Raw genomic sequence first — 286814 nt, forward strand, 5'->3', positions numbered from 1 at the left:
TGAAGAACAGGAATCAGAATTTTGTTCTCTGTCCCCATCCCCTGGTTCTCATCTGTCCTCAAGCCATTCAGAGCTTTGGGTTTCTCTAAGTGTCTCTGACATCCTGGTGCTTGGAAGGGACGTACACACATGCTTGAAAGCAAAGGGACTCAGCCAGCTGAGTCAATAGAATGAAATGAAGCCAAATCAGAGAAATGAGGCTGTGGCCACTGGCACCTGTCCTGTTTATTCAACCCAACGCAACCCAGGTGGAAGAGGGGAGCCTGGGATTAACCGATTGGCAGAACCTGCTTCCCCAACTCTCTGTCTTCCTGCTGCCTCAGAGATAACACAGAGCTGGGTCTGGCTCCTGCAGCCTGGCCTCCTCCATCCCCAGTCCAGGGCTCCCACCCAAGCCTCCTTTCCCTGCTGCCATCTGCAGCTGCCTTCTCTCTGTCCTCTGGGAGACACAACAGCATTCTCAGCTAGGAAACTAGGCCTCTGAGTCTCGGGACCTCCCTGAGGTTTCTGAAGTCTTCCTGCTCTGGATGGGGTGGGAAGGGCGTGTTCTCTTTCTAAATGGAATCTCCTGAATTAAGTCTCAGGCTAGAGGCTGGGAAGTGCCCTTGGGGATGAGAGGATCCTGGGCTGAGATGCAGAGAGGGGTCAGGCACATCACCAAGGACAGGACCAGGAGGAAGCCCAAGTGGGTAGGGGGTGGGGGCTCGATGGGGAGGAGGGAGCCTGGAGAATTTTCCAAACCTGATAGCAGGTTTGGGGTTCAAGCCCTAGGCTTCCCTTCCCCCCTGGCAGCCAGCCTGCCCACTGCATGAACAAAGAGACCCCCCCCCACACACACACTCAGCAACTCCACAGCTTCTGTGGGTGCAGTCCTCATCATGTGGGTGTGTGCAGGAGGGGAGTAGAGGGGTGGCTTGAGATGCGTCATTCCTCTGAGCTCCTCCCTACCCCATTCACACACAACCAGTGAACCCTGGAGGGCCTGGAGTAAGGAGTATGCACGTGTACTGCAGGCTTGCAGGAAAGAGATTTTTTCCCCAGGGTTGACTCAGGAGCCCGACACGTCCATGAAGCAGAGAGAGCTAATCACTAAGTACAACACGCCCTGACCATGTGCTGGGCACAATTTTAAGCACATTACGTGTATTAACTCATTTAATCCTCACAACAGCCCTGCAGGGCAGATACTATTATTATCCCCATGTAACAGATAGGAAACAGAGGCACAGAAAATTAGGTAAGAGACAGGGTAGATGTGAAGCCAGCTGCCTGGCTCCAGAGTTCCCACTTTCATTAGTCCTACGTGGATGCTCGTAGCTCTGTGTGTGTGTGTGTGTGTGTGTGTGTATGTGTGTGTGTATAGTATCATAGGCATCTTCCTGTACTCGAGTGTTTGTGTGTAAAGCACCAGGGACAGGTGTGCTCTCATGCACGCCTGCCCAACCCCGTTCAATGAAATCTTGAGGAATCTGCCCCTTCTCCTTCCCCCAGAGGAATCTGTAGCTTTCCTCGCTCCAGGCTGCCTCTGACCAGCTCCCAGAGGCTGGTGCTCACCCTCTCTGTGCCCTCACTGCTGTGGACAAGGCACCAGAAGGAAGAGCACCAAGAAAGCAAAGCACATTTGAATGCTTGGGTGTGGGATGAGCTGGATTTCTAGCACCTGCTGCAGCTGGAATTTTGGCCACCCCCAGCCCCGTTCTGGGCACAAACACCAGTACTTCCTTACATTTGACAGTTGCTGGAGGAAAATCTCTTCCTAGATCCAGGCAGGATAGGGGCTATATCACCGGGGATCCACTGTGTCATGAGGTGAGGGCTGAGACTGTCCCAATCAGAGCCCAGGTCTGATGTCATGGTGAGTCAGGGACCCAGTGCCCATGCCCCTCTGGCCCTGGGGCAGGGAGGCAGCATCTCTTCCCAACAGCCTGCTGTCCCCATCTCCCCCCGGGTCCTCCACCTGAGTGTCGAGGGCACGTGCTCCTCTCCACTCCCAGCCTGGCTGCCTGCCGCCTCGCCTGTCTTGCGGGCAGAGAAGCGCCATACCTGCGTGCCAGAGAGGCACAGGTGTGCCCGCGCCGCTCACACAGTGTACCACCTGCTGGAATCTTGGCGGAGGGCGGACTTGGGATGGTATCCACGGGAGAGACAGTCTGTGGCATAATTAAGAGCGAGCAAAACACAAAACAAAACAATGTTTTCTTTCCTTTCTCTTTTCTACCACTTGCCCTAATTATTTTCCCACTTTAAAATTCTACATCAACTTTAATTAAGCTGGCCTCGGGCAGGGAAGTCTGGCAAACTTGGAGAAGTTCACTTGTTTATTTTCTTACCGCTCAGTGATTGGATTTTCGCATTTCACTCTGTCTCTCGCTCTCTGAGGAGGGATGATGGCAGCTTCCTGCCCGCGGGGGGACAGGTGCAGACAGAACTGCTCGCCACAGCCTCCAAAGGAGGTACTTCTCCAGAAAAATCTACCGTTGCCCGACTTATGCTCTACTTTTGTCCCACCTCCCCCTCTAACCCCTGCCTCTTACTACACCCTATAAGGTCAGGGTGCGGGAGCGGGGTGTCAAGCAGCTGAGAGAGCACTGGACTTGGAGTCAGAAACTTGAGTCAGAAGCTCAGTTTTGCCGCTTATTTGTTGGGCACGGGTCATTCGTTCATTCATTCATTCACTTGTTCATTCATCTGTTTTCTCTCACTTATTCGTTCATGCATTCACTTAGTCTCCCATCATTCAATTGCTCATCTATCCCCCTACCCCATCACTCTGAGCCAAGTACATCCCTGCTTCTGCCCCACCCCCAACCCCAGCTAGTTCTCTGTGGGCAAGTTATTTGGTTCCTCTAAGCCCATTTCTTCATCTTTTGGTTGTTTCAAGGACAAAGAGATCATGTGACTGGAAGCCAGTGTGGCTTCTGGCTCGGTGTGGTAGTATCATGGGGCACCTCTAATATGACATCCATCATTAGACCCTGGCTCTGGGGCTTTCTGGGCCTTGGTCTTTGCTAGCAAGTCAAATGCCCAGACCATCTCCAGGGTCAGGTAGGTCAGCTGAATCCTGAAGGTTGCTGAATTTCATGATAAAGCAGATGATATGAGAGCTGGGTGCTCTGAAGGGGCCATGAAGCCTGGGTGGCTGACTGGGGAGCTCAGTGCAGTGCTGGGGTGCCCTGGGCTGTGCCATGAGGTTGGATGGTATCTGATGTTCAGGCTGAAGGCTGAGGGCGAGAGAAGCAGGCAGTGTCTGTCCAGTCTGGGGGGGGGGGAGGCAGCGCATGAATGGCAGAGTTAATGAGTGAGTGAGTGAGTGGATGAATGTGTGAGTCTTTGAGTGAGTGAGTGGGTGATTGAGCAAAGGGCTGAGTACATGACTGGGTGAGTGACCAACTGAGTGACTGATGGAAGGGTAGATGACTAAGTAAATGAATGAATGAATAAGTGAATAAGTGAGTGGGTAAGTGTGAGTGAATGAATGAGTGAGGGATGAATGTGCAAATGAGTGAGGGAATAGGTGAGCAAATAATTAAGCAAAAGATTGAATAGATGGATGAATGAGTGAAAGAGTCATTAGGTGGTTGAATGAATTAGGAATGACTGAATGAATGGATGGGAGGAGGAATGGGTAAGGGACTGAGTAAATGAATCAATAAAGAGTGAATGACTGAGTGCATGACCCTATGAACAAATGAATGAATTAGTGTGGCTGCAGGTATGTCTAGTGAATGACAGAGGGATCCCATGAATAAATTAATCAGGAAATGACTGAATGACTCCAGTGAGTGAGCAAGTGACTCTCACCCCTACCCTTGGTACCGCGGCCCACGGACCCGGGAGGTGATGGTTTCACGGGCAGTTCTCCCCTCCTCCCCTCCCCCTGCAGCAGCAGAACCCCCTCGGCTTCCGAACCGTTGGAGACTGTTCCATTATGTATAGATACAAACAGGATTGCCTTAGCATTTACTTCTCCACCAGAACTGCACCCAAACTATTGAAATGCAGATGTCAGGAAAATAACAGATCTCTGGTGGCTTGTCTACCCTTCCCCCTCACTGCTGAGAAATAACTCGCAGCAGCGGGTTAAGCTGACAACAAACACAGTAATTGACTTCAGTGGGAATGAACTTGCTTGACTGTTGACAAAAATTTAAGGTGATGCAACCCTCACAGGGCTTGCTCAGGTGGCAGCCGGCCGCTGCTGTGCTTCTTCCTTCTTGGGACAGGGAGGAGGGACAAAGGCCCCAGGATGATGAAAGGGTCCCCGTCCCTGGGTGAAGAGGCAGGTCCCAGTGTCCTGAGAAGGGCCAAGGCTCAGCTCTTGTGGTTGGCATGGATGAACTTTGCTGAGGAGAGGGTGCTGTTAAGCAAAGAGTGGGTATGAGGAAGGCCTCTCCCGCCCCCGCCTCCTGCTCAGGCAGGTGACAAAGATCAGGCGAGGGCTGGCAGCTTTTTGTCCCGGCTGCCCTCCAGGGTGAGATGGGGGCGAGGTAGTTTCTCCCCCCATTCTCACCAGGGCCCTCTGAGGGCGCACTGGCACCGGGCTGCTGTGTAGCTGCCACTTAGGGGAGTGGCGAGAGCCCCGGCTTCAGTGTCCAGCCCCCGCCAGCAGCCTGCCCGCCGGGCAGTCTGAAGGGAGATGAAGGTAGGCAGGCTTCAGCAGAGGGCACTCAAGTCCTAGGAATCTGCACTCAGCAACCATATGCCTGTGTTCGGTGGTTTCCTGGGGAAGCGGAGATCATGAATCTCGGTAACTCGAGCCCAGGGCCTCATCACTCACCGTGATTGTGAGGGGATTGAGAGTTGGAGTGGATCAGTCTAAACAAAACACACACACAGGGGACTCTTCCAAATGAGCCGGCTTGGCCATCACTGGGGGCCCCCTCCCACCCGGCAGAAGCAGGGGTGGAGCTTCGGGAGGGGCTGGGAGGGGGCCAGCAGCCTAGGGTTTCTTCCTCTCCCATCCCCACCTGTGAGCCGGTGGGAGACATGAATCTCGCTGGCAGCGACTTGGGCCAGCTCAGACGTTTTGGGGGATGTTAATGAAGTGTGGGAGAACTTGTCCTTTCAGACAGTGGCCCCTTTTATTTTGGAATGAAAAGCTTCATTAGTCTGAATGAGGTTGGGAGGCCCCATAAATCCGGCTCTGACTGCCTCGAGGGGGAGTGAGGAGCGGAGGCCTGGCTGGTGGGTAGACTTGTTTACCAACAATTCGAGAAGCTGGGATTGGTGGCTCCCAATCCCCGGAGATGCAGCTTGAGATCGTGCCAGCCCTGCTGCCTGCTGGAGGCAAGGCAGCCCGAGAGGTGCACGATGGCGGGAAGAGAGGTCTGCGGGTTCCTCCTCACGAGCTGGGGACAACCGAGTTCCCCAGTTTGTTCTAGTAAAGGACACAAATCCTATTCCACCCTTAGCGTTTCTACAAGCAGCCAGAAGCCCCAGTGGGTCTCCAGCAGAGGTGATGAGGATCTTCTGCTAGAGCCTGTCCCCTGCTTAGCCCAGGTGGGATAGGACAAGGGTCAGGCCTGCAAGCTTAGGATGCAGATAGGCCCGCATGGGGACCCTAGCTCCCCACTCACAGAGCCTGGCAGTGATGACCAATTAGAGGGAGGAAGGAAGGAGTGAGGAGGAAGGAGGAAGGAAGGAAGGGAGGGAGGGAGAGGGAGGGGGAGGAGAAGGGTCACACACTAGCTGTGTGACTTTGGACCTCTCAACCTCTCTAAGGCTCGGAGTCTTCAACTGTAAAATGCAAAAATCACCCAGATCCTATCACAGAGGGCTGTGAGATGGTTGGATGAAGGGATGCATATAAGGTATGCTGAGTGGTACATCATCTGGAACACAGAAAACATGTAATAAGTACTAGTGGTCATTATTATCATTGCCAATGTTTTTGTCGTAATGCCTCCCATCCTCCCCCGACTGGGAGGGAGCAGGCTGCTGTCAGCTTGGGGAGACCTCTGTGTTACAAAATGACTTGCAGCTAGGTCCAGAATAAGGCCCTGTCCTCGGCTGGGGGAAGCCGGCTTCCCTTTGACCCCACGGTTCCAGCTGGGCAGCCAGGCCTGCGGACTGAGCCCCACTGCCTCTGCAGCTGGAGGCTTTTCCCAATGCAGCCAACGTGGCAGCAGAGGAAAGCCTCCCTCCGCAGGGCTGGCTAACTCCCACCCACCGTGGGATGCAACAGGAGCAAGGGCCCGCCGATGCTGTTTCGCTGGGGGTGCTGAGGGGGCTGCAGGTGACAGGGCCACACTCTCACGCCCTGGGACCCTCAGATTGCTCCTCTGCCTTCCTCCATTCACTTCTCCGGCGCCACTCTCTTTCTTGGCGTTTTTGGAGGCGGCTGCTCCTCCTCCTCTTCCTCCCCACCCTTCATCCCTCTCTCCCACTGGCCTTTCCCTGGTTCTGGTCTGGGGTGCAGATCTGCCCATTCCCTGGAGTCACACCTCTACCCCTCTGCTCTTCCGTTTCTCCACCAGGCCACTTGTTACCTGCAGAGGAACAAGCCTCTCATGCCAAGAGGCTGCCTGCAGGATAACCAATACAGACCTAGCATCCAGGCTCTCCCCCCCTTACCCAGCCCCTAACCATCCTTGGGCATTGCTGGTGATGCCTTTTTAGCCTTGCATCCTTTGCCTTGAGTTCAGATCCTGCCAATTCCATTTCCCTATCAGGGCACTGGAATTTTCTTCCTTAGTGAACAGCCTGGACTTTTTGGTTCCTTGGAGCAACTAAACCAGCTGTGGAAGCTGATAAGTGATGGGGATGGGGTGTCTACTCTTGAACGAAGAGGCTCCTTCAGCTTTATCCTGGCGGGGGGTGGGGGGCGCTTCTGCTCCCTCCTCCTGCACTTCCTCCTTGCCGGTGCCCACTGGGGCCCGTTACTCTCTATCAGGAGGTGGCAGCTGCTGCTTCTCTGGCTCTGGTCTGCATGTCCTTCCCTCTGGTCCCCTGGGCAACATTTTTCAGTGGCTGTTTGGGAAACCAACCACTCCTGCTTGAGGATGAGGAAGGCCCAAAGTCTGGCAAAAAAAAAATGGTAACCTCCATCTGCTGGCGGATCTTTCGGGGTGCCCTCGAGAGCAGCACACCTCTTTCCCTTTTTGAGAGGAGATCCTTGGGAATCTCCCCTCTTGCTCCTTCCACAGCCATAGTTGCCTCCATTTCAGGTGGGAGGGAGTCCCCCCGCAATCAGCAGGATTGGCCATGCTGCAATATTCACATCCCCACACAATGCCATAGTCTCTTATGCCTGGATAGGGAGGGAAAGAAAAGACCGGGAAATGAACAGGCCACATAGAGGCCGACTCATAGTCTATTTGTAAGAAAATTAAAGATTTGCTTTTCAGATGTTGGGGGCCATGCTTTTACCAGACAGCTGGCAAATGGGAGAGATTGGAATGATGGAATAGATCAAATTATTTAAATGAGAAAAATAAATTCACACACAGCCTAGCCGCTGCCCGGTGACAGATCCGTTTATTTATCTACTGTATCGGCACCACTTTGTCTCTGTCAAAAAGGTCATTAAACTCGTCTAACTGCGTATTTCGACGCCTCCTGCTCCAGACTCGCTCCACAGCCCTTCCCTTCCCTCAACACCCAGCGCCACTTGAAAAAAAAATTTATTATTGCTAATAAACAAGTTTTTTTTTAACCCTTTCTATTTTGCTCCCCCACGGGTCCTGCTCTACCCCACGGAAAATTATAGTTTCTCTTTATTCTTTCTCAGGAGAAATGGGGGAGGGGGCCAGCCCCTCCTGCAGAGTTGAAGAAGAGGGACGGGAAGTACCAGCGTGCATCTCAGCCGCCCCTCTGTATCTAAGGATTTAGCCATCTTCCTCCCAAGCCCCTGTAGTTGTGGTGCATGGTCCAGTCCTGCTTTCCACAGCGGAGGGTCTGGCCTGGGCTCTCCAACCCCTACCAGCTCCTGCAGCTCCCCTAGCCCAGCGTGGACAATCCGCGTTGAATTCCGTCTCCCCTGAGTCCCAGCCCCAACTCTAACTCTGCTTCCACGAGGGATGGGTTTAGGGAGGGAAACCGGTTCCTGGGTCAGTCTCCGGCCGCCGCCGTCCAGCCAGCGACGGCTGCGTGAGAGCTGGAAGGCGAGACTCCGCAGACGGCAGGCTCCAGGTCTCTCCGCTCCCTGCGGGCGCGTCTCTTCCAGCTGGTCAGGCCGCTAGGCTGCCGCCGTCTCCCAGCTCGCGGTGCCAGCTCTCGTGCTCCACGCCCGGCTCCCAGGCTCCATGCCCTCGCAGTCGAAGGGACTGGGGGCGGCAGGGCGGATGCGGACGTCTGGGAAGCGAGGAGAGTCCTCGTTCTCCGGACGTCTCCCCAAACCGGGTCCCGGGTACCCTTCCCCGCCCAGGTGTGAGCTCGCGGGTGTACGCCTCGGCGGGTGTGAGTGTGAAGTGTGTGTGCGCGGGGGAGTGCGCGGAGGAAGCGCGGGCGACGGGCGGCGCGGGAGGCGGGAGGCAGGGCGCGGGGGAGGGGGCGGGGAGGGAGAGTGTGCGCGCGTGCAACTCCACTCCGGGGCTTTGTGCGAGCCCGGGCGATAGCATCCGCGGCGGCTGGAGGAGGAGCGGCCGGAGACGCGTGCAGCCAGCCCGCCAGCGCCCGGCAGCCGGGGCAGGTGGGAGCCCGCGCGCGAGCCGAGCCGACGCAAGCCGCAGCCGAGTCCGAAAGGAGCCCGGGCGGAACCCAGGAGTCTCGCTCGCTGGGGGCCAGTGGGCGGCAGCCGGGCTGGGCGGGCGCCGGCGGGGCGGCCCCCCAGTAAGATGTGCGCGGCGCCGCGGGGCGCCCCCCACTCGCAGCGGCGCTCGGGAGCCGGGCTGCTGGGCCAGGCGGCGCCTCGGGGGCTGCTGCGCGCCCGCGCCTAGAGCTGCCGCCCCAGGGAGCCCGCCACGGACGCGCCCCGGGCACGCTCGGCGGCGCCCAACGATGACCGCTCCCTGGCGGCGCCTCCGGAGTCTGGTTTGGGAATACTGGGCCGGGCTCCTCGTGTGCGCCTTCTGGATCCCGGACTCGCGCGGGATGCCCCACGTCATCCGGATCGGTAAGGGCTCCCCGGAACCGGGGGTCTCCGTGCGCCCGGGCGGGGGCGGGAACGGGGGGCCACGGTACGCGATCCCAAGAGATTTCCCACCCTCTCTCCGCGCTGCCGGGGCCGGGTGACCACCAGGAGCTCGTCCCGGTGAGGACAAAGTTCCAAAGCCGGGGTCATGGGCCTTACTTATTGGAGAGGAGGTAGCCGAGGTGCGGCGGGCAAGGGGCCCTTGGCGCGCTCCTGGGAGGCCAGAGCTGGCGGAGTGTAGCGAAGCGTTCCGGTCCCAGCCCGAGTCGCGGGAGCATTTCCCGGCCAGTGCCAGCAGGACCGGCCGCAGACCGAGTTCTGGGACCCGGCTTCTCCGCGAAGCGGGAACCCTGGGGAAGGCGCCAACTTCTCTTCCTTCCTCGTTCCCCGAGGGCCCCTCGCCCCCACCTGGGGCAGGGCTCGAGCGGCCGCGGCGGGGACGCAGGATCCGGCTTCGCATGACAAGGGCGGCCGGTCTCCTCTCCCGGTGGCTGCCCTCGGCCTCGGTGGCCCCCGTTCAGCCAGCCCCGTGGCGCGGGGCAGGGGAGGGGCGGCCCCCGCCGGTCGCTCCAGCCATCCGTCGCGGCCGAGGCCTCTCCTCCGCCCGGGGCAGCGCAGGCAGGCGGAAGGGAACGACGGAGCCCGCCCAGTGCAGCCAGGAAGAGCAATGCGAGTGGATTTTAAAGTTAGCCGAAATCCCTCCGCAGCTGGCGGCGGCCGGCGGAGCTGCGTGCGGCGTTCTGGGGCTCTGGCGTCCCCGCGTCTCTTCTCGCCAGAGTCTCTTACTCGGGGCTTTAACTTTGTTGAGGCATCCTGTAGACAGCGCTCCGGGCTGTGCGGGATGCCTCCGAGTGTCCCAGGCCCGAGACCGCCAGGGCTGGGCCTGGCCTGGCCACGCGGGAGCTTCCGCCACGCAGGCCCTGCGCCCGCCACCAGGCCGGAGACCTGGGCCGCCTGGGTTCGCGAGGCGCCACCACCAGCATCTGGCACAAGGAGGCCAGAGCTCTGCTGAGCCAGGGCCACCTTCCTCCCCAGTGGCTCTAATCTAGGCACGGACTCTGGGCTGCCAGTACCGTGAGGGGGTGTTGGGAACCAATGTCGAGCTTGGTTTCCGTACTTGAGGATTTCCTAGGAGGCAGTCAGAAACCTGTCTTTCTCCTGGATTCCAGATCCTCTTGAACTGGACATCTGGACGAGGCTAGAGCACAGTCCTCAGCTCTGCCCACGCTGGGGTCTTTCCGTTTATGCCCAGGACCCTGGCAGGCAGACATTGGAGGCAGAGGAATCCAGGCACCCGACTCTGGGGACAGCCCTCGCGACCAGGCTTAACCCTTTGCAGCCCAGTCTGCTCCTGGCAAGACAAAAATATCTCTTCTATCTCTGCACCTTTGCCTGCCCCAGCGCCCAGTTTGGTCACCATTCCAGGAGCAAGCAGCCCCTTAGTAGTGGGCTAGTTCTTCCTTTATTCCCTGCTTCTTTCCCTCTGTTTTTTTTGTGGGCCTGCATGGTAGGGTGCCCTTGGGAGAAAAGAGGGGCACCCAAAAGGTGCTATGCACCCAGCCCATGCATTGCAGGTCCCTCTTCCGTGGTCCTTCCTCCACAGGGGTGGGATGGGCATGCTCCTAGCCCAGCGTCAGGGGTGGCAGTCTTTGGGGGCCCAGGAAGAGAAGGAGCAGGTGAGGGAAGCCCTGGAAGGCTGAGCTGAGGAGGGGCAGGATGATGTATCCTCACCCGCTCCCTCTTACTGTGAAATTGACTTGCACTGGGGGACTCCTCACTGCCCTGAGGGGAAGCCCGAAGCCTGCCCGCCCTTTCTTGGGTTCACCGTGTAATAATGCAATTAAGGATGGCAAAGCCCTCCTCTCTTCTAATCTTCGTATTAAGCCCCAGGATTAATTAGCATGTTGGCCCAAGCCATTTATATCCAAGAGCCCTGCCCCATTTGATTCCCAGCCCGAGGACTGGGGTGTTGTGCCGATGCCGAATGTGACTGCCGGAGCTGTGCCAGCTTGGATGGAGGATGGGAAGGCTCTGAGGCCCCTGGGCTTCTCTGGAGCTTCCTGGGGAGCTGAACTTCTGTCCTTCTGAGCACAGGCTGGAGTCTCAGCTGGAGCCAGGGGCTACAGTGGACGTGGCACAGAGAGAGACACACACAGAGAGAATCTCATGCTGAAACCCAAACACAGCATCTTGGCTGGGCCTGATGCCATCTCCCTTTTTCTCTCTCTCCCCACCCCTGGGATCTCAGGGCTCTGGCTAGGGCCGCAGGAATTGAGGCCTTGGAAATTGGGCTCCAGTGTGTGCTGGGTGCTTCTGGTTCCCAATACTGGTGCCTGAGCTGGCTGCGCTGACAGCCGAATCCTTCTCCAGCAGGCAGGCGTCGCCTAGCACCAGCCTGGGAGAGGGGTTTCCTGCAGGTGTGCGAGGGGCTCTCTGGGCTGGGGAGCAGCGTACCCGCTCCCTCTCTTTGTGCCTTTTTTTGGGGGCTGAAATTTCCTCTTAGACAAGGAGATGGATAGCTCAGCAGTGTGCAGAGTGTTCAAACAATCCGTCTTGAATAGATGAATTGCATTGCTCTGTCTTTTTGTAATTGTGTCTATCAGAGGGAGAGGTCAAGGCATTGATTGCTTGGATGGTTTGCAAGTAACAAAGGAGAGTAAGGAAGAGAGCGAGGGAGAGAGAGTAATTGGATTGTAGTCTGCAGGAAAAAAATGATCATTGATTATTTTATATGAATATGTGGAAGATGTATTCTGCGTGTGGTTATCAAGTGTTGCTTATTGAAGGCTTTCAAGGCATATTGTTCAGCATTTTATTATTATTATCATCGTTATTATTGTTCAGATGGATCCTAGTCTTAACTCACAGAAAGCAGCTTAATGCATGGGTCCTCTCAGTGCTTCAGTGGCCTCATGTGGGGACCTGGATTTCCTGGTTACGTGACCTAGAAGCTGAAGTGGAGGGGCCCTGGGCTGGGAGCCAGGAGACCTGGGTTTTCTGCTCTGCCTTCCACCAATTTCCTGAGCCATCTTGGTCAAATCACACTCTCCCACCAACCTGGGGCCTCAGTTTTCCCATCTGTAAACTATTGAGTTGGCCGTGATGGCTGGGGATATTCTGTGGTTTCAAAGTTCCCTTTAGTGCAGGCTGCTGGGGACTGTCAGTGCCGTAGTAGGTTTCACGGCTAGATGGTCCCTCGTGTTACATGCATACTGTAGGATAGAGGGCCAGCCTGGAATTTGAAAAGGGAACCAGACAGTGGGGGCGGTAGCTGGGGAGCTCGAGTGGACGATGGTGATCTCTAGCCAGCCAGCGGGGGAGGTTCAGGGCCAAAGGACTGCAGAGACATAAAGCAGGTGTGTGTGGAGGGGTGGGAGGCGGGAGGGACAGGCTAGCTCAGCACTGGACCCTCCGAGCATCTACAGACAGAGCAAAAGAGTTTCGAGGCTCTGAGCCTGGGCTGGGGGCGGGGGTGGAGGAGGGGGGTGGCGCGGGGTAGCAGGTACTGCAGTCTGTCCCAGGGGCGTGAGGTCCCCTCCCCCAGAGTTCCCAAGTCAGCCCTGTCTGCATCTCCTGCGATCGGTTCATCCAAATGGTCCTGAACGTTCGTCTCCTGAGTTTGGGAGCTGCTATGCGTAAAACAATGAGAAATTTCTCACAGTGACTGGTGATGCGCTGAAACATCCCGCCAGCCGTGTTGAGCAGACAGGCGCTGAATGAAGATCAATAGGGTTTTCCTCCCCGGAAGCAAATAGCTTCAGACAAGACCTGGGAGTGGCCCGAGGGGCCTTAGAAAGCATTAACTTCAGGAATTTCTGCCTCCACTTTCTAGCCCAGCTGCTCCTGTCAGCCCGGGCTTCCCTCCTTCTCGAGCTGGAGTTTAATATCTTCTTGATGCCTGCCTTGCACTGCGCTAAACAGTCTTTTGACGTCAGGATGATCTGGGGTTTTTCGAGGTGGTGGATGCGGGGTGAGCCAGCACAGTGTCCCGACCAGGCCCTTCCAAGGTCACTCGCATCCCCCTGCTGCCGGCATGACAGCTGACTTCAGAGGTCCAGCCCACTGTGCTCTTTCCAAAGGGCTCTGAGGAGCCGCTCTTCGTCCCACCCTTCAAAACGCAAGGCTGCTTGGCTGCTTTTAGGACCCTTCGTGGGGCCTGTGAGCCTCCCTGTCAGTGCCATTGTAGGTTTCACGGCTAGGTGAGTCCCCACGTTCCCACAGGCCCCGTGTCCCTGCCCCAGGAAACAGAGCCGCCTCCGTGGGGAGGGGGGAGGCACAGATGCCCTATGGGTACAAGAACAACCCCGTCCTCGGCGGTGGGGGCGTGCAAGGTCGTATGCAGAGGAGGCTCAGGGCTGCTTGGGGCGCTCTTTTAGGGGAAGACCCGGTTGTGCTCCACCGCTGGGACGGTTTCTGATCCGCTGAGGCCAGGCTTCGTCCAGGCTGCCAGCTGCCCCGGCCTCTGCCTCCTGCTGCTTCCGCCTGCGCCCTGCCTTGCTTGCTCAGGACCCTCCAGAGGGAACCAAGAGAGCTGATGTTCCCCCTCAGCTGGGCAGCGGCAGAGAGGAGCCCTGGGCTCCCCAGGCCCTGCCTGGCAGCAGAGAGGACTGAAACTCCAGCAGCAGGGCCCTTCCTCTGGGGCCTGCCCCCAGCAGGCCCTGGCTTGTCCTCCCGAGGAGCTTTGGATGGACAGCTGGGCCAGGGGCGGGCCTGGTGCAGACAGGCCTTGGACTTGTTGGCTGGAATAGCTCTTCTCGCAGGCGCTGATTCCCCAGCAGCAGCGCCAGGGGGCAGTGTGCCTGTGCTGAGGTGGCCGTGCGTCTCCTGCCTGGGACCCCACCTGGGTCTGGAGCGAAATCAAAATAGGAGAACAACACACAACCGCAATGCAATGGTCCTGGTTTATTGAGCACTTACTAGCTGCCAGCGACTGTGCTTTTCAAACAGTGACTGGTAACGTAGCTGTCGCATTTTTTTTTTTTCTCACCATCTGGTTTAGACTTCACAAACACCCTGCAGACATTATCCTCATTTTGCAGATGAGGAAACTAAGCTTGGTGAGGTCACTTGCCCAGGATCACGTGGCCAGTGAGTGGTGGATGCAGGATAAGAATTCCCACCAGCCTGACCCCAGATCCTGTGCTTTTAACTGTCTGTGTAGTCGGAAGATGGGAAGCACTGACTTTCATAGGCGCTGAGTGCAACGCCCCTTCCCCCCATGGTTCTGGGTGCTGAGTGCGGCCTCAGAGGCCTGGGCTGTATGGGCTTTGCAACATTTAACCCTACCAGTGCCGGTTTTCAGCGTCAGACTGTCCTTGCTGAAGGACCAAGTGGCAGATATGCTTCCTGTAGAGGAAAGGTATGGATGACCTTTCCCACCCCTCCCGCGTGTGCAACGCACATCCGTACATTGACTACACCTCACCTTGTCCGGGCGTCTGGACTCTGCCTAACACTTTAATCTGAGCCCGAAATAAAGGTTGGACTCTCCCTTGGTTGTGGTCAGTCCACCCACAGGAATCCCTCTACTCTGGAAACTCCAGCCTACATGTCACCCTGGCAGCCACCAGGCTGTCCTCAAAGACATCATCAGAGCCTTGAGGAAACCCCAGGGCCCTGTGTCTGTGTCTCCCTCCATCCTCTTCAGCTAGTGGCCTGGCCAGAGAAGGTGGTCAGCAAATTAGTTCCTGTCCTCCCTTCCTTCCCAGTCCCATCTCCCCTCCAACATCCTTTCCAGGCTAATAGGTTTTATGGTCATTTTATTTTTATGCAAGAGTCACATTCCAGCCTTCTAAATAGAGCCTGCATTGCTGTGAATTGAGACTGGTGGACAATAGGAGGGTAAGGTCCTCTGACACTGGGCCCAGGAATATGTGTTGGCTGTCCCACAGACACTGTGGGTTGGATGTGGGGACCTGGGTGCAAGAGCTGCCCAGTCCCCCCTTCCCCATGCCACGTCTGCAAGAGCAGAGGAAAACCCACGCCTACCCTTCTCCTACACCTTGTTCCTTCTTCCAGGGGGCACAGGGAGACTGGGTTATGGTGGCTGCAGGGACTGACCTGTTCTCGAAGTGGGGAAACTGCACTGCTCAGAGTGCCCACAGAAGTGACAGATTCGGAACAAGCACGATTGGAGGGGTCGTGTTATTTTCCAGGGCCTCAGTTTCCCCATCTGTAAAATGGGGATGAGACTTCCTGCCTCACGGAGTCAAATAGATGGGATGTCATTTCAAAAAAGCTTAAATGCTGTTCAAATATCAGCATTTCTTCTTGTTTTTGTTGGAGGAGAGGAGTCTGACACCAGCACAGGGCGGGACTGGGATGAGGTGAGGAAGGCGGCCGGGGAGCAGGATTTAAGGAGGCTGTCAAGTGGTGACCCTGCTCTTGCATGACTGAACGTGACAGTGAGCACCTCCTTAAATTTTGTGCCCCAGGTCCCTCACTGGCCTGTACCTATTAGCACCTGTGTTTGTTCTGAAGTCCCTGTTTTCTTCTGCTTCTCTTTGTGCTCCAGACACCAAATCCCAATTGAGTGTGATTGAGAGAGGGGAGAAGACTGGATTGAGGGCAAGGGCAGTAGGTTTGAGGACAACAGGTCATTCTGATTTTGCTTTTGTTTCCCTTCAGCCACATTTCATAGCTGCTGGGCCCCTGAGCACTCGCCCCCACCTCACCTTGGTTTATTTCCTTCGGAATTACCGGCAGGGTCCACGCTACCTCAGCGACAGCCAGGCTCTCCCCTCCCCACAAAGCTCGGGTTCCCACGTTCCTCTCCTTGCTTCCTTTGACCTTTGTACTTTGTTCACTAATGCTCACTGGCCTTGGCTGTAGCTATACTTGTGGGTATGTCCAGGGCTTTCTCTAGTAAAGAAGTTTTTGGAGTCAAAAAATATATTTCACTGATTCTAAGATTGACTCTTTGCCCCACATTTTCACATCTCCGAAATCAGTCTGTGATTTTTTTTGGCACCTTAAAACATGATGCTGTGTCTCGGGTTTGATGAAATGTGGTGGATCTGAGTTTGAGTGGGAGTCTAACGTGCTAGCTGTGTGACCTTGGGCAAGTCACTTCACCTCCGAGCCTCCATTTCCTCATCCACAAGGAAGAAATATTAATATTGGGTTAAACCATATTCAGCTATGGTTTATAGGTCAAACCATATCTGACCTATAAAAATTTCATATGGTTGAACCTTATAGGGTCTTCACAGGGTTGTCGTGAGGATTAAAGGAGATAAAGTATCTAAAGCTCTTTGCACAGTGCCTGATAATAAATGTTAGGAGAAAAAGGATTCCCCAACAGTGGAGGCTGTGTCTCCGCCATCAGACTCTGAGCTCTGAGGCTATCTGCTGCTTATATACCCTCTGCCTTGTGCCAACCTTGTGATCAGTACCCCATGCAGCTCAGTACATGGTATATGCCCATTTCTCACATACCCATATGGCCAGCAGTGGAATGGATGTCTCCGGCAGCCTGTGACAGTTACCTGCCATGCTAGGGAGCAAGAGGGGTGCTCTTCTGAGGATGCTCCTATATGTCCAGAAGCTCCCAGACTCCTCCTGGCCTGTTATTCATCACACACCTGAAGCCCACGGGGTGTTGGTCCCTCCCTACATTTGCAGTGTTTTCACTGAAATGTGTTTTGCATGTATGCAGAGCTGGGAAGACCCTGGTTATGGGATGCTCTTGAGGGACTGGTCCAGGGAGTCCTGACCAGTCCTCTTGGATGTGGAGTCCAAGCGTGCTTCCAGAGCAAGCCAGTGCAGAGAGGGTCTGCAGCTGGAGCCTGGGCCCCAGGGGATAGACTCTGCTGGGAGACACCAGGTAATGAGGCCACAAAAGCGGGGGAGGAGAGAGTCCCCATGGTGATCTTAACAGATCGGAGATAATGAGATGGAGTGATATGGGGGGGGGGGAGTGGCAGCTTCCACTTCAAATCCTTTGGTGCTATGCTGAATGGTGGTTAAGGAAGGCAGAGGGAAAAAGAGGAGGGAGATGGAGCTAAGATTCCAGTTTGTGTGAAGAGGGTTCCAATCCATAGGAGACAATTAAGTCTTGTGCTATTAAAGGGACTGATGCAGACAGGCTGCGATGGAAGGGGGTTTATAGAGTTCTCAGAACCACTGCAGGGATGAGCTCTTTAAATATAGGAACGAGAGAGACTTCTGCAAAGCCTTCCTGCATCTGCTTTGCAGAACTGAAATATGCTATTCCAAAAAGCCTGCCCAATTGGGCGGAAAAGCAGGAGCAGGGAGCCAAGGCCTTCCCAGGACTCCAGGCATCACATTTCCTGTCTATGGTGAAGACTCACAGAATCCACGCTGAAAAGAACCCCAGGGGTCAGTCTAGGCCTCTGCTTCTCCAACATTAACATGCATCGGAATCACCTGGGGTGCTCAGTAAACTACAGACTGCTGGGTCCCACCCCCAGAGCTTCTGATTCAGTGGGTCTGGGTGAGGCCTGAGAATTTTCATTTTAATAGGTTCCCAGGTAATGCTGAGGCTGCTCGTCTGAGGACTACACTTTAAGTACCACTGTTCTAAGTCACTGGAGGACCCCCCCCCTGCCCCCCATAGGTGGATATCTAGTCTCTGATTGAATACCACCTGTAACAGGAAACTCACCACTTTTCAACCGTGCTTTGTTCTCTATTGCACATGTATGGGCCCACTCCAATCTTTGTTGCAAAATTTCCCCTAAAATTGGTTTTCCTGCAGTTCTGGGGAAGGCAGTATGACTTGGACGTTGAGAGTATAGGTTCTGAAATCCATCTGTCTTGAGTTTGAGCTCTCATTCCTTCCTTCCAGGCTGTGTCACTTTGGGTAAGTCACCTAACTTCTCTAAGCCTAGATTTCCTCACCTGTAAAATGGGGATAGTAATAGATTTGACTTCATGGGATCATGAAGAGAATTGAGAATTAACATGACTGGCCCAAAGGAAGTTCTGAATACATTTTAGCAATCTAACATTGTGGATAAGCTCACAGGTTCTGGAATCCAACAGCCTGAGTTTGAGGGCTGCCTGCATCATTTCCCACCTGTGTGATCTTGGGCAAATTATTTAATTTCTAATGATAATAATAATACCTGCCTTACGGGGTTTTTGTAAGAATTAAATGAGTTAATAACATAATATGTTTAGACTACAGCCATGGTAAGCACTCAGTAAATGTTATCCATTGCTCTTATGTTATGCTTACCCCGCCCCCTGATTCTGGTTTGGATTTGCACCCTGTCCCACAGTGCAACCCTACAGAAATGTAAAGGCATTTCTCTGGACTAAAGATAACCATTTCTTTCAGCATGGTGTCCAGAGCTAACCACAGTCCTGCTTATGTATTAAAAACAGTAAACTCATCCTCTTCTCACATCCCAGCATTGGTGTCTACTTATACACCCCCAGATTATCTCAGGCTTTTCTGCAGCCGTTTCACTCTGTTGATTTATACTGGGCTGGTGGTCTCATGAGATCACAAGGTCTTTTACACAGGCACCGCTGCCGATCTATCACTTCTCTCATCCTCTCTTTGGCAGTTGATCTTTTGAGCCTGAAGGCAAGACCTGTCATTTATCCCTGGTAAATCCTATCATTGAACCTTCAGGCAGTTTTTCTTGCTCTTTGTTTCTGGACCACCAAAGCCTGTTCCCATCTATCCATCCTTGGGAGGTGGGCATGGATTTCACCCTCTTCTTCCTCCTCGGCCTGCTCCAGGGGTCTGTGATAGAGAAGTAAGTGGTTATTGGCCTGCAGTATGGTTGAGGTTGGGAACCACAGATCTGGACAGTGGAGCTTTTGTGGCTTCCTTTCTGTTGTCTGGCATGCTTCGTGCCATCTGAGCCTGGGATGAGCATGCCTTCCCTCACTTCAGCCATCCCTGCCATCAACACGTGAGGCAGGAAATGACCAATGTCAGAGTCTGTTGGCTTTATTCAGTGGTCTTAGATCCACTACCCTACACTTTAACCAGCTTTGAAATCCCACTGGGTTCCTCGTGCTTTCAGGCCCTTTATGACCTGCCGTGGTTGGCATCTCCAGACTCATGCACTGTCCCTCCTTGCCTCACACACTCTCTCTGCTCCTCTGTACCAAACATCCAAGTCCCCAGAAAGCACCGTGCCTTCCCTCACACTTGGCCTCTGCTCTTGCTTTTCTTTCTGGCTGACTTCTAGTTACACCTCAGGTCTCAGCAAACATGTATTTTCCTCCAGGAAGCCTTTCTTGACTCCCACCTCCTTCTGTGAGTCACCACAGCACCCTGAACTTCCTTTGTCATAGCGCTTACTGAATTGTACTTCTTGGTTACCTTAGAGAGAAGCTCTCTTAGAGAATCTTAGAGACAAGCGTGGACCACAGCTGGCTTATTCACCACTTTCCCAATGCATCTAGCATCGTGTGTGGCACACAGTAGGTGATTAATAACTATCTGTTAAATCAATGAATGCCTTGATACATACAGTCATTTGAATATAAGTCCACCTAACAACCTCCTCATTCAGCTCAACACTTTTTCCATGTTGTCAACAAGGATTTCATGAAAGAACATTGTTAGATTCTTCTGTGAAGTCAGTGTCCTAATGCTGTCCATGGTGGTGCTCTGCTCCATCAGTTCAGCACCTTCTATGCCAAGACCTCTCCCGTGAGGTCTACTGGGCAGAGCTGGAGTGTTTAGGGGAGTGGGCCTTTCTTTCTCAGGCCTAGAACTCGTCTTTATATCCATTGTCTGGTTCATATCATGATGATTCTCTTCTCGAGAGAGGCACAAGCTGTCGACTTCAAGAAGAGGCGAAAGAAAAGACCATGATCCTCCTGTCTTTTCTGACCTCTTCCCTCTCTCCTTCCCATTTGCCCCTCAGCATCTCTGCTGCTGCCTCTGGGAACTGAACCACGGAAGAGAACTTCTGCGGTTCCATCCTCAACAGACGGGTCACTCAGTTAGCTTCCAAGCAGAACTGTAGCTGTGCCACTTGTGCTACCACCAGCCATAGGTCAGGCTTCTCCTTTTCCTGTTTACGCCACATCACTGGATCCTGCCAGGATGTGTAGACAACAGGTTTACATGACAGGTTTGTGTCAAGTGAGGTGTTGACAGTTAACCTGGAGAGTCAGGCTGTATAGACAGTCAGCCTGGGCCATTTAACCCTGGGAGCATAAACGCCATCCACAGTGGGTTTAGCGAGTGTGAACGTGTGCGTGTGTGTGTGTTTGTGTACTTGTAAGAGACGACCAATGGAAGGGTTGTTTCTCAGGCACAAGCTTCCCAAAGTGGGGCTTAACAGCCATTCTTTATCCCAAGGCTGATGAGTGACTACAGTGACTTTACTTTGGATCAGTGGGGAAACTGAGGGCTTAAGTGATGGTCCCAATTCCCGGCTGACTGGGCTGACCTGTCTACAGAATTTGTGTAGCTGAGAGTGGGGGTGGGACAGGTTTGCAGGGGAGCACCGAGCTTCCCCTCCTGAACATGACAGGACTGGGCTCTCCCCTGAGACTAGGACCTCCCCTTTCTTGCTTCCCTCCCCAAGGAAACAGGTGACACATTATAATCAGAAAGAGCCTGTTGCCTACATGGCCATTTTTCCTGCCCAGTTTAATAGAGGTGACAGCCGTCTATTTTACTTGTCTCGTAACATCGAATCAGTAAATAAAATATGGGTGAACTCTCAGGTTTAGTTATGGCTGGTCCATGGGGACTGAGGGCTGGGGGAGAGTTGAGCAGAGAGATTGAATCCCTGGCTTCTTACCAGAGAAGCTGAGCCTTGTCTCTTCCTCTGGATCCAGAATATCTTCCTGTGCTGGAGGAGGCCAGGCAAGCTCATCCTGTTTGACAGTCTCTGAGTCCGTGGAAGAACCAGCACACAAGCGGAGGCACTCCGAATGTCAGAACTACAGGAGTACAGTACCTGCCCCACTCTTTTCTCTCACGGGTTGGGAGACTGAGGAATGAAAAGGGGAAGTGACTTGTGCCACATCCCTTGGTGAGCCATGGAAAAATCAGATGAAAACATGGGTCCCTGACCCACCCCCAGTGTATTAAGAAAATCACATCCACTTTCCTATTACACACACACCAATCTGCACACATTTGAAGCTTTAAATTTGCAGTCTTAAGAGACTAGATTTTTCAGTGTGGCAAAACAGACCTACAAAACCTCTATTTCACATTGAGGGAGAAATACAAATCACATTCATATGTGTTTATAAAAGCTCGTAGATAATGATAACACCCTGTGTAGTGCTGGGAGTGGCAGGGAAATTAAGGTCCACCCCAACCTCTGCGTTCAGCACCACGGAGAGCAGCCGGGCCCTGGGGTAGTGAGTGGGCGCCACCTGCATGCTGATTCTTACAGTAGAGGCGATGTGGTTATTGTAAGGTCTTGCTAAACAGGCATTCTTTTTCCAAATGCTATTCCTCTAGGACTTTGCTGTTCGTAAACCAGACTGAGGTGTTGAACAGGTACACAGTAGGCTAGTAAGAACTATTATTTGTGGTCGTTCAAATCGAGTAGCTCACAGTAAAAGAAAATGGAGTGAATGGATAGAATTTTCTCCTTTTTTTTTTTTCTCCCACATAATTGTTCTTAAACCTTTGGTGCCTTGTATGGCTTGTCTGCTAGGGAGCAGTAGCAGAGGACAAAATGAGGGAACATTCCATCGTCAAGTATCACACCTGATACCAAGCATCTTTGCTCAGCTTGTCAGCATCATCTTTCACATTGCATTTGGTAAGTAGGCTTATGTTATGTATTTTTATCCTGCTAAATGTGATTTCTTAAAAGTATTTTGTGTGTTATTATTTCCTGAATCATGGAGCCGTGCATACCTATAATAGAGCCATATTTTCTGCTAGTAAATAAAATTACTCCTCGTTCAGGTGATGGGAATTAAATGTGTCACAGCTTTGTGGCATTCCCCAAAGAACCCCAGCAAAAGCAGGTGCTCCACCACCTGGATGTGTCTGAGAAGCCTTGTGATCGGGCTGCGTGTTGACAAAGGTCTCTCCCAGCCAGGAGAGTCACGCCATGAGTGACCTCAGCATACCTCAGAGAAAGGGGGAGTTTTGTCCATCCCTGGGGTACTGAGAGTGGCTGAAACACCTGGACTCGAAGCCAAGGGCATAGGAGGCTGAGAGCATTAGAAAGATAGAGTCTGATGAATTGGCATTGGCCTCTGAACAAGAAGGGAGGCTTAGGTAAATGGGCTCCCAGGATTTAGGAGGCAAGATGGCACCTTGAAGTCATACTGCAGATAGAAAGATCTGGATTGGGCAGGAAAGACGTGGGCTATGGTATGTACAGAGTAAGGCTACTCCGGGGACCCTGGATTGAGACATCTTAGTGAGAGGGGATTGGGGTTTTTGCTGCTCCTGCTTGGATTCTCAGAATCAGAAAAATCTGCTTTGGAAATGTGGCTATTTTTATGCTGCTTGTAATTTAGTGTTTATTTCCTGTCTTTTTCACATGGTCTCTGGGCTGACTCATTGATTCACCAAACATTTCTGGATCGCCCGCTCTGTGTACTGCAGAGTACACAGGGCAGGGGATTGCGGGGGTCTGGGGGGATGGCTCAGCATCTCTGGACCTGGTGGCATCTGAATGGCCTCATGGTAGGTCCAAATAGGTGACCTTAAGTGATAGCCATGGTTCCTTGAACAGTTAGGTTCATATAGTTCAGGCTAGAGCCCTGCACTTAGATCTTCCTTGTTCTCCTGTGTTCTGGGGGGGAGTACTGAGGCTCAGAGAAGAAAAGAGACAAGGTAAAAATCACACAGTAGAGCCAGCTGGGAAGCCACATCTCTTCCCTTTCACCCTTCACTCCTGCCCTTGTTCTTGCCCTTGCTCCTAAATCATTTCATCATTTATATTGTTCTGAGAGTTTTTTCACCCCTGAGCTGTCATACCCCATCCTCAAGCCCCACCCAAGGTTCATTTTGGCCAGTTCTTGGTCTCTTGGTAGAACTGACTTAACTTTCCTAGATAGCGTGGGTACATGTGTAAGTAGGAAGGAAAAGGTTAACAGGGGTTAGTATCCAATTTTTCATGTTTCCAAAGGATACGATTCTGTCTCCTTGGTGAGAAAGTTCTTCTTTCTGGCCAATTCAGAGTCTTCCTGCTGCTGTGTAAAGCCATCTCATCCATGATGTGACATTGGCCATTCATGGGATTTGGAGGAAACATCTACAGAGTAAGATCATTGGGAGCTAGTAGCTTCGGGGCTTTTTTTTCCTGGGGCTGTAGCAAAGAAGCTCTCAGACAATTAAGCTGAAATGGCTGCGCTTTCACTCACATGGGTTTGGACAGATTTACAATATTTTCTTTTTTAAAAAATTGGGACTGTTTTTTCATGGAGACAGTGATTTATGGAATAATCAATTTCTTTATCTACCTAATCCATGGGCGTGATCTATCAGTGGAGGCATCAATTTCTCCCAGAGGCTGGGGGGAGTGGACAGCCTTTGAGCCTGAGTCACCCAGCAGAAGGCAGCTTTTTCCAGGAGCTAATGTGGTCCCCAGATCTGGATCTGAGGCCTGTAGTAAGGAGGGGGTGGAGCTCCTGCAGCCTCACTCTTTTTTTTTTTTTTTTTTTTTTTTTTTTTAAATTTTATTTATTTATTTATTTATTTATTTATGGCTGTGTTGGGTCTTCGTTTCTGTGCGAGGGCTTTCTCTAGTTGCGGCGAGCGGGAGCCACTCTTCATTGCGGTGCGCGGGCCTCTCACTATCGCGGTCTCTCTTGTTGCGGAGCACAGGCTCCAGACGCGCAGGCTCAGTAATTGTGGCTCACGGGCCTAGCCGCTCCACGGCATGTGGGATCTTCCCAGACCAGGGCTCGAACCCGTGTCCCCTGCATTGGCAGGCAGATTCTCAACCACTGCGCCACTAGGGAAGCCCAGCCTCACTCTTTGAGCAAAGATGCTAATTCTTTCTCCTCATCAGTCTTAGCCCCACCCAAAGAGGAGTAAGGTGTGGTATGTGCTGTTCCCATCCTACAGGTATGGAGACTGAGTGCCAGAGAGGATGCTCAAAGACCAGAGGTTGGAGACATGAAGTCAGGAGGGGTTATCTCATCTCTCAGTCTTTGAGGACTGCAGCATAGAAGAGGGGGCAAACCTGATCCTATAGGTCCCAGGAGAGAATTGGGGCCAGTTGGGTTATGGTCCAAGAAGGCAGAATTTGGTTCAACACCAGCTGTCTTGTAGTCAGTGATCTTTGAAGATTAAGTGAGATACCTTGGGCATAGTGAACTTCTTGCTATGGGAGATGTTCAAGAACAGATTGGCCTGGGATGTTTCAGAGGGGCTCTGAATTCCTTTCACTATGTGAAATTCTAGGCATCCTCAACTGTGCAGTTAGAGATGCTATAAAAATTGGGGCTTTCTGAGTTCCCTAAAAGACCAGGACTGTGCCTGCTCTGCATTACATAAACTCCATTAAGGCTGAGCTCAGCATGGTTGCTGCAAAGAATATTCTTAAAGTCAGACCCTTCCCTGCATGTCTTCTACAGCAGTTCATCCCTTGGCAGTGCCCTTGGGTCAGAAAGGAACCTGGTGGCTGCAGCCAGCTCCAGGGAGGGCCCATCAACATTTATGAGCAGTATAATGCCAAATACACTGGCATGCCCGATGTCACTTAATCTGCACGTCTCTCTGACGTAGGGATGGTGACCATTTCTTGCAGATGTAGAAACTGATGTCTGAGGGAGATGGATGGTCTGAGGTCACACAGCTGGTCGAGGTAGAGTTTCGTCCTCTGGTTCACACGTGCAGTTGGTCGTTCTCACACGTTGCAGTGAGCCTTTTCTGGGCACATGCTGTATGCCAGCCCTCTGTGAGCTGCCAGGACTGCAGGGTGAGCAAGACAGGCGTGATCCTGGCCTCATGGAGCTTGCAATCTAGCGAAAGACAGACATCAGAGAGTCATTACGAAGCTATCACCTCGCACCAGTTAGAATGGGCATCATTAGAAAATCTACAGACAACAAATGCTGGTGAGGGTGTGGAGAAAAGGGAACCCTCTTGCACTGTTGGTGGGAATGTAAATTGATACAGCCACTATGGAAAACAGTAGGGAGGTTCCTTAAAAAACTAAGAATAGAATTATCATATGACCCAGCAATCCCACTACTGGGCATATACCCAGAGAAAACCATAATTCAAAAAGACACATGCACCCCAATGTTCATTGAAGCACTATTTACAATAGCCAGGTCATGGAAGCAACCTAAATGCCCATCGACAGACAAATGGATAAAGAAGATGTGGTACATATATACAATGGAATATTACTCAGCCATGAAAAGGAACAAAATTGGGTCATTTGTAGAGACGTGGATGGACCTAGAGACTCTCATACAGAGTGAAGTAAGTCAGAAAGAGAAAAACAAATACCGTATATTAACACATATATGTGGAATCTAGAAAAATGGTACAGATGAACCAATCTGCAAGGCAGAAGTAGACACAGATGTAGAGAACAAACGTATGGACACCAAGGGAGGAAAGTCGGGAGGGGGTGGTGGTGGGATGAACTGGGAGATTGGGATTGACATATATACAGTAACATGTATAAAATAGATAACTAATAAGAACCTGCTATATAAAAAATAAATAAATAAAATTTTAAAAAAAAGAGTCATTACGAGCTCAAAGTGTGTTGCAGAGGGACGTGCAGGCTGCCAGGGGAGCATCAGGAAGGGCTGCCCCAAGGAAGTGACATTTGTGCTGAGACCTGAGGGAAGAGAAAGCGGTGGTTAGGTGATGGCGGTGGGGAGGCGTGAGAGGTATGTTCTAGGCAGAGGGAACAGCACGTACAAACGCCCAAGGCACAGACAGTTGTGTTAAGTTGAAACTCCATGAGCTTTGGAGGTGAAACATGGTCAAATATCAGCAATTTCCTATGTTTAAAACTAGTGTTTAAAAAACTCAAGCAAGTCTGATGTGAGTGGAGCAAACAGAGGGCATGTTAGAAAAATAAGGCCTGAGTCGGGGCGGGGTATGGAAGGCTGGATAACCCAAGGTAAGGAGGCTGAACTTTAGCCCCAGGGCACTAGGGAGCCATTGAGGACTTTATGAAGGGGAGCAACAAAAGCAGATTGTAGCTTTGAAAAGTCATCCTAGTGGCTGTGTGATGTGACTGCAGGTGTAAGATTGGAAGCTGAGGGCAGGCGGACAGGCATTAGGAAGCTGATTAAATAGTCTAGGTAAGAAAGGACAGGACCATGTAGCATGGAGGGTTGGTTAAAGAATAGATGTCCTGTTTCCTGGTCCAGGGCTCTCCCCAGAAGCCTGGGCATCCCCTTTGCCCCAGGCCCGAGCACTGGAGGCCAGGCCACGATGGGCATGAGCCACCCTTCCCGGGGCCACGCATCTGTTTCCGGAGTTCTCCATCGATGGATGCCACATCCGCGGTCTGCGAGCTCAGCTGGGCCTCCAGCCCCATTTCATGGTTCCCTGGTTTGACCAGAAAACCCTAGGCGTGTTGTGTCTCCTGGAGGCAGCGAGCACTCCTCAGGGCTTGGTGGTGGCTGCTCCCCTCGTAGCCTCTGCCCGGCCGGGCCTTCAGGCAGTCTTTGGTCTCCCTGACAGCCTGGCAGGGAGACTCGAGAAATGGGCTCTGTCTGATCTTGGCTTTTCCCTTAGAAGCCTCCAAGGGGCCAGGAGCTTCCCTGTGGCTGAGCTGAAACCCCTTCTCCCACTGAGGGTGGAGCTGCCCTCCTTTTCCTTGGCAGATGTGGTGGGAGGAGGGAGACCTCAGCCTGCAGGACAGGTGCGGGGGTCACTGATACCTAGGACTGTGGCAGCAGGGGTGGGAGTGGCAGCCCTGCGCAGATCTGACTGGGCTCTGCTTCCAGCACTCTGTGCTGAGGAAATGTTACTATTTTCATGAAAATAATAATAGCGATCCCTCCCCTCGAAGGCTTACAATGTGCCAGACACTGTGCTAAACATCTTCCAGGCATTCAGTCACTTAATGCAGCAAATGTAAGAGGTAAAGACTTTATCCTCACCTTGTAGATGAGGAAGCAGAACCTGGGGTGATGCACACAGAGGAAGCATTCCATAGATGCTGGCCGATATCATCATCACATCATCATCATCGTCATGATTGCTGATGTTATTTTAAATAATGGACATAGAGACCTGTCAGAGTGCCCAGTTCATAGTAGGTACTCAGGAGTATTTATTGAATCTCTTTATACAGATTTGGGCAGAAAATGGGGTGAGTGGGCTGGGTAGGGAAACCAGCTTGGGACAGGGCTCTACCCAGCCCTCTCAGTCCCTGAGGATCTCTGGCTCCCGTTCCTCTAGCCCAGGACTTTCTTAGCCCAGTCCCTCCCCTTTCTCATGCACGTAGCCCATCCCCCATTCCTCTAGCCAGGGCACCTGGGTTCTCTGGCCCCCCCGGGTGCCCTTTCCTGGCAGCTGCAAGTAATACAAGGACGGCCCTCAGTACCCCCTCTTTGGGCAGCGAGGGTGGATTACAAGACCCCCATCCTTCAGGTCTTCACACTGTGGTTGGCTCCGCCCAGTCCCCAGCCACTGGCAGACCCCTCCCTTCACCCGGCCAGACAGAAACCACTTCACCTGCAGAACCATTACCAACTCAAGGCAGGTAGGGCTGTTTCTGACGCCCGTGCTTCTATTCTGTGCTCCCCATCTGTGCCCTCCCTTCTTTGGCCTCTTGCTGAGTTTCTTCTTTCTCTTTTTCTTTCATACTTCATGTGCTATTGTAAGTCTCACCTCTTCCAGAAAGCCTCCTCTGATGCACCCAGGCAGTGGGTTACAACCGTCCGTAAGCCTCCCCGGAGCCTTGCTCTAGCCCCCTTTATCAGTGCAGAAATACCTACTTCCCCACTCTTCTCCCTCATGACCCCAAGGCTTATAATGTTGAGGCTTGTAGACCTCTTGTATTTGCCTCTGACTTTTTTCAAATCTTGTTATTAAAACTACAACACCTTCTGATAGTTTACACTCTTGAAGACAAACTCTGTGGCCTGGAATTCAAGGAATTCTCTTTCTGAACTCTGTTTCTAGGCTCTGCCCTCACTGTCCATCAATTTAATTGCAAGTTCCATTAGTTTTTTAAGTGAGTTAGCCAGCATTCAAAAGTGGGGATGTTTTATGCAAAATCCAGGTTGGTGGATTTCCAGGTTCTTTTCCCCACACGTCACAGCCGCCACCTCTCCTTAGCGTGCCTCCCCTATGCCAGGGCCATTGAGTGTCGTGCATGGTGCCCTTTTTCTTGCAGTAGAGTTAAGAAGAAAAAGTAAAATGTTTTGTGTACCTGTGTGTTTATTATCAGGAGTAAACAGAAGACAAAGAGGGCCGTTTATTTCGAATGTTTCTGTCTCATCAGCCCTACTTCACGTTATGTTTCCTTTTGGCTCCTGCAGGCACTGTGTCCCCTGGACCAGGAGCTTCTCAAAGACAAGGACCTTATCTCATTCTTATTTAACATGCTAAAAGCAGCTATTGTTCATTGAGCCCTTTTCTGTCTCTTTTTTCTTTTCTTTTTTCTTTTTTTTCCCCCCATCTCTTTTTAACCCTCACGATAGCCCTAAGGTGGGTGTACTTTTCCCCATTTTCCAGGGATGGGATCTCAGCCGTAGTGGGATGAGGGCACCCCTTCAGTAAGTGACAGTGTCGCCACTGGGATTTGAACACCCGTCTGCCTGGCTCCAGCTCCATTCCCTGTGTATTCCCAGCAGCTGCCCCAAGCAACGCCCACAGTAAGCAATTAATAAGTGCCCAACAAATCTAACTGAATTCCAGAGTCACAGATGGGATGGAACCGGGTGGGAAACCTCCACCCCTTGCGCACAGTGACACGTTTAGGATGCTCCTGCTTCTTCCTTCTTTTGACACCTGGCTCCACGAGCTGGTGCTGTGTATCTCTAGGGTAGCATCACCCAGAGTTAAGTTAACCTGGGCCAAGAGGGAAATCTGCTGTGGTTCCTTCGCTTTACGATGTCTTTGAGGCGCCAGGACATGGTGCGGGCATCAGAGCTCTGCCGGAGGATTTTAACAACCTCTGTCCTTGTTCGCTCCATGCAGCGCTCGCAGTGGCCACAGGCCCATCACTCCGACACAGTCCCAGCAACTAATTGGGCCTGGATAATAGGCCACACAGACATATGCCGTTTCCCATCCCCCTCCAGGCTCTGAGGTGGGATGCAAAGTAGGAGGCTCTGCGAAGCTGCCACTTCTGCTTGGTGGGGTTTGGGGGAGAATGGGGATAGAGGGGAGAGGATGCGCCCCCAACCCAGGCAGGCATGGGGTGCTGGTCACCCTCGCGCTGGCCAGGCCTTGGGTGGGGGCACCTACAGTGAGAGTGTGGGCTGTCTGGGAGTCCCCTGTGGACGTTGTCAGGAGTGGCTGTCAGAGGGAGAGTTAGAATAGTGTCTGTAAATTCCCCTCACCCAGATCCTGAGATCTCATTATTCCGTCGGCCCCCTGGCGCCAGGTGACAACGGGAAGCTTCAGATTCTTTTGGGAGATGTTTTCTTTGCAGAACCTCCAGCTTTCTGTACAAGTGGATTAAGTTCTGGACTAAATGGGGGTGCTTACTTTCCTGGTATTTGGGGCTGGCTTTGCCTTCTGACTGCTGCGATGTGCTTTGGGTCTATGGATTATCCCCCCAAATCCAGACTCCGGGATCCTGAGACTCAAACACACTTCTAGTTTGAGATTCTAGACATCCAGCCTTCCTGGGCCTGGAAGCAGGTCCCTTTCCAGGGAAAGTATCCTTGGTTGATGGTGTTGGATGTTGCAGCAGGGATGAGGAGGGACTATAGTGTTAGTCCTGATACCACCTGGGAGGGTGCCAGAGGCCACTTCCCTGGGCCAAGCTCAGTCCTGCCCACTGTAGGAACTGAAAGACTCGACTTCCTGGAAACTGCAGCGGACCTGGAGCTCAGGTTGGGGGCTCAGCTTCTGTGAAGGTCTGTCTGCGTGGCCTTCTTTCTTCCCAGCCCCAAGTAGGTCATGCTGGGGTCATCAGCCCTGCCCATGGGTCAGCGGATCTGGTGTCTCCACTTCCTGATGCTTAACAACCAAAAGAGGACCATGAAGCATACCACCACCCTCAGGCTCCATGCTTCCTGGGCCTGCTTGAGGTGGCTCCATCACAGGCCAGCGTGAGGCTGAGGTCCCCTTGCTGGGTTTGCAGGATAGTGCAGGCAGGGGCCACTGAGAGGCCCACAGGCTCTGTCTGTCCCTTGGGGTCTCTGCTTTAGCCCATGACCTGCAGGGAGATAGGGCTTTTCCTCTCTGTCCTCCTCAGGGTGGACAGTACTACCTTTGCCCATTGCCCCAAACCAGGGGACAGGCCCGCACTAAAAACAAACAAACAAAAAGAGAACTAGTAGACTAAAGCCAGGAAAACACTATAGCCAGTATTTATTGAGTACTCACTATGCCAGAGAGCCCTTCTCTGTATTCATTCTTTAATCCTCCCAATGCCCCATTTTGCAGATGAAGAAATTGTGGCTCAGAGTGAAGAAAGGACTTGCCTGAGATCAGGAAGCCAGTAGGCGGCAGAGCCTGGATTCCAACCAGGAGGTCAGGCTCTGAGCCCTGGCCCTTAGCTGTCTCATCCTAGGGTGTCTCTATATACTTAGAGAAAACCTGCATTATTGTTTAATAGTAACTTTTTCCATACAGATACAGAGAACAGACTTGTGGTTGTCAAGGGGGAGGGGAGGCAGGGGAGGGAATGAATGGGAGTTTGGGATTAGCAGATGTAAACTATTATATGTAGGATGGATAAAAAACAAGGTCCTACTGTAGAGCACAGGCAACTCTATTCAATATCCTGTGACAAGCCATAATGGAAAAGAATATGAAAAAGTATGTATATATATGTATAACTGAATCACTTTGCTGTACAGAAGAAATTAACACAACATTGTAAATCAACTATACTTCAATACATTTTTTTTTTAATGGTAATTTTTTCCAGATTTCTGAATCCAGAGTCCTAAGAGAATGTGGGTAGGAGTTTCTCGGGCTTCAGGATCCCTTGATGCTAAGATGGGAACAGGTTGTTTAGACTCTGTTTTGACCCCACTGTTTTAATCCCTGAATGAGTCAATGTGGCTGAATTCTTTTTTTTTTCATTTTTGGCTGCGCTGGGTCTTCGTCGCTGTGTGCGGGCTTTCTCTAGTTGCGGTGAATGGGGGCTACTCTTCATTGCAGTGCACGGGTTTCTCATTGCGGTGGCTTCTCTTGTTGCAGAGCATGGGCTCTAGGTGCACGGGCCTCAGTAGTTGTGGCACGTGGGCTCAGTAGTTGCGGCTCACGGGCTCTAGAGCGCAGGCTCAGTAGTTGTGGTGCACGGGCTTAGTTGCTCTGCGGCATGTGGGATCTTCCCAGACCAGGGATCGAACCCGTGTCCCCTGCATTAGCAGGTGGATTCTTAACCACTGCGGCACCAGGGAAGTCCTGGCTGAATTCTTATTGAGAGATAAAGAGTGAGTCAGAAAGAGGAAGCCAGTGATTGAGACAGAGACACTCAGAGACAAGGAGATAGAGAGAAACAAAGAGGAGAGAGAGAGAGAGACACACACACACAAATGGAAACAAAGACAGAGAGAAGAAAGGGAGACTAAATGGATTCTGGTACTGGGATGACCAAGCTCCCTGGTGGGGTCAAAATATCCTCACCGTCCAAATGGCAGGTTCAAATGTCCCAGACACCCACCAGCGATCACTTCATTCTGATCCCCGCGAGTGTGTCTGGCCCCCCTGCCCATCTCCGGCTTCTCAGCAAAGACGCCACTGGGCGTGGTCTGTCTCCTGTTGGCGGGCGAGTGCCATATGTAAAATGCTTAAGGTTGTACCAGCCTGGCACAGGGTGGGGTTCAGTGAGTTACCTGAGGCAGTTTTCCTGGAGGAACCAGATCATCTAAATGGGATCCATGTGAAGAGATGTCTGGGAATCTGCCAGAAAAAGAACTCTGTAGGTGGACACACCCATCCCTGTTGGTCTGCATTTCATCTTGCCTGGCTTCTTTCCCCTCCTCCCTCCCTCCTCATGTCTCTTCTTCCTTCAGTAAATGCTGGTTGAGCACCTACTATGTGCCAGGTGGACTAGGTGCTGGGTCTAGGGTGATGGCCAAAGAGACGAGATTCCCTTCTTCATGGGATCTTGTCTGCTCTACTTAGGGTGACAAGTAAGCAAACAAGTAAACACATAGTTGTGAATTGCAGCGAAGGCTGTGCATGAGGACGGTGGAGAAGCCACTCTGGTTTGGGATCAGGGAAGTCCTCTCTGAGGAGGTGGCATTTAGGCTGAGGCTTGGAGAATGGGAAGAATCCACCAGGTGAAGAAGGGGGAGCATTCCAGGCAGACGGAACAGCATGTGTGAGGCCCTTGAGGTGGGAAAGAGTGTGGGGTGGTCAAAGAACAGAGAGCAGGCCCACGTGGCTGAGGCTTGGTGAGCAAGGGGTGGGGCGTGGCATAAGATGAGGTGGGGGAGGCGGGTTTCCAAAGCCCTGCTCAGGGTCATCCCAGGGCTGACCAGCCTCATCCCGCATTTCATGCCTACTGCAGACCATTGGTTCCTCTGGCCCTTTCAGGCTTCAGAGCTCAGCCTCATTCTCCCTTCGCTGCATCCTTCCTTGGAGCTGCTTTTGGTGAATGACGTCCCCTCCCAGCAAGGGACCTCACCAAAGCCTGTCCCAAGCATGTGCTTGAACCAGGGGTGGAGGAGCCCTATTGCACCACTGGGGAGCAGGGCTCTCTGCAGGAGAGGGGCTTCTCTTCCAGGGAGATTTATGTCTCCTGGCAAATCCCTAGCATCCAGGTAAGTGAACCCATGGAAGCCTACAGGTGCCAAATCATTCTGGGGTCAGGTGGGGAGTTAAGCGGCAAGGATTCTGATTGGCTCCGTCCATGAAGCCTGTGGCAGAGTTCGTAGCTAGGTGTGGCCCACACATCTGGAGGAAGGGTACACACCCATCACCCAGACGTTTCGAGGATGGGACACCAGGCCATCCGTTGATGGTTCACGCCATTGATGAATTATTCAACATGTGTTAGTGTCTGGGCCCAGGCTAGGAGCTTTGGGGGATTCTGGGAAGAGAGACCACCGACTGCAGTAGTAGAATTCTCTTCTGTTTTCCAAGTGCGTTCACCTCTGTGTCTTGTTTAACACTCTCAGTTGTGCACTCGGCAGGCAGGGCAGAACTGAGGCTTCCCCATATGCACATGAAGAAACTGAGGTTCAGTAAGGCCAAGTCACTCGTTCAAAGTCATACCAGTAAGGGCTGGATCGGGCAAGTCCTGAAGTCAGATCTGAATGTGAATCATTCCTTCACCCTTTAGTTGCTCTGTGACCTTGGGAACACAATACCAGCCTCATTTTTCTCATCTGAAAATACAGAGAAACATGGTAAGTGTTAAAGCACTTAGCTCAGGGCCTGGCAAACAATAGGTGCTTAGTAAATGCACAGCTCCGTTTCCTTCTGGCCTTTTTTTTTTTTTTTTAAATTTATTTATTTATTTATTTATGGCTGTGTTGGGTCTTTGTTTCTGTGCGAGGGCTTTCTCCAGTTGCGGCAAGTGGGGGCCACTCTTCATCGCAGTGCGCGGGCCTCTCACTATCGCGGCCTCTCTTGTTGCGGAGCACAGGCTCCAGACGCGCAGGCTCAGCAATTGTGGCTCACGGGCCTAGTCGCTCCGCGGCATGTGGGATCCTCCCAGACCAGGACTCGAACCCGTGTCCCCTGCATTGGCAGGCAGATTCTCAACCACTGCGCCACCAGGGAAGCCCCTTCCTTCTGGCCTTTGACCTGACCCTGGGCTGGTGTTTCTTAACCCATCACCTTCTTCTGAGCCACGAATGTTTCAGGTTCATTGTTGTGACCTTGCCCAGAAACATCTTGATATTTGCTGCCAGGTAGACAAAACATTTGCAAGATTGGCCCATCTTTTTCCTCTCCATCCCAATGTTTTGGTGTCATGAAGATAAAGCCACAGAGATGTTAACTGCCAGGGCCCAGTTCCCAGAAGGCCATAAAACACAGGCGGCTCTGCCCGGCCCTGCTCGCCGCAATCCAGCAAAGTGCTCTTCGCATCCAACACATGGTTATTTTTTTACAGAATCACTGAACTAGCCATGTTAGCTGTATTGATCAGTAAATTACTTTGATGAAAACTCAACAGGCAATGCCCCCCTGGCACTCATTCCCACACAAAGGAAGGACTTTACACTTTTCACATCTCAAAAACCTTGGTGCTGGTGCCCGTCCCACTTTTGTCTCCTTTATGCCACTCCCAGGGGCCATTGCCCTGGCCAACACTGCCTGGACAGGGTCTGGAGATTTCTGGGCTCACTGACCGGGATTCTTCTGGCCCAGGCCGCGGGGGCTCCATGGCGGGGGTTGACCCATCTACCCCTGCCTCACAGAAGAGTTTTACTTTCAGGGGCACTGTGGACCCACAGCCGCCACTGCTGCTGGCATCCCCTCATCATTAGCTGCCCTGCTGGGGGAGTGACAGCCAGTCACGGCACCAGCCTCCCTGCTGGGAAGAACCGGGAGCCGCAACAGGCCCACGGTCTTCCCTTAACTTCCCTCCTTCATTTATTCACGTGACATTTTTTGAGACCCTGCTCTGTGCTGGGAGCTTTCCATGTGTAATCTTATTGAATCCTTACCAAAAGGCAGGTGTTTGAAGTTAACTTTTCACCCCCTTCGACATAACAATAGCCTGCGTGGCATGCTTAGAAAAGGCCGGTGCTGGGCTAGGACACGGGTTTGGATGAAACAGGGGAGCCACGTTGGTTATGAGCCCAGACACTGGGACCTCGCTGCCTGGGCTCACGTCCTGGCTCTTGACCTTGGGTGCAAGTTTTGAACTTCTTTGTGCTTCAGTTCCTCCATCTGTAAAATGGGGATGAAGCAGTGTTTACCTCACAGGGTTGCAGAATAGTTGGAGTTACTGTGGCTAAGCCCCACGTGCTTTGCACATATGAGCACCACATAAGTGTTGGCTGCTTTTAGCTGGTGAGGATTAAATGAGCTAATATGTGCAAAGTGTTTAGAACAGTGTCTGATACATATAGCTCAGTGTACTATCTTCACAGCAGTGCGGTGAGGCAAGAACTGTCTGCCTCCCCATGTTACAGGTGAGAAAGCGGAGGTCAAGCAGATCACTCAGGATTTCAGAACAGACAGTTAAACAGAGCTGGTTTCCCTGGTGGCGCAGTGGTTAAGAATCTGCATGCCAATGCAGGGGACATGGGTTCGAGCCCTGGTCCGGGAAGATCCCACATGCCACGGAGCAACTAAGCCCGTGAGCCACAACTACTGAGCCCGCACGCCTGGAGCCGGTGCTCCACAACAGGAGAAGCCACCGCAGTGAGAAGCCCACGCACAGCAACGCAACTAGAGAAAGCCCGCGCGCAGCAACGAAGACCCAATGCAGCCAAAAATAAATAAATAAATAAATTTATTAAAAAAAAACAAACCCAAAAAACAGCTGATCTGACTCCAGCCTCAGACATCTTTCTATAGTGCTGGACCGCCTGATGCAATCGTAGTGGTCTGGAGTTGGAAAGCACCTAGAAGATGCCTGGACCAGCAGAATAAACATGATACAGATGGGAAAACTGATGCCCAGAAAGGTGCAGTGACCTGCCTGAGAGCACACGGACAGTTGGGTCAGTGACTCCTGGGTGCTTCCTGCATCCATCACAGCCAGTAACCATGTGTCCTCGGGTTGTTGGGCTGTCCTGGGGGATTATGAATATTGCCCCCTTCATTCCAGGAGTGTCTTTAAGAACTCTCAGACTCACTGGGTTTGAATCCTGCATCCACCACTTCCCATCAGTCATACTTTCTGTGCTTCAGTTTCCCCAGCCTGTAGAAAGGGTCGAGTGGGCTCAGATGCCTGGCGCTCCGAAAGCACTCAGATGCTTATACATCCGTAGATGTTACCTCTTATTTATCCTTCTCAAGAATAAGCACTAAAATAAAAAGAATAAATATCCATACGTAGAGCTCTAAATGTATGTACAGCTTGTTTTGACCCTCAGACAGCTCTGGGAGATGGAAAGGGTAGAGTTCGTCTTTCCTAATTTGAAGTTGAGCAAAGAGAGGTCCAGCTCTCTTTGGGTGCCTCGTCCAGGTCACACAGCTGGCTGGTGAGAGAGGCAAGACCCAAACTCACATCCATGGATATGCAGAGGGGCCTTCTCCCCTGTACTACACCCACCCCCTTTGCAAAGGCCCCGCTGCAGGGAAACCCAACCACCCGCAAAGCAGCTGGTATGCAGCAGAGCTGGCCTCTCACGCGGCTTCTCCCCTCTTCCCAGGTGTAGGTGAGCTCTCAGCAAGCACGTGTGCTGCTCTCAGCAAGCTGCCTGCCCTGCTCAGCAGTCCCAGTATCTGCCTCCTCTTCTTTATTATTGAGACATTATCCAAGCTCTGCCTCCCCCCATACCCTGGCCCCTGCCCCCTCCCATCAGCATCTTCAGGACTGTGGCTGCAGGCCAGGGGACATTTTTTCCAATTATTGCGATCACCCAAGTTCCTGATTCAGCCTGGCCCGGCCCAGCCCCATTTGCATACCATTAGCTATGAAGCCATGCATTATGGATTCATATTTAATTTTAGTATTTTTTGGAGGCAACTCTAACCTAATTAAAATCTCCTTCTCCAAGAACCTGACACTTCCCCGAACTCTGGTAACATGGGCTATGCACAAATGGACCACACACACACACCCCTCCAGTCATAGACACATAACTGCCGTTTCAGCCCCAGTTCAATGGATTCTTTTTTTTAATGAAAAGGAAAAAATGAAAAAAAAGTCCTCTGAGATGATTTGTATGCAGACTTAGCTCTGTGAACCCCCCCGGGGCTTGTGCCTGGAGAGGCTGCCAGAGCCAGGCTCCATGAGAATCTGGGATGGGGGGCTAAGGGGACCCAGGCAGTGGCCCAGCCTTGACCTCCCTCCCTCTGGGAGTCACTGAACCTACCCTGGCCTCAGTTCCCTCAGTTCCCCCTCTTTCTTGAGATCATTGAGTTAAAATTCTCAAGTCCCCCATCACACCATTATCCTCAGCCCATTTCCACTCAGGCAATATGAAATGAAGTATGTGGAAATTTTTTTCCTTAATCAAATGAAAATAAAATAGCTGGGGTGAGGGGGGATGAATAGGTGGAGTACAGGGGATTTTTAGGGCGGTGAAACTTCTGTATGATACAACAATGGCGGATACATGTCATTGTACATTTGTCAAAACCCATAGAATGTACAACACCAAGAGTGAACCCTAGTGTAAACTCTAGGCTCTGGGTGATAATGATGTGTCAGTGTAGATTCGTTGATTATAACAAATGTGCCACTCTGGTGGGGAATGTTGATAATGGGAGAGGCTGTGTATGTGTGGGGGTAGGGCATATATGGGAATCTCTATACTTTCTGCTCATTTTTTCTGTGAACCCAAAACTTCTGTAAAAAATAAGGTCTATTAAAAATAATAAATAAAATAACATATTTGAGTGCTCACCATTATGTCAAGCATTTTACATGCATTAACTAATTACTGTTGACCCTTGAATAATGTGAGGGTTAAGGGCACCGGCCCTCACACAGTTGAAAATCTTCATACTGCTATCTCTGCCTTAAAAACAAAGGAACTGATACATGACTCACCCCAGGGCAGGAAGCAGAAACAGTCTGGATAGAATCAGAACTCCAACCCTATTTCTTTTGATTCCACATATTGTGATCTCTAATCAAACACAAATGTTCCCCCACATTTAATTTAAAGATCTATAGAAGGAAAATACAGGTACTATATTTATTGAAAAAAATCCTCATGTAAGTGGACCAATGAGGTTCAAACCCATATTGTTCAAGGGTCGACTGTAATTCTCACAACAACAATTTGAGGTTGATGTTATAATTATTACATCTCCACTTTACAGATGAGGAAACTGAGGCTCAGAGGGCCGCATAGCTTGCCCAAGGTCACACTGAATAAATGGTAGAGATTGGATTTGGACCCAGACAATCTGAATTCAGAGCCCGGTCTTAACTATAACACAGCTGCCTCTTCCTTTTTGCCAAAGAAAGAATCAGAGAGATGGGCTGGAATTATCTCATTGTTCTAATTCTATGATAATGACTTAATTCTCGCCTGACTCAGGGGCAAGGTATGGGCCACGATTCATCTCCCTGACATTTCTCAGAAATCAGCAGGTTGAGTTTTCTGACCAGGCTCTATTGGAGGCGGTGGAGCTCGGATCAAACCGGGTAGCTGGGCCATCCCTCACCCAGGGGTCGGGTGGGGGACACAGTAAGAGCACAGAGCCCTGCGCCATCCCCAGGCTCTCACCATCACCTGCCCCAAACCCTGTGTCTTTCCCCATGTGGAATAGCCAGAAAGATGCATCTAGGTGGGTTGCTTTGTTTGAGTTTGATGCTGGGTTTGCAGTGTCCGGGGAAGAAAATATGGTATTTATTTTCCCCAACATTTAATTATGAAACATTTGAAATATACAGAAAAGTTGAGAGAATTTTGCAATGACCGCCACTATGCTCACACGGTGTTTGTTTAATCATCATCTGCCTTGTGCTCTGGCACCATCCTGGGTGCCCTTACAGCCATTTCAGTCCCCACACAGACCCCATGGAGTAGGGCTTCTCACCCCCATTGTACAGATGAGGACACTGAGGCTCAGACAGATGAAGAAACCTGCCCAGGGCCCCCCAGCTCCCCAAGTGTAGAACCAGGAGTTGCCCTTAGAGCTTTCTGACCCCCAAGGCTGCTCTTTTTCTCTACTCTGTCCTCTGTTATCCCCATGAGACTCTGGAAGTCCCCTTGATAGTAAAAGGCAAAGCCCTCCCCACCCAGGGTGCTCTGGGTGCAGGGAGGAGAGGTGCATAGTGGTCAGAGGATGGAATGAGAAGTGGAGGTGAGATACGGTGTGTTAGTCTCGGGCAAGCTTGCACTGGGCACATTAACCTTTATGGTGATGGCTCCCACTTCTGGGGCTCCTGGCCCACCAGGGACCCAGGGCTCTAAGAGCAGCTGAGCCCCCGGTGCGAGCTGGGTGGCTCCCAGGTTCCAGGGTCCTCCTGTCACAGGTCCACTCCCACCTTCCTTTGGCTTCCTGCTTGGTTTGCCACAAGTGAAGGCTGGATGAGGGCTGTGTCCCATCACCGCCTTCCTCAGAAGCCTTGCCTGGCTCCTACCATGCTCAGCCCCCTACCTGGGTCTCCTTGGACAAGTCACTTCACCTCTTTTGCAGGACTGCCATTCTTCAACTGTGAAGTGAAGAAGTAATCATTGGACCAACCACGTGTGGTTGACGGTGTTTAGAAAATGCCTGGAAAGTGCTTAGCCCAGGGCGTGGCGCACAGTAGGAACATAGCGTGGAGCTGTTCTCGTGTCCTCCCTGTGCAGCTTCCCCACAAGATTTGTACGCTTGTCCCCAGCCAGACCCGATGACTCCCAAATGCCAGCACGCACTCAGCCGTTTGTTCACTTGGTCCTCTCTGCCTGGGATACCCTTGCCAACATCCATCAAGGTCAGCTCCCACCTCCTCCAGGAGGTTTTCCAAGGTCCCCCGGGTAGGAGCAACTCTTCCCTCCTCAGCCTCTCCCTGGCACCTGAGCTCTGTGGTTAGAGACACAGAGTCTGGTGCCAGGCTGTCTGGTTTGACTCTCAGCTCTGTCATTTGCTGGTTGCGTGATCTTGGGTAAGTTGTCTATCTATTCTAGGCCTCAGTTTCCTCATCTGCAAAATGGGTGTGATGATAGTACCTCCCTCGTTGGGAGACCTAAATGGGTTATGACATGAAAGAGCGTTCACATGGTGCCTGCACATAGCATCTCGGAGCCATGTGCATGGTGGGGCCTCCCGTGCTTGTTTGCTGAGTCGAGGTGACTCTGAGTTCGGCTTCCGTGTGTGAGACTCAGCAAGGAGGAGGAGGCTCTATAATGGACAGGATGCTCTGAAAGGCAGAACTCAGGGCAGCTGGCAGGCTGGGGTGGGGAGTGGGCACACCGTTGGGCTGAGGCAGGGACCTCTCTCCTGCCTGGGGGGCATCTCAGCGAAGAGATGGGCTTGCAGGGCCAAAGTGCTGGTGGTTCGGGGCTGTGGAACAGAGTCTTGGTCCTAAGAAGTGCTCTGGGGACAGGTAGCCCAGAGTTCAACTCCTGGCTGCACCTGTCTCGCTACATGACCTTGGGCAAGTTCCTTAGGCCCTCCCAGGCCTCAGTGTTCTCTCCTGTGAAATGGAGACAGGCTTGTCCCCACCTCCTAAGGCGCTCAGCACAGCAAAGCCACTGCCCTTCTGACATTTGTTCTGCAGCTGCGGACGGTTCATCTCGGGCCTGGTCTTGACTGCCCTGCCTCCCTCCCCCTACCGTCCCGCCAGTGACAGGGAACGGAGCTCTGATAGGACGCACATGCCTGGTTGGCATGGAGCCTGCCCTTGGTCCGGAGGGATTTAGATTCTTAGCAAATAAGTTCACCTGAGTCCTGCAGAGCATTGACCAGGAAAAGCCTTTGACTCCAACCTCCCATTAGCTGTCTCCTCTCATGCCGAGGCTTTTGCAGAAAATCATTTAATGTTTTCTCTGTGTTTAAAGAAAGCTCCGAGGGACCATCAGGCTCAGGCTGGCTGGCTTGATCTGGAAACAAAGTGCAGTCCCCAGTGGAACATGCCAACCTCTGCTCTTAAGTAAATTCACGGAAGCGTTTCTACACGTGGCCTGGCTGGCTATATTTAGGCCTTGCCAGGCCTTTGAGTTCCTCCCCCACTGCATTATTAAGGTTGCTGGGAGCCTGAGAGGGCTGAGGCCCGGAGGCCAGCGGGAGAAGCCCTGCCCCAGTGAACGCAGCTGGAGTTTGCCCTGCAAGTTCTGGAATTCATACTTGGCTCTGACAGCTGTGTGTTTAGACGCAGGCTGGAGGGCCACAGGCCCCGAGGAAGCAGACAGCGGTCCATGAGAGGAGGCTCCTCCCACCAGCCTCAGGCCTCCTGTTTCCCTATCTCGCTCCCCACTGACTCACGTCCACGCCCTCCTCTGTTGCATCCGCTCCCACCTTTCTTGTCAGTGATTCTCAGTCTTTCATATGTCTTTGCATGTCACATTACCCTCACTCAGAAACCCTCAAGGGCTCCCCAGTGCCTGCAAGATAAAGCCCAACCTCCTCAGCCTGGCATTCAAGGCCTTCCATGATCTGGCCTCCACCTACCTTTTCATCCTCATCTGCAGCCGTAACCCCCTTGAGAGAGAGCTCCATGGGGATGGGTCCTTTGTCTCTTTATTTACCACAATATGCCCAGTGCCATGGAGAGTGTCTAGAACACTGTAGGTGCTCAATGAATATTTGCTGAATGAATGAATGAATGAATGAATCAGTCAATGACTAAACCAATGAATGAACGATGCAGTGATTTACAGTTTCCCACCCTCAGGTTTTTGCTCCGACAGCCATTTGCTGCCTGGCCAGCCCTCCCACCCTCTTTGCCCATCTGTGTTCTACCCCTTAAGGCCCAGATCAGATCCTGCTTCCTCTGTGTACCTCCCTGGTGGCCCAGCCCCAGTGATCCCTCTTGTTAACTTGGCTCCTTTGTTGTCAGATACCCAATGCCTGCCTTGTTATCTGACTTTCCAGAGGCTGCACCTGCTCTTACACTTGGCTGCGCACCCTGAGGTCTAGGACAGGGGAGCGTGCCTCTACCCCCTAGCCTCCCAATACAGGCAGACCTCGGGGATATTGTGGGTTGGGTTCCAGACCACTGCAACACAGCCAGTATCACAATAAAGCGAGTCACACAGATTTTTTGGTTCCCCGGTGCATATAAAAGTCACGTTTAAACTATACTGTAGTCTATTAAGTGTGCAATTGCATTATGTCTGAAAAAACTACGTATGTACCTTAATTAAAAAATAGTTTATTGCTAAAAAACGCTAACCATCATCTTAGCCTTCAGCGAGTCGAAATCTTTTTGTAGTAGTTACATCAAAGATCACTGATTATAGATCACCATGACAAATACAATAATGATGAAGAAGTTCGGTATGTTGTGAGAATTACTGAAAAGTGACACAGAAACACAAAGTAAGCAGATGCTGTTGGAAAATGATGCCGATAGACTTGCTCGACACAGGGTTGCCACAAACCTTCAATTTGTAAAAAAATGCAGTGTCTGTGAAGCACAATAAATCGAAGCACAATAAAATAGGTCTGCTTGTACCTTGGAGAGTCCCTCTGTGGCTTTTAGTGGATGTGGGAGGGCAGATTGGTCCGATAGGATGGGACTCGGACTGTCCGGGAGGGCAGAGCCATCCCTCCTGGGGGTGGAGGCTGGGGACAGAGATGCAGCCACAGGTAGGGAATGGGGCCTGGTCCTTTCATGGCAGAGCGTGATGTCCAGAGGGGCTGGCAGCCAAGGTCAGGTAGGGACCCAGGCAAACAGGGCCACCAGTGAGGTACAACATGGGGCAGTGGAATGGCCAGAAAGTGACAGAGCCCAGAGGGGGAATCCCAGGTGCAGGTAAGCTTCGGAGGTCCAAGGCAGCAGACAAAAGTGGGCCAGGATTGGGGGTTCTGTCATTGGATTAACTGTCCTTAGAGGGAAGAGGCTATTAGGCGGGTGCCTGAGACCAGCACTCAAGCCCAGAAAACAAGCAGGATCCCTTGCTACACCCAGGGAACAAGGTTGAGGCTCCAGGCTGGCCAAGGGAGCTCTTGATGGTGGGCCCACTCTCCATGGTACAGGGTTGACTGGTTAAGTCCTTTCTGTCTCAACTGGGGTGGGCCCCAGAGATCTGAAGGGCCTGCACCTATGGGAGGAATCCAGGGGTCTCGGGGGGAGGGATATGAGGCTGCTCTGGTTACACACAGTAGGTGTTTTGTAAATGGGGGCTTCAGCCACTACAGATCATGACTGTCCCCATTGTGGTCACCATGCTAAGTCACACGTGAAATCTCCCCCATTGGAAAGCTTTAGAGGACACACGTGCACACACACACAGACACACACGTGCATGCATATGCACACCTACACAGAGATATGCACATACAGACACACACACACAGTTAAGTGACAACAAAGGGACACCAGGCATGGAGCCTGGGGAGGGACCAGATGACCTCCTGATGACCCCTGGAGACCCCTTCCCTGAAGACTCAAGCCTGTTGATTCAGGAGGACAAATGAAGACAAAGGGAGTGGTGATTCCATCTGGACGAAGGGCAGGAAGGTGGGGACTCCAGGCCTCGCCCTGCCCCACGTCTTGAAGCTCACTTTCTCCCTGGTTCTTCTGGGGTCACTTAGCTCTCAGAGGGAACAGTTGCAGGAACAATCCTCTACTTCTTTGTGTGATTCCTTATCCTTTCCAAAGCCCTTTTGGGCAGCGTTTTCAATTTGATCCACCCTCTGTGAGATAGGCTGGGATCCTTATCTCTGCTTTAAAGATAAGGAAATCGAGGCTCAGAGAAGGTGCCAGGCTTGTCCAAGCCCCCTTGGAGGGTGGGCTGTGGAGCGGGGATTAGACCCAGGAACGTGTGACTTTCTGCTCTGTCCCATTCTCCTCCTCCCTCTGATGTGTGGTTTTTTTGGAGAGCAGCTTTCACCGGTCATGCTTCCTTGGTGTTTTCTGGTGTGTGTGTGTGTGTGTGTACATGTGTGTGTACATGTGTAGGTGTGTTGGATGTGTGCATGTGTGTGTGCATGTGTGTGTTGTGTGTGTGCCTGTGGCCTGCGTGTGTCTGAGGGGTGCTGAAGCCAGAGGCTGGCCAAGTGCTGCTTCATGAATTCCATCTTCCTCCCTTCAACCCTCCCTAAGGTTGGCTTTGGGCTTCCTGACAGGCAGCAGGAGCCACTCCCAACTCCCTGCCTCCTCTCCCCTCCTCTGCCCACCTGGGGAGCCAGTGGGGCGAGGGGGCGGGGCGGAAAGAATGCCTAGAGGTGGCCTCGTCAGTCCAGAAGGGTGGCAGCTGTTGGGGCTGGATTCAGAATTTGTACAGACAGAGGGACCAGAGAAGGAAGGCATCCTGGCTCTCTAGTAGCCACTGAAGAGGTCTGGCCTGGGACCGGAAAGGACAAGTTTCAGGATAAGTTCAAAGAAGTGGTTCAGAGGAGTTTGGAGAGAGATGTGGGTTTATAGTCAGTTGCTCAGAAAGGCCAGGAGTTGATTCAGGGGACAAATGAAAACAAAAGGAGCGGTGATTCCACTTGGGCGAGGGTCAGGGAGGTGTGGAGGCTCGGAGCCTCTTGGCCGGACCCCAGACCCCAGACCCTGCCGCACTCCAGACCCTGAATCTCAAGCGCCTTCACCTTTTGAGGCTGATATCGTGGAGGTGGAGCAAAGGACTTTCCTCTTTCTCAAGTCCAAGGCAGACTCAGTGGCTGAAATACCATGGCACTGACTCAGGAGGGCATCTTTGATGTTTCTTCTTTGTGTCCAGAAGTGCTGTTTGGACCATCATTGGCAGGGCTTAATTTTTAATCGATAAATTAGTAACTACTTCATCTCATTCCACGAAAGTAATTTGAAGTTGTTTACAAGAATTACATAATAAGATAGTCAACTTATCGTTCAAAGAATTCAGGATGAAGAAAAGATATAAATTAGAAATATAATGTTTCCTAGGAGGAAAAAGAGAATGCTATGTTTAAGTCATGACGTCCATTACTGTTGCTGTAATTGGCCCGAACATTTGACTCTGCACTCCCTGGTGGCCAAAGGGAAATACTACTAGTTATATACCTTTACCTTTGTGAAAAAAAATCACCCTAGTATCTCTGGGACAAAAATTAAGCTTTTATTAACCTGTCATTTGAAAATAATTTTTTCATCTGGGGCTTTATGAGGAAGATGCTGAGAAAGACAGCATCCTTCTAACAAATGGCAGTAGCAGATTTCCTAAGATGTGTCTGGTATTCTGTCTGTTTTTCCTGTCAGCTGAAGGCATAATAACAGAACACATAATGACAAAACCGAGCCAGGAGCCTAGGCGTGAGGTCCGAGTGCACAGCTTGATCAAGGATAAATCGGAGAATAACTGGAGACATCAGTGGCCAGCCTGTTCTTCTGCCTGTTCTCCAAAATGCCATTTTTCTCCATCAGACTTTGGATTAGTGTTGGGCAACAGACAGTTGAGGCGACCATCTTTGGCAAGACCTGACATCCAGGTGTTTAGTTAGATGGAGTCAGCTCCCATTTAAGTTCGAGCAGTGATCGCCAAGCTTCTTTGATCGATAATGATCACCCATTAGTAACAAAATTTAGCATGTATCCCAATAAATGTGATTTATCCTCTATAGATTGTCTACAAGTACGCCCAGGTCAGTCTGCTATGTACTTAATAAATCATACATGAAAATAGGTAATTAAAAAGGATGAGATGCAAATCAACGTAGGTGGGAGTTAATAATTTCCTCTTCTCCCCAGTGGGTTGTCTTGAGCACTCCTTAGCTGAGCGTATATCCCTTTAGATTCCTCTGCAAGCCCAGGCTGCTCGCTGAGAATACCTGCAGCTCCTCCTATAGAGGCGAGGACAAGGATGGATCCACCAGGATCCCAGCTTCCTCTCCCGTCAGTTGGGATAACTGCGGCAGGTTCCACACTACCTCCCAGAGGTCCCCAGCAGCGGGCAGTGGCCAGATTGAGCGCCACCTGCCTACAGTGGCAATTTGCTTGGTGATGCACCCATTTATCATCTGCCTTCCTTTCCCTGGCTCCCTTTCCTCCCCCTTCCCAGGTATCCTTAGATCACCTCCAAATAAACTACCAGCATTCAACTCTTTGTCTAGGGTTCTGTCCCCAGGGAAATGCAAATTCCCTCAAAGCCTTCTTTTGAGGGAATTGAAGATGCTACTGAAACTTTTCTTCTCACTTCAACATGGAGAAGGGCCCTGGGTTTTTTCTTCAAAGCCAGTCCTGTGACTGTTCCTACAAAGGAACAGATGGACAGTTCTATTCCTGGTGTGATGATTCTGGTCTGGAAGGTTTTCTTATCAACCAGCACAGGGCCCTCCAGGAGCGGAGAGAAATTCCCCAGTGTTCCCGAGGAGGGCCAGGGGTAGAGCTCGCGGCTTCCTGCCTGGGGATCAGGTGCGGAACATCCCCCAAGTAACTAAGTTAAGCTCCCTGCTGTGTAGACTTATTGAATATAAACTCGTTAAATTTAAGAGGACAACTGCCAAACACAATTGATTTTTGCTTTAGAACAATTGATCTCAGACAGTTCTTTCTGACAATAGGCAGATGAAGGACGACTTGTCTATCTCAGCCACTCCTGGTCTGTGACAATAAAATGAAGCCATTGGCTCATGGGAGCTCATCTTGCTGAGTACGATGGGCAGCACGGGTGGGGGACGTGGGACATCCATTCACAGCATCCAAAGGCATTTCAGTTCTGTAAAGTATGAATGAAAATTACTGGTTGGTGATCCCAGGAATATCCTTGGATAGTTATTGACAGAAATTGAAGTAGGATGCTATTTATGCATTTTACTCCCTAACCTCTGCAGCCGGGTACCGCTGAGGATTAAGTCAAATCAAGGCCCAGTGTAATGCTTTGGTATGTATTACCAGTGGATGTTTGTTACATGTGGATTTCAGAGATGGAAGACTCCCCACAGGCATTGTGACCCAAGAAAGGCATTGTGACCCAAGAAAGGAATTGGGACCTAGGCCACTGTTTTCAAGACTCACCTTCTCTTCCACTCTGATTTCAGGTCCCTTTGAATGCTCACTTCTGATGGGAAGCTCCTTGCCCAGGTGGCCATAGCGGGAAGGAGGCTGAGTTTGGACTCAGACAGATGTGGGGTTGAATCTGGGCTCTGCACCTTGCTGCCTGGGTGACCTTTGTCAAGTCATTGCGTCTCTCTGGGCCTCAGTTTCCTTTTACATAAAATAGAATTATTGCCTTGCAAGACAGATATATGCATTAAATGATCGGATCCACATAAATCACTTGGCGTGGTGCCTGGCACATGGCTGTGTGACCTTGTGCAAGTTACCTTACTTCTCTGAACTCCATTTTCCCCATCTGTCAAATTGGGTTAATAGCACTTAACCTCCTAGGGTTGTTGTGAAGATTGAATTGACGGGATTTATGGGTGTGAAACATTTATCACAGGACCTGGCACATAGGAAGTGCTCAATAAAGTTGGCTGTTAGTACTGTAATTATTATTCACTCATATATGTGGGTGAAGTAATAAAAATAATACCTGTCTTGTCAACCTTAATGATAGGAGGGCCAAAAGATCCAATGAGACGATGGATTTCTGAAGGTCATTCATTCAACCATTCAACAAGTATTCCCTGAGAGCCTACTGTGTGCCAGGCACTGTTCCAGCAAGCACTGGGGAGTGAGCAGAGTGTAAGACAGCAACAATCCTTACCCTCAGAGAGCCTGCATTCTATTGGGACGCTAACCACAGGCGTCATAGTTAAAGGAAAATGTAGAGGGTGCTTGATAATACTAAGTTTTTAGGAGACAAGTAAGCAGGGATGAGGAATAGGAGGGGAGAGGAGAGGTGATGTGAAATCGCAGTCCGGTCCCCAGGGCCTCAGTGAGAAGGATGTTTGAACAAGTCCTGAAACAGCACTTTGAAGCTGGGATGTGTCACCCACGTTAAAAGGATGGCAATTGGTCCCTGCCCTGCAGATGCCTTTTGTGGCGAGTGGACTGAGTGTGCTGCCCCGAGGCCCAGCCAGAGGACCTGGCTGCACTGTGATGAGCCCTTGCTGCTGGGGGGAGAGCTGAAAAGTCTGGGCTGGGTGGGGCGGATTAGGTGACCATTCCTTAAGGCCCCTTTCCAGCTGCTGCAGCCTCTTTGGTTGAGACCGGGGAGATAGACTTAGACTTAGAGCCTCAGGGTGCTTCCCAGAAAGGACCTTTTCAGAAGGCAACCCTGAAGGTCAGATGCTGATGCCGAGCTCTCTACCTGCCCTGGTGCTCACCTGGCTCCCCACACCTGTGCCTGACTTGCAGTTTCCTTCCTCCTGAGAAAGCAACATCCGGCCCTGGTCTGGAGAGATGATCTGCTCCTCCATCGGCCCCTGTAGCTGCCTCTCCCACCTCGGTGCACCTGGGCCGCTTCCCCAGGCCGTGCACCTCTGTCCCCGAACCGTGTGCTCTGATTCCTGGGTTGTCCTAACGTGCGTAACTGACTCACCTCCCCCCGCCCTTATGCATTCAAGCCCCCAGTCTTGGCCACCTGAGCCTTCCACTCTGATTCCCACGTCCCAGCAGGTCACCTGAGCTGCCCTCCCAGGTCTGGTGTCTGTGGGACGCTCATCCCTGTTCCTTCATTCCCACTCCTAATACATACCCCCCCTTACTTCTGAAGTTCAGCAGAATTGAGCAGGACAGGGTTAGAGGGGGTGTGATGGGAACGGTAGACCCTGCAGGTGGATGTCCAAGGACATAGCAGGAGCCTCAGAAGCCCCTTGGGCTTGAGCCACTGGGAAGGGCCCTTCAGTGGTTCTGGGGGCCCAAAGACTTGCCTTGCTTCCCTTACTGCCTGGAACTGAAATTCTGACTGCCATTCACAGGCTGGGAGAAGGGCTCCCTTCAACAGTAGGATGTTAGGGATCTGTGCGAGGAGTAACAGAGGTGGGTAAAGGGGGCTTCTCTGAGCTTCAAGCTCCTCTTCTGTAAAATGGAGTTGATAATGCCACATCACAAAGCCATCAGGAGGGCTGGGTGAGATGGTGCAAGTGAAGCGCTACGGACAGCACTTGGCATAGGGTGGGGAGTCCAATAAATGACAGCCGAGATGAAGAAGATGCTCCTGGTACTCGCCTGTCAGTCATCAGTTCATCCATGAGTAACCCTCACAGATCCTTACTAAGTGTCTTCTGCGTGTAGGCCCTGGCCAATGCTGGAGATGCAGAGTACCCTAGACATGCGGCTGGTTCCTGGGGAGGCCACAGTCTTACTGGGGAGTCTGTGTTAAGTTACAGGGCCCTGTGGTCAGGCCCTAACAAAAGTGAGATGGGGTGCCAGGGAGACCAGCAGTAGGGCATGGTCAGGGAAGGGTTCCTGTTTGAACTTGGTGGAAAAGGGCCCCTAATGGTGATGTTTTAGGCCACTTTCCCAGCAGGAGGCAACATTTTGGCCCGGGCCTCCCATCCCCAAATCTAGACCAGGTTATTGACTGCTTGTTTTACTGGTGCCCTCCAGTCAGAAACTTAGGCTTGAGGGAGTGGCATGGCCAGCTTTGGCCCTTATAAGATGGGCCCAGACCCCACTGCCCCCTCCCACTCATTCATTCAGCTACGTCTACTGTGTGCCAGGCATTCTATGCTCTGCATTTACGCCAGGGAGCAAAACAGATCCTGGTCCCTGCATTAATAGAGCTTCAATTCTAGCTGGGGGAGAGATGGCCAATAAAAAGGGGCCAGTCCCCCCAAGCTCCTCCCAGGCTGGGCGTGGCCACCCCTGGCTCCTTCTAGCCTGGATTTGGTCTTGTCCTTTCCAGGACTCAGGCTTGTCCACCTTGACCCCACCCAGGTTAGGTCTGGTCATTCCTGATCTTTCTTAGGACCCACGCTGGGCCTGACGCTCATGGCACTGCTCGGGCTGGGTTTGGTCATCCTGGCCCCTCCCAGGCTGGGCCTGGCCACTCTTTATTTTCCCCAGAAGCAGCCTGAGAGGAGCTGGCAAGGGCTTTGGACTGAGTCCCTCTGCCTGGGGCTCCTTCACCGCTCCTGGTGTGGTTCCAGCCTGCCCCTCCGGGCCAGTGCTGCGGAGGGGGCGCTGGCTCTCCCTCCCTGTACAGTGTGGCGTTGAGCTCCGGAATTACAATTCCTGATTTAACAACTGCAAGTGTTTGCTGCAGCTTTACTGCCTTAAAAATGTTTTCTAATAATCCCCAGGTGTTTCTCTCGCATACAATAGCCTGGCTTGTTACAGCCCAATTAAATCCTTATTTGAGATGCTTAATTAAAACTCGGAACAGAACAAGCCATAAAGCTCTCTCCTTGCCAGCCTCACGCCAGAAGTGCCTGTCCCTTCCCCACCCACCCGCCACTTTGCTGGGTCTGCCCTTGGCGTTTGCTGCTCCCGGTTTTGACTTGGTGGAGATGGGAGTATCCAGTTTCCTGCCTGGTGGGTGGGGTGGGGCAGCTCAGTTTGGAGACACATTTGGCGGGGGGAGCTCCTTGAACCCTTGGTTCCCAGGTCCCCATCCAGAATTAGCTTCTTCTGGCTCCCCCAGAGCAGGGGTCCTCAGCCTCTGCACTCTGGACATTCGTGCCAGATACGCCTTTGCTGTGGGAGCTGTTCCGTGCATTGCAGGGTGTTTAGCAGCATTCTCAGCCTCTGCCCACTGGACCCCCAAAAGCACCCTCCCCCCAAGCTGGGACAACCAAAAATGTCTCCAGGCATTGCCAGATGTCCCCCACCCCAGGGAGGGAGGCCAAACAACCCCCTGTTGAGAACCACTGTCTCAGAGGGAGGCACCACCCACCACCATGTACTCAGAAGCCGGGACACAGTGGGGCAGCCCCCCTGGAAGCGAAGTCTCGCCTCCTACCCCCAACTGAGTTCTAACTGAATGGGGAGCTACAGGCGACAGAGATGCCTCTGTTCCCCTCCAGGGGCGGGGATGCCCTGACACCCGGTGGGGAAGCTAAGGGGAGGGGCCCTGCCTTGACACACATCTCTGCCTGAAGAATCTTCTTTGCTCCACATCTTCTTGGTCTTCCCTTCTCGTCCCACTAGCTCCTCAGCTTAGGACCAAATGGAGCCAGGTCCCTTTGAGTAGCCTTGTCCTCCAGGTAGATCCTCAAGGGAGGGTGACCAACTTGTCCCAGGTTGCCAGCAACTTTTCCAGTTTTAGCACTGGAAATCCCACATCTCCCTGGGAGATTCAGTCCGAGCAAAGCAGGATGATGGGGAAGGCCTGCCCATTGCTCATCTCACCAAGTGGTCTCTGAAGCATCTGCCCTGGAATAGTGAGTTGTTAGCATTAAGTCATGTGCCCTACGAGCATCATCTCATTTTATCCTGCAACCTGGTGAGTTTGGTGGGATTAGCTTCGTTTTGTGGCTGAAGAAACTGAGGCTCAGAGAGACTTGCCCATGGTGACCAGGTAAGCAAGTGGAGAGCCAGGATCCAAACCAGACCTGCCTCTCCCCATTCTGCTATCAGAGGCCTTTTCCACAAGATCCCAGAAAGGGAGAACTTGGATACTTGGGGTTCCCCTCTTTTTGGCTTTGGCCTGGTAATGGAGGAAGTGGAGCTGCTTTCCTGGTGGTGACCGCAGGCTGATGCAGAGGCAGAGATGGCGGTGACGGGGGAACCAGACCTCCAGACAGCAGCTAGGTGTATCCTTGGACCTGCACACAGCCTCCAATGAGTTCTTGACTTGCCTGGTGAAAGTTCCAGCTCCCAGAACAAAGAGAACATGACCGGAGGAGCCACCTGGGACTTAATTCTGGTCAAAAAGAAGGTGGCTGATGAAGGGGCACGGAGGGGTCCAGCTCTGTGTGTGATGTCAGAGGAGGATGCAGCCCAAGCTTCAGCAAGTGATGTATTAAGGCTCAGAGGACATATCATGAGCAGCGTTCTGTGGCCTGAGACAGAGCTCAGAAATCTGGGAAAATTGCAGGCTTCTGTTTCCGAAGGTATAGTTGCAAATTGACCCCAGGAAATAGAGGGGTGTCGGGTGATTCCTAAGGAAACCTGCCTGCTTGCATAGGGAGCTCTCTGAAGAGATTGGATTTATAGGGGTCGTGTTCCAAGGATGGAAAGAAGGGAGGTTAATCAAGAAGGCACATCAGAAGGGGTGTGATTCCCGGAGCCCATCATTCCCCAGATTCGAATGCTGAGACTTTACAGCAGTACATAGAATATGCCTAGAGAAAATAACCGTACATCATACAAATGGCTGTTATTTACTGAGTGCCAGATACGGTGCTAAACATCCTTCTTACAATGGCAGGAATAATCCTCATAGCAGCCCATGAGTTAGGAAATGTTGGTCACCTTGTTTTTTTTCAGATGAGGAAACTGAAGCAGATTATGACACTTGCCCGAAGTCATACAGGTGGTCAGTGCTGGAGGCAGGATTCAAGTTCAACAGACTAGGGTTCAAGGTCTGGTTTGGCCACTCTCTTCCTTGCTGCGTGGCCTTGGGTCAGTTATCAACTTCTCTTTTCTTGGAAAGGAGGTTGTGAGACTTGAAGAATTCCTGCATGCGCTGTGTCCACAGTGATGGGTGTGTAGCTCATGTCCAATACATAGGATTGCCCTTCCCTTTAAGAGACATGCAGTACTAGCCCCTGAATGGGCTGTGGAGTGGAGGAAGAAGGGAGTAGAAGGCAGGCCAGAGGAGAGTAAAAAGTCTTTTCAATTTCTATTGAGAATGAGAGAAGGGTTTCACGTTGCTGGGTGACGAGGGACACAGAGGTGACACTTCACTCCTGTTTTGCTTTTACTGTTGAGGGGAAGCATCGTCAGCCTGAAGGGGCAGCCCAGGCCTCAGGGAGAGAAACAGCCCCAGGGTGGGCTTTACCGAAGCCCCCCCTGCCTGGACACTGGGAGAACTTGCCACTGAGATGATTGAACCACTGCCAGTGACTTCTGGAGCACAGAGGATGGGAGAGTCCTGGGAGACTGGGCACGGGCAGATTTCAAAAGGGAGAGTGGTTTCCAGAAACTACCGATCAGGGAGCTTGCTTGAAGCTGAGGTTGGTGAACACGGGTTCACCATAAACGAAAACCAGGTTCTCTTGAAGACCTGTCACATGTCACATGCTATATTAGGTGTGAGGCCAAGTTCTACCAGATGAAACTTTCTTGGAGGGGTCAGCCAACTTTAGACCAGGGGAATACCTATGCCTGAATTCAGCAAGGTGCTTGGAGAAGCTTCTCAAGCTCTCCTTGTGGACAAGATGGAGAAGAGCAGACGTCAAGGTGGGTTAGTAACTGCGCACTGATGGTGTTCTGTCCACACGGAAAGGGGTCTCTGCTGGAGTGCCACAGGGCTCTGCCCTCGGCTCATAGGCAGAGGATATGGGTTGCTAGAAGCAGACTCCCTCTGGTGATCTCAGGTAACGAGGGTTTATTGCCAGGGGACGTGTGTATGGGACCCAGTAACAGTGAAAGAACCAGGACTCCAGCAGAGCAGAGGCTGAAGAGTACTTGGGGTCCGGGATGTCCCTGGGGACCTCAGCCACAGGAGTGCCCCACAGACTGGACTCAGGTTCCCCGGTTTCCGCCCTGCTTTCCTGCCTGTTGCCTCCTCACCCTATTCTCTGCCTTGGCGCCTGTGCTCGCACGTTGTTCCTGCCCCCTGTGCCTGTCACTTGCGTGTGGTCTGTCATGACCTCTCCATCCTCCTCCCTAACTTCGTGACCTTTCAGCTTCCGCTACCCACCACTTCGTGCTCAGCCTGGCCTCGTTCAGATTCCCACGAGAAGGGATCTGGTGGGACCATCAGCTTTTCACCTGAGGCCACTCTCGTGGGCTTTGGCCAACCTGTGGATGGGCTGCCAGCCTTAGTCAATCATTTGAAGCCCAAAGGGAGGAGGGTTGGACGGTCACAAGATACAAAAGAGAGGTGCCCCAGGGCTGCCCTTTCGACAGATGTGGTGGATGGAACATGACCACCGTGAACAATAGTGATAATTGTTATTATTGCTGGTGTGGCTGGTATAAGTATGCTTATTAATTTCACATGTAATGTGAAATTGTGGGAAATTGCAATTACGTTGGAGGACAGCAGCAACATTCCTAAGGATCTTGATGGCTCTGTGGTCTTCATGAAACCGCTCCCTCCCCCTGGTGGACATCTGCCCAGGCCAGTCTCCAGCAGCTCCTACTCCATCCCCACCACTCTGCGGAGGTCACCGGCAGTGTCTCTCTGTCTTATTTGCAAAGCTCTCTCTGCTCTTCTGTTTGTGAAGGGCTTTCCCCAGGCTGAACCAAAACGAAGAAGGTTAACTGTCACAGAGATGAAGGTGGTGCCTAACACACAGATTCGGAATCTGGCAAGAGTCAAAAAGCAAAGACATGCTATGAAAGTATGTGTGAAAGAGTTTTAGGGGTGGGTTTTCCCCCCAGGAATCTTAGAATGATGCTCGGTGTGGTGTGGCAACTAGTGGCTGAAAAGAATCATTCTCCAAAAATTCTGGGCAGCATGATTAGAAGGAAAAGATCTAAATTGGGAGGTGATAGTACCCCACTGCTCTGCCTGTGAGAGACTGTAGCCAATAGTACTGCATTTAGCTCTTGGGACCAACTGATAAAAGAGTTCTGAAGACAACAGCCGACAACTATTGAAAACCTACTTCAGGTAAAACGCTATTCCCCAAGTGTTCTGTGGATTAACTACTCGATTTTATAATAACCCTATGGGACTGGTGCCATTTTTGTAGATAATAAAACTGAGGAACAGAGAGATTAAGTAACTTGCTTAAGGTTGCTCAGCTTAAAGTAACTTGAAGCCTAGACCTTTGTATAATTATTGGAGAAATTGTGAATGAGAAGACTTAACGGTCAAAAGGTCTGAGCCCGTGTTACATAACCAGGCAGCGCGTGAAGATCGTAAGAAGTGTTTCCTAGTTTAATACAACACTTGTGTGAAGTGGGGCCTCCTATGCCCATTTGATGAAGAAGGAGACCAAGGCTCAGAGAGGTGAATTAACTTGTCCTAGGTCACAGAGCTAAGAAAAGGGGATAACCCTGATTGGTGTGGATCACACATTGGTGTGGACAGTGTGTGGGTCCATCAGGGAGGTCGATGCAGCTCCCTTGGAGGGAGAACCAGATAATGGCCAGCACTGTCCACCGATGGTCTGGGTGACGCGAGGGCTTGGTGATCTTCTGGCCGGGTGTTTATTAGGGACTACTCTCGGGACCCACACCTGTGAAGGGAGGGAGGGGAAGCAGGGTTTGGCAGAGAGAAATGTTGCCGCAACGCAGTGGAACACGGGGACTCTGCAAATCCCATAAGAAGGTCTGGAGCTGGGATGGCCCTTCTGAGCTGAACTGCACCGGGATGAGAGTGCCTGGCTGGTACCCCCCTGTGCTGATCAGTTGTTCTATATGGGGCACCCCTGGAAGGAGGCACGACCTTGGCTGAGGCAGTCCCTGAAGGGGGCTGCTGGCTGAGGGCCGTTCTGGGCAGCGGGGGTAAAGGGGAATAACCTTTCTTCCTAAAGGGGATTTGGGCGGCGTGTCTCAGCGTCCACCACACCCCCTCCCCATCTTCCAGGTGTCATCTACGCAGAGCTTGCCCAGGCTCACATCACATAACCATTACTGTGAGGGTACTTACAAATAGCCATCAGATTTCCTGTTAACAAAAGGCTTTTGAAAGTTCTGTCGCATTTTATCCTCCTAAATACCCTCTGCACAGAGTATTATTAACGTCCCCACTTGATAGAGAATGGGCTCACCTGCTCTGAGTTAAGATATTGGTTCAAGGATGTACATCCAGCAAGAGGCAGCACGGAGACTCATCAAATCCGGCTTCCTGACCCCAGGCCCAGCGCTCCTCACACCAGCCCCCACCCCGCGCTCTCCCACGGCGCATGTGCAGATGGCACCCTAGGTTTGCCACGCTCCATCACTCTCCCCGGCTCTTTCTCTGCAGCTGATCCATTGGATGTCCCCTCCATGACCCCACCCACAAGGCTTCATCTACCACGTCGTGCTGATGCCTCCAGAACTTCCATTCCGCCTGAGATTCAGGCCCATGTTTTCTCCCTGTTAGCCCACCCACATGTCCTGGATCACCTTGGACTTGCCATGTCCAGCACTGACCTTCTTATCTGACCCCAGGGCTGCAGGGCAATAAGGTGGCATGAGCTCAGGCCTCAGGGTCAGACTAGGTTCTAATCCTAGCTCACCATTTCCTTTGGCCTTGGGAAGCAACTTAGCCCTTTGTGACTCAGCATTCTCATCCGTAAAATGGGGATAAAGATGGTGTGCCCACCTCCTAGAGTTGCTGCTAGGATCAACTGCGCTAATGCACATAAAGTGCTGACAACAGGGCCTGGCACATAGTCAGAGCTCCAGAAACTTGAGCTGTTTTGACTACTGTTCATGGTGGTGCTTAAAAGTACCCCCATCCGCCAAGTCCTGGGTAGGAACACGTGCTCCCTCACCCTCCTCATCTGATTAGTCTCTGCCTCCCCACGTCTTGGGCACTCGTCCACCCCTGGCCTTCCCCATCACCACTGCCTCAGTCGTGGTCAGCTTCGTCTTCCACCAGGACCCACTATTTCCTAGGAGGTCCGCCCAATCCACCCTCTGTTATTCAGCCACCAGAATTGGACTTTTCTAACATGAATATTTGATCATGGCCCTCTTCTGCTACCATTCCTTCTATGACTCCCTATTGCTCTCAGGTTAAGGTCCAGCTTCCTGAGGTGGGTGTTCAAGGCCCCCTGCCAGCCCACCCGTGCCTCCCTCTCCCGCCCCAGCCACCCTGGGATCCTGCCTTACTCAACACCATCTGTCTCCCTTGATCATCCTGCCTTATATGACCTCTCTCACCTGGGTGACCTTCCTTCCTCGAAGTCAGCCTCCCTTACTTCCCCAAACTCTGCAAAGGGCAGAAGACGGCATCTGTTCCCCTCCGGGCCCCAGAGTCCACTCATTACAGGTGTTTGGTGAACTTGGCCACGAGGAGAAGCAAACAGTGGGGAAGGTGCCAGCTCTGTTGCAGAGCAGGAGTAAGCTTTCTTTTGAGAGCCGTCCCTGTCAGCCCCGCATCTTCCTGCCAGACGTTGGCCTGCCCGGACTCCCAGGCCCCATCGCAGCCCTGTCTGCCCTCCCCACCAGACCAGGCACCACCTCCGCGGGGAGCAGCTGAGCCCTGGCCGCACCAGCTCTCCCCAGCATGGGGCCCCAAGCCAAGCCTCTCCCACCAGGTGTGCCTCTCAGCCCACAACAGGATACGAGTTCCTCTGGACAGAGGCTTATACGCCCGTCCCAGGCCCTCCCCACCACCTGGCTGAGAACCTTCGCTGTTACTGTCACTTTTTCCGGGGCTGGCCAAGGGCTGAATTTAGAAGGGGCAAACAACCTGAGGCCGCAGCCTTCAAGGATCTTAGCGTTCAGCTGGGGAAAGGCAGATTCCCGGGAAGGGCACTTTTTAGAGCCCCAGAGACCTAGATTCAAATCCCCGCCTCTTCCCTTGCTGGTGGTGTGGCCCACACCCCTTCCCCTCCCCAGCCTGGTTTTTCCTCTGTAAAATGACAAGCTGTTGCCGGGAAGCTCGTAAAGCAACCTCTTGTGCAGGTGAGCTGATGGGGGCAGCCGCGGTGCCACGGGAAGGGACAGGACTAGGTTTGAGTCTGGCCTCTGTCACTGCCCTACTGTGTGCTTGGGGCTGCTCACTGCCTCTCCCTGGGCCTGTAAAGCTCAGGAGTTAAAGAAGATGGTTTTTGTGGCCCCTTCGGGCTCTGACCTGTGATGGTCTAGGACTCCTGTGAAGGGGAGTCCAGGAGAAGTGGGAGAAGGAGTAAAAGAACTGACATTTATAAAGCACCTGTGATGTACCAGCACCGTGCTAGGTGCCTCGCCTGCGTGAGCTCATTGAATCCTCCAGGTGAAGTGAGGGCTTTTATTCCTAGTTATAAGACAGGCTCAGAGAGGTGAAGTGACTTGCCTACGGTCACACAAGGACATGGTAGTGCTGACTCTGAAGCCCATGTGCTTCCCTCAGGCAGCTCAGGGTAGTCTACAGCCCCACCCCACCCCAGCCCCCCACAGCCAAGGAGGGGGCAGCTGGGGAGCAGAGGGATAGACAGGTGGGTGGGGACCCAAGACCCAGTTTCCACAGGCACATGGCTATGGAGGCAAAATCACTGCCCTTTTCCGGGAGGCACATGGCCCCAGCAGAGCCTGGACTTGCATTTGCAGCTAAGTAATTCTCCTTCTTATCTGGTCCCAGTGGCCCCCCGGGGGCCACTCTCCCCACTCCCAGGAACTCTGGCTACCACCAGCAGCCAGGGCCCTGGGCTCAGCGGTTTGTAGCTGCCCATCAGGAAATCTGATGGCTATTTGCTCCAGACCTCAAACCAGTCCCTTGTGATGCCTCCATGCTTACACCCATGCTTACAAAGGAATGGTGTCATCCGTTTCTCTAACGGATCTCAAGATCCTGTAGCTGCCTTCATTTGCTATTAGAGGAAATGAGTTTTGTTTTCCTCCTTTGTAAGTTGGGCACCAGCCCAGGCAGCTCCCTGGAACTCAAATATTAAAAACAGCAAATTAATGGGAACTGGTCTGGGTGGAGCCCTCCAGCAGTCCAAACGCGTCTCTAGAACTTCCGGCTGGTCCTCCCAACAGCCTCAGAGGCTGTCCAGAGCCAGCTCCACCTGAATTCTCTCAGTTCTCAGGGATGGGGGGACATTGCTGGTCCCCGCAATGCTGGAAAATGAAGCAGGAATCTTGTGATGGGGGACCCAGATGCTGTGGATGTGGCTGTGCAGGGGAAGCCTAGCCCAGCAGACACAGCAGGATGGAGTGAGGACAGGCGGTGCCCAGGCAGATGGGGCGTCATGACTGTCGGGGCCGGCTTCTGTTTCAGAAACAGGACCCCAAGCCTGAGGTGGGCAGCTGGGAGGGCTGGGCAGGGGCTCAGGGCTCAGCCTGGCTGGTCTAAGGGCTGCAGTCAGGACAGGGACCTGGAGGGCAAGCTGGGAGAGCCTCGTTACGGTGTAGTGGCGAAGGCTGTGTGCTCTGAAGCTGCGCTGCTGGAGTTTGAACGCCTACCCCCCCCTGGTGTAAGGTCTTAGACGAGTTCCTTGACCTCCCTGTGTTAGTTCTCCCATCTGAAAATTGAGGATGAGAATAATAGTCTTTACTTTGTGGGATGCCAGTGAGGCTCAAAGGGGATAAAGTCTGGAAGAGGCTTGGCATGGTGCCTGGGATGAAGTAATTGCTCAGCAAAGGGGGATGTGTTTGCCCCGCTGTGGGTACCAGGTGGGTGAGGCTGTGAGTTAGGACTGCTTCAGGCTGAGGTCAAGTTTGGGACAAGCTCTGGCCCCAGCAGGACCTCCAGGAAGAGGACCCTGTGGACCCCAAAGTGGGTGAGCATGAGGAGCAACCAAGCTTTTCTGGGCCGGGTGGGGACCTGGCCTGTGTCCACTGCGTGGTGGGCAAGGCTGGGCTGGGAAGCAGTGAGGGACCGAGCTTGGTCTTCCCAGAAGGATCCCAGAGATTGGAGCATGTGATTCAAAGGGCCATTTTGCGGACAGCTCCCTCCGTCACACCAGACTCCAAGCAATTAACCAGCCAGGCCCCTGGGAGGAGCGCTCTGGGGCAATCAGAGGGTAACCTTGACCTCCTTTGCACACTGCCGCAGCTGCCTCCTACCTCCTGTCTCCAAGGTGTTCGTGCGCTGTTGAAGGGCAACTCCTCCCCAGCACAGGGAGCCCTGCTCCCCTGCCAGCCAGAGCGGTGAGCAAGGGCGCCTGGGCCCGGCCGCAAACACTGGCACTCGGGCCTCCCACCTGGGACAGTTGACCTCATTTGGCCTTTACACACTGAGAAATTGTTCGTGTCCTGGGCACCTTTCTTGGTGATACACGATGTCTTCAGCCGTGTGTGTGTGTGTGTGTGTGTGTGTGTGTGTGCGCGCGCGCGTGCGCACGTGCAGAGGGGAGAAGGGATGGGGGGGTGTGTGCACATAGACGTGCAGGGGTGTTGACCCCTGTATGCCTGTGTGAGGGGAGAGGGTGTGGGTGCATGTGCTGGCGTAGGAAGATGGACAAAGGATGCGGGAGTGGGGAGGGAGTGGGGGGGGTGTGTCTGTGGGGGGAGGGTTGGAGGGTGGGGCATGTGTTGAAGGAGACGGGGAGCTGCGCTCAGGGGGGGAGGGGGAGTGTGTTTGAGCATCAAGTGAGCAGGAGGCTGGGGAGGGGGAGATGGGGCGAGGGGTGTGTAGGGCTTCGGCTTTAGGATGTAGTGACTGTACGCTCCCGCCACCCCCTCTCCAACAGCTCGGGGCTGTACGTTTCAAATACTTCATTGTCAGCCCTGGTGAAGCCTTTATTTATAAAGCACGGGTGTTTCATTCAGCGTAACTGAAAAGGCCTTTAAATCACCGCAGCTGGGAAGGGCTAATTGCAGTTAGAGTTGTCAAGGACTCTCTTGTCTGCTTTTGCCATCTGTGACATAGTGAATGCAAAGATCATTTTAAACATAGGCAGTTAATGTAGAGAATAATTTGAGAGCTTTAGATATTTATGGTAAATTATTTAACTTTATAGTTGAGTTTTATTGCCTCATTATTGCATGTGTGAACAATCTTGGCGTTTTCTGTGACTCGGCACTTTGTAGAGTTTCATTTTGTAACATTCAGGAGTAAAGTTACTCCACACTTAACGGGAGCTCTGGGTCCATTGCGAGTCCTCCCACGGAAAGGACTCTGATCATTGCCTGTCTGGCTGACAGCCACAGCTTCTTCTCGCCCTGCCATCAGGGTCTCTGGGTGGACTTGGGTGCTTAGCAAAGCTTTCTGGTGCTTGTTACTGCCAAACCAACCCGACCGCTTCCTGCTGCCCCGTAGGTGGGAGGCAAATCTGCCAACCACAGCACTGCGCTGCCACCATCCCTGCCACGGACTACTCAGTGATGCCCCGGGGCCAGGAGGATGGTGCCCAGGCACGGGTTTTTATTTGCATTAAAGCTCTTTGGAACCTCTGTCCTGGTACCTTTTGTACCCTACCTGAGTCCTATTAGGCAGGCACTTGTCATCTGGATGTCATCTATCTGTTTGAGTTGTCACTGATCACTGTTCGGAGTTGAAGCTTCCCAATTACTTAGATTTCTTTCGAGCGTCTGAAATTTAACACTTCCCTCATAGAAGATAACCTGTCTCCTTCTGCCGCGATCAGAGGTGGTCCGGGCTTGGGCACTGCAGCAGAAGCTGTTAGTGCTGTGCCCCTGCCCCCTTGGCACACAACATTCAAGTCATGCTGGCAGGATTTTGCTGTAAGTGCCCGAGACTCCTTCCCCAGGCCAAAGAGCTGGGGTGCTGATGCCCCAGGAGCAGCCCTCAGCCAATGGTGGGTAGAAATTGGAGGATAAGTACCCCAGATTCCTAGCTCCTCTGGGGGGATCATTCTGGGGCATTGTCTGCACTGTCTCACAGAATGACCCAGCGAGATTGAGCCCAAGTGGTCCTTGGCTGTAATGTACTCAGCAACACTCCATTTCTGGGCTTCCTTCCCTTCCCTGCCTCACATCCCCTTTCTTCATCAGTGTTTATTGGTATCGTGTCCCAAATAAACTACTTGAATGCAAATCCTTGTCTCAGGTCTAGGTGAAACTCTACTAGGCAGAAGTGCAATTGAATCACAGCACTGCCCACCGGCTGGGCTTGGAACGGTGACCCTCGAACTGTGCCTCAACTCCCTGGCTTGACTTTGACTTTGGACATGGCATGTCCACTGCTTGGGGCTCTGCTCTTGACGGTTCAGCTTTGATCAGGATTTCTGTGAGAGGCAAAGGGTCTGCTCAGCTAGTCAGAGCTACAGCATAGCCCCCTAAATGCATGTGCTGGGATTTCTAGGGGAAGATCATGTCCTTGGGAGGGGCTGGTGATTATTTTCTGTGAGGCTCCGATTCTTAGTTCAAGGTCTAAAATGACTGCATGAAGTTTGAGCTCAGTGGCTGGGGAGGATTTAGTTTGAACCCTGAAGTTATTAGTTGGGGAGCTAAAACTGTCACAGGACACCTGAGAGATGTCAGGTTGAGCTCTCTCCCTCATCTCCGGCTGGGAGCCCGCCACTCATTCTTCAAGACTCAGCTGAATGTCACCTCCTGGGCCAAGCCTTCCCCAGCCCCTCCAGGCTTTGGCCAATGTGTTTGTACAGCTCTTTGTTCGTAGCTTGGTAATTGCACTTGTCACATTGTCTTGTCATGTATCTGTCTCCACATCTGGTCCTTGACCAGACTGGGAGCCCATCGAGGGCAGGGGTTGTGTTGATTCATCCTCTTTGTCCACAGAGCCCAGGGTCTGGCACAGCCATAGCTCAGGGAGCATGACCTGAATTAATGGAGGGATAAGTAGACGGGTGGGTAGATGGATGGATGGATGGATGGATGGATGGATGGATGGATGGATGGACGGACGGACTGAGAGGTGGATGGATGGAAGGACTGATGTGGGGGAGGGAAGAATGGGCTAGTGGGTGAGTGGGTGGATGGATGGATGGACGGATTGTTGAGTGGAGGCTGACGTAGCGTGGTATTCTGTGTTCGAGCTTCGGAACCAGTAAACATCCACTTTTTCCAGTGACTCTGTATTCTTAAGCAGTTGGCCCCTTAGGATCCTCCCTGGAAGCTCAGAAAGGAGGAGTTAGTGAGTCTGGGTCCCGGAGGCGTGGTGTGGGCTGCTCAAAGCTGGAGAGTGAGGTCCCTTCCTCTTGGGCTGGGTTAGGGATAGCTGGGGTGGGAGCTGCGGTCCAGGGAAACTTCCTTCCCAACCTTCTCCTGGAGCCAGCATCCTCCACTATCCCTGCTCCCACAGCTTTACAAAGACACCGCAGCGAGGAAGGGGGAGGGAAGTCAGCTGGGAGGGGCTGAATTCCCCTCCCCGTGGGACCCTCCACTGCAGGTCCCACTTTGGGGGAGATCAGACAGAGAAGGGCCCCAAGTGTGACATGCCCAAGGCGGGGAGAAGGAGCCCTCATACAACCCCAGCTCTGTGGCAGGAGGTCCAGGGGGTGGCAGAGACCAACAACAGCATAGAGGGCAGGAAGCAGGAGTGCCTTTGAGGTCTGATGACAGCAGCTGGGGGCTTGGGGTGCAGCCTCTGCAAAGCCGCTGTCTGCCATTTGGCAGGTGCTGTTGTGTGGGAGGAAGGCTGATGCCCCAAAGCCTTTCCTCTGCCCTGAGATGCTGCAGTGGGAAAGGTCGTCCCATTGCCACACCTGAGACTCATCCCGGCCACCCTGGGAATGGGCAACACCCACACCTTCTGCCCAGCAGTAACAAAGGAGGCCAGAGAGGATCAGAGGCATGTGTGCCCATGTGCATGCCCAGTCTGCCCACACCTTTCTGTGCAGGGCATCATGCATTGGGGTATGAAACTCACCCTGCCTACTCTTGCTGCCCCACCGCAGACATCAAGGCGAGCTCCATGAAGGTTGTGCTCTAAGGTCCGAGTCCCAGAGTGAGGGCCGCCCCTGGGGAGGCAGGTAGACATGATGGGCTGTGGCTGGTAGGGAGGGTGCACCAGGAGCCCTAGCTGCAGGGTAGCACCAGGTTTTCAGGACTTCAGGCAGCTTTATTAGGGACATGCTGGCCTGCCTTGGAGCCTGAGGAGGGGGATGGGCAGAGCAAGGGCAGCACCCCAACCCCTCTGCCTCCTCCTTCTCCTCCCAGAGCTCGAAAGAAAGGCTCTACCTGCTGCCACCCTGACCCTCTGTCTCTTCCCCATTCCCTCCTTGTTGATCCCAGGCTTCTCTCTGAGCCCTCTGGCCTGCCTCCTGGTCTCCAGGGCTAGAAGTTACCCCTGTCGCCCGCATCCTGAACATCCAGCATGGGGGTGACCCTGTTTGGGGGCGCTCTGCGTGTCAGTGCCCGGCAAGTTCTTTCTGCTCCTGCCCTCACTTCCTGGAGCCGGTAACCATCCCGTTGCTCCCTGCCCGACTTCAGCCGTGTCCCCCCCTCCTGTCCAGCCTGGGCCCGCCACCCCCTCCTCCGCCCATTCTGCATGCACCAGGCTCTGCCTGAAATGTCCCTGAGGCCTGGATCACCCTGATTCATCCTCGGCCTGCTCTCAGTGTTCACTGCAGCCCCGCTGGCCTGGGCCCCGCGCCCTCGCCGCCCGCATAGCCAGATGATTCTGGCATGGAGGTGCTGTCCCTTGAGCCGGGCTAGAGGGGGCCCTGGAAGGGCAGGGGTTCTGTCCTCACCCCAGGCCAGGCCCCCAGCACTCAGTCACTGCCTCCTTCTCCCTTCCCTCCTGGCTGCCAACGCCCCCTCTCTTTCATCCCCACACCCACCCTTCCCACCCTGAAAGCACCTCCTTCCCCACACTGACCCCAGAGCCCCTAAGGTCCCAGAGTTTGGGCAAACAGGGAGTAGCCATTTAGAGACTTGGGGGCAGGATCTCTGGCTGCCTGGGAGGGTCACTTCTTGGGACCAGGTGTGCTGAGCTACAACTTTCCCCTTTCCTGTGTCTCCTGGTGAAGCTCCTGGATTCACATCCCTGTCCCCACCAGTGTGGGAGTGGGTGGTGTGAGTGTGCATGGGTGCGACTATGGAATAAGAGGGTGCTTGGGAGAGTGTGTGTGTGTGTGTGAGCACGTGTGATGGCGTGTGGGTGTGAAGGCTGTGTGACACTGGGAGCGTGAGAGGCTTGGGACCCAAGGCAGGTGTGTGCAGCGGGAGACTGGGTGGTTGCAGTGCTGTCGACAGACTTCACGCGTCCATTAATTCAGTTTGGACTCTTCCTGAGGGCCTGCTCTGTGCCACAGGTACCACGGGGGCAGTGTGGAAGGAACCCCCAACCCCACAGGGTGGACAACAGTGGGAGAGACAGGCTGGAACAGGCCTCAGTACCCAGAACAGTGCCCGGGACCTGGGAGATGCTCCATCAGCACTCGTAGAATGAATGAGTGAAAGTTAGGCAGTCCCAGAAATGTATCATTAACAGTGATCATCGACTTCAAGGAAAGCCCAGGGTACCCCAAGACCATATGTCAGAGGAACTAATTTAAACTGGGGGGTCAAGGAGGGTCTCTGCTTTGAATGTTTCTTGCCGTGAGCATCATGGGATGGAGCCGTATAGAGTCCTGGTCAAGAGCTCCGATTTGAGGCCCAGCTCTGCTGCTTTTTAGCTTCTGACCTGAGCCAGTGCCTTGACCTCTGTGTGCCTCCATACGTGTGAAATGAAAATGATCATGGCTCCTACCTCCTAGGGTGGCAGTGAGGAGTAAAGCCATGGAAAGCACTTAGGACAGTGCCTGGCACATAGGAAGCTCTCGGAGAGTGTTCCCTGGAATTATTATTCCCCCCACCCCACCCCGGGTGCTGGAAAGGGTGTACATGCATGTACCACGGGTACATGGGGGTGTGAGTAGAAGTGCGCACGTGGGAGAGTGTATGTGACAGAGCAGGTGTGGGGATGTGGGTCCACACGTGCCAGCGTGTGTGTTTGCGTGACTCTCATGTGTGGGACAGAGCAAGTATGATGTGGCTGCAGAGAAGGCTGTGCGTGTGCATGTGTTTGTGTGTGCATCGGGCCCAGAGAGACGGCCGTTCCCAGAGCCCTGGCAGCCCTCGGTGTCTATGTGGGCAAGAAAATGTCTGCTGCTCGGTGCACTTAGCTGCAGGTGCACACCGACGTGCAAGATTGGAGGGAACGAGTGATGGAGAGACTGGGAGAGAGCAGGCGTGTGTGTGTGTGTGTGTGTGTGTGTGTGAGAGAGAGAGAGAGACAAGGAGAGAGAGGGCTGGAGCTAGAGCCGCTGCTGCAGCAGCAGGTGGGCCCAGGGCTGCCAGGGCTCACTCGAGACAGCCGGATTTTAATTGTCCATGGAGATGATGGGGCTCTGGGGAGTTGTCAATGGTGCTCTGAGAGCTGTAGTCGGCTCCTTGCCCTACTTGTTGGCCAACATCCTTCAGCTTGCCTGCCTGGCAGTGGCTGCCCCTCCTTCCTCCTCCTTCGTCCTCCTCCCCCACTTCCTGCTCGCCTCCCTCCCTCTCTTCCTCTCTCAGCCTCAGAGCTCCATGTCTGACCCCCTCACCTTCCTCCACTGCTTAAAGATGCTCCAGCCCCTGGGCTGCCTCTTCCATCCTCCCTGCCAGTGACTTGCCAGGACCCTCCCTTAAGCGGCTTGACGCCCTCCCTGCGGACCCACTGGAAACCATCCTAAGGCAGTGCTTCTCCACCTTGAACAGAAGGATCATTCTTCTGCAGATCTGATTCTGGGGGCCTGGGGTGGAGCCTGAGACTCTGCATTTCTAACAAGCCCCCCAAGGTCTGGTCCGAGTACCACGCTTTGAGTAGCAAGGACCCGAGGCCTTCAGGGGCCAAATGCGGACCAAGTGGCCCTTCTCAAGGACTCCGTGTCCTCCCCACCCGTCCTCTCTGGTGGTGGGCTGAGCCAGGCCACCTCCCCTGGCAGCTGTAGAATTAGTAGCTGTACGTGAGCCCCCAGCCCTGGACAGCCATAGGCACAGTGCGCGGTGGCGCTTCTGGCCAGCCTGTCTGGGCACCCGATCACCGGGGTCCTCTCCTGGGGAGCTGCCGCTCACCAGCACACCTACACACTCCACCTGCCCCACCCAGTTCAGCCGGACAAACCGGGATGTTGCCCTGAGAGTCTGCGGGAAACGTGCCTTCTGGGGCATCCTCACCTGTGCTGGCTGAGCTGGCTGAGGGAGGGACAGCAAGAGTGGGATTCAGGAGCTGGGGGCGTGGGGAGGACTTGGCAGCAGGTCAAGGACCTTGGGGAGGACTCCTTCCCACCTGCAGTGCCTCCTCCAGGTGCGCTTGCCGCATCACATTCCTTTGCAGGCACAGCCCGGAGAGACTCAGACACGCGGCTCCCTCGCACGTGGGCTGACCTGGGCTGGTGTCATTTGCTACTTGACGTTACAACCTCATTCATTGGTTTATTGTCTAACCCCCTCAATGAGACTCTAGGCTCCAGGATGGACTTTTTTCAATGTCATATCCCCACTGGCAGGAACAGTGCCTGGTGTATAGTAGGTGCTCGAAAACATTTACTGCATGGATGCCATAGGCAGCTTGTTTACCCTCCTAGAAAGAATAAATAGGAGTAATAAAGAAGAGGCATGAGTCACCCCTCATCCCCATCCCTCCTGGAGGAATGACCAGGCTGGCTTCTGGGAAGTAAAATGGAGCGGATGACAAGCAGAGGCCGGTCAGGCAGGCCTGGCTCTGCTCCCTGGTTTGGCCACTTACGAGCTGTGTGAGTCTCCTAGACTTAGTTTTCTCAACCGTGAAAGGGAAACAGTAATCCCCACCTCACTGTGGTGATAAGGAGTCTGAGAGCATCGTCTAAATGGAGCTCCAGTGATAGTTCCCTTTACCTTTCCTTTTGTCACCTCTGATCCTGGCGGGCTGCCTGGCCACCCCACCTCCCTGGTCACTAGGCAACCAACTAAGGGGGCGTGTTGATGCCTGACCCACTCCCCCACCTGGAGACCCAGCTCAGAGCTCACGGTGAAGGCAGGTGAGCACCTGCTGGCCCCATCTTTCTTCACGTACCCCAGCCACTTGCTTCAATGGAGAAGCCCCACATTAGCCTGAGTTTGCTGAGGCAGCTCAGGTTAGCGGAGCAGGCATTAGTTCTCGAGCAAGACTGCCTGGTTTTAAATCCCACCCCCACTTAGCGAGTGAGGGACGCTTAAAGCCTCCCCGAGCCCCAGATTCTTCATCTGGTTAATGTATTGTAAGAATGAAATAAAATCACCTGTGTCAGATACTGAGCACCGTGCCGGGTGTATGTTCAGCACCTCAGTAGATTGCAGCTGTGGTCATTATCTTTGGCTATAGCTCATTGTTCTTAGGGCCAAGCCAATGGGACAGAAATGGGGAGGAGGATGGACGGATGGTGGGAGCTTTCGTTTCCTCATCTGTAAATAAAAGAGCAAGACGATCTTTCATATCATTTCCTGCTGCTGTGGACCCTAAACTTAGTGTTCGTAATCTTTGCTATGTTCTATACTCTCTTCCTGGGAGTGGAGGATGGGGGAGAGAAGAGCCAGTCCCACTGAGGGAAGCCAGATCATTCCAGGACTGGGGTGGGTGGGGCTGACTCCAGGTGGGTGGAGCCTGGAGCTCCCCTGGTGCCTGTTATTAGCACCTGCGGATGTGGTGAGGCCAGTCCCTGAGTGTGCGTGGATAGGGCTCGTCCTTGAGGATGTCCAGGCAGGTCTAGCGTCCAAACCACACAAACTGATCCCAGTAGCCAGGGGGGCAAATGGCACCCCAGGAGAAGGGAGAGTGCCCCAGGCAGACGGAGCAGCAGGGGCAAAGACCCTGAGTGAAAAGAAGCAGGGCACATTCATGCCCGCATGGAGCCCAGCTAGCAAGGGAGGAGAGTGTGGCAGGAGGTGGGCTGGAGGGCTGGCCGGAGGTCAGACCACATGGAGCTCTGTAAGCCTCAGGAGGATTTGCAGTTTATCTGAAGAACAATGGGAAGTGTCCAAGGGTTTTAAGCAGGGCTGTGGCCAGAGTTGAATTTTTAAAATGTCCCTCTGACTACTGCATGGAGAACAGGTTGGGGGTCCATGATTTGGTCCTGTTGGTTCTGCTACAACAAAGTTGGATTCTTTCAAAGGGAGATTTACTAGGAAACTGAGAAGGACATGAGGAGACCCAGGCACGCTGGAACTCATGAGTTTGGGGAGCGCTGTGGTCAGGTTTTTCAAGTGGCAAGGAAGAAAAGCCCACTTAGGAGGAGTCACTGTCAAGAAGCTCGTGGATTGGAACCGTAACTGGAAAGCCTTCGAAATCCAGAGGACCCTGGAGAGCAGCCTCTCCCTATCTCAGTGCCCCCCTCTCTCTCCCTCCTCCTACCCCCACCCCATCTCAGGGGCAATGTGGTTTCAGGCCTGTGAAATGTGAGACCCCCTGTTCTCCCTCCACCTCCACCCTCTGCACTCCATGGCTTCTCTGTCCCATCACTTGGTTTCCTCTCTAGCCTGATCTCATCATCTTTCAGCTGTAGCTCCTGCCACTGACCAGCAAATCTTTTCTGTTTCTTAGTTCCGGTGCCCAGGAGAAGAAATCTGATTGGATCAACTCTTCTTTATGAGCCAGGTCATAGATGGTTTGTCTTTGGGTCAAGTGCCTGCCCTTTTGTCCGATCAGCTGTGTCTAAGGAGGATGTGATCCAAAGCATGGCTCCAAGGCAGCAATGGCTATGAATGGTGCAACTCACCTTGGAGAGGGTGCACATAGGCAGGCACATAACCTGCTTATTCTGGACCTAAAGCATTCCTATGCCAGGCCTTCTAGATCTGACTGCTCAGTCGGTTGTGCTGGGAGACCAAACCCAGGCCTTTGAACTCTAGGTGGGCCAGAACTGGACATGATCTCCAGCTATAGGTAAGACCTAACTCTGACCTATGAGCCTATGCCATTGGTTTCAACAAGGGAGTTTGAATGGTTCCTTGCGTGCCAACCCCACCATCAGAGCACATGTTGTACTGAGGTCTGGTGGATCTGGACCCCCTTCTGTCTCAGCAACTGGCCTATTAGACTGGGGCTGGATACTACACTTAGAGACACAGCTCAGTTTATAGAGGTCATCATAACCAATAGCAATTCATTTGTCCCTGACCCACCCAGCGGGCTCCAACATTATGAAGTGACATCTGAGCATGGCCAATGCCATCCTCTCTTGGTCTTCAAATATGTATAGTTCAGCATCTCCAGTAGTAGGTTGATGGCAAATGGCTATAAGTTTTCATTCCTCCCTGTATCCATGATGTATGCAATATGACCGCAGCATCTCCCATCAAGAGGTGATATCTATTTCAGCCAATAGAATTTGCAGAAGGGACATTGTGCCAGTTCTAAGCCTGACTTCAAGACTCCTTGCCTGCTTTTACTGTCTCTCTCTCTCGCTCTCTCTGAATCCAGCTACTGCCATATGAACAAGCCTGGATGCCTACTGGGTGATGAGAGATGGGTGGCCAAGTCACCCCCATTGCCCCAGTTGATAGTCAACTGCTAGTCATTAAATGAGGTCATCCTAAACCAGCTAGCCCCTATAGACCACTGACACACTAGTGAGTCCTGCCTAGCCTGGCCCACGTCAGTAGAGCCATTCAGTTGCTCTGCAGACTCCTAAGCAGTAGCAAATGCTTATTGGTTTAAGCTGCTGAGTTTTGCAGTAGTTTGTTACACAGCAATAGCTAACTGATATACCTCCATGCTGGGAGACCTCTAAGAATGTGTTAATATATGCTTTCCAGTTTAGTCCCTGAGCCTGGGAGATCCACTCCTCGAAGGCAGGACTCGAAATGTGGTCAGTCTCAAGTTGCAATGGTGACTCTATATACTGATAGATGCCCTTAATCTGGGTGCGGTGTGTGCCAGGCAGCTGCACTTCCTGCCACTTACAGAGAATTTGCTGTAATGCATTGTGATGCATTAGCATAATAATTGCTCAGCATTCGCAAATGAATAGCTCACTGACTGATGGATTTTGTACAGAGTCTGTGAAGGTTACATCGAGGGTGAAAACATTTCACTGTGTCAATGAACATACTTAATTTTTCTGGAAGTGCTATTTAAATTGCGTCTTGTTATGACGTTAGCATAACAAAGACATAATGCATTCGTTTATGCTGTAGTAGGGAACACGGCCTTAATCAGTGGACACAATGGGGGGGGGGCTTGTGGGGGAGAGGGGTGGGATCTGTAGAGAGTGGCCTGGGAGCTTAGGAGAGCAGCCCCATTGGGTCCCTGTGACCGTGCAGGGGAGGTCCCAGCCCTGCAAGCCCCGCCCTCGACTTGGCTCCAAGGGCCCTGGGTGCTCTGGCAGTGGGTGGACTCTTTATTGGCTTGTTTTCCTTTCACTGATTTTCTCTTCTCACAGCACTGGCCACCGAATCCTGCTAATGGGTGGGTGGGTCTTGGCTGTCAGAAGAGAAGTCCTCAGGAGAATTAGGAAGCATTCAAATCTGGCAGGATTCACCCTCCCCCTTCAGCAGGGCAAGGCGGCCTTTACAGAATCAGCCAGCTTGTCCCAGGAAGCAGTGCCTTGGGCCCTTGGTCTCTCCAGCCTCCCCCACTAAAAGCGCCGGCAGAGCTGTCACAGAAAGCCTCATGAGGAGGCTGGAGGGTGGCTCTGTTACCTGAATCTTCTACATTTTCTGCATATCTGGCTCTTCAAAGGAGAAGTGTTTGGGGAAGAGAGAGCCTGCTAATAGTATGTATTTCCTGCCAGGCCCTGAGCTCCAAACTTCTCAGCCAGCTGTGCACAGATGCTGGGTTTCATGGTCCAGCCCTGGGTTAAGCAGAGTGAAACAGATTTCTTTTTTGTAGAACTTTTCAGAACCTCTAGTATAATAATGAATCTTATGCGTCTCCAAGAGGGAGACATAAGGGTATCAAAGCTTTAAAACAGTGGAACCTGGTTTGGGAGAGGTGTGCATGATTTCATTTGTTACTTTATAAGGACTCAGTGAGGTAAAGATTATTAACCCTATTTTAAAGCTAAGGAAATGGAAACATCACAAAGAAGTAATTCGCACAGAGCTGGCAAATGGCCCAGGTGAGATTTTAATCCACATCTTCCTGATTCTGGCACCAGAGGGATAATGTAAACTGGCTTCTTGAGGGGAAAGGAGGCGACTGTCAGCCAGCCTTTGGAGGGACAGACCAAACTGAGAATGACCCACAATTGCTGCTGGTCGCATCCATTTGGACTCATATGTATGAGCCTGATTGTCTGAGGGAGCCTGTTCTGGGGATGCTCAGCTGAGGTCAGGACTGAGAGAGGAATGACTTTCTTCTGTCCTGTGGCCAGGGGCCCTTCTGGCAGGAAGCATGTAGCTTGGAAGTGTGAGTAACTGGGGAGGGGGTCGATCAGCCCTCCCTAACCCCTGGGGTGTAGCTCACGGAGGAGGTCACTTGAGTGTCCTGGTGCTTTGGGACTGGGCTGGTATGGAGGGAAGGAGGTGAAAGGCTGCTGGGACTCAGACCCATGTGGTGACTCAGAGCCCTGGGAAGGAGTGAAGAACTGAGAGATCCAGGAACCGTGGGGAGGGGATGGGATCAGCACCCTACCATCCCTTCGACCACAGTGTACCCTTGAAATACAGTTGATTTCACATTCCCCAAATCCCAATTCTCAATGCCCCCACTCAAATTCTGGGGAACAATTTGAGTGGGGCCCACTGGCTTTTCCCCCTGGAGCCAGGAACTTCGCACTCCTTGAGGGATCACAGATCCTTTTAGAATCTGATGAAAGTTATGGACCCTTTCCCCAGAAAAATGCACGTTCATATAATAAGTTGTGTACAATATGAAGGGTCACAGGTGCCCTAAAGACCAACCCCAGGTAGTCTCTCCTCTTCCAGGAGGACTTCCTGATAACTTCTGATTCAATTCTGTTTAATTGAGCATGTATTTGTTGAGTACTTTCCACATCCTATGTGCTGGGATACAGAGAGGAACAGGAAAGATGAGTCACTGATCTCGCATGACCTATAGGCCAGTGGGGAACCAGACAAGGAAATAAGCATTTACAGGTGTGATGAGTATTATAAAAGGGCAAAAGTGGAGGGTGCTTTGGGAGTAGTGGGGATTTCATTTCATGTAGGGCGAGGTTTCCCAAATGAAGGTGCTGAAGCCAGGAAGAGCTGGGCCATTCCAACAGGATCTGTCCACTTCCACTCTTTGGACCTAGAAAGAGTGGAGTCCTTGGGGGGGCTTTAAGGCAGCACCAGCCCCAGGGAGGTTCTGACAGGCAATTCCCAGGGCTCCCAGGCCCTGTGGATTCCCCTTCAGAAATAACGGCCTCATTGGGATGCTGAGCACATGGCAGAGCCCACGCCAAAGACGGATCAGGAGCCTCCACGTGTGGCCCGGCTGGGATGATTACAGCCACCAAGTAAATTGCCAGCACCTCCTCAAGCCCCATTCTGCCTGGCTCTGTGATTCATTTCCGTTCAGAGAAGTTTAATAATTAGCAAAGGGGATTTCTAACAACAGATGGTGGCTGGCCCTGGGGAGTGGTTCTGCTGCAGACGTACTTTGCAGAGAGGTAAGCTGGAGACGTTCTCCTGCTCCCTTCAAATGGGTGTCTCAGGGCTCTGAGACAAATAGAGACTACCGGCTCTATTTGCATAATGTGGCTGCAAGACGAACAGGAGGAAAGGAGGGTGTCATCTGGGGGCACATGGGTGTTCGTGGCTCTGCTGGAGAGAGGATGCCAGGCAGTGGTCTCCTTCACCCTGTTATTCATCTGGAGGTCTTCAAACATAGAAGGTCAGAGCAAGAGCCATGAGAGACCACTCAAGAGCCTGCCTGGGATTGGAGCAAGATAGCACAAATAGGCTAGGAGCCTCCGGGAACCTCTAAGAGGCTTCTGATGTCCAAGCAGAAACTTTTTCCCCAGCCCCTTCTGAAAGCACAGCAATTTGCTCATCTCCCATCCCCTTCATGGTACAGAGGGACAACATAGACGTTGGTGTCTCTTGATTTTGGAAGCCCAACTCAAAGTAGCTTAAATAAAAGGGGAATTGTCAGGCTCTCTGAATTGGACAATTGAGGAATAGACTGGCTTCAGACATAGCTAGACCTAGAAGATCAGGTCATGCCATCCCTTGACTTTGCTTCTGTAAGGCCTAGATGTGGCCTCATTCTCTTCTCTAGCACAGGCTTTCTTCCATTGGTGTGGGAAAGATGTTTCCCCTGCCAGCTCTAGCATAAACCTTCCGATGGGCCTGGACTTGGTCATGTGTCCGTCCTAGATTTGATCTCTGTGGCCATGAGAATGACTATGCTGATTGGCCAGCTTGAACATTTGCCCATCCCTGTGGCTGGGAGAGAGAGCACCATGATTGACAGCCCCACCAGAACCATAAGGGGTAGAGGGTTTTCCAAAGGAGGGGCTGCAGAAGAGCCAGACCAAGCATGTCCTGGAGGTCCAGAGAGAAGTGGCCAGCCATGGTCACACAGCAGCAGAGCTGAGATTAGACCAATTATGCTTTGCTTGGCTAGTAGCTTCTCACGGCTTGGCGTGGCTCCCCAGTGGGGGCTTGTTATGATCACATTCACCTAGTGAGTTCCTACTGGGACTTGGCCAATGATCTAGGACTGTCTTGGAACAAAACACATGGTCTTTCTTCTTGTGGTAGTTGTAGGCTACTTGAAGAACAGATGTGAAAAATGAATTGCAAAACCAAGAGGAATTAAGAGATTTTGCAGGGTAGTTTGCAGAATTAAGGCATGATTCATTTCCCAGTGAGCACAGCAGATCCATTGCCAGGAATTAAGAGGAACAAGTAATCATCGTGCGTTGGAGTGGGCTTGGGAGGAAGGGGTCCTGGGAGAAGTCTTATGAGTCAAATATTCAAGGATGAGCTGGATTTGGATAGGGTGTTCCAGGCAAAGCAAATGGCATGGTGGTAGGATGCATCCAACCATTAATCCAGCCACTCACCCATTTACTCATTTTACAAGATATTTATTGAGTACAATGTATATGTCAGGAATTGAACTTACACTGGTGATCCAAACAGTAGAGCATGTAGGGTGAATGGTGAGTAGAACAACCAGCTTGGTTAGAGAGTATTGTGAAAGAGAACGCTGGAAATGTAGTCTGGGTCAGAGTATGGGGGCCTCAAATACCAGACTTAGGTATTTGAGGATTTTCCTGAGGGCAGCCAGGCCTGGCATGGTGAGGTGACCCCGCTCAACACCCATGGATGCCATGGGAACAGCCTCCTAGATCAGATTAGGGGTTTCAGGAGCAGAGAGACCTCCACTGCTCTAACCATAGAGTGATCTTTTCCCAAATCACAGGAACTGTACAGTTAGTTGATAAGATTTTCTCAATCACCCCAACCCTAATGCATTTTTATTAAACGCTTGGTGCCTGCTAACCTGGTCCCCAGGAGGCAGTAGCAGATGACATGACCAGTGACTGTTCAGTTTTCAGATAGCACACCTGACACCAAGCATCCTTGCCAGCCTGTTGACCTTACCCTTCACACTGTCATTGGTGAGAAGACTTGTGTTATGTATCTTCTCTCTGCCAAGATGGGGTTTCTTAACAGTACTTCATACTGTTTTGACACAATCATAATTTCTGTTGGCTGGATTGTTCTTAGCTTATACAATAGAGTTCTATCCATCCACATTTTCACAGCATTCCACAGAGAGCGCTGCGATTTCTGGGTATGCCATACCCAGATGCATTTGAGAAAACTTGTGTTGCAGCCTGAAGCCAGGACTTTATTGAACTCTATGGGCTCTATGTTTCCCCTTGATGAATTCCTACTCATCCTTCTAGTACCTATGCCAATGTTCCCTTGGATTTGAAGCCCTTTCTGATACCCTTTGAAAATAATGACTCTTTCCCCACCATAGGCTCACAGGGCACTAGCTCTACCCTAGTACTAATTCCATTGTTAGAGTTTTCATTTCTGCACCTCCAAGGCCTAGGCACAGGCCTGGTTGGTGCCAACACATGTTGAATGACTGAATGAATATGTTAGTGATTGTGTGTGAGAAGGTTAATTTTCAAGATCCAAACTCTGTAAACTCTGTTCCAAAAAAGCCCTGATAGCACAAAACCCAACTCAGAAACGGGTCCCACTCTCCTTGTTAACCTCTGCCACTGACCTCACAAGGGACACATAGAGTGAGGATGACCAGACATAGCCCCGGGTGACCTCCATGAGTTGAATCCATTCCTTCCCCTTCTCCCTGGCAGGGATCTGCTCAGCCCCAAGGAGGCTTTCGGCAAGGGAGCCTCCAGGGTGATTGAGGAGACGAGCTGGAGGATGGTTTTCTGGAAAGGTTTCTTTGTCTTGGAAGCTGGGGTAACTTGGGGGAAGAGAGGGCGGCATTTGCAGTCGATTCCATTAATCTGGTCTCCTCGTGGGGAGCATAGGGAGGGGAGAGTGGGGGCAGGTCCTCAGTGGGCACTCTGGTGAGGCCACTTAATTAGTTTGCTTCCCTTGAGAGAGGGTTGGAAAGGCTCTCTGCCTTGGTTTTGTCTCCAGGATGAGTCATTCTGTTTGTTCAAATTGTCGACCGTCAAACCACAGTCGAGAGTGCGTGCTGGGTGGAAGGTCAGTGCTGTCCTGACAGGCACAGCTGTTCTGGAGACACCCGCAGTTGGGAATTGGAGGCCATGCTGCTACCAAGTTACTGGCCTGAATGTCTTGGCAAGGGCTCCATGAGGGCCAGACTGGCCCCATATGGGGCTGTGTCTGGGAGATAGATAGGGAGGTAGGAGCTCCAGGCTGGGAGGGGGATGTAGCTACTGTGACTGTGTCCCAGTGTTGGTGGACTGGTGAGGTGTCTGTGTGTATATAAGGGGGGGGTGGGTGGATTCATAAGTCAGGGGCCTTTGAAAAGGCAGGTGAAGACAGCATCTGAGCTGCCCAAAGCTTGATTGGAAACAGGTTAAAATGTTCCTTGCTCTTGGGGGAGTCTCAGTACCTGGGGGAAGGATACTTAACCACCTTAACAAAGAGCTTCTGACTTGCCTTATGGAAACATGTGTCAATCTCAAGGGCCACCATTTACCTTTCCCTGCAGGACAGTGGTAATGACAGACGGGGGCAGAGACAGAAAGAGACAGAGAGGGAGAAAAATAATGCTAGAGAGACAGCATGACCAGAGGGAGACAAAATGAAGAGACACAGAGAAACAAAGACATACCAACAGGTGAAACTGTGGGGAAGTGAATAATAGTGGTCCCGTGGCCCATGGTGGAAGTTCCTACCTGCAAGAGACAGATATAGATGGGGGTGGGGTGGGGCACTGAGGGGTCTGCTACCATCACAGAACGTCTGCACGCTGCTTTCAATGAGACAAAGAGCCTGGAGCTGAATCTGGACCTCCGTTCCCAAGTGCCTGGGAGCCAGGTCTTTAAGGACAGGCTCACATGTATGAATGACATATACTTGACAGGCCCATAGTTACTCAACATAATTACTATCACTGATTGAGTGGTTACTGTGGATCATAGATCCATTATCTCAATTAATTCTCACAACAAGGCTATATTTTTGCTATTATTAGCTCCATTATACAGATGAGGAAACAGAGCCTTCAGGAGTTGAAGTAACCTCCCTATAAGTGGCAAAGTTGGGTTCTAACCCAGGCCTATCTGGCACCTGAGTGCATCTTCTTTGCCCTTCTGTCTTTTACCTCACATCATATACCTTATAAGGGCACTACCTAAAGACTCCTTCCCTTGCCCACACCACTCTGTGTCTGTCCTGCTGGATTTCCTTCTTGGTTTTCCCTCCTGCTACCTCTTTACCTCCTGTCCTGTCACCTCCCACCTTCCCAGACCATAGGCTGTGGCTCTGCATCCTGGTATTGGCTTTTCTCAGCTAGCCACAGATGACCCAGGAGTCTCTGCTCCCTTAAGTCCAATGTCAGGTCTTTCAAAGGTCCAGAGATGTATATATGGAGTGACCCCTAAGTGGCAAGCAGTCAACTCCTGCTGGACATGGAGGTGGGAGCAGAAAGCCAGGACAGGCTGGATGAAAACAACAGAGTCAGGAGCACTTCTCAGGGCTTTGTGGTGCCCAGTAGAAGGGACCCAGGCCCGAGCACATGGCCTCTGGTTTCTCAGTTCTCAGTGGGGAAGGGAATACCAGGGACTAGGAAAGAGAATTGAGGACCAGAAAAGCTCTCCTATACACTCACAGGCCTCTTCTACTCTTTATCACAACACAGATCAAACTATATTGTCATTTTCTAGTGGTTAGGAGAACAGGCCCTGGAGTCAGGATGCCTGGGTCCTATCCTAGCTCTTCCTCTTGCTAGCTGTGTGACCAGATAATAATGTCATCTACTTCATAGCGTTTCTTAAAAGATTAAATGAGATGCTGTCTCTAGAGGGGCTCAACACAAGACTTGATACTTAGTAAGAATTCAACAGATATTAATGATAATTCTCATGAACTTATTTGTCCTTCTCACCTATTAAGAAGGATTCCATACATTTGTTTTTTACAGTTGTGTTCCAAGAAACAAGCACGGTTGTCTGGCAAACAGTGGGTCTTAATATATATATATGTTAAGTGAATGAATGAGAGACTCACAACGCCTGGATCTATTGTTCTTTCTTTCCCTGAAGGTCAGAATCCTGAAGGTGAGAGTGCTGGAGTGGGGGGAGCGTGGTGGGGTGAACTCTACCCTGGAAGAAAGTTCTGATAAGGAGGATGCTGGTAAAGAATTTGCCACTGAGTCCATGAGGGATCAATGGTATCCAGAGTGATCCATGCATGTCCAGAGATACCTAACTTCTTGAGGAAGGAAGAGAGGGCTCTTGCATGGGTGACGACTAACCTCTTCAAAAAGATTAGAACCTGCCTTCCCCATCCTGGCCTTTTCAGCTAGGGATTTTTCTCATCTGCTCTCCCCAAGTGGGGTTAACCTGAGCTGTGGAAGTCAAAAGGCTGTGGTCCTTCCCAGCCTTGGCCAAGCAGAGTCTTGTTAGGAGCTATCCATGGTGCTGACCCTCCAGCCCCCATCTCTATCCTGGCAAAGAGGCCCAGTCCAGACTGACCCAGCCCAAGCCGGCCTGTTCTGCTGAACCTCCCAAGGCCCCAGTTGCTTGGTAAACTCTATAGGCTCAGTCCAGGCCAAAGCCTGTCTCTCTGGCACTTGTCTGGTACCCTGTCTGGTCCCATTTCTTACTTGAGACATCCCAAATCTGCCACAAGCTGCCTCAACTCATGCACACTGGGCCTGTGGAGAAGGGATTGGGGTGATGAAAGGAACCTGCACTGGTTTTCCTCTGTCTTCTATCCTCAGTACTTCACACTTCTGACACCAAACTCTTTTTTCCCCCTACACCAAGCAATTCCCCACTTCTCTGCAGACACCGACTGGGTATCCTACAATTTAACTCAATTCTGACCTTATCTTCTTGGAGTTGGCATCAGATCTCACAGGTTAAGGTGCTCAATCCCAAAAGACCGCCCCCACTTCAGATGCCAATCACAAGTAGCAGGTCCCCAGGTTACCCACACTTCTGTTCAACTTGGTTATAAATTAGGGGTTCCCACAACCCCTTCCTCAGGTTTGATAGTTAGCTCTAACAGTTCACAGAACTCAAAGAAACACCTACTTATGTTTACCAGTTTATTATAAATTAAAGGATATGAGAAAGGGTATAGATGAACAGCCAGAGGTACATAGGACAAGAGCTTCTGTCCCCATGGATTTGGGGTGTACCACCCTCCTGGCACATGGATGTGTTCACCAACCCGGAAGTTCTGTGAACCCCACACTCTAGGGATTTTTATGGAGGCTTCATCACATAGACACAATCAATTATTACTCAGTCTCTAGCATCTTTCCCCTCCCTGAAGGATAGAGGTTGAGGCTGAAAGCTCCAAGCTTCTGATCATGGCTTAGTCTTTCTGGTGACCAGCCCCCATCCAGGAGCCCACCGAAAGTCACCTCGTTAGAACAAAAGACATTTGTATCACCCAGGAAATTCCAAAGGATTTAGGAGCTCTGTGTAAGATGCTCCTCTCACCCCCATCACTGCGGAAACTGCAGGGATGTTAGGAACTCTGTGTCAGGAACTGGGGTCAAAGATCAAATATTAGCAGGAGCTGGGGGCAGAGACCAAATATAATATATCTTATGAAGTCAGAGGTGACCCCTAAGGACAAAAGATAGGGTGCATCGATGCACAGCTGGCTGGACCTGCACCCTTGGCTGGTGCCTCTGACTGGCCCAGCATTTCTTGGGATCATGGACCATATTTCTCTTCAGAGCAAAACTCATGTTTCGGGTGTGGCTGAGAAGTGCCGTTTCAGCACGTTGCTTCCCCGGCTAATATAGCAGTGTGAAGGCTCATCCCTGGAAAGGTAGATTAATCATTTCCGTCCCGCGTCACCATCCGGGCCAGATTTATGGTGGCGGGAGCATGGGAGCCCCCGACTTTATGGTCTTGTAAATTACAGAGCTGCTTGTGCAAGAGGCAGGCTGGGCTGTAAATCATGTGTAAGTGCTTGTAAATTGGCAAACAAATAGTATTTTTGCTTAAGTTGACCTCTTTGCAATGTTTCTTAGGGAATTGAGGTTCCATAGAGGACCTTTAACTTCCCTGGGACCAAAATTCCCACTGGGACTCAGTATAAACCATCTCAGAGTCTTTCAAAGCCATATCCCAGCTGGTCTGGAGACCTTAGGGTCAAATGGAGAAGAATTGACTGTGGTTGTCATAAATTCCTCTTTTAGGCAGGCTTAATCCACATTTTCCTGGGACCTCCTCCCCTCCCACCCCCTCACCCCCACCCCCCACCCCCCCCCAACCCCGCCCTCGGCTTTATTTCAAATTAACCCCAAGGATCTCATCTGGCCCCCGGCTACAGCCAATCCTCTCCAAGGTTCTGGAAAGACAAGCTCACGTGAGCTGCAGATAATCCAATTTCATTCCTACTTATCCCCCACACCAAGGCAGTGACTCACTGTGTTCTGGTAAGCGTGGCCTCTGTGTTAAGATGCTATTTGCTGGCTTTTTCTCATCTCTTCCCATTTCAATGAAATTACATTTATAATCTTTTTGCCTGCCTTGGTCAACTTTGAAGAGTCATTAAATTTGCTGATAGGCAGCCTAGTAAACTTTAATTGAATCACGAATCACAGCCTCCTAAAAGGTTCAGCCTTCAGGGGACCTTGGGGACCACGTAATTCAACTGCTTCCTTTGACAGATGAAGAAATATAAGCCTAGGATGGTTAAGTGACTTGCCCAAGGTCATACTCTGAGTAAGGGCAGCTCTGGGATGAGAACTGAGCCTCCTTTCTCAAGTGCTGCATGTCTTCCACTCCATAGTGCAAGGCCCCTTGGATTTAGCTGTCACTTGTGCAGCTCTTCTGCGTGATGAACCTTAACAGGATCAACAAGCCTTTGTCTGATTATTGAGAGAATTAGCAGCATTTCAAAACCTTCCCTAGGAAACTGGGCTGTGATGGTAGCCCCTGGTTGCTGTGGGACCTTCCTTATGGGCTCCAGCACATGATTTTTGTCAGACGCCTTCCAGACTCCACTTTTCAAAGTGACACTTGAAGTTTGAATTTGAGGCTGTTGGTTATGGCTGCTCTGATCACATCATGTGGGATAGTTGCCGGGAGGAGAGTGGAAAGGACATGAATAATCTTGGATCCAGGCTGTGCTACTCTCTTGGCCAGGTCACCTCCTTGAGCCTCAGTTTTCCCATCCATCAAATGGGCATCAGGAGCTTTCCCTTGCAGGGTTACTGTGAAGACTATAAAAGATACAGCATGAGAAAGCATCTAGGTCAGGGCCTGGCACATGGAGAACCCTCATCCATGCTGGTTGTATCAGAAGGGCAGAGATGTGGAGCTTTTGGTTTTAAGTGACCTGAACTTGTCTAAGGAGGCTCTATGTATAAGAAGAGGGAGAGGGATAACTGTGTGGAGGGCATCGCTGGTCACATGGAGCCTGGGGTCTGACTTCCTGTCCTTGGGATCCTCATGAGCCATGCTAGCCGAGGCTGCCGGGGCAGAGCTTGTGGACACCCTCCACAGGGAGGTCACCAGAGCTCTGACAAATCCTGAACCTTCAGCCGGTACCTCTCTGGGCAAAATCAGGGGGTGGGGAATACTGTCTAGGGAAGGACTTCAGGGCTGTCCAGAGGGCTGAGGTAGAGCAGCCTGACCCACCTTGGTAGGTGAGGAGCTCCCACAGAGGACAGCACCCTCCCACTCCTCTTTATACATCCCAAGAAATAGAAATTAAAAGCAGAGGTTCAAATCCTGGCTCCACCACTTCCCAGCTGTGCCACTTTGGGCGAGCTCCTGAACCTCTCTGAGCCTCAGATGTTCAAAGAGAGTGAGCACCGATGCACAGCTCAGAGAGTGGTTGTGAGGGCTCACTGAGATGATGCGTAGAAGGAGCTTAAAATGGGGCCTGCCACACAGAAAGCATTCCTCGACATTGTGGTTATTCATGGAACTCCCAAGCCCTCCTTCCGGGCAGGCAGGAAACCATCGGGAAGCGTGACGGGTGTGACTTTCATGTTCACCCTGGCGTCCTGAGTGTCCTGGTCTCAGGAGGCTGAGCAGGAGGATTGTTTATTCCTGAAGCTGTTTTCTCCACTGCCCGCTTCCCCCAGACATACTTAAGGAGCCAAGCGGGCAGGAGGCGCGAGGGAGACCTGCCAGCCTGATGGAGTGGAAGACTGCGGACATCTCCTGTGGACAGACAGATGGGGCAGAGGACACTGGGCATGCGGCCCCCCTGCCTGGCGCGCTGACCCCAGGCTTGGCCTGGCCTGGATCGAGACCCTCCTCCTCTCTTCCCTTCCTGCATCTTTCTCCTCCCTGACCCTGACTTCTTCTGTCTCTTTCCCTTCCTGTCCTTGCCATTGCTTCCCCTCACTTCCACCCACCCCAGATAATTGTTGGTTGTTTATCTGCCTCTCTAACTTTTTCTCTTTCCTTCCTTCCTTTCTTCTCCCTTTGTACAGTCTTTCTCTGTCTGGTTTTATCCCCCTCTCTGCCTCTCCATCTCTCTCTGATCTTCTTTTCACTGCTGTCTCTCGGTGTCTTAGCCTCTCTGTTTCTGCATGTGTCTCTCTCACTCATCAGTTGTCTGGCTCATTCTTTTTCTCTCTCTGTCTCTTTCTCTAATTTGTTTGGATTCCATCCTTCCTTCCCCCAACCTGCGCCTCTGCACAAACTCCCTCTCCAACCCCTGACCTGCTCCCCTCAGGGTTAATCAGCCTGCACCGCGGACGTGCCCAGCTCTGCTCAGGTCTCCCAGGTCTTCTCCTAGACCTGCTGGGCGGCTCGGCTCTCTTTCTTCTTCCCTGCCCCTTCCCCAGAAGCCAGAAGCATCACTTCGATTCTTTCCTAAAAATGGGTTCCTGGCTGGAGTTGACCTCCTGGAGCAGGTACCTGGGGGAGACTGTGAATCCTTTGGAGCAGAAAAGGCCGAGACCTGACCCTAGGACCCTCCACCTGACGCCCTTTTCTGAGCATGGACAGAGCTTCCATTCAGTGAGGATTTATGGAGCCTGCTGTGTGCCCAGGGCTGTGGGAGATAGAAGAGAAATGGGAGAGTGCCCACTTGCAAGGATTTTTCTATCTAGTTGTGGCCAAGCAGCTAATACATACCTGTGAACTTGCTCAGAGGCAGGTACCGGACAGTTAGGGAGAAGAGCCATCCACCAGGGGGTCTGGAGTTGTCAGGGCCGGGCCGATGCTCCCACTACCACCTGGCCAGCCCCAGCCCCTCCCCGAGTCCTTCCTTAGGTCTCCCTTCCTTTCGTGTCTTCCCCGACAACCTGGATCTGGTGTCCTTCATCTGCATTCCCAGGGCACCTATACTCAGGTATTGAAATCACCTGGCTGGATTTCTCTGTCCTCCCCCATCAGCCTGGGAGCTCCCCAAGAGCAAGGACAGTTGGCTTTTCTGGTCCCTCAGAGTCCCTCGTGCCTAGCACAGTGCCTGGTGCAGGGAAGGGGCCCATTCTGAGCTCTTCATGAGAGAGGCTGGGGGAATGAGGAGATATGACTTGAATTACAGCAGGACAACCTTGATGCAAGGGTCTTGGCATCCTTCAGCAAAATGGTTTTGTCTAGCACATCCCAGCTCTGCCATTTCAAGGCATTAGTGTTGGAACCGGCAGGAGCTTGACCTCACTTTGTCCAGCCCTCCCAGTTTACAGACAGGATGCCTGAATCCCACACTGGGCCTGGTGTAGTGAGTGGGAGTGGGGAAGGGAGGGGCTCCCCCCCGGGCTCTGCCTGGGGCCAGCATCCCCGCTCCCTCTTTTGGGTGGCTGCTTCCTCAAAGATGCCGCCTCTTGAGGAGCCCGTTGCTGTCCCTCTGTCTGCCCCCGGCTGTCCCTCTGTCTGCCACTGTCCTCTCCTCTCCTGGTTTTGTTTTTTTTTTCCCCCTCTGATGGGATAATTATGCTAATCAGTCTGTCAGAACAAAGGTAATTTGCGATGGGCTATTTCAGACTTTGGAATTCAGGCTGAGGCCCCTTTCCTGCTTGCCTCTGCACGCCCCTTGACCCCCGGCTCAGGGCTCGAGCCAGGCAGGTCTGTTGAGGGAGGGGTGGTAGATGCTCGGGGGCAGATGGCTGGATGAGGGTGTGGATGAGCGCGCAGGTGTGCACATGCATTGTCCAGGGCTCACCTCTGTACAGGTACATGCCGCATGAGATGCCTGCAGAAACCAGCAGGACGTGGAGAGGATAATCAGAGCCGCTGTCCCTAGGATATGAGAGCTGAGGGCAGGTCATCTCTGTGCATCCGGCTCCCAGGCTGGGGTGACCGGCCCCAAAGCTGTAATAGTACTGACGTGCGCATGGTGGCTCCCTGATACAGACCAAATAAGCACTCTTTCTTCTCTGGGGCCTTGGACCCCCTCCTCCACCCCAGCCGGTCCTGGAGTAGAAGGGGTCTTGGCGTGTTCACTCCCTGGGCGCAGTCGGTCATGACTGCGTGGGGAAATGGGGCTGGTATGCCAGGCAGCAGGGCCAGAGGGGCAGTTCTGTGTCCCAGGAGCCTCCAGGGTGTGAAGAGACTGATTCCTGAGGATCCAGGCTTAGAAGCGGGAGTCCTGGAAGGGCTGAAGGGGCAAGCCCAGGGGCTGGACATTGCCTGCTGGGCCACCTTGCCTGCTCCTGCTTTTTTGAGATTCTGAAGTGGGCCAAGGGAGCATGGGCTTCACCCAGGAGCGGAGCCAGAGCCCCAGAGGCCACTGCTCAGCCATCCAGGCCCCCTTCACATCCCGCATTCTTGCCCTCAGGGTCCCCCTCCTTCTCCAGTCCCCTCACCTGCCTCTCACGTTCATTCACTCGATGGTACTTATCGAGCATCTAGCAGGTGCCAAGGACCGTGTTAAGCCCTGGAGTTAAAGAGGGTGCCTGCTTCATGAAGCATGTAGGCTCTCAGGAGCTTCTCAGAGCCTCCACCACTCTCTGCCCTGCTCCCTGCAGCGTAAATGTCTCCTTCTCTCACTCTTAGTAAGAGTGCAGGCCCCCGAGCAGCCTTACTCAGGGGCTTGTTTGTCAGAGCCTCAGTTTCTACACTGTCACGTGGGCATCATGCTCCCTGCCTCCCAGGAATGTAAACGAGGCAGTGGAGGGATGGTGCTCAAAGCGTGGTGGTCCCCACCACCCCCCCCCACTCTGCCACCAGCAAGCTTCCCTCACCCCCAGCACACACATCCTGCCCTCTGCCCTGTCCTGGCATTTGGCTCTTATAAAAGACCTGTCCAGCAAGTCACCTTTAAGCCTAGCCTCCCCTATACCAGCCCAGCCCCTGCCCACTGCACCCCCTCCCTCTTCTCAGCCTGCCAAGCAGCATCCGGGTTCCAAAGGGCCAACCCATGCTTACCCCTCTGGCTGGAATGCTGCCCCATCCCCTCACTCCCCAGGCGTCTTCCTGTTGGTCGCTGCAGACTAGCCTGAGGCCTCCGGCTGTGACCCACTCCAGTTGTAGCAGGTGGGGGGGTCTTGCTTCTCGTACCCCCATGGGTGCTCAGCCTCACCCAGAGTGATGCAGATGAATCCACTGAACAGCGAGCGCTCTCAGGGCAGGGCCTCCAAGAAAGTGATGGGTTGAATGACTGCGTGATGCCGTGACTTAGTGATGGATGAGTGTTATCTCCAAGAGAGGGGATCCAGAGCTTAAAAACAAACAGACAAACACACCCTTTTATTTCAGAAAATTTCAAAATATGCCAAAGAAGAGAGACTGGACCAGCGAGCCCTCATGTGCTCATCGCCCGTTACCCTCAATTGTCAGCTCACAGCCGGTCCTGTCTCATGGGTTCCCCGCCTACCTCTGAGTGACAGGAGCACTTGCAGGGGCTTTTGCTCTGTGCTCCCTGTCCCTTCCCGAGGATGCTGGGGCTCCGAGTCACGCTCATTTTAGGAATCTTCCAAGACTGTGTAAGGATTGGCAATGCAGTGCCCTGGCCAAGAGAGGGGTGGTGGACGTGACCCTGGCAGCCCTTTTCCCAAAGACGGAATCCCGTCAGCCACGCACCGGAGTGGAAGGAGTTGGTGGGGCAGTTCTCTCTCTGATGTGCAGTTGGAATGCCGCCGTCCTGGTAAATTGTGACGGTTTTGCCATCGAGGCTTTGCGTCATTTACATGGGGCCGTTGGTGAGATGCTGCACTGACTCATTTCATCTTCCCAGGTAACTTTCCTCTCTTGCGCTTGTGCTTATGCAGCAGGGCGGCCGGTATCCAGGCAAGGTGGCTGCCAGACCCCACCACTCTCGCAGGTCCCCACCTCCAGCCCTCTTCTTCCAGGGCTTCCTCCCCCTCTGCTGCCCTGGCTTAGCCCCACGCTGGCTTATCTGGAAAGGGAAGAGGATGGTGTTCGAAAGGTGGGTATCAGAGCTCCTCAGGCCCTGCTGCCCAGGTTGAGGGCTGAGACGGATGAGCAGGGCTCCAGAACCCCTTCCCAGAGGCCCTCCACATGTCCCACTGGCTGCTGCGGGAGGCTGGCGGCCTGGGAGAGGAGGTGGCACCCAGACTCTGTGTCTGGGCACCGTCACCACCAGTCCTGAGAATCCCATCCAGACACCAGGCCTTTGCTGTGGAGGCCTTGGCCATATCAACCCCTCAGGGGTGACCAGCAGGAACGCCAGACCCTGGCAATGAGGGGACCCTCGTGCAGAAGGCCCACAAACACTCTGTGGTTGTGTGTGTGTGCGTGTGCACAGTGTTTGCACGTGTGTGTCTCTGGTCCTAAATGCCTTGGTGCGTTTGATGTATCCACGTCTATACAGCATGTACCAGGGTGTTTTGAGTCTTCTGCTATTGCGTCCACATATACGTGTGCTTCAGTGTGTGTGTTTTTTGTGTGCTCTGGGTATATGTCAGTATGTTTGAGCGTGCACGTGTGTGCTCTGTGACACTGCTGTGTGTGAGTCTGTGTTTGTCCTAAAATGTTTGTGCGTGGTTGTGTGCGTGTGCCCTGAGTTTCCATGTATCTGGGCAATGTGTGTGGTGTGTGCATATGTGTATGTGTGTGCCATCTGGGGTGTGTCTGTTGTGAGTCTGTGTGCCATGCGCCTCTGCCACTGTGTTTGGGTGACATGAGGGTCTGTGATGACTCAGTACTTGTGTTTCTCTATGTGTCGGGGCCACGCGTGTATTCACGCCTCTGTCAACCTCTCTGTGTCTGTCCATGTGTTTGAATGCTTGCCCACATGTACATGTGTGATGCATGCTTCTTGGGGTGAGGGGGCTTGGGGATGCACAGTCAGGGCAGTGACTGGTCAGGCCTGGCCCTGACATCCCATGCCTGCCCCTTCCCATCCCGCTGGCAGGTTGAGGCCAGCCCAGCCAGGCCCTGCCATTGGCCAGGCAGGCTGTCACTTAACTACGGCTGCTATTTTGGGAGGGGAAGCAGCTGGCTGGCGGGTTGACATGTTCACCGGAGCCTCAGCGAATCGGTGAGCTCAAGGCCCATTCTGGGCAACCCCCTCACTCTGCTGAGGGCTGTTGAGGGCTGCCCAGGGCTGGGGGCCCACATGGGTGAAGCCTCTGTCTACACTGCCTGAAACACCACCATCCAATGCAGAGTCAGCTTGGGCTCTTGCCTGCTCTTGAAGGAATAGGGCTTTGCCCAGGGCTTCTATGGGCCCGAGTCTGTGCGTGTGTGTGAGTTTGTGTGTGTGCACATTCAGATACATGTAGGAGTGTGTCCCTCTGTGCACACCTGCAGGCCATTGTCCATTCTATACTTGTGTGTTAAAGTGCCTTTGTGTGACCTGAACTTGTGTGTCCCTGCGTGTCTGCCTCGTTTTATCTGTGATATGTATGTGCATGTGTGTTCACCTGTGTACACAAGTGGATCACGTGTGTGCATGGATCTGTGTATGTGTGGGGCTGTGTGACTGTGTGTATACTCTTTCCCCAGCCTCCTTACACTAATCAGGTTAAACCTTGGGGACCTGTCTTTGGGAACAGGTGTCCTCCTCCCTGTTTTCCTCCCTCCAGCCTCAGCCCCTCTCCCCACCCCCAAATATCCTGGACCCCCGCCTCAAAATCCTCTCATGGCTCCCCGCTGCTTCCTCATTAAAGACCACCTGCCTTCCAGGCGAGGTCTGTTCCAAGCTTCCGTGTCACTGCCCCTTGGATGAGCTCTCGGGCTTCTGCCTTTGCTGTGGCTTCCTCCCCTGAAGGGCATCCACGAGCCTTTCTCCAGCAAATTCTCGGATGTGTGCTGGGCCCTGTGAGATGCAGGCAGGAGCAAGCACAGCCCTGTGTTCCCGGGCCTCTGGGGCTAGTGCGGTGGCAGGATCCCAGACCTGGGATGTAAGGCGTGCTGGAGAGACAGGAGCGCTCTGCCAGGGCCAGGGCCTCCCAGCAGGAGTGCCCGCCCTCCATCTCGGCCTGGAGGAGCCCCCTCTGTCTTTGAGGATTCCTACCACAGCCCCGTTTCAGGGAATTCTCTTCTGATGCCCCAACGGAAGATAGCCCTTCACCCTCCTTGTGCCTTCACGGCAGCGTCAGACGTCGTGCTCCTGGGAGATCCCTTTCCTCCTGGGACAGGTTTCCTGCGCGAGGGCTGCGCCCAGCAGCCAGCACAGAGGAGGGAGGCCAAGAGCAGTCTGACTGCAGAGGCAGCTCCCCGGGCACAGAGGGGCCCAGCTGTGGCTCCCGGGTGTCCTCAGCGCCGTCCTGGGGGGCGCTGCCTCTGGCTGTGCTTTCCTGCAGTTTTCCTTATTCGAGCTATTGACTCTCAGGGTCCCTCTGTGCTCCCCTCCAGGGAGCTCTTCCAGGGCCACACGTTGATTGTTGTTGAGCTAACAAAGCCCTTACGAGTATCCCTTCTGAGCTCCAAGACCCTAGTCTCCCGCATCTCGCTCCACGTCTCCATGTGGAGACCCCAGAGGTACCCAACCCCCAGCGAATGGCATCTTCAGGTGTCCAGTTCCACAGGCTGGGAAGCCACAGTTTCACTGCTGACTCCTTCCTGTCCGTCTCCCCTTCCCCCACCCTGCCCCACACTGTCTTGTAGGTTTTGCCTTTTAAGGGTGCCCAGGTCAGTTTTCTCCTCTCCGTCCTCTCTACCACTGCCTGCCCTGGACCACTGTGATCAGCACCTCCGCTGCTCTCCTGCATCTGCTCTGGCCCCACCCGTCCATCTCTTCCACACGTGGTATCTAGATTCCATCATGGAGACCCCCTGCTTTAAGCCATCCATGACTCCCCATCACTCTTAGGATAAGACCCAAGCCCTGTGCTTGGCCCACCAGCCCCTTCAGCCCATTCATTTCTCTTCATCCTGCAGATCTCAGCTCAGCATCGTGTCCTCAGGGAGGCCTCCTCTGACCTTCCTCTCCTTCTTCCCAACTTGTGCCAGGCCAGGTCCTCCTGCCACCTGCTCTCATCACACTGAGCACCGCTTAGCACTTGCCAGAGCCAGAGTAAGATGCTTATTGGGGATCATTTATTTCACTGGCTTCCGACACCTCCTCCGACTGAGGGCTGTGAGGCCAGGGCTGTGTCAGGGTTTGCCTAATGCCAGCAGGGAGGTTTGCAGTCTGTAGACTGGGAGCTTGGCAGACATGCTCTGACGAATGGGTGAGTGGAAGGAAGGACGAGTGGAGTGAGGACCATCTCTTCCTCCTCTTTCTCCTCCTCCTCCTCCTCCAAGCAGTCCTGGGTCAGCCTGCAGGGCCCTTCAGAGGACAGTGTGGACACCTGGATGGTGGCACTGATGCTCCTTGTCACCTGCCTTGTACAGTTGTACATGCTGTTTCTCTACCTGGAGAGCTTTCCCTCGTCACATGGCTGGGCCCCTTCTCATCCTTCAGATCTTGGCTCTAAATGTTCCCTCCTCGGGGAGGCCTTCCCTGACCACCACACGTGAATTAGACCCCTCCCACCACTCTCTGTCATCTCACCTTGGCTTGTTCTTTCTGAGCACTTATGCAATTGAATTTCATTCATTCGCATACATTTTAATTGTCTGTTTGCCCCACCAAACCACAAACTCCATGAGGATGCGGACCACTGCTTACCCAGAGCCTATCACAGAGCTTGCTTGGCACACAGTAGGTGCTCAATGAGTGCATAGATGAATGAATGAGGGATTGTGTTATGTAACTTATTTTTCAACTCTGCAAGGGATCCATTTTAGAGATGGGAAAACTGAGGTTCGGAGAGGCTGAGAAACTCACCAGTTGTCCAGAGCTCATGAGAGGTGGAGTGGGGATTCAAACCCAGATTTGTCTCACCCGAAAGCCTAATTCCATTCATTCATTCATTCATTTATTCACTCATTCATTCAGTGCCTGCTCTGTGCCGGGAACTGGGGCACAGAGGTGAATCATCAGAGTTGCTGTCTGGGAGATGTCTCAGGCTGGCAGGGGATATGACCCAGAGGATGGTCATTGGGAAGGACTGGAGGAGGTCGTGGGGTGCAGAGACTTGCTGGAGGATGCACGCTTTGAGTGGGGTTTTGAGGGATGAGTAGACTTTTGTCACTGTGTGGTGCATCTTGGGCAGCAGAAGGAGCACCAGATGGGGAGTCAGGAGGCCTGGGCTGCACTCATCTACCACTCGCCCCACCCATGACTTTGGGAAAGTCACTTTCTTCCCCGAACTGCTTCCACATCTCTAAAGCAGCGTGGTTGGTCCTCTCTGCCAGTGCATGGGCCGAAGTGGCTGATTGGCAGGAGATTCATTTTCCTTCGCTCCTCCCCTTTCAAAGGTCCTGGAGGGAGGGGCTGTTTGGTGGAGTGGGAGAACTCTGGGGCAGCCTCTCACTTCCTGCCCTTCTGCGCCCTGCCTCCTGCCCCCCACTGCCCTCTCCTCCCTCCCTCCCTCCTGCTTCCCTGTTTCTACTCCCTCCTCCTTTTCCTCACGCCCCTCCTCCCCTCCTCCCCTTCTCCCTCCCCCTTTCCATCCCACTCCTTCCTCCTCTTCCTCCCTTCTTGGCCTCCTCCCTTTCCTCTCCTCCTGCCCTGCCCTAGGGGGAGAGCACGAAGGGTAGTCAAAGTTAATTGAGGCTCAAGTACCTGTTCACCTAGAAACAAGGCCAGTCCCCTGGCGCAGGGCGTCAGCCGTGGCCTCATTAATCTGCGCGAGACTGGCCTTGGCGGTGCCGATGTAAGTAGGGCAGAAGCCAGGCTGCTGTGGAGAAAGGACCTTGGGCTCTGGCCGCTTGGCCCCCAGCAGTCACATGGCCAGCCCCCCGGTGTGCAGTGGGAGGAAGACAAAGGAAAAGGAAGGAGAAGTAAAGACCCCAGGGTGTTTGCTGTCCCTTCCTCCCTGTGTCCTTGCTGCTGGCCGGAGGACCCCCGGGCTCCTGCTGTCCCTTCCTTGCATGTGCCTGTGACCACGGTCCACTCTTCCTCACCCTGAATGCAGGGCTCTGTTGGCCCCCCGCTTCAAAGGATGCTGTGGAGCTCAGAGTCACCAGTCCCTGCCGCTTCTCACATGCACAGACCCTCAGAGGACTCCCGTGTCCAGCCTCGCGGCTGCGAGCTTCTACCACAGGAGTGCTGGGTGACCCGGAGCAGCTTGGCCTCCCGGCCCAGCTGGCTCCCTCCACAAAGTCACCTCCACCCAGTTGCACGCTCCAGACCTTTCCTCTCCGGGACGCTGCTCTGGGACACTTTCCCTTTGGGGCTGAGTACATATCCTCTGTCCTGCCTTGGCTAATATTTAGGAAAACCTCTGACCCCAGCCTGCACCTCAGGCCTCACCTGCCCTGCTCATGATAGCATGACAGGCCCCAGCATCCCAGGGGGATAAGTGTGTAATTGGTAGTTGAGAGCACATGATCATTCATGACATCAGCTTCTGCAGGCTGGGACCCCCAAAGCCCTAGTTCAGTTCTGCAGTGAGGGAAACATCACATTTTCATCCAGACAGTCCCTGAGGATAAACAGACAATGTCGTGAAGGCTCTTGCCTTTCCCAGAGCAAATTGTGCAGCGGGCTGATGGGTACCAGCTGGGCCACCGTCTCCATCACGCGTGCCTCTGCTCTGCACAGCTCGCCAGCCGCGCAGCCTGCCTGGCACAGCCCAGCCCGGAAGCAGGTTGCTGAATCTGTTCTAGCTTTGCTTCTGGAAATCTGATCCATTCGGAGTGCAGGAAGATGGGCGGAAACACTGGCCACAACCTGACTGCCCAACTGTTGGGATTTGGCAAGGGAATTACAGAGCCCCCACATTTTTTATAGAAAAATATCTTATTTAATGGAAAAATATTATTTTATAAATGGAGAAAAGACTGGAAGGACCTGCACCACAGTACAGACAGTGATTTTTCTGGATGGTGCAATTATAAGTGTTGTTACTTTTTTTCTTCATATTATTCAGTGGATGTGTATTTTGGAAGCTGGAATGAGTATATTTAAAAGTCTGAGTTTGAATGCCAAGTTGATCGAGTCTTAGCTGTGCTGTCTTTGGCCAGCCAGCTCTCCTTTCAGAATTCCAGTTTCTACACCTCTAGGAATGGGTAATAAAAATCATTTCATAGCATTGTTCTGAGAAACAAAATGAGATGTGTGTGTGTGTGTGTGTGTGTGTGTGTGTGTGTGTACACGTACTGAAGCGGGAGCTGGCACGCGTTTAGAGCAACTCCAGTATGATGGGCACGTACAGATGGACTGGATTCAAATCCTGACGCTGATACTTACCAGCTGTGTGACTTTGGGAAAGTTGTTTAACAACTCTGTGCCACTGTTTCTTGTCTGTAAAATGGGGTTGTTATAAGGCATAAAGGGATTAATATATGCAAAGCACTTAATATGGTACATGCTCAATAAGGGCTAGCTGTTATTATTGTTCTTATTATCTTATTATTGAATATGTGTCCTTTCACTTTCTTCCCAGGCTGTTAGGATTCAGAGCCCAGAGGGGCCACAGGCTCACCTTTCTCAGAGAGGGTTCTTACCACCCGTCTGTTTCAGAGTCGAGGAGACAGGGGTCCTCTGGGAGTTTCAGTCAAGGGGCTCGAGGCCACCAGGAAAATTGGGGTTCAGTGTAATAGCTGGGGTCAGAGGTCAGACTGGGGTGACAGTCAAGGTTCAGTCTGGGCTCAGGGTCAGGACTAATTTGAGGGAGGAATCAGGTCTCTGACTGGGGTTTGGGCCCAGGTCTGTCTCCTGCTCTCCAGTGGAACAAGGCCGAGCCTGGGGTCTGCTCCATGCTGCTGGTTGCGCATCCAGAACGGGCCTTTCCCTGGGTCCCAGCCTTACCCCTTGGGTGAATCCACCCTTGAACCTGTTTCAGCCTCCCCACAGGCCACATGGTACTTTCCTTCCCAGGCACTCTGAAGCAGCCAGCAGTGCCCTTGACCCATCCTCCCCAGGGAGTCCCCAGGAGCTGCCCTCTGCGTGCTGATTCCTGAGCGCCCTCCAGCTCAAGGAGCGGCCAGCTCAGCTCAGGCAGGAGCACGCCCACTGCACCCGTGCCCAACCTCAGCTGTATTTTTAGAGTCGCCCCTGCCTGTCCGCCTGGTGGGCAGTGGGCTGGAGGTATGGAGGCCGGACGCCCCTTCCCCCAGGCAATGACAAGTTGATGGAAGGCCCAGATGCTCCCCAGAGCCGAGCTAGGCTCCTGCGCTGGGCCTCACTGGTGACGAGAGGGCACGGAGCTGTGTGCACAGATGGCCCTACATGCGCTCATAATTTGCCAGAATAAATAGTTATTATTGATCTTCCCTGTGCTTTCCTTCTTCCCCTTCCTCTCCCATTTTCTGCTCATCCCAGGCTGATTGTGAGGCACTTGAAGGCAGGTCGTGACTTGTACTTTTCTTGCTGCCCCAGTGCCTGGTTCAGGACTAGCACACAGTAGGTGCGCTCTCAGCATGAAACCAGGCACACAGTGGCCCGTCCCCCATCCCTCCATCATAGGAGCTCATCCAAACAAGATCTATACAGAGTAGGGTTTCGGCCAACTCATGTTGGCACACAGTAGATGCTTTCTCAGCACGGAGCCTGGCACAGCGTAGGGCCTCTCCCAGTGCAGGACCTGGCCTGCAGTAGAAATTCATCCGGCATGGCATTGGACACATCGTAGGGCCTCGGCCAACCCAGAGTTTGGCTGGGAGTGGGTAAGTTTCAGACAAGTGTTTGCTGAATCAAGTTTTCATCCTCTCTACTATGCTCGCTCAAGAAATACTGAGTCCCTAGTATGTGCCCAATTTGGTACCAGGTACTGTGAGGGGAGCAGGGTAGGTAAGACAGACCTTTCATTCTTATTTAAGGAGCCTACAGCCGAATGACGAGGTACTAGCCCTGTACAAACCCCCCATCACAAGGCGGACTGAGTTGGGTGTAAGAAGGGGGAGGAGGAGGTACTGGAGATGGGTCAAGTTTCCCATTTTATCTAAAGAGAAAAGGCGAGTGATAGAGAGTGGGTGGGGCCAGTTAGGACGGCTGTGAAGTGTCACTGGTTGCTGTAGCAAAGAGTACAAACTGTGGGGTGGCAGGGTGGCCATTCATTCATTCAATAAGTGTCAAGTGCCTATGATATGCTGGCACTGCTCTGAGCCCTGATGATCTGGCTCAGAATAAAACCATCCCTGCTTTCATGGGGGCAGGGGATCGAAAATCCAGTGTATTAGATGTCAGCTGTTGATCGTGTTTGAGGAGACATAAAGGAGGGAAAGGGAATGGAAGATGGGAGGGGGTGAGCTCTTTTGCAAGGTTTGACATGATATGATATGATGACACTTGAGCTGGAACCTGAATCCAGTGAGGGACAGAGCATGAGGTTAACAGGGGGAGAACCTGGCAGATGGAGGGGAGGGGGTGCGGGGAGGGGGGCAGATTTAGGAGGGCCGTGAACACCAGGGTGAGGAATTTGGACTTGATTCTGTAGGCGGCGGCCAGACTTTGAAGGCCTTTGAGCAGAGGAAGGACGTGGTCAGAGGCTTAGGAAGGAAAACCCGCAGAACTGGAGGCTGAGGCTGGGGCAGGGGGTGGGTGGCAGTGGTCCAGGTGGGAGATGATGGGCCTGGTTGGGGTGGGGGGAGAGGGCCAGATGCTATAGGTCTTTAATGGTGGAATTGGTTGTGTGAGGTCGAGGGAAGGGGAAAAAACAGAAAGGCTGTGAGAGTGAACTGGGGCCGAGATGAGAAACGGAAACACCAGGCCGCGGAGTGGGCTGGGGGAGCAGATGGTCCGTTCCTTTGAAACTGCTGTTTCCTCCTCCTCCCCTTCCTGAGCTGCTGTCCTCTCCTTCCCCATCCTTGCTTTTTCTCCTCCTCCCTCTCCTCCTCCTCCCTCTCCTCCTCCTTTTCCTCCTCCTCTTCCTCCTCCTCTTCCTCCTCCTCTTCCTCCTCTTCCTCCTCCTCCTCCCTCTCCTCCTCCTCCTCCTCTTCCTCCTCCCTCTCCTCCTCCTCCTCTTCCTCCTCTTCCTCCTCCTCCCTCTCCTCCTCCTCCTCGCCCTCCTTCTTCTCATCCCCCTCCTCCAGCACCTCCCCTACAGCCTAGAAACTCCACAATCCAGGTCCTGAGTACGCTGCCTCCTCTTCTTTCATCTTACAGTGTCCCTTTTTCCTTCTCCTCTGTCCTTCAAACCCCTTCTGAGCCAACCTTCTTGGAGGAATATTAAAAATCAAATTGTCAAGGTCTTCGTGGGGCCCCTGGCAGCCTGATGGGGCGAGGACCGCATCAGAAGTAGTTAAGTGCCCTGGTGTTTGTGTCGGACAGAATAGGGTTTGAATCCCAGCTCCGCTGTTGACAGACAGCACGACGTTGATTGAGTTAATATCTCTGAACCACGGATTCCTCAGCTGTAAAATGAGAAGATGCATGTGCAAGCGGAGGGCCCGGCACAAAATCCGAGTTCAGTGAGTGTGGCTGTTGCTATTGTTATTTTATTTATTCACCAAATGTGAGGCTGTTCACCTAGATGGACCCTTCAGGTACCAGAGCCACCTTCAGGGAGCTATGTGTGATTTGGAATCAGGCCCATCTGCCCAAGTCACTCCTGATGCTGGGCACACCCAAGTGTCCAAAATATCCACTCCGGACAGGCTGCCCAGTAGCCACTCAGGGTGGCCTTTCTTCAGCTCCCAGTAGATACCAGATCCTCAGTCTCCCTGCAGAAGGCCCAGCAGACACTGTAGACCCTTTGCTGCCAGCCGGAGCTGCACACTCTGGGTGGCCCCAAGGCCAGGACCTCAGCCTGCACTGTGGTGCCCCCGGGACCCGTGTCCCCTCAGGCAAAGGACAGGCGTATCCTCTGTCCTCTCGGGGTGCAGCCCTGCCTCTCAGCCCTATGCCCCAGTCCTCAGGGCTTGCACGGAGGCTCTGGGTGCCGAGCTCATTTCTGGCCTGGCCTGGGCTGGGCTGGGCCCTGGGCCGCAGCTTTAATGGTGGAACTTCTGGCACCTGTGTTCTCCACTGACCACAGGCCCAAGAATCTCTGACTCTTTACCTTTACCACCAGACTGGAACTTCTGGGGACCAGGAATTTGTCACCCTGGAGAAACCAGGGTACCCTAGAAGGTGAGACTCTTTGAGGCACAACAAGGCTTTGTCCATGGGGACCCAGAGGAATGAGAGAAGCATCCCCATCTAGCATGGGGTGGTAAGAGCAGAACACCCAGTGCTACCACACATCAGCTGTGTGACCTTGGGCAAGTCATCTAACCTCTCTGAACTTTTGTTTCCTCATCTCTGAAGTAAGACTAGTAATTCCATCGTTTCAGGGCCAGTGTACTGATTAAATGAGTTTATAGACACCAAAAGCACCTTGAAAGCTGTAGCATGCTGGGGAATATTGGTTATGGATCAATACCTGGGTCAGGAGGCCCAAGCCCTGCCTCTGACTTGATGGACAACTTTGAACTATCAGCACTCACTCTCGGGTCCCCAGTGTCCTCCTATCTGTTGTATGAAGGATCAGTTTAAATGATGTTGCAGGATGAGTCTTAATCATGTCACAAGTCCCTGCCAGCTCTGAAAGTCGGTGATGGACACTTGGATGTTTCCATCCACAGTGGAAACCCTGAGCCCTGGGAGCCCATCCCCGCCCAGAGCTGGGCCTCAACACTGACTCAGGCCCCTCTCTAGCTGCCCAGTCTCATCCCGCTCCCCACAGCTTCCCTCCACTCCTCTGCCCCTTTTCCCCTAAACAGATGCGTTGTCCAGAAAACTGATTGCTGTGACCCCAGTGTTTATTTGGAGAGAATACAAGCCGATTGAAACTGCCGCATCAGGAGAAATGTGTTCCACTTAGATCTTTAAATTAGCTCAGCACTGGCCTTTGATGAGGCTGGCCTGAGAGAGGCACCCGCCGTCGTGCTCCACTGATCGTTGGCCATTGCAGGCCATTTGCTTAATGAACAGTGTGGCCAGCGGCCAGGGGGCGGGACATCTGGGCACACCTGCTGCCCAGAGGCTGGAGTGGCTGGAGTGACCTCACTGTCCCATTGTCTTGGACCTCTGCTCGACAGTCTGCCCTTCTGATTGGAGAGGACACTGAGGTCAGCTCAGTCACTGCTAATGGTCATAATGCAAAGATGGTACCAGCCACCCATTACTAGGCGCTTCCTACTTCCTCTGCCAAGTGGGCTGAGCTCTCTGCAGACATTACCTCACTGAAAATTAGAGCAGCCTTGAGAGGTCGGGGCTGTTGTGGACCCATTTTGCAGATGAGGAGACTGATTTAGAAGCTCGTGGAGGTCATGGGGAGAGGACAGGAGGAAGGGGGCTGAAGTGGAGCATGAGGGGCCATGTGCTTCCTGCCAGAAACGCAAGGTCACAGGAACCATTACACTGATGTCTCCAAGGCCCTGTTCCTCTTCCTGTGTGTTCTGTGGCCTCAGCCCTGGGAGCAGGCTCTCTGCAGCCTCTCCTCGTCGCCCCCCTCCTCTGCCTTCCTCTTTTCTTCCCCCGCCTTCTGTCCCTCCCCCTGCTCTGATACCCTGCAACCCTCAATTTCCTGCCCCATCACCCCAGACCCCTATAGTTGGGGACTACAGAAGCCAATGGGAAGCCTGCAACCCTTTCTACCTGAAGGGCCTTCCAGCAAAGATGCCCCTTTGCTATCTCTCATATCGACTTCCAGGGAACGACATTCTCGGAGGTTCGGAATTCACAGTACCTCCCAGCTGTTCTGTTTACTAGCAGCGCTAGCCCTGGGACAGTTGCTCTTGTCACTTCTCTCCTTTATTTCCTCCTGTGGTTATTCCAGGCCCTCCTCCTGGGGGATGGGGAGTGAGATTTATACATCAGGGCTGCAGCCCTTTGAAGAGCTCCCAGTCTGGGCCAGCTGTGTACATCCCGAGTGGAAGGGAGTGGGTCGTAAGCCCCGGGACTCAGTTCTGTGGAGTCTTCCGATGCCCTGTGTGAGATGCGGGTCCTGAGCTGGCTTACAGCCTGACGAGAAGAGGCTGAGGGGCAGAGCTCTCGCCTCCTCCAGAACTGCTGCATCTGTAGGCCAGGCTGAGGTCTCTGTCTGGGAGTCAAGCCTGGCAGGTACCTGCAGGTCCCTCAAACAGGGTGGGGCCAATGCCTGAACAAGCCCAGCCCCACTATGGGTGGCACAAGGCAAAGACAGCATCCCTGGCTTTGCAGGGCTCCCTACTAGATTGTAAGCTCCTCCGAGGCAGGGCACATGCCTCCTCCTCTTAGACTCCTTGACTGCTGTCCTGCAGGGGAGCGTAGCAGTAGACCAAGAATGAATGAACGGTAGCTGAGTATCATTCATTCAGCCACTATTCCTTCATTTTCTTTTATTCACTTGCTCACTCATTGTCTACTCTTGCCAGGAATTTTCTGGTCCAGATTTTTAACATGTAATTACCTCCAGGGCCAGACTAGGGAGAGACTAATGAGGTGCCTCAGGCACAAAATTTAAGGAGACACTCACTCTAAGGGTCATGCGAGTGCCTGATTATCTTAGTTCCTGAAAATAACCTTGCTGGTAGGTATTGTAATTTCCATTTTATAGACGAGGAAATGAAGTCGGACAAAGACTAATTACTTCACATGGTCACCTGGCTGGTAAATATTTGTTCCCAGATCTGTGTGACTCCTGTGCCTTTGTTTTCTACCTCCGACTGGTCTTCGTTTCCTGACGGCTGAGCAGGATCCCCCGCACTGGGGAGGGAGGATGAGTTACAGCCACTTCCTTCTACGAGTTATGCTCTCCTCCACCCCATCTCCTGGACCCTGAGCGCAGATTGGCTGCCTAGGGTCTGGTCCCATCTCCTCTGCTAAGGGATGACCTTGGACAAGTTACTTAAACTTTCTGTGCCTCAGTGTCCTTCTCTGTAAAAAGGGACAAAAGAGCAGTCCCCATTTCATGGGTTGCAGTGAGGATTCAAATGAGTAGGGATGTAGACTATATACAGCACTTAGGTTACTACCTACCACCTAGTACCCTTCGTGGACGTGTTAGCTGTTATTTTCAATAGCCGGGGGACCTATAATCACCTGAAGGTGGGTAGAGAGTGCAATGAGCCCCAAACCCTCAACACACTGAGCCCTCGGGGTTCAGTCCCCGCCTCCCCAGGGTCAACAGCTCCCAGAGTGTCACCTCAACTCTCCTGCGATGACAGTGCCCAAGAGTCCCTGGGAGGTGGAACGATGGGGGTGGGGTTTGGTCCCTGACACCCCAGTTCTCCTCCAGCTCCAGGAAAGGGAGCAGCCTCCCTGGCTCCTTCCAGCCTGAGCTCTCCTGGAATTCACAGAAGGTTTGGAGAGAATTCACACTTCACTGAAGACGTGTTTCGAACAATTAGCAGGTCTTTACCAGAGGAGCCTTTGAAGTAGAAGACCAGACCCATTGCTGTGAAGGATTTCCCCAGGACTGACAGGCTGGCAGGTAGTGCCACCAGCTCGCTCCTTCCCTGGGTGCCAGGGGCTCCTGTGAGTCCCTCTGTGTGGCAGCTCCAGTGTCCCTCTCCAGCACAGAAGGCTGCTGTCACCATGGGTAGTACAATGGAGCTGGGCTCCCACTCGGGTCCTGGGTTAAGTCCACGGGATTTTTCTGCTCTCCAGATCTTTCAACCCATAGGCTAGGGCAGCTGAAGCCTTTGACTGTGAACTTGGACCTAAAGTACAAGTCGAATAAATGTGTGGATTCCTCCAGTGATTGGCCCCGTGGCCTGGAGCTAGCCTCCATCTCCCCATCTGCAAACTAGAAACGGGTGGGGTGGGAAGGGAATGGGCTAACTGATCTCTAGGGCTTGGAGCTAAACCTCACTGTCTTGGGAAGGGCTCATATTGCAGTGGAATGAAGGTTGGGTCCTAATTCTTCTCCCCTTTAAGCTACATGATCTTGAGCAAGTCAGTGAATGCACCTCAGTTTCTCCCTCTATGGAAGGGGTAAAATAATCTCTATCTTGCAGAGCCATCGTGAAGATTAAACCAGGTAATGCCTAGAAAGTGCCGGGTACAGTAAGTGCTCCGGATTTATTGAATACAGCTATGTATAGTGCCTTTCTTATAGGGTCTTTTCTGATCTCTTCCTATAGAGCCACAGTGAACGGTTAGCTATGGTGGGAGGGGCCCTTTATGGAGCATCCCTACCCCACAAAACTGAGAGGGAGGGGGCAGAGAGAGCCAGCAAAATGGGAGCTGAAAGGGCCTGTCCCCACTCTCCCGGCCCATGAAGCTGTCTGGCCCCTGGCCTGGGGCTCTAGGTTGCTGTTTGATTCCCTCTCCCTGACATTCCATCCATCATCATAATTGCTTCTCCTGAAAAATGAATTTGTAGTTGATTTCTTCAAAAGAGGGAATCAGCCAACAGATAAAAAGGTTGTTTTATTTAATTTGCATGAAGAGGCTGCCTGCTGCTGCCCAGCTGTGCCGGCTGGGTTGGGGGGAGGGCTGCTGGTGGCATGCAGTGGGCGTGCAAAGGTAGGCACAGCCGTTCCCTGGCTCAGGGCCTGCCTCCCAGGTTGTCGGGTGCCTGGTCCCGGAGGTCTGATCCCGGTGGGCACACTGAGCTGAAATCATTCTATTTCAGGAGACCCCATACCTGCCCCACATCTGTCGTTCTGGGACAGGTCAGGAATTCTAGTCCAGGAGGCTGAGGGCCACGAAGCCAGACAATCATGGGGGCAAAACACAGGAGATCAAGGTCTCTGTAAGGTCAGGGGCCCCACATACAGGGCAAACATCAATAAGTTTTCTCAGGAGGAAGGGGTATTTAAATTGCATGTGTGTTCACGACAAATTGGGAACCCTGGGCTCCTCTTTGAGACGTATTTCACCTAAGGGTGTTGTGTTTCCTCTCCAATTCAGCAGACACTGGTTGATTCTCACTTGTGCCCAGGGCATGGCTGCTTCTCTCCAGAAGCTTCTAATACAGTGAACGTGAGCCCCATCTTCAGGAGAAATCCTTGGCAGGGGGTGGGAGTTAATGGCCAAGGCAAAGCCACCAGGGGATAGAAGTGGGATCAAGCAGGGAGGACCATCTGAAGAGATGCCTTCTTCTCTGCCAGGCCCCTCAAGGGCTGAGCAGTGATCAGGGAGGTGGGTCCCAAGGTTTTCTGGGGCAGAATGTGGTAGGATTCCTCATGCTGTCCAACATCTGGAGAAGATGTGAAACATTCATTCTGGCATCAAGATGCTCCAGGGATACAGAGTACCTAAGTACTTTACGGATGGGGGGCATATAATTTATTGTCTAAACCTGGACAATTTTGCAAGTGGAAATGGGTTCTATTAATTACTCTAGGACAACAAGTGTAAACTAGAACGGTCCCTGGTGAAGCAGACATATGATTACCCTAACCAGGTACCAGGTGTGATGGGGACTTAGGCCAAAAGGGCATCCTCCCAGGAGTTGCCAAAAAGAGCATTGTATATTTCTGGATAGAGCCACAGGACATCTTTGGGGGCTACCAGGGCCACAGACTGGAGGTGGAGAAGCAGCTGGGGTAGAGCAGTCAGGGGTTGGGTTCCATCTCCTGGGGCTGCTGCTTAGAGCAAGTCATTTACCCTCTCTGAGCCTCCATCTCCTCTCCATGAGATGCTGAATGTCCAGGTATCGTATATTGATTACAACCTGTAATTGTCTTGTTCCTTTATTTGTTTACTTGTTTGTGTCCCCACCTGCCATGTAAATCTCTGAGGACAGAGGTCTTGTCTGTCTTATTCACTGACGTGTACCCAACTCCTAGAATGAGTAGACACTCAACAAGTGGGACGCAGACTTGAGGAGACTGTGAGGGGTCTCATCTGCACATTTTCAGGTTCAGGAAGATGATTATGTCAGGGTAGTCCAGGGCAGCTTTGGCAAAGGCAGGTGGTAGACCAGTTGTCTTCTGGGAGCTCCTTCCTGCTCTCTGCTGCTGTTTCCTTGTTGCCCTCTCTGACTCGCATGGAATTCCTCCACCCCCAATTCATAACATTCTGGATACAGAATCTGGGTTGCAATTATTAAGGCAGGTTTCTGGGCGGGATGGAGCAGAGGGGTCCCTGACTTAAAACTTTGTGAAAATGACAACAGGATTATTAACAATGACCAAATACTATGTAACATTTTCTACCAGTTAACTTAAAAAGCATTATGAACAGCAGCTGTAGCTCACCCTGGTGGGCTTCTAATACTCATTCCCACTTCTTCTTTTCTTCTTCCTGGAGGGCTTGGTGAGAACCCCTGCCTGAGATCTGCATTGTACCATCTGAATTGCTCCTCTACCCGAGTCATCCCCCGCCCCCCCCCCCACCACCGAATGAGGATTCTCTTTGTTCTCCGTGTGGTCCAGGTCCCACCGCTCTGCACTGGGATGCGCAGCCTTGTGTCAGCATGGCCCTCTTACTGTTTGCAGAAGGGGTTGGTCCTCCACTTGCAAACGCAGCAATCCAAGTGCAGGGTCTTTCTCTGTTGTTCTGTTTGGGAGAGTTTCTTCCTTTGCAGCAACCTGCCAGGAGAAAGGCTGCTGTTCTGACTGTGTCATCCCCACTCGGGTTGTGTTATCCCTCAGGGACTGGGCCTCTCCCACCAGCTCCCTCTGTGGGTGCACCATCGGCTTTCCGTGTTCCACCTCTACGCGCCGTGTGTTAGAGGGACGTTAGGCCTTGATTACAAGTGGTAGAAACCTCATATCAAGTGGCTGACATGTCAGTAGAGGTATTTATTGGCTCATACAGCGAAATCCAGGGGGGCAGGGCAGGGTGGCCTAGCTTTAGGGACAGCCAGAGCCAGGGGCAAGTCAGTCCCTCTCTCTCACCCTCCGCCTCTCTCTCTCTCCCTCTGTCTCTCTCTGTCTCTCCCTCTCTCTTTGTCTTTCTCTGTCTCTGTCTCCCTCTGTCTCTGTCTCTGTCTCTCCCTCTCTCTTTGTCTCTCTCTGTTTCTGTCTCCCTCTGTCTCTGTCTCTCCCCCTCTCTCCCTCTGTCTCTGTGTCCCTCTGTCTCTGTCTCTCCCTCTCTCTGTGTCTCCCTCTGTCTTTGTCTCTCCCTCTCTCTCCCTCTGTCTCTGTCTCTGTCTCTCTCTCACACTCTCTCTCCCCATTTTGCTCTGGCTCACGTGTCCTGCTTTTCCCTGTGAGTCAACTTCACTCTGTCTAGCTGGCTTCTCCGTGAGGCCCAAATCACAGCCTTCGGGAACTCCAGGCTTTCCCTGGTTATAGTCTTATGTAGAAATAAAATGTCTTTTCTCTCCCATCTCCTGTTAGAAAGACCCCAGGAAAGGACTCAGGTGGCTCACCTTGGGTCAGCCGCTGACCGTACAGCCAATGACTGTGGTCAGGGAGTCGGCTCAGGTAGGAGGGTAAGCGTCCGCCTTGGGAATGCAGGCCAGGAGTGGGAGGCAGGGACTCTGCCACCGAAGAAGATGGTGGAGTGCGGGGAAGATGCAGACCTTGCTGCCGGGGGGATGGGGTGAGCCGGGCAAAACCACGCCAGTTTATGACTGACACATGAGGGGCGTTTCATCTCTGGGCTTCTCAGCAGGAAGAACTTGGAGAGTCAGTCCAGGCTGAAAACATTTCTCCAGCGAACAGAAATGCAGGCACCATGGAATTACTGACTGACACCATCGATTCCTTCCCTGGCAGCAGCAAGGCGAGGCTTCACTGTTTAATCAAGGCGAACCCCTGCTCCGTGGTCAGTGATTCAACTCTGGGCTCCGGGGGCCTGCCTGGAGCAGAAACACCCCGTGCCCTTTCTGGGAAAGGAAGTCAGGTCTGTATCCCCTCGTCTGGCTCAGAGTGGGGCCTGTCTCCCCATCCTCTCCCTTGGCCTGGGCTGGGTGAGAGCCAGCGGCAGTGGACCCAGGAGGCAGTGCCCATCCGTTTCTACTTTAGAGAGGCCACCCTCTGCTTGTGCCCTGCCCACCAGACACAGCCTGTGCCCTTGGTTTCTCTGCCGCCTTGCCTGTGGTTACAGACTGTCTTGAAATTGTGCGTGTTTTTCTCTCCTGCTGGTCCATGAGTGCCTGAAGGCCACAGACTAGGTCTTGTTTGTTGGTTTGTCCGACACGTGACATAGGGTAAGGCACCCAGAATATCCTCAAGGGGATGCTTATTTATTATTTATTAATAAAAGAATGTGTGTGCGCTCGGAAGGCACGCGGGCAGATTGGGTTAGCAGAGGGCGAGGTGTTCAGCAGAGAGCACTCAGTGCAGCCTGACTAGCATTTATCTGAGGGCCTTCCAGACTGACTACAAAGTGCATTGCCCTCCAGCTGGGTTGGTTCATGGCTGTAGTGGCCCTTGGATTGTTATGAGTAGATGTGGAACTTGACTGTTCATTATAAACCTAAAGCCATCGCAGTTGGAAAGGCTGTATTTAAGAGCTAGTTTTTCCCTCCCTCCATCCCTCCCTCCCTTTCTTCCTCTCTCTTTCTCTTCCTTCCTTTCTTGGAGTCTGCCTCATCTCCTCAGCTGGATTGTTGATTCCACAAGGCAGGAACTGGGCCTTAACCGTCTCTGCTCCCCACTTCCATCCCCCACTCTAATCATATAGGGCTGTGAGGGGGCAGGGCATGACTCTGGGGTCATTTTTCTCAACCGAGATTTCTCTTTCACTGAATCACAATAAACTCAGGCTGAGTTTATTTATCTGGGAGGTCTGAGATAGTCATCCCATGAGGAGGAACAGCACACAAGGCCTGATAATATCTCTGTCTTCCAGCACCTAGTTTTGGACCTCAAAACTGAGTCTAATTCCATCCATGCATTCAGAGTGAAGCAAGATCTCACCCTCCTCCTCCTCCTAGATTCCCTGCTGATCTCTGTAGCTTTCTTGGAAGCCGATTCACCCTGGGCTGGTTGATCACTGAAGGGGGTGTCACTAAGCTACGTCTCCCCATCCTGCGCTGTGGTCCAAGGATGGGTTTCAGTGTACTCCTGGGAGAGCTCATGTTGTAGAGCTGATCCATTGTTCCTGCTTGCCAAGATTCTTCCATCCTGATTCCCAGCGCCATCCCTCTGGCTTTGTGACATGCCCCTCATTTGGTGACAAGTTGGGGGAGAAACAGAAAGCCCATCTTAGGTCTCTTAGCTTAAGTTATATTTTCCAATACAACACTTACAGGGAAAATACAGAAAGAGGAAGGAATGGGGGTGTCTGGGACACTGGTGCAGCTCCTGACTTGTTAAGCAGTACCTCCTCTCCTGTTCGATTCATGTGCTTGTACCCTTCCTTGGTCAGGAGTCCCAGGCTCCCCCAAACCCAAGGCCCCTTCAGCCCCATCACCCAGTCTGTAGATTCTGGCTCTTCCCCGCCCTCCAGGCCTGCGCACCTCTTACAAGCACACAGTGTGGCGAGGAAGCAAAGCTCTTTCACCCTGGGCTTCCTGAGCAGGAGTTTGTATCCAGCCTGTACAACTGCTCCTCCACTCCCCTCCCTGGGGATGCCCTGGGTTTGGGAGAGCCTTCCTTTCCTGGGACACCACCCAGACAGATGTCCAAGAGGCCTCTCTACCCACCATGACTCAGAGCCTCTGCCCTACTGCTTGCCAACGCCCATGATCTCACTCTCTTTTCCTGGTCACCTGAAAACCTTTCTGAATCTCACCTTCTTCCTGATCCTAACCCCATTGTTTTTCCAGCCCTAGCCACGGTGACTCTGTGTCAGTTCCTAAACAAGCCAGGCTCTTCCCGTCTCAGAGATTTCAAAATGCTGTTCCCACTGATGGAATGCTCTTCCAGCCATCCAACTCGGCTAACTCTTATGTCTCAGCTCAAATGTCACGTCTTCAGATAAACCTTCTCCCACCACCCACTCCTTGTTCTTTTCCTTCAGAGAATTTACAACAAACTGTAATCATATATGAATGCTGCAAAGGTAACAGATCTCCCCCAGTGCCATGCTGATTCAGCCTCACCTGTGAGCCACTCTCGTGGCTCCCCGTCCTGGTGCCTGCGCCTCCTTTTCTTCTCTGTATTTGGTACCTTCCCTTTCAGGTCTTGATTTCCTACTGTATTTGGAGTAATTTGATCTTCTCTTGGTTCTTAAATCCCTTCCTCCTCCGCATTGCCCACCAGCCAAACAAAAGGTGTAAAGGGAGCAAGAGAGTATCTAATAGATGGATTTGTATTGAATTACATACACGTAGGTGTATTTGTTTGATGACATCCCACTACTATATTGTAAGTTCCATGACACTTTCATGGCTTCATGGATGCTTTCTCACCACTGTATACCCAGTGCCTAACATGGTGCCTGGCATGTAGTAGGGGGGTCGATAAATATTGACAGAATGAAAGAATATCGTGTTTCTCTATTGAAACTCATTACCGATCTCAACTTGAATGTTGGGAGCCCCTGGATATCTAATCCTGGGTACCATATACCCAGTTAGAATGTCCCTGTGGTATAATAAGAAAGATATGTGGTCTTTGTCCCCAGTTCCTGACACAGAGCTTCTAAAACATCTTGGAATTTCCGGAGTGGTAGGGGTGATAGGAGCATCTTTTGTTCTAACGAGGTGATTCTTGGTGGGCCCCTTGGCAGTTTAGGATGAGGGGTGGTTGCCAGAAAGACCAAACCTTGATTAGAAGCTTGGAAGGTTCTGTCCCACCAACCTCCTGGGAAGGGAGAGGGGCTAGAGATTGAGTTCAGTCACCAATGGCCAATGCTTTAATCAACCATGCCTACATTATGAAACCTTCATAAAACCTCTGAACAATGAGGTCTAAAGAAATTCCAGGTTGGTGAATACAAGGAGGCGCTGGGAGAGTGGCACACCTGGAGAGGGCTTGGAAGCTCCTTGCCCCTCCACCATGTCTCGCCCTATGCATCTCTTCCATTTAGCTATTCCTGAGTTGTATCCTTTATAATAAACCAGTGACAGTAAGTAAAGCGTATTCCTGAGTTCTGTAGCTGTTCTATACATCAGGGGATCATTGGAACCCCTGATGTATAGCGAGTGTGTTAGAAGTACAGGTAGCCCAGGACTTGCAACTGTCGTCTGAAGTGGGGGCAGTCTTGTGGGAACCCTTAACCCATGGGGTCTGCACTAACTCTGGGTAGTTAGTGTCAGAATTGCATTGAATTGTTGGACACCCAGTTGGTATTGGAGAATCAGAGAACTGGTTGGGTAGAGGAAAAAACCCTTCAGGGTTACCATAGACTGTGCACATTTCTGGCCTTTTTAATCTCCTGGTACAGGCATTAGCATCCAGAACTCCCAACCACGTTTGGGTCACACTCATCCCATGTAGGTAAGGGGTCCTCTGCATCTGGGATAATGGGAAAAACCATCTCCTCTCCTCCTCCCCTCCCCTATCATCTCTCCCCTGCCCTGCCCTGCCCTGACTCCCAGTAAAGATAAAGAGAATGACTGAACAAGCATGAAAGTTATGGAAACTTCCCTCCTGAATGATCCCGCTAATGGTAAATTGATGGGATTGAATACATTTGAGTCGGAAATAATCCAAATATATGCTAATGAAGCTGAATATGCATTATTTAGACTAAAACAAACTAACTGTGAGTCAGGAAATAAAGTAGGTGAATTATTAGTTTGGCAACTCAGAGAATCGGAAAACTCAAGCACCGTTCCAGAGACAGGCAGAGGCAGGCAGGAAAATGTGGTTAATGAATTCTAAACCAATTAACCGCAAATTGATGGCATACTGGAAGACTCACCACCCCCAGCTCGACTCCCTCAGATTACTTTCTGCAAATTTAGAAGGGAAACACTGTTGCCATGTACTTTTCTTGTTTTCACTTCCTAAATGTGCTCCCCTGGAAACTTGAGTGAAACAAAAAAAAGAGGAAAGGAAGAAAACTACAGATTCCAGATTCCTGTATTTTGGCTACAGGGGGAGATAAATAATGCAAGGAGGAACTTCTCAATTCTTCTTTGTCAAAGATAACCATCTTCAGACTGAAGAGAGGAAAGCAAGCCTTGATGGGAGAGAGCTAAAGCCTGAGAGGGGGGAAGAAAATGTAAGAACACGCCTTGCTTGTCCAGACTAGAACAACTTGATTGTCCTGGCTGAATTCCAGCCTGAGGCACATAAGATACAAATTAAGTCCTGGTGAGACTGTGAGACTGAGGAAGTCAGTAGGAAAGAGTTAGAACACAGGAGGTGGCAAAGATGGAGTCCATAAATTCCAAGGCATTGGATGACGATCATAGAAAAAATCTCAGGTTCAATTCTTTAAAAGATGTAAGTTGTGAGACCTTAGGAAAGTGAGCAGTGATTAGTTGGAGCCAGCATGGGTTCACCATGTACTAGATCTTTGCTCAAAGGGCACCTTTGTTGATGAAGGCTCTCCTGATCTCTATAGAAAATAGCCCTGCTCACGAACCCTACCCCTCATCATTTTCATCCCCCATTGACTGCTTTATTTTTCTCTATAGCGGTTCATGTCATCCAACACACATATACAGTCGTCCCTCGGTGTCCTTGGGGGATTGGTTCCAGGACCTGCTGCAGATACCAAAATCAAAGTATGCTCAAGTCCCATGGTCAGATCTTTGTATCTGCGGTCCCACATCCAGGGATTCAATCAGCTGCAGGCCGTGTCGTACTACATGTTTTTATTGGAAAAAAAATCCATGTATGGGTGGTCCCGCAGAGTTCAACCCCTGCTGTTCAAGGGTCAACTGTATTTACTTGTTTATTTTCTTCTCCTCCCATAGAAAGCTCCGTGAGGACCAGGACTTTGCCTGGCACATGGTAGGGGCTCAGGAAATATCTGTTGAGTGAGTGAGACTTCCCCCTCATTTCATATTCACCCAGTACGGCCAGGCCCTCAAGGCAGACCTGTCCCCACCCACCCACCCACTCACAGACAGAAACACTGGAATAGAGCTGGAGGGCAGCCCCAGTGCCCCTACTCCTCAGGTCTTGACCTCTAAGGCACATATCCTGTCCACTTGGAAATGTGGCCCAGTGGACTCCGAATACTCAGATTGACCATCCTCATCCCACGGGGGGCATAAGGAGGGGGCAGAGGAGGGCAAGAAGCCCCCGGGGAAGTTCCTCCTTCCTCTGGGAAGAAGCAAAAGCATGAGGAGAGGGCCAGGGAGTCTCTCCTCCCCCCGCACCTGATCTAGGAAATCAAGGAAATGAAGGCGAAGGCATAGCTAGTGAGTTCTGACTGTCAGCCTTGTGCCCCTTCTACTGTACTCTGCTGCCCCTGAACTTGGAAGTAATATTGGAGAAAAGTGTGTAAGATACATGAAGGACTTCTGCTGCTTTAAGCCAACCAAAGCCACTGGAGATATTCTACCTTTGATTAGGAGAGAGTCACTCAGTTATCTGTGGGTAGATTAACTGGCTTGCAGGTAAACCATGGAAAACACATAATAATAAGGAAAATAATGGGTCAGGGGGCAGATGTGAAAGAAAATCAAATTGATTACCCATCAGTAACAACATCCTTCTTTCAGAAGATGCCAACTGTGTGGAACTACATACTTACATTGAGGTCCATACTGTGCCCTTGGCAACGTGGAAACTTCCCCCTCCATCAGCAATTCATTTGGGCAGCACATGGATGGAAGTAGAGCAGTGAGGACTCCATGAGTGACTCTCTGTGACATGCGTGGACTGAGGTCTGACATCTTGAGCCAAGTGGGGTCACCTGGCAAGGAGGTGGGGGATGGCATAGGTTGGGGGGTAGGGGCTGCTCACTAAACCAAGACCCCGAAGCTGCTGGGCTTTGTCGCCTTGGCCCAGGCAGGCTGCCCGACTGTTTAGAAAGCAAAGAGCTCAGCCTGCTCGGTGACAGACCGTGTTAGTGTAAGCTTTGTTCTCAATTCTCACACAGAAAAGATAGCTCAGATAGAAACAGACAGTGTAACAGACTGCAGAATGAATGGTAAATGTGTTTCTACATACTGGATGTGACTGTAACAGAATCAGCTGACATCAAATGTGTCCTTTGGCATGTTTTGGGTTTTAGTGTTAACAGTGATTTGGGGTTCTCCGTGACTTTTTCCCCTCCATTATCCCAGGACATTCATTCAAAATAGATGTATGTGCCAGGTGCTGGACTGAAGATGCAGCAGTGAGCAAACAGACGTGGTACCTGGCCTCGGGGTGTTTACAGGCAAGAGCTGACTATAGATGCACCTGGGAGAGTGACCAGGTGTGACTGCCTCTCTACTCTTCTTCAAAATGAAAGGAAATGGTAGAGTTCATTTAGGAAGGGGAGTGGATGGATGTGAAGTGACAGTTTGGAAAAGAGTGTGGATCTTATTTTAGCCAGGAAGCTTCTTAGTGGAGGAGGTACCACTGGCTGTGAAGTGGTCATCATAGTGGCTGAGCATCTGTTGGAGAATATTGCCTCCATATCCTCCGACTTCAGAGCCCAGAAGGGAAAGTATGCAGAACTCCAAGTGTCTGTGGTAGCCATGGGCAAAGAAAGGCAAGGAAGGCCTTGGAGGTGCTCAGATGTCTCCTGAATGCCCCTCTCTGGTGGAAGAGGGAATTGTGCTACATCTAAGTCCCAAGGGCCAGAGCAGACTGTAGGCATCACTTGCTTGGGAGTGGCATTCACTGAGTTTCTAGAGATTGGGCGCAAACCAAAACCCTGGGTTGGCTTTCTATGCCTGGGAGATCTATAGCATGATTAAAATTAAAATGAGAATTAGATTATGTAGAAACTAACATCAGTCAATTAGAGTTAAGGTCAATCATCAGGAAATTGCCAGCATCAGAATTCAAGTCCAAGGGTCCTTCATCTTTGCCTTGGAAAGGGAAGGAGGAACAAGCTGAGAGGCCAATAGTTATGTGGGATGCTGGCTCCCAAAGAAGCCCCAAGCATAAAATGGGGTCACCCAGGCAGGGGAGAGAGTGATGAATCCAGGCTGTCCTAGCAAGCGTCGAGGTCCAAGATGGCTCTTGTCTCAGGGGGCTGGACAGGATGGAGAGTGAGAAGTAGGCTGGCAAAAGGGTTGATGCAAAGCCTCTGAAAGATCCAACCAGAACCAGACAGGAGGAAGAAGAAATGGACAGTCCACTCCTGAGAAATGGGGGCTGACAAGAGTGGGGTCAGCAAGTCAGCCCAGCCAGCCATCTGAAGAGCAGGGAGCGCTCCTTGCCAGATGCCAGAGACGCAGCATCTGAAACCCAGACAGAAGGGGACGTGCATGCCTCTCTGTGGGAGTGGGTTGGAGAAGCTCTCATTTGGTCCTGATGCCAAATCAGGAAGATGGACTCTTCCAGATGTCTCCACTCTTGGGCATATGGCAAAGGAAAACCCTCTTCTACCAAGGCAAGAACAATCATTTATAGAGTGCCTGCATTGTGCTGGGCACTGAGGACAGAGTGCAGAATCAAACAGTGATTGTCCACATTCTCATGAAACGTGCCATCTTATAAGGGAGATAGACAATAAACAAGCAAACAAACATGGATAAGTACAGAATGTATTAAGTGCTATGAAGGAAACAAACAGGATTCAGAATGAGGAATAATAAGGTGATGAAACCTTTAAAATGTGATCAGAGAAGGCTCTTTGAGGAGGGTGAGGTTTAAGCTGAGGGCTGCAGAATGATGAGGACCCACTCATGCCTCTCTTCAGGGGAGACTGGGGCTGAGAAGGAGCTTATTTCAGCAGTATGGGCAAGGGAGGTGTTTCTATTTCTATTCAGTCTTGCTCCTTATTGAATTCCCCTGCTTATCTTGATGTTATTGTCATCTTGGGTTTACTATAATAATTTGACAGATTTACTTTATAGAGAAAGAACATGCTTTTGGAAACCTGTGACAGATACTTTGAGTCCCAATGGCTGAGTGCAGAGGAGACCCTGCTAAATAAAACTGGCTCCACCAGCCGCTTGTGACAGTGACCAGAAAGGCAACCTCTGTGTCTAGAAGGACATAGTCCCTGGGAGTGTGCTGTACAAATTCAAGCTATGCCAGAGATACAGGGTCAGCAGGCATCTAGGGTGTACACAGCTCTCCCACTTACAAGGGCAACTGGTTCTACTGCTGTACAGGTGGCTGAGCTCATGTTTGGAGAGGAGAGTGGGTCTCAAATTCAGCTTTTGAGGAGAAAGCTCCTAGTTTCTATTGTTCCCTAGGATGGTGGTGGCAGTCACTCAGAGAAGTGAGACAAATATGAATCGGGCTACCAGGAGCCCATCCCATAATATTTCTCTCATACCCCACTTCCACTCCACTAAGTAAGAACTCTACTTCCACCATCCCTGGCCTAGAGCCCACCATACCCTTGACCCAGTGTAGTCAGGTCTGCGGAAAGTTCAAGGCTTTGGGTAGGGATGTGATGTACCCCTGGAATTTCAGGCCAGTGGATTTACATTCACATCTTGTCAGGCATGTGTGATGGAGAAGGAACACAAAAACTGCAAGTCATGGCTTGTCACTAACCTTTTCTGTGACCCTGGACAATTTCTTTGCTTTTACTGGCCTCAGCTTCCTCATCTGAGGAAATCTGAAATAAGAGTTTGGACCAGATGGCTTCCAGCTCTGACACTTAGGATTTATGATTCCATAAGGTCAAGAGTTTTAGGAGGTCAAGAGAGGCAGCTAAAGAGAACAGTGTAGAAACCAAGTAGTCACTGGGCATGGCTGTGATAGTTCAAAATAAAAGTCTGTGTATACCTTCAGGCCTAAAGAGAGGAGACACACACTTATCACCAAGTTCCAGAAGCTTACACCAGAAGGCCATCTGGATAGCCAGCCTCCGAGAAGGTCCCAGAGTGATCCTTGCCTCCTGGTATTCATACTCTTATGTATTCCTTTCCCACGTTGTATCAAGGTTGCCCTGTGTGACCACTAAAACGTGGTGGGCTCAATAGTTTATCTATAACCTAGTGCTAGGTCATAAAAGATATTGCCACTTCCACCTTGCTTTCTTGCATCACTTATTCTTGGGAAGCCATGTCATGAGGACACTTGAGCAACTCTATGAAGGGTCCATACGGTGAAGAACTGAGGCCTCCTGCCAGCAGCTAGCACCAACTTGCCGACCATGTGAGTACACCATCTTGGAAGTGGATCCTAAGCCCCAGTCAAGCTTTGAGATAACTGCAGCCTAGACTCATCCTGACTACAACTCATGTAAGACCCCTAGCCAGAGTCATCCAACTAAGTTTCTTCTGAATTCCTGACTTATAGAAAATGTGTGTGATTGTATTTATTGTTGTATTAAGTTGTCACGCTTTGAGATAATTTGTTACATGGCAGTCAATGACTAATACACCCACCATTCCTTATATTCCAAAAATGGTGACTCAAAGATGGTGCTTCCCAAATTTTGTTTGCTGGGGCTCTGGTCCCAGGAGATGCTCACCAACCAAAAGAACTTAAGAAGCCCTGAAATAAAGAAGCCTGTTTAGTTTTGTTTAACCCAGAGTTCTCTAAGCTCACATGACTATGGACACCCTTTTGTGCCTAACGTTTCAAGGAATTCATGCCCCATGTCATATGTTTTGGGAACTACTGTTCTAGGACAAATACGAGGTATGATTTTTACTAATGCACTGTAATCTTTCATCCTTTTTACCCCCAGGTCTGTTTGGGTTCAAAATACATCTACATTCATTCATCCATCCACTCAACCACATTCACAGATGCCTCATCTCTGCAGGAACCCATGCTGGGTACCAGGAGTACAGAAATGAATCATATAGTCCCTATCTTCAAAGGCGCACAGTCCAGTGGGGTTTAGCAGAGTGGTTATGATGAGGGCTCAGATGTCGTAATGCCTGATTCTGAAGCCGAGTTCTGTCCCTTACAAGCTGTGTGACCTGGGGCAAGTTTCTTCACCTCTCTGATTCAGTTCTCTCATCTGTAAGTTGGCACTAATGATCATGGTATCTATCCCACAGGGAAGGTTTTAGGATTCAGTGAAATAACAGAGATAAAGCACTGATTATGTGCCTGGCACATAGTAAGTGTTGAATAAACACGAGCTGTTCTCATTATGTTTGTTGTCCTTTCTGCAGAGTTCAACAAAGGTGCCACACCTCCTCCAGGAATTGTTCTCTGGCAGCTGTGCCCCCAAGCTGATTAAGGTGCCCCTATTTTCTCCTTCCTTGAGAATATCATGACCTTACCTCCATCAAGAGCATTTTCCTGCTGCATAACTGGGAACAGTGAGGGGCCTGCTATGACCAAAGCAGAGAGTATAAGAGGATGAATGAAGAGGTAGGGTTGGGGCCTTTTTTTTTTTGCCAGGCTGAAGTCTAGGCTAGATACCCTGGGAGATGGGAAGCCAGGGAGGGTTACAAGGAAGGGTGTGGCCAGCTGGCCCTCCACCCCCAGGCCTGGCTCAGCCTGCCATCAAAATGATGTCCCACGTGGCGGTCCTTACCCACTCATGAGCAGAATCCTGTTCTAAGCCCTGTGTTGGCAGCCAGTGGTTTTGCATGGCAGGGGGTGACATCATTGCTCCCACCACCCCATGGCACGGCCACTTTTGTTCAGACATATCCAGCATACCAGGTAATACCCTCCTTTGTTCACCTGGGCAGCCACAGTGAAAGGTTCGAGTGATGGCGTGGAAACCCCTTCGGTCCCTGGGGCCTGCATCCCTGGGGTGGAGGGAGCTGGGGACTGAACCGTGGCTGTAGGAGTCCCTTGTCTTGTTGCAGCTGCAGTGCATACTCAGGGGTTTTGCAGAGAACAACTGGTAAATTCACTTCAGTATCTGCCTCCCCCAGCCCTTTCCAGCGCCCTGAGTGGGTGGCCTCTCCATCAAGACACAGCTCTGAAGGAGCCTCCAGATGACTCCAAGGCCCTCCCAGCTCCCCAGAGGCAGCTCCCAACCAGCAGGCCTGGCTCCGAGGCTCCTTAACCTCCCTCCCAGCCCACTCTCTTTGAGCAGAAGAAGTGGCCATGTGCCAGCAGCTCCGGGGGGATCCAGGCGAGGCCGGATGCCTCCACCTCTTCTCTCTTTCCCTCTCACACACAATTCCGCAGGCGGAATTCTAGACAGTCTCTTTTTCTTAAATCTGTGAAATCAGGAACCAGAGGGCAAACTAGGGCTCCGAGTCTCCAATTATCTCTCTCCCCCTGCCTCTCGGGGAGCCTCACACTCTCCCACTCGACTGCAAGCAGTCAACAGCCTCTCGGAACCTGTTGAAATCTATTACCGACCTTTGGTCTCATCACCACAAAGGGGCTTTCTGCAGCGTGGAGATGGATTAAACAGAAATGAATTGGCCAGCGGAGGCTTTACGACCCTCTCGGTTCTTGCCTTCCTTTTTCCCCTTCTCTCCCTCTTTCTCACTATTATTTTTTTATAGAAAGCCAGCTGGGCAGAGCTGAGATAAGGCAACGTGGCCCACGTGGACTGAGGTCACAGATACCTGAATGAAATTCACTTTGTTCGTTGTGCAAACTAGGATACTGGCAGTTCCACGGCATGGGGCCTGTTAGTGCTAAATTCATCGCGTCTGGCAAAAAAGAAAATAAAACAAAATGAAAACCCCGTAAAGTCGAACTGTTAAATATTTAGGCCTCGTGATGAACAGCAAGTCATAATATTTGTTGGATTGCATTTGCTATTCAATGCATCTTTTTCCACTTACGGCCCCAGTTTTGGGAGGTAGATGGGGGAAAACTAGAAGGTTTGGGTTGCGTCAGAAATGAAACGTGGGCTTTAATTTAACCTCAAAAGACAGATCTCTCTGTCTGCACATCCTGGGCTGCATGGCTGCATGTTAGCGCTCTCGAACGGGGGTCTTCACCTCCCCTGGAGCCTGTCGCTTCATGTTCACACACAGCTCCGTGTGTAATTAAGCAGATGCTCTTCGACGTTCGGCTTAAATTATCAAATGTCAGGACATGACACTTTATTTGTGTTTGTTTTCCTTGCTTAGCAATTCAGGCAGTACCTGGGGAAGGGAGATGTCTCTGCTCAGCTCTAGGAAGGAGCCTCTCCTTGTCGCTCTGTGTCTGAAATTCTACTCTTAGAGGTTCACTTCTTTGGCTTATTAACTCTTCAGGCAAATTCCCCATGCAGACTCAGTTACTTACCTGGTCAGAGGGTGGGTTAATAAGATCTTTTCTGAGAGCAAAAAATGAGAGTGAATATAAGAACATGGGGAATTTAAGAGGTTGGGAGGGGGGGCTGGCCTTGGCTCAGAGACAATAGTAGATTCCTTTTCAACAGGCCTGGGAGGTCCTGCTGAAAAAGTGGGGGAGGTGGCAGGAGAAAGGAGAGAGAGGGAAGACGGGAGGAGCCTCAAGTGTGTTGTAACTTGTATGTAAATTACCAAGTTCACCTGAAGCACATTCCACCCCTCCCCCACCCCTGCTCTTTGGTACTAAGCATCTAGTCAGGAAGTTTGACTGCTCAGGGCTTGCCTTTTTGTCAGGATCCCAAAGGGCCAAGGCAGAGGACAGAGACAGGCCTTCCTCAAGTAGAAGTGCGACCCCCGGAATACTTGGCACTGGCCCTAGGAATCACTGTGATCTCAGGGGTCAGCCAGAAATGGTCTTAAGGATCTCTTTCCAGTGACTACCTAAATCATCATGCAGTGACCTTGGGAGTCAGTGAGCAATGACCTTGAAAATTACTGAGAAGTTGGTCTAAAGCATCAGTCTTTAATGACCTTGAGAACCAGCAAATGGTGACCTTGGAAATCAGTGACTAGAGATCTGGTGAGTCAGTGAGTGAAGTTTCCCAGGGGAGGGCGCTCAGAGAGGCCTGGAGGCAGTGGGTCAGGCCAGGTGCCCAAGTGGGCAAGACCAGTGGGGGCTGAGATGTGGGGGATGCTTATGGTTCCCTAGCCAGACTCCTACCACACCAGCAGTGAAACCCGCTCTGTCCCCTGGGCTGCTAGGACCCAAGTAGCCTTTTGCTGAGCTGACCAGGGCTCTGGAGAAGTCTGGGCACCAGTGCTGAGCCCTCCCCCTCTGTTGCCAGGCTCTTGTGCCAGGCTTGACTTGTGGTGGGGGCCACACTGGCTGCACCCTCAGCAGAGCCCCGGCCTCTGGGAGGGCCACTTGGCAGGGCCTGGCTGAAGCTGAGCTCCCAATCTCAGCAGGCTTGTTTGTTTCCATACAACATCTGGGGCTTACCGCCACCATCTGGACTTGCTCGCCATCAAAGCCTGCTCTCTCCCGCTGGCTGCCAGTGCTATTGTCGACATCAGCCAGGTAGCCTGACCAGAACCTGGGAAGGTTTCAGGGAAAGTGCTCACAGGGCATGGACTGGCTCCCTGGGGCAGTGTGTCCAGGGCCCTGGGGGTGCTGAGGCAGAGGGTACATGGGCTGGGAGGGAAGTGCTTGTGCCGTGCATGTGTGTATGTGTGTGTGTGTGTGTGTGTGTGTGTGTCTGTGTGCAAGTATGTTTCTGTGAATGAGCATGTGTGCAAGTCCGGGTTTATCTCTATGTGCTTGTTTGTCCATGTCAGTGTGTGCATCTGAGTGTACATCTGTACATGTGTGGGTGGGCAGGTGTGTGACAGTGTAGTGAATGGTAAGGACACTAGCTGTGGAGTCAGCCTATTGGAGCCTCAATTTTATCATGTGAAAAATGGGAGAGTTGTCGGGAGAGTTGGACTAGATGATGCATATTAATCGTTTGGAAATAATGCACACAGTAAGCGCTCGGTATATACGGCACGTGGGTTTGTGTGTGCATCTGTTTGTGTATTGACGGTATGTGTGCCTCTGGGTCCCTGTGTGTGTCTGGGGAGTCAGTCTGCGTGGATGTTTGTATCTGTGTGTTGGCATGCTGTGCCCCGTGCGAGTAGGTGTGTGCACGTGTGCTTGAGAGCCAGGCGCCTGCTAAGTATTTGTTTTGCTGGGCCCTGGGGAGCGCAGTTGGCAGAGCTTCCAGCACTGCGTGCCATGTTTCTGACAGCTCGAGTGCAGCCTCCGGAAGCATGAACTTTCTTAGGGTAAACAGCTAATGATACTGTGATGCTAGCGCTGACCCCCTCTAGGGCCTCCTCGCAGTCTGGGAGTCATTAGGAGGCTCCTGGCTGGCGCCTCCTTCTCGCTCCCGCAGCATGGCACCTACAGCCAGAAGTATGTGAGATGGGACAGTGGGGCTCAGTACTCAACCCACACCCCTGCCACTCCCCACCCTGCCTGAAGCTGTCAGGCTAACGGACAATCTCTCTTGGCCCATCTCTCCCTGCCCTCAGCCAATCAGCACCTTGGAGAGCTCCTGGCCCATGTTGTGGTAAGTGCAGAGCGGTAAAGCATCAACCCCTGCTTTTAGTCCAGCTGCAGCCAGGACTGGGGTTGTGGGACTCCAGCTGCTCCAGGTCTCTGGATCAAGGGAAGCCCTAGTAAGGATGTGATTACTTGTTAATTTATGCAAAACCTCACTCTTGTCTAAACTGGGTCACAGCCTCTGGGAGCTCCTGAAACCCTAGCAAGGTTTCTATTTCGTTGATGAGAAAAGTGGCCCTTGATCCTCTGCCCCAACAGCGCCCTCCCTGCGCCTCACCCCACTGCTGTCTCTGAAATGTGCCTGATGCCCTCCTGCCCGTGCACGACCAGGACAGGGCTTCACCTTTTATGCAGCTGTGTGTGCATTCATGCGGGAGCTCTGAGTACGTGTGTGTGTCTGTGTGTGTGCAGGCTTGCTTGTATGTGTGGGTCTCTGGATGCAGATGCATGCCTGTATGGGTCAGCCAGTGCATATGTGTGTACATGTAGGTACACACATGTGCATGTAGCCAACAACATAGACACATGAGCGCCCTTTTGAGCTTGTGTGTCGCACCAGGGGTTTCCCAAAAGTCACGCAAGGGCAAGGGGGTGTCTGGATACACTCCGGATGGGGCTCAGTTCCCACTAGGTTATCTGCTAAGAGTAAGGACAAGGTAAACACTGACATTTATCCTAGAAGCCTATGATGTGGGAGAAGCAAGAATTGGGAGAAGAGTGTTGAGGATTGTTTCATTCTCTTCCCCAGTTTACAGATGAGAAAACTGAGGCCCTGCCAGGAAGTTGGCTTGTGTAAAGTCTGCAAGGGCAGAGCCAGAGCCACACCTATGATCCTGCTTCCTGCACAGTGTCCCCTCCCCCCAACCCCCAGCACCACCCCACCTCATGACTGGCCCACTTCTTCTGCCTTGAGCCCCCTCCAAGGCTCCAGAAAATCAGGGTCAAAGACTCCAGATTTCTCAGGTCTCCAGTAAGGCCCAACGATGCCCCCTTAGGTTTCTCTTCCCCACCTTGCCCCATGCCAAGCAGTTGAGGTCCCTTTAACAGATGAGTCAGGCCTCCCACCCCTACCCCCTGCCGCTGTTGCTGGAGAGAGAGAGTCTTTCCAGACAGCCCCTGTCTGTGTTTCATTACAAAGACGCAGCCGTATTCCATTAATTCCTCATTAGCTATGGGCTAAGCACTGATACGTACATTTTTACCTGGGGTGGTTTTAATCAGTTAATTTAACCAGAAGCATTAATAATGTATTTCTTTGCCACTCAACTGCCCATCTGTTGAACAACTTACCTGTTGGAGAGCAATGTCACCTCCTGTGACTCAGAGCCCTCCGCTGCCCAGGAACAAGATGAGATTCTGCATATCTAATGGCTTTGCAGACCAAGGGTGAGAGCTGAGGGTGCATGCAGCTCCCTGCTCGGCATGGGCCCCAGGCTGCAGCTGGCAGCACGGCCTGCCTTTACCCTGGGCTCCAGACAGACACGACCTCCTCGCCTTTGATCATGCTTTGTTGGCGGATTCTGGGTTGCAGGAGAGGTTGGATCCCTGCTTAAGATTAAGGAGTGGAGGGGGCTATGTGAGCCAAGAGATGCCGGCAGACAGATCCGTGCTCTGAGTGCATCCTAGCCTCTCCCTGGGCGAGCAGCTACACTCCAAGCCTGTTTCCTCCTCCACCTCTTGATACGTGGGAAGGACTCAGTGAGAAAGTCTGTGTGAAGTCCAGGCACAGGGCCAGGCACAGAGTGGGTGCCCCAGATAAGAAGGTTTCCTTCCTTGAGGCTAAATAAGCTCACGGCCCCATATAGTCGGGACTGATCCCAAGGAAGCTGAAAGTCGGAATTAGCTTGGGGGAGTCAGGGGTGATATTCTGTATAAGTAACTACCAGCCTGGGAGGGGAGGGGCAGCAGCCAGTCAGAACCCCCTTTGGGGCCAGGCATTAACTGTTTAGTTTCTGGATCATGGGAAATTCAGGGAGGGGGACCCCAGGGAGGGGGTTGAAGCAGTTGAGGCAGCAGCAGAACTTTCAGAGGCTTGGGGGTGCTGTGTTGGGTGAGGAGGTCGCGGGTGCCAGCCATAGGACAGAAACCACGACCTGACCTCCCTTACGTCTCGCCTTTCCTGGGATTCTCAGCTTTGTAGTCCTTCCATAGAAACCATGGAGCAGCCAGAGCTATCCCACTTCAGAACCTTCCCCTCTGGGACTGACACTTAGCTCAGGTCTGTGTCCTGTTTTCCCACAGCCCTGGGGTCACTGGAGAGTGGCAAAGAAACTGTGCTCCCACCTAGTGGCACAGTGAGGATGGGATCCCAGTGCACACCCACTGGGTGGCCCTTGATCCTCTGCCCCAACAGAGGATCAAGGGCCATCCAGCTCTCACCCACCCTCACCTCTTCAGGGCCCTCATGAGCAACATAAAAGCAGAGCAGTTGCCTCTCTGAATAAGGACTCCAAACGTCCCTGTGGAAGGACATCGAGCTCACTCCCAGGGGAAAGAGCAGGCAGATGTCATGGAGAGGCAGGAGAAGGGTGGGTTGGGAGGAAGTCACTGGATGCCAGGTGACCAGGACTCGTTCCGGGGGGCCAGGGCATGTGGGATACCCTCAGGATACAGCAGGACCACGTCCTCGGTGAGAACTCTCCTTCTTGCCTTGGTCTGCTTTGATTTCATAAATGCTGAAACACCACTGACTGTAAGATACATAATTTGATGTACTTCCCTAAGAAAGAAAAAAGTGCCACCAGTTAAAGTATGACACAGTGCTTTCTTATCATCTACTGCAAGACCCATCTCCATTTCAGGGATGTTAAAATGTTGACAAAAGAAGTGTGATTTGGAATCAATGAAATATGGTCATAAAAACAACACTCACTGCAGTTTATCAAGAGTTCTCTGCTGAGGGCTATACGTGCAGCATCTCACTCAATCCTCCCAAACTCTGTGAGTCGAGATATAGTTCAGAGAGGTTAAGCAATGTTACAAGGTCACACAGACGATCCTAATAATACTTAAATCGTGTTTGACTAAACTCAAATACTAGCAAGATCACTCTGCAAATCTATAGTCAAGGCCTTTGAGACACACGGAGCTTGACAAGCTTGTCTGAGGTCATGCAGCCTGTAGATGGTGGACGAGTTGGTGTTGGCTGACCTCTCCACTGTCCTGTTATCAGCTAGCGGGGGCAGAGCTGGGCCTCAAACCCTGCCTCATGGAACTCCAGGCTGTGCTCCTAACCACTAGGCATCATTGCCTCTTTTCAAGAGAAAAGGGCACCAAAGCGGGTTGTTCTGCATAGGTGTCCACCTACAGGACTCACCCTCTCTCTGGCCCTCCCAGTCCCCTGGAGGCTGCTCCCCACTGCCCACCTCCCACCTCCGGATGGGCATTTGCTTTCCCTCCTGGCTGGCTGGTAGAGGGTGATTCCCACCTCTCTGGCCTCCTTCAGAATCCTAACAGCCAGTAGAATGAAGGGGAGCAGCAGGCAGGCAGAAATGAGGCAGAAACGGAGAGCAAGGGCTGCCTTCGAAAACTCACAAATTGGTCCCAGAGAGAAATGGAGCCTCTTTTTTGCCCATCAGCTCACTCCCCCAACCATTACCAGGCAAGCAGAGTGAGGGCCTTGGCTGGAGCAAAACCCAGGCATGGGTATGGGGAATGGCATTAGCGCAGCCGTGGCTCCCTCTCAGAGGGGCAGGGAGACCCTGGGAGCCAGCCTGGACCCAGCCTCCTCGGAGGAGAACTGGACAGGAACACAGAGCTGGTGCCTGCGGGAGACTTGACCCAGCTAACTTCAGGTGGATGGGAGAGGCCAGGACCCACCTGAAGTGGGGAGAAGGGGCAGGTGATAGATAGACACATCCACGGGGCTGGGGGACCCAAAATCTACCCCAACAGCACATGGTGGCTCCTGGGGATCAGGCGTGGGCAAGAGGTGGGACTGGAATTGTAGATTCAGGAGTCACCCTTATCCCAAGCTGCAGACGGAGAGCAGCGGGGGTGGGGGGAGGGGGAGAATCAGAGGAGCATCCACTCTGTGCCCAGCACTGGACCAAGAGCTTTAGGTGCATCATCTCCTCTAACTCACCCAGCAGCACTGGGAGGTGAAATTCCCATTTCACAGATGTGAAAACTGACATTCAGAGGGGGTGAGTAACGGCTGGTTGGTGGCTGAACCTGGACGTGAACTGCCCCAAAGCAGTCTGACTCCAGACCACTATGCTCTGGTGCTTCTGCGGAAATGAGGCATTAGACAAGCGAGCCAGGCAGGGCAAGATGAGCTCCCAGAGCCAGACACACAATCAGCACAGACGAGCTTCAGGGGCTAGTATGCTGCGGCTCCTGAATTCCCTCCCAGCCGTGCTCAGCTGTGGTCCTCAGTCCTTAGTCTGTGGCAGGGCTGAGTCGGGGGTGGGACATAAGCCTTGCTTCTGAGAACTGGGAGCCAAGCAGCATCCACTAGGTATCCACAGCTGCAGCCTGCGTGCTTCTGCTGACAGCCAGGATGAAGCTGGCTGTCCAGCTAGGAGGGGTGTTCCATCCTTTCCCCTCCACCACGTGCCTCTCTTCTGAAGATGAGGATGCTCGCCAGCAGTAGGCGGGGCCTGGGAGGCCCTGGGCACTGTGCTTTCCCACAAGACTCTACAGTCCTCCACTGCCAGCCTCACTGGCAGCTCCAGTGCCTGCTGGGAGATGCTATGGAGATGCAGTCACAGTGTGTTGGCTATGAGCAGAGCACAGCAGCCCTGGAGAAAGGAGCAGCAGTTCCTAGAGGCAACAAGTCTTTCTGAGTCAGGGACTGAGAAAACTGATACCTGAGATGAGATGGCCTGGCAGGTGGGGCCATGACCACACCTGGCCCCTGCCTGCTTGCTGAAATCACTAGGCTTTTTCATGCTTCACTCCTGCTGTTCCTCTGCCCATTCAGCACTTTTACTATGCTGCTTGGTCAGCTTCTACTCACTCTTCAGGGCCTTGCTTAAATATCACCTCCTCTAAGAAGCCTTCTGGGATTTCTCCTGGCCATTTTCATTCCCTAAAACACTTTACATTAATCACAACAGGACAGTCATCACCCTTATTGTTAATTATTTCTTTGACTTTTTCCGCCTTCAATGTGTGAGCAACTCTCATCCAATTTTCTATTCCCCTGCACTGAGAAGGTACCAATGAATGTTTGTTGCATTGAACTTCCCTTGGGAGAGTGATAAAAAAAACAGTCCCCCATAGACACTCGCTATCATCTCGTCTGTTTGTTCCTTTCATAGCTTTTGTAACAAGAAGGTTGGCATCTAAGAGGCAGGGAGCTCGTTTGCTTAAATCAACACTATCTCCCCAATTCTGGAAACAGTCCTTTAACACAGAGTAGGTATACAATGAATACTTGTTGAGTTAATGCATGAATTAGAAAAAGGCTGCTCTAAGTGTTCAGACACACAGGGCCCAAGATGTGGGTTTTATTCTCACCTGCTCAGTTTCTGGGCACTGTGCTGGGCACAGGGTGACACATCCCTTGAAGGCCCTGCAGTCTAGTTGGGGGACCGACATGGAAACAGTGACAGATAAATATCAAACCAAAGATTGAGCCAATCACTATAGTGTATGGGGAGGACATACCTGGACACACCTGGGATCCAGGTGTGAATGGAAGAGAAGTTACTATACTCTATCTAAACTTCAGTTTCCTCATACATAATACAGTGAGAATATAATATTTAGGGATATTGTAAAGATTAAACAAGATGATGCTCATAAAGCATTTGGCACAGTACCTAATTAATGCATGAGAAGGTATCAAATACTTCGTCACCATTAATAAGGAACATAATGTCATGAGCAAAGGCATAAAAATGTGGCAGTTAATGGAGTAGTTGAGAAACTGATGGGGAGACATGTACACAGAGAGGTTCAATGGGAGATAAGGCAGAAAGGTCGGTGCAGGCCAGATTTATGAAGACGTTGAAAACCAGAAAGAAAACTGGGGCCTGATCCTCTGTAAGGATCCTATAAGGCAGGAGGAAGTCAGGTAGGCTGTGAGGCTGAGTACTGGCACCAATGAATTTGAGCTTTGGGAGTCCCTGGGGCTGGTGCATGGAGGGCAGACTGGCAAAAGAGAGGGCAGAGGGATGAAGGGGCTGGTGCCACAGTACAGGGCATGGGCTGGAGGGTGACGATAGAGATGGGAAAGACAGATCGCAGAGTCATCTGGGGGGCAAAGAGTGATGCAGGAGATAGGGCTGGGAGATGAAGATGATACCAAGTTTTCCAGCCTGGACCACTGAAGGGCGTTGGTGCCCTTCCCTGAGACGGGAAACCCAGGTAAAAAGTAAGTCTGGGGAGAAGATGCTGTATTTGATTTCAGAAATGTTGGGTTGTAGATATCATGGAGGACTTGAAGGTAGATCAGAAGATAGATTCTTACCCAAACAAAAGCCCGTTCCTTATCCACAGCCTGGACGCTACCAACTCTCATCAAAGGCCACATGGAGGTAGGAATGGTGCAGAACACCCGTCTCCTGGACGAGGGTGACAGGCAGCCCACCCAGGCATGAACAGGCCCATTCTGGAAGGGGGCATTGACTTAGTCTGTTTTTGTGGAAAACAAGATTTCACCTGTTTTATTTTCGTGGCCTAATTCCCTCTACTTGGAGATACCTAAAGGTTTTTGTTGTTGTTAATTATAACCTTTTAAGGCAATGGAAGAATTAGTTGGAAATGACTGAACCCATACATAGAAAGAAAACTACACACCATGGACTAAATGGGTAAACATAAATCTAGCAACACTAATTTATGAATAACCTACAGATCTGAGGACTCTCTGGGCGCTGGTGTTAACGACCAGGTGAGATCCTTTCCCAGATGAGGCTTAGGAAGGAGATCCCTTCTTGTCTGGGCTAGATGTTCATTACCAGTATGCTATTTACAATCTTAGTATGTGTTAGTATGTCTTCTTTGGAAAACCAAAGCAGAGCATGACTCCTGGATCTGCAGAAGCTGTGCAATTTTGGACAAATCACTAACTTCTCTGAGCTTCCATTTCCTCCTCTGAAAAAATGAGAATAATAGTAGAATCCCCCTCATCGAGTTGTTGTGAGAATTAAATGAGCTAATGAGTAGAGAAGGCTTAGAACACAGACTCAGTAGGTGTTAGTGATTCTTGTTACTGTTATTATGACTTCTACACTGCTTTTGGTTCCCCTGCTAATTCACACTGGATGGTTATGCAGAAAATTCTGTCTTTGTGTTTGTTCAAAGTATAAAGTTCTCCTTGTGATGAGAACTCACGATTTACTCTCTTAAGAACTTTCATAGATATCATACAGCAGCGTTAATTATATTTATCATGTGGTACATTACATCCCTACTACTTATTTATCTTATAACTGGAAGTTTGTACCTTTTGACCACCTTCATCCAATTCTACCTCCTCCACCCACCCCACCCCCGCCCCTGGTAACCACATATCTGATCTCTTTTTCTTTCTTTCTTTCTTTTTAAATTGAAGTATAGCTGGTCTACAATATTGTGTTAGTTTCAGGTGTACAGCACAGTGATCCAGTTATTTTTCAGATTATTTTCCATTATAGGTTATTACAAGATACTGAATATTGTTCCCTGTGCTAGACAGTAAATCCTTGTTGCTTATCTATTTTATGTATAGTGGTTTGTATCTGTTAATCCCATACTCGTAATTTATCCCTCCCCGACTCCCTCTCCCCTTTGGGAACCATAAGTTTGTTTTCCATCTGTGAGTCTATTTCTGTTTTGTTTTTCTCTGTCTGACTTACATCACTTAGTATGATATTCTCTAGGTCCATCTATGTTGCTGCTAATGGCAATATTTCATTCTTTTTATGGCTGAGTGATATTCCATTGTGTAAATATACCACATCTTCTTAAACTAATCGTCTGTTGGGCACTTGGGTTGCTTCCATGTCTTGGCTATTGTAAATAGTGCTGCTATGAACATTGAGATGTATGTATCTTTTTGTTGTTGTTGAATTTTATTTATTTATTTATTTTACACAGCAGGTTCTTATTAATCTATTTTATACATATTAGTGTATATATGTCAATCCCAATCTCCCAATTCATCCCACCACCCCTGAGAGATGTATCTTTTTTTTTAAAAATCATATAAGGTATCTTTTTTTTTATCATTATCCTCATTTTATTTTATTATTTTATTTTTTTTTAACATCTTTATTGGAGTATAATTGCTTTACACTGTTGTGTTAGTTTCTGCTTGTAACAAAGTGAATCAGCTATACGTACACGTATATCCCCATATCCCCTCAGTCTTGCGTCTCCCTCCCACCCTCCCTATCCCACCCCTCTAGGTGGTCACAAAGCCCCAAGCTCATCTCCATGTGCTATGTGCCTGCTTCCCACTAGCTATCTATTTTACATTTGGTAGTGTATATATGTCAGTGCCACTCTCTCACTTCATCCCAGCTCACCCTTCCCCCTCCCCACGTCCTCAAGTCCATTCTCTACGTCTGCGTCTGTATTCCTGTCCTGCCCCTAGGTTCTTCAGAACCTTTTTTTTTTTTTAGATTCCATATGTATGTGTTAGTATACGGTATTTGTTTTTCTCTTTCTGACTTACTTCACTCTGTATGACAGACTCTAGGTCCACCCACGTCACTACAAATAACTCAATTTCATTTCTTTTTATGGCTGAGTAATATTCCATTGTATATATGTGCCACATCTTCTTTATCCATTCATCTGTCGATGGACACTTAGGTTGCTTCCATGTCCTGGCTATTGTAAATAGTGCTGCAATGAGCATTGTGGTACATCACTCTTTTTTTAAAATAAATTTATTTATTTATTTATTTTTGGGTGTGTTGGGTCTTCGTTTCTGTGCGAGGGCTTTCTCCAGTTCCGGCGAGCGGGGGCCACTCTTCATCGCGGTGCGCGGGCCTCTTACTGTCGCGGCCTCTCTTGTTGCGGAGCACGGGCTCCAGACACGCAGGCTAAGTAGTCGTGGCTCACGGTCCTAGCCGCTCTGCGGCATGTGGGATCTTCCCAGACCAGGGCTCGAACCCGTGTCCCCTGCATTGGCAGGCAGATTCTTAACCACTGCGCCACCAGGGAAGCCCATCACTCTTTTTAAATTATGGTTTTCTCAGGGTATATGCCCAGTAGTGGGATTGCTGGATCACATGGTAGTTTATTTTTTAAAGAAGCTCCATACTGTTTTCCATAGTGGCTGCACCAATGTACATTCCCACCAACAGTGTAGGAGGGTTCCCTTTTCTCCAGCATTTATTATTTGTAGACTTTTTGATGATAGCCATTCTGACTGGTGTGAGATGACACCTCATTGTGGTTTTGATGTGCACTTCTCTAATAATTAGCAAAGTTGAGCATCTTTCATGTGTCTGTTGATCATCTGTATGTCTTCTTTTGAGAAATGTCTATTTAGGTCTTCTGCCCATCTTTTGATTGGTCTGTTTTTTTTTTATATATTGAGTTTTTTGAGCTGTTAGTATATTTTAGATGTTAACCCCTTGTTGGTAGCATCATTGGCTAATATTTTCTCCCATTCCATAGGTTGCTTTTTCATTTTGATGATGGTTTCCTTCACCGTGCAAAGGCTTTTAAGTTTGATTAGGTCCCATTTGTTCATTTTTCTTTTATTTCTTTTGCCTTGGGAGACTGATATAAGAAAATATTGCTACGATTTATGTCAGAGAATTTTTTTGCCTATGTTCTCTTTTAGGATTTTTATGGTGTCATGTCTTATATTTAGGTCTTTAAACCATTTTGTGTTTATTTTTGTATTTGGTGTGAGGGAGTGTTCTTATTTTATTGATTTACAGGTAGCTTTCCAGCTTTCCCAACACCACTTGTTGAAGAGATTGCCTTTTCTTCATTGCATATCCTTTTCTCCTTTGCTGTAGATTAATTGACCATAGCTGTGTGGGTTTATTTATGGGCTCTTTATTCTGTTTCACTGATCTATAGTTTTGTTTTTGTGCCAATACCATGCTGTTTTGATTACTGTAGCTTTGTAGTATTGTCTGAAGTCTGGGAGGGTTATGCCTCCAGCTTTGTACTTTTTACCCAGGATTGCTTTGGCAATTCTGGGTCATTTGTGGTTCCATCTAAATTCTAGTATTATTTGTTCTAGTTCTGTGGAAAATGTCATGAGTATTTTGATAGGGATCAGATTAAGTCTGTAGATTGCTTTGGGTAGTTTGACCATTTAAACAGTGTTAATTCTTCTAATCCAAGAGCATGGGATATCTTTCTTTTCCTTTGAATCATCTTCAATTTCCTTTATCAATGTTTCATAGTTTTCAGTATGTAATCTAGAAACCTCTTTGGTTAAGTTTATTCCTAGGTATTTTTTTGGACCCAATTTTAAATGGCTTTTTTTTTTTTTTACTTTCCCTTTCTAATATTTCATTATTAGTGTAAAACAATGCAACATATTTCTGTGTGTTAATCTTGTATCCTGCTGCCTTGCTGAATTCATTTGTTAGTTCTAATAGTTTTTGTGTGGAGTCTTTAGGGTTCTCTACATAGAGTATCAATGTCATCTGCAACTGATCTCTTTTTCTACAAGTTTGTTTATTTTTGAAGTATATTTGACCTACAGTTAGGTTGGTTGCTGATGCACAACATAGTGATTCGATATTTCTATACATTACAAAATGATCACCATGATAAGTCTAGCTACCATTTGTCACCATAATAAAGATATTACAGAATTATTGACTATATTTCCCATGCTGTACATTTCATCCCCATGACTTTTGTAACTGGAAGTTTGTACCTCTTAATTTCCTTCACCTATTTCACTCATCTCCCCACCCCTCCCTCTCCCCTCTGGCAACCACCTATTTGTTCTGTGTCTATGACTCTGTTTCTCTTTTGTTCGGTTTGTTCATTTAATTTGTTTTTTAGATTCCACATATAAGTGAAATCATCCAGTATTTCTTTTTCTCTGTCTGACTTATTTTGCTTAGCATAATACCCTCTAGGTCTATCCGTGTTGTCACAAAGGGCAAGATTTCATTCTTTTTTATGGCTGACTAATATTCCATTGTATATATATGTGTATATATATGTATATATATATATACACATATATATGTATATATATATATATATATATATATATATATATATATATATATATATATACACACACACACACCACAACTTCTTTATCCATTCACCTCTCAGTGGACATTTAGATTGCTTCTATATCTTGGCTATTGCGAATAATGCTACAGTGAACATTGGAGGTGTATATATCTTTTTGAATTAGTGCTTTTGTTTTCTTTGGAAAAATACCCAGAAGTGGAATTGCTGGACAATATGATAGTTCTATTTTTAATTTTTTGAGGAACTTCCATACTGTTTTCACAGTGGCTGCACCAATTTACATTCCCACCAACAGTGCACAGGGTTCCCTTTTCTCCACATTCTTGCCACACTTCATTGTTGTCTTTTTGATAACAGCCATTCTGACAAGTGTGAAGTGATATCTCACTGAGGTTCTGATTTGCATTTCCCTGATGATAAGTGATATTGAACTTTTTCTCATGTGCCTGTTGGCCCATTTTTTAATCAGTTGTTTGTTTGGTGTTGAGTTGTATGAGTTCTTTGTATATTTTGTATATTAATCCTGCAAATATATTCTCCCATTCAGTAGGCTGCATTTTCATTTTGTTGATTGTTTCCTACACTGTGCAAAGGCTTTTTAGTTTGGTGTAGTCCCATTTGTTTATTTTTGCTTTTGTTTCCTTTGCCTGAGGACACATATCCAGAAAAGTATTCCTAAGACCAGTGTCAAAGAGTGTACTGTCTATGTTTTCTTCTAAGAATTTTATGGTTTCAGGTCTTACATTCAAGTCTTTAATCCATTTTGAGTTTATTTTTTTATTTTTTTTTTTTTTTTAAACATCTTTATTGAAGTATAATTGCTTTACAATGGTGTGCTAGCTTCTGCTTTACAACAAAGTGAATCAGTTACACATATACATATGTTGCCATATCTCTTCCCTCTTGCATCTCCCTCCCTCCCACCCTCCCTATCCCACCCCTCTAGGTGGTCACAAAGCACCGAGCTGATCTCCCTGTGCTATGCGGCTGCTTCCCACTAGTTATCTATTTTACATTTGGTAGTGTATATATGTCCATGACACTCTCTCACCCTGTCACATCTCACCCCTCCCCCTCCCCATATCCTCAAGTCCATTCTCTAGTAGGTCTGTGTCTTTATTCCCATCTTGCCACTACGTTCTTCATGACCTCTTTTTTTTTTTTTCCCTTAGATTCCATATATATGTGTTAGCATACTGTATTTGTTTTTCTCTTTCTGACTTACTTCACTCTGTATGACAGACTCTAACTCCATCCACCTCATTACAAACACCTCCATTTCATTTCTTTTTCTTTTTATGGCTGAGTAATATTCCATTGTATATATTTTTGTACATGGTCTGAGAAAGTAGTCCAGTTTTATTCTTTTGCAGGTGGCTGTCCAGTTTTCCCAGCACCATTTATTGAAGAGGCTGTCTTTTCCCATATTGTATATTCTTGCATCCTTTGTTGTAGATTAATTGACCATATAATTGTTAGTTTATTTCTGGGCTCTCTATTCTGTTCCAATGATCTATATGTCTGTTTTTTGTCGGTACCATACTGTTTTGATTACTGTAGCTTTGTAGTATAGTTTGAAACCAGGGAGCGTGATACCTCCAGCTTTGTTCTTCTTTCTCAAGGTTGTTTTGGCTATTCAGGTCTTTTGTGCTTCCATACAAATCTTTGAATTATTTGTTATAATTCTGTGAAAAAAAATGCCATTGGTATTTTGATAGGAATTACATTTAAAATGTAAATTGCCTCGGTTAGTATGATTATTTTAACTCTTCCATTCCATGAGAACAGTATATCTTTCCATCTGTTTGTGTCATCTTCGGTTTCTTTCATCAGCGTTTTATAGTTGACCTCCTTTACAGGCCTTTTGCCTCCTTAGTTAGATTTACCCCCAGATATTTTATTCTTTTTTATGCAATTGTATAAGTGGGATTATTTTCTTAATTTCTCTTTCTGATACTTTGTTGTTAGTGTTTAGAAATGCAACAGATTTCTGTATATTAATTTTATATTCTGCAACTTAACTGAATTCATTTTTTAGTTCTAATAGTTTTTTTAGTAGCATCTTTATGATTTTTTATATATAGTGTCATGTCATCTGCAAACAGTGACAGTTTCACTTCTTCCTTTCCAATCTGAATTCCTTTTTTCTTTTTCTTGTCTGATTTCTGTGACTAAGACTTCCAATACTATGTTGAATAAAAGTGGTAAGAGTGGGCACCCTTGTCTTCTTCCGGATCTTAGAGGAAATGTTTTCAGCTTTTCACCATTGAGTATGATATTGTCTGTATGTTTGTCAGATATGGCCTTTATTATGTTGAGGTATGTTCCCTCTATACCCACTTTGTTGAGAGTTTTTATCGTAAATGGATGTTGAATTGTGTCAAAAGTTTTTTCTGCATCTATTGAGATGATCATATGATTTTTATTCTTCAATTTGTTAATGTGGTGTAGCACATTTACTGATTTGTGGTAATATTGAAGCATCCTTGCATTCCTGGGATAAATCCCACTTGATCATGGTATATGATATTTTTAATGTATTGTTGAATTTGATTTGCTAATGTTTTGTTGAGGATTTTTGCATCTATGTTCATCAGTGATATTGACCAGTAATTTTCTCTTTTTTTTGTGGTTTCTTTTTCTGGTTTTCATATCAGGGTGATGCTGGCCCTATAGAAAGAGTTTGGAAGCATTCCTTCCTCTTCAGTTTTTTGGAATAATTTGAGAGGAATCAGTGTTAACTCTTCTTTAAATGTTTGGTAGAATTAACCTGTGAAGCTGTCTGGTCCTGGACTTTTGTTTATAGGGAGTTTTAAAATTACTTATTCAATATCATTACTGGTAATTGGTCTGTTCATATTTTGTATTTCTTCCTGATTCAGATTTGGGAGATTATACATTTTCAGGAATGTATCCATTTCTTCTAGGTTGTCCATTTTATTGGCATATAATTGTTTGTAGTAATCTCATATGATTCTATTTCTGTTTTGACTTCTCCTCTTTCATTCTGATTTTAATTATTTGGGCACTCTCTCTTTTTTCCTTGATGAGTCTGGCTAAAGGTTTATCAATTGTATTTATCTTTTCAAAGAACCAGCTCTTATTTTCACTGATCTTTTCTATCGTTTTTGTAGTCTCTATTTCATTTGTTTCTGCTATGATCTTTATTATTTCTTCTATTAACTTTGGGTTTTGTTTGCTCATTTTCTGTTTCCTTTATGTGTAAGTTTAGGTTGTTTATTAAACCAGTATTTTAAAAATGCAAGCTACTTCTTTTTGCCATGTCTGCTGACAGCCTATGCAGATTTCAAGATTGCGACTTTGTGTATGATGTGAAATAGTGGCCTAGTTTTATTCTTTTGCATGTGTCTGTCCAGTTTTCCCAACACCATTTATTTTTTTTCATATGATATCACTTATATGTGGAATCTAAAATATGATACAAATGAACTTATTTACAACACAGAAACAGACTCACAGACATAGAAAACAAGCATTGTTACCAAAGGGGAAAGGTGGGGGTGGGATAAATTAGGAGTTTGGAATTAACAGACACACACCACTATGTACAAAATAGATAAATAACCAGGACCTACAGTATAGTAAAGAGAACTATATTCAAGATTTGTAATGAATTTGTAATTCTTTCCTATAATGGAAAGAATCTGAAAAGAATATATATATATATATATATATATATATAAAACTGAATCACTTTGTTATATACCTGAAACACTGTAAATCAAATCTACTTTGATAAAATGAAAGAAAATGTCCAACACCATTTATTGAAGAGACTATCCTTTCTCCATTGTATGTTCTTTGCTTCTTTGTCATAAATTAATTGTCCATATATGTGTGGGTTTATTTCTGGGATTTCAGTTCTGTTCCATTGATCTATGTGTCTGTTTTCCAGCCAATACCATGCTATTTTGATTACTATAACTTTGTAATATAATTTGAAATCAGGGAGTGTGATATCTTCAGCTTTGTTCTTTTTTCTCAGAATCACTCTGGCTATTTGGCCTTTTGTGTTTCCATATAAATTTTAGAATTTTTGTTCTATTTTTGTGAAAAATGTCATTGAGATTTTGATAGGGATTGCATTCAGTCTATATATTGCTTTAGGTAATATGGACATTTTAACAATGTTAATTCTTTCAGTTCATGAGCCTGAAATATCTTTCCATTTCTTGGTGTTTCTTCAATTTTATTCAACAATGGCTTATAGTTTTCAGTGTACAGGTTAATAAATTTAACTTCTGTGGTTAAATTTATTCCTAGATATTTTATTTTTTTGTAGTTGCAATTGTAAATGGGATTGTTTTCTTAATTTTTCTTTCTGCTAGTAAATCAAAATGGATCAAAGACTTGAATGTGAGACCTGAAACCATAAAACTCCTAGAAAAAACATAGACAGTACACCCTTTGAATCAGTCTTAGCAATATTTCTGGATATGTTTCCTCGAGCAAGGGAAACAAAAGCAAAAATAAGCACATGGGGCTATATCAAACTAAAAAGCTCTGCACAGCAAAGGAAATCAACAGAACAAAAAGACACCTACCTAATGGGAAAAGATATTTGCAAATCATATATCCAATAAGAGATTAATATCCAAAATATGTAAAGAACTCAACAATAAGAAAACCAAACAACTTGATTGAAAAATTGGCAGATTTGCCAATTTTTGCCAACATGAAAAGATGTTCAACGTCACTAATCACTAGGGAAATGTGAATCGAAACAATTAGATATCACCACATGCCTGTTAGAATGGCTGTTATCAAAAAGGCAAGAAATAAGTGTTGGAGAGGCAGGCTGTGGAGAAAGGGAACCCTCGTGCATTGTTGGTGAGAATGAAAACTGGTGGAGCCACTATGGAAAACAGTATGGAGGGTCCTCAAAATATTAAGAATAGAATTACCATATGATCCAGCAATTCCACCTCTGGGTATTTAACTGAAGAATTTTTAAAAAACACTAATTTGGAAGATACATGCACTCCAATATTCACCACAGCGTTTTTTACAATAGCCAAGATGTGGAAACAACCTAAGTGCCCATCAACAGATGAATGGATACAGAAGATGTGATATATGCAGTTGACCCTTGAACAAAGCAGGGATTAGGGGCACAGTCGAAAATCCAAGTATAACTTATAGTCGACTCTCCATATAGGTGGGTCCTCTGTATCTGCCATTCCACATCTGCTGATTCAACAAACTGTGGACCATGTAGTACTATGATATCTACTATTGAAAAAAAATCTGCATGTAAGTGGACTCATGCAGTCCAAACTCATGCTGTTCAAGGGTCAACTGTATATAGAATGGTATACCACTCAGCCATAAAAAAAAAAGATGAAATCTTGCCATTTGTTAACAACACGGGTGGACCTTGAGGGTATTAACGTAAGTGAGGTAAGTCAGACAGAGAAAGACAAACACTGTATGGTTTCACTCAAGTGTAGAATAAAATAAAATGAACAAGCCAAACCAAACAAGAACAAACACATAGATACAGAGAACGTAGTAGCAGTTACCAGAGGGGAAGGAGGGTGGGCAACACGGGTGAAGAGGGTCAACTGTATGGTTATGGATGGAAACTAAACTTTTGGTGGTGAGCATGCTGTCGTGTATACAGAAGTCGAATATAATATTGTACACATGAAACTTATATAATATTATAAACCAATAAAATAAAAGAGAGTGCAATTTTGCTCCAGTCCTGGGAATGCACCTGCTGTCCTGCCTGTTATAAACTTGGGCTTTTCTGAGTGGCTGTGACCAGAGGGGATTATGAGTCTTTCTGGCTTTTGGTAAGAAGTGTTCAGCTTTCTGATCTCAAGGCTTCCTATAGGGAATCTCCCCCACCACTTTAAAGCCCCAAATTATATTCTTACTTTTTGTGGTGTCCCCTCTTATCACGTCAAGGCATAAAAGCCACCATCCATGTGTTAACTCCCTGAAGTTTTGTTGTTTAGCCATTTCATGCTTGCTTAAACTTGTACGTTCCATACATATTCCTTTATAATCGAGAAATACTTATTAAGTGCCTACTATGTGCCAGGCATTGTTCTAGGCACTGGAGAGAAAATAATGAACAAGTTCTTTATGCTCAAAGAGCTTATATTATAGTGGTAAGGGTGGGGGACGAGGCAGACTATAAACTAGGTAACAGATATTTGAGATCATTTCAACCTACATTAAGAGCTTTGGGAAATAAGCAGGGTATTTCAGGGGTAAGGGTCTCCCCTATTGTTTATCTGCTGTGTGCCTGGTGCGTGACACATAGGAGGTGCTTCCTGAGTGTTTGGAGAATGAAGGAAGGGCTGAGTAGATGAACAGCTCTATCAGTGGTGTCTGTGGGGGGACAAGGTCACTTGGAATTCCTTTGTAGGAGCTGAGACCTTGTGAAGATGCAAGCAGTTTCATTGGCTAATGATCATAATTGTCAGAATCTCTTATTTCAACCCAGTGCCTTGGGGAGAGAGGCACAAAGCATGGGGCTGGTGAATCGGCTTCCCACGCTTCCCTCCCTGCTGTGCCCCCGCCCCTGTGAGTTGAGTGCCCACACCTGCCCAGGTGCACACACACACACACACACACACACACACACACACACACATAGACACATGCTAATGAGAGCCTAGCAGAGTAATCACGCCTCTAAGCTGTGTTAAAACAACCTGTAACTTGTGTCCCGGAATCAATCCAGTAAAAACAAAACCCGTCATATGGACCCCCTAGCGGTAAGTAGATCAAATATTTCACCATCATACTTTGTTATACTTTCTCCATTCTTTCTTTGTGTGTCTCTGGTGCTCAGGGCTGGGGACCAGGTTATGTGGGGCAGACTGAGATGTGAAGGCTTTAGCCCTGAACCTCAAATAGCTCATTCCTCAGAAGGGGAAAAGAAAGTTTTGCCCAAATCACTGTGATGCAGCAATTCCCAAAGCGTGTTTTCAGGGAGATGCTCTGCCAAAAGAGGTTTCCATGGTTGTCAAGTAAGTTTGGGGAATGTTGCCTATGCTCCCCACCTCTCAGAGGCTGGGCATGAGCACAGCATATGCCCAGAGAACTTCTGCAGGAAAGGAACCTGCTCAATCTGTGGGTGGTTTTTTTGTTTTTGTTTGTTTGTTTTTTTAATTTTTGGCTGTGTTGGGTCTTCGTTGCTGCACATGGGCTTTCTCTAGTTGCAGCGAGCAGGGGCTACTTTTCGTTGCGGTGTGCGGGCTTCTCATTGTGGTGGCTTCTCTTGTTGCGGAGCCCAGGCTCTAGGCGCGCGGGCTTCAGTAGTTGTGGCACGTGGGCTCAGTAGTTGCGGCACAGGGGCTCAGTAGTTGTGGCTCGTGGGCTCTAGAGCGGAGGCTTGGTAGTTGTGGCACACGGGCTTCGTTGCTCTGCGGCATGTGGGATCTTCCCAGACCAGGGCTCGAACCCGTGTCCCCTGCATTGGCAGGCAGATTCTTAACCACTGTGCCACCAGGGAAGTCCTCAATCTTGTTTAACTTCTACTTTCCCAAACATATGGAAGACTTCACCCTCCCTACACGTCGACGGTAGTTTCCCAGCGTTGCTGAAACAGCAATGACACAATTTTCCCTCCAGTCAAGGCAGAGGTGCCCATTCTCTGTTCTACCCAAGGCAGCTTAGTAGATGGAGTCGGAACCTGGACAGGGAGAGAAGAGAAAGCGACAGGACATGTCTCCGGAGCCGGAGAGAGGAATCTACTGCTCCTGGCTGAGGAACACCGGCTCCCTCAACTGGGGTGGTCCAGGCACCACGGGGCTGCAGCATGGGCGTCCCTAGTGAATAGGGAGCTATGGGAGGGACCAGAGGGGTGCCAAGGTCAGCTGGGCTGTACTGCCTAATTCCAGGAGGCCAGTGCAAAATCACAAGCTGAGACCCCAGAGGAGGTCAGCGTATGTGAGCAGAAAGTGGACTTTGAGAGATTTGGGCTGCATTTGTGTTGGTTTTTTCTTTAATGGGGGGGCAGGCCTGCAGGATGGGTGGGCCGAGAGCAGACAACCATACTGATATTTTCAGCATCTTGAAGTCCTGTCTTTTTTTTTTTTTTTTAAACTTTTCTCATCTTACATTCAGTGCTCTAATTTCTATTTATTTATTTATTTATTATTTTTGGCTGTGTTGGGTCTTCGTTTCTGTGCGAGGGCTTTCTCTAGTTCCGGCGAGCGGGGGCCACTCTTTTCATCGCTGTGCGCGGGCCTCTCACTATCGCGGCCTCTCTTGTTGCGGAGCACAGGCTCCAGACGCTCAGGCTCAGTAGTTGTGGCTCACGGGCCCAGTTGCTCCGTGGCATGTGGGATCTTCCCAGACCAGGGCTCGAACCCGTGTCCCCCGCACTGGCAGGCAGATTCTCAACCACTGTGCCACCAGGGAAGCCCATTGAAGTCCTGTCTTTAAGAGCTCCCACCTGGGAGAAGTGTGCCCAGGAGGCCCACCTGGGAGAGCTCATCCCAGAGTCAGGAGCCATGGGGGAGGGGGAGGGGGCGGGGCCTGCAGGTCAACTTTGTGTTGCTGCCTAATCAAAACAGCACGTGTAGTTTTGATTTGCATTTCTCTAATGATTAATGATGTTGAGCATTCTTTCATGTGTCTGTTGGCAATCTGTATATCTTCTTTGGAGAATTGTTTATTTAGGTCTTCTGCCCATTTTTGGATTGGGTTGTTTGTTTTTTTGTTATTGAGCTGCATGAGCTGCTTGTAAATCTTGGAGATTAATCCTTTGTCAGTTGCTTCATTTGCAAATATTTTCTCCCATTCTGAGGGTTGTCTTTTCGTCTTGTTTATGGTTTCCTTTGCTGTGCAAAAGCTTTTCAGTTTCATTAGGTCCCATTTGTTTATTTGTGTTTTTATTTCCATTTCTCTAGGAGCTGGGTCAAAAAGGATCTTGCTGTGATTTATGTCATAGAGTGTTCTGCCTATGTTTTCCTCTGAGAGTTTGATAGTGTCTGTTCTTACACTTAGGTCTTTAATCCATTTTGAGTTTATTTTTGTGTATGGTGTCAGGGAGTGTTCTAATTTCATACTTTTACATGTACCTGTCCAATTTTCCCAGCACCACTTATTGAAGAGGCTGTCTTTTCTCCACTGTATATTCTTGCCTCCTTTATCAAAGATAAGGTGACCATATGTGCGTGGGCTTATCTCTGGGCTTTCTATCCTGTTCCATTGATCTATATTTCTGTTTTTGTGCCAGTACCAAACTGTCTTGATTACTGTAGCTTTGTAATATAGTCTGAAGTCAGGGAGCCTGATTCCTCCAGCTCCATTTTTCGTTCTCAAGATTGCTTTGGCTATTCGGGGTCTTTTGTGTTTCCATACAAATTGTGAAATTTTTTGTTCTAGTTCTGTGAAAAATGCCAGTGGTAGTTTGATAGGGATCGCATTGAATCTGTAGATTGCTTTGGGTAGTAGAGTCATTTTCACAATGTTGATTCTTCCAATCCAAGAACATGGTATATCTCTCCATCTATTTGTATCATCTTTAATTTCTTTCATCAGTGTCCTATAATTTTCTGCATACAGGTCTTTTGTCTCCTTAGGTAGGTTTATTCCTAGATATTTTATTCTTTTTGTTGCAATGGTAAACGGGAGTGTTTTCTTAATTTCACTTACAGATTTTTCATCATTAGTATATAGGAATGCAAGAGATTTCTGTGCATTAATTTTGTATCCTGCTACTTTACCAAATTCATTGATTAGCTCTAGTAGTTTTCTGGTAGCATCTTTAGGATTCTCTATGTATAATATCATGTCATCTGCAAACAGTGACAGCTTTACTTCTTCTTTTCCGATTTGGGTTCCTTTTATTTCTTTTTCTTCTCTGATTGCTGTGGCTAACACTTCCAAAACTATGTTGAATAATAGTGGTGAGAGTGGGCAACCTTGTCTTGTTCCTGATCTTAGTGGAAATGGTTTCAGTTTTTCACCATTGAGGACAATGTTGGCTGTGGGTTTGTCATATATGGCCTTTATTATGTTGAGGAAAGTTCCCTCTATGCCTACTTTCTGCAGGGCTTTTATCATAAATGGGTGTTGAATTTTGTCGAAAGCTTTCTCTGCATCTATTGAGATGATCATATGGTTTTTCTCCTTCAATTTATTAATATGATGTATCACGTTGATTGATTTGCATATATCACACCGGTCAGAATGGCCATCATCAAAAAATCTAGAAACAATAAATGCTGGAGAGGGTGGGGAGAAAAGGGAACACCCTTTCACTGTTGGTGGGAATGTAAATTGATACAGCCACTATGGAGAACAGTATGGAGGTTCCTTAAAAAACTAAAAATAGAACTACCATACGACCCAGCAATCCCACTACTGGGCATATACCCTGAGAAAACCATAATTCAAAAAGAGTCATGTACCAAAATGTTCATTACAGCTCTATTTACAATAGCCAGGACATGGAAGCAACCTAAGTGTCCATCATCGGATGAATGGATAAAGAAGATGTGGCACATATATACAATGGAATATTACTCAGCCATAAAAAGAAATGAAATGGAGGTATTTGTAATGAGGTGGATGGAGTTAGAGTCTGTCATACAGAGTGAAGTAAGTCAGAAAGAGAAAAACAAATACAGTATGCTAACACATATATATGGAATCTAAGGAAAAAAATAAAAAGGTCATGAAGAACCTAGTGGCAAGACGGGAATAAAGACACAGACCTACTAGAGAATGGACTTGAGGATATGGGGAGGGGGAAGGGTGAGATGTGACAGGGTGAGAGAGTGTCATGGACATATATACACTACCAAATGTAAAATAGATAGCTAGTGGGAAGCAACCGCATAGCACAGGGAGATCAGCTCAGTGCTTCGTGACCACCTAGAGGGGTGGGATAGGGAGGATGGGAGGGAGGGAGATGCAAGAGGGAAGAGATATGGGAACATATGTATATGTATAACTGATTCACTTTGTTATAAAGCAGAAACTAACACACCATTGTAAAGCAATTATACTTCAATAAAGATGTTTAAAAAAAAAAAAAACAGCACGTGTTTTGCTGCACCAGACCCCCTTCTGTCATTCCAGCAGCATTGTCAGAGAAGAAACAAAACAGAGAAATGGAGGTTGATTCTATAATTAGTGCACTTTCTTCACTGTTCATTCAGGATCTCCAGAGATCAATTAGCTTGCTTTTAAGCTAAAAGGCATCTGAATAAGTATTTAACCTGCATGGCAATTGATATTTAAAACAGATGAGGATGGGATTAATAATGCAGAACAGGCTGGCTCCTTCCTCCGCTAATTTCCCAGGTTCTACTCCCCCTGCCCCTGCCCCTGCCCCTTGCCTCTGCCCACACCGCATCCCAGTGGCCTTAGACTGGCCTCCTGGCCTCCTCAGGGCAGGGCTGTGGGCAGGCAGGCTGGTGCTGAGGGAGGGCTATCTTCCAGATGCTGACACCACTGTGGAGCGGGGCCCCGAGTTTGGAGAGGAGCTTCGGTTAGGGCTGCTTGGAGGGTCCACCCGCAGCCAGAATCAGGTCCTTTCTCTACAGCCATCCAGCCATGTCACCAGGCACATGGCACCCTATCTACCCCTGCAAGGGGCAGGGGCCTGGAAGGTTGCCTACTGAGGGCACCCCAGCCTCAGCTTCCTCCTCTAGTAAGAGCCGATCATGGCCAGAGATGGGGAGACGGAGGAGCTTGAAAACTGCAGGACCTGGGTATCCGCCCTGCTGGGCATCTTCATGGCAGGTGGTCTGGAGGATATTTGTGTGCTTTTTGCTTTGTCATTTAAGTATCAAAGTCCTGAACAGGAATTAGCTTTTAAAAGCAAGTAGTGTGTGTGTGTGTGTGTGTGTGTGTGTGTATACAGGCACACACTCATGTACTTATGGACGTATTTATTTAATAAACATGTCTCAACATCCTCTCTGTGCTAGATAGTGTTAGACACTGGAGTGGGAAAGAGATGCCAGGACCACTAAAGTGTGTCTCCACCCTCCAGATGCCCACAGCCCAACAGGGAGGGAGTGGGGGACATGACACATAACACAGGTGAGGGTGGGTACAGAGGATGAATTTGGAGCTCAGGGAAGGCGTCTTAGTTGGGAGCTCCCCAAAGCATATCCTGCAACAAGTTAGGGTGCGAGTGGTTTATCTGGGAGATGATTCCAGGAAGTATGGCGATGGAGCAGGAAAGTGAGATGGGGAAGGAGGAAAGCCAGTGAAGGCGTGTCCGCAGGTGGCTTGTGCTGTGGGTAACTGGGGCTCAGCCCCGCTGGGGCCCTATGAAAAACTGGGTAGATCGTGCCTCGGAATTGCACCTTTGAGGAGCGAGGAAGCCGGGGTTCATCTGCCTGCTCCCTGCCTCCTCAGCTGAGGCTCTGCTGAGCTCAGCTCCCTGGCTCTTGTGTTCTCTCCCTCGCTCGCCACAGCTGCACCATCGCCAGCGAATTCCAAGGGGGGCAGAGGAAATGTCTGCAGGCGGCCCCTGGCGGGGGTGGGGGGGGAGGAGGACACAAGGACAGCGTTTGCTACACAAGGCTCAGAAGAGAAATATGGAAGCCAGCTTTGGAAGGAGGAAACAGAAGGAAAGGCGATCCAGGCAGAGGGGAGCACACTCAAAAGCACAGAGGCACGAAGGAGAGGGTGACAAGTGCAGTGTGAGTGGAGGATGTCCTGCATGGAGGAGGTCAGGCTGGCCCGGGAAGGGCCTCGAATGCCAGGCTTATGGCTGGCCTTTCTGCTGTGGGCAGGTGTGCATGGGGTTGGGCTGTGTGACGGCTCTGCCCATCAAGGAGGTGAGACAGCCCCACCAGGGACTTGGGATTCAGGATCTTCTTTGCTTTGGCCCCTCCAGCAGGGGCGCTCACTGCCCCTGGGCCCCTGCGCAGCAGCCCCCTTCCCAGCAGCCCTGGCTCCTGCTCTTCCACCTGATGACAGCCCATCGGTCATCAGGGTCTCTGGGCAGCACAGGAGCCTCCAGCCATCCTCCCGACATGGTGGATTCTGCAATATTTGACTTGCGCGTCCCTGAGTTGTACAGACAAAGCTCCGCATATCATCAGATCAATTAAAACAACTGCCACCAGGCCCTGGGACTCCATCAGGAGCCCTCCCCTGGGGCCCCCCGGGATTGCAATCCTCTCCTCAGATCTGTTCTTTCTCTGGATACCCCCATTTAATTTAAAGCCCCCCAGCTTCCCTGTCACTACAAAATTGTAACTTCTTGCCCTTATGAGGGCTTACAATGTGCCTTAGATGATTTATGCCATTTAAGCCTCAAAATAGAGCTATGTTGTAAGTGCTACTAATATGCCTGTTTTCAGATGACCAAACAGAGGCACAGGGCAGGGAAGGGACTTGCCCAAGTTTGCACAGCTGGGAAATGGCGGGGTCAATTCAAATTCAGCCAGCCTGACTGTGGAGTCCACAGGCTTGACTGCACTCCCATTCTGGTCCAGACTCCAGGGTCTTCTTTGATGTTCCCTCTCGCAGGCCCCCACCTCCCTCCTTCATCTCATCACAGATCAGTCCTAGAGAAGCAAACCCAGCAGCTCCCCTCCTGCCTGGCCCCTGCTTCACTCCCTCCCCACTGGCCCTGCCCTAGCCCAAGTCCTCATCCTCAAGAACCTACCCACGGCCATTCTCTCCCTCACCGGTGCCATGTTCCTTCCACAGCTCAGCTCTGAGCAGGGCAGATGCTGCTTTATCCACAGAGACATCCATGGGTCCCTCTTCTCCGAGTCTCCCCAGCTTTCCAGACATTCTGGTCACATGGAGAGTTTTTACCCATAGCGATTTTATGTGTGCCCCTTCTCTCATTTCCTCTTCCGAGCTGTGACCTCCTGAAGGCCTGGGAGTATGCCTAATCTCTCTCTGACTCATCTAGTGTTCAGCATGGTTCCTTGTTCATGGTTGTAGCCTATAAACTGCTTGGGGAATGAATGAATGAATGAATGAATGAACGAACGAATCAACAAACCCAGAGGAGGGGAGACACACAGACTCCTTGTCTCCTCTCCCTTGCCCAGGACCTCAGAAAGCCTATCCTTGGCACTTTTCCACTGGGCACTGCTTACCTTCTGTAAACCGCCTATTCTGCCCAGTGGGGGAAGTCAGCCAGTGTGTCCCCCCATCTCCTCCTTCTGCTGAGATCAGGGCACAGAGAGGCCCAGAAGCAAGTCCCCAGGCACTGCCGGGGCCCTGAAGAGCTGGCTAAGGTGCAGTAGAAAGCAGAGCCTGGTTCTTCCAACCCACGGGCTACAGAGAGCCGCAGGGGCCCCGGCAGGGAGAAGAGAGAGCCCTGATCAGAACAGACAGGGAGGCGGCCCGGGAAGAGGCTGTTGGCAACAATCTCACTGATTAGCGTCTCAATCTCTACGACACCTTGGAAACTTCAGAAAAAGAACAAAGCAGACTGGAAAAGAAAGAACAGACTTAGGCCCCAGAGGACTGACGGTGCCTGGGCCTGGTGCTGGGAACGTGAATGTCTCCTGGGACTCGGCTGCCAGACAGACGGGTGGCGGCATGTTGCAGGCTCGGCCGGAGTCTGCCAGGCTCACCACAGTCGGGGCTGGGCTGGCTGGGCTGCCTTTGCAAGGGCCAAATTCAAGAGCACAAAGTTGTTCAAGAGAAAGGAACATCTCAAGACTCCAGACCAGCCCTAGACAGTCATGAGGTCATGGGCTTAATCAGGGGACTGTCTTCTGCTTGCATCTGCCCTGGGACCTGTGCGCTGGAGGGTCTCTAGGGCCACTTGCCCAGAGGGAATGTGTGTTGGTACAGCAGGGGCTGTGGGCGGTGCCTCCTTGCTCTTCATGATGAGACGTGGCAGGACAGCACTGCGTATTTGAGGTCACAGGCCACCGTAGGTCACCTGGGAGGCAGGGCAATGCCACCGTTTGGGCACATTTCCAGAGACAGAAAAAGCAATCTTAAAAATAAGGGTGTTTATGCTTAGGGCAGTCAGAATGTTTCTTGAAACATATGACAACATGTCACTGTAGAAGGAGCAAGAAGGAAATCGGTTCCGGTTGGCACAGCTAGTTCGAGCGCTCCTCCCCCACCCCCGGCCTTGCGTTTCGCTGTCTGTAGATGAGGTTAGTTCTGAGCAGTGGTTTTCATGCTGCGCCTGGTGGAGCCCTGGGGGTTACAGAGCCTTCTCGGGAACTGTGGCATCCAGTCTTTAAGAGTCCAGATGATGGAAATGGGCTTGGGCAGTGGTGTGCTGGTAATCACGCTCTCCAGGGAGAAAAAAAAAAAAGAAGCCCTCATTTATAGCACCTGCTTATTTCTGTGGTGTAAACATTCTCGTTGTGGCTGCTTTCAAGCTGCCAGTGGTTTAGTAACTCACTTTCACAACTCCTGAAAAGTTAACAGTTGGCACTAACAAGCTGGCTTTGGTTGCAGAAGAGAATTACCACATAGCAGTTTTCACAACCTCTTTAACCTCCCTGGGCCTCCGTTTTTTCTTGTGTAAAATGGGGCAATAATCATTTCTGTCTAATGGGGCTGTAGAGGTTCTTGTAATAAATGAAGCAGGTGGAAAGCATTCAGCATCATCCCCAGCACATAATCAGTTGTGTTATTGTTATTATTATTATTGTTATTTGTTTTACCCATTGGGCTTACACTCAAGATTTTGTTGGAAGAAAATGATCCAACTGCACCTGTGCTCCACCCCTGCTAACATCTTTTGGGACCCATCACACAGCGCGCACGCACACACACACACACACACACACCATCCTATTTCCTCAGCAGCCCTGGTGTCTCTGCTCCATTTTATTAAAGCAGAAAGCAGTGACAATTATTTTCATAATGAACTAGCTCTTCAAATTAATGCCAATTACGCTATGCAATCATGATTAAGATTATGCATTAATCAACAGTGCCAACCTACTTATTAGCCTCTTTAAATAATGATTATGAGGAATGTATGGGAAGGGAGAGAATAGAGAGGAGCCAGTTGAATGGGGGAGCTGCTTCGAAGCAGGGCGGGGTGCTCTTTCCAGAAGCCAAGACCCAAAGCAGCCTTCCTTCCATGGGGCGGAGCCTGAATTAGAACCCCAGCCCATCAGACACTGAGCTTCCAAAGCTCCCTGATCTATAGAGCCCCCTGCAAAAAAGAGAAAGGGGGCAAGAGGACCCAGAAGGGAGAGGGTAGAAGAACCCTCAAAGGTTTTTCAATGGATGAGGTTTGGTGCCACCCTTCCCTTCCTCCAAAAGAACTGAAAGGTAAGTGTGGTTGATACTCTCCCCAAAGCAACGTCACTTCTATCTTAGGTCAGGTCCCCCAGATGCAGAGCCTGAGTCAAGGATTCGGATACCTGGGGTCGATAACAGGGAAGAGCGCTCTTTAGGAAAACCCTGTCGGGGAGTGAGCAAAGCAGGATAGGGAAGGGGACAGGGATGGACCAAGACGCAGCCTTGGGTAAGATCTGGTCTTCGTTCGATGCAAGGTGGGGCTGTTGGGAGGGGCTGTGGAGCATACCTGCACCACAGAGTTATACCCACCCTGAGGCAAGGGGACCACCCTTTTGAGCCCCAGTATCATTCAGTCATTGGCTACACACTGCCCCCCTGGGAAGAAGTGAGAATAGTTCTCTAGAGAGAAGGGCAGCCTGTGAATGGAACCAAGACTCAAACCCAGGTCTGCTACCTCCAGAACCCACTCTCTGAACCTCTGCACTGTATCTAAATATTTGCTGCCTGGGTGTCCCAATACATTCAAATTTGGGGGATCATCTTGCCCTTAATGTTCAAGTAAAATGACCCATCCTTGCCTGTGTTTGGGGGATAGAGATGGGGGAACAGCCTCTCCCCAGCAGCATCTCTGAGATGCCCCAGGGCTTCTGGTTTCTCCTAATCACCTCTTGTTCCAACTTTCTTCTCTGCTGAATTTTCCATCCCCTCTCATCCCACCTCCTGCACCCCTTGTCCTCTTTCTACCCTGATTCACCCTGTGCTGGACTCTGCCCACCTTCCTTCACTGTCCCCAAAGAGCACAGGCTGGGGTCAGTTTTCTGTGACCAACTTTACTAAATGATGGGGCTCCTGTAAGGAAGGAGATGACAGCACACACAGATCAGGCTAACTAGGCATTAAGAACCAGACAACACTGTGATAACATGGCCCTTCCTGCCATGGCCTCACCCGCCTTTGGTCCTGGGGTATATTGTCCTCTTCTTTCTCTCTTTTTGGGCCCACTTCCTGTTTATTCCCTTTCTCTTGGGCCCTTCTCTCCAATCCTCCCCACACAAAAATTCAACATCCCATCTTTGTTTCTTTTGCACAGCAATTCAGTACTATCATCGTCTTATCTTCTCCATCCAGGCCCTAAGGTGCTTTTCCCTCTGAGATAAAGGCTGCCCTTCCCCTGGAAGAGGGCACAGACTACAGCCCACTGGCCAAATCCAGCTCACCACCTGTTTTTGTAAATAAAACTTTATTGAAACATAGCCGCATCCATTGTTTACATATACTGCTTTCATGGTACAATGGAAGAGTCCATTAGACCTTCTGGCCCACAAAGCGAAAAATACTATCTGCTCCTTTACAGAAAATGTTTGTCAACCCCTGCCCTAGAATGTAGAAGCTCAGAATTCATTTTGTTTTTCTAAATAGCATTGTTTCACTCCTACTTTAATAACTGCCCTTTACTAAGTCCTCACCATGTCCCATGCATTTAGCGACATTGTTTTCTTTCTTCCTCGCAACAATCAACCCTTGAAAGTGTGTACCCCATTTTGCAGATGGAGAAACTGAGTCTCAGAGAGAGTAACTTCCTCCGGTGGGTAGAGCCAGGGTTTGGACTGAGGCCTGACTGTCTCTGGAACCTGAGTTGGGAACAGCTGATTACCGCACATGCTGGTTACGGTCATCTATGGTCATCTGTTTATTGTCAGCTGAGTCCTCCTTGAGAGCAGAGGCCCAGGACTGACTTCTCTTATCCCAGCACCCAGTGACAAGTGGGCAGAGACCAGTGGGTATTCATGGGACTGAATTGTGTATCCTCTGGGCTTGGGTCTCAGTGGCTTGAGACCCCCTCTCCCCTCTCCTCCCCACCTGCCAAGGTCTGAAAGGCAAGCAAGGATGTGTGAAGCCCTAGGAAATGGCCCATTGTCCCATGACCTTTGACCCTCATTTGGGATGGGGCTCTGTAATGACTAGATTTCTCCCCAGCCTTTCTTGGAAGAATTTTTTTTTTGATGTTTACATTTTAAAATATTAAAAATAATACTTATTCATTGTAAATAATTTGGAAAAATCAAGAAACTACAAAGAGCAAGATTAAAAGTACCCATAAACCTCTTCTTCCCAGAGAAACTCACTGGTACCATGGTATATATCCTTCCAGTCTTTTTTCTATAAATATAGTTATGTGCTTTTTATTTGATAAATAGGTTTCATACTGTAATATTATTTTGTTGCCTTTGGGGGCGGGCAGGATGAGCATTTCCTGTATCATTAAGTATGTTTTAAGAGCGTTTTTTAAAAGCTTTTTTCCTTATTACCAAAGCTCCGTGCAGAACATCTGGGGGGAAAAGCACTAAGCAAAAGCAGTCCATTATCTTTTTACTTTATAGAAAGAACCTTTGTTAACATTTTGGTGTACGCTCTTCTGGTACGTTCTTTTTGATTTTAATTGGAATTGCATTAAATTTGTAAATTAATTTGAGGAGAGCTGACATCTTTACAATATTGAGCCTTCCCTTCCAGGAGAAAGTTATGTCTCTCCATTTATTCAAGTCTTCTTTTATGTCCCCCAGTAAAGTTTTGTAGTTTTCTTGATATAGGAATAGCACATTTATTGTAAAGTATTTTATTTTTTTGTTATTGCTTTTGTGAATAGGGTCTCTTTTTTCCCTTGTAATTCCTCACTGTTTATTGCTGATTTATAGGAAGGCTATACATTTTTCTATATATGTTTTATATGCTGGTCCCTTGATGAGCTTTCTGTTTACTTTCTACTAGGTTTTGCTATGATTCTCTTGAGTTTTTAAGATAATGGTAATAAGCATCTGCAAATAATTTGTCTTTTCTCTACTGCATGACCACGATTTGTTATTTTTGCCTTATATACTATGATCTTAAAGACTATTTTATTATGGAGGACGTCTGCCATATATACTTAGGAAGAATGGTATAATGAATCCCTGTGTACCCACCACCTGGCCCCAGCAATCAGCGACCCATGGCCTTTTCTGCCCTATCTGCATTCCCTTCACATCCACCCCTCCCATATTATTTTGAAGCAAATCCCGGACACCATATCATGCCATCCAATACCCTGACTGTTAATGCCAACAAGTTGTTCTGCCATATGGATGGGTTTTAATATATTGAGTAATCTGCTTTTGAACATCAAGTTGTTTCTATTTTTTTCAATATTATTTCAAGATACTATTTTAAGAATATCCTTATACATAAATGTTTATGTTACTCTAACTTTTTCTAAATTTGTATCCATAGAAATGGAATTACTGGATCATATGGTATTTTGATCACTTATTTTCCTTTAAACACATACACACAATCACATGATGGCTTTTCTGATTAGAAATATAACACATGTGCCCTGCAGAACTTTTTGAAAATACAGAAGAAGCACAAAGAAGGAAATTCAAGTCACCCGTAATCCTCCCACTCAGAGAGACACCCTCGTAACATTTGGGGATGCAGTCTTCTCGTCTTGTTTTACGGATGTGCTCGGCATGTTCCTGCATCCCCACATAGACTCACATGCATGCACACTGTGTTACAAACTGTAAGCCTGCTGGAATACCCACAGGGGTGGGAGAGCAGCAGATTTATTTGTTTACTTTTTAAAATATTCACTGTTTTCTAAAAAAAATTTAAAACAATTGAACAACCCGGATACCCATCAACTGGTGGTGAACGGGTAAGTAAAATGTGGTACATCCATAGAAAGTAATACTATTTAACAATAAAAAGAAATGATGTACTGATACGTGCTACAACATAGATGAGCCTCAGAAGCAATATGCTCAGTGAAAGAAGCCAGATGCAGAAGACCACACATTGCATGATTCCATTTAAATGAAATGCCTGGAAAAGACAAATCTCTAGAAACAGAAAGTGAATTAGTGGTTGCCTGAGGCCGGAGGGTAGGGGGTGAAAACAACGATTGACTGTAAGTGGGCACCAGGGATCTTACTGGGGTGATGGAAATGTTCAATAGCTGGATTGTGGTGATGGTCACACAATGTAGTAAATGTACTAAAAATCATTGTACACTTAAAACGGTGAATTTTGTGAAATTTCTTCATGTAAATAATACCACAATGAAGTTGATTTTTTTTTAAGAATAGAGGTTTATTTGGGGAAAATAAGCAGAAAGAACAAAATAAGAAATCTATTACATAGGACTGTTCACTTGTGTTGTTTTGAAATGCCTCCTCTTCTTTTGTCAATGATATGAATCCCTCCTCATCTTCCTTCTATTCTTCCTCTTCTAACGTGGGGTCACACTGCATCTCCTGCTTTACGACTTTTGTTTTTCACTTTAAAATATATCATGGATACTTCCCAATCATTAAATGTTTGCTATTATATGGGAATATATAACAAATTGCCATTTATTTACTGTTTCTCTGGTGCTGAGCATCTCTAGATCCGCCTCCTCACACATGATCTGCATGCCCATCGTTGGAATCAATTCCTAGAAACCAAAGATATGAGCTCAAGATGTGAGCCTTTTTTAAGGCTTTTGATACATTTCTAATGGCCATCAAGGAAGGAGGGTGTACCGGTTCCCACTTCTACCAACAGTTAAGCAAATGTTTGTTTCCAAACACCCTCGGCAAAGCTGGGACCGGCAAAAATGGTATTTCACTATTGGTTTAAACTGAGTTTATTTGACTGTTAGAGTGGATGCACATTTCTTCATATGTGTTAATAGCTCCTTTGTATTATTTTTTTTTTCTTTTGTGAAATGCCCATCCTTGTCCTTTGCACATTTTTCTATTGGAGCATTTGTCTTTTTTAAGTGTTTTAAGTGCTTTTTATAAAATAAGAACATCAACCTTTATACTGCTATATATGTTACCTATATTATTTCCAAGTTTGTTGTTTGCTATTTAATTCTGTTTATGGAAAATTTGAAATCTACACATTTTATATTATTTCTGTGGAGTTATAAATCTCCTATGGTTTCTGACTTTATTGGAATGCCTAGGAAGGCCTCCTCCACCTCAATATTGTATAATATTCACCTATATTGTCTTTTTAGGTAATTTTGTAGAGTTATTTGCCCCCTTCCTTCCCTTATTTTCTTGCTATTTAATCTTTGCTCCATCTGGAACTTTTTCTTTTTTTTTATATATAGCTTAAGATTGGAATCTAACTTAAATTTCTCCCAAATAATTGAATAATTGTCTCAGCACAATTAATGAATAATTCATCTTCTACCTTCTGATTGGAAATAGCCATCTTTATCATGTCTTAAATACTTATCTCGACTTGAATCTTTTTCTGTGGGCTTTTATCTCGTTCCATTGGCCTAACTGTTCTCATATACCATTAGGACATGCTTTTAATTATTTTGGCTTTATGATATATTTTAAATCTGGCAGTGCAAGTCATCTCTTATCTCTTTTTAGGCTGTCTCCTGTTTAATCTTCCAGATGTATTTTAGAGTCATTTTGTCAAGTTAAAAAAAAAAAAAAAAAAAAAAAAAAATATATATATATATATATATATATATATACACATTTATATTCTTCTATGATTCTGATTGGAATTACATTAAGCTGAAAAAGTAATTTGGAGAAAAACTGACACCTCTACCCTTGACCCTACCTACCTAGGAACATGACATGCCTCCTCGTTTAAATCTATTTTTATGTCTCTCACTTAAGGTGTTTTTGTCATTTTTAATATTGGAGTTGGTTCATGATTAGTTATTTACTATTTTGTTGATATTGTAAAGGAAATCCCTTTGCCATTAAGTTTTTACTGGTTGTTGCTGATTTAAAGAAACACTAATTTGTGCTAACTGGTCATTGAACTTGAGTCTCCTACTAGTTCTTACTAGTTTTCACGTTTAGGGATTATTTTAAGAGCTTTTAGGAAGGCATTTATATCATTGGCAAATAAGAAATTTTTCTTTCCAAGGGATGTGCCTCTAAATTCTTTTTCCTTCTTAGTTCATTGGTTAATGGTGTGGTGTGACTCTACACACTTCCTCTTTTTTATTCCTTTAATGAGAATGCCTCTAGTGTTTCACCATTAGTGATATTAAAGGCCGATTTGAGCTGAAGATGCTTCAAGGAAGTATCTCTTCTAGAGCTAGATTATTAAGCATGCTTTTTTTTTTAACATCTTTATTGGAGTATAATTGCTTTACAATGTTGTGTTAGTTTCTGGTGTATAACAAAGTGAATCAGCTATACGTACACGGGGATATATATACGTATATATATACGTATATATCCCCATATCCCCTCACTCTTGCATCTCCCTCCCTCCCTCCCTATCCCACCCCTCTAGGTGGTCACAAAGCCCCAAGCTCATCTCCCTGTGCTATGTGGCTGCTTCCCACTAGCTATCCATTTTACGTTTGGTAGTGTACATATGTCCATGCCACTCTCTCACTTCATCCCAGCTTACCCTTCCCACTCCCCGTGTCCTCAAGTCCATTCTCTACGTCTGCATCTGTATTCCTGTCCTACCCCTAGGTTCTTCAGAACCTTTTTTTTTTTTTTTAGATTCCATATATATGTGTTAGCATACGGTATTTACTTTTCTCTTTCTGACTTACTTCACTCTGTATGACAGACTCTAGGTCCATCCACCTCACTACATATAACTCAATTTCATTTCTTTTTATGGCTGAGTGATATTCCATTGTATATATGTGCCACATCTTCTTTATCCATTCATCTGTCGATGGACACTTAGGTTGCTTCCATGTCCTGGCTATTGTAAATAGTGCTGCAATGAACATTGTGGTACATGACTCTTTTTGAATTATGGTTTTCTCAGGGTATATGCCCAGTAGTGGGATTGCTGGGTAGCATGGTAGTTCTAGTTTTAGTTTTTTAAGGAACCTCCATACTGTTCTCCATAGCGGCTGTATCAATTTACATTCCCACCAAATTTTATCAAATGCCTTCCTGCATTTTGTGAGTTGATCATATCTTTTTCCCTTTGAACTGTTGATGTGATGGAATGATATTCATAGATGTCTTTATATTGAACCACCCTTATACTCCTGGAATACAACTCTGTGGTCATGGCATGTTATCCTTGTAACAATATTCTGGTAGATTCTACTTGCCAGCACTGTATTGAGAATTTTCATAGCAATATTCATAAGTTGGTCATTTTATTTGGGCTCTGTTTGTCAGTCTCTGTTATTAGGAATTTGCTAGCTGAGTGAAATGAACTGGGAGGATTTTCATATTTCTTATTCTCCAACACAATTTCTACGTATGGGGATAATCTGGCATATTACTGAACATTTGGGGGAAGAATCTTGCCCATAAAACCTTCTGAACCAAGCGTCTTTCTTGGCAGCCCTCCTCCTTCCCCAGCATACACAATTTTACCCATCTCTCGCAGGAGGAATCTTTGAGTATGCAGACGGCCCCAACGCCCAGATCATGAACGCCGAGGAGCATGCCTTTCGATTTTCTGCCAACATCATCAACAGAAACAGGACGCTGCTGCCCAACACAACCTTGACCTACGACATCCAGAGGATTCACTTCCACGACAGCTTCGAGGCCACCAAGAAGGGTGAGTGGGCTGCCCCCACTGCTCTCTTTCTGGCCTTGGGAGGGGTAAGGCTGTGTTTGCTGTCCAAGGTTCTTAAAATGTGCCAAAGCTCTGGTTGGGTTTGGGGCCTAGAGCCTTTTCTGCCTGGTTTCAGGACCAGCCTCTGGCGCAGTTCCGCTTAGGTCGTGTCATCTCTCAGGAGTGGCAGTTTGTCCATCAGGAGTTTCCAGGCCACAAGCAAAGGCCATGAGGGAATGAAGGGGCCTTGGGAAGGGGTGGGGTATGAGGGATGGGGTCCTGAGATGGGTAAGGAGGCCATCCCAGGTCTCCAAAACCTCTGAACCAAAGCCAGCACTTTCAAACTTAGTTTTTCTTTCATTGAAATCCTGCCCAGTATATCAGTATTTAAACTATATATAAAACAGATCATGTAGAAGTTCAAATATGCAACACTTACTTGCCATAAAAAGGCTTACTAAAAACAAAAACAGCTGCTGCTATGGGTACAACAATTTGACCCCAGCTGTGGATGACACTTGAAGTCTGACATTGGCCTCAGCATTCAGTATGTTTCCATATTTTTTTTTTTGGCTGCATAATAACAAGAAAACCATAATTCACAAAAATAATTGTGGTAAATCCAATCAAATAGTTTTCCCCATACCTGAATTTTAAGAAATCAAAAATAAAATATTGGGCTGTGTTCTTTTGCATTAGTGACACGTTTACAATAAACTCCAGTGACTGCACAGAAAGGACTGAAGAACTTTATTCTAAGATCCTCACTAAAAAAACAAGGTAACTTGTCAATACCTGAATGAGCTAGCAGGTTCCAATGTGGCATATAGCACATTTGAGTATACCAGGATGCTCTTTTGTTGCTGTCTTTAAAAATATCATTCATATATATGTGTAATTGGAATTTAACTTAAAGTCTTAGATAACTCTGGAAATAACTTCCATAGAACCCTAGAGTTCCATGGAACTCTATTAAAAAAAACCCTCAGACCTAAGGAATCTCATTCCCAGGGTCATCCTTCCTATCGTATGCTATCATAGCCCCTTGCTTCTCTTCTTCAAGGCCCTTATCACAATTTGCAATTAAATAATTGTGTGTATTTAATGTCTTTCTCCTCCTCTCCAACACAGCTGAGTGGAAGGCTGCTTCTTCTTAACTGATATAGCCCTGGCACCTAAAAGACTGGTATATATTAAGTGTTCAATGAAATGACCATTGAATGAATCAATGAATGAGTAGTGTGAGAATGGGGCCTGGGAGGCTGAGCATCATTGCCCAGAATCCTTGTCAGCTGAGCTGACAGCATCATCCATGCATCTTGGGGAGACAGGCCCATCCACAAGATCCCCTTGGTCTTTCTAAGGGGTTCCCAGTGGCTAATCAAGGTCTCCTGGGCTCTCAGGTACAGACCTGCCAAGGAGATGCCTGCTGCCATCTCTGTTTTCCAAAACCCCATTGCGGGTCAACACCTAGGTATAGAAAGGCAGAGAAGCATGGGCTTGGAGCCAGACATCCTGGAACTGCACTCTGTCCGTTCTGATATTAGTTGTGTGACCTTGCACAAAACACACAGTGCCTCAGCTTTTTTCATCTACAAAATCGGCACACTTCTGTGAAGCGCGTAGGACAGTGCCTGGCACATGTGAAGTACCATTGGACTTGTTCTTATTACATTGGCTGCCTTGCTCTCCACTCCCTGAGCCATCAGGTCAGGGGCCTCACACCTTCAGGCACTTTCCCACTGCGGGTCCCTGCCTCGCCGGCTCTGCTTCTCCTTGCTTTGTGTGCTGAAGGTCGGGGGTTTCCTGGCATGGAACACAGCTGTCACTGACATTTTAGAGGCCACTGCCTCAGGGCCAACCTGCACACAAGCTAGAGGCACCCCACCCTGCTAGCCTTGTAGAGTGGTCCTTCGCGCATCACTCCATCCCTCCTCTCCCCGTGCTGGCGTGCGCTCCTCCCTGCCCACATCCTCTGGCTCTTTCCCAGCATGCACTGTGGCCATCACTGTGTGGTCAGGTCTCCATCTCCCTGCTGAGAGTCCTCGTGGGCACCCTCTGCCCAGCCTTGTCCAGCTAGAAAATGACTGACCTCAATCAAAACTGCTCAGTGAAAAGGTCAAGACACAGAACAAATGCCCGGAGACGGAACAGAGAGGCCCGCATGGACACCACCCCGCTAAGGGCTGGGTTGTGTCTTCTGTCCCTTTTGTCTAAAATTCACTAAAGGAATACATGACTCTTGAGTGGTGCACATGCCACTCAGCACAGGGACCTTCCCCGGCAGTGAGCCCGGGACGGAGCCTCAGAGCCTGCTGAGGCACTTCCTCCAGCAGAGGCTCAGTCCCACACTATGTGGAGTTGCCTGGCGGCGGGTGAGTAGACCCGAGACAGAAACACTCAGCTCTGGAAGTCCAGACAGATGGGTCCAAGTGACCAAAGCCACAGCCCCTCCCCATCCTACAGCAGGTCACGTGCCTTGTTTGTTGGAGGGCCTACCTAGTCCAGCACTGACGTGACCCTCCAGCCACATCTGTGCCACTGGCTCCCTCAGTCTCTGGGTTCTAGCCATCCCTGCCGTCCTCAGGTGCCATGCTTCCTCCCACCTCAGGGCTTTTGCACATGCTGTTCCCTCTGCTTATAATTCCCTTTCCCCATCCCACCTCTTTGTCTAAAGAACTCCTCCTTCTCCTCTCAGCCTTCTGGTCCACGGGGGAGCCCTCCGTAAGTCCCTGGACAAGGTCAGGTCTCCCTGCTTCCATCTTATAACACTCTGGACCTTTTTTTTCACATCCCTGACCGCTGGTGGTGTGGGTGTGGGTCTGGGTGTGTGGGTATAATTATGTGATTATCGTCCATCTCTTCCACTAGATTGCACATCCTTTTGCCTCCTCTCTACCATACTGTAGAATCACGGTTCTGACTGCTGGTGTCATACACCAGTTTTGCCTGTTTTTGAACTTTACATGAATAGAATACCAATGTGTACTTTTGTGAGTCTTGCTTCTTTCACCCTACAGTAGATCTGTGAGATTCATCTATGTGGTTGGATGTAACAGTAGTCTCTTGTTCTTCATTGTTGTGTAGTGTTCCATTATATGAATAGACCACAGTTTTTAAAACTCAAATTTACTGTTGAGCATTTGAGTTGTTTCCATTTAAGGCCACAGAGTAGTTCTGCTATGAAAATTCTCATCGATGTCTTTTGGCGCACAAACATGCACGTTTTTCGTTGGATACATACCTAGGAGTGGAAATGTGAGGTCATCCAATGTGCATATGTTCAGCCTAACAGTTTTCCAAAGTTGCTGTACCAGTTGGCACTCCCTCCAGTAATGCAAGACAGTAGTAGTTGCTCCACATCTTTGCTAACTCGTGGTAAAATCCGTTTTATTTTCGGTGGTTTATGTGGCGGATGTCTCACTGTGGTTTTATTTTGTTATTTCCCTGATGACCAGAGATATTGAGCATCTTTTCAGATGCTAATAGATCATTTGGAGCTTCCCTTTCTTGGAGTGCCTTTTGGAGGCTTTCAACCACTTTTGAAAATTGAGTTGCTTGTCATTTTCGTATTGATTTGTATGAGTCTTTTATATATTCTGCATATGTGTCCTTTGCTGGATATATGTATTGCATATATCTGTTACAGATGAGCTTGCCTTTTCACTCTCTTGGTAGTATCTTTTGAGGAGCAAAGTTTTTCATTTAAAGGGGTCCAATTTATCAATATTTTCCATTATGGCTAATGCCTTTTGTGTTCTGTTTTTGTCTATCCTAAGGTCATAAAGATATTCTCCTATGTTCTCTTCTGGAAGCTCTATTGTTTTATCTTTCATAGTTAACTCTATGATCTATCTCAAATTGATTTTCTGGGTCGGGTGGGAGGTAGGAGGTGAGGTTTATTTTTTCTACACAATGCTGGTGGAAGTGAAAACTGGTTCAACTTCTCAGGAGAACTGTTTGGAAGTATCTACTAAAGCGAAATGTATGTCTGGAAGGTTGTTCCTAGCCACTTTCTTGATAATAGCCAAAAGCTGGAAATAAATGAAGGTCCATCAACAGAAGAATGGATAGGTGGGGGGGGGGGTACAGTTATACAATGGAATTGAATCAGCAATAAAAACAGAACCAGCTCTTGCTACGCACACCATCACAGATGAGGCTCACAGACATATTGTTGAGTGAATGAACAGTGGTCACCTCTGGAAGAGGGATATGAACTGGAAAAGGGAAGACGGAACCTTCTTAAGTGTTGGAAATGTTCTATGTTTTGATCTAAGTAGTAGTTACATGAGTTCAGTTACATGTAAAAATTCATAAAAGTCTGTGCTTAAAATTAATGCACTTTACTGAATTGCATTATATCTCAATAAAAAAATGTAAGTGGCTTCTCTCTACTGTCACTCTCCCTTAAAGTCCTTTTGATAATATACCTAAGACAGACCCCTGCTGTGGTTAGAAGCACCCCTGTCTGACCCTGGAGGCATTTCTGCTGTTGGATCATGCTCCCCACTGGGGACCCTCCATCCCTTGGGGAACCCCACGTTCTGTGATCTTTATTTTTTCTTTTGATCTTTGGTTTTTAAAAATGTATTCCTCAGGAGCATCATTAGGACTCTTCCAGAGGGGTGAACTTGGGCCTCATTCTAATTAACCCAATGATAATTCATTTTCCCTAGGCAGAGGTTCTCATCACAGCTGGATCCAGCCACCTCGGGCCATGTGGGTTGAGGGGATGCAGAGGCACGGAGCCTGGCACCACCTGCCCTGCCAGCTCTGGTTGAATTAGTCCTTTCCTCCACATGAGGCCCAGGAGGCCTTTCCCCATTAGCAGGGACCTTCACTTATTGTCTTTAGTTTTAAATGTTTTGTGGAAAATTAAAAGATCAGTGACTGCCAGGCAGTGCCTGAGCCAACAACCCAGAGAACGTCTGTGTTTTCTTCCAAGCCTGACCGGAGTGGGCCTGGAATCGACCCAGCCCTCCCCAGGCTCCTCTGCCTTCACTTATTCTCTGGGCTGCCCAATTCCTTTTAAGACACAAATTGATCGGGATAATTTTTGCTATAACTACAATTGCCATGCAAAGGGGGTGGGGGGGAGCTGCATTCAGGCTGTGGACTCCTGCAATGACTGTGAACCACTGAGTTACTATAAAATGATCAGAAAATGGATTCAAAACTGAAGCCACAAATAATGTAATTACCGCTGTGTGTGCTCAGGGCTGCCAGAACAAGAGTTGGCTGCTGCCCTGGAAACATCTGGAGATAAGGCTGCTGCTGCTATAACCCTACCCTGGTCCCTTTGGGGCAGCAGTGTCTTTCCAGGCTGGAAGCTCCTCAGAGGGTGGAAGGAACATGGAAGGGACAGGAAAAGGGATGTGGAGAGAGGCCATGGAGAAGAAATAGGTGAAGGGCAGGACTGATGCCTCCTGCCACCCAGCAGTGAGATCTAATCATTGCATCTCTGGGAGAATGAAACCCAGTGTGGTCATCATGATCATATCACACTGTCGTCGCCACTATCAAAACCAATGCAGTATCACCACAGTTACTGTTATCACTGTCAGCCATGGTATCACCTCCACTCTTCACATCAGCACCAGCGTCATCACCCCTCCTATCATCATCAGAATCACTGCAGTGACAGTAGCATCTTCATCATCACCAATCTCATCAGTACCAGCATCATCACCACCATTCCTGCTTCCCTCATCCCTGTCACAGTCATGGCATTAACATCATCGTGACCAATCTTATCAATACCATCAAAATTGTTATCAACCCCATTCACATCCTTGCCAACATCACCATCACTGTCATGGCATCAGCATCTTCATCATCACCTCTCATCACCACCAACATCATCACCACCATTACTGTTATCACCATCAACATTGTTGTCACCTCCTTCTCATCAGCACTTACATCACCATCATCATTCCTACCGGCATCATCACCATTACTGTCGTGACATTGACATATTTATCATCATCAGTCTCCTCATCACCATCCCACCATTGTTATAACGTCGTCACCTTTCCACCCTCATCAGTGCCATCACCATGATCATCAACAGCCTCACAATATGGTCTTCACCATCACGACTATCACAGCTATCATTGCAGTTACCTTTATCATCATCATCACAATCGATGTCAAAATCAAAATCACTTCCTTCAAGATCCCTCTTACAATCCTCTGCATCATCATAATTTGTGGTGGGTCCACTCTGCCCTGCCTCAGTCAAACAGGATCCCCAGACCTTGGGCCTGGGCAGCGGGCATGACCTAAGCAGCTGGGCTGGGTGAGGATGGAGGTGGCAGGGCAGCATTTGCCTGCCTGCTTCAAGGTATGGATCAAAGTAGGAAATCCAACAGACAGGTTCTTGGAGGGGGTAGTGGGAGGGAATGAGACACAAAAGTTATTCAACCAAGTCATCAATCAGAAGGTCCTAGAAGGAAAAGAAAAAGAGTAGAGGCAGTAGATAGTAGACTGGAAACCAGGGACATCAGAGGACTGCTAGGAGGTTCAAAACAGAAAGAGGAGGTAGAGCATGAGAGAAACCTACAGATTTCACAGGGTGCCTACATCTCCAGGTTTGGGCAAGAGGGAGTGACCAGGCCTGGATGGCTGTCCCTCACTATCATCATCTCTTCCATATTGGTGTCCAGTCTCTATGGCTACAAAATGCTCAGGGAGTACCTGCTCATAAAGGGACGAGTGGTCAGAGAGACATTCAGTAAACCCAGAGAGCAGAAGAACAGCATGAATGGGCAGTGAGAGTGTAGGTCAAGGCATGGCCTCCTTGGGGCACGGGCCCTGAAGAGGAGAACTGTCTCCAAATTGGACCGTTTACCAACAAACCTAGAGTTCCAATTTTTGAAGCATTCATTATCTCTTGGGTCTGATGTCACACACAGTCACACAGAGTGCTGCCCGAGGTTTATTCACTCTAGGGTGACAATAGCAGGGACAAAACAGTGCTTCCCAGACTTGATCTCCAGTCCCACCACTGTAGGAGCACCAGGAAGGCACCATGTGCCCTATAGTGTGTCCTCTCTTGCACTTGGCATTGGCCATGAGGAATCCTGGTCACCCAGGAGATGCCCTCTGTGCTGGGCCTGCTACCTTCCACACATGGCTGTGCTGTCCCGTGTTCCAGGTGCTTCCAGCAGACTCCTGGCAATAACTAGCCTACCCCCCGGAGTGCTCTTTCACCCAGACCATAAGTGGCATTCTCTGATGTTCTTGGGGGAAGTACAAATTTCAGGAGAAATAACTACGTTATACAATATCTCCTATTCCTAGGAGGCAGTAAGGGAGGAGGGGTGGATGTCAGTGGAGAGGAAAAATACCCTGAAGACCATACATTATGACCAATTCAAACCACCCCGTATCTTTGGATCCCTTAGCCCAGGCAAGAGGGGCTCTTTCCCAGGGCCTGTGCTTTGGAGGGGCTGCCCTTACCCTCCCCTGGTTGATGTCTCCTCTGAGTACAAGGGGTCAGTCAGACCAAGGGGACTTGCCCACCAGGAGCCTGTGCCCTGCCCTTCTAGTCTTTGCTCCAAGTATCTAGAACCCTGCATTTCCTGCCCACTTGGCTCTGTGCCCATCTCTAGGCCTGCACGAGCCTCTGACCTGGCCTGTCCTCTGGAGGGAGAACCACACTCCCATGGTCACACTCCTAGGCCCTATGTAGGGGTGACCAAGAGACAGCTGTTTGCAAGGAGTGTGGACAGAGCTTGGACATAAGAAGTGGGGTGTCCACATGGAAAGTTCAAGGCCCTTTATGTTTCAGGGTGGAACCAGTGGTCAAAGAGGAGGGGGCAGTGTAGAGGCTGGTGCCTTCTCTCCCCACATCACTGAGTAGGAGAAGTCTCCATTCTCACCTGACTTTCCAGGTCGTTAGGAAGGCATATTTGCCAAGGTAGGAGAAAAGCACATGTTTTATATAACAGTTTGTTAGCTTGACTTAACAACATTTAAATATTTAGCCACTTGGTATGTGGGCCTCTCTTTGTTCTTTGGCCCTGGGCCTTGCAAATCTTAGGGGTGAGCCTGAGCCCAGTAGGTCATTCCCAGAGGCTCTTGAGGCAGCCAGGATTGCCTGAATCCACTGTGTATCCATGTTTTGCCTCCTCCTACATGCATCATATGTTCATACGTGTGCACATAGTGTCATTCCCATGGCCACAGGCTGGTGGGTGTGCTGATGCGCCATTGCTGGTTGCAAGTGACAGAAAGCCAAATCCTAACTTGCTTAAGCAAAAAGAGAATGTATTGGTCCATGTAACCAAAGTCCAGGGTTCCACTTGATCATGGGGCTCACATTTCTTTCTCTCTCTTAGCTCTTCTGTCCTCCACACTGACTCCATTCACAGACAAGCACTGTGCTTTTTCTGTGAGCACAGGGGGCTACTCCACCTCCACATCTTACCTCCTCCCAGGTCCAGTTATAGCAGGAAGTTCCCCCTTTTCAGTGGGAGGTCTCATGCCATCCCATTGGCTCCAACTGGTCACATGACCATCCTCCAAACCAATGTCTGTGGCCTGGGGGCAGTGAGTGAGTGGTCGGCTGGGGTCTGGGTCCCTCGCACTACCCCTCTGGGATTGGAAGTGGGAAAGGCAGTGGAGCCCAAAGGAAAACTAGAGACAGTTGCCAGAGAAAGGGCAGTGGCTCCTGGGGAGCCCGTGACTGCCCCTGAGAGGTTCCACTTTATGGATCTTTTAGACACAATCCCTGTAAGCCTATGCCCCGCTTTGAGGCTCACCTGCCCTCGTTTCTGCTCATTTCATGCTCTGCTGTGCCCACTGATGCTTGCCCTTCCCAGGAGCATCTGCCGTCTGACCTGCCTGAGTCCTTGGGCCTCCCCCAGGAATATGAGCTGTTTGAAGGCAGGGATTCAGCATCCATTCACTCAGCACCTACTCAGACCAGATTTAAGCACTGTTGAAACAGCAATAAACAACACAGATCAAGCCCTTGCATCTCTGGAGCTTACCACATTCTAGTGGGAGGAGAAAGCCAACAAATGAACAAGACTTCAGTGGTCATTTAATAGATAAAGAAACAAAGCAGGTGTGGGTTTTCGGGAGTGTGGCTGGACAGGGATTGCTATTACAGGTTGGGTAGTGACGTGTTTCTAATAAGACACAAAGATGCAGAGACCTGGAGGAAGGGAAGGAAGGAGTCATGTGGATATCTGAGGGAAGAGCATTCCAGCCAAAGGGGACAGCACGTGCAAAGGCCCTGAGGCGTGAGTGTGCTAAGCATGTTTGAGGAACATCGTGGAAGCCAGTGGGGCTTGAGTGATGTGAGGAAGGGAGAGAAGGATGTGAGAGGAAGCCAGAAAGTGGCAGTGGTGACGGGGACAGGGTGGGGAAGAGCTGCAACAAGTAGGGCCTCGTTAGTCACTGTAAGGACTTTGGTTTCGAGACTGAGTGAAGCGGGAGCCCTTGGAGCAAAGGAGTGATGTCATCCCCCCTAGGTTGTGAAAGGTAAGATGGCAGGAGGATTACGGAGGAAGCCAGAACCGGTGAGGAGGTTTCTGCAGTAAGGCAAGCAAAAGATGATGGTGGCTTGGACGGGGGTGGGAGTGGAGAGATGTGGTCAGATTCTGATATGCTTTGAAGGAGAGGCAGCAGGAGTTGCTGATGAGCTGGGTTGTGGGATATGAGAGGAAAGGAGTCAAGACAAAACCAGGGTTTGGGGCATAAGGCACTGGGACAGTGGAGCTGCTGTTTACTGGGATGGGGGAGGCTGGGAGGAGAAGAGGGGGTGACGTCTTGGACACGTTAGGTCTGAGATGCAACTTAGACATCCAAATAGTGATGGTGAGTGAGAGGTGAGATGTACAAGTTGGATGCTAGGGAACGGGTGGGGCTGGAGGTTTAAGAGTCACCAGCAGGTAGGTGTTTCATTCCTATATGTTTCTCAACTTTCCCCCCAGAACAGGACCAGGTACAGAGCTGGTGATGCTAATCACAGAGATGATAACATAAAAGTAATCGTCATTTCTATCTCACGAGTGCTATGCTGTATCTTTTTTTTTGAATTGAAGTATAGTTGTGTTAGATTCAGGTGTAGAGCAAAGTGATTCTGTTATACACACATTCACACACATATATGTACACATACATATAAACTATTGAGTATAGTTCCCTGTGCTATGCAGTAGGTCCTTGTTGGTTATCTATATTATATATAGTAGAGTATATCTGTTAATCCCAAACTCCTAACTTATCCCTCCCCCTCTTTCCCCTTTGGCAACCATAAGTTTGTTTTCGATGTCTGTGGGTCTATTTCTGTTTTGTAAATAAGTTCGTTTGTATCATTTTTTTAGATTTCACATATAAGCGATATCATATGACATTCATCTTTCTCTGTCTAGCTTACTTCACTTAGTATGATAATCTCTAGGTCCATCCATGTTGCTGCAAATGGCATTATTTCATTTTTTGTGTCTGAGTAATATTCCATCTTGTGTGTGTGTGTGTGTGTGTATGCCACATCTTCTTTATCCATTCATCTGTCGATGGACATTCAGGTTGTTTCCATGTTTTGACTATTGTAAATAGTGCTGTAATGAACAATAAGGTATATGTATCTTTTTGAATTAGAGTGTTCTCTGGATATATGCCCAGGAGTGGGATTGATGGATTATATGGTAGGTATATTTTTAGCTTTTTAAGGAACCTCCATACTGTTCTCCATAGTGGCTGCACCAACTTATATTCCCACCAACAGTGTATACTCATTATCTCATTCAACTTCCCTATGATTCTCTAAGGTGGGGGCTATTACAACCCCAGTTTCCAGATGAGGAAACTGAGATTCAGGGAGCTCATCAGTCGCCCACCTCAGAGGGGTTTTCAAGATGACTGCTCCCCATGCCCCCAATGCCCAGATGCCTGGTGAGACAGCACTGACCCCTGTACCAGCCTTCCCTCCCTCTTTCTGTTGCAGCCTGTGACCAGCTGGCACTGGGGGTGGTGGCGATCTTTGGGCCATCCCAGGGCTCCTGCACCAATGCCGTGCAATCCATCTGCAACGCGCTGGAGGTGCCCCACATCCAGCTGCGCTGGAAGCACCACCCACCGGACAACAAAGACACCTTCTATGTGAACCTGTACCCGGACTACGCCTCTCTCAGCCATGCCATCCTCGACCTGGTCCAGTACCTCAAGTGGCGGTCGGCCACTGTGGTCTATGACGACAGCACAGGTGGGTAGCCAGGCCTGGCTGGGCCAAGGGCAGGAGATGAGGGCGGCAGAGCCCCAGGATTTGGCTCTTTGCTGCTCGCTCAACTCAGCTGCCCCTGGTGAAAAAGTCCACACTTACACCCAAGCCTCATCTAGTCACACTGATGCTCGCCCTGCACTCACCCGCAGCCTGGTGCACGCCAGCCACACTCACCCAGCCCAGCCCACTTCACACCTGCCCTACACTCCCGCCTCCGCCCCAGCAGCATGCTCCAATCTGCACTCACGCCTACATGGCCACGCCCACACCTACCTGCACCCTCCATTCACACATTCTCCTCTGCAGCAAACGCATCCAACTCCGTGCTGGCTACGAGCGCAGACTCTGGACTGAGACCAAACAGTACGTGATGCGCGCAGGTTCTGCGCTTACTAGCTGGGCAGCACGCAGCTGTTTCCTCTCCTCCTCTTTCTTTCCAAAGACTCAAGTCCCAAGATATTTCTTAGCCCTGCCTCTTAAGAGAGTGACCTTGGCAAGTCACTTAACCCCTCTGGCCCTGCTCTTCCCACATGACAAGTCAAGAGCTACAGCAGCCAGCTTGGAGAGAGCCCTCCAGCTCTCAGCTGCCTGTGATTCAGTGTCAGCTCTTGATTACCTCCTAATGGGGAGTCGGGATAGTGGGGAGAGAATCCCTCAGAAAAGACGATCAGAGATTTAGTTAACTCAGGATTCGACAAGGACGTCTTGAGTTCCTGCTACACGCAAAGCACCGGACAGTAGATACTGGACGGCAGAGACCCCGAGCCCTGCTCAGTGCCGCCAGTTATTGAGAGCCACTCCTGCCCAGCTACAGGCAGCCCTGTAGTTTTGCCTGTCTTAACATACCACTGTGAACGATTGTCTATCTTTGAGCCTGCTTCTGCTTCCAGACCATGGGTCTTTGGTACCTCCGGGGTTTAGCACAGCACCTGGTAAAATGCAGACGTTTAAATGTTTGGTTGAATCGAATTGAATTGAACTGAAAATAAAATGGAAATAAACTATAATTAAATATGGCAGGAAAGGATGCGTTGGGCACTGGTAAGGAAGAAGAAATAAAGAAGTGGCTACTCCATCTTCTTTAGAGAAGTTAGTCATATTGAAGTGGGGTGAGTGCACACCCAGAGCTCACTGGTCTTTCTAGGCCATCAGAGCTAAGAACCAAGTGACATGTACATACAGTCAGAGCTAGAGGCACCTAGGGAGAGGAAGCTCCATGGCCTTGGCTAGTCTGGGCTGATCTGCCAGAGGAGGAGAGACATGAGCCTGGCCTTGAGGATGGATGGACAAGGAGAGGAGTCACGAAGGCATTACAGGAGGGGGAACAGTGCGAGCAAGATGAGGAGGTGGGACTGTGCCTGGCGGTCTCCTCAAGAGGACAGCCTGGCAGGGAAAAGGATCCCAGTATGGAGGGTAGGAGGAAAAGGTCAGATAAACAGCATGTATAAGGCTGTGGGCAAGGTCTGTGCTGTCTAGCTTCAGAGTTCAGACTTTACCTTGTAAGTAGCCAGGGACCATTGAGTGTTGTTGAGCAAAGAAACAGAATACTAAAAGCAGAGTTTTAGAAGGTGGCACTGACAGCAATGTACAGAGGGTTGGAGGGAGAACCTGGAGCAGGAAGACTGAGGCAGAGGTGGCCATGTTGGTCCAGGCAGGAACAAAGGGGCTGCTTGGGAGAGAACTTGGGGCCAGAATGGAAGAAAAGAATTGGATGTGAGCAGGTAATATTGAAAATTTGTAGGAGTGTCACGGGCACAGAGTAGTCAGAACAGACACTGGCATAAACCACGGCCCAGCAGTACTGGTGCCTCCAGGCTGGATAGGGGCAGCGGGAGAGGCTTTTCAGAGGAAAAGATGCTGTGGCATAAAGGTGGATGCCAGTGAGACTGGTCAGAGCGGATGCTGAGGCCTGGAGCCTCCTCTCCCCAAGGATGTCTAGCTCTGACTGTATGTACACATCACTTGATTCTTAGCTCTGATGACCAGTGACTTCTGGGTGGGCACTCACTCCCCTATTAACTTCTTAAAAGAAGATGAAATAACATCTTCATTTCTTCACCCTTTCCAGTGCCCAACACACTCTTTCCTGTAGTATTTAATTATCGTTTGATTCAACTTGATATTCAATTCAATTCAATTCAACAAATATTTTAAAACTTAGGGGAGTCAGTGATAGAGCTGGTTTGGTCAAAAAGAACTTAGTACTAGGGATTCAGGGTTGGATTCAGTCAAACAATAATATAACTTTGATGAAGAATAGTGAGTAGTAAGAAGTATGCTCCCAGAATCAGGATATTTCAAGGGGACAGGACAGCTTGTGGGTCATCAAACCCATGGAATGGGAAGCACTTTATAGCCGACTTTGACTATGTTTGCTTTGGGGGTTGTTTCCATTAGGATGTTTTGTCTGTGAGTAACAGACAACCCAACTCAAATTGACTGGAGCAGTAGCCACTTAGTTATCTCACTGACAAGAAGTCTGGAGATGGGCCTTTCCAGGGCTGGTTTAGCAGTTCAGCAGAGTCAAGGTGCTGGGTCAGTATCACTGCAGTTCTCTTGACTTTCCCCCTCATAGTCACAATAAAGTTGCTGCAGCTCCAAGCATCACATCCTCACATGATGATACCCCAGGAAGTGGTAAGGAAAGAGGTAGAAGCCAAAGGGATTGTTCTTAATGTGATTCGTGCCTCTTATCAGGGAGGAAAATCTGTCTCATAACCTTCCAACAGACCACACTATACAGCTCATTGAGTCTGCGCCTACCACCCTAAACACATTCAGATAGGAATGGGACTGCCACTGATGGGCTTTCACCCATCCCGAGTCACGTCTTGGGGCTGGCACATTGCCACCCAAACAAAATCATGGTTCTCTTAGTATGCTTGAAAAGGGTACGTTAGTTATCTATCTCTATAATAATTCTGTGTAACAAATCACCCCAAAACTTAGTGACTTAAAATAATAAGCATTTATTTAGCTCACAAGCCTGTGGGGTCAGTGACTGACTGAGATTGGCCAGGCAGTTCTGGTCTCAGCTGGATCACTCACCTGCTCGGGGGTCAGCTGACTGCTGGCTGATCTAGACTGGCCTTGGCTGAGATGGTGGGGTAGCTGGGCTCTCAATCCTCCAGCAGGTTAGCCCAGGCGTGTTGTCATGACAATGGCAGAGGTAAAAAGAACAAACCCAGTGTGCAATTCCATTTCAAGTGTTTGCTTATGTCATGCCTGCTAATACACCATTGGCCAAAACAGTTCACGTGGTTGAGCCCAATGTCGTGGGTAGAGCAAGCCACCTGCCCCCGCAGCTGGAGGGCACTGCAAAATTACATGGCAAAGGATGGGGATGTAGAGAGGGGTGAAGAATTGGGGTCATCACTGCACTCCACTGCAGGGAGAACTGTTTTAAAATGTACCTGGAATCTAAAGGGTAGATACGACCAAGTGATGATATGAAGAGGCCAATGGCATAGAAAGAAGAGTTGTTACTTACAGTTCCCTAGAAGAAGAAGGGGGCACACCATGGCACCCAGGGCCACATGGAGGGTTGGTCAGGAGGCAGGAGCAAGGGGAAATCATGGGCAAGAGCCTTTATTAATTACTTATTATTATAGGTGGAATTTGTTAGGTGCAAACATCCCATATGGGGTAGGAAGCAAAACACAGATTGTAGGGCTTGTGGTTGGAGAGTTTATAATACGATTTTTGTGTGCCCAGGAAAACCCAGTGATAATAAGGATACAAACAACTTTGGTCATCAGTTTGGCCCATGATTTCAGGATGCCAATTCATCAGTTATAGAATACCAAGAGTGATTATTTCAGGGACCAGCAGTGTTTGTCCTATGAGCTTTGCCACACAGCCACCTTCCTAACCTAACCCGTGCACAGAGACAGATTTATATCAACAGTGAAAGGAAGGGGCTCAGAAAATGCTGGGGTAACGAAAAAGGGCCCAGACTAAGAGCCAAAAAGAATTGGTCTTGAATTTTGATCCCATTACTGGCATGCTGCAAAATCTTGGGAGGCTCACTTAACCTCTTTGGGCCTCAGTTTCTTTATCTATAACATTGGAACAAAAGCCCCTACTCTGTATGCCTTCTAGGACAGGGAGATGTTTAAATAGGGTAATGAATGCAGAAGTGCTTTGTAAGTGAAAAGCATGACATCCACAACCATGATTCACTGCAGATATTTTGAGAGAGATTGATTAGGGAAGCAGCCAGGAAGGAGAACTCATCTCAGGTGAACAAAGGGCCTAGTCCTCTGCTGGGGTGAGCCAAGACGAGCCTCTGGTCTCCTTTGGGAATACACTGATGGGAAGGAGGTCTGACATTTGCTGCTGGAGAATGTGGGTCACTGTGTATTACACAGGGCAATGAACTTGGCTGACAAGAAAGCTCTGGTGGCCTCTGCTCTAGCATCCAGACTGTCCCTGTCCTCATGTCCTGGGTCCCCAAAGCCCATGTGCCTACTGATGCTGTGCCTGGGTCTGAAAACTGAGCAAGTAGGAGCAAAGCGTGCACTCAGGGCCTCGCAAGGTAACAGGTGTGAGCAGGCAGCATCGTTCAGCCAAAGTAAGAACTTCTGGGATTAGTTGAGGAGGGAGGGAAAGGATGGGTGTGTGTGTGTGTTTGGGGGGAGCTTGTGACCCCTCCTTCCTCTGTAAGGTCACCTGATATCCTCTTCCTGCCCCCATCAAGTCTGGTATTAGAAAGCACTGGGGCCCCTGTTTGGTCCAGACCACTCCCGGGCTCCAGAGCCCTCTCCCAGCCCACACACCTGGATCTGAGACCTTCCAGGGGACTGGGGGTTCCTGATGCCCACAGCCATGGCGAAGCTTGTTTGGGAGCTCTTTGGGAGGCTTAGGTCCCAGAGAAATATCTCTGTCCTCCCCAGCAGAGTGGAGTGATGGATACCAGTCGGATTGCTTTCCGGATGTCCAGCCCTCAGGAGTGGGAATGAGAGGCTGGACAGACCCAGGTGTATGTACCAGAAATGGCTTTGGAAATCCAGACTTTTTGTTGGAAGGCTCAGGAAGTGGGTTGTCTGTGTGTGGGGACTCTCTCCGGATAGGGGGCACTGCGACAGCTGATTGCGAACTTTAGTCCATCGCAAACTAGCTTAAGCAAAAAAAAAAGGCGAGGGTAGGGGGAGGATTTTGTTGGTTTCATTTACTGGAAAGTTCAGGAGTAATTTTAGCTTTAGAGGTGCAAACGAGTATCTTTAGGGCTTATTTTCTTTCTGCGTTTCCTGACTTCTGCCCTGTGGGAATCCTTTTCAGGTTCTAAGTGGTGACCCCAGACTCGATTCCTCCCCATTTGGAGTTAAATGGAAAGAGGGTTGTCTCTTACCAGTTGCTCTGGCACAATTCCTGGGAGTCATCTGATAGGACCAGCTGGTGTCACACATCCATCGCTAAGCCCATACCTTTGCCTAGAGCAATGTGTGTGCTGATTGACCAGGCTGGGGCCAGATTCTGTGTCCCTGGAGTGGGGACAGATTCTGTGTCCCTGGAGTGGGGACTCTTGAGTCACATGGACTGAGCATGGGGTAGGAGTTGTTCCCTAAAGGAAAACCAGAGTGCTGTTAGAGGGGAAATGGAGCATGGCTGAGTGGACGACGCAGCCAGGATGCAGACACCGAGCCCTGAGAATGGGCGGGGAGCCCAGCAGGTGGGAGGGGACGGCCTGCTTGGGACCCTGGGCCTGTGCTTCCTCCACTCTTCCTGCAGTGGGTAGGGTGAGAGAGAACGGCAAGCAAGCTTGCTTCCAGGCTAAGCAGAGAGGAGTCAGCAAGAATGGACCTTGTACTAAGGACAGAAATGGACTTAATTAGACCTAAGCGAGCCATTTGTCTCCAAGAAGTGACATTCAGTTTTCCCTGGAAGTCCCCAGATTAAGTGGTTTTGCAAAATGCCAAGGTGGAGGATATTTCAGCGTGGGGAGAAAAAAAGACAGTAGTCAATCCAGTTCTGGAAATTTGTGTTGAGCACAACTGAAGTGCCAGGCCCCGTGCTAGGGCATATGGAGACCCAGTCCCTGATGTTGAGGGTCTGTGACAGGACCAGGAGAGTGAGATGAGGCCAGAGGAGGCTGGTGCTGAAGGACGAGGCCACTGAGTTTCGGGGGAGAGGGGCAGGATGAGAGTGGGGTGGGGAGGTCTTGTCTGGGCAGAGCAGTAGAGGTAGGTGTCATGGAGGAGGCGGTTGCACTGAGCCCGGAAGAATGGTTAAGGTGTACAGGGGCAGCCTGCCCTTGGGGATGGAGGCCGGGCACAAATACCACCCGGCCTTACCTGGTCCAACCGTTGGTACAGCTGAGCCTGGAGCCGCCACTTGGGCCGCATCCTGGAAGCAGGCTGCTGGGACTGTTTAGGAAGATTATGTCCCATGCTTCACAGTGTTGCAGGGGGCAGGGGGAGGAGGAGTGGGGGGCCTCTGGTTCAGTCTCCGTAAGTCTCTACACCGACTGAGTTAGAGAGGGGCAGGTGGGTGGACTCAGTGGGGATTCGCTAGCTGTCCATGCCTGCTTTTGAATGTACAGGTGTGTACACACCTTTACCTACCTGTGCACATGTGTTTATCAACCCAAGTGTATGTCCTGTCTGTGCATGATAAGCATGTGTTTGTATGTGCACACATGCCTGTGGGCATGTGCCAGCGTGCACAGCTGGGTGCACGTGTCTGTGCCCCAGTGTGCTAGTGCCTGTGTCTGCACATGCGTGGCTGAGTCCATGAACTTATCTCCGTGGGCCGCATGTCAGTGTCCATGTGTGTCTGTAGACCTGTGGCCACACGAGTCTGTGGATACCTGCAGCTAGGTATACGTGGGCTCACATGTGTCTTTTGTGCCCCGGGACCTCTCAGGGCTCATCCGACTGCAGGAGCTCATCATGGCCCCATCAAGGTACAACATCCGCCTGAAGATCCGCCAGCTCCCCCTTGACTCTGATGACTCGCGCCCGCTGCTCAAGGAGATGAAGCGAGGCCGGGAATTTCGCATTATCTTCGACTGCAGCCACACCATGGCCGCCCAGATCCTCAAGCAGGTGCGTGAGCCCTGGCCAGCGGGAGGGATGGTTGGGATCTGCCTGCCACTTCTCCCACTCTCCCCCCCATTTCCCAAACACAGGCATGATGTCAGCCAGATCCAGGTTCGACCTCTAGTCTGCCTCTTTCCGGCTGTATGACCTTGGGTGGTCACTTTGCCTCTGTGAGCCTCAGTTTCACCAGCAGCAAATTGGACACAGTGGTCTCGACACGCTGAGTTGGTGTGAGGATGGGATGAGACGATAGATGAGCTGCCCCAGCCAGGCCTGGCGCACGGAGGGTGCTGGGTAAATGCTAGTTTCCACGCCACTTCGGGGCAGGAGGGAGGCGGGGGCTGCGGAGAGGGAATAGAACACTGCGGGAAGCACGGAGAGGCCTGGGGGTCTCGGGAACAGCCCCCAGAGTTCCTCTTCCAGCCACTGATTCCCTGCAGCCCGTGGCACTCGATGTCACTCTCCTACCACTGGGAGGTTTATCGAGGCTCTGTGCACCGTCTGCTCAGCTCTGCAGCAACGGAGGGGGAGGAGAATGGCTCTCGGTCCTTGGCCGCGCCTCTGTTCCCGACACAGCCCAGGGTGGCGTGCTGGGAACCATGGCGAGCTCTGCCAGCCCCCTAAGAAACAAACAGCAAAATCGCTCACAGCCCCCCTCCGAGGGTGCCGCAGCCGAAAACAAAAACACTCTGATTCGAACCAGTGCTTTGTGTAAAAGGCAGTTATGTGGTCCCAGAAAGCGAACCTGGTGATTGGAGGAGGCATTCTGTGGGGCCTTGACACATGACCCCGGGAGATGCTGGTGGCAGGGAAGGGTCACAGGGATGCAGGGGGAGAGGTGCTGAGCTGGCCATGAATGTGTTCAAGGCCTGCCCCGCACACCCTGCAAGGGGTGCCCAAGCTGAAAGGCAGCCTCTGTCTTCCCCCAGAGGAAGTCCCACCCCAGGACCCTTCACACGGGGGCTAAAAACTCATTTGAGAGCTTGAATCCTGCTTCTGCCCGTGGGTGCTATATACCCCAGAGCAAGTGGCCCCGGAGTCATCCCCTGCTCTGTAGATGGAGTGAATGATCCCTCCCTCCCCTGGTTCTGGAGGATTCAGTGAGATGAGGCGAGGAAAGAGTTTATCCCAGTGCCCAGGGCACCGTCAGCATGGATGCGGCACAGCTTTACACTCAGCGTGGAGGAAGTACGTGCTCCCCAGAAATCCCTTAACCCTCAGTGTCCCGGCCAGCGGCGCCCAGTGCCTCCCTCCTCTTCCAGGCATGTGCAACTGAGTAATAAAGACAATCCCAGCCTGGGTTCGCAGAGCAGTTACTCGGTGCCGGGTACACACACTGTCCCTCATTTACCGCCACCCTGGGAAGTGGGGGCGATTATCGTGCTCGGTTTCAGATGGGGAGACTGAGGCTCTGGGGGAAAGTAATGGGCCTGAGGTCATCCAGCCAGAAAGTCCGAATTCACTCCCCAGTTTGCTGACATGAAAACTTCTAGAATTGAAAATGAAGATTCTGTGCGCAGCCTGACACTGAACTAAACCAAGGTGCGCACGTCTGCGTACTGAGGACTTCTTGAGCCTTTCACCTGCGAATGCGGGTTGTGAACCTCCAAGACCGGGAGGGAATGTGAGGCATTTTCAAAGTGTACTTGACCCAGTGACATTTCCTCCTGGAGCGCTTTGTGGGCCCGCATGCTGAAGAACTCTGTAGAAAATGCATTATGGTCATTAGTATTATAGATTATAGGCTTCTAATAAAATACAATAGATTTCATGATGGTATAGAATAATAATTCACAGCAGCCATGTGGCCTGCTGTGTGGCCAACCAGGACCCAAGAAGCAGGGATGTGTCAGCCCTTCCGGGGGAGGCTCAGACTGAGGACAGACCCTCCTCGTCGGGCCTGGCTGGGCTGGTGGGGGCCAGGCTCCCACAGACGTCTTTCTGGAGCCATGACAGTGAGTTCAGCTGCGGAGAGTCAGGGCACTTGAGGAGGCGATGTTGGGCGGATTCCATCAGCATTTCTCCAAGTGTGGCAGGCCCAGAGATGCTTACTAAAAAGGCAAACCTGGCCCTGCAGAATTTGGAATCTTTGGAGAGTGTGGCCTAAGATTCTGCATTTTAATGTGTCACCCATGATTTTGCTGCACACTCCAGTGTGAAATCCACTGCTGTCTGCCAGCCGGTCATTTTCCGTCGGGAGGTGGTCTCAGAGGATGTCCCACTCCAAGCGGCCAGCCTCTGCCAACACACTGCCAGCCTGTGCTGCCCCGGGTCCTCTCCGCTCTCTCCCCCCTCCCTCCCCACCCCCATCCCCCCCTGCCAGGGTGGAGAGGGGGAGGGGCTTCTCGGGTGTTCCCTGCAGGGTGCTGACACTTTGCTCTCCCGCAGGCCATGGCCATGGGCATGATGACCGAGTACTACCACTTCATCTTCACCACCCTGGTAACGTACCTCCGAGTCCTGGCACGGGTCGGGGTGGGGCTCCCTCAGAACAAGGTCAGCCGGGGGGAGACAGTTGCTGCAGCTAGAGGAGATTCAGGCTGGACTTGCTTCCTAAGGCTGTAGGTGTGGCCCCAGGCAAGGGCACAAATTTGTCTTTGTGGCCTGCCCACTTTGAGAAGTGACACCTTGTGACTAAAGACAGAGACTCTAGAACCTGCCAGTGTGAACACAAGCCCCTCTGCTTGCCGGCTGTGAGACCTCGCAGAAATCATTTAACCTCCCTCAGTTTCTCCCTCTGCAAAATGGGCATGATCATGGCTCCTACCTCCTAGGATTGCTGTGAGAACTGAATGAGTTCACGAACTAAAGCGCTGAGAGCAGTGCCTGCTCGTGTGAAGGACTGTTGTTATGACGATGACCCTTGGCCCCAGCCCACACGCCCTCACACAGGTCACAGGCCTCAGGCCTCACACAGCAACGGGAGTTGCCACTTTGGATTCCTGTGGCATCCACGCTCAGGTCTGCCCGCTCACTATCAGCCGGGGCCAGCCCACCTGCGGGCTCCAGATGGTTCCTGTCCAAACCTTGAGAACATTTAGGGCCATTTAAACCCATTAGGATAATTAGTTGTGGTCTGAGATCAGCATAATAAAGAGATCCCTGTGCCAAAGGGGCACCAACCCCCGAGCCACCCTGCTTTGGAGCCAGATGCCCTGGATGTCACTGGGGCCCCGGGTAGACTCTTTTACCCAGCCCAGATCTGGGGCAAGTGACAGCATCACTAAACATCCTGTGGCTGAAACAAGCTCCCGAAATCTGTGTCAGACTTGCCACTGCAGTCTTGCAAGCCTCTAGCTGTGTTCCTTCGTTCATCCAGCACCCAGCTAACATTCCTTACCCAGCACCTGTATTCAACTGAGTATCTCAAGACGACTGGCACTGAGGCCTGCCCTCAAGGAGCTCCCATCCTGCCCAGTCTTCATCTCTATGTGTAACTCATTCGGCCGGCTTGTGCCATCACAAGCCATCACATCAGATGGCCACGGGGCACAGCAGAAGGAGACGCCGAGTGCCACAGAGCTGGTGGAAGGTGGGGAATTTCAGGCAGTCTTTACAGGAAAGAAGATGTTTGAACTGGACCTTGAAGGATCAGTAGGAGTTCACCAAGGAGAGAGAGGAAGGGCATTCCACATAGAAGGAACAGCATAAGCAAAGGCCAGGAGGCAGGTTAGCTCTTCAAGGCTCACTCTGGTTGATTGCCAGAGCCAGCTGTGTTCATCTCTTCCTGGCTCCACGTTCAGTCAGTGACATCATGCAGGTAGCTTGAGACTGGCCAAGGTGGGAGTATTCACATCACAGAAATTGGCAAATGCTACAGATAAGAGGTTCCTCCTCGCCATCCCCTGAGAGCTGGTTATTAAGCATTTCCCAGCATACAACTGCTTGTTACCCTCTCTCCACCCCCCACCCTGTGCCTATGGCAGAGCTCAGGGGCCACCCTGCCCACTCTTCTGATCCAGAGCCCAGACCTGGGGACCTGCCAGGAGCCTTGGTGGGAGAAAGGGATGCTGGAAGCTGGTGACTGAGACCAGGTACCTTCTGCTCTGGTCCCTTCTGGATTTCTATCCACCCAAGCTAGCTTCTCCCCTGGGAAAGTCATTGGAGGCTGGAGGATGAGGTCATCAGATCCCCAATATTCCACCTCTGTATGGAGCTAGGAGCAGGGCACAGGAGCAAGGCTGGGAAGGTGGGGTGGGGCACATTCCAGGCGCCCGAGGCTCTGTCTCCAGGCATGGCAGCCCTGGGCTCCTAGGGTGCTGAGTCCAACCTCTGGGCCCTTAGAGTTCCCCACCAGCCCTGTGCCAGCTCAGCACATTCTTCCCACACTTCCATCCTGCTGGCTCGCCTCCCTGAGTCCTCACCACTTTGAGCTGCTGTAACAAAGCCCTGGAGTCCACGTAGGAATATACAAGGGAGGAGCAGGCAGACCTCCCGGGACGGCTGTGGTCCCCCTGCAGACCGTGCCCATCCCCCCTCCACATTACTTTCCAGCGCAGTTACAGGAGAGCAGGCCTCGGAGGCATAGATAAGGATGAGAGTCCCTTTAGCACCAGGGACTGTGCACGTGGGCAGATTGCTTAGCTTCCCTGGGCCTCAGTTTCCTTGCCTCTAAAATGGGAATAATTTGTGATGCCTCTGGGCTTCAGATCCTTCATTTGGCCTCTTTTGGTTTCAAGGAGCAGAGCTCACTCAGGTAACCTCAAGTCACTAGAGACTCAAGAATGAACCACCAGGCCACAAGAGCAGATGTAGAGAGTGGTTCTGGATCCAGAGCGACCCTGGACATCCCGAGGATTATGGTTCCAACCCTCTGCCCTGAGACTCAGCCAGGCTCTTCCATTTCCCTCTCTCTGCCCATTGCTCCCTCCCCCTGCTCTCGGCCTCAGCTCCTTCCTCGCCACCTCTGTTCCCTGGAAACTTCAGCTCATCACAGCTGCCCTGGGATCATCACACCCCAACTGACCATTCATTCTGCCTCTGCTACTTCTCACCACCTCTTTCTCTGAGTGTTACCTACCTGCCCCGGGTCAGATTTCGGACTGACCAAGCACGAGCCAGTGCTTCGCAACAGGGCACTATATAGGCATTTGAGGCTGGACATTTAATCCTTCCGGAACGTCCTGCCCACTCTAGAATGTCTAGCATCCCTGTCCCTGCTCACTAATTTCCAGGCTTGGTGACAAATAAATAAATGCCTTCCACATACTTTCAAATGTCCCCAGGATAGGGGCTGAGTCATCAGCCAGATTGTAGCAACCCTCCTTGGGAGGTGACCACTCCTTGGCTGGTCAGCCGAGGTCTGGCAGTGGGGGGCAGAGTACAATGGGCTCACAGAATCTAAGTCATGGCCACCAAGCAGAAGGGCTGGGGCACTGGGAGATCCCTTCAGAAGCGGCAGGAACAAAATCCACAGATTTCATTCACCCACCCTGAGTACAAACCCCTCATCCACTGTGTCCACACGGGGCCTGTGGTTAAGGCCTCTTTGTGCTTTGCTTCCGGTCCTAGCTCCAGACAGTCAATTAAAAGCATCTCTGCCTGGCTCATGCCCTCATTCCAAGGCCAGAGGGGGTGTCCCCTCAGGGAGCTGAGGGTTTGGACCCTCAGCCCTGAGGCCCGACCTGACCTTCGAGACAAGGCTCTGGAGAAGGCACCACCCCAGTGACGCCAGTGGCTCTCCACATTAATGCCAGTGCCAGCATGGGGTCAGGGTTGGACTTCTTGGAAGGAGGGGCAGGGCAGTATCCTTGCACCCTGGGGCAGTATCCTAGCCCAAGAGAGTATCTGTTTTCCCTACTTTTTTATGGTTTTTTTTTGTTTTTTTTTGGCCACACCGCGCAGCATGCGGGATCTCAGTTGCCAACTAGGGATCGAACCTGTACCCCCTTGCAGTGGAAGCAGAGTCTCAACCACTGAACCACCAGGGAAGTCCCTGTTTTCCTTACTTTTACATTTCCTTAATTCAGTCATTCATATACTCACTTATCCAGCAGGCATATACATATGCTCTCAAGGTCCCAGGTACCAAGCTAGGCACTTGGGTGAGAGGGGGTGTCTAGAGATGGATCTAACACAAAGCTCACCAGCTGGTAGGCTTCCTTTATGCACATAAGGATCAAGGACGGTGCCCAGTTTACCTCTATATCTCCAGTGCCCAAATAGCACCTGGAATACAGTAGGTGCTCATTAATGCCTGAATGAATGAATGAATATAATACAAAGTAGAAAGTAATCAGTGAAATTAACATCCTCATCATAGCAACAGTGACGTCCACCGACTCTGGTGCCAATCTGCCTGAGTTAGAATCGAGATTCTTCCACTTCCTTGGGCAAGTTACTTCGCATCACTGTGCCTCATTCCCCATCTGTAAAATGGCCACAAGAACAGTACCATCTCATAGGACTGTTATGCTGAACATTAAGCGAGTATGTTGACATCAGTAAAGCACTAAGGAAAGTGTTACTTAGTACTATGTAAGAGTTAAATTGATTAATTAAATAATTCCTGCTTATATATTTTATGTGCTCAGTATACCCCATCTCATCCAAAATTCTGAACAACTCTCCAAGGGAGGTATGACTTTCCCAGTTTTACAGAAAAGTAGAAACTGAGGCTCAAAGAGGTCACTCAGTAAAAAAGGAGAAGGACAAGGATTTTGTCCAGCTGGGACCTACCCAGCTCCAAAGCCCTCTGCTGAAGCTTGTGCCGAGAGCCGCATGCAGTGTCGCCTGGCTTCCTCTGACTGGCTCCGGCTCGGATTCCACAGGCTGTGATGGTCCAGGCATCACGTGATTGACACTAACGCGGGGAACAAAGCCTCCACAAATCTCAGCGGCACCCACACTTCACAGGTTCCAAAGCCCTTTCTCCACACCGCTGATTTTCCTCTTCACAGGGCAGTTTGTGCTCCCCATTAATTGATGGGGAAACCTGGGACCAGAGAGGTTGAGTGAACTGCCTAGAGTCTCACAGGAGATCAGTGATAAAAGCCTTGGCTCCTGACTTCTGTTCCAGCCCACTGCCCTTCCTCCCCATGCCTCTCTGAGGGTCAGGAAGAGCCGATCCTTCCAGAGAGGCACAGTCCCTGCAATACAAATAGTTCTACAGTGGAATATGTGTGTGTGTTGGGGGGTTGGGCTGCAGCGGGTACCAGGGTATCTCCCAGCAGCTCCCCATATGCCAGGGCATCAGCTATGTCGCCTGGGTCCCCATGTCCTGCTTCCGGCTCCAGCTCCAAGCTCCTCCTTCCAGCTCCGTTGGCTTGGGAGTCTACCTCATGATTGTGCCTCTTTGTGCCCATTGGTCAATCGTGGCTGTATGTGGGAGGGCAGTGGCATTTGGCATTTATCTCCTTCCCTTTAGGAAACCCACGTCACCAATTCTTCGTGTCTAAAAAATTCTCCAAACTTGCTTCTCCCATGCAGAAGACATTTTAATTACCCCAGCTGCCATTATCTATTCCAGCCAGCTTTGAGCCATTCCCAGATAACCCCGCGTTAATCAGCCCCAGCTGAGCCCCTGGTACATGTCATGTGTAGGTAAAAGCCTGGAGGTGAAAAAAGAATTATAATAAATTAATAGATAAGCAATCACAATTAATGCCGCTTCCCGGCAATAACAGTTATATCATGGGAAAGATATTTTCATCTGTCATTCCTTAAGGCGATGTTTTCCGAGCTTCAGCTTCTACCCAGTCAGACCCATGGGGTGCTAATGAATTAGTCTATTATGTTATGCTGAATGTTTCTAAAAGGTCCCTCGTTGATACTGAATTCAATGTGTCAACATTTGGCATGGAGAACAGCAACTTTTTGCCAAGCAGCAAGGTTGTGCACAGTTCACTGTGTACAGCACATGGGGTCTCAGCCCAGGGCAGTTTGGACAAAAAATTGGAGCCAGACAAAGAGGCCTCTTTTCCAGCTCCGCATTATCACTGCCCTCATGTCACAGGGATGGTGGTACTCAGTGCCACAAGCCCTACAACACTTTGCAGCTAAGTGCAGGCTCAGGGTGACAGGGATGAAGGTGACTCCAGCAGTGACACCCCATCGTGCCCCCTCCCAGGCTGCGATTGGCCACAGCCACTGTGTGAGTGTCAGCCAACTCAGTGCTGCATCTGGAAACCGGAAGGGCTGATGACGCCAGCACCCGAGCCCCCACCGAAGCCAGAGATGCTGCCCTTCTCACTGAGTCCGGCTGGTCTTTAGTCCTCAGGGAAGTGAGCTGAGTCACGGAGGCTCTAGGCAGGCTCATGTTGGGCATCTTTCAGGCCTTAGGTATCAGGTCAACACTGAATTGGAGAAGAGGCTGAGCCCCGTGCAGAGGTAGAGGGAGGAGGGCGCCCCCTGGAGGCAGAGCTCAGCTTCTCTTCTGTGACCCCAGCAGTTCAGCTCTGGCCCCAAACTTGCATTCACCGCCCTACAAAGCAAAATCCCTCCAACTGCCCAGACCCACCTCCTTCAAAGGCACTTTAGGGAAGCTCTCTTGTCTCTAAAGCAGTACCCTTGAGGGGCTCATCCTCCACCTCAGGCAATTTGCCAAACCGCTCCTAACTTGTAGCCCCATAGAAAGCTCCCCCTGAGAGGAGGTTGTAAAACACTAGCCTCTCCATTCCAGGCTCTTCCCAGTGCTATTTAGGTACCCTAGAGAGCTACCCAGCTGGCTGACCCTTCTTTCCACTTTGGGTGATGGGAGCCCAGGGGCTCCTAGGGGAGACAGATGCAGACATGGACAGTTGTTATCAGTGGGGTGAAAGCAAAGAGGTCCCAAGATAAGAGCAGAAGCGCCCTTGACCCACCCTATTGTGTGTGGGTGTAGAGTAGTAGTCAGGGGAGGCTTCCCAGAAGAGGTGACAAGCTGAATCTCAGAGTGAGCCCACCCAAGGAGGATTGAGAAGACAGGCATTCCAGCCCAGGGATAGAGCACACACAAAGACACTGGCTTAGAGAAGCTGCATGATGGGGGGCAGGGGCCAGCGAGGAATGGGGAAGGGGGACAAAAGCAGTTTGGTGTTCCTGGGGCAAAAAGTGAGAGGGGGGTGGGAAGAAAAGTGAGGCCAGAGGGGTGGAGAGCCTTGCAAACTATACTAAGGAATTTGTGCTTTATTCTGAAAAGGCAAGAAGGAGTCATTGAAATATGCCAAGCAGGGGAGTGACAGGGTTGGGTTTATTCTTCAGAAAGACCCCTCTGAATGCTGTGTGGTGGGTGACTGAGATATCCAGGGGTGGGAACCAAGGGCTGGTCATAGGACAGAGGGAGGGCTCGGGAGCTGGTGCCCTGGGTTTGACGCCATTGCTCCCCAGCTGTATGACCTTGAGCAAAAGACCTAACCTCTCTGTGACTCAGTTCCTTCCTCTAAAATGGGTGATAATAACACCCTTCTTGTAAGGTGAAAATGTGAATTAAGCGAGTTAATACACCTAAGGCACACAGAAACTGTTCTGAGGTTTATAGGTACTCAGTAAATGTTAGCTCCTTGCGATTGTTTTCGTATTGCCAAGAGAGGTAAGTCAGGAGGATGCAACTCATGTCTGCTCCTCTCTTCCAATAACCCAGTCGTGTCCCTGGGGGCTGAGTCCAATAGCTGTCACAACCTGCTGCCAGAGAAGGCAGAATATGAATGTTTGTCAGCACTTCCGTGGTGTCTACCATGCACCAGACACGTTCTAAGTACGTCTATTAACCCGTTTCTTCCTCATGACAACCCTATATGGCAGGTACTATTATCATGCCCGTTTTTCAGATGAGGCAACTGAGGAAAGGAGAGCAGATGGCCTGGCCTCATGGTCTGTGCTCATAACCATCCCCTGGGGCTGCCCAGTGAGCTGTTCTCAGGAAGGAGCTGTGGGAAGAGAGGCCTCCTTCCAGTGTGGTTCCCCCGTCTCCCTCTGATTCAACAGGTCTCCCCGTCTAAGCCCAGACCCCTCTCTGTGTGTTTCCCAGTTAGGAGTAGTAGCTTAGATAAGCGGCTTCTCAAATCACAGATTGAGGCCCCAGCCCACGTTCTCTATGGCCCATACTTTCCAAAAAATGCTCCAAAAACAATTCTGGTGCATACCTTGTGCTTGACAACCACTGGGGACATAAAGCACGGGGATTTTTAAATAGGACAGACATGGTGTACTAGTAAATGTGTACAGCCAGCTGTCCGAAAAGGGGGAAAACCCAGATGTGTAGTGCTTGCCAGTTTTCATGGTGTAAATACTCCCACCATGGCCAATATCAAGCTACCAATGAATGTCACTGAGCGCAGAGTCAGGAAGAAGTGCTGACATTTAGCTCTTACAAGCCATTTCAACCCAGCTCCAACACACCACTGAGATGGACCTGGGTACAGTTTCTGCGCTGCCTTCATGAGTTCTATGACCTTAGGCAAGTCACCTCACCCCTCTGGCCCTGTTTCCTCCTCTCTAAAAAGGGAATACTATTAAATACCTACTTTAGAGGGGATTGTGACGATCAGATGATACACTCCATGCGTGGGGCTGAGCACGCAGCCCACCCTCCACTCCCCACTGAGACTGGGGCCACAGAGACACCCTCTGGTCAATTCCATGGAGACTCCTCCATCTACTCCCGCCCAGCCCCTCCCCCATCCCAAATCCTGGCTTTGAATCAGGGCCCTATTTGTTTGGGCAAGGCTGAGACTAGACTTTCTTGCTTGGGCTCAAATCTGCTCCCAGCCTCTCCCCTAATCCCTAAACCCTTAAAGAGGAAACCAGCACAGTGTATTCCAGACGGCGGCCAGTTGGAGGTACAGGAGGAACAGGAGGATTTCAGCACGAATTAGGAACATCTCAGAGACCAGAGGAAGCCAGCACGGTGTGAAGGAGCTGCTCTGTGGGCTCCAGGTTTTATCCCTCATTATCTTTCCATGAGCCATCATTGATTTAACTGAAGCTGGGTCTGTGATGGGGCCAGATGTTACTCCTGACGGCTGCAGCCATGGAGAGACAAGTACACCGTCCCTGGCCACTCTGTCCCAGCATGGGAGGGAGTGACTGAGTTGAGGGACCCGGGAAAGAGGACGGGCAGGGGGGGGCCAGAATGGAAGGCAGCTGGATGAGAGGAGAGTGTGGAAAAGAACAGACAATGGATGAGGAGGGGCTCAGACCTTAAGACTCACTTTCCCCACTAGTGGGATGAGGCCCATCTAGATTGTCGACATAACACGTTTCAAAAAGTAACACGACTCTTATGCAAATATAGAATGAACACGTGTGAAAGATGTATTCAAGTCATGAACAAAGGAACCAGTAGGATGACAACGCTGGCTCAAAGAACATTTGAAGGATTGAGTATTTATAGGTATTTGGTGTAGGGGGAACATAAAATAAGACGGCTAAGTTAGACACAAAAATGGATTAATATCCTACAGGGCAATAAAACCACCACCTTGGGGATTATCTTTTCTATGGGCAAAAATCTACGTATTAGCTCAGAATCTGGACCTTTAACCAGTAGCCGACAGTGAAGTCAAACCCGGGTGCGTTCTCCCGGAGAATTACACAGTCCCGGGAGGGCCTGGTAAGCGATGCTTCTGTGTGAGATTGAAAGGACGCACTGCTATCCGTCTGCCTTATCTCCAAGTTTGGGTAGTTTTTCTTAACAGGACAGAGCTCTGCTCTGCTCCTCACACCAGCCCCCACCTCGTGCCAGCTCTTCTCAGCCTAGCACCTGGCTCCTCCCTCTGCAGCCAACCCCCCTCTTTCCCTTTGCCCCCTGCCCTCACCAGCTCACCGTGCCCCAGAGCTAAAGCTGGCAGGAGGGGCTGAAGCTGGGCTGCCCCCGTGCATTAAGGCCTGTCTTCCTGGCTTTTAGGCCATTGCACCAGACCGGACATGACCTGGCCCACAGACAGACAGGCTGACTGCTCCTAGGAGGCAGGGGGTGAGGGGGCCTGGCTGATGATGTGGGGCAAGGGTAGAGAAGAGGACAGCTATACTCCTTCAGTCTCAGGCAGAAGAGACTATTTTAATTTAATTCTTTTATCAAAGTGTAGTTGATTTACAGTGTTGTATAAGGTGTACAGCAAAGTGATTCAGTTATGCATGTATGTCTAGATATCTATTCTTTTTCAGATTCTTTTCCATTGTAGGTTATTACAAGATGTTGAATATAGCTCCCTGTGCTATACAGTAGGTCCTTGTTGTTTATCTGTTTTATATATAGTAGTGTGTATCTGTTAATCCCAAACTCCTAATTTATCCCTCCCTCACCATTCCCTTTGGTAACCCTAAGTTTGTTTTCAGAAGAGACTGTTTTAAAATACCCTCTTTGGGGGGATAAAATCCTCCCTTCAGCCTCCCTCTGGGTAACTTGGAGATGCCCAGACCCAATGCCCTTTGTCTTCCCAAAGCGGACCTCCCCCATCAGAGGATGACGGTCATGACCATTATCAAGCTCCTTTGCTATTCCAGGCTGGGCATTTGATGTCTACTGCTTCACTGGGGCCTAAAGAGGAGGCATGATCCCCATTTTGTAGATGAAGAAACAGGCAGAGCAGTGTGTCTGAGGTCCAGCAGAGTAAGTGGGGTCAGCCACCAGGCAGGCTGGCTGGACTCCTCCAGGGTCAAGTGGACTCCAAGTGCGGTGCTCCCATGGGTGCTCCATCCTCGCTGCTGAGCCTCACCTCCACAGGGCTCTGCAGGGAGCTGCGGCTGCTCTGGGGCCCCAGTAGGGAGTGTGGGAGGTGAGGCTGGAACTCACAGCCAGACCACACCTTTGTTTACTGAAACTCTCTCTGTCAAGGATCTTTATGCATTAGACCTGGAGCCCTACCGCTACTCAGGGGTGAACCTGACGGGATTCCGGATCCTCAACGTGGACAACCCCCATGTCTCGGCCATCGTGGAGAAGTGGTCCATGGAGCGGCTGCAGGCGGCTCCCCGGGCAGAGTCCGGCCTGTTGGATGGAGTGATGATGGTACTGCAGCCGGGAGGGCCAGACCTGGGGGCTCCCCTCCCTCCCTCCTTCCCATCATTCCTTCCTCTGTCCCTCCGTTCCTCCCTCCCTCTTTCCATTTCTTTTCCTTCCTTCCTCCCTTCTTTCCTTCCTTCCTTCCTCCCTTCCTTCTATCCTTCCTTCCTTCTTTCCTTCCTTCCTTCCTCCCTCCCTCCCTCCCTCTCCTCCTCCCTTCCTTCTCTCCTTCTTCCCTATTTCTTTTTTCCCTCCCACCACTTTCCTTCTTAAGACCTGCCCTGTATCTGCCAGACCTTAGGCCAGGGGCCAGGGACGCAAAGGAATCAGACAGAGTCCCACCCCAAGTGTGGGAGTGCAGGCACGGAGCCAGATGGTTACAGAGAGTAGGAATAAGGACTAGTGAGTGCTGGGCACGGGGGACTTTCAGCTGTGGCTGGCAGGAGGCTGGGGAGGCCGGAAAGCTGAAGGTGTGCGTAGGGGCAGGCAATAGCAGGGACAACGGCACGGGGTGGAGGGGCCTGGCAGAGAAGGTCTGAGCTGCAGAGGGAGGGAGTCCGGTGTCTGCAGAGCTGCAGAGACAAGCCGAGTTTGGCTTCTCATTCGGAGCAGGGACACGGTCACCTCCAGGGTCTCAGGGCCTTGCCCTCACCAGGACCCCCTTGCCTCTGGTAGGCGAGGGGAAGGGAGACAGGGCAGGGTGGGCTGAGGACTCTCGGGCCCGAGCCACTCTCAGGCAACCCTGGGCCTCCCCTCCAGACTGACGCGGCCTTACTGTACGACGCCGTCCACATCGTGTCCGTGTGCTACCAGCGGGCACCCCAGATGACCGTGAACTCCCTCCAGTGCCATCGGCACAAGGCGTGGCGCTTTGGTGGCCGTTTCATGAACTTCATCAAGGAGGTGAGTGCCCCCCAACTCACCAGGACGGCACCAGGGCCATCTCCTGGGGGCCGCAGAGCAGTCAAGGGCCCAAGTTTGGGAGTCAGACAGCATTGATTTCCAATCCACGTGAACTTGGGCCAGTTGCCTCACATCTCTGAGCCTGTTGCCTCGGGTGAAAATGGGCTCAATAGGGACCAATCTATGAGGATGACTAAGGGGCTGAGTCTTTGGCACATAGTACGTGTTCGCTGGGTGGTCGGCATTGTCAGCAGGACAAAGCCTGGGCTTTAAAGTACAACAGATGAGGGTCTTTGCCTCCAGCTGTGTGACCTCAGGCGATCTAGGGAAACTTGCTGAGCCTTGGTTGCCTCATGGGGATGCTGTGAAGACGAAATGAGGCACCGTGTGACAGTGCTTAGTCCTGAGGGCAGAGGAGGCTCAGTAAATAATAATCAACACCCCCACTAACTCTTCTTCTTGGGCCCATCAGCCAACTTCCCAGCCAGGGTCCCTGCTGGGACCCGGCTCTCCTGGCACCATGGCAACCATGAAGAAGTCCCATCCATGGAGCTGATTCAAAGGAGCCAGAGAGCAGAACCTGTCCTGCTGCTGAGAGGATGACCATGGAAATACACAGTGCCAAAGTTTAGTTTCAGACTCTCCATCACTGTTGTCCTTATGGATGGCAGAGTTTATCGTTCGCATTTTACAGATGGGGATGCTCAGGCCTGGGCTTGTACGTTGTCTCCATCATAACAAGCTGCGTGACTTTGGGTGAGATGATTAGCTCGTTGATCCTCAGTTTCCTCAACTGTAAAATGGGTATAGTAAGAGTTCCTGCCGCAAAGCATTGTTGAAAAAACAGTGTGAAAAACTATGTGCGAAGCATGTAGCCCAAGGCTAGGCAGAGTCAAGTCCCAGTAATGGTAGGTGAGGAAGGCTCAGAGGGACGAGATCTAGGCAGGGTTGCTCTGGGTCAGAGGGAGTGACCTGTCCAAGGCAACAAAAAGGGCAGTTAGGGGAAGCCCTCTAGGCGGGCTCCATATAGACCATCTCTTTGTAGCCATCACGATGGACCAGGAATGAAGCAGGCTGCTTTGAGAGTTCATTCATTTATTCACTACCTATTTGTGCGGGTCTGCTGGGTGGCCGGCACTGAGCCACGCGCTGGGGATCCAATGGGGCTAAAACAGACGGGCCCCTGCACGGACAGAGCTCACCGCCTGGGGAGACGTCCATCAAGTCATCCCATTAATGAATGTAATCCCATATGCAAAGGAGGGCAACACAGTGAGGGTAAATAGCAAAGAAACCCACCACTCAGCAGACAGGGCAGCTTCTCCGGAGGTCCCAGTTCACCATGACTGCTTGGGACGAGGCCAGTGACACCTCCTGTGTTTTAGAATGACACTAAAAGGCATACGGCTTTAGAGTTTGATGCACTGCCTTTGAGCTTTTCTCTGCCTCTTCCCAGCTGTGCGGCTTTAGATAAATTCCTGGACATTCCCGAGTGTCAGTTGGCTCACCTGGCAAACACCAGCTAGTAGTCATCATGAGGGAGCAGTTATGTCCTTGGCACCAGTCCCCTCACCCCTAGAAGGGGCTCCAGTATCAGATGTTCTGGTAGAAGAGGACCATGAGGGTCCCTTCTCATCCTACCCCTCAGAACTGCAGAGGAAGTCCGATTGTCCGATGCCCTGAGCAAGGCCTGGCTGGCCTGGGCAATCATCGGCTTGTTCTCTGGGAACTCGAAAGCCTGATTTCCAGCCCCCTGAGCCTCCTTCCTCGGCAGGCTCCAACCCAGTAGCTAGAGGCTGGCATGGGTTTCTCAATGACGGAGGCCACAACCCTAGGACCCTTAGGAGCCAGACGTAAGTGTCTTTGAAGCTTAACCACTTTTTAGCTGTGTGGCCTTAGGCAAGCTACTGAACCTCTCTGTGCTGCAGGTCCTCCTATACAATGGAGATAATACCAGGTTTGTTGTAGGTGTGAGTTGTGGTGTGTGAAGCACTTAGGACAGTGCCTGGCACAGAGCAAGTGCCAAGCTGATTGGCTGCTCTTACTATTATTTCTATCATCACGACTGTCGTCACTCTGGCTTCTTGCTCCCTGGTGGGTTTTCAGCTAAAGAGGATCTCCAGGCCCCAGAGCTTCAGGGACGTCCCCGACCCATTCACCCTCGCCCCCCGCAGTGCTCGAGGCTCAGTCCTGAAGCCCTAATGGGAGCAGATGAGTCACTGTCACGCCACAGACAGGGGAGCCTCCTCCACCCCCCCTCCGCACCGGGACCGACCGGCCCACACTGGCATACCTGGCCCTCCTGTTTCCTGGCCCCGGCCCAGTGAACAGCCCTCACCACTCACTCTTCTTCACAGAGTCCTTTCAGAAACAACTTCGTCTCCACTCCATTTCAGGGAAGTGGAGACGGAGGCCCAGAGCAGCTGCGTGGCTCCCTCATGGCCCTACAGCTGGCCACCCCTGGGACCCAGGTACCCTGCCTGAGCCCAGTACACCGTCTTCCCTCAGACCATTCCCAAGTTGCCTGTCTCCCCATCTGCCTGCGTGACAGTAAATCATTTTAAAGACTTGGCATTTCCGAGAGGAGCTGGAAAATACCAGGCCGGAGTTCAGAGCGTGTGAAGCATCTTTCATTTAGCAAGTCCTGCGTGGCAGCTGGAAGGGGCGGAAGGGCTGGGAAATGTCACGGGGAGGAGCTGCCAGCGGCTCCCTGCCCCGGCCCTGCCCCTGCCCGGCCGCCCACAGACAGGCCACGCACCTGCTGACATTTAATTCCTCTGTAGCTGACAGAGAGGAAGGCTTCCCTCCAGTGCAGGTTTGAAGGCACCTGCTGTGATTTCCCTGGGGGCTGAGAGGTAGCCCGAGGGGGGAGGGGTCCCAGGCAGAGGAGGGGGAAGGCAGAGGGGCTGGGGAGCCAGCCTCAAGGAAGCTGAGCCTCCCTGTGAAGTCATAAACAGCGGCCTTCACCGTCACCGATGCAGTTTTTTAATTGAAGTAAAATAATGTATAACATTATGTAAGTTTCAGGTGTACAACATTATAGTTCCACATCTGTATTCATTACAAAGCGATCACCGCTGAAGGTCTAGTTACCATCCATCACCATACAGTTGACCCCTCCGCCCTGTATGCCCATCCCCCAACCCCCTTCCCCACTGGTAACCACCAATCTGCTCTCTGAGTCAGATGCATCTTTAAATCTCCATCCCCAACCCCTATCTCCAGCTCCCTGGGCTTCATAAACTCTCCCCACTCAACTTGGGCACGATGACCCCAGCTCTTCAGCTCCACTGAGCACAGTGGGAATCTGCCCGGCACCACCATTACTTGGGACCCACAGAGCTCAGTCCCTCTTCGAGCCTCAGTGGCCGTGACCGTAGAATGGGGGCAATCATGACCCCCACCTGGCAGGACTGTAATGTGAAGTGGATGAGCTCATGCAGGGAAGCTAATCACGGATGAGCCTTCTGTGATAGGGTTTCTCCTGAGGCCTCGGGCCATGGCCCAAGTGACCATCCCTCCCCCTCCAGCCAAGGGCCAGCCCTAATCCAAGGAAGCCCTATGGAAGGAAGCGACTAAGGAAAAATAATAGCCGGGGTTGTGTATGCCAGGCACTGTGCTAAGCCCTTTATGCACCTTTGTTACCACCCATGAAATAGGTCATTTTCCTCTTCCTGAAGCTCAGAGAGGTTGGATGCCTTGTGCAAAGCACTCATTCCATCCCCTTTTGATTTCCAGCCTCCTGGAACCTTCCTAGGTGTGCCCCTCCACCTGAGCTAATATAACACATGCCTGTCTACACCCTTATACAGTGCCGGACAGCTGCCCGAGTGCCCGGAGATTCCCGTGGGTTTTCATGTGGAATCTATAGATAGGCCTCCAGGGATCTGGGAACCCATGAACTTGCGTGTCATATTGTGAGTGCAAGGGGAACCTTCAGCCACGGAGAGGCTCTGGAGCCTTCTTCAGAATCTGCAAGGGTCATCACCCCAGTGCGGTGAGGAACCCACTGGGCCCACATGCCGAGGCTGCTGTGGAGGCTTCATGAGGCGAGCAGTGTGAAACACCTTGTATCACTAACGCTCTGGGCCTGCAGGCAAGGTGTTATCTAGAAGGGGAGTCGGCAAGCGTTTTCTATAAAAAGGGTCGGGTAGTAAATATTTTGGACTTTGCAGACCAGTCTCTATTGCAACTATTCAACTGCAAAGTTGCAGCTCAAAAGCCATCAAAGACAATAGGTAAACCCATGGGCGTGACTGTGATCTCATAAACTGTTTACAAAAACAGGCAATGGGCCCATTTGGGCTGCGAGCCATAGTTTGCCAACCCCTGCTTTAGAAGATGGAGCCCTTCTTAGTTTGGGTCCTCTACCTTCTCTGAAGCTCTGCCTGCCTCTCTCTGTGTTAATGATGCTAAAGGCAAGAAAAAGTAGCAAAAGCTACCATTTATTCAGGTCTCAGGTTGTACCAGGCACTGTTCTCCGTTTTTCAAGGGACTTAACTCATTTCACCCTCATAGCATTTTGGTAAGATGGGTAATATTATTAGTTCCATTTTACAGATGAGCAAACTGAGGCAGAGAGGTGAAATGAAATCCCAGGTCCAACTGGGGTTGGACCCTGCATTCTGACCCCAGTTCTTAACCAGGACATGGGTGGAGCAGGGGCAGGGGTGGGAGACCTTCTCTGTCACCCCCGGCTCTCTGGGGGCTACTCCAAGTGTCTGGTCCTACAGCCAGAGCTGGCATGGCCCCTTGGCTTTCTGCCCCTCGGCGGGTCTCACCTGCTGCAGCCTGCCTGCCTGCTTCCTTGCCCGTCTCTGGGGACCCAACATGGACTCCCCCTTCTCGTGGCTTCAAGGTGGGGGCTCATCTGAGCGCACCTATGATCGATGTTGTACATGAGAAGGTGCAAGTGTAAAGCTGGCTGAAGAGCATAATAGAATTTATGGAAATCGCTGGCTCGTACCACAGCCCTACCAATGATGGAGGTGATTATTAATTAATCATGGTCTTGGGGGAACAGTATCAGTGCAAAGAGTAATTAAAATGAAGCATTGTACAGTTGTACCGAATGATGATTTATGAGCCCGAGGAATTGCTGCTCTGCCCTCTCCCCTCTGGCAGGCTCAATGGGAAGGATTAACGGGAAGGATTGTTTTCAACAAAACCAGTGGCTTACGGACGGATTTCGATCTGGACATCATCAGCCTGAAGGAAGATGGCCTAGAGAAGGTATGTGGGCTCAGGAGTGGGAGGGCAGGCCAACAAGCAGAGGCTCTTTAAATCCCCTACGATAGACCCCAGGCAGAGACCCAGAGCGAGGGGGCAAGACCCAGTCCATCTGCCCCCTTGGGACTCAACATGACCCCGTGTGGCCAGTACCTTGGCCCATCAGAGAACATGAAGGCCTTCTCAGACTGGAGGGGTGCAGAACCCAGTGGCCTGTCCATGGCAGATACCCAAACCATCACCCTGTGAGCAAGGGCCATCAGAGTTGCTTACCCTGGAAAGGAGATGAGAGGCTCAAGGGGCAGACAGACTAAGTCCCTGCACGGCTGTCATGGGGCAGAGGGACAGACATGTCCTTAGGTAAGAGAAACTTTCTAATGACCAGGGGATGCCTGCATGGGGAATAATGAGCTCACTGTCACTGGAGACATTTAAGCAAAGACTGAACAAAGCGATTGCTTGTCTGGGAGACTGGAGGTGATTCTTACCCTTGGAGAGAGGTTGAAGCATATGGATTCTGAACTCCCCACTGTATGCTTCTAAGGCCTCTGCGATTCCGGGGAATTTCAACGCGGAAAGCAAGCCCACGGGGCTGGGCCTCCCATCTGGCTACCATAGAAATGTTTGTAATGGGGCCGATTCTGATCCCTGGGAACCTTCAGCATATTCTGACAAAGTCAGGTTGCTGACCTGAGAAGGGAATTTCACATTAGCCCCTGATTCTCAGCATCCCCTGGGACCTCGGAGCTAGGGGCTCAGCCACACCCTCTCCCACAGCAGGCTGGTCTCTGGGAGCCACCAGGGCACCTCTCCAACCCTGGGAGAGGGAGGTGTCTAAAATGCAAAGAGGCCAGAAGTGAAGTGGCCACCCCTGATGCCTGTGATCCTTCAGGAACCCTTGATTCCTCTCCTCTCCTCTTCTGCCCTCTCTGGTCCGGGCCTCTTCCTTGGATTATTTTAACACCCCAACCTGGCTTCCCGCCTCCACTCCCGGGCCCTCCAGCCATCCTGAGTGTACACACAGATGAAACTCTATCCTGCCCTGGGACTGAGCATGGCGCCCCAATGCCAAGGCATTCAGTATCAGTCCCTCACCTGGCCTTGAAGGCTCTCCAGGAAATGCCCCGGTTGCCTCTCCAGGCCTAGTCTCCACTGCCCCACCCACAAACATTCCCCATGGCCCAGTCATCCCCACTCCCTCCTGCACCTCCAGGCCTTTGCCCTTGCGAGCTCCCCAGTTGCAGGAGTAGCCTGTTTCCTTGGTTCATTCCCACAGGCATGGACCTGGCTCTGCCTGTGTTGCACTTTGTGGCCGAGGTGACTTCATTCAATCCTGAGTTTCCCACGGACACATGGGGTCACTGTGCTGGGGCCGGGTGGCCAGGGCAACCACTCTTCTGCAACTCTTTCAGCCACATACAGCATCAGTCCCCTAAGGACAGGTGCTGTGCCCTCTGCTGCTAAGATGATCGCGGCCCGTTGGTCCAACCCTATTCAAATTATAGCTTATCGAGCACTCTGCCAGCTCCCATTTAAACTCCTGCAGTGCCAGGGAGCTCCCTTCCTCCTCTGGCAGGACTACTACAATAGCTGTCACTCAAGTCGCCGTCTCAGTCTTGCTCTCTCAGCTCTCCATCTCTGGGGATAGCCTAAAATTCTAAGGATGGCAATTAGATGGCAGGTATGCCACCACCTCCCACTCCTGCGCCTGTGGCAGGCATCAGTAATTGCCCATCAGAGCACTCTTGCCATCTGAGCCTACCCGCAGCTCCCACCAGCCCTCCGGCAACCACACAAATCAACCACAGCTAGTACTCGAGAAAAACTCTTTACTATACCTAGACACAGGTGACCAGATTGAGGGCAGCGAGCCTCTGAAGACTGGGTCCTCCTCAGTCTTAACTCTTCTCGCAACCCCACGGCACCTGCTGTCCAGCAGGTCCTGCAGTTGGATCTCAATAGATGCTTGCTGGGGTGAGGGCTCCCGCTGGTCACTTGGTCGCCAGCCAGCTGTCTGTTGAGCGCCTCCTGCACCCAGGCCCGCCGCTAGGGTCCCTCGTGCTGGGCTGGGCTCTGAGCTCAGCCCCCTTGAGAGAAGAGCCTCTTTGACGCTGTCTGCTTGTCTGCTCTCCTCTTGGCTCTGGGGGCGGGGTCTGCATAGACAGAGATGCTGCCCGGAGAGGGTGCTGAGCCCCCAAACACAGCTGCTCTGCCTCTCATCACTTCTCTCTCATCACTTCTGTTTGCTAAGCCGGGTCATAACTGATCCAGCCAGCTCCAGCCGGTGGCTTTGGGGGGATTAAGGCAGAATTACGCAAGCATAATTACACGTCTCTCTGCTATCTGCTTTGCATAGCTCTCTTAATGGGATGTTTGCATTCGGCCTCCCTGTTTAATTGATTAAGTTTCCTGAGTACCCCACCCCAACTGGGACAAGGACAGAATGGGCAGGCCAGAACCTTCCTTGAGAGAGAGGAACTGAGATGGACGCAGAGCTGGGCAGAGTTGGGTCCCAAAGGATCTTCAAGAGGCCCAGGGCTTTAGAACGATTTGTAAACTTGATCTTCCCTTGCTTCCCTCCAGCCCCAGGCCTCGTATCCACAAGGGCACCATGGGGACAGAGATTATGCCACCTCGGCCAGAGTGTCTGCCACCTTTAGTTACGTGTAAAACCACAAAGCAAACTGCCTTCTAACCGAGTGGCATCCAGTGCCCCCAGTGAGGGTTTTCCACTCTATTCTGCCCCAAAATAGCTGCAAAGACCAGCGTCCTGCTACACCTGCCTTCCTGCACGTGACACATCTCGTTGTCCTTCCACAGATGCCTAGGAAACATCTCCCTCGCTCCAGGCCCTGTCCTGGGCTTTGGAGGGCATCTGGCCCCAGAGCTGGCACACGCTGAGACCCAGTGAGCAGCTGGGCACCCAGGTCTTCCCCAGGAGGCGGAAGGCCCCCCCAGGCTCAGGGTGACTCTGTCCCAGGGCAGGACCTGGCCCTAACCCTAACTGACTTCCTCATGGCATCTGCTCCACCCCAGGCTGGCTTCCGCTGGGCTCCCTGGGCCGTCTTTATGTTCATTTTCTCCCTCTGCATTTTCCCTTCCAGCTGTGACGGGTTTGCCAGCAAATGGGGAGGTGGCAGAATTCAGGAGACGGAACACCTTGTGGGCTTCCTCTGGGAAGGAGGGAGGCAGCAGGGTTGCCAGAAATGTTGGCTCGAAACACATTAGCGATGACGATACTCATGAAGGATGGGAAGGAGACGAGGAGCATGCTGGCGTGGAGAAAGGATGGAGAGACCGCAGACTCAGCCTCCTGTTCTCCATCTGTCTGTCCATCCAGGTTGGGGTGTGGAGTCCTCCCGAGGGGCTCAACATCACGGAGGTTGCCAAAGGCCGAGGCCCTAACGTCACCGACTCTCTGACAAACAGGTCCCTCATTGTCACCACTGTGCTGGTAAGAGCTGCAGCCCTGCAGGAGGGGCTGTGAGCTGGGGGCGGGCTGGCCGTCGGGGCTGGAAAGACCCCTCCATCACCCCACCCAGCAGAGGCCATGCATCTCTTATGAGGCTGTTGGGAGGCTGGAAGATGGGGGAGGAAGGTGGAAACATTGAGGGTCCCTCAGAAAGCCCCCAGAGAGCAGTTGGGAGACAACAATGCTGCTCGTGGCCACAGGCCAGAGACCCCAGGAGGTGACTGTGAGCGGCCTCTTCCCAAAGGCAGAGCAGGCCAACCCTCCTGCCTGTCTGGGACCTGCGTGGCCAGCCCTGCTGCAGAAGCCTGTGTGTTTGCATCTCACTCCCACCCAGTCCCCGAGCCCCTGATGCCTGATAGGAGCTGTGATGGGTAGAAGGAAGGAGGGGTAACCTGCCTTCTGCACCAGGACTTGGGGTCCGCCTCTTCCACCCCAGTTCCCAGGGGAAAGGCCCTTCCCACTGGTCCCCCCAGCCTGGCGGGTGCTGGGAGCCCACACACGTGCCACCGCCCACAGTGTCCTGTCCCGAGTGCTCTTGGCCACGGCTGTGACCATTCTCCCTGCCACCCTCCCTCCACTGCCCAGGACTGAATAGTGCTTCCTTCTTCTGACCATTTCAACCCAAGGAATGGCTTTTGGGGTCTCCCAGGCTCTGTGAGTCTTGAAACTCAGGGTGAACAGAAGGACACCCAGGCTGCTGGCCTCCTTTGGCCAGCGCTGTGCCCACTCCACGTGCACCAGCCCCGCCTGGAAGGCCTCCAGGGTGTCCGGAGGCTCAGGACTCACCCTCTCAGAGACGTAGCACTGCTCTTGGGGCCCAAGCTGGGCCGTGTAGTGGGGAGGCAGCCTGATCACAGCCCGGTGGATTCTGACCAAAGGCCCTTCGAGGACAATTTTGGCCCTGGTCAGCTTCTCCTTATAATGAAGCAAATATGATTGTCAGGACCATGTGCTGAGGTCACTCTATACTAAAAAAGGGAGCTCAACCTGGTTTGGCCAGGCCCTGCTGGACGGTCCTATGCCCTCCCTCTAGTGCCAGGTATATGCTCAGTGGCTGGGTGGCGGACACCATGGAGGAAGAAGAGATGTAATAGCTAAACCCCACCCTCCCAAGAATCCAGGGAGCAGCAGACTCCAGGGGCACCATCAGCTTCCAGGGAGCAACTGTAGCCTATGGGTGTCATCCCCAGTCTCCAGGCTTATGACTATTAAGAAGATCCACGTTAAAGCTGATGGAGACCTAGCAATTCTGAACATGCTGTTGATAGAGCCAGAAGGAGATGGCTGGGGAGACACCTCCCCACACCCACCTTTCGGGAGTGAGACCCCCACTGGCATCTTCCCCAAAACCATACATCCTGCCTGCCTGATTGATATTTTGTTAACTAAACAAATATAAATGTCAAGCTATAAAACCAGTAGGTCAAAAGATCTCATCAGGAACAGGGGAAAAAAATTGTAAAAACAAAAAATGTAAAGATGAAAACTAGAATAAGCAATAAGGATATAGTATACGACATGGGGGATATAGCCAATATTTTATAAAAACTATAAATGGAGTATAACCTTTAAAAATTGTGAATCACTAGATTGTACACCTATAACATATAATAAAAAATAAATGAAAAAGAATAAAGCAAAAAATAAAGATTAAAAATAAAAAGACATGAAAAGAGCAAAGGGATTAGAATGAAGTGTGATGAGCAATGAAAGGAATATTAATGTGGATAAGAATAGAAAAGATAAAAGGAAAGTTGAAAGAGAACAAAATAAAGGTTAAAAGGAGAATAATAAAGAGAAAAATGAAAATAAGGAATGAGATTAAAAGGAAAGCTACCAAGAGAGACAAAAAAATAAAATAAATAATTAACAGCTCTGGCTAGAGAAAGTGAAAAATGTAAAACCAAAATGTCAGAAAGCAAAAGGATAAAAGTGTGACAAAGCTAAAATATAAAAGGGTAAAAATAAAATAATAAAACGGTGGTAAAAGATTAAAAGCAGAGCCACATAAAATGTGAGATATAAATAAAACACTTTTCAGAAGACAAGATTAAAAAAAGGTAAAACGGATGTGCTCAGAGAGATTAGGAGAGATGATTAAATGAGCTGAGATGATTCAGCCACAAAACAATACTCTAGGTAAGAGGGGAGCTAAAGATAATATACCAAAAGGATGCAAAATACACACACCTTCAGTGACCACAGGGTTAAATTTTATTAAAGTGACAGCAGCCTGGTTTAAAGGGCACAAGACCCTTCTGCAAAGCCGCAGGGGATTTATCTACACCTGCAGAGGTAGAATCCCGCAGATATCCTGTGCTCTTCTCACAGTTTCTTGGGCAATACTGGAAGCTTCTTGCAAAGGTCCCGACCTGCTGCACTCAGTTGCTCACTGAGGGTCCCGCCCACATCGTCCAGCTGGCTCTCAGCACCCCAAGGAAGGAGAGAAGCCCCCTTGGCTGGCAGCCTGGATGCAGCTCCATCGGTCCCCCTGCCCTTCATCCGGGCAAACATGAGCCCAGCAGCTCTTGGCGACATGCAAGTGTGACCAGGACACAGGGGCCAGACTGTGATGGTTAAGAGACTCAAACCTTTGGGTCTGAGTCCTGGCTTTACTGTTCACTAGCTGTACGACCCTAGAAAACTGCTTAGTCGTTTGGTGTCTCTGTTCCCCATCTGCGAAAGAGAGGTGATAATAATTGTCCTTACTTCATGGAGTTGGGAGGATGAATGATTAATAAAAATAAATGGCACAGAGTGTGTGCTATCTAAGTAATGGCTGCTGTTGTTATTATTGATTATAAATCCAGTCCCCAGTAAGCTCGGGTTTTAAATAAGCAGAACGAGAGTTCTAGAGAAAACCTCTGCTTCCGTCCACAACCAGGGCCCTGAACTTCACTGAAGATTGACCCCTGACCGTGGTCACAGAGCTCATCTCTGTCAGGGTGCATTATAAACGCTGAGCTTGGATCTGAATGTCTTTAAGGCCTGGTGGGCATTCCCTGGCTCACCACAGACCCCACCATTCCATACTGCTTACTCTTGGCTGCTTCTCATACAGGTGCTTCCTGACTGGTCCCTGCAAGCACTAGGGTTTGTGACCTCCTGAGCCCCTCATAGCTCTAATCTCCTGCTGATACACAAAGCTCCACATCCCAACCACCATCTCAAGGTCTGAGCCCTTGGCCCTGACATTGTGATAATCCCCTACCTCTGGACTCCTTTGCCTTGAACTCTGACATGGCTGCTGACCCACTTGAAGCAGATGTCCCACCATCCTAACCCCATTATGCAGGGTCAGATACTCGCATGGTCTGGGAGTGACCCATGATCCAGCCCCACTGTCCAGAGACCATGGAAGGTCGGGTCTACTTCTTCCCTGAGAGAAGCCCAGTCTTTCCCGGAGGCAGAGCGGGGACAGAGGATGTGACACACAGCCTTTACACTGGTCTCCAAGAAACTCTCTGTGTCCAGCTGAAAATGTCCTCGGAGTCTCCTGAAAGTCTCAGCATGGTCTGCATGTCCCAGAGCCCTGGGCGGGGTTGGTCGGGGTACAGTGCTCTCAGCTTGGGCTTTTGGGGACAGCAGCACCAGTTGTGGGGAGTGTCCAGCCCGGCCCAGCCCAGACGCTCTGGCTGAAAACCCAACCCCAAGCTTGGCAGCCTGAAAGCAGAGCCAGCGCCTCCCACGGAGAGCACTGGCCCCTGCCTCTCAGGAAGTGTGTTGTCAGGGCAACAGTGCTTTGAGTGACAGGCAGGTACCAAGCCTGGGTACAAGAACGTCCACCAGCTTTGCCCTGGAGAACAGGGCTGGACCTGAGACCCTGATGAGGGAGTCTCTCCTCCTCTTCTGGTCCCTGGAATCTGGATGTGGCAGAGAACACAGGGAGATATGGGGGCTGCCCCCAAAGCCCCCTCTATCCTCCTCCATCCTGAATCCCGGGGTTAGGTGCTAAGGTCGCATTACCCTGGACAGACAGATGGACAGAGCCCGGACCTCGCCCTCTCTGACCCCTCAGAGCCACGGGCTCTTCCCCCTTCCTGAGGCTGAAGCAGCAGCAGCAGCAAGAGGCTGGAAGCCTGCGCTCCCCACCCTCGCCCCGCCAGGCCCCAGCTTCTGCTCAGGTTCCGCTCTTCCATGAGCTCGTGAAAAATTCATCTGCCCAAAGCTCTGCTCACACACCAAGAAAACACACTCAACTCACTCCTGGGGGCCCTGCTTTGGAAGGTTCAGGGTTCTTGGGGCTGCTGAAGTGAGCAGTGGTGTCGGCACACGTGTGGGTACCTGTGCAGGTGTGGGATTGGCTACACACAGGTGTCTGGACATGCACCGTTGGGTGTGTTTGTGCCATGTGTGCATTGTAACCCATTTAGGCGCAACTGCCAGGCAAGCCGGACCTGCACACCTGGCACAAGAGAGGGGAAGCTGGGGAGACCAGGATGTGGGCTGGGAGACCCATCCCAGGCCAGGAACCACTCTAGGCTGCACCTGCTGGGAGGACCGGACTCCTAATGCTCTGTCCTGGTTCTAACTGGCAGAAGCTGAGGCCTGGGGGCCAGGGTCCTTGGCTTCTGTGTCTGAGCAGGTCAGAACATCCGAGAATGCGGTGTATTCGTGCCGGTGGCATTGTGTGCATACACAGCGCATGGCTGTGCAGGTGTGTGTTGAGATGGCCTAAGCCAGAAGGGGCTTGGGAACAGAGCTCTTAGGTAGCTAATCCTTGGCTTTCCCCACCCCCCCAAGACACCCTCTTCCAACTCCACAGGTCCTGTCACTCGGCTCTCACGCTGGTGAAACTAGACTAAGAAACTAGACTAAGAGCCCTAGCAATGAAAAGTAGGAAAAGGTTATTTTTCTGGACCCTTGTTTCCTGCGACTTGTTGCAGAGAAATGTTACCCCCATTCCTACGGCTGTTCTCCCAGAGCAATAGGAGAGCGCAAAGTTATGAAATTGAGGGCACCTTCACTGAGCAATCGATTAGCAGCCGAGAGAGCTTGTGAATTGGCTGTCTGGACAGTTCCAGTAATAAATTGTGAAATAGTCCATGAATAAGTAGTTGGCGGAGTTCAGAATTACCCCCTAGGAAATGTTGCAGGTCTAGAGACACATTACTAAGGCAAGCACCATTTTAATGCTCTGGGCTTTGGCTGTTAAATATGTATGCCATCCGCAAAGCACTTCCTGAAATTAATGGCATTTTACAGCTGCTCCAAAGGCAGCATATTTATATGAAGATGTATAGATTCTGGGGCTGGGGTGGCTTCACAAATGAAGTGCTAATTTTAGAGGATACGGCCTGGCAGGGTCTCGGAGAGAGGGTCAGGAAGTGAGCTATCTCAGGGACCTTTCCTGAAATAGCTTTCCGCTGCTAGCTATGATTTTTAACCTTTGGTGACATTGGGCATGGTCTCTAGGCTAGAGAGGTCACTGCAATAACAGGCCACCCCGTGCACAGAAAGATGATAATGATATTAATAATATAATAATAATAATACTGCAGTTTACATTTGCCAGGCACTAAGTGCTTTTCACAGATTGACCCATCATATCCTGACAACAATCCTGTAAGGTAGATTCTATTATTATCCTCATTTTACAGAAAGAGGTCGATTTTGCTTAGGAATCTATATGTGGTTGGTGATTCCCCTGGCAAAGTAGGTACCTTCTCTTTTTTTTTTTTTTAAAGAAAGTACTCGAACTGTGTTTTTTCTTTTTTTTTTTTTAATTTATTTTTATTTATTTATTTTTGGCTGTGTTGGGTCTTCGTTTCTGTGTGAGGGCTTTCTCTAGTTGCAGCAAGTGGGGGCCACTCTTCATCGCGGTGCGCGGGCCTCTCACTATTGTGGCCTCTCTTGTTGCGGAGCACAGGCTCCAGATGCACAGGCTCAGTAGTTGTGGCTCATGGGCCTAGTTGTTCCATGGCATGTGGGATCTTCCCAGACCAGGGCTCGAACCCATGTCCCCTGCATTAGCAGGCAGATTCTCAACCACTGCACCACCAGGGAAGCCCGTACCTTCTCTTTAATTCTTTCCTTGAGCTAACATCAGGGCTACCAGGTGCCGTGGTACAGCTCGTTCACTGCACAAGAGCATCTGACCTAATAGTTAAGATGGGACTGAAACCTCATCCAGGCCCTCTCACCAGGCCCTGTGCCACGGTTCAGGGCAGCACCATCCCAGAGATTAATTTGCACAAAGGCAGGGTCCACAATAGCCTAAGTTCCCTTCCCTCCATGTAGTCTCAGCCCCTTCCCCGGCACCTCCTCAGCTCTTTTCTCCAAACTTGTGAGCTTCTTGGTTGGAGTTGGGGATGGGAGGCACTGAGATTTAGCATGGAGTCTAGCCAAAGGACCCAGCTTTTCACCCAATTAGACTGAGAGGTGGTTTTCTCAGAACCCCTTGGGGATTCAGACGCTCCCTTGCCCTTTCTCTGCAGCATCCCAAAGGACTGCTGAAAACCTAGAATGAATCAGTCATGGGATGGGATTTTGAGAGGTAGCATTGCCGGGGAACCAGGGCCAGAGAATCTAGCCCGCCCTCTGCAGCAGGAGCCTGGCAAGAGGCTGCCGGTGGGTTTCTGTGCCTGAGGACCCCTGGTGAGGGCCCTTCACTGCTCAGCGGCCCACAGTGTCAAAGGAATGGCCCCAGCACTTGAGAGAATGATGCACCTCCAGATAAGGTGTGTGCTCTTCTTATGGGCATGTGGACATGAGCTTCCCCCCATAGGTGGATTCTGTCAGCTAATGGTTTTCACCCATCAGCTGAAGGCTTGAGGCATTCCTTCACGAGAGGGTGCCGAGGTGGCTTGGGGGAAGGTTAAGGCCCAGAAAGAGGCCAAGGAGCTACAGGCAGGAAGGACTGGACCTGAACTCCATCAGACTACAATTCAACTTTCGTGTGACCTTGGGCAACTTACTGACCTTCTCTGAGCCTCAGTTCTCTCATTTATCAAATGGGGATAATGTCACCTATCTTTTTTTTTTTTAACATCTTTATTGGAGTATAATTGCTTTACAATGATGTGTTAGTTTCTGCTTTATAACATAGTGAATCAGCTATACATTTACATATATCCTCATGTCTCCCTCCCACCCTCCCTATCCCACCCTCCCTATCCCACCCTTTTAGGTGGTCACAAAGCACCGAGCTGATCTCCCTGTGCTATACGGCTGCTTCCCACTAGCTATCTGTTTTACATTTGGTAGTGTATATATAAGTCCATGCCACTCTCTCACTTCGTCCCAGCTTACCCTTCCCCCTCCCCGTGTTCTCAAGTCCATTCTCTACGTCTGCATCTTTATTCCTGTCCTGCCCCTAGGTTCTTCATAACCAGTTTTGTTTTTTTTTTTAGATTCCATATATATGTGTTAGCATACAGTAATGTCACCTATCTTGAAAGCTTGTGAGCCTTTTTCACTCTGTGAAAAAGAGTTTAAATCAATGCCTGGTGCATAGTAGGAACTCTGTAAATGATGAGTTTGCTGAAAGTTCAACCCATCTACCTCCGTTCCTTTCTCTGTGTATCTCATACTGGGTGAGGCCAGTAGCTTCCTTCCAAGGTTTTCCTGCCTCTACTCCCAGTTATTCTTTGCACGGTTGCCAGGGGTTTATTTCTAAATGAGAAATCAGACAGTCATGCCCTTTCAAAGCCCTTCACTGGCTCCCTATCACCTGAGAAGGAGGGAACCTGATGTGGGACAGCTGTCACCTATGCTCTGGACCCACAAGCCACCTTCTGAGGACCCCCTGCCCACTAGGGAGAGGCACCATGTGACTCAGGGCCTCTGGCACAGTGAGGTGGTTAAGAGCTCCTGCTCTGGGACCACACCGACTTGAGTCAAATCCTCTCTCTATGGCAGCTGAGTGACCTCCCACGAGTTACGTTATCCTCGCGGATTCACTCTGTACATCTACAGAATGGAGTTACTCGTATCTACCCCCAGAAGGCTGAAACTCAGGCTAAAGGAGGCAATACCGGCTACTGTCCACTGAGCCCTCCTGCTCTGCTGGGCTCTGCACTGGACCCCCACGGGCACCATCTCGTCTGCTGATTTGCTGGCGCCTGGCACGTCCACATACAAATGCAAACTATCATAGTTATCAGAGATCACTCACTGGCAGATCCCAACGCTGGGGACTAGATCCTTGGAAAGAGAGAAAGGTGTCAGGGAGCAGGGAGATCTCATCTGTTAGACAGGAGCTGGGGAGCAGTCAGGGAAGAAACAATGAAGGGCCTTCTGCATCAGTGTGCTCACGCTGGAGCAGACATCAGAATCCCCTGGAGGGCTTCTTATAGCATACATTGCCAGCACCACCACCCCCCCAGAGTTTCTGGTTCAGTATGTCTGGGTGGGGCCCGAGAATGTGCATTTCTGACAAGTTCCCGGGTGATGCTGCTGGTCTGGGGACCACACTTTGGGGACCACTGGCCTGTGTTGATGGTGCAACAGACAGAGCGTGGGATTCAGAATCACAGTCTTGAGTTCAAATCCCAGTTCCACTAGTTTCCAGCTCTGTGATCATTGGACGATCAAATCAATAAGGACCTACTAAGTGCTGTGTGCACGTCAGTAGGTGGCCATCTGTGAGGCACAAAGTTGGCTCTCAGGAAGTAGGCTTTCCCTCTCCTGACTTAGCAGGCCCTTCTTCTGAGCCCCCACTAAAGATGGCTTAGAACACCCTTGCAGAGGACGTGGCCCAAGCTCTCTGGCCCCAGCTGGACCCGCCCCACCCACTCAGCCTTTGTCTGCCCCTCTCCCATCTGTCCCCGCAGGAGGAGCCCTTTGTCATGTTCCGGAAGTCCGACAGGACCCTGTTCGGGAATGACCGGTTCGAGGGCTACTGCATCGACCTGCTCAAGGAACTGGCCCACATCCTGGGCTTCTCCTACGAGATCCGGCTGGTGGAGGACGGGAAATATGGGGCACAGGATGACAAGGGCCAGTGGAACGGCATGATCAAGGAGCTCATTGACCATGTAAGTGAGGTGGGAGCACAAGGGACCAAGGATCTCCCAGGAGGCTTGGCCAAGTCCTCTGTGCACGTCAGGGTGGGGCGTCCTGGCAGACAGCAGCCCTGGGGGAAGGAGAGATGGAGACAAAGGAGCCATTGGTACAGGCTCACCCAGCACAGACTAAACATTGCCTGCCTTCCAGCTCAGGGCCTTCAACTTTCCAGAAGCGTTTTCTATCAAATACCTGTTAACGAATGCAATGGATCTGTACCACCAGACCCCTCATATTCCTTCTCTCGTTTATCCTTACAACAACCCAGTGAAGTAGGTACTGTTATTACCGCCCATTTAACAGACAAGGAAGCTGAGGCAGAGAGAGGTGAAGGCTCCCAGCTAGTAAGCAGTGGAGCTGGGACTCAAAGAATCTTTGGAGGCTCTCCGTTTCTGAAGCCTTGGTCTCCGACCTCTGCAGAAAGCCATCTGACCCCAGGACCGAGGGCAGGGAAGGTTCATATAGTAAGTCTTTACAACCTGAAAAGCCTTAGCCAAAAGGATTATTATCACTTCGCCTCTCCAAGTGCAGGCAGGCAGCATCAGGGCCTTCTTGTGTTAGCCCTCCTGCGCCTGTCAGAGGGGAGCTGGGAAGGGAAGGAGGCTGGAGCTCAGAGCAAGAAGGCTCAAGCAGAGCCTCACTGGTGGAGTCATTTCCTCGGCCCTAGGAAGTGGGTCTCCCAGGGAAGGCTGGCGGCGGAGGCTAATGGTAAAGAGCATGAACTTGGGCTGGGTTTGATTCCCACTCTCCCACTTACTAGCTGTGTGCTCCTGGACAAGTTTCTTAACCTCTCTGTGCCTCAGTTTCCTCAGCTGTAAAATGGGAATGATAATAATAGCCCCCTCCCCCACAGGCTGTTGTGAGGACTAAGTTCACATATGTGTACTACATAGTTAGCACCGCGTCAGTACTTGCTTTTATTGCTTTTATTTTTATCATTACGGCTATTCCTTTGAGGCTGGGGAGGGGGCTTCAGAAAGTCCCTTTTTCTCCCTGAGCTCATTTCCTAACTCAACAGTGAGAATAATGATACCTGCCCTGTGTTCTTCCCTGCTTGTTGTCAGAGGCGACAACTGGTGGGGAAACAGCTCCTAGATGGCGGAATTCAGTCTAAATGGGAGGGAGTGGGGTTGTCACCATTATTGGTAATAACTGTAATTATTATGGAAATTAGACAGCAAGCCCCACAGGCATCTCCATTTATCAGCTCCCCCCTCCCTCCGAGCTTCATGAGTGGGGCTCTGGAGCATGGAGCTCCGGGTAGGTTCTGAGCCTGTCGCTTGCAGAGGTGAGCTGGGCTGGGGAGGAAGAGGGGATCCCATGGACCGTGGAGGCCACATGCAGAAGTGAACGAGGCTGATGCCAGTCTTGCCACCCACAGCATCCCCATGAGCCCGAGAGCTCTGCAGAGCCATTTGCAAAGGGGTGGATTAGAAAATCCAGCAGCAGCCAGACCTTCCTAAGCTGACCCTCAGCTGGAGAAAAGAGGGGGTCTCATCCATGGCCTCCATGCAACCCAGTATCCATCAAGACCATGGGCCCTGACGGCACATGCGGGTACCTTGTTAAACCTGATTCCCTACAACTGATGAGCCTATTAATCCTAGCTTGGTGCCATTTTTAATAACATCATAACCATTTATTAGTGTCGTCAGATAATTAGTCTTCTCACTAGCTCATAGAAAGCGTGGTAAAATCTTGGCAATATTATTACTTCCTTATTAGGGATTTGAACGTAGATGTAAAAATGATGAATGCCCACCTTTGCAAGAATCTGCTCCCCGAGGCCCATTTGGAGGCCCTGGATGGAGCCTCTGACCAACAGGGCTTAAGTCCTTCCCTGACACTCTGCTCTTCTCTGTCCCATGCCACAGGTCTTCCAAGGAGCCAGGGTTATGGGGGAAGATAGGGTACCTAGAGGGTGTGTCCCTCTCCTGCTCACATACTTGCCTTCCCCGAAGTTGCCTCCAACGATGGGAGCAAAAAAGGTGATTGGACAGAGCAGTGATTTCTCTATCCATCACCCCATCTCTCTCCCAGATCGTCACTCTCTCCATCTTTACTGCCTGCACTCTCTCACTCTCCCTCCCCTGAAAGTCTCCTACTCTTGTCCATGCCTTAAATTACCCCCTTGTATTTTAATGACTTGAGAATTCAATAGAGATGGGTTCAAATTCAAGGTCTAGCACATTTTAGCTGACAGTGGGAAAGCTATTCAACCTCTCTGGCCTCTATTTCCACCTCTAGGAAATGGGAATAATTTGGAAAGCTATTCATCCTCTCTGGCCTCTATTTCCACCTCTAGGAAATGGGAATAATTTTAAAAGCCTTCTGCCTAGGGTTCTTGGGAAGATTTAATGAGCTACAGCACAAAATGCTCAGCACACGGGAGCTATCCTTCTCCTCACCATTTCCTCCTGTCTAAAGTATGTACATGGGTGGCCGTGATGGCAGTAGGGGAGTTGGCCCCTCAGACGTGGTCACCCAGGTGGGCCACAGTGACCTGGGATCTAGTCCTTGCTCCTCTGAATCCAAATCGGAGCCTCAGGGAACTGGCTCATATTGATCAGGCTCACGGGGGATTGAGGCACACTCAAGGCATCACCCCCTTTCTACACTGGGGGCCTTTCCTGACACCTACCATCAAGAGCTTCTGTTCTGGCACCACGTGCCTGGGATCCTGCTAGGGATTATGGAGACAGAGCCCTAAGTATGGAAAGCCTGAAGCCAAGAGGGCACACTGCTGCCGGAGAAGGAGGCAAGAGACAAGCCTTGAAAAGCCTTGGGTGCTAAAGTGAGGAATTTGGTTTTAATCCTGTGAGCTACAAGGCACAGCTGAAAGATGTAGAGCAAGGGGGTGACGTCAAATTGGGACTAGTGCTGCCGGGCTAAACTGGAGCCAGTCTGGAGGCCAACACTGGGACCTGGGTGGAGGAGAGCATGGTGGCCTCCGAGGGTTGTGGTCAGAAAGGAGGAAAGTAGGTGGCATAGGATGGAGACATGAAGGTAGAATTGATGAGGTTGATGATTGGCGGCATGAAGGAGGCAAGGTGAAGGGAGGGAGGAATCAAGGACGAGTTGTGAAATTCTAGCTTGGATGGCTGGGGAGGTGGTGAGGTCATCCCCACAGGATTTGGTAGAGGTTCAGACATCATGTTGGGATTGGGGTCTCAGGAGGTGGCTGCCGTATGGCTGGGCACTCAGAAGAGGTGGCAGGGCTGGAGGTGGAGGTTTGGAGTCACGAACACAGCCTCGGGGGAACCTTGGGACACAGACAGAAACAGAGGCGGGGATTGCTGGGGAGAGAAGAGAGGAGGACCTGGGGTGGGACCCTGAATGGCATGGAAGTGTGAGGAGGGGATGAAAAGGAGGCCTCAACAAGATGCCCGAGCCCGCAAGGCCAGAGAGGAGGGAGGAGGGCCAGGGAGCATGGGTGATGGAGGCCAAAGGAGGAGAGGCTGCTGGGAAGGCATGGACACAGGGTCTCAAGCAGCAGGTGGGGAGGTGGAGGGAGACGAGGATGGAACAGCATCCACGAGTTGGCACGAGTGTGATCTCCTGGGGGTACAGGGTCAGGCCCCACACGGGCTCCTTGAACACCCCTGGCCTGGCCTCTTGCAAGCTTTCTTTTCGGAGGCCAAGGAGTCCTGTCCTGGCTGCTCTTCCAGGCCTTTGAACAGAGAGGGGGAGGAGAGGGAGCAGGGGCCTGGCCTCCAGGGGATGCATGAATGCCCTCCAAACCACAGGAAGCCATTCATTCTTTTTTTTTTTTGATTTTTTTTAACATCTTTATTGGCGTATAATTGCTTTACAATGGTGTGTTAGTTTCTGCCGTATAACAAAGTGAATCAGCTATATGTATGCATATATCCCCATATCCCCTCCCTCTTGCGGCTCCCTCCCACCCTCCCTATCCCACCCCTCTAGGTGGACACAAAGCACGGAGCTGGTCTCCGTGTGCTATGCGGCTGCTTCCCACTAGCTATCTATTTTACATTTGGTAGTGTATATATGTCCATGCCACCCTCTGACTTAAGCCATTCGTTCTTTTATCTCGAAGTTGTTACATCTCAGTAGAGCACGTAAGGTGGTTTCCCTGTGTCATGGAGGGGGCTGGACCAAGATGGCTGAGACAAGGAGTGGTCATGGGTAGCCCTGGCGTGTCTTCCCTGCCCCTGTGAAAGAAGTAGCACTGCCCAGGTGTCCCCCTCTGTCGCCGTGTAACACTGAGAGCAGAGCAGAGAAGGTGGCACAGCTCCAAGGACCCACTTCCCCTCCTGACTCTTCTTCCGGACAGACAGTGCCTTTGGACCGCGCTGGCGCTGCCCGCACCTGGCGTGGGGCTGGGCACGCAGAGCAGGCGTTGATGAATGAAGGATGTATGAATGAGCGCGTGGACTTGCACACCATCCCCAGAGACACGGCTGTGGGGTCATGACTACCGGGCTTCCCACCCAAGGTGTGCGAGCAGAGGGTCTAGTGTCAAGGCCGTGACCGACCCCATCACGCACTGTGTCCCCTGCCTTCCAACAAAGAACCAGATCTTAGTTCTGGCCAGCATGCGTTGGTCTTAGGAGGGGCCCCAAATCCCTGTTTGGGTGGCCAGGAAAGGCTCTGCCAAGCCACCTCCTTCAGGCTGGCCAGTGCACTTTGAAGCAAGGCATGCTGGGAGCTCACCTGGGGCAGGTCAGAAGCCTGGATGGGACAGGGCAGGTGAGGGCAGGGAAGCAGATGGACTGAAAAGGTAGCCTCTTGTCAGGACAGCCAGGTTGCCCAGAGCAATGACTGAGGAGCTCTGGGGAAGCTTAGGATCTACCTGAAGACGACCAAGTAAGCAGGTGAGGGATGCAGGAAGGACTTGGGCTACATTGAGATTCACTGCAGGGCTGTCAGCTGCCGGGACCCAGCAAGCAGAGACTAACCTGGGAAAGACCTGGAAAGAGCCTGGCAGGAGGTCAGGGTCCAGACAACCAGTGCAAGAAAGGACAAGGAGCAAGGCAGCAACAGAGCTGCAGGGGTGAGGGGGTTATTGGAGGGAAACCAAGGGTGGAGGAAGCAACGGGAACAAGCTGGCCCTCCCGCTGAGGATCATTCCTTCATTCTTTCCACAAAACTTTATGGAACCCTATCTCAGCCTGGGCTTCTGGAGGGCAGAGGCTGAGGAGGCTCAGATGCTACTACTGAGTGGGTTAGGGGGTGTGATGCCGGGGAGAGTCAGGGCACGGAAGTGGAGCAGAGGGGAGGGAAAGCCAACATGAGGACGCAGCATTGAACTGGTCACCACTGAGTGCTACTAATCCAAGTCTGCACCCCAGAAAAGCCTGACAAAGTGTGTCTCAGGACCACCTCTCGGGGTGAGGGGAAAAGGGAGAACAGGTTTATCCACTGGCACCTGACTTTCATGCATTTCTGGGTTTGTCAGGGCAGGCATGGGAGCCAATCAGGGCCCTGCAGCAGTGTCCACAGGAAGTTATGGGGGAAGCGGGGCAGGAGAGACAGGAAAGAAGGGGTCAAGAGGTGTCCAGGTGGGCAGGAGGTGAGATGCTGGCAGCTTGTGCCTGCATGAGGTTGGTCATGGCCAGAGGGTCTGACCTAGTGCATGAGAGGAGTGAGCCAAGCACAAATGATGGGTCAGACCCAGGGCGGTGACTGGAGATATAGGAGCAACCAAGGTCAACGTGGTTCCTGCCCCTCTGGGAACAAGCAATGAATCAACCAAGTTAAATTTCATTAAAATTTTGATCGGTGCTGCAAGGAGGAATATGTACAGGGGGCTTTGGGAGTGTAAAACAGGGAAATGACTCAGGCTTCCCTGCAGAGGTGACTCTGGAGCTGAGACTTGAAGAATGAGGCAGAGATATCCAGGGCTTAGATGGGGGTAGCGACCTGGGTGGGGTCGCCAAGGTTGCTGAAGTCTCCGCCCTCGTCGGGGGTCCTGCAGGGCTGGTAGGACCGTGCCGGGGCAGACCCTGGGTGGACGCCAGCCTTGTAGACAGGCAGGGAGTGGGGAAGGGGGCATCTTACAGAGATGCGAATGGAGGTGCGATGCATCCCCCATAGTGTGCCATGAAGCGGGCAACGCCAGCTGAGCTGTCCGGAAAGACAGCCCTGTGGGGACTCAGGAGCCGGCCATTCTCCCAGGCCTGGGAAAGGCACGGGCTTCATGTCTCACTGCCGGGCATCCATCAGCTCAGGAAGCCTATGTGTGAAGCATGCGTAGACGACCCCTAGGTCAGCACTTAGGAATTTTCTAGCACCTGTCCCATGTCTTTAGATACATACGGGCTGTTCCGAGGTTATCGGTGGCTACAGTGCTGATTGTTAAGTGTGGCGCTGGCCGGCTGGTGGGACATCAGTGGACACCACCTGTGACTCAGGGTACCCCCCAAAAGAATTGCAGTGCACCAGGCGCTGAAGGAGGGCTCGCTGGGTGACCTCTTCTAAACCTCAGAGGGTGGATCCAGCCAACGCTCCCACCGATTAAGTGATTCACTTGTTCATTCAATTTGTTCAGTTAAGCCCCATGCTAGGCACTGTGGATACAGTGTGACCTAAACGGTCAGGATCCCTTCCCTGAGCCTCAGGATCTTACGTTCTAGTGGAGGAAACAGGCAGGTAGTAATCTATGAATGTACGAATAGATGTAACTATTCCGCAAGAGGAGTGTGGCCAGGTGAAAGAGCTTCCCTGGCTGGCAGACGGGCGCCTGAGCTGAGAGGCCCTGCGCATCAGAAACCAGTGGGGAGTTGCTGCTAATCCATCCCAGGAACCCCTGGAGGAAGGTCCTAGAGACTTGTGAGAGGTGGGAATAGCTCTGGAAATGCCTTCCCTGTCCTGCTGGCCATCAGTGTTCAGAGAAATCCAGGCAAGGGGTCTGGGTCATTTCTGGCTCCCTGGCGGGTAACAGAAAATGGTACATGAGGGACAGATGAAAGAGGACATAGACTTGGAAAGATGTCGCCCAACATCAGCCATGGCCTTGAGACTGTGCACTCTGGTCTCCCAGCCTCCAGGTAGGCTGGCAGATGTGATGGGAAGATCTGGTCTCTAAGACACCACCATTACCTCACTGTGTCCCACCTTCCTCCCAGCCAGGGAACAGACCTTGGTTCTGGCCTATATGCATTGGACCCAACCCCTGTTTACAAGGCCAGGAAAGGCTCTGCCCAAGTCCGCTCTCCCAGCCTAGAACAGGGCACTTCAAAGCAAGGCATGCTGGGAGCTCACCTGGGGGGCAGGACAGAGTCCCAGATGGAGCGGGACAGGCTTGGGGTGGAGGAAACAGATGGACCGCAGAGGTGGCCCCATCCCCAGGGCAGCCAGGTCGCCCAGGGCTGCCACTGAGGATGCTGTGGAGCTGAAGATGTCACCAGGACCTGCCTGAGGAGAGCCATGAGGACCGGTGAGGGCTATCAATGAATGCTAGGGACCGCTGATAGGTCATAAGTAAGGGTGCCCATCAAGGACAAGGGCACAGGGTGCAGGGTCCAAACACTGGAGGGAGGCTGGTGAGAGACAGGCAGGCTGGGCCGGACCCCAGCAGACTGGCAGGGGTCTGAGTGACCTCAGGAAGAATGGCGGTGCTGAACAGGGAAACAGAGGCCAGAGCTCAGCCCGTTAGGCTGGAGTAAGTGTTGATCAGGACTCCTGGGGGTACTTTGACGCTCAGTCTTCCAACCAAACTTTACTGAGCCCCTTCTTTTTGCCTGCCTTTGTGCTAATCCTGGAGATACATCAGTGAGTGAAATAAATGTAGTCCCTGCCCTCCTAGAGCTTATATACCAGCAGAGGAGCTAGATATTAAGCAATGACTCATAGATCAAAATTTATCTGTGGTAAGGGCATTGAGGACCAGCACAGGGGCTATGGGAACGTACAACTGGGACCTCACAGCCCGTGGAGGGAGGGGGCTCCCTGCCCCCAGCTCCTTGGGCTTGGCTGGGCAGGGCCTCTCTGGGCAGATGCCATCTTCAGGGTCCTGTGGGATGGGGAAAGAGAACCCCCAGAGACAGGAGATGCAGCCGTGGGGCGTCCGTCCCTAGGGCCCTGTGGCCATGAAGCAGGGAGGACCCGCCCATCCTTCCTGGAGGACAGAGGCACAGCTTGGAGCCTTTTGGGACTCAGGAATCACCAGTTCTCCAGGCCAGGGGAAGGCACGGCATCATTCCTCACCATCAGGCCATGAGGTTGCTATCAGCTCAGGAAGCTGGCTTGTGAATCACAGGTGTTGATAGTTGACCCATCCGCTGGCACTCATGAATCTACTAGCACTCGTTTCCCCTCTGTTCAGATGTGTGGGTTGTTAAGGCCGTTGGCTGCCAGGCTTACGTCCAGGACCTTTCAAGGGGCACTGTGTTTTCTTAAGCTTGGAGAGGCCAGGGTTCATCAGCAGATACTGTCTGTGACTGGCTTTGCCCTCTTAGAAAGTGCCAGGTGCCCCAGCCAGCTGGCTCTGAGGACACGCTTGCTGGGTGTCTCTCCTAAACCAGCAACACCCCATTCATTCAGTCCCCAAATCTCTACCGAGGGCCTGCTGTGAGCCAGACACTATGCTAGGTGGGGGGAATACAGTAGTGAAAAGACACAGGCTCAGGCCCAGCTCTCATGAGCTTATGGGCCAGTGAGGGGGGGGGCAGAAATCACCCAATACCTCTAAAATCACAAGCATGATCAGTGCTAGGACTGCAAATACCTGGTGCTGTGAGAGTCATCACCAGGGAGGCCTGATTTCATCTGGGGATTTTTTCTGTGGAAGTGATGTTGGAGCGGAAATCTGAAGCAGAAGCAGGCATTAGCTCAACAAAGAGTTCAGAGAGGAGGAAGTTCCAGGTAGAGAAAAATACCGTGCAAAGGTCCTGAGGTGAGCATGGACTGGAGGGTCTGAAAGAAGCCAGTAGGAAGAGAACCAGGGGAAAACAAGATGGGAGGTAAAGCTGCAGAAGCAGGCAGGGCTGGATGTGCGCTTTCCAATGCACTAGCCACCAGTCACATGGGGTTATTTAAATTTAAACTTAAATTAATTAAAATCAATTGGTTAAATTAATTTAAATTATTTAATTTAAAATTAATGAAATCAAAGTATAAATTTAGTTCCTCAGTTATACAAGCCACATTTCAACTTCTACATGTGGCTAGTGGCTACCATATTGGACAGTGCAGGTACAGAACATTTCCATCATTGCAGAAAGTACTATTAGACAGCACCAGGTAGATCGTGAATGGCTTAATGAACCCATAATAAGAATTTTTTATCTGAAGGGCAGAGGGGAAAGTCTTGACATATATTAAGCAGCATTGGGAATCAGGAGATTCTAGTTGGAGAAACAACACTTTGGGAAAAGACTGGAAGGTGAATTCCATGGATCCCACACACCAGAGATGTGGGCAGAGAGCCAGCAGACAGAGCCCTGGGGACAAGTCCTGCCTATGTGGCAAGAGTGAGACTAGTTTTCTTGGGTGGCTTTGGCAGTAGAAGTACAAGGACCTGGAGAGAAGTTGGGGCGAATCAGCATGTTCTTGCAGCCATAGGGCTCCCAAGCCTAACTAGGTGATGTGAAGTGTATGCTGGGGAGACCCAGGCACTCATGGTCAGAAGCCAGAGTCAAGTTCAGGTCTCTGGGAATGCAGCGTGGGCTCAGGCAGGGCAGGGTGGGCCTAACCGTAAAGCCTGCCTATCAGAATAGGACAGGTGCAGGGACAGGGCTGGCAGTGGAAGGTGCAGGGAGTTGCATGCACCCTGCCCAGGGTCCTAAGTGGCACGTGTGTGAGTGTCCTAGGGCTGCCACAACAAATGACCACAAACTAGGGGGCTTAAAAACACAGAAATTTATTCTCTCTCAGTTCTGGAAGCCAGAAATCAGAAGTCAAGGTGTCCACAGAGTTGGTCCCTTTGGAGGAAGCATCTGTTCCAGGCCTCTCTCCTAGCTTCTAGTGTGGCTGGCAATCCTTGGCATCCTTGGCTCGAAGCGGCATCACTTCAGTCTCTGCCTCCCATCACATGGCCTTCTCTGTGTGTATCCGTGTATCCTCTCTTCTTCTTATAAGGACACTAGTCATTGGATTTGGAGCTCACCCTAATTCAGTATGACTTCATCTTAACTTGATGACTTCCACAAAGACCTAATTTCCAGAGCTTCTGGGTTGGTGGACACATGGAGATGTGGGGAGAGTGGCACGCCCAGAGAAAGAGAGAAAGCATGGAAGCTCCACACCCTTTCCCGCATAACTTTCCCTATGTATCTTCTTCATCTAGCTCTTCCTGAGTTCTATGCTCTTATAATAACCAGTAACGTGAGTGGCTGCACCATTTTACATATCCACGCACAACCTACGAGGCACCCAGTTGCTTTGCATCCTTACCGCCACTTGGTATTATCAATATTGTTTTCTTTTGGCTCTTCTGATAGGTATGCAGTAGTATTAGGGGAATTTTAAACCACTTGGGGAGTGTTGCTAGGGGACATATGAGGGAACTACGGTGACGCAGAGAGTCTTAATAAAAAACAGGCTCATGCCAGGAGCCTTCCACAAGGCTGCACACTCAGGAGAGGGTATTTGCACACTGATGGATTTAGGGACACTCAGCGGGAGTCAGGGAGAAACAGATCTATGCGAAAGTGGACACGCCCACTGAAGACAGAGAAAGTGTGTCCTCCCTAGGCACAGCCCCAGTTACGCTACCCAGGAATTTCTCCAAGGTTGTTTAGTCCCAGTGGCAATAATAAAATACTGTTTTAGGTGGCGGTGAGCGGGGGAGCCTATTTCCAAATAAGGTCACGTTCACAGGTACCCAGGGTTAGGACTTGAACATATTTGGGGAGGGGGTGCCCAGTGCATCCCACACTGCACATGGCTGGTATGGTAGAGTGGTAAAACATCGGGGTTTGAGGTCACAGTGAACTGGGTCCAAGTACTGGCTCAGCCACTCACCAGCTTGGAAGGTGGCTACGCTCATCACTGTACCACGAACGCCACTGGCCACTCACCAGCTTGACCAAACCTCCTAGCCTGATGAGCCACAGTACCCTCACCTGGAATGTGGTGATCATGTTTAGTGCCTCATGGGGCTACTGGGAGGGTCGCATAAGGTAATATAGGTAGTACACTTAGCAATGCTTGGCGTATAAGAAGCATCTATGAAAAGATGGTAGTTCTTACTATTTTAACTATAGCAGGTCACAGTCAGCAAGCAGATGCCCTGGGGGATCCCCAACCAAGAGGCAGAGCACATAGATGGGGAATCTGGTGGAGACCATACTTGGGAATCCAAGTAGGCAGGTGCCAACTGGGCCATCCGACACAGGTAGCAAGCTGAGGCTTGCCAGGTTTCACTCTGGGGTATGAGGCTAGCATCTGACCAGCAGCCAAAGTGCCTGGATACTAAGGGCAGAAATGTGGAGCTGTAGCTAGTTAAGTCATTCTTGCCTTCACTTCTGGTTGTGGAGACGTGGTAAAGCAAATGGTGCCAATTGACCTCATGCAAGCATGGAGGAGAGTAGGACAGCTGGAGCCTGGCGGGTCCTGACAGATTCTTGGTAAGTGGAAAGCTGCTTATAGGGATGAAGTAGTGTCCTGGAAGAGCTGTCCTACCTGGTCCAGAGGTTTGTTTTTTTTAAAAAAGGTATGGAAAGGTCTTCAGTGAGGGAGAAGGGGCTAACAAATCACTCATAAGACCAATGAATGTGTTGCACAAGTCAGAGGTTTGGTCTGTTCAAGGACATGATTACTGTAAATATGAGAGCAAAGACCTTGGACCTTCTGTTTCAGAGCTTCAGTTTCCCTCCATAAATAATATGGGTTGGAATAGATGTTGCTAACGGTCTCTTGTCCAGCTCTGACAGCCTATAATTTTATGAATCATCCTCAAAGAAAACTTGCACAAGTGGGAAGAGCCTGCCAAGATTGGGCCTTTCATTCTGAGTAATGAACTGAAACAGCAAAGGCTTGACATCTGTTCAGCTCTTTCAAGGGAAGTTGGACAAAATAATGCCTTTTTCAGGGAAATCGTAATCAACGGTGAAATGTAGTATTTCCTGCCTAAACCAAAACCAAAGTGGAGAACTCCAGCCTTCCTGAAGCCCAAGGGAGAACACACATCAAAACTTCCTGTGAAGAAGGTCAGGTTGACCAGTTGTCTTGCTGCTGTAGGCACAGGTGCCTTCCAACACCATTAGAACCCGAGAGCAGAAAGGCTTGTGGGGAGATTCTGAAGGTTCTGAAACCATCTGGGGGAAGAAAGAAGGCCTCTGGCCCTGTGGTTGGCTTCCTCGCCACTCCTGGAACACTCCTGGTGGGAAAAGCTTTGGCTGCAAACACACTGACCCTCAGTTACTAACACTGTCATCCAACCTGCCATCAAAAGCCAAAGGAAGATTTGCCACCATTGACTTTGAGGTTCTTCCCAAGAATCCACTCCAAGCCCCAGAAGCCATTCCCAGAGACCAGTTCCAAATGCATTCTGAACAGTGATGATGACTCTGGAGTCAGAACAGAGCCTCCCAAAGCGATGTGCTTTGAAGGGGCAGGGCTAGGGGAGGCCAAGTTCTAGAATGATGTCATGCCAACATTTAGAGGATCCTAGAACTTCAGGACTGAAAGGGACCTTCCAGAATGTCCCACCCCAGCTCCCACTCCAATTGGAGTCCTATCCACAGCCTCCAACAGGGGCTCCCTTCACCAGAAGCTCCATGAGAGCAGAACTGGGTCTCTTGCTCACCCATGTACCCCCAACCGGTGCACAGTAGGTCTTGAGCAAATACACATTAGTCCCTCTGCACCTTCCCTGACAGTTCTCTCTCCTTTTGTTGCTTTCCTTTGTGCACACCCTGAAATGAGAGGGCTCCAGGGAGCTAGGGTGGCAGCAGCTGCCTATTTCTTCTTCCTCTGCCTTCAAAGCTAGGCAAGTTCCAACTCACACATTCAGAAGCTTACAAAAGGAAAGTCCCAGTATGAAGCATCGCTTGTAATAGGCCCCTCCTCCCTGACTTCCCCAGGTTCTAAGATTCACCAAATCCTTGGGCTCCTAGTGTCAATAATCAGCCGTGGGAGCTGACATTAGAAGGAGAAACATTGGGGTGAGTAACATCAGGGTTATGTGCCAGTGCCCCCCAGCCTGGAGCAGTGCCCCCCAGCCAGTGCCAGTGCCCCGCAGCCTGGAGCACCTGCAGAGTCATTTAGGAGCTGGGGTTCTACCCATACCAGTCCTCCCCGTCTTGAAGTTTCATTTCAACTTGGTTGCTGGTTCCTATTCTAGGATCGGTGCAGTCAGAGATGTGTTAACAGCTACCACTTAGAAAACAATTTGATTAACATCTGTCTGCCCTACTAGACTATAAGCCCCAGGAGGGCAGAAACCATGTCTCTTTGGCTCAGCTTCGTATCCCTAGTGCCTAGCGAAGCTCACAAAACGATTAATTGTTTAAATACTCAATTAATTAATTAAGCTGGACCAAGTCAGTGGATGATTGCCTAGAGACTATTGTTTGGAAGGGGGTTCTCAGAGGCAGCCGCCGCCCTTAGCAAAAGGGTCTTTAGTGCTGGTCTTTAGGACTCAGCCTCCCTTTCTGTCCTGCCCCACCCGAGGAAGGGAAGTGATAACTTGGTTCACATTCTGGTATGTAAATATCCACAGGAGCCCAAGGCACAGCCTCTCAGAGGGACACATTATTAGTTAACAAATATTGCAAAGGCTGAGATGGGGCTTGGGAGTAGAGAAACAAAGCAGTGAATCAGCCACAGTCCCAACTGCGCTTAGCAACTCACAGGTAAATAGGCAGATGTGACAAAAAGACACATGGCTGCACATACTGCCATTTCAGCTGAGCAGGTTAGGACCTTACCATGGGACAGCGCAAGCTTCTTGGGAGTTTAGAATTGGAGGATATCAGGGAGGGCTTCTTGGAAGACATAGCATATGCAAAGGAATATGGAAGGCAGTGAGAGTTAGACAACAGGAAGAGACATTCTCAACAGGGCAAAGTGTGTGCAAAACATGGAGGTCAAGAAGGGAATGTGGTAAACAGGAAGCAGTTTAGTGGGGCCTTGTGCCAGAGGAGAGCAGTGAGGAAAGCCTGCAAAGATGGGAATGAGAGATTGTAGATTTTTAGTCAGAAAAAGCTCAGACCAGAGATACAGACCTTTAATTATTCCCCTTGTTAAAATTGTGATGGGCTAAGATTGATCAACTTATGGACATCCCTAGCCTTCCCCGGTCCCTTCCCTTCCTCCTCTGCTCTGTTCTCTTCCCTCCCCTCTCCTATTAAAGAGGGCTCTGAATTTGCCTGTTTAGTTTCTTCCCCTCCCTTTCCCTCCAAAGAGAGTATTATTTTTGCCCAACTGGTTTTTGGGGCTTTGAGGATATATAGAGTATCCAAAATGGGGTGAAGCGTGCAAGAAGTAGATAGGAGAGGAAAACAGATATAAATAAGGGTTGCTGTGGATTCTGTGTCCTCTTCATGACCTTTGATAGTCACAAAGAAAGAACACCAGCTATTTTTAAATGTTTGAAGATTGCTGAACTATATTTGAAAGGCACCATTTTGAGAATGGACCACATGGGTTACAGCTGCAATAGGGTTCCATTCTCTGCATGTTGATACCACTGTCCTCTTCCTCAAGGCCGTGAGCTCCTGGAGGACAGGGGTTAGGTCTAATTCATTATTGTCTCCCAGCACCCTGGGCGTGGCCTGGCCCAGAAGGAGGGTTAGTAAATATTGACACTAAAGAGCGGTGAAGTGATCCAGGGCTCAGGCAACAGAGTCCACTTCACTCCCTCGTCTCTCCTCCCTTCCAGAAGGGGTGTTCTGTCCCCTGCTAGTCTTAGGCTTTGCTCATAGTCTGTCTGTCTCTCATTGCAGAAGGCAGATCTGGCTGTGGCCCCCCTGACCATCACCCACGTCCGTGAGAAGGCCATCGACTTCTCCAAGCCCTTCATGACCCTCGGTGTGAGCATCCTCTACCGCAAGCCCAATGGCACCAACCCCAGTGTCTTCTCCTTCCTCAACCCCCTGTCCCCAGACATCTGGATGTACGTGCTCCTCGCCTACCTGGGTGTCAGCTGTGTCCTCTTTGTCATCGCCAGGTAAGGGCAACGCCTTGACCAGAGGTCTGGCCCAGGGTTAGAGGCTCAGGGAGCCTGGCAGGTCCCCCCCCATCCTCAGCAATTGGCACAGAAGGCCCAGGTTCATGCCACTGCTGTACCTGCTCCTACCTCCCTCCGTGAGGCTCAGATCCTTTCATATCCCTCAGGGATCATTCCACGGCCTCTGAGCTTGAATCCCCCAGTCTTCACCCTGGTCTGCGTCCATGACTCTGAGAGGCAGCAGTTGTATCCCAGGTCCTATGAGCAGGAGAGGTTAAGTCACTGCCCGAGGCTGCACCACCTGGGCCAGGCACCCAGTACAGCAGACCCAGGCGCATTGGGCGGCCCAGCAGGTCGCTTGAAACTTGGCAAACAGACTGTGTCCATCCGGTCCACAGCAGCAGGGGGAACAATGCCACATAAACTCACACGCATGCACACATGCAGAAACTTGGCACACGCACGTACCTGCCTCTAACATGTACTAGCAATACGCTTGCATATTTAGTTGTTCACATGAAGTAGACACAGCACATCCTTACTGGTGGGTGGTAGGGAGAGGTCACTAGGAAACAGGTTTAGCTCAGTGTTTACTGAGCGCCGTCTGTGTGCCAAGCACCATGCTCTGTCCTTTACAGCCAATTATCTTATTTAATTCTCACAGCCTCCCATGAAGGGGAGACATCTGGACTCAGAAAGGCTCAGTACTCGCCAAGGCCATCCTAGCAATAAGGGACACATCCGGCAAGTGAACTCAGGTCACCAAGTGTTTTATCTGCAACCCACATCTCTGGCCACCTGGACATCTGTGTTCTGTTCCCGCCCCAAGTTGGTGGCTCCTGGGCCCTGGGCCCTCTGCCTCCTGCCTCCAGGCTCCAGCCCCAGCCCCTGCCACTGCCCTGGTTCTTTTTTCTCTAAATTCTAACAAGGTGTGAAGCGAGACTTCTCCGGAGAAGCAGTTTGAGATCCAAGGACTTGCTGTTTCGGCCTTTTTCTCTCCTGAGTCTTCTTTGAAAGCCTTCCCCCAACCCTGCTTCTTTTCATTCCCCCCTCCCACACAGAGACAGACCAAAGGGAAGGATGTGAGAGAGGAAATTGTCCTGCCTCCGAAGCTCTTTGCTGCCGGCAGGCCTGGTGCTGCCTGCCTGCTCGCCCAGCCGGCAGCCCAGCCTGCCACAGAGAGACCTTCATTATGCCTCTTGTCTCTAATGGTCTAACAAGCCTTTGAAAGCCAGGAGCCATTCTCCAGAGCTCTCACCGTAATTTTAGCAGCTCCAGCCGGCCTCTTGGCTCCCCACCCCCTTGAAAACAGCTGGAGCTTTTCCAGCATCAGCTTTGCTCATTTGATGTGCCTCCCATCCCCCTCTAATTCCTGGCCTTTCATCAGCTGCTGGCAGCCAAACCTCCTTCCCACCCCCTACCTCCTGGCCAGGCAGGTAGGAGCCCCCCTCCCAAGGTTAGGCTGGGAAGACTTTCTGGAAGAGATGGGATTTCTGGAGCTGCTGGAATGACACAGGATGCCGGAGAGAGAGGAGAGGGACAAGGGGGTCTTGGCCACAGAGCCATGAACAGCATCGTAGGACAATTGTCACAGAGTGCAACACTCTGACAACACAATTCACACCCATCCTGTCCTTACAGCAGTCCTGTGAGGTCGGTACAATTATCTCCACTCTACAGAAGCAGAAACTGAGGCTCACAGGGGTTAAGTCTTTGCCCAAAGTCAGAAAGCCTTTCCTCGCAGTGTTAGGCTTCAAACCAAGACTTGCCCGACTTTAAATCAGGGGTGGCACACACAGGAAGCATGAGGGAGTGAAGCAGGCTGGGTGGTAGGCGGCAGGGAGTAGTGGGGACTGAGGCAAACTTGAGCACACACGTGGAGAAAAGGGTGACTACCACTCAGCTCCAAAAGACTGTGCTAAACAGGAATACAGACCAGTGCTGCGGGGTTCACGATTTTAGAGAGAGGTTCAGATTTTCATGTGAAGCCTCATGGCTTTTATAAGTAGCCACTAATTTGATTTTTCACGATACTGTTGAGGTCGAGCACAGCACATCTGTAGTGTGGATGTGGCCCTCTGTCCCCTCCCCTCCATGTGGCCTGTGTCCTTTGGACCACTCCATGCTGGCTGCCGGAGAGCTGGACACAGCTGCCCAAGAGATGGGGTCTGCGAAGGGTGGGCAGGTGTCCAGGCCCCCTCCGGGCAGCTCCAGCAGGGCACAGGGCTGTCCATCCTAAAAACTGGCCTGGCCTGTGCCTGTCTAGCATCAGGGGTCCAGGCATTGACCAAGGCCTTTCTCTGCCACTAGGATATTCTGCTTCCTGCTCAGTGAGAAAAAAGGAAGGGAGGGAGGATGCTTCTCACCACAGAGAGAAGGACAGTTGGCACTCATGACGAGGAGATAATCCCAAGTGCCTGACCCCAGAGGCAGGGCCGAGGATGAGCCGCCAGTCCAGCCCCCAGGAGTCACATTCCGGCCAAATCCAGTACAGATGAGAGTCCCAGGGAAGAGATGGTCCCGGCCAGTCAGTGCTCTGTCTACCCTTCTACCCAGGAGCCGGAGTTTAGCCTTCTCCCCTGAGGGGACACAGTGTATCTCCAGGTCAGCCTCTACCAGCTCCAACTTACTTGCAAGACTGAGAGAACCCGTTGTAGCCACAAGCCATAAATCCGAGATGCATCATTCACTTTGGTGGCACCTTCCAGCGCCCATCCCACTCCTCTTCCCTCCTGTGGCCCTGGAGTTCGAATCTGGGCCTTTCCACCCACTGACCGCAAGATTGCAGTCACCTAGACTGCTCCAAGCCACCTCCCCACCTGTAAAGTGGGCGCCTGCTGCATTGTTGGCCTCTCGAGGGGTAGTGAGGACCCAGGTCTATAACAGTACTTGATAACCAAGAGGCCCATTCGAGACCTGTTATTTTTATTATGGTAAGCAATTCCATCTCTGGGAATTTATCCTGTTGAAAGTCACCACTGAGCCCCACTTTACAGTTCCCCCAAATCTAGAAAGCCTTCTCAGCAAAGCCCTAGACAAGGCTGCCCTTTGGCCTAGGTACCCACGGAAGTGTGACCAAGGATGTCTCTTTCAGTAGAGTGTACCACACTGGAAAATAGGGCCAGCCTACGTGCCATCAAAGAGGAATGGTTAAAAACACCTACTGACTAAAAAAATGATACAAATGACCTTATTTACAAAACATAAATAGACTCACAGACATAGAAAACAAACTTAGCGTTACCAAAGGGGATGGTGGGGAGGTGGGGGGGAGAGATAAATTAGGAGTTTTGGGTTAACACATACACACTACTGTATATAAAATAGGTAAACAATAAGGACCTACTGCAGAGTACAGGGAACTGTACTCAGTAGCTTGTCATAACTTAGAAAAGAATCTGAAAAAGAATATATATGGAATTGAATCACTATGCTATACACCTGAAACTAACACAACATTGTAAATTAACTATACTTCAATTTTAAAAATGTATTAAAAAAAACACCTATTAATTAGTTATAGAGAATAAAGGGGATCAGGAAGGACTGATCTGGAAAGAGGCTGGTGACTTATTAAGTGAAAAGCCAAGATCTAAGACAGTATTATTATATATGATATGATTTTTTTGTGTGTTAAAAGATTATCACATATATCATATATATACTTTGTATACATGTGTGTACATTAAAAAAGCAGGGCTCATGAGAGCTCATCAGAAATCATCTTTACTTTGCCTCTCACCCACCTTCCAGTGCGTTCAGAGGTGAATTTCTTTGCCCCAGTGAAAGCTCTGCCAGGACCTGTCACTTTTGGCTTGCTTCCAGAGCTCAGAAACCCTAGGTCTCTCTCTAAAGCACAAACACACTGTTTCAACTCAAAAGTTAGAAGGCTGACTCCGGTATAGTCCTCAACATTTCTACCCTCATTCACAGATCAGACTTCTCCCCTCGCCCCCATGTAGGCCCCCTTTGGCAGTGCCTCCTTGGTCGGCCCACTCCCCCGCTCAGCTCCTGGTCCTCTAGCAGCCCCTGCCCCATGGCTTCTCCCTGTTGGAGTCCCATCGCCCTTCTCGGATAGGAGTCAAGGTGGATCTGGGCTGGATCTCTCTTCTACATGGGCCCATCTGGTCCAGGGAAACGTCCTTAGCCCTGGCCATGTCTGGGCCTGCAGGCCAGTGCCGGGCAGCAAGGACCCACCCTCCTGCCTCACCTAAGAAGCATGCATCAGCCCGGCCCCTGCCCTCCAGACTTCCCAGGTGGTGTCCACCACATCTGCTCCTTCCAGAGCCACCCCCGAGCTCCCGAAGCCACCCTGTGGAAGCTGCCCTCCCTAGACTTCAATGCAGGGGCCCCTGAACACACGGCTCTCCAAAGGCTTTCTCTAAAACCCTTCTCACAGCAGTCTCTCGTCTCTACTCTCTTCATCCTCTGTCTCTTCCTTGTGGATTTTTAGAGCCTCTAACCAGTTCGTGGTCATTCACTTTGAAAATCCCCATCTTGGCTGGAAGCCTCACTTTGAAATTTCCTATCTGGAGGATCTTCCTGCTTTGTGAAAACAAAAATCTTCTCATGTGAGCATTGGTGATCAATGTTTAACTTACTAAAGCTTTTAGAAGGGGGATGGAAAGTCACAACATCACACTTAAAGCTCATCACACTTTAAAAAACAAAACAAAATTCTATCAGACATGTCTCTCCTTCCGGGTCCCTCATCTCAGCATCTGACCCCACACCAGCCACTCCAGTCACCCCAGTCACTGCAGCCACTCCAGCCTGGTGGGGACTTGCTCTCAATCTCTCCAGAGTGTTCCAGCTTCCTCCAGCTTACACTTCCTCAACTGGAATTCACACAGTAAACAAAGATCCCTCCAGTTGTCAGGACTTCTCTTCCTTAGAAGGCAGTGGGGAGTTTTCAATAACATTTTTTCCTGTCATGCATGTATTTGCATATTCAGAGAGAAAAATCTGAAAAAAATACATAACACATTGTTTTTCCCAGGGGGTGGGATCATGGTGTACTTTCGCTTTCTCATTGTATTCTGTACTGTTTGACTATTTTATGAAGAGTGTAGTTTACTATTTTTCCATTTTAAGGTTTTTTAAAGTATACAAGTAATTCAAAAGCCTGTTCTCATTTTTCAAAAATTCATGTAATACATACAAAGCAACAGGCTTCCATGAAATTTCTTCTGCCATTCTAACAACCCCCCCTGAGGTAAACAGTGATATTTTTTTAGATATGGATCCTTCCAGACTCTATATGCATTTATATACAAATGTACATAAATAGGTATGCAACTATGTCTTCAGGAATCTATTTATATAAATGTGATCATATTGTTCTTATTTTTATCACTTTTTTTAAAAAACCAAACAATATGTGTTGAAGATCTTTCCCTGTTGGTACATCTCTTCTAACAGCTGCGTGATATTTCAAAGTATGATTGTGGCATAGTTTATTTAATCATTCCTCTATTGAAGGACATTTAAGTTGTTTCCGGTTTTTCGCTATTACAAACAATGCTTTGATAAACACCCTCACACACTTCTCTTTGTGCTCCTGTGGGAGTGTTTTTTCTAGGATGGATAATGAGTTGCAGAATTGCTAGGTTGAAGGGCATGTGCACTTTTAATTTTAAGAGATACTGCTGAATTACTTTTATCACCAGAAAAGGGCACTAACAATAAAGAAAGAGAAGCAAAATGGCCCTGGTTTCCCATTCCCTGCCTTCCCAGGAGAACAGTGAGGGAATTGATGCTAAAGTTGTCGGCATATCCCTGATTGCTAAACCGCTGGCTTGTGTGGCTTCGACACTCCTTCCCTCCTGTCTCCCCGTAGCCTCGCCTCATTGCCCCCCTCTTTCTGCTGCAGGTTCAGCCCTTATGAGTGGTATGATGCTCATCCCTGCAATCCTGGCTCCGAGGTGGTAGAAAATAACTTCACTCTGCTGAACAGCTTCTGGTTTGGAATGGGGTCCTTGATGCAGCAAGGTATGTGTGCCCTCCCCAGGCAGCCTCCTCTCCAGAGTCAGCAGAGCCAGCCCCACCCTCCAGGGCAGCCTCAGACCTGCCAAGCCCTCAGAAGGTTGGCAACACCTGGATGCTCAGGTGCGTGCCCTTTCCCAGGTCCCCAAGCTCCACCACTACTGCGGCTGGACTGGCTCACGGTCTGAGGCTGAAGCATATAAGCCACGCCCACCCAAGGCATGCAGGGTTCATCCCCAGCCCCTCCTGCTCCAGCTGCGATGGACATACAGCATCTTGTCTGCTGGGGCCAACCCCACCGATGGCCTCACCACCGCAGAATCTGGCTGAGCAAAGTTGGGCTGAGGATGAGGGGAGACTGGAGGCAGGGAGGCTGGGTGGGAGGCCATTGCAAGAATGAGATGATGATACCTGAGCCGGGGTAGTGGCCATGGGGGTGGAGGACAGAGATGGACTATGAAAACTTCAGAATGTAGTGGGAACTGGACTCTGGGGAGCCTGGTAGTCGAAAAGGGCATGTCTGAGGTGGGGACATTAGCCTCAGTGCATCAGAGCTGGTAAACACAGAAGGATGCCATTTTTTCTTACATCCTCTTGACGGAGGGTTGGGATACTGCACCTACCCCCGGCTGGTAGCCCACCTTTTGGAAAGATTTGCACTTGCTCAAATATCTCAGAAAGCAGAGCACCTGCAAGGAGCATAGTGCAGAAACACCAGGGGCTGGAGGGCAAGCACAGGGGGAGGGAACCCCAGCCAGGAAAGACCCCCAGAAGAACCCCACCCCCAAGCCCTGATGGCCAGGAGCCAAGTGCTCATTGCCTCTGCCTGAGTTAGGGTCCCACAGAGGGACAGTGGGCAACAAACGCGCCAGGGAGGGAAGGAGATCCAAGGGGCAAAGAATGTCTCTGTCCTTCACTCATCTGTGTGTATCCTCAAGGCCCAGCACAAACCCTGGTCCTCAGTAGATATATACCAGCAAATGCCAAAGGAATGAATGCCTGATGTTATCTCAATGTCTCCTGAGTCCCCACTACATGCCAAGCCCTGTGCTGGGCACTTGAATGAAGGACCCTGACCTGAGCGAACTCCCAGCCACGACAGAGGCCAGGTCAGAGGCCCAACAGAGCCTGGCAGAGCTCACCAAGCAAACAACTAAAATAAGTCATTCTCCCTTTAGGGGCAACTCTAGCCCCCTTTCTTGGGGGAGGGCCAGGCAGATGAAGCTGGGGGTGGAGGCGGGGGCGTGGTCTCCAGCAGCTGGGAAGTGACAGGCAGCTTTAGAGGGACGTGCCTCTTTCTATCCCCACCATTAATGAGTGTCCTGAAGCCTCACCTTGCTTCTTCATTCATCATCTTTGTTCAGTGACAGTTGGGAAGGACCTGGAGGCCCCTCAATGCAGTAATAGCTTCCCTTTCGCCTCCTGCTGCTATTCAAAGCACTGGCCCCTGATGTATTCCCCACAAGGTTTTGATTAGGAGGGAGAAAAATAGTTATGTATTTGAAAAACTCTCCCTTGAGTGATTTCTTTGAGAAAAAAATTCATCCATATCAAAGCAGACGCTTTTCAGACGGCAGGTCCAAATATTCTGGAAAGTTCAGGAGTCACTTGCTATTTAAATCTCTTGAAAGCCACCTAGTTAATTACTTCAGTTAGAAGGTTTCAGCTAAATTGTGCTTCCACCCAAGGTCGGGGAGGAGGAGTGATCTATTTCGGCAAAGAGCTTCAAAAAATGTTGATTTTTCTCCTCCTGCAAAGCATCCTATAGCAATCTTATATTTGTATACCACTTGTATTTCCAACACAGTTCCTCCTCAAATTATATCATTACAGCAGCATTGTGATATTTGCGTGAGGCTGGGACAGAGGAAGGACGATGCTTTACAGAGTCCCAGAGAGGGAAATTGTCTGGCACATGATCACACAGAGAACTAAGGGCTAAGGGCAGGAGTCACTCAAGACTTCCAGGTGTTCAGACCCTGGGACCACACAGGTGGTTCACAGATAGGCATCAGAGGGTCTGACAAGCCTGTGAAATGTTGTGCATGTGTGTGTCTTTCTCAAGCAGTGGTTCTTAAGTTTTAGCCTGCATCAGGATCACCTGGAGGGCTTATCAAAGCCCAGATTGCTGGGCCCCACCACTAAGTTACTGATTCATTAGGTCCTGGGGTGGGGCCTGAGAATGCGCATTTCTAACAAGTTCCCAGGTGATGCTGATGGTCCAGGAACTACACTTTGAGAACCACTGGTCTAGGGAAGCGGTCTCAGCTGTTACTAGATTGTCAGTGGAGTCCGTGTCCCAGAGGACCAGAGCAACCCTGGTCTGAGCATTGTCAGGGACCACCAGTCTTCTCCTCCCTCCTCCCAGGGTCTGAACTGATGCCCAAAGCCCTGTCCACGCGCATCATTGGTGGCATCTGGTGGTTCTTCACGCTGATCATCATCTCCTCCTATACGGCCAACCTGGCTGCCTTTCTGACCGTGGAGCGCATGGAATCGCCCATCGACTCTGCCGATGACCTGGCCAAGCAAACCAAAATCGAGTATGGGGCTGTCAAGGACGGGGCAACCATGACCTTCTTCAAGGTGAGACCTTCTCCCTCCCTTCACTGTCCTTCCCTAACCACACAGAGCCAAAGGACCAGAATTTCCCTGGACCAGGGCTCCGCCCATCCCTGTGTGGGACCAGTTGACTCTGGGGAGCTGTAGTGATGTGGCCATCTGGATTGGTCCCAGCACAAATCCTAGAAGTTTCCATACCCGGGACAAGCAGCATGAATATGCTGTGTTTCCTTAAATCATCAGAGGAGGACAGGTGGAGAGAAGAGGCTGGAAAAGGGCGAAGGAGAAGCATGGCCCAGGCACACAAACAGGCCCTGGGGCCAGTGGGCTCCCTGCCCTTGGCTTTGCGTCTCAGCAGCCTCCACTTCCAAGAGGCTGGCCTGGGCTTGGGGTGAGCTCTCCACCAGTGAGAGAGCAGCAGGGGGAACATCCTCCAGGGAAGGAAGGAGGCTTAAAACTTGAACCAGCATTTACAAGCATTCCTTAGCCTATTACACTCGTGGAATGCTGGTGTCCATGTAAAGCCCCTGTCAGCTGCTCGGGTTACTGCTCTCATGGGGATCTGGCCATGACTTTGCTGCACCCTCCTGTTTTGTAAAGCACTGGCTTAGTTCCTTAATGTTTTTTCACCTTCTACTAGAGTAGCTGAGGGTTTAGGAAACTGAGTGACCCTGATCACCGATAGCTGTAAATGTTCTTCTGGAAATTAAAGTAATAATAACTATAGCGACCACCACTGAGAGCTCACAGTGGGCCAGGTGCTCCATGCTTGGTCTCATTTAATCTTCGTGACAAATCCCGTGAAGTAGGTACTGCAACTATTTCCACTTTACATGTGTGGAAACTAAGGCTTGGAGCGTTAAGCGGGTTGTCCAAGGGCTCACAGCTAAAGGAGCCCGAGGCTGGCCCAGGTCTGCCTTTCTCCAAAGCGCATGTTCTGAGCCATGGTTCTCAGACTTGAGTGTGTGTCCAAATCACCTGGAAGGCTTGGGGAACCCCCAGATTGCTGGGCCCCACCCCTGAAGTTACTGATTCAGTAGGTCCTGGGGGGCCTGAGAATGTGCATTTCTAATGAGTTCCCGGGTGAGGCTGAGACTGCTGGACCAGGGACCACCCTTTGGGGACCACGGCTCTCATGATTTCTCAGAAATGGTCAGGATCTGGGAATTCTGTGGCTATGGGTCCATTCATTCATGTATTTGTTTAGTAGTCAATTGCCGTCAATCAGTCTGAAAGCCTAGGGTGTTTTGCTTTCCTCCGGGCCCTGGTTCCCCATCCCCCAGCTCTTGCCTCCTTCCAGGCTAAGCCTCTGAGTGATAGATTGAGCCTCCAGTGGGGTCTGAGTAAGGACAGAAAGAAGGGGTTAGGTGGGAAAGCCTTCTGCCTCCTGGGCATGGAGCCCCAGTAGCACTGCCCCAGCCCCTGGCCTCCCCTGTGCCTCTTCTTACGGGTCCCCTGTGCCTCTTCTTACGGGTAGAAGCAGCTGCTTAGTGAAGAGCAGAGAGAGAGGAAACGGACTCCCCTCTGGGATGTTGCTTCTGGCAAACTCGGTCTTCCTACAAGGCCACCACCGTGTATTTAGAGTGTGGGGAAGGTAAACCATTGTCATAAGCACACTAGGGGCTCTCTGGGACCCGGTGTATGTATTCATGAGGGCGAGCAAGTGTGTGAGCATGTGAATGCCTTCACGTGCACGTGTAGCGGTATATAACGTGTGAATGCACATTCGCGTATGTATGTGTGCACACGTGTGCCCATGCACAAGAATCATCCTGTCTGGGTGCTTGTGTGTCTTTATGCTTGGACATGAGCGTCTGCATATATGTACTGACCCACATACGTGTGCATGTGTCTCTGTGATCTGGGCATGTGGATATGTGCCTATGATTGTTTACAGGTGTGTGCCAGTGTCTACATGGATATGTAAGTGGAGAGTACACGCGTGTCTGTCTGTTTAAATGTCCCAACAGGTATGCTTAGATAAGTGTGAGTGGGGGGATGGGCGCGCGTGTGTGTGTGTGTGTGTGTGTGTGTGTGTGTGCGCGTGCGCCTGCTCCCGCCTATCCGCAGGCTACGGCCCAGCCCTTTGACTGTGCCAGAGCATCCCTCATGCATTACAGATGAGCCCGTCTCTAAGCAGGGCTCCCGATCAAAGGGAAACAGCATAAATAAGCCCAGTGCAGGCTCATTGCCACTGATTGGATGCCCTTGCCTCCCTCCATGCTAAGATGCTCAGATTGGCTTCCAAGAGCCCCGTCCCTGCTCCCCACCAAGCTGCTGTCCTCGGCATCAAGCAGCACCTCCCACAGCCCGCTCCACCCTCACGCACCTTCCCTGTGAATGGTACAGTGAGGAGGGCAGGGGAGGGACACAGATGCTGCCACCCAGCTGGGATGCTGGGGCTTAAGGGCCCAGGCTCACAAGGGCCTTTGGCCAGAAACAGCAACTCCACACTCCCCTGCAGAGCCAACTCCCCTTCCTTGCCCTCCTGATCACCAATGAATTCCGCTTGCTCTCTGGCCACCTTGTCTCCTGCTTTAATTCAAATGAAAGCCCTCTTGCCTAGGCTCCCTTCCATCAGCAGCAGCGGTGGGACTGTTACGTAGGCAGAGAGGAACCTGAGTGTGGATGCATTAACCCCACCTCGGATGATGAGCTAGAAGAAAAGACCCCCTCCAGAAGGTCCCTGGACAAACTTACTTCCTCCCTGCCCCACCCCCAGCCCGCCCTCCTTAGTCATACCTCCCTCCCCAAGCCCTTCCCCTCCCCCACCCCTGCACTGGGCCTGGGGGTAGCCTCCTTATGGTCACTTTCAAGTTAGAGCTGGAAGGAAACCTGAGTTTAACCTAGAGAAACAGAGGTCCAGAGGGGCTGGGTGAGTTGCGGATGATCAAACAGCAGATCAAGGATCAATGGAGCCGGATGTACGGTCAGATACTTTGTCTGCACACACACTGCCCTCTCCCGCAGCCGCTCCAGGGTCTTCTCCTGGAGGGGTGGTCCTCTCTCCCGCCCGTGAGTGTATACGGCAAGACTGGCACTAGGGTTGAACAGGAATCAGCTCCAGATGTTGCCATTGGATGTCTAGGAGACATTGGCAAAGTCAAAATAATAGTAATATTTATTGAGCACTTACTGTGTGCCAGGCAACGTTCCAAGTACTTTACCTGTATTCACTCCTATCATCCTCATAACGTCCCTAGAAGGTTGAGACTATTATTATCACCTCCATTTAACACATGATGAAAGGAAGGCTCAGAAAGTAACCTGAGTTCATACTTCTTGCCTAACGTCACACAGCTGGTGAAATGCAGCGCTGGGATTCAAATCCAAGTAGTCTGGCTCTAATGCCTGTGCTCTTTGTCCCCGTGTCCATATTGTTTCTCTAAGGAGCCAGCCACAGTACAGGAGTTCCTTGGGGAAGAGTGAAGCCGTATCCCCAGCCTAGAACCATCCTGGCACATCGTAGTTGCTTAAATAATTCACGTTGAGTGGATGCCGTTGTTGAATTAAAGGATGGAATTAAAAGATAGCAGAGGCCAAGTAAAGCAAATACAGGAGACCATGCTAAGGACAGGAACCCAGCAGATAGCACCCCTGAAGGTTCCAGAGCACAGGGCAAATGAACTTCATTTCTGCAGTTAGCATGTTTCCTGGTTAAGCTGCAAATTGTCTTAGAAAGCCCCCCTGGCTGAGAGTGGCACTCGAGGGAGAGAGCCCATTCCCATCCAAAGATGACAACAGCAGGAAGCGAGACGCCGGTCTCTCGGGGGGGCTCCAGATCCCTCGCCCCCCCCCCACCCTGTATCCGGGGAGACGCGGGGCTAGTGGCAGCCCATCATTCCAAAGGAAATTTCATTTGAAGAGTTGTCAGGGAGCAGCAAATATCACAAACAACGTCTCCTGTGTTGTCCTCCCTCCATCTTGGAAGATAAAAATTAATTAGGAGAAGAAAAAGGAGGCCTTTGAAAGTGTTGTTTGGCTGTAAAAATACGTAGGCAAAATGTAAAGGAGGACGTTGGGAAAGCGTGTTCTTGGCGGGGAGGGCTGGGCAGCTTTGAAGGCAGAGGATGTCAGAAGACAGCTTCTCCAAGGATTTAGCCCTCTTTGGTGTTGCGGTGGGAGAGACACATCACACGTGGGAGGGACTGTGTGTGAGCAACAGCCGCTTAGGAAAGAGATAGAGCTGGGTACCAAGAGTTCCAGGCTCCCCAGGTCCCTGGCACCAGCAAGCCCCACCCCTTGCACAGCTTTGCCCCATCCTAGCAACTGAGCCTGGAAGGTGCCTGGAGAGGTCATCCAGTCCATCTCCCTACCTTCCAGCTGCTCAGCAGACTCTTCCCTGGGCTGGAAGGCTCAGGAGGGTGCTCCCAAGCTCAGCTCCCAGTTTCTCCTGACCTGTCTGCTGGCCTCTCTGATACAGCCTTAGCCCTGCTTTCAAGCAGAAGCAGGATAGGAGGACAGAAATGCAGTGACCAGGCAGAATTCATTGTGGTGCAGCCTGGCGCAGTCAAGTCACATCAGTCTCAGAGTCAGACACACCAGGACTTGAGTCTTGGCTGTTGTCTGTGCTGGGTGACCTTGGATAAGTCACTTCACTTCTCTGAGCCTCAATTTGCTCACCTGGATGACATGGATACTGATTCCCACCATGCAGCAATTAGTAAGGAGATTCAATGAGCTACTGTATATACAGTGGTTAGGCCAGTGCTAGGCACACAGTACATTTAAGGCAAAGGCTTTCTCCTCTGGATGCCCCTCTCTTTGGCTGACCCAGAAGATGGGCAAGACGGCCGGCCCCTTTTCTCCTTTTGCCGTGTAGTCCCCTTCTGAGGCAAGGGTTTAACTGGAGTCCCATGGAGAAGCTCCAGCCACTGGACACCTGGATAACCTCTCTTCTTCCAGGTCCCTCCAGATTGGGCCTGGGGGCTTTGTGGAGGACATTGGTGCCTCTATCACAGGATGGCTGTCTACCTCTGCACAGAGCTAAACACTTCACGGGGAGCCCAGAGGTCCTCAGAATAGAAAAGACCCAGAGCAGGCAGGCAGAAAGGCAGCAGAAGGGGCAGGGGAGGCCCGGGGATGATGGGAAGTTATTGAAAACGACTCAGTTACTGATGACCTCTCTGTGCCTCAGTTTTCTCACCTATGAAATGGGTATAATAATAGTACACCCCCCCCTTGTAGAGGTGATTATTGAGATGATTAAATGGGATAATTTATATAAAAAACTTAGAACCATACCTGACACAGAGTATGCATACAATAAATGTTAACTATTTTTATTGTTTATTCTTGGTGATACACAGCCCTGTTCAGCCCACAGATAGGATTTTAGGGGCCGCACATTTCTTATATATTTTTAATTAGTGGCCAGCATTTTAAAATGGGGAGATTTTTGCATTTAAAAAATTCACACATCCAGCTTCTCGAGAATGTGAAAGATGGAGGAGCATCACTGAGCTGGCTCTCCTGAAGAGAGATTGTCAGGTGCCAAGAGGCGACGGCCCTCTCCAGCTTATCAGAACTCCACTCAGCGGTCTTTACTTATTTACAGTTCTCTGCCTGGCCCGTCTCAGCACTGGAATTTTCTGCCACTGAGTACTATGTCATTTAGTTTCTATAGAAACTCTGCACTCTAGAAATTATTATCCTCAATTTCTAGATGAGAAAACTGAGCCTTAAAGAGAATAAAGGAGGCTTAAAGACAGAGAATGACGCTAGCCACTTAGCAAGCACTTCCTAGGAACCTGGCTCTGTGCTAAGCTGATTCCCATTTTACACATGTGGAAAGTGAGGCTCAGAGATGTGACATCACTTGCCTGTGGTCACCGAAGGAGCTGGCATTTGAACCCAGCTAGGTGTGACACCAGAGTCCATGCAGTGGAGCCAACCCCTCCCACCACCTCCATCCCCAGCCTGCAGCTCTCACCTCCTCACTCTCCCCTGCAGGGCCAGCCTGTAGCCCTCGCCTCCTCACCTCCTCTCCCTTCAGGGGCCAGCCTGCAGCCCCCACACAGGCAAGCCTCAGGGGCACGTGCAGACAGCAGAGGCAGCTGCTGGGCCAGAGGATCAGCAAGTCTGCCCTGGCGAGGTGGGCAGAGGCAGGGGATTCAGGGAGCCTCCTGGTCCCCATGAAAATAACCCAAGAGACATGATTAACTGCTCGGGTACGGGGATCCGATAAGGCCAAAGACTCCACATCCAGGGATAAGAAAGCCAGTTAATCTGGAAAAAGGTCTCTTTTCCAGTATGGAAAATATCCAAGGTCTCACATGGAATCACATTGCCTCCCCACACACATTCCCTGAGATTCAGCTCTCTTTGGAATTGATATATATTTTTATACATATATATATATACCTATATACATTTTCTTGTACAGAAATGTTAAATTCTCAAGATTAAATATCTTCAGTTGGGGAAAATCAATTTACTTCTTTGAGGAGGCTAGAATTGAAAGTCGTGAGTCTGAAACTTACTTTCTTGCCAAATTCACTGATAAAAAAATCCTCTCCGTCCTGGCATGTCGCCCTGTATCGGCTGCTGCAAACAATTCCATTAATTGATTTGAGTGACTGGCCCTGAAGCAATGCTTATTAAGGTTCCCACTGGAGCTGGGACAGGGAGGATGGCATTGGAGCCGTAGGTATGTGAGACTCCATTCCCTGGGGTGGTAACTAACTCAGGCCAGTGACGGAACTCAGGCATCTTGTGACCAGGCCCAGGAAGATAAGAAAGGGGACTGAGATTCCAGGAGGGGCCCTGGCTGTATCCCTCCCTGCCTCGGAGGTGCCACAGGGAAGCTTTTCAGGGATGTTCTCAGAATCACAGAATCACTCAAGGACAGAACCTAAGGGGAATCAGAAACCATCAGTGGGTTTTGTTGAAAATGGGAATCCCAAGATATGAGACAAACACAGGGGGTGGCCTTTTTAGGGCAGAAGATTTCAGACCCATCTGCCTAAAGGTGATGAAGGTAATGAATTAGTTGACACTGGAGCTGGGAGAGCAGAATCTCTTGAAATCAGCATCACAGCCAGCTTCCCGCCTTATCGTCACTTCTCATCTTAACGGGCCCAAGCTCTCTGGGGTCTTTACCCATCTTCCCCATTCCATTCCTTCACCTGCTTCAGGCTTTCACGTGTCTCTCCTCAAAGCCCATCAGCCTCAATACCAGCCTCTCCCTCGCCAGCCTCCAATGGAAATTTCTATCTCCATTTATGATGGGGTGTTAACTGGGAAGAGCATATATTTTGATGTCAGGCAGGCCTATGTATAGGAGGAACGGGGTGTTGGGGAGAGGATGCAAGGAGGCGTTTGCAGAAAGAGGAGAAGTTCTCATCCTCTTCTGAGACAGAAGGAGTGGGCCAGGGCTCCCTGTGTGGTTCATTTTCAAGTTACTGTTGGCTGGTTGTGTCAGAGAATGAGTGGGTGAGATGGGTGAGGTGTAAGGATGGATGGATGGATGGATGGATAAGTAAAAGGCTGGGTGGATAGTTGGATAGTTAGTTGAATGAATTAGTGTGTAGATAGTGTGTGAGTGAATGGGTGAGAACATGAACATGATGAATGAGAGGATGGGTGGGTGGATGGATAGGTAGATGGATGGCTGGATAGATGGATGGATGCATGCATGCATGCATTAGGAGATGTAAAAGGAGCCCTGATGGCCTCATACACTCCTAATTCCCACCTCTAGTAGAAAAAGGAGAATTTGGAAAGCAGGAGAGACTGGGATGGAAGAGGAGCTGAAGTGCTGAAATCACTGATTGGAGAATAGTATTTAGTTACAATAACCAAGACAGCAGAGGCCATGTGTCCCTGCCAAGCAGTGATGACTGGACTTGGATAACCTGATTAGAAGAAGAGTTGGAACTGATTGTCTGAAAAAACAACAATCTTGGGAATAAAAGTAGCTTGCGTCAGTATGTGTGTAAGAGAGCGTATCAGTTACCTATAGCTGCATAACAAATTACCCCAAACTTAGTGTCTTAAAACAACAACATTATGACCTCACAGTCTGTGGGTCAGGAATCAGCTTGGCATAGCTGGGTCCTCTGTGCAGGGCCTCTCACAGGCTGGGATCAGGGTGCTGGCTAACACTGTGGTCATCTCCAGGCTCCACTTCCAAGCTCACTCACATGGCGGTTGGCAGCATTCAGTTCCCCCTGGGCTATTGGGCAGAGGGTTTCCATCTCCACTGACTGTCGGCTGGAGGCTGCCCTCTGTTCCTTACTATGTGGGCCTCTCCATGGGGCAGCTCACAGCATGGCAGCCAGCTTCCATCAGAGCAGCAAGCCAGAGGAGCCAGAGAGAGCGGAAGCAAGACAGAAGTCACGGTCTCTTGTAACCTAATCTCAGGCATGACATCCCATCACTCCTGGGGGCAGGGGTTAAAAGCAGGTCACTGAGCCCAGCCCACACTCAAGGGTAAGGGATCACACCAGGGCATGAATCCCAGGGATGGGGATCATTGGAGCCAGTTCAAAGCTTCCGACTGTAGAGAATCAGGGCGGGAAAAGTAGCAGAGTGAGAATGGACCCAAGGGAGAAGCTGGAGAAGGTAGTCTGGATATCAGAAATTATCTAGAAAATAAGAAATGTCTGGAGAGTCAGAAGAGCTGGACATCAGGAATGTTCTTAAGGGCAAGAGTAGCTAAGTGGGGAGGGGGGGAGCATCTGGGAGCCATGGGAGGATGGAATAGCTGGGGAGCAGGAATAGCTGATAGTGGGACAGGCTGAGGACGGCAGGAGCGGGCGGCAGCCAGCTTGCTGCTCCGATGGAACCCACTGAGGGCTCTGGGCATCTGAGCCCTTCCAGGCCTTCAGCTTCAGGGCAGATAAATTTGCAGGAGGGGAGTGGCTGCTTGTCTATGAAGGCGCCCTCAGGCCCTGTGCCCAAAGGAGGCATCCCTGGCACTCAAGAGATTCAGGGCTCAGGTGGAATCTCGAGTGGGGTGCTGCCTGCTGCTCCGGGGCTCCCTCCTCCCCGAGGCGTGCTTGGGTCTCCAGGAGCCAGTCTTGGAGGGGACAGCCCTTAGAGCTAGGAAACACCTGGAGAGTAGAAGGTCCACGTTCCTCCCAGCCCCCTCCCCCACCACTCCTGGCAGTCACAGCTTCTCCCCCCCCCCGCAGCCCCGCGCCAGCCTGCTTGAGCGCACCCATGCCATCATGCACACCGGAGCTGGGCCGGGTGCCAGTCAGACAGGCTGACATCACAAACAGGCACAGCCAGACTTGGAAACAGCCAGGGACAAGGAGGCCTGCAGAGCAGCCTGCTCCCCTGGGATCAGCGGAGGCAAGGCTGATCCCTGCTGCGAGCAGGCAGCCAGCAGGCACTAAGTTCCCAAGAAATCTCATGAATGCATGCACCCAGGTCTGCCCAGTCTCCTCAGGCAGCAAGAAACATGGAACTTTGGCCCCCTCTCCCGGCCCCAGGCCCTCTCTGAGTCTCCCCAGCCAGGCGGGGCAAGCACAGCAGCCCACCCACCAGGCCTGATCTTAGGGATGTTGGTTCCGTATTCTTGGAGCAGCATCCTGCCCAGGGCGCTCTGGAACAAGAGGCTGAGGGGGCCTGTGGACCACCTGCTCTGACTGCCCCCACTCTTCTCCCCTCTCTGCAATTCTCACCCTGCTTCTCTTTTACTGTTTTGAAGGAGAACAGACAGGAACACTTGCCTCAGACAAATCTTCCCCTGGAGCATGGTACATAGAGCGACCTGCTTGCAGTGGGAGTGGGGGGCCCAGAATCCACCGAGCTTTGCCCTCATCAGCCCCTGCCCCTCCCCCCCCCTCACAGTGGTTTCTGCGAGGCAGTGCAGCTCTATGGTTAGGAGCATGGACTCTGGAGCCAGCTGGCCTAGGTTAGAAGCCTGGTTTTGCCACTTTGTGTCTGAGTAAATTAGGCAAATTGAGGCACAGCTAAACTCAATTTTCTCATCTGTAAAATGGGGCTAATGACAGTACTTGCCCCCTATGATTGCTGGGAAGAGTCAGTGAGTTACTACAGGCAAAGCACTTAGAACAGGACCTGCACATGTTTAATTATTTAATAAATCTTAGAGAGAGAAAATTAATTTTTAAAAGAACAGCCTGAAAAACACTTGTGTCATGGCAAAGAGCCAAGGGTTTTCGGGTAGGTTGGCTTGACTCTCAACTTTATGACTCAGCAGCTGTGTGTTTGGGGACCTATCCTCCTAGGCCCTCAGTTTCCACATCTGAGCAGTGGGTGGCACTCCCTCGCTCTGAGGACTGTGCACAGAGTTCAGTGGCCCGGGCCCTGCTAAGGGGTGAGCTGGGCTTGATCCCTGTGTGCTCAGTAACTGTGTGTGCATCACCGCCCCTCATCCCTCCCCACGGCCCAGAAATCCAAGATCTCCACTTTCGAGAAGATGTGGGCCTTCATGAGCAGCAAGCCCTCGGCACTGGTGAAGAACAATGAGGAGGGCATCCAGCGGACGCTGACGGCCGACTATGCCCTGCTCATGGAGTCCACCACCATCGAGTACGTCACCCAGAGGAACTGCAACCTCACCCAGATCGGGGGCCTCATTGACTCCAAGGGCTACGGCATTGGCACGCCCATGGGTGAGCACGGGGCTGCAGGCGGGAGGGTGGCGGGTGACAAAGGGTGAGCGAAACCACCACATCCGCTCATGCGCACACAAGGCCTCCTGCTCCCTCTCCCACATCACCCCACTGAGCCTTAAAAGGCAGCATATCCTCAGCCCAGAAACAAAAAGGTAGAGCCACAAGCCTTGTGAGGTCAGCCCTGGCCTGAGCAGAGGAGACCTGGGCAGGCACAAAGGTGGGGGGTCAATTCAGAGGTCATGCCTCCTCTCCCTGACCTCACCCCTGCTGATGCCGCCCAGATGCGCTGCAGGCCTATGGAGACAGGGATTCGTAGGCAAGACTCTCCACCCCAAATCAGGACCCTTCCACCCAGACACCATAGGTGGATTTCAAGAGGGGCCTCCTGGCACTAGGGTCCCCCTTTGGATGAGCATACTGAGAGGCCTAGCGATGGTATCTGGCACGCACCAGGGTACTGACAGGGGCCCACAGGTGGACTAAAGGCTGCTGACAGCCAGGTTCCTCTCTCCCCGACTCAGGCTCCCCATACCGGGACAAGATCACCATCGCCATCCTGCAGCTGCAAGAGGAGGACAAGCTGCACATCATGAAGGAGAAGTGGTGGCGGGGCAGTGGGTGTCCCGAGGAGGAAAACAAAGAGGCCAGCGCCCTGGGCATCCAGAAGATTGGGGGCATCTTCATCGTCCTGGCCGCCGGGCTGGTCCTGTCTGTGCTGGTGGCTGTGGGCGAGTTTGTATACAAGCTCCGCAAGACAGCAGAGCGAGAGCAGGTAAGCCCCCAGGAGCTGGGGCCTGCGCGGGAAAGAGAAGGAGACGGAACGGGGTCTGCGCTGGTTTCAAACCCCCTACGTGCCAGGTGCAAGGTGGTGTCTGATCCCATCCCCACCGTAGCCCACTCTGAATCCGGTCCACCAGGAAGCCCTGCCAGCCCCACCTCTGCACTGACTCCGAGCATGTTTTCCCCTCACTGTAGCTCCACACCAGGCCACACCCATCCTCTCCAGCTGGACCATGCACCAGCCTCCAGTCTGGCCTTCCTGCCTCCACTTTTCCTCTCGACCAGCTGCTCTCCATACAGCACCCAGTGCCCTGCTTAAAACTTAATTCAAACCATGTCATTCCCTCCCATAAACCCCTCCAGGGTAATTGTGGAAGCTTTGTGATGCTTACGTAGGGGTTCATTATACTCTTCTCTCCACTTCTGCATATATTTGGAAATTTCCATAATCAAAAGTTTAACCAAAAAAAAAAAAAAAAAAAGAGTTAGGAGGGCCGGCCTAAGCTTGCTAGGTTCAACCTGTCTGATTAATTCATCAAGTGTGGTTAGGTAGTGGTTCTGGGTCCCAGTAGCAAATTGGAATCACAGGGAGAAAGCGTTTTAAGTGCTAATACCCTGGCCTCACTCCCAGAGACTGTGTTTTAATTGGCCTGTGGTAGAGCCTGGAATTGGCTTCTTAAGAAAGTGTATGGGGTGATTCAAATGTGCACCTTGAGTTGAGGGCTACTGGGCTGCGGGGAAGCTCCTCTCACAGCAAAGTTCAAAGGGATTCAGGGCAACTGTGGAAGGAGATTGCAGTTAAGTCATATGTATAAGATGCACTTACACATCCATCCAAAATTAAATGGAGTCCTTTATAATCAAGAAGCTTGAGTTAGCAAAGAAGAGGGGCAAAGATAATTCTTGGTGTTCAAGTTCACATGGGTATAAGAAAAGAGACATGTTCCCATATTGCTGGGGGGAGTCCAAGAGGGTAAGTTTCTGGAAGGTAACTTTGCAGTATGGCCAGAGTCTTTAAAAGTGGCCATGCATTTTGACCAATTTCTCCTTTTAGAAATGCACCCAATGGAAGTGGCCAAGGACATGTGCAATTTTATTGACAAGGTTGTTTGTTGAAGTGTTAACTATAATGTGAAAAAACCTAAATGTCCAATAATAGGGAATGGTTTAAAAAGTTATGATACATCTAAAAATAACAATCAAATTCTTTGGGTTACATTAGAATTACATTACAGTTGGAATGAGCTCCAAATTCCACCGAAAAGCCTATGAGATCTGGTCCTTGCCCACATCTCCAACCTCCTCCTTCCCACCCTCCCCCCTCGCTTACTCTGCTCCATACACACTGGCCACATTTTTAGTCCTTAACCAAGCACATTTCTGCCTCAGGGCCTTTGCACATGCTGTTCCATCTACCTGAGATGCTCTTCCCCCAGAGCTCCATATTCTTAGAGTCTTTTGGTCATTCAGCTGAAGCTCAAGTAGTCTTCCCCACCTATCCCCCCTCCCCACTCTATCCCATTTCACTGCTTTATTCTCTTAATAATAGTTATCCCTCTCTGAAATTATTTGTTCACATGTTTATTATCTATTTCTGTCCCATCATTAGACCGTGGGCTCCTAGACCATGGGCTAGGACCTTATCTGTCTTTTTCACTGCTGTGTGCCTAACACCTGGAACAGTGCTTGGCACAGAGTGGGTCTCAGTAAATAGTCACAGAATGAAGAAAGGGAGGTGAGGAGGGATGATGTCTGCATTTAGTGGGGAAGCAAGGGGACACTTGGCAAGGTCACACAGCTGGTAAGAGGCAGGGACAGAATTCAAAGCCAGGTCCCCCTTCCCCTTCACCACACAGCCTACCTACAAACTGTCTGAGTGCTGATGCCCGGGCCTCCCTGGGCAAGTTGAGGTATTGACAGCCCCACTGCCTTCTCGACAAGCTGCAGGACAACCTCTGGCAGCTGGTCTCATAGGAGCCACTGTCATCAGATACCTGTGGGCAGTGTTGCACTTGAGCTGTCCCTCTTGGATATCCACAGGGACCCAGGCCAGAAGAGGCCACTGCCACCCACAGCCCTACAGGGACCTGCCTCCCAGTTGAGAAATATGTACTGAACTTCCCTGAGTGGGAGTGCAGTGACCCCTCCCCTCAGTTGGAAGCCCTTCCAGCAAGGTTATCCATATATTCATCAAATGTTTCTTAAGCACTGACTCTGAGCCAGGCCTAAAGCTGAGGGCTGGGCTCATAGGGATAAAACTGGCTGGTTCCTGCCTTCAGAAGCTAGTGGAGAAAAGTCAGGCGGGTAAATTCCTCAGACATGAATGTGCATGCCAATCAGAGCCACAGTTAACTCATCAGTAAAATGGGGCTAAGATGATACCACCTTAGACTCCAAACAAGGACGTGATGTTTTGTAGGCTGCTACTCAAAATAATCACCTTACAGGGGGCAGGAGGCAGGTGGGGTAAACGTGTGAGGGAGACCCAGTAACTTTAGCACAGGCTCTGGGAAGAAGGGGAGGAGTTGGCTGGAGTTGCAGGGTCGGGCCTCACCCATGTGCCCCTTGCCCTCCCACCCCGTACCCCCACCCCAGCGTTCCTTCTGCAGTACCATGGCCGACGAGATCCGCTTCTCCCTTACCTGCCAGCGTCGGGTCAAGCACAAGCCGCAGCCTCCCATGATGGTCAAGACTGACGCCGTCATCAACATGCACACATTCAACGATCGCCGGCTTCCGGGCAAGGACAGCATGACCTGCAGCACATCATTGGCCCCCGTGTTCCCCTAGGCACAGGTGGGGCGGGGACCGCAGTCCTGTGGGCAGGGCGGAGGAAAGCAAAGGAGACTGGAAGGAACATCCCCAGTCCCCATACTGGGCTTGGGGACCAGAGTTGCTGCCTGCCTATTGGGCCAGGAGTCCTCTGCCCTTACCTACCAGGAAACCAGCAGGCCCCCAGGCCAGCTGCTTGGGCTTCACCCTCCTCTTGTTTCTTCTATGGGTTTCTAAAGCTGCCAGCCAAGACAGCCAAGGCCAAAGGAAGCACATGCCTCTCTCAGGCCAAACTCACCTGCCCCTCAACTCTCTTCTACAGTCAGAAGTTTCTACCATGGCCCTGCAGGGGCCAAAGAAAATGGGAAATAGCTCTTATATTGCCACTCCTTCCCTGTGAGCCCAGGCCTCCTGGAACTTGACTGTGAGACCAGAGACACAAACCTTGGGTACCTTAAGGATCTTATAGTTTGGCTGCCAATGGGAGCTGAAGATGGGGATGGCCACCCCACATGCCTGGGCAGAAGGAAGACTTCATCCCCCAGGGGCTGCTTATGTGGTCCTGATCTCCTGGACTTGACACCACCCATGGCAGCCCCTGTTTGGGCAAAGTTGAAGGCAGAGAGCCCCATAGGGGAAAAGAGGAGTTTGGAGTCTGGGGGAGAGGAGGATACACAGAGACCGCCATTTTGAATTCTTCTGGACAATGTCCCAATGGGTCCTACTCCTCTAGGAGGTCTCTAGGAATGGAGGAGTGGTCAGAGCAAATTCTTCCCCACATTCCGGCCAGAGGAAAGAAGACCCCCTGAATCTCTCGCAAAGGATGCCCAGAGACTCAGACAGTATTTGAAGCCCAGAGGAACAGTGGATTCCATGTGGAAATCCCTCAGGCCCTCAAGCCTGCAGATTTTACTTTGCTGGTTACCAAGCTGTTTTCTAAACCCTGGTGGCATTAGGGAGCTTGAGCTCCTTGCCATCTACTCTTCAGCAGCTCCCCATTCCTGGCCAGTTGACCTTGACCTTCTTCTGTCATCGTGGAAGGAGAGAAGTAGCCTAGATTGAAGTGAACGTCATCACCCCTCCTCTAAAGAGGATCATGTCCTATGGCACAGGCTAACTTTGGGGTAGATGGGGAAAGCCAGAAGGGCCCTTAAGAATACCTGGCCTCCTGGACTTGCCAAACCTAAAGATGCTCCCCAGGAAAAGAAAGTGTTCAGGAGCAAAATAGCCTCCCTGATAGAGGCCCCCATGGTGGGGAGGGAGAAGCTGCCTCCTGGAGAATTAACCAAAGACCCCACACAGAGACACAAGACCGTTATGGCCCCTGGTCTGTTGTCCAGAGCAGTTGGGACCTTGTGGGGTTTGGGGATTCAGCAGAGAAGTAGTAGCAGATGAGGTACAGTGAGGGGTTGACCAGGTGATCTGTGGGTTCCAGCTAGCTGTGACAGATACCCTAGAGGTCTGTGACTCTAAGATTCTGGGAGAAGAATGAGACATGGAGGGATTAGGAGCAAAGTGTCCTTAAGGAGAACACGATGGGGCCAGCAGGGCTGCCCATGGCCAAGGGCAGAGGGCAGGCTTTGAGCAAGAGAAAGGGGCCTGGAGACTCTGGACAGGGACCCAGGAGATACCAGCCACACCCCTCCACCACTCTCCTGTTTCTGCTTGGGGACCCTGGTTAGGGAAGAGCTACATTTAGGTCTCAAGAACCTTCTCAGCTGGGGTGAAGGGTAATCTCTGACTCCCCTCAGGACTCCCCAAGCAGGAGAGCACAGTGGACTCCTGTGATAAATACCGTCCCTCCTCCAAACTGAGCTGCAGGGCCAAACCGACTGGTTCCCAGAATCACAGAGGCTCCAACAGGCTGTGTGCACTGGAGGTGGGAGAAGAGGGCTGGACATACCACGTAGCCAACACACGTCATGATAGGAAAAGCCATGCTGTGTGAGCTCCTGGGTGTAGGAGTGTGTGTGTGTCTGTGTGTGTGGGTGCGCATATATGTGTATCTTTGTCTGTCTCATCTTTGGGGGCTGGGCATGAAGGGCAAACTAGGGCAGGTAACAGAGTCCAGGCATGCAATAATAGGAGAATCCTTTGGGTTCTGACGTGTGCGTGTGCATGTGTGTGAACTGGGGGTGAGGGAGACAAATATCTGGACCAGCAGCAGGACCCCATACATGTAAACACAGGAGAAGCCATGTCATAATGGGGTTCTGGTGAGTATACATATGTATGCATGCGTGAGCGACTGTGTACGCTTGTGTGTGTGTGCGTTTGTGCACCAAATGGCAGAGGGTGGAGAACAGAATAACACCTGCAAACATTGCCAAATATGTTTAAACGGAGAAGCCATGTCATCAAGGGGTCCGTGTGTGAGCGTGCGTGCGCATGTGTGTGTGCAGTGGAGGGCGGAACCAGACAGACACGTAGCACAGGGCAGTGCATGTTGTATGTGAGAAGCCACATGGGACTGGCGTTCGTGTGTGTGTGAGTGGGCTCGCATATGTGTGTTCAAATGCACGTATATGTTCCAGCTCACAGCAGGAGCGGAGACGGACAATCAGGAAGGCAGGGCACCAGAGCCTGCAAACACTTCTGTCGTGGAGAGATTATTGTCACAAAGATTTGCCGAGATTGCATAGGCATGGGCACGGGGAGACTGGCCAAGTGGAGGCGAAACACTGCTGGGGCTCACGGCCAGTGACTCCTTTGCTCTCGGTAGAGTGGCCCATTTGAAATGACATTTTTTTGGCAATTGCCCGATAACCAGATTCTGATGAAGGTATTTGCCGATTTTTTCTCACCAACCACAGACATGAACCACTCTCTTTATCCGGTCTAATTTCATAGCACGTGCCCACATCCATGTTCGTATCACACACACGTGTGTGTGCTTTTGCGTGTGACATGCCATGAATGTGTCATTTCTTCTGAGGCTATGCACATATGTAGACTGCGATGGGAAGGGCGACAAGGAGGTGGAGCGGGTAGGAAGAGCTTTATCAAAGGAGGAGAGAATGCTGGAAATCACAGGCACAGTTCAATTTGGGAAATCCCCCGAAAGGGACTGACATGATTTCTCGAGTCCTGCACAGAGACGGGAGGACACGCGGCCTGATCTCGCCTCCCATTCAAGCCTTATGTCCGTGTGTGTGGATAATGTCCAGGCTCTGCCTGATGACCTGTTTGTCTCTAAGACCAGCCCAGCGTTCAGAGTGCAGCGGAGCCTGTTTCTGCCCACATGTGAGCTCTCTCTCTCCCCGGGGTACTGAAGGTGCCGCTGCGTCTTGGGGATGGGGGCCAGGGAGCTATTCCCAGCAAGGCGGGTCATGTAGAGTTCAAGTTCAGGCCCACCTGCCCGCGGACGAGGATCTGAGCCGCAGCAGGTGCACGTGGGCAGGGGGAGCACGCCCACACGGGGGCTCTGAAGTCAGTGGCTGGGAGCGGTGGAGGCATCAACACTGGTTTGGATGGAGCGGAGATGAGACCGGCCCGAGCAGGTGCTGGACCGTCCCTGTCTGGCCCCGCATGCCGGCCCTGAAGAAAAGACTCCCCTACCTTCTACCCCCATCCCCTACCCCCAAATGCCAGTGCCTCCCCTCAGCCTGATCAAACTGGCCATATTGAGGGGCAGCAGTGTAGACACACACACCCCGCTAAGACCCCGCTAAGGGTCTGGGGCCATGAGGGCTCCTTATCTCTCTCCCCTTGACCTGTATTGGTCTCTCTTCTATGGACAGTTAAGAAAACCCTGAGAGCTTTGTCACCATTCAGGTGGCTTCGAGTGTCTCTCAAGAGGCGTAAGGCCCCCTTGGCTGAGGAGCTGACTGAACCTCTGAAGTGTGGGAGCCACCGCCCCGCAGCCAGGACTCCGCCTCTGCTAGCTGAGCACACGGGTTCCCCGCAAGGCCCCGGGCACTTGCGGAGGGCAGGTCCGGGCCAGGATGGAGGAGGGTGGCAGTGGGGGGGTGAAGGCTCCAAATGGTTGGAAGTCACTCTCCTCCTTAAACTCCAGGAAGTCACAAGTCAGACGCAGGCACACGCCCACCCAGAACAGTGGGAAGCTCCCTCCCCCCATCTTCTTGCTGGCCTGCTGCGTGTGGGCTGGACGCTGCTGTTTCATCACTCAGTGTGAAGCCCACCCCTCCCCGAGCCCTTCCCAGCTCTCTGTGCAAACATCTGGAAATAGGACCCACTCTGGCCCACGTCCGTGGTCCTGTGTGGATAGCCAGCTGGGAAGGGCCTTGCGGTCTGGACAAACAGCTATATGGACTTAACATCTGAGATGGGCCCAGCCCCATGGACAGATGCAGGAAGTGAGCCCAGCTCTGTAGACGGGCCTCTGGAATAGACACATCTGGAACAGCCCCAGCCTGGGTGGACACATCTGGAGCGGGCCCAGCTGCTTGCCACGGTAGAAGGGCCCTGCCCTCTGTCCCCAGGCCAGTTTGAGTCGAGCCTTCATTTCAGTCCTGGCTTTACCCTGGAGTTAGAAGTTCAGCGCTGAGGCCATACATGAAAGTCACAAAACTGTTTTTGATAGAAGGTTAATGTTCTATACATTATATATATGAATGTAAAAAGATATATATATATATGCTGTATGTATATATATATGCACAGTGTATATATGACCCGTAGCCCATGTGTATATGCACCCTTCCCCGCACGTCTGCACACAGAGTGTACATAACCCAGCCAGTATGGGTGGGGACCAGGTGAGAGATGGGGGCTGCAGCTGCGGAGTCTGGGATGGACGCCACCTGGGGCAGGGGCTGCGGAGAGCCCCGTGGGGGAAGGGAAGGGCCTGCGTACATCAGAGCTGCAGACCCTGAGGAAGAGGGGCTGGCGGATGGCCCATGTACAGCTAGTGCCTCCTGGGAATGGGCAGGAGTGGCCCAGGGGCCTTGGCTGCATCTGAGAGGGTCTGAGGCAGAACAGCTGGACCTGGGTCTGGGGAGCAACGTCATACCAGTGCTTGGCTCCTGAGTGGATATGACAGCTCTGGTCCCAGGGCAGTTAGCAGGGGCCCACTGCCTAGACCAGCTCTCAATACCTGCCTGCCCAGCTGCCAGGGAGGTGTCAGGCTCTTCCTGGAATACCCTAGAAGGCTGGAGTATTCTAGGTGGCAAAGGCCTCTGCCTCACGTTCTCAACCACATGCAAAGGCACAGCTCACAGCTAAGGAAAACACTTTTTAAAGAGAATGTCCCCCTGGGCGTTACCAGCGTGCCAGTCTGATGTCCCTGTGCCCTTCGGTATTGACCTTATCCCCCTCCCCTGTCTTCTAGAACAGACCTCAAATCACCCCACAGTGTGTCTCTGTTTTACAGATCAAAACTCTGAGGCCTCCAGCAGCTATAGACCCAGCAATTCCAGCCAAGAGTTTGTCCCACCTCAGACAACCTCCCCAGCCCCATTTGACCCCAAGGTCAGCTGTCAGGGAGTGACCGGGGAGCCAGAGATGCGAGCAGAACAGTGACATGGGGTGAAAGAGGCGAAGCCAAGAAGGCACTCCTTCCGAGCACAGCCCAGTGCCGTCTGTCTGCCTTCTCTCCCCTGCTGCACCTCCCCCTGCAGGGCAGTTGGCAAGGAGCTTGCGCCCCCCTCCCACCCCCGCAGTACTCGCAGACCTCCACCCCTGCCCCGCTCGGATCCGTGTGTTCTTCCCATTCCAATCCTTTAGCTAGTGGTCCTGTTGCATCACAGGTCAGAGCATCTCTGGAGCATGCAGGAGAGAAAAGGTCTGGAGTGGGCTTGCGTGTGGTCAGCAGCCTGCCCTCTGCTTCGGCCCCATGCATCAGACTGGTCTGCACTTAACTCTGGGTCTGCCTCTGGGGCCCTGGCCAGAGCACATCTGAACCCAGCGCCCTGAGGAAGGGTCTGTCCTGGCTCCAGGACAGGAATCAGAGGCTCCAGGGGCCCCCATGCCACTGTGCTCCAAGCCCCCAGCCCACGTCTGCCTGGGCCAGCTTCCTGGCTGGGCCTCCCATGATGGGGACTTGGGTTCCCAGCCCCTCAGCTGAGCCCCCAGACAGCACCGTGTGAGACCACTGTCCCACCACCCAGACCAGAGTGCCTGGACGCCCCCCCAATACCACTCAACATGGTTCCCACACACTGGTCTCTGGGCTATTCAGGGGATGCCCTTCGTGGACATGCAGAATTTCTATAAATATAGTTTTTTGTAAACATTTTGTAATAATTTGGGTTTCATAGTAACTGTGTTACTTGCCAATCATTCTAGGCTGATGTAAATAAATTTCCAAACAAATCCGATTATTTTCCTTTTTAAGACACTGTGATATATCAAAGTGCACAGTTTGCTGTATGAAGTAATATGGTTTTAAATTTTAAATAAAGAAATGTTTCTAGAAAACAGGGATCCCTTGAGATGTGTTTTCTGCTTCTCTTCTCTCTTGAGAACCAGAGGGTGCTGGCAGTTGAGTTGTGCCATTCACCCGGGGCTGACTGTGTCCTGGGCAAGGGACCCTGGTGACGAGCAGGTGGGTGGCTCCAGCCCAGGCTCCTGGTTCCCATTTCAGATATTGACATGGGACATCAATATTGACATCATCTGACCTCTGTCTTCCCTTCTCTTGGGCACATTCCTCTCCAACTCATCTCCATCCACATAGCTACCTTGGAAGCTGCCAGGTCCTGATGTGACCCTGTCCCTTTGGCGACAGTTGGGGAGGCTGGGTGAGCCTCTTATCCAAACTTGGCCAATCAGAGATCTTGCCTGAGCTTTTGCAAACTGGAAATGAGAAAACGCTCAGTCAGTTACTCTCAGGAGATGGAAACTGTACACATAGTAAAGGGTTCAGGGCAGGACATTTTAAGCAGGAAGGGATTGGATACGGATATTTACAAAACCAATGAAAGATGAGGGAGCAAGGCCATGCTGGGCCTCCAGTGGCTCCCAAAACAATACAGAAGTGACCCACCAGGGGAGCAGCCCCCCTCTGAGGCTGGTACTAGAACCGGGAGGCAAAACACACCAGAGCTACAATCCAGGGTTCAGAAAGCCTGGATCAAGAAGTTGAGGCCACCACTATCCCCATCACAACTGCTTGTCATCACCCAGGAAATGGTAGTGATGCCGCTGGAAAAACCTCATGTTCCCATGTCTGAAACAGCCCATAAGGGGGTGGGAAGAGGGGCTCTGCCTCACTTCTGCCTTCCAAATCTCATGCAAACAGATTTCATTGGCAGAGACTACTTTGCATCCAGAAACTTCCATGCTTCCCTATGTACGACATCAGCATAATCATAGTCTAATCAGCTGTGGCCGGGGGGAGGCGGGGGGTCACATAATACAATCATGGTATTCAGGGTCTTTGCTTTAGGAGGGTTGAGAAGACTGGAAAATTCCAAAAAACAGCTCTATGGATTGGGCAGGCCTCCTAAAATACGCACCCTCCATCATCTGAGGACTTAAATAACTTGTGTCTGAGTCCCAGCTCTACCACCTACTAGGTGTATAACCTTGAACGAGCAGCTTCACATCCTTGAGCCTCAGTTTCCTCATCTGTAAAATGCATGATCATGAAAACCACCTGCCCGTGGAGTGGTTGCAAGGATTAACTGAGAAAAAGCAAGTTAAGTACTTAGTATAGGGCTGGGCGTATCATAAGCCAACAAGTGACAGCAATTTTTATTAAGAAAAAGGAGGAGGAGAAGGAGAAGTAGCAGCTACTATGTGCTGAGCCCTCCCTGGGGGTAGAGTGGTGAGCAGTGAGGCAAGACTCCTTCCTCGGGGGACACAGAGCCCGGCCCAGAAGCCTGTCTGTGACACTCTAGGCTCCGGACCAGGGTCAGCCAGGCCTCTTGGGATAGCGGGGCTGCTCTGTCTCTGGATCGGGCAGCCTCTCTGGGAAGCCCCCGACTCTACCTCTCGGCCCATCTCCACTTGGCTGGCACTGAGCTCTCTCTCTACACGGCTCTGTCTGTAGGAGATAAGGAAGTGATGCTGGGCCTTGCCTCTCTCCCACCCCCAAGAGCAGGGTGTGCTGCCTCTCTGCCCACAGAGGGGGTGCTCCCTGCTCCTGCCCCAAGGAAGGAAATGGAGCCCACTTCACCAGACACTCAGTACCAGCCAAGCATCACTGCCAGCACTTTATACGCACTTCCCACGGACTGAACAACGACCCTCCGAAGGAGACACTGTTATATCCCATTTTACAATTAAGGAAGCAAAGGATCAGAGAAGTGCACGGACTTGCCCAAAGTCACACAGCTAGTCAGTGTGGCTTTCCACATGCAGAGCTGGAATACAAAAAGGGGCGATTTGACCCTCTCCACTCTCCATTCTGCTCCTCCCAGGACTTTCCCCCTCAAGATGTGAAGCTCCTCCCTTCTCTGCTACCTCCTGAAGGAGGGATGGCAAAGAAAGGAGGGGAAGGCAATCAGGAGGCCAGGCCTTGGGTGGGGGGCGGGGGGGGGGGGTGGGCAGCCAGGTGGCTGGTGTGGCTCAGTCCCCAGCTGCTGTTAGCAGGGCTATTTCTGCCTCTGCCTCTCCTTGATCAATGCCCTTCATGCTCCTTCCATCTCCAGGCACCAGGACACTGGCTCCTAGGTCCAATGCACTGAGCCCCCAGGAGAAGAACCTTCAAGAAGGTTCCTCCCCAACCCTTTTCCTTGTTCATGGCAGTAAATAACCACCCCAGATCTGGTTTCAAGTCCCCCATGCTCCAGGGCCCAACAGCAATGACCTAGTATGAAAATGTCCCAATTCCAAATCACCTGCCACCCCTTCAGCAGAGGGCACTGGATGGGGACATTCTCAGCAAAGGGGTGTATCTGAGAACTGGCTCTAGACCTGCACTTCTCACACTTAAGCATACACATGCCCCGGGGATCTTGTTAAACCTAAGGCTCTGGCTCAGTGGGTCTGGGACAGGCCTGAGAGTCTGCATTGCTGACAAGCTCCCAGGTGATGCCTGGGCTGCTAGTCCGTCACCCGCACGGTGAGTAGCCAAGCCCTAGAGGGGAGCAGTGTACAGCATGGCCTCAGGGGGCCCTCCTGCTCCAAGCTCTGAAGACCCAGGCCCATCCACCCCATTCAACAGCAGCACAGAGCTGGACCCGCCCCCTTTTAACACTTCACTCGCCTCATCGGAAATGCTTATTAATTCAGTCCTACCACTGCACTGCCCTCTTCCTCCCTCTCATCAGCCCTAGAATATCTAGGCTGGAGGGGACACCAGATCACTCAGGGCCCCTCTCTAGGCCTGATGACAAGCCCCACCAAGCAGTACAATCAGGGACGCAGGAGTTGAACTTGCTAGGCTCTGCCCCTTGCTGTGTCTTCTTCAAGCTTCAGTTTCCTTGCCTGCAGAAAAGAGAGGCTAAGACCCATCTCAGAGGGTTGTTGTAGGGATTCAATGACATTGTAGCTGCCTTGCACCTGTATAGCTCAAACGATCACAGCTTTTATCGTGGAGGGAAAGTAACAAATAACTGGACCCCTCCCCAATATTCCAAGAGTTAGAGTGGCAAAGGCACAGAGAAATCAAAGATGGCCGAATACTCAGTGTTTAAGTTCAAAGATCTGGGTTCTGGTGTAAGACCCAAAACATCTGGGAGGACATAGGATCCCATTCTCCTTCCACCACTTCCCAAATTAGGCCCAAGATTCCACAGGCTGGAAGAAGGAACTTGGGGAGGGATTGCCAGACAGAAACGGAGTCAGACGTGGAGGGACCCCCAGGTTGCCAGCCCCAGATGATTCCAGGGAGTCGACCCCATTCTCTACCTGCATGAGGGCAGTACAGACCTGGGGACATGTGCCCCGCTAGACATCCTTCTCAGCGACTCCGTAAGGACAGCTTCCTTAGCAGCCAGGTGATGCCCCCTGGCCATCTTGCAAGAGTGAAGAGCCATCTGTAGCCTGAGAATTTGCTCAGAGCCCACGTGGCCAAGCCCTCTTTTATTGAATCAGGAAATCAGGGCTCGGTCCTGAACACTTAGAGGGAAGGTGATGGTTTGTCAAGGTACCTCCCCACCTCCAACCAAGTGGGACTAGACTAGAAATTTCCCTCTGAGCTGTGGAACAAGCCCCTTCTCCACTGTTTTATTCATCACCATCATCATTATTGTGGTGGTTGTCATTTCTGCGCCCCAGGCAGTCATGAAGCCCTGGTGGCTTGGAGCTGATAGGCCAAGATGGTTCTGGAGCAGATTCTGATTAGGCTCCTTTTTGGCCTCTAGGTCTGGGGACGTCCCATCCCCGATAACTATACCCTCAAGGTCAAGGGCTCCCTTCCCTTTGACCTTGGTTGTCTCACCCTTTCCAGAGCACAGAGGTCTGAGACCCGTTGAGCTGGCTTTGACCTCCCACAGGTCCCCACCAGCCTCCAGGTCAGGGACATGCCCTCTCTCCTGCCATCTCCTGTGGCAAGGGCCTCTGATCATTCATGTCAGAATCAGGAACAGAAGTCGATGGGACTGAGTAACCGATTGAGTTAAGCCAACCCACCCTGATGACGATGACTCACCAACCCAAGGATTCTAGTAGTAACACATCCATTCCATGGTTCTAATTAATATGGGCACTCATTTACTCCTTTTGGAGTATTTAGTAAACACAGGAATGTGCTAAATGCTAGAGAGCAATGGTCTTAAAACTCTGGCCTGAATCATGAAGATTTTTCAGTGAATAAGGAAGCCATGATAGTTTCAAGGGAATCCATTGGAAGATCTTAAACTTCCATCTATATTCTTTCCTAAATCTGAACTGCCTGAGAAAGAATCTGAAAAAGAAGTCTCCTTCAACTATGGGCCCTTCCCCATCTTTACTAAAGAAACGTATACTTTTCACCTCTTCTGAATCTTAATATGTGCAAAGTCCCAGAGTATAAAAACCTTCAGGGCACTAAATAAAGGAGTAATTCCAAAAAAAAAAAAAAAAGAATCAGGGACAAGCTTCAAGGCCCTTCTGCCCCCTTAATTTAAGCAGGTGACCTTGGACCATTCACAAGACTTAGCTTCTCACCTGTGCTGTGGGGATGCCCATTTTGACCGCCTCAGGGAGCTCATGTGAGAATAAAAGAAAAATCTTCCTATGAAAGCACAAGTTAAGTGTGAGACATCAGGCTTACTACTATTCGTGAGGGTCCTTCTCTGCCCTTCTGTCAGTTTCCCCTTCTCCCTCATCTCCCCCCACCCCCAAGTCTATCTGGAGTGAGCTTGGAGCAGGAGGAGGTCAGGGCCGGGGCACGCCTGGAGCTGCAGGTTGCCATTCCAAGAATCAGGCTGGGCCAGGGCACGCGGCTCCCCTGGGGCCCTGATGGCACTTCCTTGGGAAACAGAAGCTGAGTGTTTAAGAAGCATCTGTCATTATGGAAACAAAGTTGCCAGGCCATTTTTTCTTTTACTATTTTTACTGCAGTTTCATTATCTTATGCAAATGAGGCCGCGGATGAAGCCTTTCTGCAGGGTGGCCTATGCTGGGACCAGCTCCACCTAGGGGATTTAGTGCCTGCCTCAGCCTCCAGACAGCATCTGGGAAGAGGAGGCCCTGTGGAGATGGCTTCCGGAGCAGCTGCCCCACCCTGGAACACACGACTTCCTGCCAGACAAGCCCCCAGGTCCTGCCTCTGTCATAGGAGGGCCCTGGTCCTTCATTTCCAAAGACCTAAGTGTCAGCTCAGCCTGGCCCAGGGCTCTGTCCCCAATTCCTCAATAGCTGGAGCTCCTTGAAGACAGAGTTGCCAGTACCCAGCAGGATGCAACGGAAAAGATGGGAAGCAACTGGGACTCCATCCCCCCAGGGACTTCTGGGAACAGCATATAATAAGCAACTCAGTTTCCCATTCAAGGGGGAGAGAGCTTTGGTCTAGGCTGGTCTCTGGAGGTTGGCAATCCCACGTGCTTCTGGCATGCCACAGGTGCAAGGTGGGCTCTGGGGTAGGATAAAGCCTCAGGGAAAGCAATGCAGGTGGTGGCAGTAGGAATTGGGGGAGATGAACAGCCTGAGGCTCAGAGAAGCCAAATTACTTGCCCACGTTCCAGGGCTATCTGCCTCCCCAGCTCAAGGAGCCTCCAGTGCCTCACTATCTCCTGGCCCTTTGAGCCTCCCTCACACATTTTCTCCCAGTGAGGTGTGTTGGCGAAGCTCATGTCTTCCCCAGTGAGTCCAAAGGCTCCTAGATGTGGAGAGATTTTCCTCGGAGAATGTCTGTCCTCTGTCCAGTCCCTCTGGCCCAAAGCCTTTACTTTTAGTATACTATGAGAGCCAGCTTCCCCTCCTTCTCCCTAATTCAGCCTCTGGAACTCTCTCAAGTCTGATAGGCATCTTCAGGGACAGGAGCAGGTCAAGCATTTAATAAGAGCCTTCTGCCCTATGTGGGCACTTCCTTCTATGAGGTGGTCTAACTCATCCCCATATTTCCTTAGAGCTGGGCAGTGATGAGATGAAAGATGTGAAAAATCAGAAGTTTCCCAGCCCTACGCACCTGAAGGGGGTGTGGAGGGAATAAGGTCACAGCAGTTGCCATAAGCCAAATGTCACTGGCTCTGTGACCTCTTGCATCACCCTGACCTCCAGTCCCCTGCAAAGTCCAAGGGACAGGTCCCCTCTGCACTCAGAATCACCCTCTCATCTGAGGACCAAAGGTTAAGAGCTCTTGGTGCTCCGCTCTTTCTTTTCCAGGAGAAGTTCTCATTAATAATAAAATAATAATAACAATAATAACAATAACAATAATAATAATACATTCTAGCTACTTGAGCGACAACTCTAGACCTAGGACAGTGCTTAGCACTTTGCATACCTCATCTCACAGAATTCTCACCATAACCCTGTGAGCTAGGGGCTATCGTCCCCATTTCACAGATGTGGAAACTGAGGCTAAGAGAAGTAGAATAACTCACCCACAGTTACCCAGCATCAGCATGAGAATGAGGCATTCCAGCTGGGACCTCCATGTCATAGATTTGACAAATGAGTGAATGACTAAATGAATGAGTGAATCAGAAAACAGTCAATAATCAATGTTGTTTACAGACACTGGGGAACTTCCATGCTTATAGAAAAAAACAAAAATCCAAACTTGATTGGGCCAAAAACAAGAATTACTAATTACAGCCACTCACAGGAACGACCTACCATTTATGCCTAATTGCAGTGCAGTCCAATAACAATTATGCACATCGATAAATGTGTCAGATTAACTTGGGTGTAAGTTTTATTTGATTGCAACACTAAACCCTGTTGGCGGTGGCTCAGACTTCGGAGTCCATGACCCAACCTTGGGAGCCCACGGTCCCTTCTGGAAGTGAGGTTGGTGCTGGAAGGGAAGTGGGAGGTGGGGGCGGAGAGGAACATCTCTCTTCTCTGCTGCAGCAGGTCTGCTCTGGCAAGCTACGGGAAAGCAGTTTGGCAGGGGGTCTTCACGGGGCAGGCAACGTCACAAAGACTCCCCTCCTTCCCTCAGTGCCGAAGGCAGCTTCCTAATTAGAACATCCATAACCCTCAGCATCTGCTCCAAGAGAATTCAGCTGCTCTAAGATGAGGAAGTCCATTAACTTTATTGCAAAAACGTCAGACGTGCTTTTAGACAGAGGATCACTGCCAAGTGAGATAAACAGCCAGGACCTGCCACAGGGACAGGCCAGAACTTCCTGCGGTCCCCAGCTGGGTCCTCGTGACTGCCTCCTCTCCCTGCCCAACACCCTGGGTGGGACTGCAGCCTCCTGGGAGGCTGGAGCTGGGGAAATTGTGAATTTCAAATGCAGGGTTCAGTCTGCGCACCCTGGCTTTCCCCATGTAAGTTGCGGCCTGCTGAATGGCAGCACCAGACAGGCACCATCTGACTCCCAGAATGCACCAGGATTCCCACCCCATGGTTGGGGCCGCTCATTCCTGCATCGGCAGAAGTTGGATTTGCTGGTGTCCCCGGGAACAGTGGAGCAAGGTGGCTAAGAACGGGCTTTGGAATTAGATATTCCTGGGGCTGAATCTCAGCTTTGCCACTTAGGAGTCCCGGTGTGACCTTGCAAAAGTGGCTTAACATCCTGAAGCTACTCTGTAAAATGGATTACGTCATACCCACTTCTAGGAGGGTTAAATGAGACGATGCCGGGAATCTTCAACTCGGTGACTGTCACACAGCGAGGGCTCTGTAAACGAGAGCACCCCTTCCAGGTCTCCAGTGCGAAAATGGAGAGGGAACCAAACCCTACAAAGTGTGTGGGGGAGGGGAGGAAACACCAGGTTGGAGCCAGACAGCCCTGGGTTCTAATCCCACCTCTACCTTGTGCTTTGGTCCCCTACGCCCTCAGTTTTCTCACCTGTAAAATGAGGTTGATGGTCCCTGTTCTCTTTTCCTCACAGGAGAATTAGGAAGACATGGAAGTACTTTGAGGCCACTAAAGGGATATTCAAAGGTGCAACATTATTGCTCCTGTTACTCCGGTTGTCAACCTAATGTCTAGTGCTCCTTAGGACACGCCAGGCCCGAGGCTGGCTGCTCCCCAGCCTGGAATTCATCTCTGCCTCAGCGCCCCACGCCACAGCCCTCCCGCCTTGTCCTGGGCGGCCTGGATCTCCACAGGGAGCAGCCACAGACCTCCCAGCCTTCGCGAACGTCTCGCCAAGTGGGCCTCCTGGGTGTCCTTTCTCAGATTCGGATTCTTCTTAATATGAATAATTAGCAGAAACAGTCCGAGGGGGAGGCAACAGCCATAGCAATCGACCCCGTGATTTCCGAGCTGTGGGAAGAGCCCAATTTCGCTCCAATCCAGATGCTGTAAATTCCCATCAAGCTAAGAAAATATAGTGCAATTTAGAAACACTGATACGGCAATAAAACACAGATCTCCGGCAAATGGAATTCGGCAACATCTAAATATGGAGCCATACATTACTCTGCCTGCAAACTCCCTCCGGGGAAGTGCTGCTGGGAGCAGTTGGGGAGTTTTTGGTTCAAGCTGATCTTTCCTTTCTGGATGAAGGCAGGGCCACCCACAGCTGGGTCTCAGGTGGCCCTCTCAGGCAGGCCTCCTCCGTGGGTCCAGAGAAGGGTCCGAGGAGAGCTCCCCAGCCAGAGGGGACCTGTGGCCTGGCCTCTGTCATCCAGGGACTGCTAGAGGAAGCATTTCTGAAAGGGTGGGAGGGAAAGGAGAGAAAGAAACTTACTGCGTGCCGTTTAGTCCTCACAAGTGGCCTTCAAGGGAAATGTGACGGTTCTTATTTATCAGATGAAGATACTGACATTTGGAAGTAAAGAGACGTGTTCAGGTCACTCAGGAACAAGTGGTAAAAGCTGGATTTGAACCCACATCTGTCAGCATCTTTCTATTCTACCTACCATCCTATCCCCAGCTCAGGACTCAATTCATGACCCTACAAAAGCCAGAACTGAGCCAAATATCACTGCTCACTGCCTTCTGAGAGTGTAGATAGGACCGCAATCCACAAATGGGTTCATCACTCTGCTTCCTGGGGTCATTAGCCCCACTCTATAACCTGAGAAGCAGGAAGAGGTATACTGATACAGTCCCCTGTCTCCTCAACAGGTCAGGGAGACCAGGGTCCCCTTGGGAAGGATTGATGGGTAGAGGGCAGACTCATAGCCCCCAGTAAACCCAGCACCACCCCAGTAGGAGCCAGGGGGATTCCATGCGATCTCCTCCCTCCCCATCAGCACACTGTCCCTCTAGCCAGTCCAGCCTCCTCACTGAACCCATCCCATCCCTCCCTCATGCATGTGCACACATGCACACACACACACACACACCCCACTCATTCTAACCTCCACACTTTTGCTTGGCTTGTTCCCACCAGACTGTGAGCTCCATGGGAACACAGTGTGCTTGTGGCCCTTGACTGACAATTTAGGGACTCCACCCATGTCTGGGACTCTCTGGAGACAGCTTTCAAATGCTCCCCTGGGTCCTACCAAGCCCTGGTGCCTAGATCCCAATAAGGGTAGAAAAACTAAGGTGGCCTCTCTGGAATTTGTGTGTTAAGAATTCCAGCTCTGGAATCAGACAGATCTGGGCTTGCCTTCCAACTCTGCTACCTACTAGCTGTGTGATAACTTGTGGAAGTTACTTAATCCCTCTAAGCCTCAGTTTCCTCATCTGTAAAATGTAGTTAATAATACGTCCTTCCTGGAAGTGGGGTTGCAAGGATTTTGTGAGATGATGTAAAGCACTTACCACAATCCTTGCCACACAGTAGGTGAACAAGAAACTGCAATTAGTCAGACTAGGCTAGGTTAAGCTACAACAAAAAACAGCCCCATGTCTTGATGGCTTCACACAATTCTGTTTATTTCTCATGTACATTTAATTCTACGTGGCTGGCAACCATCTGGGATGACTGTCCTTCATTGTGAAAATTGGTGGTCCAGGCTGCTTCCATCGTGAGGCTCCAGCATCTCAACATGAGACCTTCTCTGTAATCACCTCAGCAAAGAAATAAATGGACTGAAGCATCATATGAGTGCTTTTTACTGCCTCAGCCTAGAATTGACATGTATTAAGTCCTCTCACATTTCCTAGACAAGAACAACCAGAACTAGGTTCTACCTAACTGCCATCATGGGTTGGAGTGTGTCTTCCATGTACCCAGGATGGAGAAAAGAACTGGAAACCGGTGAACTCCAGTAATATCTTCCATCATCTTTAATTGTTATTCTCCCTTTCCTGCATCCATATCCAAGTTTGTTTTCCTAGACCAAGAGCCAGCCCTACTCCCCAAGATTTTCCTATTCCCTCCTTCATTTCTGTCATGTGTGCTTCAGGCCACCCTGTGTCCCTCGGGCCGAAGGCCAGCCCTGGCCCAGGGGAGGTGATCCTTGCAGAGGACAGGCTATTTCTGAAGCCCTCCCCAACCCTCTCCCCAGCCCCTTTTCCACTGACTGAAGAGCCCTCGTCAATTTGTTGACAATCCCGAATTCAGGCCTCCAGCATCTGATTACAAGTGTGCCTCTGACTGCCAGGGATAAATGTCTGTTGTCTTTAGGAAGATCTATGTTGATGGAGGTGTCAGCAAAGACAGTGGTGGCAGAACCAGATCCTTCCCCAGTGTTATGTCATTTGTGGGCAAGTCAGATATTTCCAGCTCCTGGCAGAACTCAGGCCTCTGAAGGTAGTGGAGATAGGATCAGCGGGCAGATATGTGAGGGTGCCTTGGGTGAAGGCCAGGGGACCAGAAGTGAGCAGATGATGTGTGAAGTAGAGCCAGCAGCCCAGAGGGGAAACTAGTTAAAAGATGCTAAACTGTTGGGCTGCAGGAGACAATGAAGGTTCCCCAAAGTGGAATCCAGCAGGCCTGACAGATACAGGGACCAGAACACAGTGCCAGTGTAGTCTTTGGAAATTAGATTTGACTCCTGGTTCTGCCACCCAACAGTTGTGTGACCTTGGAATAATTGCTCAACCTCTCTGATCCTCCGTGGTAAACAAGTGCTCAGAAGCCCTGCCTATGAGCTTTTTGTAAAAACGCAGTGAGATGGATGTGACATGTTCAGCATAGGGCTTGGTCCACGGCAAGACCTCCATCAGGGGTGAGTGGAAGCCTAGATAGAGGGAGACAAAGGCCCGTTCTGGAGATGCTGGGCCAGAATAGTGGGCAAAGTAGGTTCTCCACCCAGATCGCCTTTGCCTGGATGGTGCACCCATTCCTCTGTCTCTGTGAGTGTTGGCTGGTAATGGCTCCCAGCCGTTCCATTCTCAGATGCTTTCTTACCCATGAGGTTATGTTTCCCATCTCTTAGCACCTGGGGCAGCTCACAACCAATGATCTGCAATGTGGACGTACAAAAGGCCTCCCTGTTTCCTTAAGATGGGACTGACTCCATGGTGCTATCTATGCTCCAGAGCTCGGCAGTAGGACCAGCACAAAGCTAGACTCCTGCTGAGACCATGACCTTGCCCCTGCCTTATCCTGCTTCCTCATCCCCCTTCTCTGGAGAGCATCCTCTCAACACATGATGGGCACTTGAGTCCCCATCTCAAGCTCTGCTTCTAGAGAATCTGACAAAGACAGATATCAAGCGGGAGTCCAAGAAATGAGATCTAAGGTGGTCCTGGGTGGCTTGGAGCTGGTCATGACCTGGGGCTGACCCCAGCTGATCAGAGAGACAGGCCTCCCGCCCAGACACTGAGCTATGAGGCCTCAGGTGAACTTTGATCCCCTGCCTGCAGGGACTGTCTGATAGCCGGTGTGGCATTTGGTCAGGGCATTTGGGATGAGCTTTACGGAGAGAGGGAGGCAAAGCGGGAAAGAAGAGCAAACTCACAGCCCTTCCTACTTGTCTATTTATTGCTTCATTCATGGACACCTTATCTCCATGTACTTAAACAGGATTTGAGGAGCTTAAAACTAAACGCACTTAAAAGGGAATGATTGTAAAAGCAAAACAGCACGAAAACCATGTCAAAGGAGTGAAATATTGTTATTTCCTTGGACGTTAACTGGGATAATGAAGGCAGAGCTTCCTACTTAGATCACCAGGAGAGCGAGTTATTGGAGACGGGGGGCCCTGAAGAGTCAACGGAGCCCTTAATTCCCTGGGAAGTTCCTCCAGGAATTCTAGGGCCCACTCAGGTATCCTCCCTGTCTAACCCCAGAGCTATGCCTCCTGCCTTCAACAGAGGAAGCCAAGGCTCCGGCACTGTCCCTGGCACTTTGCAGGGCCTGGGAATGTCCCTCCCTGTCCAGACACTCGGTGTGCCCCTCTGCACAATGAGAGGGTTGAGCCTGAAGATCTCGGAACGGGGGTGCTCTCTAGCTCTGATGCCCAAGGTCTCCATCTAAGCAAACCAGCGGCCAGGGCTCCCAGGCCTCAGGCAGGTGGAATGTGAATTCCGCATCCCCGGCCCGGGGGTGGGAGATGCAGACACTAGGAGATGCTGAGAACCCAGCACTGAGTCAGAAGCTGATGCACAAGGGCAAGGAGATTGGGTACAGGTTCGAGCTGAACCAAAGATGAAGAAAGCACAGGAGAGGGGGATCCAAGCAGGAGGACAGGGCAACCTGCAAGCTCAGAAAAGGGCTGGAATGACTGAGAAGCCCCTGTCCCACTGGGAAGGTTTGGTCTGAGCTGGGGTTGGAGCCAAGAGAAATGAGCAGAGGCTGATAGACCACCATGTCTTGGCTGAGGGGGTCTGGGGCCAGCAGGAGAGAACTTGGGGGCCCTGGACCAGGGGTCTCCAGCGTCTCCGCCTGTCATTGGCCACTTAGCTGGAGGCAGGCAATGTGCTCAGCCCTTGATGTTCACTCACTCTCCTATTTCATCCTCCCAATGCTCTTTGAGTTGGATTCCACCGTGAGCTCTATCTTAGAGGTGACGTCAGTATTAAGTCTCTGACCCAAGGTCACCAGCTGGTAGGAAGCAGAGTCAGGTTAGGCCTTGGTTACTTCTAACTCAAGGTCAGTGCTCTGAACCCCGCCTCAGTGCCTCTCTCAGCGGGGCCCAGGGCATTTTCAGTCCTGGGAGGACCCAGAAGAAACCAGGTCCTGCTTTGCTAATTGCATCACATTTTAGTACCACATTTGCTTTCTCATTTGCCTTCAGAAACTGAGCCCTTCACCGTAAATGCACTGATATGGGGATGTTAGGCACTGGATCAGGACAGGGATGGGGGAAGAATTTCGGCAAGGTGGGGCCTTTCAGTGTCCATAGATGTTAGCCAGTCAGTGGACCCCTATCTGATCTAGAACCTGACTCCACCCCACCTCAAGATCTCTGCCCTAAGCATTTGCATTTCCCAGGACCAGAGAGGCAGCCTCTGAGTCTCAGGGCAGCCATCGGTGTTGGCTACAAGGACTCCTGGTGCCCTTTGGTACCAGGGAGACATCAGTGGCATCTGCCACTTAAGGAACATTTCTGAGAAGGTGCAGGGGTGGCAGGAGTGCACAGAACTGTGGGCACAGGGCGGTTAGCGGGCCGTGCATCTCATCCTGCAGGCAGCCCTGCTCCTCGGAGCTCAGAGACAAACATTTCACAAGGAGCATCATCTAGGCTCAGAGCAGCCCTTGAAAGAAAACCCAGAGGAGGCCGTGGGAGATGGGAATGGCGTGTTCCAGGCAAGACGAGCCAAGCAGTGTCACTGAGGACCCAGAGGCAACTGGTGCCCAGCCCAGGCTTGGGCCTGGCATCAGAGGTCCAGAGAGCATCACCCTGATGACCTGGCACTTCAAGAGCCCCAGAGAAATTCTACAGTCACCACCATGGCAGCCCGTGAGGTTGGTACTGTCATTATCCCCCTTCTACAAAACTGGGGAAACTGAGACTCAAATGAGAGGAACTAGTTGAGAGTGAGGTTAATAATGTGGGCGCTGGACAACACTGGTTGGTTAAATCCTGTCTTTACCATCTTCCAGCTGTGTGTCCTTGGACAAGTTCCTTGACCGCTCTGAACCTCAATTTTCCCAGCTGTAATGTGAGAGAAATAATAGTACTTCTCCCAGATATAGTTATGGGAATTAGATGAAAAATGTAACTGACACGTCAGACCCATTAGTCCTCCATATACAGTAATTTTGGTTATCATTAGATGTTTCAGGTCAATTCAGTTCAATACTTACTGACCACTTGGTTGAATTCATTCAAGTATATAGTCAAAATAAGCCAGTTCTTTTCTCCTGGTTGATGACAATGCTGAACTTTTCCCTCTTGGGCCACTTGCTCTGGTGTTATGTGGATGCAGCCACTGGACCACAGGAAAACCTGGGAAGGCAGGGCCACCCCAAAGTCACTGACCCTTCCACCTGCTCCCGCAATCCATCCTTGGAGAATGGATTGAGAGCCATTGACACACTCTGGCTGTGCTGGACTACAGGGCACCTGTGGGAGGTCCAGATGGGGGAGGTCCCAGCTAAGCTCAGGAGGTGAGAGGCTGGCGGTCGGCACCTGAAGACCAGAAGTTGCGTGGAGAAGTTGGGGTGAGCAGGGGCAGGTCAGACCTGGGAAGTGAACCTCAGAAGGCAAGAGATTAGAGGTGGGTTTGGGGGGCACAGGGCAGGTATGGACGGGGCTGCACAGGTAATCACTCCCACGCCTGGCCTAGGCTGCTTCAGTCTCTGCTCACCCACCAACTCCTGGCACCAGGGACAGCCAGTCTGCGCAAGAACCTGCTGGTGGTCCAGGAATGCTCAGCCAGCTGGGGTGCGGGGGGGATGGTCCTGTGGATCGGGGGGCAGCACACACCTACCTTCTGCTGCACTCACCGCCACAAGCTGGTGGTATCTTCAAGACACTCTGAACAGTAGAATGTAGGATCTGTGCACCTGGGAACTCTTCTGTCTCTTGTTCTGCCTAGCATCTCCAGTGTGCCGAAAAGGCTTCACCTGCAGTAGGTGATGGAGGGAGCTGCCCATGTGGTCCAGGTCTTTGGCTTTCTTGGACAGTTCTTGAGCTGAACCGCAATAAACTCGCTCTTTCTCTATGTCTCCATTTCTCAGTCTCTCTCCCTTCTCTTCTCCTTTCCTCCCCTCTCCTCCCCTCCCTCCTTTTATTCTTCCCTCCTTCCTTCCTTCTTTCCTTCCTCCCTCCCTCCCTCCCTCCCTCCCTTCCTTCCTTCCCTACCTAATTTCTCCTACCACATTCAAGTCAAGAATCCAAGGCACCTTAAAACAATAGATACATTAAACAAACATCAAGGGAAGGGGAAATGAAAGCAAGCACATTCAGAGCATGGGGTCAGGATAGAAAATACAAACCATAAGTTACTAGAAGGAATTTGGTTCCAGGCCAAAGCAGAAGGTACTGGGATCTGTCGCTGGATCTGGGATGTCCACAGGATAAAAGCAAACAGGCTGCACACATGTTCTTCGTCTAGAGACCACAGAGCCATTTGAATGCCCCTAATGACAGGTGACTTAAAAATCCCACCGTAAAAGCTTGCCCACGGCCTGTGAGTTGGCGGTGCTCTCTGGGGCTGCAGCCTGACCCCCTGGGTGGACAGATGGCAGGGATCCAGGCTCTGCATCCCAGCCCAAGGGACCTGAGCCCACAGGGACAGCCTCCCTCCGTGGCCCTTCCAGCTGGTGCCCAGCGACTGGGTGGGTGCCTCTCATCCAGGATAGTTGCAATCCTGCTCCCTGAGACCCACAGAGAATCAGAGGGGGGAGGAGGGAAAGGAAAGCACATTTATTGAACTCCTACTGTATGCCAGGCACTTTCTCACCCCTTTACACCTCCCAAGGACTCTTTCCCACTTGGGTCTTGGTTGCACACTGTGCCTAGAATGTTCTTTCTCCCCTTTGCCATTGGACAAACTCCTCCCATCCTACACAGCATTTCCTCGTTAGAGGTCCTCTGCCCATCTCCACATCATGCTCCCTACCATCCTCTCTCATAAACCGTGTCCTCTTCCCTCACAGCACGCATCACAATTTATGATGCTTCCTAAATGCTTGTTAAACGTGCATGCCTGCCTTCTTTTGTACTCTGTTCTCTGGAGTGTCTGCAGCATTTATGACAGTGCCTGGCACCTAGTAGGTGCTCAATAAATATTTGTTGAAGGAGGAAGAGATTATTTCTACTTATCTGATGTGTCTGGGGGGGGGCGGGGATTTAAATAACCTGTTCAAGGTCACCCAGCAAGGAGGAGCTGGAGTCAGGATCTGAGCCCAGAAGGTCCGGCTCCAAAGTCCACTCTCCCTCCACGGCATTAGCTACCCTGGGGGGAGCAGACCCCAGCCAAGGATGTGAGTGAGGGGACAGCGGAGGGGATGGATGTGGCATCCCGGCAGCTCTGAGCGGTAGGAGGCAAGAGCTCTTTGGCTTTGATTCAGTCCTGCCACAGGAAAAAGCGTTGCAAGGGACATTTCCTGCCACCTGCTATTCATAAATTCTAGAAACATTTACTGAGTGTCGAATGCTGAGCTCGGTGGCAAGGGTCCAGCAGTGAACAAGACAGAGGTGGCCCTGCCTGGTAGACCTTGCGACCTAGCAGGACCGCCCAGACCTGTTCCCAGTGGGGTGCTGGCACGGGCTCAAACCTGCTCGTGAGAGCAGATTGTCAATTTTTCAAGAATTTTCAAGCCGGCTGATAAACATAGGCACTATGAAAAATTAAACGATGTGAATGTACAACTAAATAAACTTTATTATAAACTAGTGTAATAAATGCTCAAAACCCATCGCATCTTGATTATTTTACTATTATCTGTGATCCAGAGATTATTTACATCTATTGAATCTGGAAATACCATATTTCCAGTGACGTCACCTTGGTACTTGGAAAGTGGAAGTATTTACATCGTGTTACCTGGCAAACGCTGCATATCACAGTTTGTTTTGTTGTGTTGTGTTGTGGTTTTTTGAGAGCCAGTGGCAAAACACTTAGAGCTCCCCACTGCCAGGTCCCCATTACATAGTGCAGACCATCTTAGACCGTCTTGGCTCCTACATGGAAGTTGGTGGGTCGAGATTTGGAGTGGGAGTTGGGGACCTCGGCGGGGGAATATTCTGAACCCCTCGTTCCCTCCTCATTGGCCTCTGGGTGAGTTTACACATGCAGGGCCCCAGCTCTCCACCTCTTCACCTCCTCAGAATAAAATCTAAGCCTGGCCGTTCCATCGGAAAACAGCTGTTCCCCTTTCAGGGCTTGTTTCCGATCACAGACACAGCTGGACCACAGTTCCCATGCTGACATGTAACTAACTTTCACTTTACTCACATTCGCAGGAAAATTGATGATTTTCTACCGTTTTATTACACTTGACGATAATTTAAAAGGCAGGTTTAGGGCATCCGTAAAACCAACTTTGCAACGAGCTTGTGATGGTAGAAGAATATATTTGGCCAGGGCCTATTGTTTGGAGTTCTAAAACGGAAGCCAAGGAAGGCCCTCTGGAGGGGCTGTGTCTTCCTACATCCTCCGCTTCCAGAGCCACAGCTCAGCACTGCCCCACCTGCGGAGGGGCCGGGCCAGCCTGGGTCTCTTTCCTGCGTGTCCCCATCTCAGCCTGAGCAGGACATCTCCCCCCCCACCATCCCTGACCATCTGCTCACTGACCACCAACACTGGGAAACTTGACCCAAGTTCTGGGGCACACACGCACCGAATGCTCTGCCGAGGCCTTCAAGGGCAACGCTGGCTTCCAAAAGGGAATTTATATATAGCTAGCTAATCAAAGCTTAATTACAGCAGCTCAGCGGGCTCCAGCAGGGACTCAGGCCAGAATGGTTTTGCTAGGAAACTTTTTACGAGCTTAAGCAGAAGCAGCAAATTAGCAGGAATGAGAGGAAAGTCATCCTGCCTTTACCATGTTCCCGAGCTGGGAATCTGCAGAGTCACCCTGCAGAACGCGGCCCTGGGTGGACCGGGGAGGTGGAGTGCGGAGGGCAGGGGAGGCTGCCTGGGTGTGGTCCCCTAGGGTCAGTGGGCTGGACCCATGAGACACGTGCTCCTGCCACCCTTGCGGTGATGAACAAGAGGTGGCTGCACACCTCACCTCACCACCATCCATCCCCCCTCCCCATTCCAACTCCCCGCAACCATGTGACCTGGAGTCTCTCCTCATTCCCAGGCATCACCCTCACCTCAGTTCTCAATTCCTTCCAAGTGCTTCTGATCAATAAACCCTCCCACCTTCCCCCTCCCTCCATATTTCAAAATTGCTCTGCTCTCCAAAAATCTCCAATCCACCGCTTAACTAACTCCTTCTCTCTTGCTCAGCCAATGACCTGCCTCCAAGTTCCCAGAAAAACCAAAGCCATTAATCAGGACTGTCTCCAAACCCTGACCCCTCTGCACCCTACACCCATACCTTCCAGCATGCTCACCCCTCCTGTCTTCCTCCCTCGCGGCTCTGAGGAAAAGCTACTTTATAGCAAAGAAGAGCCACACATGGGGCTGAATCTTGTCCCTGCCACCAACTAAAATGTACTTTCTTAGGCAGGTAATCCAGCCTCTCGGAGCCACAGTGTCCTTGTCTATAGAATGGGAATAATAAAATCTTCAACACGAGGTAAGGCATTACATTGAAAAATTCACGTGCTGTAGAACACCAGACCTGCACATTGTAACATTCATAAATGATGGTTATTATATTTAATTATAAAATGGACAGCAGAAATCCATAGAGATTACAGTTGCCCCCTAAAGAGAGGGTCTGGGGTGCTAGAGCTTCCAGTTCCCTGTGTCTGTTATCAGTGGTCAGACCCAAAAGAGACCGGCTCTGTAGCCAAACTGGGGAGAGGGTACCCCGAGAGAGAGGGTGAGCGCAGAACTAAAGACAAGTAAAGCAGAAAGATGGAGATCTCAGAACAGGGAAAGGCAGGGGCCCCGGTGCTGGCTGTGGATAAGCAGGGCAAGGGTTTCCTGCCAAGATGAAGTGACAGCGAGTAACTCCCAGGGCTACAGAGAGGGAGGGAGGGGGGTATACAGGGCTTATTGCAATTTCTCAGCTAAAGCAGGCTTTGGGAAATAATCATTTTATTTACAAATTAAGAAAGGACTGAAATATGCCTGGTGCTACTCTATCCCACGTCAATGCTTGCTTTCAACTTTATGAACTCCTTTAACAATGAATAAAACCACTCTGGCATGACAGGTGCCTGTATTATTCTGTACAGGTTCCTTATTCCTAATGTCATCAATTACAATAATCAGAAAACTGTAACACCATGTTGGAGCAGGGATGTTGCCGGGGAGCGGAGCAGACGTGCAAGACCACGGCTCTTCAGAACCGCTCACTCGTGCTTTTAAGCACCGTAAGGTGGCTGGGAAATGTGATTGCCCTTAAGTTTTAAATTACCTGCAATCATTAAAATAATCTAGTTCTTATTCATAAAGCTGTGATTACATTTTACATACCCAGTAAACACTTTATGAGAAAAACCCACAATTCTGCAACGAAATAACGAGACTCAATCTGGTGGTGTCAAAATGCTAAGACATGTTGGCGTGAAATTAGCCCAAAACACTGAGTATGGAGGTTGAACACTATTCATGGAGCATATCCTGTGTCTCTCTGGTGGGTGGTGGGGTGGGTTTTTGAAAGAATATTAGGCAGATGAGGAAGAGAAAGGACAGGGGAGGAGGAGGCAGCCCATTTCCGGAGCTTCCAGAACTGCCCTCGGCCCATGTCTCTGGGTTACCTCCGTCCATCTGACCCCTCTGGTACCAGTGGTGAAGGTCACCACCCATCATGCAGCATGCCCAGCACCACGAGATGCATGCTGGGATCCCTTGAAGGAGAAATTCTTGTTACTCTCATTTGATAGATGAGGAACCTGAGGCTCAGAGAGGTCAAGTGATTTTCCTAAGATCACACAGTAAGTGGGAAAGCCACACTCCAGCTGCAGGTCTGTGCGACTCCAAAGCCCACACTCCACACTTCTGTGGGGGTGACTTGTCCCAGGTCATGTGGCAGTGAATGCAGACTGGCACCCTGCTGGCTGGGTGACAGGTCTGGCCTGACCACATTCAGCCATTTTTTATTATGCCCAGTCATACTGTAAGGTGGTCCAGGCATCCTTGGCATTCAGTGGGGTGTCCTAAGTGAAATGTTAAGGGCAATGCCCAGTGGGCACTGGATCTGAGGCCAAATGTTTTGAAAAAAATCCCTGACTTACAAAAAAATTATCCATTTCCTTTTTAAATTTTTTAACAAGATGCTTTTTTTTGACACTGATAATGCTTAAGAAAACCCAATAAATGGCATCCTTCTCTTCCCACCAGAATTAGACAAGTGGAGATCAGAGTACCAGCCTTAGTATGGATACACAGGAGAACATGGTTTTGGTGTAAGAGCCACGTGGCCCTGTCAAGATGAGCTCCCTGCATTGAACTTCCTCCCCTCAACTGCAGACCTGCCTCTGTGGGCAGAGCCCATCCACCATAAGAAGGAGAAACCTCTCTGCAGGCAAGGGGAACCCAGGGAGCAGGGGCCTGAGCTGAGCATGCTCAGTGCCTTCTCCCAAACCACCAATCAAAGGGGTTCCTCCATTTCGCAAAGGGGTCAGAGGCTGAGCAAGCGCAGAGCTAGGTCCTGAGGGTTGTTCCAACAGAAACGCCTCTACCTGGCATCCCAAGTGGTGGTAAATGATCGCTCCTCCCACCCACACCCCCAAACAATAAAGGTAAAGAGCGTGAAAATCGTTTCTAATCCCCTCTCTCTAGACCTTCTGTTTTGCAAGTTCCCTTGACCACTCTGCACATTTCACATGACTGCAGTCACTGGGCACATCCGTGCCACTTCAGTGCCAGCTACCATGGGGGTTACCAGGGCTGCTCAGAATCATCACAGCCACGTCCATTGGCTGGGAGAGTTTCCATGGGGTAGGAGCCCACCATTGAAGCATCCTCCCCTCCTCAGTGATGGACCGGGGGCTGCTTCCAGAAGGGGCATTACAAATAGCTCATGGTAAGTACTGAGCTTTTAGCCTGGCCTCGGATGTTTTTCCATGGGTGTGCTAGCCACCCAGACTCCCACAAGTCCCAGCATGACTTTGGTTGGGAAATATCCAAAGGACTCAAGGAAATCCCATCCCCTTAAAGTTCCAGGGACAGATGTGGCTTTTCCAGGTGTGCACTCATCTGGGGTCTTAGCAAATAGTGGCCATTAGCGAGAAGGGGCTAGAGCCCCACTAGGCAGAAAATGGTTGAGCTTTAGCACCTATGCATGCCCCACTGTAGTTCAAGAGCCACTCTGGAGTCTTCTCATTTGTTAGATATCACTTCATACATCTACAACCTGCTGTGAGGTCTTGGGACCCTGGGGTTGGCATCCCAGAACCCCAGAGGTGGACAGAGCAAGGCACACCCAGTATATATGGAAGATAGATGCCTGACACCCACCCTATACACCAGGCTCAGAAGCAAGCCTGACACAGCTCAAGAGCAACAATCCATTGTGTTGGCTGCTTGGAAGCTGCGTTAAGAACGATTCTGAGGCTACCCAAGGTACGAAGCATGGCCCAGGTTTTCAGAGGTGTGCCCAGTTTCAGAGAAGGGCCAAGATGCCAAGGGCCCTGAGCCTTCTGGACTCCTCTCTGTCCCTTACCTCCACCCAGCCCACCACCAGGTCCTGCTAATTCCACCTCCTAACACCACTCAGATTTGCTGCTTCTCTACATCGCTGCAGATTCCCCATGCCCACCCCTCCACCTTCATCTCCATCACCCACCCCCAACACTGGGCCAGCTGAGGCTTGAGGGAAGGATAAATAGCACCCTCTTTCTTTCTATGTTCAGTCTCAGACTCCTGTGTGAGTCTGGTGAAAGGAAAGGCCAGAATTGAGCAAAGTCACTCTCCTAAACTCACCAAAGACACGAGTCTCTCCTCCTCCCTCAGGGAGGGTCAGGGAGGAGCAAGGGGACAGAAGAACAAGGTTACTTTCCCTGCAGTAGACACTTCCTCCTGGAAACATGAAGACAGGGGACTAGGGTTCTCCCTGACATGTTTCCCACCTCAAGGACCTCACACATGTTGTTCCCACAGCCTCCAATGTGCTTCCGCCCTGACCCTTTACCTACCTAATCCCCCTCATCCTGAATGCCCAGCTCAGGCATCTCTCGCTCAGAGGATCCTTCCCTGATTCCTTGTGAGGTGCTCTCACAGCTCACTCTTCTTCAGATCACTCATCACAATTCCAGTTAGGCACATAATTGAGAAACTGTTGTTAATGTCTGGGTCCCCATTACAGGGGAAGTGCCCTGAGGGGAAGGTCCTTATTTGGCTGCTTCTCCATGGTATCCCCAGGCTCTTGGCTGTAGGAGGCACTCATTCAATATTACTGAACGATGGAGAAATGAAGTACCACCATCCACCTATGCCAGCGAGGACTGGCCACGTTGCACTGCAGGAACAAACAACTCCAGGATTTCGGGGCTTAAAATAACAAAGATCTAACTCTTGCTTATGCCACGGGTTCATCACAGACCATCTGGGTCATCGACCTCTCACTCTAAGACTCAGGTTGGCAGAGCAGCCGCCATTGGAGCGTTGCTGGTCTCTGTGGCAGAGGAAAAGAGAGCACGGTGACTATCACACTGGCTTGTAAAGCTTCTCCCTGGAATCACACATTCCACATCCGCTCACCTTCACTGGTCAAAGTGAGTCAAGCGTTCACCTCTACCCTCTGGGGCTGGGCAAATACAATCCTATCCTGTGCCCAAGAGAACTGGAAACATTTGATGGGCAACACCTAATGACTGCCACGCCATCCGCTCAGTCCCTGATGCCACCCTGGGCTTGGCCTTATGCTGGTACTGGGCGGAGACATGAATCCCAGACACTGAGCTGTCCAATATGATGCGCGCATGTGACTGTCAAGCACTTGAATTGTGATTAGTCCAGATTTAGATGTGCACCAAGTGTAAAGTACACTCCCAGTTTCAAAGACCTGGCGTGATGGAAAGAATTTAAAACGTCTCATGAATAATTTTTAATTTTGATTATGTATTGAAATGATGCCATTTGGGTTAAATAAAAGATATTATCAAACTTAATTTCACCTCTTTCTTTTTACCTTTTTTAATGTGGCTACTAGAAAATTTTAAATTACATATGTGGCTGGCATTTGTGTCTCACATTATATTCCTATTGGCCAGCACTGCTCTAGAACCTCTGATTCTAGATATGGCCAAAAGCAGGACTGAGCCTGCAAATGAAGTCAAGTGGCCCAGCCATGGGAGGGAAGGGAGCTGAGGAGGAAAGAGGGAGCCAGCAGGTGTGGTGGTCCAGCCACAACTTTCGCTTCGTTATGAAACCTCACCAGCACTCCCTGATGACAAAGCCACTGCTCCACCCCTGGGCGGGGACCTCATTTCCTGGTCTGCCTGGGGCCCCCTTGCTGTTGAACACAGGCAAGCCATGGGGTGTGGGACGGAGCATAGCTGCCACAGTCTAATGCCCAAGGAGCTGCAGCCAAGAAGGCGCTCTCGCCTGCAGAGAACTGTTAATAAATATTTACCAAGTCCTTTGACAGTGCCGAGGGAGAATACAAATCAGCCCCAGCAGGCGCTGAAATGGACCTCCCAGGGCTGGCAGCCAGAGGTGCTGGCCACACAGAGCGAGGCAGCCCACTGACCTTCGCCTGCCTGCACCTACCCTGGAGTGGCCCAGCCAGCCCTGTTTACAGAAGCTGTGAAATAGGACAATCTCTCACTATTGATTTTGTGCCTCTCCCTCTGACCACCTCCCTGGATAACTCACATAGTATGGATTTTTCTATAAACCCCCAAATTAATATATGGAGCAGGAGGGAATATACTACTGTTGAATGTGGCAAAACCTCCTGGCCACACTGGGCCGGGGATTGGAGGATCCGTGGCCTATGGCTGCTCCTCCTAGGTCTGGGTCCATAGCCTGACCTCTGCTTTGCAGGAGTCAGCAAGCTAGGGGCATGGAGGCTGACCTACTGGCCTACCCACCTACCCACCAGGGACTCTTAGTGTTCTCTGTGTTTGAATGAGGTTGTGCATGCAAGTGTGTCATCTCAAGACCCTACAATTATTAAACAGAGGAATAGCAATGAAAGAGCAGGGTCTTTGCATTCATTGAACTTTGGTGTACTCTCAGCTCCACCACCAACCCGCTGTGTGACTTTGGAAAGTTACTTAACCTCTCTGTGCCTCTATTTCCTAATCAGTAAAATGGGAATAATATGATATTAACATTACAGAGTTGTTGTGAGGATTATTTAATCATCCAATAAATGCAAAACAATAGAATTTCCACTTGGATAAAAGCTATAAAAGAAATAAGCCGGGTGCTTATCTAAAGAGTAACTTGGGAAGGTCACTTGAGGTATGGTTGTCAGGGAGGGTCTCTCTGAAGAGGTGACATTTGAGATTAGACCTGAAGGGTGAGAAGGAGGCATGCAAAAAAGGGAAGAACATTTCAGGCAGAGGGAACACAAGCGCGGAGGTCCAGAGGAGGGAAATAATAAAGGAGATGTGGTCAGTGCACAGCACATTTCTCTGCAGGGAGCAGGAGCCCAGGAATGTGAAGTTCCCTCCTTGCTTCAAGGAAAGGGACCTTTGTTGGGGCGGTGGGGGACAGTGGAGAGAGTCCAGCCCTGCTGCCCTCCAGCTCCCCTCTTCTGAGTTCAACCCTTTCTCCTGGTTAGGGGAACGGAGAGCCAAGGCGCTGTCCTAGGTGCTGAAGAGGAAGCGGGTGGCTGGTGAAATGAGGTGTAGTAGAGAGGCAGCCAGGGTGTGTGTCCAGCCAGATGAGAGCTCCAAGGGCCAACGATTGAGAGGTGATCAGACACATTAATGAAAAATGAATAAACTCTCCCAGCTAAAGTCAAGTAAACCTTTGCTGCAGAGGTGTCTAATCCAATTGTCTTTAATAAAACTGTTAATTGGGTTTGGGAGTCTCCTCGGGGCCTGGCCAAGCCAGTAGGCTGCATAGCTGCTCCCCAGTTTCTCCCCGTCCAAGGTCTCTCCTCTGCTTCCATGAGTTAATTTGACTTGACACTTCAGGGGATACAGAGACGGAAGGTGAATTAGGGCCAAAAGAACTCTCATGGCTGGGGCGGGCATGGGTGTGTGCTAGGGTTTAGGTGTGCATGTGTGTGTGCCTCTGGGTACACGTGTGTGCCACTGAGCAGGAAGTGGCTAAGGATTCCAGCTCTGGAGTCAGACTGTCTGGGTTCCAATCTCAGCTCTCTACAACTTACTCAGCCTCTTAGCTCTCAGTTTTGGCATCTCCAAAATGGAGATGATAACAATAGTGCAAGCCTCAAACTACTGTTGTGAGAACCTGATGAGATAATCCATGTAAAGTGCTCAGGGAGCACCTATTCTCTGGCCTGCGCCGCTGACCCTGCCCCAGGCTTGTCCCTGGGCCTCAGTTTTCCTATCAAGTACTTTTGTGCCTTCTCTGCTGGGTCTGAGCCAACCTGCTTGATCACACCCCTTAAACCTGCAGAGTCCATGTCTGTATCCTTGCTGGGGACCAGATCCTGCTCCCAGGTCCTCATTACTATCATGAGACAAGCCATGTCTTCATCTTCCCCCTTCCCAGACCAGGGGCCATGACTACATCAGGTCCTGTCTCTGATACAACCTCCTCCATCAGACTGGTTCCCGTAGCCCCAGCACCTGGCTTTGTGCTTCCTGGTTCCTGGGCCAGTATAGGCTTCTTTCTCTTATAGGGTGGCAGGATCCCAAGGCCCTGAAATGCCAGCCTTTGACTCTACCTTCTCCATCCTGTGGGAGGGGTGTCCCAAGTGTCCCATGCCCAAAATGTTCCCATTAATATCTCATACACTTATGAGTGTGTGTGTGTGTGTGTGTGTGTGTGTGTGAGAGAGAGAGAGAGAGACAGAGACAGAGAGTATATGGAAGGGGGTCCATGTGTGCATGTGTGGGAATGTTAAGGGGGGAGTGGAAGTATGTTTTGGAGGTGAATCTAGTGGCAGATACAGAGGAGGAAGGAGGCAAGGACTACACAGTTTAGGCTGGATGGGGTGGCCCAGGACAGGGAGCTGGGACAAAGAGAAGGGCCCAGCCCTGCTGCAGAGGAGGTGATGCCTGAGCCAATGCATGAGGCACACAGAGAAGCAGGAGAAGGGCTGCAGGGGTGGGAACACGGTGTTCAAACATGTGGAGGGAGGGATCACTGTGCAAAGCCACCACCAATGATGTGGTTTTGCTGGAGCTGAAGACAGGTGAGTGGGGGTCAACAGCATTTGAGGGGGGGCCGCTAAAGTCACAGGGAGGGATGAGAGGAAGAGCTGAGCAGAGCCCTGAAGACAAGAGGAGTGCTGAGAGGGAGGGGCCTCCCCTCACCCCCGGGGGCGGGACGGGGAGGGCGAGTATGGGGAGGGGGTTCCAGGGTGGGGCAGACACAGGAAGATGAACTAATGCTCACCCAACAGTTAACTAGTCCAGCAGACAGAGAGCTGGACTGAATGGAGTGAGGGGCAGGTGCAGGGGCAGGTGCAGGGCAGGTCCACGGAACATAGTGAGGAGACCGGGAATCGGAATTGACCCCTGCAGCCCCAAGGAGATCTGGGACCACGAATGGGCAGGGTGCCATGGGCCGTGGCATGTGGTCTAATCCAGATGGCAGAGCTTCCGGGTGAAAGGGGTGGAAAAGAAGAGGGGAGGAATCCATGCAAGGCTGGACCCTACCAAGCAGGTGGGACACTGGAAAGGGGTAAAGGCACAGGTAGGCGGGGCAGGTGGCTCCCTACCTGGTCTCAGCCTGAGCAGAAAAAAAGAGGGGCCAGAGAGGGATGGGGGAAAGGGGAAATGAGGAAGAAGCAGTGCCGGGCACAGGACTAAGCACTTGACGTGCATGAACACACAGTGCTCGCAGCAGCCCTGCAAGGCAGGATCAGTAAACCCATCTTAGAGGAGAGGAAACGGAGGCTCAGAGGGATTGCGTGGCTTTCCTGGGACCACACAACTAATTACTTCCACCAGTAACTTAAAAGGACACTGAAAGGATGCGAGGTTGTAGAGAGAGAGAGGGAGAGAGCAGTTAAGATTGCAAAGCTGCATATGGCTAAAGCGATAAGAAGGTCCAAGGTATGGCACCTATGACAGAGAGGCCATGGTACTGGACAGCCTATCCACATGGCCGCTGAGACCCCCAGGATGGTGGCAGTTGAAAACAGCCAAGTATTTTACCAGCAAAATGGGTTTATTTGGATATAGCAGGGAACTGCAATTAGGGACAAGCATGCTATAGTGAAAACTACAGGCAAGTTCAGCAAACAAAGGAGAGGAACATTACGTTATAGACAAAACAAGAATGTTGGGATGGGTGTTTGAACAAAAGTCCATTGGAGGAAGCGAGAATTCAGGATGGTGATGGTTTCCCATTGGCTGACTTGCAATGGTTCCCATTGGCTGGGCTTGTTGCTGGGTGAGGAGAAATCTTTCTTCCTCCTGCTGGGGTGGTAAAGTAGAGACACTTGCTGCTGGGAATGCAAGGTAGATCTCTTCCTGTTGGGGTCTCTGACTGGAGTGGTAGTGTGTGGGAGCTCCCCCTTCTGGCCTCCTGGCTACATTTCGAAGGAGGTTTCCTTTATTCAGTTTTCACATGACAGGACTTGGGGTGGATCATATGTCAGTCATCATGAGATCTTCCTCCCATCCTTCTTCCCTTCCCTTCTTCCCTCCCTCCTTCCCTCTTTTCTTCCTTCCTTCCTTTCATTCATTCTTTCTTTCAATAACCCAATATTTCTTGAGCACTGGGGTTCTAGCTATGAACTAGATAAATTAGCCACTCCCCTTGGAGGAATTACATTTTGGTGGGGGAGAGACAATTTTAAAAAGCAAATAAGGAAAACAATTCCAGTTAGTGATAACTCCATAAAGAAAATAAGAAAGTGATTGAACTGAGTGCCCAGGAAAAGTCATCCTACACAGAAACCCAGGGATTGGAAAGAGCCAGCCATGTAGGGATCTGGGGGGAGAGCATTCCGGGCAGAAGACACAGGCAGGAGAGCATCCCTGAGTGGGGGACAGCCAGTGGATTAGAGGGGCCGAAGAAGGCTTGGTGCGGTGGGAGGGCTGTGTGAGGGGGAACAGGAAGGAGAGGACTTGAAATGTTGCTGGGGCTTGAGCTTGAAGGGCCTAGAAGGGGTTGGAATCTATTCTAGTTACAATGAGAATCTACTGGAGGCTTTTAATCAGGGGGAAAATACACCTTGATTCACATTTTAAGAAATCTACTTCAACTGCTCTGTAGACAATGGGCTGTAGGGGCAAGAAGAGGAAGCAAAGTGGGAAGTGGGAAGATTCTGGTAGAGCCCAGAAGAGAGAGATGATGGTGGCCTGGACAGGGGACAGGGAGGAGGGAGGAGATGACATCAAATTTGGGAGATATGAGAACAAAGAGGGGTCACCAAGAAGCTGGCAGTTCCAATAGCTCCCTGTGTGCTGTGTGTGTATATCCATCATTTATTCCTTCATATTTATATTTATATTTAGTGAACACCTACCATGAACCAGATGCTGTCCTGGATGCTGGGAAACAGCAGCAAACCAAAGAGACAAAATTCCCTGTTCTCAGGGAGCATCCATTCTAGAGGGAATGAGTAAGACAATCGGCACCTACCAATATAGACTGTCAGGTGGCAGCAGGTGTTGGGAGGAAAACAAACAGGGAGGCAGGATGGGGAGTGGGAGCAGGGGAGGTTATCATTTTAGATCAGGGGGCTGGGAAAGGCCTCACAGAGATGGTGACGCGGGGTGAAGATCTGCATCAGTCGAAGCAGATCTGGGGAAGGGCATTCCAGGCAGAGGGAACGCCAAGTGCAAAGGCCCTGAGGTGGGTGTGAACTTGACATGGTTGAGGAATAGTGAGGAGGCCAGTAGGGCTGGAGCAGAGTAGGAGGAGAGAAAGGCAGTGAAGTAGGAGAGGTGATGGTGTCTCGTGGAATCCCCTCTGTGACACTCAAGGCACTTACCATGAGCCCTACTTCACAGATAGGGCATGGGAGGCGTGGAGGAACAAAGCGGTTGGCCCGTGGTCAGTGTGCAGCGTGCCTCGGTGTCAGGATTTAAACCTGGGCTGGTTCCACAGCCAGTGCACTTAATGAGTATATGCCCCCGCCATCGCTGGCTGGCATAAACAGAGAGGACAAGATGGGGGATTGTGGTGTGGTCACTCAGCATCACAGAATATCAGCCAACTGTTATTATTCTAGTATTAGCCCCATTTTATAGATGAGGAGACAGAGGCAGAGAGCGTTTAAATCAGTTGTCTGAGGCCATGCTGTTAGGGAAGTGTGGAGCTGGCCTTCAAACCAGATCTGTCTGACCCTAGTGCCCACACTCACACCAGCTGCTATAGCTGTGGATCCCTAAGCTTGGACAAGGATGGCACTCAGCCCAGGAAGAGGGGCCCATTGGAACAAAATGAAGCACAGACTCTACCCATCAGACCATCCGGCCATCCATCCTTCTATCTGCCACCATGTTTGCTGACTCTGTACTTGGAACCTGCTCTGAGGCCACAAGTGAAGGGCTTTCCTCCGGCTCACGGGCTGGCAGCAGGGCTGATCCCTAGGGTCACCTCCCTGCCATACTCCACCCACCAGCTGCCCATCAGCATGACACGTCCTGGAACTTCTTGTCATTTCCCATCCAAGATTCCATTCTGAGATGTGATTGCTGAAGTAATAGACAGATAACGGATCTGTCCAAGCCCCGCCTGGTGCAGATCCACCATTAGCCACAGAGCTTGGTGGACAGTAATGGATTTCATACTGATGCCAGAGCCTGCGGCAGATAATTCCATGATAACGGTTTATCAGGCACTGACGGGAGGTAATGGGTAATCACCAGGCAGAAAGCAAACCCGTCAGGGAGCCCTGCCTTCTGCCCAGTCTGGCCCTGCTTTTGTTGTACCAACTGCCACCTTTCCGGCTCATGGGCCACCTCCCCTCTGTGTCCTGAAGGACAGCAGAGCCCTGATCAACTGGGTGTGTGTGCATCCAGGCCCAGTGGGCATCCCGGCTGGGGTCCCTGGGACTGTTTTCAGACGTGATTCTCATGGATGACATCCTTCCAACAAGCCCCAGCCACCTTCCTGCCCTCTGGGACTTGAAGCAAACTCAGGAGGAGAAAAATTAGGGGCTTCAAGGACAAAGCAACCCAGTGTGTCCCCCAAGTTCCAGTCCTCCTGTCACACAGAGCCCAGGTCCTAGTTCAGGATATCAAAAGGGGGACCAAGCCCGAGCCAGACTCTGGCTACTGTTTGCATCCCCTGCAGAGTTAACCAACCTCTCTGCTACCTGGAAACTAACCCCCGCTGGCCTCTGGGGGCCCAGGAGTGGCAACAGCTCCCTGCCACCACCTCGATGGCCCCCAGGCCTCATCCACACCTTTGCAAACACCTAAGAGTGCCACCTGATTCTCGCCAGAACTGCCCTGACAGTGTCTGTCTTTTCCAAATCTGTAGAAGAAAAAAAGAAACGAATGAGTACAATTTCCCCTACTTTAGCATTTTCTGCCTTTTAGTTATTTTTTAAACATCCAGGTCCTCCTTATCTCCCTGTGACTCCTGAAAGAGAAAGAAACAAATGAATGAGGATAAATGATCATTAATGAGAAAACTCACGGCAGGCTCTCCATGCCCTGGTCCACCTGGGTTTCCTTGTTTCCTTGGCGTGGCTAGGATTTTCCAGTGTCTTTTGGAGAATTGCAGCTTATTATATTTAACATTTCTAAGCTACTATAATGAAAAGTGCCTGAATTATGACTCGGTGCAAAATCCCAGTTCCCCTGACAGAATTTCAGTCATTGGAATCTGAGCCGTGTCTGTGGATTCCCAAGACCCTCTCCGCAAAGGACCACCAGGTCTGGGATCTCTGATCTGGGCACAGGGAGGTAGGAGAGCTCCAGCCACTGGCTGTAAATACAGGCCACAGAGAAGAGGGTGCCCGAGAGTTAAAGAGGGTCCCTTCTAAAGACCAAAGGAGGAGCCCGGGGAGGGCCAAGGCTTCATTCATTCATTCATTTGTCCATTCGTTCATTCATTCAACACATTTATATAGCCCAAAGGGGGGCCCTGAGAAGACGGACCAAGTGCAAGGGGAGCCTTAGATGTAGGAACAGGCAGCAGCGGTGGTGAGTGAGGAGAGAGGAGGGAGCCCCAAGCTGGCCCTGAATGAGCTCCGTCTTAACATGTGAGCTGCCTGAAGCCCGAGGGCTTCCCACTGTTCTGTGATCCAAGACTGAAATGGATGCCCTGCCTCCTGCCCCAGCCTCCTGTTGGCCTGTCGCCCCTCCCCATCCCTAGACACAGCGGCCTTCTTTCAGGTGCACTGTCCTCCTTGGTGCTCAGTGTTCCCTCTGCTTGGAAATCACACACACACACACACACACACGCACACACACACACACTCAAACTCACTGCCCCTCACCTGGTGGACGCCCCCTCACCCTTCAAATGTCAGCTCAGATGCCATTTCCGCAGGAGTCTCCAGAGCGCTCTGGGCCCCTCACCCTCATCTCTCTGAGCACATCCCATAGCCTAGGATGAAATATTCTTCTGTGTGATTATCTGACCGATATCTGCTGCCCACCTCCAGACTAAAACTCCAGGCGATAGAGCCTTCACCTCTTCTGTGCCCAGAACAGCGGCCGACGAACAGTAGGTGCTCGGTCATTGCTCGATGGGAGCGTGAATAAGTGAATGAATGGAGGGAGCAGTGCGCACAGGCACGGGCACAGGTGAAGCCGGGAGGGATGTGAAGGGGCCTCAGGTGGTTCCCTGCAGCTGGAGCCCCAGAAGAAGTGGGGAGAAACAGGAGGTTCCGGTCTGTCCTTTTTGCGGGGAGCGACAGAGTGAATTCTCTCCACCCCGTAGCTGCCCTTCAGCTCTCGAGGGCTCAGCATGGTGGGGAGAAGGGCTGGGGTGGACAGACAGACAGACGGGGACTAGCCCAGCTGCCTCAGAGTGGCCAGCAGCTGAGCCAGGAGACGCTACCACCCCACCCCATCCGTCCCCGTCCCCCGCCGGCTGAGTACCAGGGCTAATTAAACTGGGTTTGCTCAGCCAGACCCTGGAGGGGCCCGGCTCCAAGCACTCCAGATGGGCTTTATTTGTCAATTTGAAAACTAATCTCTGACTATTTAAACAGCAGCTTATCCAGGCCCAGACCAGGATTAGCATTTGGCACCTTGGCTGAAGAGGGTGGGCGGCACTCCCTAGGTGCGAGGGAAGGATTTGAGGGTGAATTTCCATCCAGAAAGAGGAAGAGGCCAGAGCACCCGTAACCCCCCAGCCCCCAACCCCAAGCTGGCCAGTAACTTGCTCTGCAGAGCCCTCCAAGCTCCCCCCAACCATTCCTCGTGCCTCGGGGGTGCACCCCTGCCCTGGGTCCCAGTGAGCCTGTGATTGTCTCTACCCTCACCTGGAGAGGCAAGGTGGGCAGGTAGATGCCATCTCTGCTCATACCTTAGCAGCCCCAGCCTCACTCCAGGGGAGTTTGGAAAGCCATCGTCTGGGTCCCTGGAGAGCCCCAGATACCCCTTGACTATTCCTTAGAGTCTGCCACCCTTGACTCTCAGCTCCCTGGGAGCAGGTCCCATAGGTCAGATGGTGAGTTGGAAATAGGCAGACATTGTACAAAATGGTGGTCTGGCTTCTTGGGTCCAGCTCTCCCTTGGGGTGTCAGCCCCGCTGTCCCTCCCAGCAGGGCTCTGGCCTCCACCTCGGTAATCTATTAAAAATGATTACAGAAACTCTCTCACTAGGCCCTGGGAATCAAGACAGATTCCCGCCCTTTGGGGGTCTCAGTCTGGAAAGGCAGGTATTTACAAATAACTCTATAGTTCCAGGCCTGGAAAGAAGGAACAGTGAGGGCTGCTTTGTGAGCATGTATCAGGGCCCTGGCTGACTTCCATGGGGCCAAATCTAATGGTCAGTTCTTGGGCCTCATCTTGACCTCTCTGCAGCATTGAACCCGGTCAACCACTGCCCCCTTCCCCCAAATCATCTTCTCTGCTTGCTTCTGGGACATCACTCTCACCTGGTCTCCACCCATCTGACAACCCCCATCTCTGTGCCTGTACCCCTGTAATGGGTTGAATGGTGGCCCCCAAAACAATGTACCCACATTCTAGAACCTGTGAATGGGACCTTATTTGGAAAGAGTATCTTTGTAGATGTAATTATCCAGTGGGCCCTAAATTCAATGACAAGTGTCCTTAGATGAGACAGAAGAGTAGAAACAGCCACGTGAAGATGAAGGCAGAGATTGGAGCGATGCAGCCACAAGCCAAGGAATGCCTGGGTCCCCAGAAGCTGGAAGAGGCAAGGAAGGATTCACCCCAAAACCCACTGATAGGCACACGGCCCTGCAGACACCTTGATTTCAGATTTGTGCCCTCTAGAACTGTGAGGGCGTGTTGTGTGGTTTTAGGCAGTTTGTGGTACTTTTGTTATGACAGCTCTAGAAACAATACAATAACGCAAGCCCCTACTAGTCCTGACCTCCAAATGCTGGTGGGCCCCAGGGCTCCAGCCTTGGACCTCTCTTCTTCTCTCTCCATCCTCTCTCCCTCGAAGATCTCACCCAAGGTCATGTCCCTAGATGCCATCTATAAACTGAGGGCGCCCGAATGTGTGTGTCCAGCCCTAACCCCATCCCTGATCTTTTGGACTTGCCCCCAAACCCATCTCCGCAAGTCTTCCATGTCCCAATACGCATTACCCAGTTGCTCAGGCCAGAATCGCTACCTGCTTTCTTTCACACCCTGTATCCAGCTCATGGGCAAATCCTGTGGGCGCTTCCTTGAAACCATGTCCTTCAGAATCCAACCCCTGACTCCACCGTGACAGCTGCTGTCCCAAAAACCACCACGTCTGCCAGACCATTGGCCTGGCCCCTGCCTGCCTCCCTGCTTCCATGCTCTGCCACCCCACAGCAGCCAGAGGGGGCCTGCAAAATGGGGATCAGATCATCAGATCACCCCCACTAAAAGGCCCTCAGTGGTTTCTCACTGCAAAACTGAATAAAAGCCCAAGTCCCTACTGGGACCTAAAAGGCCCTCCCTGACCTGCATCCCTGGAACCTCTCCCCCTGCCTCTCCGCCCCCTCACTGCTCTCCGCCCCCCTGAGCTCCTCACCCTCCTTCCAGCCAACTCTCCCCACCCAGGCCTGCTGCTCCTTTCACCTGGAACTCTCCACCTTTAGATCCCAATGGCTCATCCCTTCATTTGGTTCAAGTTTGTGCTCAGATGTAACCTCCAGAGAGTCATCTTCTGACCAGATGACCTGAAATTCCTCATCCCCTTCCCCAGGCAACCATCACCTGTACTGTTTCATTTTCTTCCATAGTTTGTGTGTGTGTGTGTGTGTGTGTGTGTGTGTATGTTTGTGTCTGTGTGTCTATGTGCGTATTCTGCGTGTGAGTCCGTATTTGTCTGTATGTGTCTGTGTGTGTCTATATGTGTGTATATGTGTGTATGTCTGTGTGCCTGTGTATGTATGTCTGTGTATCTGTGTGTGTATGTCTGTGTGTGTGTGTGTGTGTGTGTGTGTGTGTGTGTTTGTGTTCCACCCACCTCCACTTCAGGGGTAATATAAACTCCAATTGGTCTCCTTCACCACTGGCCTCTAAAAAAGTAGCTGACATCTATTAGGGACTCAATAAATATTTGTTGAACTACTGAAGGCAGATAAGAATAGATTTCCCTGAGAAAAGTGATATTTAAGCTGAGGTTTGAAAAATAAGAAAGGGATAGCAGAGCAAAGAGAAAGAGGGTGGAAAGAGCTTTCCACGCAGATGGAACAGAATATGCAAAGGCCCTCATGCAAAAATGCTGGCACATTCTAGAATCAGAGCAGGCCAGTATGGATGGAATACAGTGAGCTAACCAGGAGAGTGTGGTGTCCACCCTGCTTAGTCAGGCCTCAGCCTGTGGCCCTCCAGCCTCCTGTGCTGACCAGTGGGGGCCTCAGGAGGCAGGTCCAGGTCTGGAATTTCCTCCCTGCTGAGGCATCTCCAGTGGTAGAAGGACCACTGGACTAAAGTCCAGAGACCTCACTCCTTGCATGTGTGACCTCACCTCTGGACCTCAGTTTCCCCGTTTATGCAGTGAAGAGTTGGGGCTTTCCAGCCAGGAGCTCTATGCTCTTACCATTGCCCAGGGCTGAATAACCAGGCTGTCTCAGCAAACCCACCATCACTGGGGTTCTTTTGTTTCAAATGACAGAAATGCTAACCAAAACTGGCTTCAACATATAGAGCATACATTGGTTCACATGTCTGAAGAGTTGGGTAAGTCTGATAAAGCTTCAGGTATGGTTTGATCCAAGTCTCAAACAATTCTCCAGGATATATCTTCTCTCTCTCTCTCTCTCTCTCTCTCTCACTCTCTCCCCATCTTTCTGTACATATATCTCTCTCTAGTTCCACTTTCTCACTGGTAGCTCCCTTCCCACGCCTCTAGTAATGTCAAGATGGCTACAGTAGCTCCAACTCCTATATCCTCCCAGATAAAGGGAAGTATGGCCAGAGAGGAAAGCACAGCTGGAGAGTGCTGAGGGACACGGCTGCAATGCAGGCAGGATCAGATCAAGCAGGGCTTTAGCCTGAGGGCAACAAGAGCCCTGTAAAATTTACCACAGGGGGATGACAATGACCTGACAGAGCTGAGTTTCCCAAGACCAGCATCAGCATTGACCTCTCCACTCCCACATACCCACAGGGCTACAGCCCTTATTTGCAGGTTTCTCCTCTGACCCGTGGGTCTGTCCAGACCTCTGCCAAGGCTCACATGCCAGCTCAGGACAGAGCTGCCATGCAGGCTGGAGGCCTACAGTGCCGGCCTGGAAGGCAGGCAAAAAGGGGGAGAAGAAGGGCAGAGGCTGTTAGGGAGATGGGCTCAGACGGCCAAGAAATTCTATGCTGGTGGCCACTCTTGGAGGTCTGAGGCCAAGGAGCAGTTTGCTGGTTGCAGTTTGTTCTGAAGTGAGGTAATCACAGGAAAAAGAGAAGCACGTAAAGGAAGGCGGAGAGGCACGTGGGAGCCAGTTAAACACCAAGGCTTTGGAGATGGACCGCTCGCTCCCTGTGATAGATTTCGATGGCAGTCAATTCTCTGATGTGCCTCCATTGGGGTGTTTGTAAGGTCCCCCCCCCTTGTATCTGGGTGAGCCCTGTGATGGATCTGATCAATAGAACACATCGGAAGTTTCCAGGCCAGAGCTTTGGCAGGTTTCACTTCCTCCCTCCTGGAACAATTGCTCTTGGAGTCCTGAGCTGCCACGTAAGACGTCCAACTGCCCATCTTGGAAAGACCACACAAGGAGGCCCTGAGACTATAGGAGCAGGCAAGGGGTCCAGCTGGGCCCACTAAGGCACCAGGCACGTGGGAAAAGCCATCGTGGACCCTCCAGACCAGTCCAGCAATCAGCTCAGTACCACTGAGGGACCCCAGTCAATGCCACGCAGAGCAGGGGAACCACCCAGCCAAGCCCTGCCTGAATGCCTCACCCACAAAATGGTGAGATGTAATAAAACAGTGATTGCTTCAAGCCACTAACTGCGAGAGGCTTTTACCCAGAAGTAAGTAACCTGAACTGCCCTGTAAGTTTTGGGACCTAGGGTAAGTAACAAACATCTATAAAGTGAGGATAATAAAATGACTGCTTCATAGGTGTGTGAAAATAGTTAAAGTCATGATAAAGGTAAAGCAGTTAACATGGTGTCTGACCCAGCATTAGTATCTGGCAAATTGCACCTATTATTATTTTTAGTATCGTTATTCTTATTAAAGTATGCAGGGACAGAGCTGCCAGCAGGAACAGACAGTAAGTTTGGATTCACTTGGCCATCTCGATCTAGTGGTGCCATTTGCACAGCAGGTAAGAGCACAGGTTCCAGAAGAAAACTGCCTGGGTTTGTATCTCAGCCTTACTACCTCTCAGCTGTGTGATCATTATCAAGTTCTTAACCTCTCGGGGCTTCAGTTTCTTCATTGGTAAATAGGGATAATTCTCCTGCTGAAGAATCTGATGGCTGTACTGCCCCAAGCTGACATTCCAAGAGACTGTCCAGGTAATATGGACTTCCTGGGGCCTTGGGGTGCAGAATCTGAAAGGCACAGATTTTACCTTTTGAACAAGCCAAGATGAAGGCTTAGAGACCTCTCTGAGCTCCTAAAAGATGGCAGCAGCTAACCCCAGTTGTGATACCTTAGGAAATCTTTTTATAATTACCTTAATCTGTATCATGGGCAGTGAGCAGAGAATGCACATTTACCAAGAAACTGTAGTGGACACTGTGGTGTGCTGCCCAGATTCCACTGTCAAAAACAAGACACTCATTCCCCCACTGCCTGGAGTGTTGGCAACTGACGGCTCACAGCTGAGTCCCTCTCCAGGAATTGGCCTCAAAGCCCTCTCCTTGGAGGCAGCCCACATCCAACGAGATACAAAAGTCCAGCCTCTGTGCCATAGATAGGACTACTCTGCAGGATAGGGTGACCAATATGTCCCATTTTGCCTGGGATTTTCCAGTTTTAGCATTGAGAATCCTGCATCCTGGGAACCCACTAGATCCCAAGCAAACCGGGTCAATTAGTCACAGTACTATAGGTCCATTCCAGCTCCAGGGCTCCCCCATGAGCTAAGGCCTTGTTGCAACTGCATCACCATTCAACCCCTTCCTCTGCCTAAACCAGCATCCTTCCCTCCCCAACTCCTCCCAAAAAACTTCCTGCACACAACACCCCATCTCAGAGTATGCCTCCCGGGGAGCCCGAGCTCAGCAAGCACCTCCCCTGTGCCAGGCTCCAGGCTGATATGTGCCTTGCCCTGTTCAGTCCTCATCAACAGCACTGGAGGTGGGCATTGCTGTCCCCTGAGAAAACCAAGGTTCATGGATGCTAAGTAACTTGTCCAAGTTCGCACAGCATGTCCAAACTCTTTGCCACTGCCACCCAGTAGTCCCCTTGCCTTTGCTATCTAATTGCATTTCTCTCTACATTTCTCTAATGTGCCTTACCTGTTTTGAAAATAAACCCAACCACTTAATTCCTCTTTTTTGACCACTTTGGCCAAGACGCAATAAAAACCAGAATTCGTACCTGGCATGCAGAAGAAAGCGATGTGTCTGCCTGGTGTCACCTGCAGGGGGCAGAGCTGCTGGGGAAGAGAGGCTGCAGACTGGTAGCCGACTCCACCTACTTGCAAGGCTCCTGTAAACTCAGACCCTCCCCATTGCCTCCTGAATTGTGTTCCTTTCTTCCTTTCTTTGAAGAGACAACGATGCTCTCAGCCTTCAGCTGTAAATAAAGCTCCCTGCTTTTCAATTTCTCTAAGAGGCAGCTGCCCCCATAACTAGAAACAGTTCGCACTTGTTCATGGGCTGTCCCTGCTGTTGCCCTCACATCATTGTCTAACTCTCACCTCCCCTCAAGATCTAGGGCCAGCTTGCTCTCAGGAGGAGAGAGAAGTGCCTCTGCCTCTGTTTCTCTCCTTTTGCCCCTTCTCCCTTCTCCTCCCCTTCCCCTCTACTCTTCCCACCTTCCTTTGCTCTCCTCCCCTCCTCCCTGCCCCCTCTTCCAATGTCCCCATCCCATCCTCCCCTTGCTGACCTCCCCTCTCCTCCCCTTCCCTCTCTCCTCCTCCCTTCCTCACTCCCCTCTCTCAGCTCATGTCTCTCCTTCCTTCCTGGACCTGTATTATCCAAGACCATGGCACTCCGGAAATACCTGAGTCTTACAAGTCAAACACACCCAGGGTCAAACATCAGCTTCAGTTTTCTCACCTATAAAATGGGATAAATGAGACCTACTTCTCATGGTTGTTGTGGAAATCCAATGTGATCACGTAGGACGTAGCACACAGGAGGGGCACCATCTATTTTTATTCCAATCTCCCCAAGGGACATAATACAGATTGGAGTTTCCTCTGAGAGAGAGAAGAAGATGGATGAGGGAGGTGACCCAGAAAGCCCTCCTCTTCTCATTAGCACTCTGCAATTTGCTGAGAAAGAGGCTGCTCCCAAGACTCAATGCCACCCCTCCCAGCACCCCCAACCCTTCTCCTGGGGTTGAGAGTGATGTCTGGCATGGGATCCTCCAGCACAAGCCATCAAGTGCCACTGGCACCATCTGGTCTGCCAACAACCTCATGCAGGATTTATTACCTATTCCCTTCCATTAGCATAAATAATATGGAGCTTGAGTTTCATGATGGTTTACATAATAAATAAAACAGGTCAATTGCCCACAAAACTAGTCTCTGTGAACAGTAACAGATTTAATTAGATTTATTTTATCCTGGGTTTTCTGGAGTGAGGCAGATGTCTCTCGTGCCAGGGATAAACTTCCCCATAAACTTCTGTTTCTGGGAAGGCAGCTCCCCATCCTCCAAAGAGACAAAAGGGAGGAGAGAAGAAAAGGGCGGGGGGAAGGAGGGAGAGGAAGACAGAGGGTGGTCTGTATTACCCTTCACCCTCCACAGGTCATCTGGTCCCTCCCCCTGCCTCCATGCCTACCCAAACCACCTGTTATGGACGGAATATTTGTGTCCCCCTAAAATTTATATGTTGAAGCCCTACTCCCCAATGTGATGGTGTCTGAGGATGGGGTCTTTGGGAGGGAATAGGGTTAGACAATGTCATGAGGGTGGGGCCTTCATGATGGGATTAGTGGCTTTATAAGAAGATGACCTTGCACAGGCAGCAGGGAAAGGCTATGTAAGGACACAGTGAGAGGGTGGCTGC

General features: G+C 50.8%; 1 protein-coding gene across 1 annotated transcript; it reads left to right on the forward strand.

Annotated features, from left to right (window-relative positions):
* Positions 1 to 8937: 8937 nt before the first annotated feature.
* Positions 8938 to 240706, forward strand: GRIK3 (glutamate ionotropic receptor kainate type subunit 3). Its single transcript, XM_061186776.1, has 16 exons — positions 8938 to 9052; positions 152931 to 153107; positions 164071 to 164328; positions 171211 to 171392; positions 173775 to 173828; positions 184141 to 184314; positions 185068 to 185211; positions 190336 to 190443; positions 193781 to 193894; positions 202687 to 202890; positions 217774 to 217997; positions 223870 to 223988; positions 226351 to 226568; positions 236911 to 237133; positions 237658 to 237908; positions 240512 to 240706. The coding sequence occupies exons 1-16, from the start codon at positions 8938 to 8940 to the stop codon at positions 240704 to 240706; spliced, it is 2760 nt and encodes a 919-aa protein (XP_061042759.1).
* Positions 240707 to 286814: the final 46108 nt, after the last annotated feature.

This window comes from Eubalaena glacialis, chromosome 3, assembly GCF_028564815.1.
Source record: "Eubalaena glacialis isolate mEubGla1 chromosome 3, mEubGla1.1.hap2.+ XY, whole genome shotgun sequence".
NCBI lineage: Eukaryota > Metazoa > Chordata > Mammalia > Artiodactyla > Balaenidae > Eubalaena > Eubalaena glacialis.

What these genes read in the sequence shown, in the direction of transcription:
- GRIK3 (XM_061186776.1), top strand. Translation starts at nt 8,938, where the DNA reads ATGACCGCTCCCTGGCGGCGCCTCCGGAGTCTGGTTTGGGAATACTGG. An exon ending in TCATTGTCACCACTGTGCTG is followed by an intron (nt 193,895 to 202,686) that starts GTAAGAGCTGCA and finishes CTGTCCCCGCAG; the next exon opens with GAGGAGCCCTTTGTCATGTT. An exon ending in GGGGTCCTTGATGCAGCAAG is followed by an intron (nt 223,989 to 226,350) that starts GTATGTGTGCCC and finishes CCCTCCTCCCAG; the next exon opens with GGTCTGAACTGATGCCCAAA.